Source organism: Rana temporaria, chromosome 3 (assembly GCF_905171775.1).
Source record: "Rana temporaria chromosome 3, aRanTem1.1, whole genome shotgun sequence".
Lineage (NCBI taxonomy): Eukaryota > Metazoa > Chordata > Amphibia > Anura > Ranidae > Rana > Rana temporaria.
This window is the reverse complement of record NC_053491.1, coordinates 440,096,167-440,384,524: the sequence shown is the minus strand read 5'-3', so window position 1 is coordinate 440,384,524 and position 288,358 is coordinate 440,096,167. Positions and strand designations below refer to the sequence as shown.

Sequence of the window (288,358 nt, the reverse complement as noted above, 5' to 3'; positions counted from 1 at the left end):
CCCAAACATTACACTGGTGCTCGAATGCGGGCAGGACAGAATAACAGGCATAAGAAGAGAAAAAAAAAACTTTTTTTCTTTTTGCATTGGACTTTATATTGAACTGACATTTAAAGAGACAGTACATTGAATTTATGTCCTGGGTTAAAGCTGCACAAACATTGAAAGTTGAAGCAATGGAGGAGCTAATTAAACAGCTGACCTTGGCTAACATGCAAGCGCAGACTCGCAATGAGGAAGCTAATCAGCGCTTAGCAGCCCAGCTGGAGGCACAACAAACTTACCACAAAGAGGCGCTGGCTCTGCAGCAAGAAAATACTCGCCTGTTGGCGGCCCAGCAAGCGACGCAGCAAGGGGTTATGCAGGCTCAGGTGACGGCTTTAAAGGAAGCAGTGCAGCAGCTGTCTCAGGTTCGGGAACAAGCGGCTGTTGCCCCTGGCAACCAGGTGACTGTGAGGGCAAGCCATTTTCTACAGAAATTATCCCTGAGCGATGATGTAGAGGCATTTCTTGCTACATTTGAGAGGACAGCGGAGAGAGAAGGATGGTCTCAGGACCATTGGGCCGGCCTCATTGCTCCTTTTCTCACTGGAGATCCTCAAAAAGCCTACTTTGACCTGCCACCAGATGATGCTAAAGACTATCAAAAGTTAAAGGCAGAAATTCTGGCTCGTCTGGGGGTGACTACGGCCGTTCGGGCCCAACGTGTACACCAATGGAAATATCATCCAGATCGGCCACCCCGGTCTCAAATGCACGACCTAGTGCAACTAGTAAAAAAATGGCTGCAGCCTGAGGTGTTGTCTGGCCCCCAAATCGTGGAGCTGGTCGTGCTGGACCGATACCTGAGGTCCCTGCCAGATGACCTTCAACGGTGGGTCAGCCATGGAGACCCCAAAACAGCAAACCTCCTTGTTGAGATGGTGGAACGATATACAGTGGTGGAGGACCTGCTCGGACCTACCAAGCGCATAGGGCCCAGTCTGCCACGGCCTGTTCGACCAACTGCTGCCCTTCGAAAGGATGTTCCAAGGAGCCCTGGGACAAACACCCCGGAAGGCCAAGAGTCACTCCCGGTACCTCCTCAGCGTTCTGTTCCTGTTCGGAGAGGAGGGGATGTACAATGTTGGCGATGTCATTCCTGGGGTCATACCCGGACACACTGCCCACTGCAAGAGGAGCCCATGGAATGCGGGGTTCTTCGGAGGGGGTCTTTTTGTGCCCATAAAGTGTGCACCACACACCTCGACCTGGATGAGGAAAAGTTTGAGTGTGAAGTCCAAGTGAACCACCTCCCTGCCCGGGCTTTGTTGGACTCTGGAAGCATGGTAACCCTGGTTCATCCTAGAGTGATTGGGAAGATCGGTCCGGTAAGAAAAACTTTACGGGTGGTGTGCATTCACGGGGACACTAGAGAGTACCCGCTCATTACGTTGTCTATCGCCTCAGCATGTGGCACTGTTACTCAAGAGGTGGGGGTGGTAAAGAACTTGGTGCATGATGTTATAATAGGACGAGACTGTCCATTGTTTACAAAACTGTGGGAACAAGGAGAACAGTTCAGAGGCTGGGGAGAAACTAGCCCCCCTGTTCCTGCTGCTGAGAGGGATAACCCTGAACTGCCAAACGTTAATGTGGACCCAGATGAGGAAAATGCTAATGATTGGGTTAATGGTGATGAAAGTAGTGTTGATACTATTGAGAATGTCAAGATATGTGGTCCACAGACCTATCAAAACCCTAAGGGGGAGGAGCCTTCCCCACTTCGGGCAATGCTGGGGGAAGAGGATGAGGAAGTGGCCTCTACCCCTGCGCTGCCGGATTTGGGTGTTCCCCAGGGGGCATTTGGGACTGCTCAGATGCAGGACCCCACTTTGGCCCATGCACGGGAACAAGTTGTAGTAGTAAATGGGGTTCCCCAAGAGCCAGGTGCGAATGAGAGGTGGCCACACTTTGCAATATATAATGAATTGCTGTATCGGGTTACCAAGGAGAGAGAAAATGTGGTAGAGCAATTGTTGGTACCCCAACAATATAGACGAAAGGTTCTGGACCTGGCCCATAACGATGTGTTAGGGGGACACCTGGGAGTTGAAAAAACGGAGGCACGGATCACCGACCGGTTTTACTGGCCAGGTCTGAAAGCAGAGGTAAAGAGATACTGTATCTCTTGTCCGACCTGTCAGTTGACCGCTCCGGTGACTCATTTTCGGAGCCCTTTGGTCCCTCTGCCCATAATTGAGGTCCCATTCGAGAGGATAGCCATGGATATAGTGGGTCCCTTGGTAAAGTCAGCTCGAGGTCACTCCTACATATTGGTGATTCTTGACTATGCCACCCGATATCCTGAGGCGCTACCCCTGCGGAATACCTCCTCAAAGGCCATTGCCCGGGAATTATTCCAGATGTTTACACGGACTGGTTTCCCCAAGGAAATACTCACAGACCAGGGTACCCCGTTTATGTCAAGGGTTATGGCCGATGTGTGTAAGCTGTTCCGGATTAAACAGCTACGCACATCGGTCTACCATCCCCAAACGGACGGGTTGGTGGAACGCTTTAATAAGACCCTTAAATCTATGCTCAAGAAAGTGGTACAAAGGGATGGGAAAGATTGGGACTGCCTGTTACCAGCTCTCCTGTTTGCTATCCGGGAAGTGCCCCAGGCCTCCACGGGTTTTTCGCCCTTTGAGTTGGTATATGGGCGGAGACCTCGCGGACTTCTTGACGTGGTTAAAGAGGAGTGGGAAAGTGAACCTGTTCAGCATAAGAGTGTCCTGGAATATGTCTCCCAAATGCAGGAAAGGATCCAAACCGTGATGCCGCTAGTCAAAGAGCATTTGCAAAAAGCCCAGGAGGCTCAACGACAGGTCTATAACAGGGCTGCTAAAATAAGGCACTTCCAAGTGGGGGATCGAGTAGCGGTGCTAATTCCCACTGTGGAAAGTAAGTTCTTAGCCAGGTGGCAAGGACCCTTTGAAGTTGTGGAAAAAGTGGGAGAGGTCAATTATAGAGTCCACCAGCCAGGCAAGAGGAAACCGTATCAGATATATCATGTCAACTTGTTAAAGCCCTGGACAGACAGGGAACCGGTGACCTCCCTGGCTAGTGCAAGGCTTGAGCCACAGGTTGGGGTGGAGAGTGTCCAAGTAGCAAATACCCTATCTAAATACCAAAGTCAGCAGGCAAAGGAGTTCTTGCAGAGAAATAAAGAGAAGTTTTCAGACTTGCCGGGGCTAACTAGTATCATAGAGCATGATATTATCACGGAACCTGGAGTCAAAGTTTTTGTCAGGCCCTACCGCATCCCAGAGGCTCAAAGGAAGGCCGTTTCAGAGGAAGTAAAGAAGATGCTGGACCTGGAGATCATTGAGGAATCGCAGAGTGAGTGGTCGAGCCCGATTGTGTTGGTACCAAAGCCCAACGGGACTCTGCGATTCTGCAATGATTTCCGGAAGCTTAATGAAGTTTTACGGTTTGATGCCTACCCCATGCCCCGGGTAGATGAACTTATTGAGAGACTAGGTCCAGCTAGGTATATCACAACGTTAGACCTTACCAAGGGGTATTGGCAAATCCCATTAACTAAGGCTGCTAAAAAGAAAACTGCTTTTTCTACTCCAGAGGGGAGTTTTCAGTACAAAAGAATGCCTTTTGGACTGCAAACTGCTCCAGCCACGTTCCAGCGAGCAATGGATAGGATTTTACGACCTCATCGGGAGTATGCCTCAGTGTACTTGGACGACATAGTCATTTTTAGCAGAGACTGGGAGTCACACTTGCCCAAAGTCCAGGCAGTACTGGACTCTCTCTGGAAAGAGGGGTTTACAATAAACCCTGAAAAATGTGCTTTGGGAATGGAGGAGGTGAAATACCTGGGCTATATTGTGGGTAGAGGGGTGGTGAAACCTCAGGTCAGCAAGGTAGAGGCTATAAAGAGTTGGCCCCGCCCCCTCACAAAAAAGCAGGTACGTGCATTCCTGGGCATGGTGGGATACTACAGGAGGTTCGTACCCAACTTTGCCACATTGGCGGCTCCATTGACCGATCTGACTAAGGGCCGGAAATCGGTCATGGTGGAGTGGAATGCAGACGCTGAGAAGGCTTTTTTGGAGCTCAAGTCAGCACTGTGCCAACACCCTGTCTTGATAGCGCCCAATTTTTCTGAAGAGTTCATTGTCCAAACTGATGCTTCCGATGTAGGATTGGGAGCTGTATTATCACAGGTTGTTCATGGTGAGGAGCACCCAGTAGTCTTCCTCAGTAGGAAGTTGACACCAGCGGAGAAAAACTACGCTATTATTGAAAGAGAGTGTCTGGCCATTAAGTGGGCTCTGGAGTCCCTCAGATATTACCTCTTGGGGAGGAAATTTAGGTTAATTTCTGATCATGCCCCTTTAACGTGGCTGAGGCAAGGTAAAGGGACTAATGCCAGGATTACCAGGTGGTTCCTGGCGCTCCAAGAGTTTAAGTTTATAGTGGAGCATAGGCCCGGGAGACTGCATCAAAATGCAGATGCCCTCTCCCGAGTCCATTGTTTGAGCTCCACTGTTGCCTCCACCTCCTTGGCGTTGGGGCACAGGGGGGGGATATGTACAGGACGCCATGGCTGGGTCCTGGAAGGACGTTATATTTCCCCTCTGTTTGGACTGTGGTGCCTTTAAGGGAACGGAAAGGGTTAACGCACCTGTGTAAGGAAGTAGTTTAAAGCAGACAGGAAGTGCAGGTGAGAGTGAAGGAGTGTAGGAGAGTCTATGCATGGTGAATGGTGGACAAGGAAAGCTGTGGAAGCTATGAAAAGCTGTGAAAGGACTTGGCAGTGTGTTGCCTGAAAGCCTGCTACTGAAGGACTTACCTGCAAGGACTATTTAACTGCGATAGCAGTTCTGAGCTGTACAAGTCGGTGAGACTGTTATTTCCTTTGTTTTTGCTGCTGCTAAGCCATTTAAGTTTAATAAACCTTAGTTTTGATTTAAAAAGCCTGTGTCCTGCGATCAAGCTGGTCCCCCAAACATTACAACATACACACTCACAAATGCACATAGCCACACGCCCACAAGTGGGCAGGTAGACCTTTGATGATAGGTCGCTGTCTGGGTGTACTCCTCCCAGATAGAGGGGGGGGGAGGGGGGGGGGGCCGTTTTATCAGGGGCCACACCTCTATATCCTCAGAACACCAGTCTCTTAAGTGAGGGTGGTCTCAAAACAGTAATGCAGTGTATGTTGTATTTTTTGAGGCTGTCAATGCAAATGTGCACTGGCTCCCATCTTTGGCTAAACTGTTTATTTAGTTAGTTATTTTTATGGTTAGTAGATTGATAATATGCCAAGTATGTGGAGGAGTGCTCTTATGAAATGTCCCCATATGAAGAGATAATGGGGGCTTACCTGACTGCCCCTTTGCGCTTATCCCCACTCGATAGATGTTACAGCTCCATGTGAGTCCGTTGGAACGCACGCCAGCCAATTAGGACAGCAGTGCGTTCCAGCGAATTGCGCGCGTGCGCGCGCCGTGCTGTTCGCGGCGCGCGCGCGCCGTACTACGCGCTCCGCGCGCGCCCCGCATTCGCGACGTAGCGCGCGCTGCGCAGACTGTCAGTGAATATTCTCCCTATGTGAAGACGGGAGGCAACCTGCTCCAAGCTCTGCAACATAGGGGCTGTGACGTCACTGCGACTCTATGGTGGCAGAGTGTTATATGGTGGACCTCAATGTCTGCCCTCTAGTGGTGGAGGGTGCAGAGAACACTAGTACTCCATACTAATGGGATCCTGAGGGGACATGATCTAGATGGCCACCCTCTAGTGGTTGGAGGGTGGAAAAACAATGTTAAACACACATTAGTTTTCCAGATAAGTGCTTTTGGCCAAACTCCAGGAGCTTAAATGGGGCTGCGTAAATAGGAAAATACACAGTTGAAGCACTGTATAAATAGTGATGTACATGTCCGTGCCCATGCACAGACACCCACATATCACAAGGTGATTGACATAGGGGGGACTGCAGACCATCAGGATATCTACATAGTGATAAGATGCAACATACAAATAAAGAATGACAAAAAGTCCCTCAATGATGTTACATTAGTGCCCAACATGATGTTTGCTGTTTTGTATCTAAAGCTGCTATAATTAAATTTATTTTACATAATATGTTGTTAGTTGACTTGCTAAATCTAACTACTCATACTATTGTTTAATGTGGTTTATGATGTATAATCATATGCATCAGAACCGAAAGGGGGAAGAAGCCCTAGTGGTGGGGAACAAGAAGTGCATGAAGGATGTACTGTGATATTGGGTGAACTTGAAACAGGTCAACCTCTTTCATTGTTGTCTCACTGATGTCCAGATCCTCATGTCACAGTATGCAGTTCGATCTCTTCATTTAACCCATTCGGGACCATACTGCCCAGGGTGAAGATCCAGTAGGCCTCTCTTTTACAGAGGATCTGGTATTTCTTCCCACTGTCCAGACCGTTTTGGATGGCTTCTATGCCAAACACCTTAAGGCCATCCACTTCACTATCATGGGCTTCTTTAAAGTGTTTTGGTATAGAGCCTTTGTCTTTTTTTGTTAGAATACTACTCCTGTGCTCGTTCATCCTAGTTCTCAATTGACGTGATGTACGTCCCACATATAGTAGGCCACATGGGCATATAATGCCGTATATCACAAAGGCAATTCCGCAATTGATGAACTGTTTAATCGTGTGGCGTCTTCCATTCACCCCAATGACATCTTTTTTCCTGTGTTGCATATGTGAGCAATTGCCACATGTGTTTACACCACATTTGTAGCTTCCTTTTTGATCAAAGATTGTGGTCCAAGGACTTTCCAATCTTTTGTTTTTGTTGATGTTTTTCTTCACCCTGCTTGGGGCAACCATGCTTCTTAGATCCTTCGGTCTTCTAAATACCAGATTGGGATGGGGAGGGATACAGGTCTTCAGAAATGGATCAGCTGCCAGAATTTTCCAGTTTCTTTTAAAGATTTTCTGAATGGTTGGGGCTCTGTTATTGTATCTAGTGCAAAAACGTACCGTCTGGGTTTCATTCTCCATGTGTTTTACGGTTTTTTCACCTGTTGTCCCATCTTTCTCATAGAGCTGAAAATATTTTTGAAATGCTTCTTCAATATGTGATTCACCGTACCCTTTTTCCCTGAATTTTTCTCTTAAAATGATGCTTTGTGCTTCATAATCTTCCTTCTGCGTACAAGTTCGTTTAAGACGACAGAACTGTCCAAATGGTACATTTTTGATCCATCTTGGATGATGTTGACTTGAGGCGTGTAAATATGAATTTCCTGCGCTTGGTTTGAAATGGGTCTTAGAAAGTATCTTACCGTTCTCTTCTGCCCTTAACTCTAGATCTAAAAATATCAGTGACTCTTGGTCTACTACATATGTGAATGAAATTCCAAATGGGTTGTTGTCACAATGTGTCAGGAAACCATCCAACTCTTCGTCGCTGCCATTCCATATAATTAGGATGTCATCTATGTAGCGGGAGTATAATATCAGATTCTTTGCAAAAGGGTTGTTGGCCCATATGTATTTGGACTCCCAGTACCCCATAAAAAGGTTCGCGTAACTAGGAGCGAACCTGGCCCCCATAGCGGTACCTCTTATCTGTCTGTAAAAGCAATCTAGGAAGGAGAAGTAGTTGTGGGTGAGGGTGAACTCAATACAGTCCCGGATGAATTGTGCTTGACGTGGATTGAATTGATGTGCTTCTGCCAGATAATATTCTATGGCTCTTAGCCCAAACTCATGTTGTATACATGTGTACAGAGATACCACATCCAGTGATAGCCACCTGTATCCTCTTTCCCACTTGTATGAAGTGAGGATTTCCAGGGCATGTCCTGAATCCTTGATGAAGGATGGTAGATTGATTACTAGACTTTGCAAGAAGAAGTCTAGATAACATCCCAGATTGCTCGATAGGCTATCAATTCCTGCAACAATCGGTCGACCCGGTGGCCTCTCTAGACTCTTGTGAATCTTTGGTATATGATAAAAGTGTGGGACTACTGGGTGTTTGGAGTACAGGAATTTGAATTCACTTTTTGTCAGGATCTTATCTAATATAGCTCTTTCTAGGAGTTTCTTAAGATCCTTATTGTATAATGTTGTCGGGTCCCATAGTAATCTCTCATAGGTGGTGTTATCTTCAATCAATCTATAAGCTTCTTCCAAATACTGTTCTCTATCTTGTATAACAAGGCCACCACCCTTATCTGCCTTTCTTATTATAATGTCTGAGTTGTTTTTCAGGCTATTTAGTGGTGCTTCGAGATCTATGGTAGAGTTCTTTTTGCCTTTCTGGCTACTTTTTCCACAGACTTTTTTGAATTCTTTTAGGACAACCTCATAAAAAGTGGATATGAAGTTGCCCTTATTCCAGTAGGGATAGAAGCTTGACTTGGCCCTAAAGTTTGTATCAATTATAGGCTCTTCTCCTGTTGTAACAAGAGGTTCGTTTTGAGACCCCCCCGTTCCTTCATTGTACAGTTCTTCCAATATTTCTAGTATATCATCCTCCAGTGGCTCTTCTTCATATGATGTGGTAGTATCATCCAGAGGCTCACTCGGTATGCCATTAATTTCTTTGAGTTTAAAGAACCGCTTCACCGTAAGGTTACGTATGAATTTATTGAGATCAATAAATAATTCAAAAAGGTTTGGGGCACACTCCGGTGCAAAATTAAGACCTCTTCTCAACAGTTTCAATTCATCCTCAGTGAAGACACATTTTGACAAGTTGAATATTTTAATAGTAGAGTGATTTTCTACTTCTTCAGTTCCCTTCCTGGATTTCTTCCCTCCCCTTTGTCCCCTTCTCGTAGGTTTCTCATTCTCCGAGTGTTTGGGGGGGAGGGGGTGGGCTTTGCTGTTAGATTTTTCTGAGCTGCGGGTCTTGTCCACCCCGCAGCTCCCTTGCCAAAAAAAGGAGAGGTGTTGGCATCTCTTTTGGCTATTGCTGCTATTTTGGATTTGCATCCTCCTATAATGCCCTCGCTGGTAGGCTCTATTTGGGTTTCTTGAGGTACAGGTTCTAGTTGGGACAGCTCTGCCACATCTGGATTTTCTTCATGTTGTGGGCGATTATCAATTTTTGTTGGGGTGTTTGTTCTAGCTATTCTTTCATTAGCAAGCGCCATATTCGCATTAGTCACCCCTTGGGCCAGATCCTCTGTAAAAGAGAGGCCTACTGGATCTTCACCCTGGGCAGTATGGTCCCGAATGGGTTAAATGAAGAGATCGAACTGCATACTGTGACATGAGGATCTGGACATCAGTGAGACAACAATGAAAGAGGTTGACCTGTTTCAAGTTCACCCAATATCACAGTACATCCTTCATGCACTTCTTGTTCCCCACCACTAGGGCTTCTTCCCCCTTTCGGTTCTGATGCATATGATTATACATCATAAACCACATTAAACAATAGTATGAGTAGTTAGATTTAGCAAGTCAACTAACAACATATTATGTAAAATAAATTTAATTAAAGCAGCTTTAGATACAAAACAGCAAACATCATGTTGGGCACTAATGTAACATCATTGAGGGACTTTTTGTCATTCTTTATTTGTATGTTGCATCTTATCACTATGTAGATATCCTGATGGTCTGCAGTCCCCCCTATGTCAATCACCTTGTGATATGTGGGTGTCTGTGCATGGGCACGGACATGTACATCACTATTTATACAGTGCTTCAACTGTGTATTTTCCTATTTACGCAGCCCCATTTAAGCTCCTGGAGTTTGGCCAAAAGCACTTATCTGGAAAACTAATGTGTGTTTAACATTGTTTTTCCACCCTCCAACCACTAGAGGGTGGCCATCTAGATCATGTCCCCTCAGGATCCCATTAGTATGGAGTACTAGTGTTCTCTGCACCCTCCACCACTAGAGGGCAGACATTGAGGTCCACCATATAACACTCTGCCACCATAGGGTCGCAGTGACGTCACAGCCCCTATGTTGCAGAGCTTGGAGCAGGTTGCCTCCCGTCTGCACATAGGGAGAATATTCACTGACAGTCTGCGCAGCGCGCGCTACGTCGCGAATGCGGGGCGCGCGCGGAGCGCGTAGTACGGCGCGCGCGCGCCGCGAACAGCACGGCGCGCGCACGCGCGCAATTCGCTGGAACGCACTGCTGTCCTAATTGGCTGGCGTGCGTTCCAACGGACTCACATGGAGCTGTAACATCTATCGAGTGGGGATAAGCGCAAAGGGGCAGTCAGGTAAGCCCCCATTATCTCTTCATATGGGGACATTTCATAAGAGCACTCCTCCACATACTTGGCATATTATCAATCTACTAACCATAAAAATAACTAACTAAATAAACAGTTTAGCCAAAGATGGGAGCCAGTGCACATTTGCATTGACAGCCTCAAAAAATACAACATACACTGCATTACTGTTTTGAGACCACCCTCACTTAAGAGACTGGTGTTCTGAGGATATAGAGGTGTGGCCCCTGATAAAACGGCCCCCCCCCTCCCCCCCCCTCTATCTGGGAGGAGTACACCCAGACAGCGACCTATCATCATAGGTCTACCTGCCCACTTGTGGGCGTGTGGCTATGTGCATTTGTGAGTGTGTATGTATATTTAGTCCCACAATCACCACGGCAAGGGAGCACTGCAGACCACGTCAGCTCTGAGGAAAGGGGTACGCCCCCGAAACGCGTCAGCTTTTACTTCTACTGATTGGTCCAAACGATTACTCATGTTCCACTGACGATGCTGGATACCTGCTGTATTCATTTTTAAAGCCTGTTTTTAACTCCTAATGTGTGAGTATAACCATTGATTTTATTATTTGAATAAATATTTTTTATCAGTATCACACGAGGTCGGTGCGCCCTCCGCTCTTTTTCTTCTCTTTTATAGTTTTATGAATACCCACGATTCTGAGGAGGGCTGCAAGACTCTAGATGATAACTTTTAATCGAACTGCACCACTGCATAGCATTTCCTTTTAAAATATCAGAGCGCAGGAGACTTGTTCTTGTATATTTGCTATTTTTTTCCGTTTGGGAACTCCAGCTGCTAGATATTTGGAACTATGTATGATTAGTGCAAGTGTGTACCAAGGGTCGAAAAGAGATATATGAATTGTGATCCAAACCAAATATGGTACTGTCCATAGAGGAAAGACAACTAAGAAGAGCTTCACTAGCCAAAGGCTTCCTTAGCAGCATTGACAATTATGAACAACAACCAGAGGAACAGGATACGAACACGGACATTGACAGTATATCGGCTAGAGAAGAAAAGATGATATCTGCATTCTATAGGTTGAAACATCTGCTAGAAGATGAAATGACACAATGGTGGGACATTATTTTGCTACAAAAATATCTAGAAGTTAACAGAATCCCCAGAGGGTTAAGGATTAACAAACTGGTTAATTTTTTAGACGATGATTTACATCAGGAATGGGTTATAAAAATGCGTCAGTATAATAAAACATGGTTAGAAATGATCATAAAACAAAGAGAAAGAAATATGGAAAATATAAAAACTGATATTAGCAACGTACAGGATGAGCTAGCCGCATTTATTGAAATAGAAGGGTTCTCAGAATGGGATACAAATATAAATGAGCAAATCATGGAATTTGAATCAGAAATGATCATTCGGAAGTCAGGGAAATTTGAAAGAGACAGACAAGATTATTTATCAGGATGTGAATTCAACTGGAGGAGAGAGCAGAACATGCCTCCTTCAGAAGAAAGAACACGTAGAGGCGCCAGCCCCTCCACAAATCACCCACAATTAGACCACTCAGTACGAAATATTGACAATCGTTCCACTAGCACCAATGAAAATAAGAACAAAAATAATAAAAATAAAAATAAAAATAATAGACATGAGAACAGGACAAAACAACAGTATAAAAATAAAAATAGACTAAAAACCAACTATAGAAACACCAACATTAGGAATAGAAACAATGGAGACATCCCCCATATTGAACCCGTCAGACCATCTATACAGGATCGTTTTCCTCCATCTTGGGTATATAAGGAGGCCCAAGGGGTGACTAATGCGAATATGGCGCTTGCTAATGAAAGAATAGCTAGAACAAACACCCCAACAAAAATTGATAATCGCCCACAACATGAAGAAAATCCAGATGTGGCAGAGCTGTCCCAACTAGAACCTGTACCTCAAGAAACCCAAATAGAGCCTACCAGCGAGGGCATTATAGGAGGATGCAAATCCAAAATAGCAGCAATAGCCAAAAGAGATGCCAACACCTCTCCTTTTTTTGGCAAGGGAGCTGCGGGGTGGACAAGACCCGCAGCTCAGAAAAATCTAACAGCAAAGCCCACCCCCTCCCCCCCAAACACTCGGAGAATGAGAAACCTACGAGAAGGGGACAAAGGGGAGGGAAGAAATCCAGGAAGGGAACTGAAGAAGTAGAAAATCACTCTACTATTAAAATATTCAACTTGTCAAAATGTGTCTTCACTGAGGATGAATTGAAACTGTTGAGAAGAGGTCTTAATTTTGCACCGGAGTGTGCCCCAAACCTTTTTGAATTATTTATTGATCTCAATAAATTCATACGTAACCTTACGGTGAAGCGGTTCTTTAAACTCAAAGAAATTAATGGCATACCGAGTGAGCCTCTGGATGATACTACCACATCATATGAAGAAGAGCCACTGGAGGATGATATACTAGAAATATTGGAAGAACTGTACAATGAAGGAACGGGGGGGTCTCAAAACGAACCTCTTGTTACAACAGGAGAAGAGCCTATAATTGATACAAACTTTAGGGCCAAGTCAAGCTTCTATCCCTACTGGAATAAGGGCAACTTCATATCCACTTTTTATGAGGTTGTCCTAAAAGAATTCAAAAAAGTCTGTGGAAAAAGTAGCCAGAAAGGCAAAAAGAACTCTACCATAGATCTCGAAGCACCACTAAATAGCCTGAAAAACAACTCAGACATTATAATAAGAAAGGCAGATAAGGGTGGTGGCCTTGTTATACAAGATAGAGAACAGTATTTGGAAGAAGCTTATAGATTGATTGAAGATAACACCACCTATGAGAGATTACTATGGGACCCGACAACATTATACAATAAGGATCTTAAGAAACTCCTAGAAAGAGCTATATTAGATAAGATCCTGACAAAAAGTGAATTCAAATTCCTGTACTCCAAACACCCAGTAGTCCCACACTTTTATCATATACCAAAGATTCACAAGAGTCTAGAGAGGCCACCGGGTCGACCGATTGTTGCAGGAATTGATAGCCTATCGAGCAATCTGGGATGTTATCTAGACTTCTTCTTGCAAAGTCTAGTAATCAATCTACCATCCTTCATCAAGGATTCAGGACATGCCCTGGAAATCCTCACTTCATACAAGTGGGAAAGAGGATACAGGTGGCTATCACTGGATGTGGTATCTCTGTACACATGTATACAACATGAGTTTGGGCTAAGAGCCATAGAATATTATCTGGCAGAAGCACATCAATTCAATCCACGTCAAGCACAATTCATCCGGGACTGTATTGAGTTCACCCTCACCCACAACTACTTCTCCTTCCTAGATTGCTTTTACAGACAGATAAGAGGTACCGCTATGGGGGCCAGGTTCGCTCCTAGTTACGCGAACCTTTTTATGGGGTACTGGGAGTCCAAATACATATGGGCCAACAACCCTTTTGCAAAGAATCTGATATTATACTCCCGCTACATAGATGACATCCTAATTATATGGAATGGCAGCGACGAAGAGTTGGATGGTTTCCTGACACATTGTGACAACAACCCATTTGGAATTTCATTCACATATGTAGTAGACCAAGAGTCACTGATATTTTTAGATCTAGAGTTAAGGGCAGAAGAGAACGGTAAGATACTTTCTAAGACCCATTTCAAACCAAGAGCAGGAAATTCATATTTACATGCCTCAAGTCAACATCATCCAAGATGGATCAAAAATGTACCATTTGGACAGTTCTGTCGTCTTAAACGAACTTGTACGCAGAAGGAAGATTATGAAGCACAAAGCATCATTTTAAGAGAAAAATTCAGGGAAAAAGGGTACGGTGAATCACATATTGAAGAAGCATTTCAAAAATATTTTCAGCTCTATGAGAAAGATGGGACAACAGGTGAAAAAAACGTAAAACACATGGAGAATGAAACCCAGACGGTACGTTTTTGCACTAGATACAATAACAGAGCCCCAACCATTCAGAAAATCTTTAAAAGAAACTGGAAAATTCTGGCAGCTGATCCATTTCTGAAGACCTGTATCCCTCCCCATCCCAATCTGGTATTTAGAAGACCGAAGGATCTAAGAAGCATGGTTGCCCCAAGCAGGGTGAAGAAAAACATCAACAAAAACAAAAGATTGGAAAGTCCTTGGACCACAATCTTTGATCAAAAAGGAAGCTACAAATGTGGTGTAAACACATGTGGCAATTGCTCACATATGCAACACAGGAAAAAAGATGTCATTGGGGTGGATGGAAGACGCCACACGATTAAACAGTTCATCAATTGCGGAATTGCCTTTGTGATATACGGCATTATATGCCCATGTGGCCTACTATATGTGGGACGTACATCACGTCAATTGAGAACTAGGATGAACGAGCACAGGAGTAGTATTCTAACAAAAAAAGACAAAGGCTCTATACCAAAACACTTTAAAGAAGCCCATGATAGTGAAGTGGATGGCCTTAAGGTGTTTGGCATAGAAGCCATCCAAAACGGTCTGGACAGTGGGAAGAAATACCAGATCCTCTGTAAAAGAGAGGCCTACTGGATCTTCACCCTGGGCAGTATGGTCCCGAATGGGTTAAATGAAGAGATCGAACTGCATACTGTGACATGAGGATCTGGACATCAGTGAGACAACAATGAAAGAGGTTGACCTGTTTCAAGTTCACCCAATATCACAGTACATCCTTCATGCACTTCTTGTTCCCCACCACTAGGGCTTCTTCCCCCTTTCGGTTCTGATGCATATGATTATACATCATAAACCACATTAAACAATAGTATGAGTAGTTAGATTTAGCAAGTCAACTAACAACATATTATGTAAAATAAATTTAATTATAGCAGCTTTAGATACAAAACAGCAAACATCATGTTGGGCACTAATGTAACATCATTGAGGGACTTTTTGTCATTCTTTATTTGTATGTTGCATCTTATCACTATGTAGATATCCTGATGGTCTGCAGTCCCCCCTATGTCAATCACCTTGTGATATGTGGGTGTCTGTGCATGGGCACGGACATGTACATCACTATTTATACAGTGCTTCAACTGTGTATTTTCCTATTTACGCAGCCCCATTTAAGCTCCTGGAGTTTGGCCAAAAGCACTTATCTGGAAAACTAATGTGTGTTTAACATTGTTTTTCCACCCTCCAACCACTAGAGGGTGGCCATCTAGATCATGTCCCCTCAGGATCCCATTAGTATGGAGTACTAGTGTTCTCTGCACCCTCCACCACTAGAGGGCAGACATTGAGGTCCACCATATAACACTCTGCCACCATAGAGTCGCAGTGACGTCACAGCCCCTATGTTGCAGAGCTTGGAGCAGGTTGCCTCCCGTCTGCACATAGGGAGAATATTCACTGACAGTCTGCGCAGCGCGCGCTACGTCGCGAATGCAGGGTGCGCGCGTAGTACGGCGCGCGCACGCCGCGAACAGCACGGCGCGCGCACGCCGCGAACAGCACGGCGCGCGCACGCGCGCAATTCGCTGGAACGCACTGCTGTCCTAATTGGCTGGCGTGCGTTCCAACGGACTCACATGGAGCTGTAACATCTATCGAGTGGGGATAAGCGCAAAGGGGCAGTCAGGTAAGCCCCCATTATCTCTTCATATGGGGACATTTCATAAGAGCACTCCTCCACATACTTGGCATATTATCAATCTACTAACCATAAAAATAACTAACTAAATAAACAGTTTAGCCAAAGATGGGAGCCAGTGCACATTTGCATTGACAGCCTCAAAAAATACAACATACACTGCATTACTGTTTTGAGACCACCCTCACTTAAGAGACTGGTGTTCTGAGGATATAGAGGTGTGGCCCCTGATAAAACGGCCCCCCCCCTCTATCTGGGAGGAGTACACCCAGACAGCGACCTATCATCATAGGTCTACCTGCCCACTTGTGGGCGTGTGGCTATGTGCATTTGTGAGTGTGTATGTATATTTAGTCCCACAATCACCACGGCAAGGGAGCACTGCAGACCACGTCAGCTCTGAGGAAAGGGGTACGCCCCCGAAACGCGTCAGCTTTTACTTCTACTGATTGGTCCAAACGATTACTCATGTTCCACTGACGATGCTGGATACCTGCTGTATTCATTTTTAAAGCCTGTTTTTAACTCCTAATGTGTGAGTATAACCATTGATTTTATTATTTGAATAAATATTTTTTATCAGTATCACACGAGGTCGGTGCGCCAGCCAGCAGAGGGCAAGCAATTCAAACAATTGGCTATAGCCCAGCCACGGCCTTTTATCTCCTTAAGGATCCGGGATAGGACAGGTTGCCTCTGGTGTACGATGATAGCCAGCTCCAATTGATTCAGTGAAAGTAAAAAGGGAGGCGCACATAGCGTAACTCCGTATAACAGGCAAATTTATTTTAAAAATAGAGAGATATACTCACAAGCGAACGGTTAAAAAACAGCATATAAAAGTACAAACAATTGCCAGCCAGCATGTAAGGAGCCCTCCTCCTCAGCGTGGTGACGTCACTGCGTAGCCTCCCAGACACGTTTCGTCATTCACAGGACGTTATCAATGGGGGGTAAGGCTTAGACAGTGAATCACCGTATAAATAGAGCTGCCGCTTGTTTTGAAACGCGGCACAATGAATCCAGGAACGCCATCTTTAATGTGGTAAACATGCCCATAGTAAGCGGCGTGGCGTTACGCCGCTGGGCAGACTAGATATCTTAAAATCTTTTTAGACTCTCAATGTCGTCAGCATAGGTAATAACGACAGGAGTAATATTAGGTGTAAACCTATATATGAAACAACACATAAAAAGAAAGAACCGAAGAAAGACTGCCTGGCACAAGGCATCTTCCTTGATTCGTCATTATTATACCTGCTCACTTTCGCCATCTAGCGCTTGTATTTTAGAAACGCAGACACACTGCAAATATAGAGCAATACTATATTATTAAAAATAAATTAAATTTATTTAAAAATGATATTTTTACTTTGAATGGCCAAAAGGCCTCCCAAGGAGATGTTCCTTGGAATCTTCAATAATATAAGTAAATTGCAGAGGATCACCAATAGGTTAACCCTAAAGTGCACAATCTAGAAACGTAATTTTAAATGTCTTACAAGCCAAACCAAGGAGTGACTAAGAATTACATAAACACTCCAAATGGCCCAATTGGGAGTGAATCCCACCATTCCCTCTGCCGTGAATGACCTCATTGCGAGGGGAATGGTCTCCAACAATAGAGGTTATACAGTGCCAATCTAGTAAAAGGATTAGTGAATATATACAAAGTGTATTTAGTTAATTGATTAATTAAACGATCCACAACCTCATAAAGAGGTACAGATCTAATAGGTGCAAAAAACATTTTTTTGAGCAAAAATCACTAGAGGAGATACCCCTCTAGTGGCTATTCTCCCTAAATATGAACAACAAATAAAAATTAGTAAAAAACAGGAAAAAGGAGTCATCCAATCATCCTGTGTGAAGCCATTTAGTGAAAGAGAGTCACGAAAACGTGACCCATATTAAAGAATGTGAAACAAATTAATAATATGTTAAGTGAATTAATAATAGAAAAAAGTGGAAAAAAGTAAACCTGCCTCCATGGGTACTTTTCACAATAAGTGCACATTAAGCATTATTAATAAACGCATTTACGTTCGTTTCTATATTCAAACCAAAGGGTGTATACGTTTTAAGGCGGTATATCCAGCCCATTTCCATTTGTGAAATTTCCCGCACTAAATTACCTCCTCTCCAATGGGACTTATATTTATCGATCCCTAAAAAAAGAGAGTTTGAGGGATCTTTTTTGTGCTTCAATCTATAGTGATTGGAAACGGAATGATTTTTGAACCCAGACAAAATGTTAGTGATGTGCTCGTTCACCCGTATATGAAAGGACCTCTTGGTCCGGCCCACGTACTGTAGCCCACACGGGCACTGTACCAGATACACTACACCTAAAGAGACGCAAGTGATGCACGGTCCGATCTTATAATCCCTACCAGTTGCTGTAGAGATAAAGGATGTGACACACCTCTGGGTGTTGGCATTCAGAGCACAAACTCTACATCGCCCGCACCTATAGTAGCCTTTGAGCTGGTCAAAAAAGAAACCTGTTCCACTAAGGGGAGGGTCAATGACATTAGCCAATATTTTATTCCTCAAAGACTGTACCCCTTTGAAGATTACCCGAGCACATCACTAACATTTTGTCTGGGTTCAAAAATCATTCCGTTTCCAATCACTATAGATTGAAGCACAAAAAAAGATCCCTCAAACACTCTTTTTTTAGGGATCGATAAATATAAGTCCCATTGGAGAGGAGGTAATTTAGTGCGGGAAATTTCACAAATGGAAATGGGCTGGATATACCGCCTTAAAACGTATACACCCTTTGGTTTGAATATAGAAACGGACGTAAATGCGTTTATTAATAATGCTTAATGTGCACTTATTGTGAAAAGTACCCATGGAGGCAGGTTTACTTTTTCCCACTTTTTTCTATTAATTCACTTAACATATTATTTATTTGTTTCACATTCTTTAATATGGGTCAGGTTTTAGTGACTCTCTTTCACTAAATGGCTTCACACAGGATGATTGGATGACTCCTTTTTCCTGTTTATATTTTGTATCTTTACCTTACAGCAGGTATAAGGCAATATGGCAGTGGGAGGACACCCTGTTTGTAAGCAGTACAATTCCTCCCAATATGGGCCATGATGAGGGATACAGGGGTGGAGTTTCTTTACATGGGCCCTGTAACATGAGGGCCCGTGGAATCCAGAAGCGCTTAAAAAGTATGAGATACTCCTGTTTCAGCTTCACCGATGCCTCTTATGTGTCAATCACCCTGTGTCTCTAATAGGGGCACAGGGTGTGCTAGTCACATTTAATGCAGTATAGATATTGCATATATATTATGTGTTGGCTGTTGTGTATATAAAGCTTTCTGTGATGAGGTGGGTGTGATTGCATTCTATTGTACTAATTAAGTCTGCTACTGTGGTTATGTGGATTGGAGCTTGGTAGACAGTCTGGCTGCCTATTATGGGATGTTTAAGTGTCTTGCTGTGAGGAAAGGGGGGAGGGGGGGATCACTCAAGCAACCCCCCCCCCTGCTAAGACTGTTTACTGAAGGAGAAGATTGAACACACCTGACCTGTATCACCATTGTCATTGGACAATTTAATCCACCCTGTTTCCCAAGGGTGGGAGGGATGTATTTTGAAGAGAAATGTGTTACCGTGTGCTTGCAATAAAGATTAATTCCCTGTTTTGAACCTCAAACAGAGCTGCGTCACGTTTCTGGGGGAAATCTGTATAGGTCGTGTTTGGCGGATTGTGGAGTGTCGATAAGCTGTCGTGGGTTGTTGGAATGGAATATAGTAAGCGCCGTTAAACCCTGACCGTTACAGGCCCCAAGTCTCATGTGCTTATGCTGTGATGATGTCCCAACCCAGGAGTCACTGGGCATGACTGTACACATTGGGGGATATAAATGAGGAGATGCACAATATCCCTGGTAAGTGGGGAATGTTTTGACATCTAACATATATCTTTGAAGGAAATAAATAGATTTTTGATTTGCCTCCTTTTTCCGTTCCTTTTTTTTACCTGAGCAGTCCCTGGTCAAACCACGATGGGCATTCAAATTTAAAGGAAGAAAAAATCCCTCACTGAGACCTAAAGGGTGGGTACATGACATTGAAATCATTATAGATAAATATTTAGAGTGTTTGTGAAGTCTAAATTGCAAGTAACTGCCAGACCCTCTATTAGAGCCTGGCATACCACACTATGGAAGTTATTTTAAAAAACAAACATATATACAGCTGTCTTTAGGCCGGTCACATGACTCACGGCCGCTTTACAGCTACAAGACAGGGCTTCTGCGAGAGGAGCTGTGATCTCTCTCTTACGTCAGTCGGGAAGATCACGTGGCTCCTCCCGCAGAAGCCCTGTCTCGTAGCTGTAAAGCGGCTGTAAATCATGTGACCGGCGCAAAGGCAGCTGGCTCAACAGCCACGCCGTTAAAGCCAACGACTGTAAAGCAGGATGAAAGATAGGGCCCTGCGACAGAAGATCCTCTCGCAGAGGCAGGCGCCAAAGAATGTCTACCACCAGGCGCACCATGGGCGGTCCAGGAGCGATCAGGTTTGTTGGTATCCCCTCTGCTCCCACTCTGCGCAGCAGACGAGGAAGAAGCTTCGGAGGAGGGGAGGCAATAGTGAGCCCACGGCGCCACCAACGCGTCCGCCCACAGGTCTCTTGACCTGGCCACGAACCGTGACACCTTCCGATTGAGACGGGACGCCAGAAGATCCACGTCTGGAGTGCCCCATGTCAGACACAGATTCTGAAACACATCCGTGTGTAGCGAAAATTCTCCTTGGTCTAGCGTTTGGCGGCTTAAGTAGTCCGCCTGCCAGATCTGTACCCCCGGAATGTACACAGCCGACAGAGCGGGAACGTACCTTTCGGCCCACCGGAGGATGTACCACGAATACGGGCGGGGGCAAACCTTCATGCGGACGCAGGCTTATCCGCAGGCTTGGCAAAAAACAAAAGAACAAAAGCTGGACAGCCGCACTCCAAAATTTTCTTTAAAAGAGATGTCTTTATTTTCAACTGTGCATACAGTCACTGCAAGCCCACAAAAATCAGTATGGCCAACGTTTCGCACTGGCGTCAGTGCTTAGTCATGGCTATGGTTATCCGCAGGCTTGTTGGGCTTGCGGAACCAGGGTCGCTTCTGCCCTTCAGCCAGCGCCTTAGCGCCCTGGAAACGTTTACCTGCCACACTGGGCAGACGAAAAAAACGCTTGGGGGAGGTAAAGGAGGGCCCCTGCTTACGGCGAGGCTCCTTACCTTTACCCGCTTGAGGGAGTGGAGTACTCTTACCTCCCGTGGCATCTTTAATGATGTCATCCAGAGACGCCCCGAAAAGCCGTTCATCTCTAAAGGGTAAGTCCACCAAGGCCTTTTTAGAAGACTGGTCCACAGACCAACACTTCAGCCACACAAGGCGGCGTAACACTACCGCGTAGGCGGAGACCCTGGAGAGCAAGGGAAGCGTATCCAGGTCTGACCCACATACAAATTTTAGGCCCTGCACCAACTGGATCGGCCAGCGCCACACAGTCCTCAGAGGCATTATGCGCCTCCAACTCCTGAAGCAACAACTTTGCCCGTTCAGTAAGTGTCTGTAACACTAGAGCCCCAGCCGGTCTCACCGCGGACCCCACCACTGTGAACATGGAGCAGGCCACAGCCTCAGTTCTCCTATCTGCGGGGTCCTTAAAAGCGGGAGCCCCTTCCACAGGCAACGTGGTCACCTTGTTCAGTCTGGACACAGGGGGGTCCACTGACAGAGGAGAGGTCCACTTTTTTAGGAAGTCCTCCTCAAAAGGATAACGGACCGCAAAGTATTTTGGAACAGAAAAAACTTTCTGCGGCCGATCCCATTCCTTGTACAATTTTTTTTCCAGATAAGGAAAACAATGAAACACTTTTGCAGTGCGGGCCAGCTTGCGGAACCCAAAAGGAACCGGCGTCTCTGATGCCTCCGCCGAATCCTCAAGTTTTTGAGTATCCCGCACCGCAGTGATAAGAGCTCCAACAAGCGCCCTATCATGCGCTGACCCTGAAGCAGAGTCATCCTCACTGTCCGAGTGGACTAGGCCTGCATCCTCTGACATAACGGAACCAGGGCCGGGCGCAGTAGCTGGGCCAGATTCCGTGTCAGAGACATTTTCAAAAGGAGGGGGCGCTTTTTACCCCCCCTCTGGCCACTCGCCGCTTCGATCCTGGCATCAAACGCCTCAAGGACTGCCGTCATAGCATCCACAGAGGCCGCAGGAACAGGGGCACTAAGGGTTAACTGCAGCATGTCTAGGGGGGAAGCCTCCGGTTCGGACGCCATGCTGACCCACCCAATTGCCGCCCTTGGACTGCAAGGCAAGACCCACAGGCCACCCTCCCGGCCGCAGCAGAGGACAGGGGACCCCCCCAGAGGACTCACCACCCGACCAGGCTGTACTGCTGCTGCTAACTGTCCAGAGTGGGGTCCGTGCTGTGCCGTCCCTCAGGAAGTGTGCTGGAGCCGTTTGCGCCGTTATTTTGGTCACTAGAGGCAAAAACCCCTTCCAAAATGGCCACCGACATGCAAAAAAACAGCATGCGGGCTACAAGAAAATGGCCGGCGATCGTCAATAAAGGCGCCCGTAAAATGGCGGCCGTGACAGTGCAGAACACAGTCAAAAAAACACAGTGAAACACCCAGGACCCCCGGGCAGGCCCCCCCCCCGCAACAATAAATAGCACATAGCACACAGCACCCCTGACAAAACCACAGCCCCCAGCCACAGGACGGAGCCCCCAGGCGGTCCCCCCACCTCACGGCCAACCACCCAGAATGCGGGGAAGGAGGGAGAGGAAGGGAGAGAAGGAAAACGGGGCGGACCCCCGATCGACCTCCCCAGGAACGCACCAGCCGCACCACCATGCCAGCGCTAGGGGACTGCTACTTTCCCATCCAGCGAACCACCGGCTGCCGACATCCCGGACAGAACCAACATCCGCAGTTACGGCATGGCTGTCGGCCCGGCACACTGTGACACGGACATAGAGCTCGGTCATATGTGTGCCCTGGAGCGTATAGCTCACCGGCCACCCCTGGAGCAACGGGGCATGTCGTGGACGGCCCAGCGCGTAGCTAAAGGCCGGCACACGCTCGATGGCCGAACATGGGGGGACTACAAGGATCAAGGATCCAGCCTGTCACCCAGTCGGCAGTTGATTGTAGATCCCAGGATCCAAAAATGCAGGGAAAAAAAGAAGAGAAAAGCGAGAAAATCGCAAAAAAATCTCCAGAGCACATGGGCCCAGAAGAGCCATGTCATTAACTTTTGCTAGGCAGAAAAAAAACTGAGGCTACATGATGCAGAGAGAGGGATGTACCCGGGGGATCCACCCCCTGGGAGGTACTGTACTGTGTGAAGTGTTTTAACACTTAACATGCTATTTTTCTGCCTAGTCAATCTCCTAAAAGGGAGGAAAATACCCTAAGGTCAATTGCTGCTGTGTCCGTCCATGAACGGAAGAGAAAAAAAAGTACTGTGCACCGCAAAAGTGTTCAGGTTTGGCTTGAAGAAAAAGTGGCAACCCTACTCTCGGCTGATATTTAAATATCCTGAAATGTCCAGGGTCTAAGTGATCCTTCTAAAAGGTAGGTTTATATTTACCTCACTTAAAAGGTTTTCTCCTTGGTTGATTTGTTTGCAGGAAACTCACCTCCACCCAGATACACTCTATTATTTGAAAAGAAACCAATACAATTTACAGTACCACTCTACATATACTTCCTACTGGATTATTCCTGCAAACAAGTCCAAAAGGATGGCAAGGGGTGGTTTCGATTTTTATATTGTACATGGTTTAGAACCCCCCCCCCCCATTCTCCAGAGTTCTGTAGAGTGGATGTAAACCTCATGTTCAACAATTACAGATACGCACATGTTAGCCCTTTACAAATCAAATTGAATGCTGAGCTGAAGACTGTGAATATATAGAGGCACAGGGGATGCAGACTTTTATAGCAGGAGGGAGTCGAGCAAATATGAATCAGTACAAGGACACAGCCAACATTTATTTGTGCTTACCTCTGCTAAAAGAGGGAGAGATGCTTGCACTGTCATCATTATCAACAGAGCCAAACAGCTTACACGGATTTAACCCCACAGCTGCCAGGGAGAGAGCCGAGCAGGAGGATAAAATTAACCCCTCGATGGTTGTATTGGTTTTCTCTACTGTAGGAAATCAGAGAGGATTGTAGATGACCGGCTGCCCTTTTCCTAACCAGACTGGGGGCACATGGCTTCCATTACTTTTCTGTGAGGTAGACTGGTTATTTCAGTTTCGACTTTTCAGGTTTACATCCACTTTACCCTCCTCCCATCCAGCCACTGCATATAAACGGCTGGGTGGGCTTTTTGTCCTGAGTAAACGTCCCTGAACCTCGTGTCCCCCCAGAAATGCTGCATCTTAGATCAGCAGGGGGGCTCTGTGATTGACCCTCCTGATCACATAATGGCTTTGTCAAATCACAGCTATTGTGTGATATTAACAGAGAGCTGTTGCCAGGAGATAACCTCTCCTCACACAAAGCCTGTCAGTGAGGAGATCTGTTTCGGGGATCAGTGTGTATGAGCAGATTTTTTTTAGACACTGATCACCCAGCTAGTGTACCCAAAACAGTGTTCTGTCACAATAAAATAAAAAAAACCCTCACATCTGTCCCACTAAAATCATCTGCACACATCCGTCTGTGATCATCTGCCACCTCTGTCTCAGTGCACATCTGCACACATCTGTCAGTGATCATCAATGTGATATACTTACAAGAGACATACACATGCATCAGGGTATAGATTAAATTATCACTTCCCGACATGTTTTTATGGGGACCCGACCTCCAACCGCTCTTGGGGAGTATCAATTGGATTTGACAGTTCTATGTTTGTATTAAAGCAACAGCTGGCAGACCTGGAGGGAATGTTCCTGTATATTAAAGGGAGATTATTTAATATGGGATGTACATTTGCAAACATCTACTCTCCCAATAGGGAACCAAACAAGTTTCTGAAGAAAACCCTGAAATGGCATTCAGAGAAACTTATAGTAGCAGGGGATTTTAATATGTGTTTAGACCCGCGAATGGACTCTTTAGGAGGATCCACCCAATTTTCAATAGAGTCAGAACGAAATAAGGAGATTATAATTATTTGACCATCAGCTAGTAGATTCCTGGATGATTCAACACCCTGAGATCAGAGACCATACTTACTACTCCTCCGTTTATGGATCATATTCAAGGACAGACGACATATTAATAGAACATCAATTGTTGGTCTCCCTTGGAGATGTGGTAATCAAAACCATCACAATATCAGACCATGCCCTAGTAGTGATTCAGTTAGAATCCCTGTTGAAGGCACCAAATGAAATGTGATGCCCCTGCCACACAGTTGCAGAAAAATTGGTCTTTGGGTGTTGGTGCCTTCACACTGTAGCCTTCTAGAGGTACTCTTGATGAAAAAAAAGAATTGGCCATGCTGTAAAATAAAAAAAAAATGGGATTTTTGTACTCACCGTAAAATCAATTTATCTGAGCTCATGGACAAACACAGCAGCCTTTGACTGTAGGGTTATATCCGCTTCCTTCCAAGAGAGTTAGGCAAAAATACAGCACTTAAAGTGTTAACTTTTCTTCAGTGCAGCTCCTCCCAGGGGGCGTGTTCCCTGGGTATATCCCACACCCTGCTCTAGCAGCCTCAGTCCGTAACAAGCAGTACAAACAAAGAAGGGGTGCATGCTGTGTCCGTCCATGAACTCAGAGAAATGGATTTTACGGTGAGTACAAAAATTTTATTTTCTCTTCCGTTCATGGACGGACACAGCAGCCTTTGACTGTAGGGACGTCCCCAAGCAGTGTCAAAAATTTTCAAGGGGTGGGGAAAAAAAACAACACAGCAAACCAAACTTCACCCCAAACAAAACCGGAGTTACTCAACGGAGGAAATCCAACCTTAAATTGCTGCCTGTAACACCCTGCGGCCGAAGGAGGCATCATAAGATGCACTCACATCCACCTTGTAAAACTTTGAAAAAGTGTGGACCGACGACCAGGTCACTCCCCTACACACCTGCAACACAGAGGCTTGATGTCGGAAAGCCCAAGAGGCACAGATCGCCCTGGTCGAATGCGCCGTGACCCGAAAAGGAGGCACCCGCCCCTTCAGAGCATAGGCCTGAAGCACAACCTGTCGGATCCACCTAGAAATGGTGGCCGAGACTGCCAGGCCCTTTCTAGGACCAGTCACCGACACGAACAGTGTGTCCGACTTCCGGAACGGAGCCGTCACCGATAAGTACACTCAAAGGGCCCGAACCACATCCAGGGAACGTAAAGTGGCCTCCTTCTGGTTCTTCGGCTGAGGACATAAAGATGGAAGAACAATGTCCTCATTAAGGTGAAAAGCCGAAACGACCTTTGGGAGAAAAGGCTGCGGACGCAGCACCACCTTATCCTTATGGATGACCAAGTAGGGGGCTTTGCAGGACAAGGCCGCCAGTTCAGACACCCATCTGATCGAGGCAATTGCTACCAGAAAAACCACCTTCTGTGACAGTCAACAAGAGGATCTTCCTAATGTCCTTAAAGGGAGCTTGTTGAAGCACGAAAGTACCAAATTCAAGTTCCATGGGGGCAGTGGAGGGAACACCGGAGGGGCCAGATGCCGGACCCCCTGCACAAACGTGCGTATCAAGGAGTGCGCTGCCAAGGGACGCTGAAAGTAAACAGCCAGAGCAGAAATCTGACTCTTGACTGTACTCAAGGCGAGAGCCTGTTCCACTCCCCGCTGTGGGAACAGCAGAATCCGGGACACCACGTATGTACGGGGGTGCCACTTAATCTCCTCACACATATTGATGTAGTCCTTCCACATACGATGGTAAATTCTTCTAGAAGTAGACTTCCGCGCACGCAGCATGGTAGAAACCACCGAGCCCGATAGGCCCCCCCGGTCCTTTAACACCTGGCTTTCAACAGCCACGCCGTTAAAGCCAGCGACTGTAAAGCAGGATGGAAGATCGAACCCTGTGACAGAAGATCTTCTCTCAGGGGTAGATGCCAGGGGACGTCTGCCACCAGACACACCAGGTCCGCGTACCAGGAGCGGCGCAGCGAATCTGGGGCAATCAGGATTGTTGAAATCCCTTCGGCTTCCACCCTGCGCAGCAGGCGCAAGGAAGAAGCTTCAGAGGAGGAAAGGCGTAGATTAGGCGATAGTGACCCCCAAGGTGCTACCAATGCGTCTGCCCACGGGTCCCTTGACCTGGCCACGAACCGTGGCACCTTCTGATTGAGACAGGACGCTAGGAAGTCTACGTTCAGAGTGCCCCACTTTTGGCACAGACTCAGAAACACCTCTGTCGGTGCAGCTGAGCTCCTTGTGCCTCCCTGATGATTGACGTACACCACGGCCGTGGCGTTGTCGGACTGGATCCTGACCGGTCGGCCCTGCAGATCCAGGGACCACCTGGCAAGGCACAGCTTGATTCCTCGGAGCTCCAGTACATTGATTGATAGGCGGGACTCCTCCTGAGTCCCACGCCCCTGGGCTGACTGGGTGCCCCAAACACCCCCCCAACCGGCTGGCATCCGTCGTGACCACTGTCCGGTGGCATGGTAGAAAAGACTTCCCGGTCCGAAGCACCGGAGACGTCAGCCACCACACCAGGGAAGACTTGACCAGATGGCTCAACTGAATCTGGTAATCCAGAGAAGACGGGAGCTCGTCCCAATGTGGAATTGGGCATACGGGACCGCCTCGAAAGAGGCCACCATCAGACCCAGAACTCTCATGCAGAAACGAAGAGACGACCACTTCTGGGTCGACGACTGCTTTACTGCAGGGTCTTCAGTTTAACTGTCGGGAGAAAAACCCTTGCCTCCGTGGAATCCAGGACTAGTCCCAGGTATTCCAGTCTCTGGGACGGAACACTGACTTCTGGATATTCAGAAGCCAGCCGAACTCTTGGAGAGTGACACGTGATAGACACGTCCTCTTCTAATTTTGAGCCTGAGGAAGCTCGCAGGAGAAGGTCGTCTAGATATCCCACTATAGCGATCCCTTGCTGCCTCAGCAGGGCTAGTATCGGGGCGAGCACCTTGGTGAAAACCCGCGGTGCCGAGGCCAAGCTGAACGGGAGGGCCACAAATTGAAGTGATCCTACCTGATCACAAAGCGCAGAAATCTCTGGTGCGTTGTGCATATGGGAACATGTAGGTACGCTTCCATGATATCCAAGGACGCCAGAAATTCCCCCTGATGAAGTGCCGCTATCACCGAGCGAATCGACTCCATCCTGAATTTTTGCACTTTGACAAAACAATTGAGGGCCTTGAGGTCCAGGATTGGACGGACCCCGACCTTTTTGGCGACCACGAACAGATTGGAGTAAAACCCCTGAAACCGTTCCTGCGTGGGAACTGGCACAATCACTCCCCTGCCCAATAGATCCTGGACAGCCCCTGCCGGCAATCCAGAGGAAGCTGGAGGTTGGAAGGAAAGAATCTTTTTGGCGGACAAGAGAGAAACTATCTTGTACCAAGAGGAAACTACTTTGCAAACCCAATGGTCGGAAAGAAGAGACCTCCACCAAGCCGCAAAGCCGGGCCCCCACCCGAGCGGGGGCAGACCTTCATGCGAAAGCAGGCTTGCGGTACAAGGGTGCACTTCTGCCCCGCAGCGGGGGCCTTGGCACCTTGCGGACCTTTTCCAGCCGCACTGGGCGCACAAAAAAAACGCTTGGGAGCAGTAAAGGAGGGCCCTTGCTTACGGCGAGGCTCCTTGTCCTTCCCAGACTGTGGGAGCAACATGCTTTATCCCCTGTGGCATCCGTAATGATCTCATCCAGGGACGCCCCAAAAAGCCGCTCACCCTTAAAGGGCAAATCCACCAAGGCCTTTTTTGAGGACTGGTCCGCAGACCAGCATTTTAGCCACACAAGGCGGCGCAATACCACTGCATAGGCTGAAGCCCTGGAAAGCAAGGAGAGCGTATCCAGGACCGACTCACAGACGAACTTCAGACCCTGAACCAATTGTTTAGCCAGGTCCTTACAGGTCTCGGAAGCATCCTGTTCCTCCAGCTCCTGCAGAGAAGCTTCGCCCTTTCGGTCAGAGTCTGACACCAGAATCCCGGCCAAAACCGGCCTCACAGCCGAACCCACTAGTGAAGAAGGAGCGGGCCACGGCCTCCACTCTCCTATCAGCAGGGTCCTTAAATGCAGGAGCCCCTTCCACAGGCAACGTGGTGGCCTTGCTCAATCTGGACACGGGAGGGTCCACAGACGGAGGAGAGACCCACTTTTTCAAAAAGTCCTCCTCAAAAAAGGGATAACCGGTTGCAAAGTTTTTTGGAATGGCAAAAACTTTGTGGCGTATCCCATTCCTTGTATAACAATTTGTCCAAATAAGGAACACAAGGAAACACTTTTGTGGTGCGTGGCGGTTTGCGGAACCCAAAAGGGACTGGCACATCAGGTACCTCCGCCACATCCTCAAGTTTCTGAGTATCACGCACCGCAGAAATAAGAGCTCCAAATTCCTTATCAGCGACTGACCCTGAAGCAGAGCCATCGTCACTGTCCGAGTGGGTTAAGCCCGCATCATCTGACATTACAGAACTAGAGGCAGAAGCAATAGCAGGGCCTGATTCCATGTCAGAGACATCCCCAGAAGCAGACTCAGGGAGGGAGCGCTTTTTACCCCCCTTCTGGCCACTAACCGCTTCAAACCTGGCGAGAAACGCCTCCAGCACAGCCGACATTGCTTCAAGATGTGGCAGGGGCACCAAGGGTTACTCAGGCATTGCTGGGGCAGAAGTACCCGCTTCAGGCTCCATAATGCCCCACCGCTGTGTCACCCTGAACTGCAAGGCAGAACCACCCACCGGTCACCTCCTGGCTGCTACAACAGTGGTAGAGGCCCCCAGGGAACTCACCACCCCACCCGGTGCAGCGCGAGCCGAGACAGATCTGAGGTGTGCACTGAAGCTGGCTGCGTTTGTCACCTCAAGGAGATTTGCGGTCTTTTTGCAGCGCTAAAACGACCGCACGAGGCCACCATAGGACTACAGGAAACTGGCCGCCGAGCCATATAAACCGCGACCACGGCAAAATGGCAGCGCAGTTTAAAATACCGCAGCACATAGTACACAGAGCGCAGCATGTAAAACACACAGCCCCCGCTATACACACTGGACGTGGTAATAAAGAGACCCCAGAAGGCCCCCCTCACAACCACTACCCAAACGGGGAAGGAGGGAGAGGAAAGCAGGGTGAACCCTCAGTCGACCTCCCAGGGGAAAATTCCAGCCATACCACCTTACCTGAGCAAGGGGCCACTACTTACCCGTCCTGCGACCACCGGCTGGAGGTATCCCAGACAGAACCAATGGGATGGCTGTCGGCCAGAAACACTGACAAGGCCATAGAGACCGGTCATATGTGTGCCCTGGAACATGAAGTTCCCTGGCCATCCCTGGGAGCAATGGGGCCTGTCGTGGATGACCCAAAGCTGAGCTGAGGGCCGGCACACGCTCGATGGCCGAACATGGGGGGGGGGGGACGACTACAAGACCCAGCCTGTCACCCAGTCGGCAGTTGATAAAAGAATCTCAGGATCCAAAAATGCAGGAACAAAATAAAAAGCGAATAAAAAAAAAAATCGCAAAAAAATCTCCAGAGTACAGGACTCTAGAGGGCCTGTCCTCTCCTGACGTTAGGCACAGAAAAACTGAGGCTGCTAGAGCAGGGTGTGGGTTATACCCAGGGAACCACGCCCCCTGGGTATAACCCACGCCCCCTCAAAGGCTGCTGTGTCCGTCCATGAACGGAAGAGAAAAAAAGTTGATGCACCCATCAAACAGAAGGAAAAATTGGTCCTTGGGTGTTAAGTGTGCCCATGAAACCTATACCAAAAAATGTACTTCAAGATAAAATCAAACACCCACAAAGCTAGGCAGCCTAGACAATCTTTCAGAGATTTGAGATCCCAATAAAATGTAATCAGTGAAATAGGGGCTTGATAGCTGCCGCTAATCAAGGACTGAGTAATTTTGACAAATGTCAGCCGGTCAACAGTCTTGGACAGACACTCTTTTATTTGTCACAAAACCTCTGGCAGCACTGCTCGTTTGGAAAGCACACTAGATGCAGGGCAGCCCAATTGCATACTGGGCAAGTTCTGACCAGTTGTCTGTTCTCATGACCCAGAAACCCAATGGATCGTCTACATCAGGGATATGCAATTAGCGGACATCCAGCTGTTGCAGAACTACAAGTCCCATGAGGCATAGCAAGACTGGAGGTCCGCTAATTGCATATCCCTGGTCTACATGAAAGCTCTCCATATCTACGTTCTCAACCCTAGATAATCTTCCACCATATGATGCAGATGCTGCCAATGGGATTTTGAAGCCGAGAGAACTGGGTACCGAGGACTACAAATATATTGAAATGCATCACTGAGTCAGCCCCCTTCACTGCTCCTCCAAAAACCAATAACCAAAAGAAGCCTCAAAACTAGATTTTCTGTCAAACTGCAACCTACCAGTCTGGAAAGGAGTTACATAAACTTCTCTGTAAGGTGCCCTCAAGATATTTTATCCTGTACTCCCTCTGCGAGGGCAGGATGAGTTTTGTGACTTTCCCCATTGTAACACGGTCAAGAAGGGTTGGGACTTTCCCCATTGTAACACGGTCAAGAAGGGTTGCCAACCTATAATGATCCTTATCGCCACAAATTCTCAAGTCCTTTTGCAGGCTTTGAAGAATAAGCGAGACCATGCACCACAAGTTTGCGGAGGCATGAGAAGCAGAGTCCTCAGGCCCAAAGATTACAAAATCTGTAACTGCCTACTCCCATGTTTTCTGGGGACTGAAAAACATTTTAGGTTTAACATAGGTCTTACTTTACAGGATTCTGGCAATTTTGGAGGCATATAAGCAGTGTCAGAAGAATGGAGTCTGCATTAAGTAGACCTTGAGGAGAGGAAAGCAAATTCTTCTCTTCCTCTTATTGCTTTGCCTCGAGTGCCCTGTTCACAATGCCAGAGTATGCTCCAGTAGGAACACAAGAGGGATTTGTGTCACGGCTCACCATCCTTGTCGCCTCAAATAGCAACAGTACATTGCATGCATCCTTTATCAGCAAAATAAATTGCATCAGTGTAGCGCAGCAAAGATCAACATTAAATCAAAACACACAAAATATATTACAAAGTCTCTGTAAATAAATGCCTCTGAAAACTTTAGTGTATCTCATAACCAATGTAAGAAAAGCAACATGTCAATTCTCAGATAAATTGCCTGCTCAGCTCCATGTAAAAGAAAGAAAAAAAAAGCCAATATCTCCTCACATCCAGACCAAGCAGCTTCACTTCTTATACCCTCATTAAATGGATCTCTTCCTCACTCCACATGGAAAAGGGAATCAACAGGCTGGTGTCTCATCGAAAACAAATGGCTCCAATCCTTCACATTGTATGCAGTGAATAATCTGATGCTCACAATTTTCATTGGATAATATGTAAAGCAAAAAAGGCAGAGTGGGTGATTTACTGAAGGCAAATCCACTTTACACTACAAGTGCACTTGGAAGTACAGTCGCTGTATATCCAAGGGGGACACGCAAGGAAAATTAAAAACAGCATTTTAGCTTACAAGTTATTGGACAAAATCAGCAGAGCTTCCCCTCATTTCAGATCTTCCCCCTCAGATTTACAGCGACTGCACTCCCAAATGCATTTGTAGTGCAAATTGGATTTGGCTTTAGTAAATCAACCCCACAGTGTGTTCCGTATAGATATATTTATTGACTCACCCCACTCTACAGAAATACTAGATCAAAGTATATAACACGATACAGCTCACCACGCATCAGACTCGGATGCATGTCACCATGCTCCAACCTCAGTGGTATCTTTTGCACGGAAGTGAGCAGATAATTTATCGGATAGAAGATTGACACATTGTTTTTCTTACATTGGTGACAGGATACACTGGCAAACTTTTCACAGAGGAATTTACAGAGACTTTTAGCAATCTATTTTATTTGTTTTGATTAAATGTTGATCTTTGCTGCGCTACACTGATATACTATTTTTTTTCTTGAGTTGTGAAATCACTTTTCCAATGGTTTATTAATAGCATATACACATATTGATTGTTCTTTGCGCTGATTGATACAATTCTTTTAATTCCTATCCTTTATCAGCAGCCATTGGCGTGGGGGGGAGCTGAGCTGCCCCAAGCCTGTCGTTTGGCCATACTCGTTGACTATCCTCTGGCAATGCTGCACAACAAACCAGGCAGTTTAGGGGCAGATGGAAGTCCACTGAATTTCAGCCAAACCGAACACTGGCGGTGTATTACCACCTGAATTAGCTAGACTCTTCCGGCCTGCCTTAGATCTTGAAAACATGGGGTAGCCGTTTAAAAACCACGCCATTAAGTTGAGGATATGTGCCATAAAAAGTTCAAATAAATAAATCTAAGATCTCACATAGGTAATGTCTGACAGTTCATAGACAGACAGTCCCAGTCCATATAGTTTAAAAACCATGGTTGACGTAGAAGGGGGCACCAACAAGCGAGGATAGAATCTTCAGTAATGCTCTGATGTTACAATTACCAGTGCTGCAGCTGTTTTAAGCTGAGGTCGACCTGTAACTATCCAGGTGGTGAGATTTTCCACCCTCCAGACCTTAAAATAAGCACACAATATCATGCGTGAACACCTTGGGGGGGCGCGTTTCGACCGATCAGCCGCCAATAGTCACTTGACAAAACACACAAATCGGTAAGTTACCAATACCGCTCAAGTGGGCAGCTGAAGGCATAACCCTGGTACCATTCTCTAAAGTGAACAGCTTTTTAAAACCGGTGCAACCAAGCACCAGTTATCACACGTAGCGGTAGGGAATGTCGCGCCCTCCACTGTGAGGCACGAGTGTCCTGCTGGCCAGACACCCAAAAAAAAAAAAAATTCACGCCAAGACTGGCATTGAATACTTTGCAATGCAGTGGAGGAGTTTGGTGTCTTAAGACTCCAGATCTCTCTATAAAATGGTACCTGTCACTACCTATTACAGTCACAAGGGATGTTTGTTTACACACTTTAACACCCACCACTTTAAATATTGGCACCGGATATAGGCCAGCAGCAAGAGGGTGAAAAAAAAAATAATAATAATTCGACCTAGACTGGTCCACCTCTGACACCAACAAGGCAGCATGTTCCAGCACAAGCACTGGGGAATCACCATTCTTCATAAAGGCACACGCCAATCCTAGCCGCAGGGTCAAAAGCTCAATTCACCTCTAATAGTAAACATGCGCACCCCCAGAAAATACAATTTTAGGCACCACTTCCAAGAGTGGCTGGCTATTCTACCCATGCTATTTGAGGTTTACAACCACTTTTACATTTCATGTCTGAATAGTTTAAAGCAGGGGTGCCCAACCTTTTGAAGAGCAAGGGCCACTTAAGAGACTTGGTAACCGGTGGGCCACAATGGGCGGAGCAGGTGGATGGCAGCCCACTCTACTCTATAGAACCCACTCTTTTTAGCAGATCGGATTGGTGGTAGGCATTTGTAAACAGACAAGTCCATTTACATCTGCCACTCCTTAGAGGTGAGTCCAATTGGGTGAAAGAGGCCTAATGCCCCATACACACGATCGGAAATTCTGTCGGGATAAACTGAGAGGGATTTTTCTGATGGGCTTCCGTTCAAGCTATCTTGCATACACATTGTCACACCAAATTCTGACCGTCCAAAACGTGGTGATGGACAACACTACGACGAGCCGAGAAAAATTAAGTTCAATGCTTCCGACCATGCGTCGACTTGATTCTGAGCTTGCATGTTTTTTTTTTCCTTCGTTGGGAGTTCCATACAGATAAACGGCATTTCCAAAAAAAAAAAAAAAAATAATGGTTTTCTTTCCAAGTCGTCGGAATTTCCGATGGGGCACATACAAGGTCGGAATATCCGATAAAAAAAAAAAAATGTCTGACTTTTTCCATCGGAAATTTCGATCGTGTGTACAAGGCATAAAGCTGCTTTCACTCTGATGCACTGTTTACCTGCACCACGAGTGCAGCACAGTTCACCTGTGGCTTTCCTGCAGGTTAGCTGCACTTTGCCATAGACTTCTATTAAATCCTGTAGGTGTGGTGCACTTTCAGAAAACACAAACTCGCAGGCAATAGAGGTCTATGGCTCAGTGCAGGTAGCCCGCAGTAAACTGCTCTTCACCTGCGGATCAGTTTGAAAGCAGCCCAGTAACTACTGAAGAACAGATATGCCCATATACTGTGATTTTAGTAATAAACGGACCTTTAATAACAGTATTCTATTCCAGAGCAGGAGGTTGCGGGCCACATCAGAGGGCTCCGCGGGCCACTGGTTGGGCACCCCTGGTTTAAAGCATAACCCCTAGTGTGTACATGTCTCAATCCAGAGCACCAAATGTTTGTCTGCTGCCATCTGCACGAGTCACTTCTGTTTCTTGGACAGAGAAAATGGTGATGGAAGAGCTCCAGTAGATGGCCTCAGCTCTGTTCCTTTGTGTTGGAGAGGGGCGTCTCTTTACATCACTCAGTTCTGCCTCCTGCTTTGCAGAACAGAGATCATGTGTACATTCTGCACTTTGGATGTAGAGAAAAGGGACTGCAGATAAACAGCTAAGAACTTATGTAGGAGTATTTGTATCATCTGTATCCCGAGGCCAGTCATTTCACTGGGTTTAAATGGCTGGCAACCCCTTCAAATTTTTTTATTTAATAAAATAAGTTAAACAAGATGTTTTGTTTAAATGTTTATTTATCCATGTTTCGGCTCACTCCAGATACTGCCTGAATGAAACGAGACATACTGAAAAAAACCCTTGACAATGTCTTAAAATAATATCTTCACTTAAAAAACAACAAAATAGCAAAAAGGAAAAAACAAATCAACACTAATGCATTAAAATTACATAAAGCTTGTTAAGTCACTTCACAGAATCATTTAACAAGGAAAAAACAGGTGTAGATGACTATGCACTGGTCTTGAACTTTACAAAACCTGACAATTGCCATGAAATTATACAGGAGGCTTTAAATGGGCTGTTGCATACATTGATGCAGTACCACCCAAAAGGAACCTTGAGGCTGCAAGCAAATCTTTACTTTTACGCAACACTGCATCTGTAGACTAAACACGGAATAGGTGTACACAAAGCTTGCCATCAAGCATAGCTTGTGATGACACCTTGTCATGTGGTTACCGACAGCTAAATTTGAAGCAGATTTGACTTTAGAAAAATAGTCTTAGCTTGGTCAAAATTAAAGGAAAAACTGTTGTAAATCTTCCCCTTGCATGCATCCAAGATGCACTGGGAAAACAAAAAGTGAGAATATGTTTTATGGGCCAAACCCAGGTCATCGCTCAGATACTTTGATAATTAAGGCCCACCGTTTGCAGATTAACACAGGACCAAAGTTTTATCAGAACATTTCACTGCACCACAACAAGCAGAGTGATTTGTACGTGACCGTTACATCTGTGACAAAACCTTTACACTACAATGCTGTAAGTCATGACAAGACCCAAATACAGAAGTGACACCACCAGTTTCTAGTGAACTTAATTGACAGAACTGAAGTTAAAAAAAAATTATAAGTCTTCATGGAAAAAATAAAAATATGCACAACAGGCCTTCTGCTATAGCAAAGAGTGATACAGATACAACACTGGGACCCAATATGAAACTTTTTTCACACGTGGGGGGAGGGGTAATGTTATGACCTAAAAGCACTGCAATGTCAGAGGGGGGTGAAAGGCAAACGACCTTTACCCATAGCTGCTGTAAAACCATCAAGTGGAAACAAAGTTTGGGGCCCCTCTTGGAACAGGGAGGGGGGGGGGGGGACGAGAGGGGAGACTGAAGGGGAATTTTGGGCACAAAGTCTATCTGTACTGGTAATTCATGCTGTGATCTGCAGTTCTGCCATAATTGCTGGCTCCTCCTTGAGCTGCCTGGTAAGAGGGAGGAGTTTGATTGTAGTTTTGTGCAGGACCTTGATTGTAGCCTGTTTGCGAGTATCCTAAGAGATTATAAAGAAAGCACTTAGAAATAATCCAATCAAATATGATTTTCAAGTAAATAGAATTTACTACAATATGAAATCAGGCAGTTAACCATTCTTACCTTGGTATGAGGTATTGTTGGCACCACCCCCACCATAGTTTGCGTTTGTGCCAGAGCTGTAGCCAGTGTTAGCAGGTGTGTATGAACTGCCACCTCGCCCACCTGATCCCTCGCCAGCGTTATATCCTGTGAAAAGAAGCAGCCGTTATTACCTTTCACATATGACTTTCCTAGACAGACAGAAGCGCAAACATCACCATGGTATCTTAATATTCATTACCAACCTCTCCACTTTTTCCTGGCAGAATGTAGCCGATTAGAATTGCTTCTGAATGCAGCTACACAGTGCACCATGGTTATTGCTACGGATTCTGTAGCCAACTAAATTCTTTAGAAAGTCAAATTGCCTAGTAGCATCTGTATCCAGACCTCATTTGGAAGTTTATTTCTAGCAACAAAGTTCAAAGAAATTATGTAGCTGCTACAAAAATTTTACAAGCCCAAGCTTAAAATGAATTTCACATGCTTATAAGGGCCATTAAAAAAAAAAAAAAAAAAAAAAAAAAACAAAGCGATGAGGGTGAAGTTGCTGCCCATAGAGCTTAGAAATCACCTTTGGACTAGCAGATCCGAATTCTCAAAGGCACCCAATCCAGCCACAGAAGAGCTCATAGACCCACTTTTCTATGGAGTGGATCCCGCATGAGCATCCAGAATCTAGGCTAATGAGCAACCCCATTGGTGTAGGTGGCTCATTTCACATAGTTATTCTGCTTCTGGTGGCATTGCTAGTGGCTGCAATGCAACTACAACTTTGCCATTTTGAATGATTTGGATTGACAAAGACAAGTTCTGTCGAGTTCACATGAACAGAACCAGATAACACTTGCTACAATTTAAAAGAAAAAGGGCTAACCTTTAGTAAGGCATTGAAACCATTTAGAAGCTGCAGAAGGCTGGTAATGTCAGACCCACACCTCAAAGTCTACTCAAGTCTCACCTGACGAAGCCCCACTGTTGTCTACTCCAGCCTCACCTGACGAAGCCCCACTGTTGTATGCGTTGGAGTAAGAAGAATAAGAGCCACTGCCGCCCCCTTGATTTCCCTGGTTATAGCCTCCCTTCTGCTTCTGTGGTGGTGTGTAGTTACTGTACTGGTTTTGGTTGTAGCTCTGCTGTTGCTGAGATTGGTGCGACTGGTAGCCCTGGTTGTAGGAAGGCTTGGACTGTTGCGAATGTTGTTGGGCTGGGGCCTGCTGTTGCTGTGGTGGTTGCTGCTGTTGGGGTGGCTTCTTAACAAATGGTTTAGGGGGAGTTGGTGCAGTATAGCTTTCTTGATAGTAATTGCTGTAGCCACCGCTGCCGCCGCCACCACCACCACCACCAGAACCATAGCCGCCAGAGCCATAGCCCCCTGAGCCTGATCCAGAGCCAGAGCCTCCGCCTGAATTGCCAGATCCACCGCCATTGCTGTAAAATTGACCTGTAAATAAAGAGCCAAAAAGGTTATATGCACATCAGGACCAAATCTGCTAAACAAAAATTTGTATTTAGGTCTGGAAGGTATGCAGCAGTGCAACCAACTCTGTATAAGGAAACTGGCCAAATGCTTTGACAAGTTGATCAGAATAAAAACTATAAAGCTACATTGTAAAGCCTAATGCAGGACCCAAGCCCAATTTAACAGTTTTAAACAGTTTACCGTTTGGAATGCAACTCACATTTGCTTGTGCCTTGAACCAAAACTGAAACCATTAAAAGGCGGCCATACACGGTTCGAATTTCGAAAGCCTTTTTTTTTATACGATTTTCAAAAGAAAGTATTTTCGTACGAATTTCGCACCGTTAGGGCTCTTTCACACGTCCGTTCCGTTCGTCTGTTTTTTGGACGTCTGTTAACGGACCGCAATGCTTCCCTATGGGCTAGCGTCCGTTAGCGGATGAGCATCCGCTAACGTCCGTTAGCATCCGTCTGCGTTCAGTTCCGTTTTTTGGACGGAAGAAAACCCTATTTTTCTTCCGTCTAAAAAACGGAACGGACGAAAAACGGACGTTAACGGATGATCCGTTTATCATCCGTTCCGCTAACATCCGTTTTTCTATGTAAAAAGCCCAAAAAAAAAAAAAAAAAGATGAAAAAACGGATGGAAAAACTGACGAAAAACTGATGGAAAAACGGATCAACTGATGAAAAAAAAACTGATCTGAAAAACTGAACGGACGTGTGAAAGAGCCCTTAGTGGGCTGCAGCAACAGCCGATTTTCGTGCGGCAATCAAATTTGAGGAATCAGACATGTAGGAAGTTTGTTGAAAAACTAACGATTTTCTGATAAATGATGGGAGAATTGTGTGAGAAATGTGTAAATATATATATATATATATATATATATATATATATATAATTTTGAAAAGAAAATGTTTCATAGGCGACCGTGTATGGCCTGCTTAAGCCACTAGTGTCATAACTAATGACATCTGCAGCATCCTGGCAGTTGAGAATCAAAGGCCAAGATGGCAGCTGATGAAGGGTTTAGCTCAGCTTTAAAGTCTTTTTTAGAGAAATATTGTACAGTGTACAGGAGTGGTCCCTTGCCTCTTGATAGTCCCCTTAGCAGCACTGTCTGCTCCTTCCTCCAGGTGCCACATTAGCAAGCTGCATGCTATGGGGAACACTCCTGAACCAGGCCATGTACATCAAGCCACAACCTCTGTCCCACAGGCATTTTAAAGCAGCAGTTTTTTTTTTGGGGGGGGGGGGCACATTTACCTTGTGACAAGTCTTTAGTTATAAATAAAAAAAACAAAGTCAAGATCCTCTCAGGTCCCCCCCCCCCCTCGAGTGCCCCCAAAGCAAGTCAATTCAGGCATGAAGCAACTGCCCAGCTCCCTGTCGCTCCTCATTGGCTGGAGCCATGCTGTAATCTCAGCTAATTGGGGGGTGCATCCAAGACACTCCTGCAACACCCCTGGATCTAGAGGGACCTCAGGTAAATATTAGGGGGCTGCTGCCCACAGAAGACTTTACTGCATCAAACCCCACCTTCTACAATAACACTAATGCAGGGAACTTAAAGCGGTCTAATTTTGGAACCACTTAGCCAGGTTGGATTGGCCTTTTTAAGATTCCACACCGACAAAAAAGCTGTGCAGAGGACATGCAAGGAATCCAACGTTAACACTGAGAACAGGTGTTTACATGCCTGGATTGGTTAACCACTTCAATACTGGGCACTTTCACCTCCTTCCTGCCCAGGCCAATTTTCAGCTTTCAGTAAATATCAGATGTTCTTCTCACCTTAATGCATCAGATGCATTAAGGTGAAAAATCAGGAAGGTTTAAAACCCCTTGAGCATGCAACAGCGCCCTGGTAGTTGATTGCTTGTGCTGGTCGTTATGCAACAGCCTGTAGAGAGCTTACACGAGTTTACAGAATCCCTGCATAGCTAGAGAACCAACCACATGTGCTCTCCTGCTTAGTGTAGTCAGTTTTTAATAGGAAAGCAAGGGGGCTAGCAGGATCAAGAATTTCACATAAAGAATCAAAAAAAAAAAGAACGGGATACTTTCATACAAGTACATGGTACAGCAGGCACATATGAAATGTTGGGATTAAACGCTTTAAAAGCTATCTAAAGGGAATGGCTCTTCAATGGGCGACATCAATCCCACTACCAGGCAAAGAAAAGCCAAATCACAAGGTTAAAGTCAAATTACTCTTGCTTTAAAGTCACTTGTGCAAATGACCCAGTTAGTCATCCCAGAGTGAAAAGGTCTTCTGTCAGATCAGTATCAACTTGGCATTCCTGGGCAATGAAGTGTGGCACTTTGCAGACACGACTAAACTAGTTGGAAACTTTGCTGAAAGATGCCACCCAAATTTGCTTCCAATTGTAACCAATTTGGTGGACAAACTTGGACCAAAGCCTCAGGTTACTATACAAGATACTTGGCTACATTATCTGGAACCTTCCTGGAATGACGTCAGCGTCACCCTCTCCTTTATCTGCAGTTTAAGCAAGTATTAACATTGTAATGCATGGGTGCTCAACCTGTGTCCCTCCAGCTGAACTACAAATCCCATGAGGCATTGCAAGGCTGACAGTTACAAGCATTATTCCCAAAAGCATGATGGACTTGTAGTTATGCAACAGCTGGAGGGCCACAGGTTGAGCACCCATGTTTTAATGCATGCAGCTAGGTCTCATGGGCACACATGAGGTTGATTAACCAAAACTGGAGTATGCTAAATTTTGTCCAACTCTGCACAGAAACCAATCAGCTTTCAAGTTCTCAAAGCTTAATGCAACAAGCTAAAGTTAGAAGCCGACTGACAATCATGAAGAGCTGCACCAGATTATGCAAGTTTTAGTAGAGCTTCTGGGGCTGAAGCTGTTAAAACCCACTGAGGGGCACAGAAGATCAAATGGTCTTTGTGCAGGTAATTAACCACCAACTTTATATTCCTGCATTAAAGGAATCCTTTAAAATAAGACCCACTCTGTCCAAAGCATGGTCATCTCCACACCCATTACCCAATTTAACTTGGTCTGGCACATGCCATCCGACAACTTAAAGCTTACAAGAAATAAGATTGTTGTCTTAAGAGGAAGCAAAACCCTTTTTTTTTTAACACACTGCGAGAAATCATGAGCTAGTATGCATAGCACGCTAGCCTGCCACATTGGTGCAGTCCTTACTGCAAATATCTCCTTACCTGTAGGTGCAAGAAATATCTCCTTAACCTACAGTTAAGGCTTACCTGTAGGTGCAAGTTGTGAGGGGTTAACCAATTTAAAGTTTTAGGTAAACAGTGGAACTCCAAGGAAAACAGTTGAATACAGTTATACCAAAGTGACTCAAGGCAAGTTGCGGCTGCATTTGTGTCCATTGTGGTCTGCATCTACTCGAGCGTCAAAATAAGGACTGACAAGACATGCTCACACCCTTCCCCTGTACTTGTCAAACCTGAGCTACAGGGTCCCATGCTGCCAGACAAGAACTTGAAATTTCTGCAGTTATCTAGTGGACCAGAAAAAAATCATGTCAGTGAAGTTAAAGCGGAGTTCCACCCAAACGCGGAACTTCCACTTTAACCACTCCTCACGTGCCACATTTGGAATGCAATTCTTTCAGGGTGCCTAGTTTTGAGTGGTACTTCCTGTCCCATCTAGGCTCTTGTTACTCTTCTAGGACAGGTCACAGAAGATTGCCTGTCCACTCAGAGCGCAAGTATGACTCGCATGTGCAAAGTGCTGGCCCAGACGTGCAGCCGCAAGCCATCGTGGCCGGGTGCCTAGTTTCAATGGCAGTGCCATGGAAAGGAGCAAGGCTCCGTACGGCCGCATTGCTGGACAGGCGAGTGTCTGCAGCTGCTGCTTTACACAAAAGGGAACTAAACAGTGGTCCACTGTTGGTCAAAATAATTTTTTTAGTTGTGCACCCATCTAGGTGTTCTCTGCCCAAGACTAGACTGCGTACTTACTGAACTGGTGCTGTAAAGCTTTAAGGTTTCCATTGTCCACTCCCTCACAAAACACTATGCACAGGCATCCCAAATGGGTTTAAATATTTATAGTTTTTTGCAGTCAAGTTTACTAGCATCCTTGGAGCTGTGTAGTACCATGGCCCATGTACAAAAAGTGAAATGTTTCAGTGGTTACACAGGCAATGGAGTATACACAGTGCCACATGATTAGGCGAGTCACTTTACCATGTTTGTTGGAAAAGCCAAGAACTGACGTGACATCAGTACAGACACCAAGTGCCTACATGCATGTTAAAGCGCTCAGCTTGCTTTGAGAAAGTGCTTGGACCATTCCTTTTGCCCCTCACAGCTCTAATTAACTGACCACAGAAGAGCAAGCATTGTCATTTGCTAGGCTTGAGCAGAAGAAAGCAAGTCTAGATTTGCCAATGTTACTTTAAGAGGAAGCACCAATTTTAAAAAGGTCCACTATAAAAACTGCAGATAGCGCATAACCTGTGGGTGGCATTACCTGGCAAGTTTCTAAACAAGTACTCACACCAATAAACTCCCAATTTACTTATATGGTGAAGGATTTTCTGCAATATTTCAATGATTTCCAGAACATTGATTTATACAAGATTTATTAAAACATGATCACGCAAAGTAAAATGCAAAAAAATTGCAACAATAAAAACACTAGGTAAAAAAAGAAAATCTTTGCCCACAAAGTCTTTACTGCCAGGGCAGCCTCCACTGTTCAGGACAGAACAATTGCCCAAATGAAAAGACCAACCGTAGAGTTTAACCATAAAAATAAAGTTCCACTTGTGATCAAGAATCCTGAGGAAGGTTGACACTTCCACAATACATTGCCACAGGCTACAGTCTGAAAGCTTGAAGTGAACAGTCCAAAAAAACGCATGTGGAAAATAAAAATGGTGAAGAATTGTTCGTCTTGCAGGGTTTAAGACAGACAGGAGTAAAGAGCTGATTTGTGGGTTTTGAGTGGGTGGGGTGCAATACGCTAGAGATGTTCTAAGCAGAGGCAAAATCATGATAACCGTAGCAGTCTGTGAAAAAGTCACCTACAAAAAGGGGGAGACAGCAGAGAGAAATAAAATTAGAATCCTCTGTAGAATGGCCATTGTGCCAGATCGTTTTAGACTTTCTTTTTAGATTTCTCTGCTCCTGTCTCCCCACAACAAAAAAGTTTGTTGAGATCTTCCTGGTGGCGACAGAGGAATTGGGGGAAGCCAAGTGAAAAACTGGAGGAGCGAGTCATATTGCCTCACAAAAAAGCAGAGAAATGTAAAATGACTGACAGAATTAACGCACATTATTACTCATCAATTCAAGGAATGCCACCCAAATCTAGCAAGTTGGCTTTAGATGAAGGTGAATAGTGAACCCTCCTAGCATCTCCCACTTGGGTTCTGGCCTGAAAACATCCAACTGAAGTTCAGCTCTTTGTTATCAGTGCCCTTTTGGGTTCTTACACTGACTTCAGACAGCAACAAGATGCTGGCTGGTGAGCTTCAGTGGAAGGTAGAGCCATGGAGAGACAACTTTATGAAGGAGTCACTTAGTCACCACCACTCAGAACCAAGTTAACAGATTTGGATGAAGCGATCCTTAATATGTACACAATACCTACAGAATAGGCGAGGCAGCCACCAAATAGCCCATCTATTCACAAGGAGACCTGAGAATATCAGTTTCTTGTGAATAGGCTAAATGTCTTACATCACAAGATGACTGCCTCCACTATGTATAGGGAAGAGGTACGCTTAATAGAAGACCGCTAAAATGACATACTGCTCAATTCTGAGAGAACTGACATCAGGAGGCAAAAGCCACATGTAAAGATGACTATGGTGCTCCTCCAATGGTCAATCTTTGCATTAATTTACTTTTAATGACCAAATTAGTGCAGAGAGGAATCAGCATTGGAAGATCGACCATACACACCGCCACATTTGGATACTGTTTGCAGGTTTCTCAGAAAAGCAGCCAATTTTAGCTCATCAACATTAAACTGGTTTCAGTTTGCATATAGTGGGCCATTACAGCAACATGCAAAGGGAAACAGTTTAAATAGTGATACAGGAACATTTGCTGTAATAAGGTGCAGTAACACGTCCACTTTCTGGGCAAAAAAGTTAGTCTTGGTGCTCTCAAGTGGCCTTTCCAGAAGGATTCCTGTCCTCTTGTGGGAGGAAAAGGGGGGCATTACAAGAAGCATCTGAACAGGATTCTGTATCATTTTAGCAAGAAAAGTGTGCAGCTGGAGTGCCTAGAGATCAAAAAGCAGAACACTGAATGTGTAATGTAACCAGGCCAACATATGCAAAGAATGGAATTCTAATCAGGTAACTGCACATGTACACAAATACCTGTCCGTTCAAACAAAAAACTTCAAAACTAGTTATGCATAGTAGTGGCAGCAGATATTGTATCACAGCAACTATTAGTGTTAACAGGTTATGTTACCAGTCATTTAATTGTAATTAGTAACCATTAAAAAAAAAAAAAAAAAAAATTACCCAATGACCTGACTTTAAAAGGACAAAATGCTTTACCTGTATTTGACATGTGAACTTTTAGTCATGTAGCAAGCAGAAGTGCCAAATACAAATGAAAGCTTAATCGGTCTGGTGTGTGATAGGGATTATGCTTTGCAACAAGATCTACAATTGGAAGTCCTTGTTTTGACCCTGTACACCCATGCAATATGTAAAATATGCATTTACTTACTGTATCCAGCTGTTGCTGAAGTCTGGTAATTGTAGTTTCCACCATAGCCGCCTCCTCCATAGCCACCTATAAACAATAACACTTTTAGAAATCCATCCATTGAAGAATAATCTTGTGAATTATGAGCTTTTAAGGAGTGAAATAAATTCACTGACGACAATAGGATTTTAAGCACAACTTCAAATGTTAAAGACTATACCTCCTGAGTTCATGTAACCTTGGTTGCCACCAAAGCCACGACCTCGTCCTCTACCACGGTTCATTCCTCCTCTGCCTCGTCCACGCATGGGTTGTGGTGGGGGAGCTTCATTGTACATCATTCCAAAGCCTTGGTTATGCTGTAGAGAAGGTCACATTTTAATTAAGGTGTAACCAAACAGAAACCAACTAAGACAAGATAATGAGAGTCAATTACGTTATAGCCGGATTTTCCACCTCTGGGACCACCCCTGGACATCATTGGTGGCCTCTTCTTGGGGACTTCAGTGTACAGGTTGTAGTCGGGAAAGAGTTTTTCTAAGGCAGCAAGAGCAGCATGGGCCTTGGCAACCTTCTTGTTAGAGCCAGTACCTTGAAATTTTTGATTGTCCACTTCAACCTACAAAAGTCAAGACAACATGAGATTCAAACTTGAAAGGCCAAGTCAGATGGATTAGGACAACAGGCCAATTTAGAGACCAAATGTCAAGTCTGACATACCTCCATTACAAATCTTTTATCATGACTGCCACCGGTTTCAGATATAAGCTCGTATTTCAGTCCTCGCCTCTTTTCATTCAGCTCCATAACTGGGTTCTTTCCATGCTTTGTGAGAATAGGTCCTTGCTGCTTGGCACTCTAGAAATAAGACACCCCCAGTGTTATGATATGACAGAACCCAGCATTGAACATCATATGCAGAATATTTTAGCTCCACTTTTCACTCACATCTGACTGGTCTCCACTGGCAGAATCAGCCTGTGCAGCTTCTGGCTGAGATGATGGAGTCTGTACCACAGGCTTTGGTTCCACTTCCTCAGCAACCTCTTCCTTCTCTTCCACTCCGGTAGAAATGCCCATATCTTGCAAGACCTACCATTAGAACTTAATTAAATTTTCTGCACAAAAAAATTTAAACAAACTCAATGGCATCATTCTTTGTCCCCTCACCTTGACAGCAACATGAAGCTTAGCAGTCTTCTTTGAGGGTCCAGAGGCTTCAAATGCCTTATCATCCACTTCCACAGCCATTGTAAATATGGGAGCATGGACAGGTCCAGTCTGGGATACCAGTTTGTATTGGAGGCCTGGCTTCAGCTGGTTCAATTTCATCAGGGCATTCATAGCTTGAGGGGGTTCCGACTTGTCATCTGCAAAGAATCACAATTAATCACCAAAAAACACTTAGGCTGAATACAAAAATATGATGCCCCAGATATCCTTTCCTTGCATATTTCAAGTTAGTGCAAATGTGACAGATACATTGAATCCACACAGTGGCGCTTACAGGGTACAACCCGATTAACACCCCCTTAGCATATAGCAAGGCAGGGGAGAAGAGTGCATATCTAAATTTTTAGAGTAGATATTCTGCAAGCCCCAAACACTCACCTAATTAAATCCAGCCTGTGCTTCTCCTCTGGGTCACAGGAGTGCAATTAGTTATGCCCTCTGCTGAACACAAGTCGCAGGTCTGAAGTTCGCCGACGTCATTGCCATCAGTTGAGGCAGCGTGGCATCCTGACTTGTCTGGATCCACCAGCTGCCTGATTGATGGCAGTCTCAGGGAGCTGCCGAGATCCCTGCCCCTCCACAGCTCATCACTCCAATGATTACAGATAAGCAGGGGGGGCACTGAGCCATAAAAAACAAAACACTTTAGCTGATGACGTAAAGGACCTGTAACTGTCCAGATATTTTGCAACGTCAGCACCCCATGGCGATCTGTACATCGACTATGGGTGCATGCATCTTCACCAAGGTAAACAGGAAGTGAAGCCTTGCAGCTTCACATCTTGTTTCCTACTGTGCATGCGAGTTGCATTGCACTTTCTGAATGGTCCGGTCCCACTGTCTCCCAAAATTCAGGGGTGGTAAAGGGGGGCTGGAATTTTTGTAGATCCCTGCACGGTTGGGGCGATCTTACACAGAAGTGGGAGCGGTTACCTGGTTTTGAAGAGGGTGGGGAAACAAGCTGGGTGGAACTGCGCTTTAAGCACTGCATGTTTAAGGGCCAGCAAGAGTTTAAAGAAGGAGAAGGAAAAAAAAAAAACACACCACACACCCCACAAACGAGCCTTACTTATCCAAACCTGGTAAAAAACTCCAGGCAGTTTTGAGTTCCAATATACCAGAGGAAACACTTTTTAGGTCTGACTGCAACACTGGCTTTGATGCTAGCCAAAAGCTACACAATGGACAGAGGTGGTATGAACTATACATCAGAACAAAGTTACCCTGCCTAATAGCCCTCAAATACCTTTCTTCTGAATCTTCTTTTTCTTCTTACTTGGCGATTTGTCTTCTCCATCCTCCTCAATGGGTCGTTTCAGGGCTGGCATAACATAGGTGGTGCTAGGTGGAATTTGGACTGAAGAAAAAATTCAAAAGAATAAGAAACTGGAATTGTTACAGAGGACAGCTCCTATAGAAACTACTGCAAAAATACATACCTGTGTAATCAATGGGTGGGTCAGGTTTGGTCTTCTTTGGCAGCTTCGTGGGCAGGGGATCCATGCCCAATACTTTATGAAGCTGGCCAAATGCTGCCAATCTGAGAGCATGCTAGGAGAGAAAAAAAATAATTTAGTACCCATAGAAGTTAACTTTATGGTTTTGGGCACAAATAATGTTAGTGACAAAAATTACACAGCAACAATACCTGTGCACTGTGGGTAATATCTTCACGCTGCTGTCTTTCAAGGTGACCAAGGGCATCAGTGGCTTCTTTTTCACATGGATCATACAAGCCAGGACCATCTAAAGCAGGATTCAAGATCAATATTCAGCGATACAATTTTTAATCGCCAACTGCAGGTGCTGCAAACACTTTTAAAAAAGGGAAATGATGCAGGGTCTTAACTGCCCTTGTAGACCTTTATTCAGAGTGCTTGATATGTTTACACTGGAGACAGATTATCCAATAATACTTTAAGAGCTGAAAACTTTGCAGCTTTCACGTGAAAGCAAGCAGTTCAAGCCAACCCTAATCTATGCAAAACATTTTGCATTGGCTACAAGCAAAACTATGGGCAAAATATTAGTATTCTTTTTGCCATCTGTCTCATTAGGGAGAATTTTACTTCATGTCCATAAGCAAAACGTGAGGAAATTCCTGCAAATGAAAGAACATTGTCTCTCCCCCAGTCCAACTAATGTTCTCGTTTTAATGTCCCCCCCCCCATTTGCCCCAGTAATTTAAATCCCCTCTGCACTTTGGGGGGGGGGGGGGGGGTGTAGGAACCTTTTCTAAGAAGGGTTAAAGCACAGACAGATGTGTACCTGGCATCAGTATTCCAGAGCTAAGGCATTCAAGGACTCTTCTGAAAGCTTCACCAGCTCCCATGGGCCTGTTCGCTGTTCCAATGGCTTTCTCGCAAAGCAACTCAAGAGGCTTTGGGGGGTGAAAAAGAAAAGTTTAGTGTTAGAAGCAAACTTGTGCATTGCTTTCCTAAATATTGACAAATCCCACATCAACAAGTTAAAATTTCATTACAACCCAAAAAGGAGCCAAAGTGGCACGTTGAATACATCCAAGAGTCCGGCCCATCCTAAAAAGGAAACCTTGAATCACAGCTCAGTACACAATCCACGTGACAAGTGCCAGAGAACTTGAGAATGTGTGAGGAGCACCGCCTCATGGGACATGTAGTCATGAGCAGGAAGAGATTAGTTCCAAAGGCAGAAATTTCACCTTGCCATAGGGGCGCTTTTATACTATACTTTGCAGCTTGTTATTGGAGGCACTCTGAAGGTAGTGTAAGGGGTTCAATATAACAATTTTAGGCTGTAGAGTGCTCTTTAAGTCATTGTGAAAGAAAAGAACTTATAAGTCAAGTATAGCACAGCAGCTAGATGGCTTAAGGAAACTACTGGGAAAGATTAGTGCAAAACATGCTCTCATGTATAATGCAACATATTCTAATAAGTGTGTGATGATTGGATGAGTATGGGATCTTGCCTTATTTTAGAGGAAATATTCAAACATGTACCCCTGATTGGTGGAAATCACCCATCTTAGTGTACCTATGAAACACGGGCTAGAACTAACAAGTTTTTGCTCTTCAGTGTCTGATTGGGGTAGCGGGTACCTGGTTTTGACAGTCACTTCCTGTACCACTTTGTCTTCTCTCGCCGTCTCCTCCCCCCAGTGACTCCTACCTCTGCAAACTTCTGGGACATGCAACGTGTCCCCAAAGATTACTTGGCCACTAGAAGAGTGCAGTGCATGCCCAGCTGTGAAGCTGAAAGCCGGGTGTCAACAGTAACAATGAGGGCACCTCAGAGGAGGAGCAAGGCTTCAGGCAGTTGCATCACTGGACAGGTGAGTGTCCTTTTAAAAGGCCACAGCTACACTTTTTTGTAGCTGCTGACTTACTAAAAATAAAATACCTTTACTTTAAGGACCAAGCCTATTCCCAACACTTGTTTACAAGTCATCAGTATTTCTGCCAGAAAATTACTTCAAACCCCCCCCCCCCCCCCCCCAAACTATATAATATAGCAGAAGGGTAATTGGACTGAGGGGAGGAGAGAGATTGCTTTTCCCGATAACCAGAAACAGATGATCTCACTGTACTGTCAGAACAGGGATCCGCTTAGTTTACATAGCCGGATATCTGTTCTGCCTCTGAGGAGTGATAGCGTGCAGCCAGCGAATATTGCAGCCACCGGACTCACCCTGCAGTGGGCAGAGAGCCCACTGCAGGGTGAGTCCAGTGGCTGAAATGTCCGATCAGGGAGACTGCAGTGGGCATGCAGCCAACACGCTTAGATTATATTTTGCACGAAACGACATACAGGTATGCCGTTTGCACAATAGGGCTTTGCTGCTGCAGGATAAATGTGTTGGGCAGTTCTTAAGTGGTTGAGTCTGATATTTACCAGATTTAATTAACCTCCAAGTATTTTTTCCTGTTTTTTTAGACTAGATTTGAGATTTAGCTCTTTAACCACATAGCTGGTTATTTAGCTTTACAGCATATAGATATTTAAGAATTGTTTAAACCTTACACATTAACTAAATTATACAACCACACTTTTAGGGTTATTATCCGATAGATACAACCGACCAACTAAAAGAAAATCGTTGCAGCCCTAAAGTCAGTAATACTGTAAGCAACAGATGCTGATAAAAGTGTATATTGTCACATTTCATTAACCACATAAACTCAGGAAAATTTTACCCACTTAATGGTAGAGATTCTCATTTTAGCCAAATTTCGTGCAGCTTTACTTTTTGCTAAGAAGATATTCACAGAACATCTGTACACAGTAAAACCTTGGTTTGAGAGAATTTTCCAAGACAAGCAAAATATTTTAATACATTTTGCCTTGATATACAAGCAATGTCTTGATATAAGAGTGGCGTCATTTCACAACCCGAAATATATATATAGGAACCTTCAAGTGTAGCAATATGTTACATTTAGCAACTTATTGCTACACTTAGAGGTTTAGTCTTCAAGTGGTTCAACATCCCTCATCTACAGAGATAAGTTCATTCCTTTGATCCAAGACTGTTATGTTCCTTTGTTTAAACTAATTCACAATGTTATCCAGCACTTACCCATCCTCTTAATGGTTCCCATGTAGGTACACGAGTGCAAAGATCACGCAAGACACGGATGACAATAACACATGACTTCAGACCATTAGCCCTAGCCTGAGACAATGGAAAAAGCTGTTAGTCTTCAATGTTACCCCAACACAAGCCAGAAAAAAAAGAAAGGAAATTAAAAACAGAAGCCATATTTTGTAGTGCTACTTTGTCAAGGGTAAAAGTGTAAACTATGTTTAAGGATAAGCCTTATGTTACATTAGCAATTACTGTAGAGCAGTCAAAATTACTCTTAAAACAAAGCAGCAACTATGAACTAAGCATAATATCACCTTTTGAAAAGGTGTATTTTCAATGTGCGCTTCCTCAGCTGCCTGAGTGAGTGACAGGAGCTAGATCAGCACAGCTACTGCTCGCGTTTGCTTAAATATCTTAAGTCATGTGGACTGTGTTAATTAAAAGTGGATGTACAAAAGAAAATTACAAAAATGGCATTTACTACTTAAGACAGAAATAATAAAATGCAAACCTGGAACCACTTGGCGTGTCGGAGCGACGCCAATGCAGCAAGGCATTTGTGCCTGTCCAGAACGTCCGGTGGATCGCTGACTGATAGCGTTTCTATTCATGGATAAGAAGACAAGGCACGGTTTGACCAAGGGGTTGTCTGTCAGGTGGACAGGGGATGAGGCAGCTTCCAGAGGGCAGTGGGGCTTCTTGTACTACCACTCACATATTACCCTGGAAATCTGCTAAACTGCTCTAGGACAACAACTACAATACATTTATAAAATAATCTCCAGCTCCCCCATCCCCAAATCGCTTAAAAACACAACCTTTAAACCTATTAAATACATAGCCTATGCTGACATGAACAAAATAAAGCAGCAGTCTGCATAGCAAGACATTGAAGGCAAAGCCATATCTAGAGATAGTCAGATCATGTTGGTCAGTCTAGACCTTAATTTTTCTTTACAATACAAGTTTATCATTTATGTAACATTAGACAGTTATATGACAGAATGCTGCTTTAATGTAACAAGTGCGACCCAAGAAAAAAAAAAAATAAAAAAAAATAATGTATATATATAAAAATAAAAAACAGACAGATGAGCTGCAGCTAAGACTACATTTCTACACTAAACCTTCTACCCAGCTCGACTGCCCTGGCCACAGCCCATGACAGAGAGAGTCCTGTTGGTCAAAGGTCCAGCGTCCCTAAAAATCGACAAACTAGAAGTCTTGATACGAGATCAGTTGTCAGAACCATATTGCAAAATATTCAGAGCAGCACAACAGATCAAGAGCGAGTCTATGCTGCAGCAAGACCATGTCTCATGCCCAGGGTTTTAGATAAGGCTAGCCTATCTATGGGAAGATAAAGAAGGACAATTTTAGAATTTGACAACAATTGTGTGGTCTAAGAGCCAGTCTAACTTTATCCAAAACATTAGTTTCCTGGTGCTTCACATGCTGACTAGTCCCTTTCCAAAGGAGGGGAGGGGCTGTCATTCTTGCTGCAACACACACTGCCCAATCAAATACATGCAAAAATAAAACACCATGTATCTAACATCTAATGTGATACAGCATCACAGGGGCCTGCTATTGTTGAAGTTAAACAAACCCCTGTACCACCATATGACAAAACTAAGCCACAGATGAGGGCCACTAACTTACAATACAGTTGGCAGCAAAGCCCAGAAAGGTGGGGAGTTTTATTTACTGATTAGCCAATGCTGATGGTACATTATAAAAAAATCAGACATTAGGGAGCAGACATATTAGGAAGCCTACAACAGTACAGGAAAGGGGGGGGAGGGGTGTAAGTGGGACGTGAGAAAAGGAAATAAATGAAGAGGGTTTGGGGGGGGGGGGGGGTCTGTGCTACTTATCGGTCGTTTTCTACCTTCCGTACCTCCTGCAGTCATCTTTTCAACCTCTTCCCGAACCAGAGTGGAGGTCAGACGGATGTTAAGTGTGAGCTGTGGCTCCTTTGTGTTCTTGATTAAAATAGTAGCCTCCCTGATATTAGGCAGGACTTCATATTTCTCCTCAGACACAGTCTGCAATAGAAATCAGACAGTCAGCAATCTATAAACAATCAGCCACATGGTCAACCAAAGGGATAAAAAATAAAAATCTTACCGCAAACTGTACAATAAGGTTATCAGACACCTTCTTCAGAAGGGAGATTGTGGGCTTATCTTTGCACAGAAGAACTAGTTCAAGATCCAAATCCCCTTTCAAGAGAAGTCCCTTAGCAACAAGGCCAACCCTCATCACACCGCGAAGTGTCCTGGTGGAGTTGGCTCCAGCCTTAGCTTCACTGAAAACACAGGGAAAAAAAAAAATTAAGCACTGCATGCCATCCTTTAGACCAGTGGTTCTCAACCTGGGAGGGGGGGGGGGGGGGTGTCGAATGATGATTTGCCAGGGGGTCACTGAATCCTGAGTTACTGCTACGAGACACCGCAAAGCTGACAGTGAGTAACACTACCTGTGATTATAGTTGCCATTAAAAGTCCCCACTTCAGTTTTCTGATCAGCAGATGACCTTGATCAAGAGCACCCAAGTTGGCCAATCAGAACTCCCCAGCATTGCCACTCATCCCAACTACTGTTAGGGGTCACCACAACTTGAGAAATTTTATCTGACACAAATGTAGTGACATACTACAAGGAATTTCAGCTCAAGCTCCACCCGTTGGGCCCCTTCTGCCAATTTTGTGTTAAGTGAGCATTGATTCGGAACATGGGTGTCGGATTTGTGTACTGATCATACGAAAAGATGTGGAGCCGTTGTCCGCCAAACATTTACTAGCCTGCCATAAAACATTTGTTGGCTGAAACTTGGACAAAAATTGTCAGCGTACCAACAGTAAGAATTTAGGATAACAGCCCCCTTCCAACAATTGTACAGTGTGTAAGAGGCTTTACAGTGCCAAGCACTTGGGAGATCTGGCTGTCTACATCTGCACTGGTGAGGCTGCCGGTGAGTACTGATCAGACTACAATGATGGAGCAACAAGGCTGCATTAATAGGCACTGACCCTTATTTTTCTTCAAAGGCCGTTATTTAAAAAAATAAAGTTTTCATGAAACATCCCTCAAAAAAATTGGGGTGCACATTGTATGCCAATAAATGGTATTTACCCATCCTTTGCCTCGTCTATGGTCTCTTCTGGCGTTTCAATTTCTGGCTGTACTGGGGTTTCTCCCGTCTGAACCTTCTCTTGCTGGTCAATCCAGTCAGACACAGCTTTTAAGGCCCTTTCTGTGTGTGAAACCATGTTCTGGACAGCCTCAAGTTCCTCTTGAGTCGGATACACCACGGAGTGCTTTGCCATGACATGGCGGTCATCGTTCAAGAAGATGCGCATTGGACGCTAAAATGTGAAGAGGAGCAGAAGTTAGGTCAAATATCTACAACAGGAAACCGTAAATCTATGGTAGCAAAAATATTCTCAACTCACCATTATTGTCTTAAATGTTGCAACACTCAAATGAATTGATCCCCAGGGGTAAAATCTGCAAAAATAAAAAAATTATTAGCACCCACAAAGTTAAAATTACATCACAACACACCAAGTGGTCCTTCCTGCACAAGAGTCACAACTTTCAAAAGACTTTGCCAGAAACCAAACTCTTGCATTGAATACCAAAACTCTAAACCCCTTTCCCCAGGAAGAGAAAGCAAGCAGCCACCCAGGCGGTACAAAGTTTAGTAGTGTTCAAGTAATCCGCAAGCAGATTTGGTGCGTGCCGTTTACACCGCTCCAAAAGGGCCATTGAAATCAATGGGCAGCACATATGTGCTTTTTAACACTAGCGGCCAAAAAGTGCCTCTAAAACATCAGTAAAACTAGTGGCACTTTACTGCCAACGTGCTGTCACTGAAAGGGCTCTTAAGGAGACAGACTAAAGTTTCTAGCAGGAAGGTTTAGTAGCATCTCCTGCAATAACGACTTTAACCACCCTATCAATTGCAACATGTGCCACAGTGATCCCACATATGCCATCTTGACTGGCCAATAACCCCAAACCTGGGAGAACTCAGGGAGAAAATAAAGCATACATGTGATGAAGCTCACATCACTGGCATAGAAGTATAGGCACACATTTGTTTTAAATCTGAATCTTTAAGAGCCATATTTAGACAGCTAGATATAAAAAAAAACAGCTTTAGGATATGCTTGGTATTTGGTGGGTGAAATGCACCAAGCCTCAATAGCGAGGACCAAGGTATACAAATTTATCCATCCACACCTGCTGGATCTTATGCAAGGGAAAAGATTTTATACATTTAGAAACTAATCTATGAGAGTTCTAAATATAGAACAAAAAGGCAATGCCCAAGCTTATCAGTGGTAGTGGAGAAAAAGACCCAGGGATAGAGCGACACAGCACCCATTGACATGGGAGCATGCCCCCCCAGCAGAGTGCAGTCAGGATTGGGGATCTCTGCTGCCCTCCACCAGGAGTCTTGCTGGAGCAGGCCAAGGATGGCATGGCCCAGGAATGTGGGGGCTCTCGTAGTGTGGCAGAGGTCATCCACAGAAGGTGAGCAGGTGTAGGAGCGGAGGTCAAACTTATTGCTGAAACCACCATGTCTCTTCTACAAAATGTGTGCTCCATATCTGCTGCAGAGAGGACAGAAGTACCTGAGCTCCAATGCCTGGGGAAGACTGCAACATTTCACAACATCACAATGCAGCTGCTGATAAGGAGCTCATCATCAAGGAAGTGGGAAGAGTGCCAAGATTCATTTTCTGTGCGGGGGGGGGGGGAAATAGCTCCACCTGCAGACATGAAGCCCAGGGCACCAGTTATACACAGTGTATAACCAATAACCGGCTGCGGTCAGTTAAGCAGTGGCTTAAAGCGGTTCTCCACCCTAAAGTGGAGTCCCGCTGATCGGAACCCTCCCCCCCCTCTGGTGTCACATTTGACACCTTTCAGGGGGGGTGCAGATACCTGTCTAAAGACAGGTATTTGCACCCACTTCCGGCCCGGCATTCACGGGCAAAAGATGGGCATTCCGTCACTTCCCGTCACCCCCCCGTTGTGTGCTGGGAACACTCGGCTCCCAGAACTTCCTGGTTCCCTCAGCGTGGATGGCGGGGGGAGCAGCAGAGAGACGAGCGATCATCCTCTGCTGTGATCGGCGCTGGACTCCAGGACAGGTAAGTGTCCTAATATTAAAAGTCAGCAGCTGCAGTATTTGTAGCTGCTGGCTTTTAATATGTTTTTCCCATGGCACATCCGCTTTAAAGAGATTGTAGAGTCAGGTTTATCTCAATATAAAGCATTCTGTGTGCAGCTCCCCACCACTTATTTGAGGTCCCCCTCAGTCCCCCATAACAAGCCTCTTTTTGTGGGGGGGGGGGCATTGAACAGGAGGGAGGGATCAGGGAAGAGGAGGAGCCAGGCTGCTTTGCACAAATCTACTGCAACAGAGCAAGTATAACTTATTTCCCCCCCCCCCCCTCTATAAAGAGACTTTACAATCACTTTAAGCCTAGTACACCGTCAGGTTTGTGGTTGTTCATTGTTTTACAGCCATAAACATGAGGAAATTCGTCATATGGCCACAAGAACTCCTGTCCCCATTGGAAGATTTACTTCCTACCGTTACAGTGAGCATTCAAAAATGTGTAACCCCCTCCCATTTCAGTAATCACCGGGGGAGGAACCTAAGGCTAGGTTCACACCTAGCATTTTATAATTTCACAGTTGACACTACATGCATAGGGCAGTTTATTAATTTCAACGGGCTGCCCTATATGCACCAAGTAGCTCATGTAGTTGTGGGTATTAAGCATTTTCTGAATAAACCATGCATCTGCTTGGCACATTTGGGATGTCATTAATGTTGCTGCAAGCATGACATGTCGTCATGTGTTCATGAAACAGACGCAAGATCTGACCCTCTCCACACAAATAGCCTTTAACTGCATTCCTACTTTAAGTGTGCTTGTCCTGTGGTTATGGTTATTTGGGGGTGATTGGATTTAAAATAGAAGGTGGAAAGCAGCACCCATCCTATTGTGGTGTGCAATCAACTTCGGTGTCAATGGAGACAAATCTGCCACACTAGGGTCAAGAGAAGACAATCACACCAAGGGCTCAAAAGACAAGCGAGCCACAAAAGGGTCAATCTTCCATTAAAAAACAGCCAGTCTTTTAAGCCAGCCAAATATTACATGATGACTGTAGCCCTTTAACTACATAGCACAAGGACAGCTGACCAGACTGTTCTCACATGGGCCCTCATGGGCTGCTGGTAAAGACACTGGTCAGTGAATACCAACATCCAGTGACAGACCCTACCAACCATTTCCCACCACAAGCGCCTTACAGCTTGGATGGAAAAATACTAGTTTATATGGGGGCTCAGATCAATGCAGACAAACTTGTCGTTTCTGCTGCACCAAGCACTCTTTTCACATGGTCAGATTTAAAAAAAAAAAAAAAAAAAAAAAAAAAAAAATTTAACTGAGGGATGACATCTAATCCACAATAAATTGGAGGGACAAAGGCTGCATGGTTGAGCAATGGTGACCATTCTGATTGGCTCAGTGGGTAATTGGAGAATTACACAGGGTTTACCAGCTGCATTTATGGATTGTGTTCTACAAAGTGTGAAAAGTAGCCACTCCACACAATTGATTTCTACCACACCAATTCCACCCTAACTGATCAGCTTGGGTCAAAGCTTTCCACACCATCTTTGTCTCACGCAACTGTCAGATACTGGATTGTTTAGCTTTAATCATGCCACATTGTTGCCATTACAAGTGTGTACATACACCAGATGCAGTAAAAACACAGAAAAATATCACATTTCAATGAGTCTAGTATACAGGATCAGAGTGCAGGCCCACTACAAGACAAAGCGCCTCATCTTTATGCCTGGTTCTCAGCATTGCAGTGGTGTGCGCTGTAAAAAGCACAGCCAAGACGTACTTTAAAGCAGATCATGGATGATTCTATTCTCTCCTTCCTCCATGGGAAGAAGGAAAATAAAAATCACTTTATTATCCCATCAATACAGTCAGCATTCATGAAGAAAGCCTCCCCCAGCACTATCGTGTTCTGCCAGCGTGGGAGCCTTTCCAGCCAGCAGAAAAACAACGAGCGTCATCAACCTAAAGCAGAACTTCAGTCATTTTCTCATCTTTCCATCTATTAAATCTTCTGCCCTTGTCTTAACTTTGGATAGTCAATACCCTATACAGCACACTTCCTGTTTGTCTGGGCAGTCACCTAAGCTTATGACATGCACATTTGCAAGGAATGGGGACGAGTCATAAGAGGACCAATAAGAGCTACAGGTGTACATGTGTAAATCCAGGACGTGAACAGGAAGCAGCGTCAGCTGCCCAGTTAATGGATGCAGTCAGTCTTAGTGGAGGGAGATTTCTGTGGCATATTTGGCAAGTACAGAACCAGCGTGTATATATAAAAATATGCAAAGTGCTTAGAGAGAATCTTCAGAATGGCAACGATTACAAATTATGTGAGCAGACTGCAGTTCCTCCAACATTGACACCCATTGCAGATCGTAACTGCAGTGTTTTTTTTTTAGATACAGTGAGGGAAACACAAGGAATGCATGTTTCCTGCACTGTGCCGAATCATACAGAAATGCACATTTCTGTGCGATTGAGTGCAGCACACGAGTCTTCATTTTCAATGGACTCAAATGACACCAGATATAGTACATGCACTTTGAGAAGGCACTGACCAGATTGCATGATACTTTTGTACCATGTGATCCAGTGCAACTGTATTTATACTTCCAACATGTACAGTCCACTTTTTTTAGGCTGTACATACCTTATAATCTATATTTTCAATCCGGATTCCAGGTACTTCTCCCCGCGGGAGTAGGCATTTCTATGCCGAGGAGTCTCATCTGGGAGGTCGCCCAGACGATTGACGTCCTTTCCGGAAAAAGGATTCCCCCTGGCGGATAAGGCCCCGCCCCCTGTATTGCATACGTGCGTCACGAGTCATGGCGTTTCCAAAAGAACATGCACAGCTGTGAGTCGGCTCTATACAGCGCAGGCGCCGTATAGAGCCGACTCACAGCAATGCATGTTTGGCTCTTTTCCGGAAACGCTGTGACTCGCCTACGCAATACGGGGGCGGGGCCTTATCCGCCGGGGGGGGAACTTTTTCACAAGCCGGATTGAAAATAGATTATAAGGTATGTACAGCCAAAAAAGAAAAAAAAAAAAGGCGGACTTTTCATGTTCGAAATATAAAGAAGTTGGTCTGATAGATATGTTATTTGGGTGAACCTCCGCTTTAAAGAACAACAAAAGGGCAAAAAAAAAAAAAAAAAAAAGCAGTTTTAGACATGGTAGATGGATTAGAACATCTGTCAGGATTTTATTGCCGTGTGCCCATTAGGGAGATACACCCTCTGTCCCCTGTTTACCATCAATAGTGAAAAAGTAAAACAAAATCCTAAATTTTGGGCTGTCCCCCTAGAAAGGTAATAGAGGACCCTTCCAATGGAGACATTAGTTCTGGTAACCTGGTGGTCCACAAAAGGTTCCCCCAATTTGCAGGAATTTCCTGTTTGGGTATGGGACAGGAAGTGAAATCTCCGCAATGGGAAAGATGGCGGAAAAAAAAAAAACTGACAGGGGTTATAGCCCTCCCCTTACTCTATTCAGGGTGAAAGTTGTGTCTAGTTCAACATTGATACCTACTGCAGATAACAGATGTACGTTTTCAACGCCATGCAAATAGTGTATGGCTCATAGGTTTCCTCTACTGTGAGCCAAGGCTGCAAGTGGTAAACTCTGTACTACTGCTTGTAACTACAGAGTACCTCATAGGCTTACCTGTAGCTACTGTGAACGTACCTACAGGAGATATTCAGAGTGCATGCAGCCGATGACATTGGCAAAAGCGCACCAAAGGTCTGGCTTACAGTGGAATGAAGACCGTGGAATGAAGACCGTGGAAAGATACAAGTCAGATTTCAAGCATGCCCTGCAACCAAGGTCTTTTTTGGGTGAGATACTCCAAAATAGGAACACAACAGGACACGGGCCCCAAAAAGCTATTCTCATTAGAGCCCTGCAGGTGCAACAGCTTGATTATGAAACCACTCCCATCAATCAGCTGCTGATTGGGAGTATCTTACACAAAGATGACCTTTGTTGCAGGGGGATGCCTGACATCTGACTTGCATCTTAAGCTCACCAATGTTCCCCAGAAACAGCAGGAAATACAATTTCTAGGGGCGTTCTGTACAGAAGACTTCCATGCAGCCATATTGCATTTTCATAATTTGAAATGTCACAAAATTAAAAAAAAAAAAACGTCTCTTCATTTGCGGTTTTAACATGGCAAGCAATGAGAAAACCTTACATACAATTGTGACACAAGTCATGTGATGAAAAATGACCTTTCATTTCCAATCTGCAGCTCTGTAAAATGCAATATGGCTACCTGGATGTGTCCTGTACACAGAACACCCCCCCAGAAACATTTTCTGCATTTGAATGAGGCACATAAGTGGAACAATGGATCAATTTGAAAAAGCAAAGGTGCCTCATTCAAAGTCCCGAACCTTCTTTATTAAACCGATTAGGGATGGAGACACGTATCTAGGGTGTCTCATTTAAAGTCCCGCCCTTTTTTTGCTCTTTAAAGTGGAGTTCCACCCATTTTTTTTTATGTTTGTCTGTGCTGCATGCTCTAATCTCATAGTGTTCAGAATGGACAATTTTTATTTAATTTGTTGCTTGTAAATACCTTTATTTTGTAGTCCTTCATTACTTCCTCCTCCTTATTTGCCTAGGCTATTTGCAAGGGTTTCTGGGATAGGCATCATGTTTCCCAGTAGTCCTTGCAAACCTGACTGAAACCTATTACATTGCTTGTGCACTGAGCATGTGCGAGATATGCAAAACTGAAATCCAGGAAGTCATACAGTCTGGCTTCATGATGCCCACACTTAAGATGGCCACGGTCTATTTCTAGATTATAAACTATTTAAATGCTGTAACAACCTAACAAAACGGACCTTAGTTTACAGACTAACTTTACTAGAATACATTAAGCTTGTGTATTACAGGGGTATTTATATTTAAAAAGTGAAATTGTGGGTGGAACTCCCCTTTAAATATTTCCTGCATGTGTGATTGGCTCACTGTTTTTCCCCCTAGACGTCTACACTAATATAAAAGTCATATGTCAGGCATCCCCTGCAACTAAAATGTCATTTTTATAAGATACTCCTAACAGGAACGCAACAGGATGTAGGCCCAACAAGCTTTCCTCATTAGAGCCCTACAGGGGCAGCAACTGATTGTAAATTATGGGAGTGGTTTCATAATTATCTTAGATAACCCAGGGGGGTGGGGGGGAAGGCAACCCCTCCAAAACAAAAGCTATGCTTTAAAGGGGTTGTAAAGGTTCGTTTAAGCTAGTGCATTGTTGTTTTCCTTAGATTTCCCTTCCTGTTCCTCAGTAAGCTTGCCCCATTATTCAAGCTGTTCTGGCCGGGGGTTAGTCAGCGTGCTCGCCCCCTCGCTTGGGACTACATCCCTGCAGGGAGACGCTGGTCACAACGTCTCCCCGCAGGGATGTAGTCCCAAGGGAAGTAGCGAGCATGCTGACTAACCCCCAGTCAGAACAGCTTGAATAATGGGGCAAGCTTACCGAGGAGCAACAGGAAGTGAAATTCAGAACGAACACACACCTAAAAAAGATTCTTTGTCTGAATTTCTCACTTACTGTATCTCCATAGTAAGCTTGCCCCCATCATCTGGCTGGGGGTTAGTCAGCCAGAACAGCTTACTGAGGAGGAACAGGAAGTGAGAAATTCAGACAAAGAAAAAAACATTAGAATGGAAATGGAAGGAAACTGCAAGTGAAACAATGCACTAGCTAAAAAGGGTCACTAAAGAAAAAATGTTTGCTGAAATGACTGTTCACAGGGTATAGAGACATAGTTGACCGATTCCATTTAAAAATCAATAGATAAAAACCAATCATATAATGTACCTGCAGTTTAGTTTTTGCTGTTTCCTGGTTCTCTGATGTACAGAGCCAGAGAGCCAATAGGGTCACGATCCTACGGGGTAAAATGACCGCACCAGCCAAGCAGACACTGGCTGGAAAAAGCGCCCAGAGGCGATTCAGTTTGCATGAGTAGCGCTATACAAGTCATTCATTCAATAGAGGGCAGTGAAGGTTTTGTAAAACGAAACTGGATTGGTGCTGAGGGGTTATAGACACACCTCCTTGATTAGTGACCACAGAGAGAAATCTCCCAGTACTGTGGTGAGCAGGAAACACAACCAGGAAGTGTACAGAACAGAGAGGAATTACAGCAACAAAGCAAAAACGAACAATGAGGACATGAAACCAGGACTGCAGTAAGGAAAAGGAAGCTATTTAGCTTTAAAAAAAAAAAACCTTTAAAGCAGTGTTTCCCCATTCTAGTCCTCAGGCCCCCCCCCCCCCCCCCCACTGGTCAGGTTTTCAGGATTTCCATTATTTTGCACAGGTGATTTGATCAGTTTCACTGCCTTAGTAATCACCACAGCCTTTTCATCTGAGGGAAAACCTGACCTGTTGGGGGGGCCTGAGGACTGGAATTGAGAAACACTGCTTTAAAGGAACCTATTTAGAAAATAAAAGGAACCTTTACAACCCCTTTAATATGGTACAGCATTTTTTTCATATTCCCGATATGTGTCTGCAGTACTATGTACGGCAAGTATCCCGTTCTTTGTATTGCTTCCTTTGTGTGAAATCTGCCAGTCCTCTGCTTTCCTATTAAAACCTGACCACACTAGACATGAGAGCCCTCTAGCTATGGTTAAACTACAAGTCCCATGACAAGCACAACTCCTAGAGGCATGATGGGATTTGTAGTGCCACTACAGATGGGGTGCCGAGGTTATCCACCCCTACATGAGAGCATGGTCAGTTCTGGAGCTATGCTGGGAACTCGGCCTGCTCTCCAATGATCAGACTGGTCCTGACACCTCCCCCATTCACTGGGAAGCTCAGTGCACTACTGCTTCTCCCCCCAGCTCTTAAGCAGCTGAGAACAGAGGGAATGTGATCACAACCCCCCATATCTGTAGACAATTTGTTTGCCTTTCGTTTCCATTTTAAACCGAACGGATTTTACAAGGCGATCGTGTACATACACTTTAAAGGCCCGCTCACACCAGTATGAAGCCATTGTCTCCAACACAGTGCACAAAACATGGGGGGGGGGGTGGGGGGCGTACATACCATAATCATCCATAACACCCCAAAATCAGATCTCAAACCCAGTGCATAGGCCTACCCGGATCACAAGATACCGCAGGACCGTGTGATCAGGTTGCAATGCATTTTTAAAAGTGGAGCCCCCCCCCCAATGCACTACTTGAGCCCATTTCACACCAAACAGACCAGGTATAAATCAGCCCTAAAATACACACTGGAGGGGGGGGGGACGCAGGCCTAAAAGGCAGTAACATGGGGAAGCCTGGTTGCTATGGCAATGCAGTTGCTATGCTTGGGTCGTTAGGAGCAACCAGCACAAGCTAAAAACGAAACCTTAAATTTGGAAAAAAATCTGAATAAAAATAAAGTTAAGAAAAGATAAAAAAATAAAAATTCTACAAGGCAAAGCTGTGAGGCCCGATCCCCCATTCATCAGGACAAAGGCCATGGTGGAGCCCGTGCGGCCTAGGCTGGGAGACCCCGCACACCTCCATTCACAAACGCCATCTTCAGCACGCCTCCGATTAAATTAAAGTTTTTTTTAAAAAAACAGATAGTGGCGAAAGAAAAAAAAAAATGTAATATAAGAGAAATCATGAACTAGAGAGCGATACGACACTGAGGCGAGGGCTAGTCAGACGCACATTGAACAAAATGGCGGCCTAATATAAAGAGAAAATGGCGGCCGCAGAAGCACGCTACAGCGAGAACCCCGCCGAGTGGCCCGTCGTGACATAATCTCCACACCGGGAAAAAGAGGAGCACGACAAAAAAAACACAAGCCCCGGCGACATTGTACACTTACCGGAGTCCGTCTGGCGACTTGCGGTCTCACTGCGCAGCTCGATGAAGATAAAGGAAGGAAGGCCCGAGCTGATTTGCTGTCCCCACTCACGTGGTATGAGTCTCTGGCGCGAAAGGATGGAAGCGCCCGGCAAGGTGGGATAGAACGCAAACGTCGCTTGCAAAGCTTTATATACAAACCGGTGGGATCCGCCCACCGACTGGGACGCATAGGGCTGCCATTGGTTGACAGCGGATTGTAAAACGAGGCGTGGAACGCTGAATGGTTGTGATAGGCTGGGAATGTTCGCGACGCAGGCTAAGGGGGAGGAGTAAAATGGCCGCTGGCTTTGTAGAGCTGCAGCGAGAACAATGAACGTGGGAGAATAGGATCCACGCGTGGCTTATCACAGGATATGACACGCTTATCAGTAGCGACGAGGTCTGGCAGCTCGATGGGGCGAAATAAGTGGCAGTATTGTGGAGTTGGCCGACATATTAGCCATACACGAGGGCTTTTGTTGAGCAAAAGTCAGTTAGTTACCATGGTTTCACGTGTTTCTGATTGGAGTACACAAATGTTCAAATTTAGAGTGAAAACACATCAAAACAACGTGCTAATGTGTGTCAGAGGAGGCCTGTGGTGCTTAAAGTCAAACTGTATATCACCGACACGCCATGGAGCGAAAAAATAACACGTTTACAACGACCCAACATGTACGCAGAAGCATGGCCTTTAATGCCCCCATGCAGGGCTGTCTTAATGCATGGGCACTGCCCAGAGCCCCTGGTGTACGGGGCCCCCATGATCGTGCATTACCTCATACTTGCCAACTGTCCCGGATTTGCTGGGATAGTCACACTTTTTACTAAGCTTTCCAAGGGATGGCAGTGTCCCAGAACCTGTATAGTGCCCTCCTGACCCCGGTGTCTTGCCCTCCTGATCCCTGTATCTTACCCTCATGACCACCACCCCCTCTGTACTTTGTCTCCCCCCCCCCCCCTGTACAGTGCTCTCCTAATCTCAGTATCTTGCCCTCCTGACCCCCCCCCCCCCCATACTTTTCCTTTCTTCCTTCCCCCAGCACCGTGCCCTCCTTATCCCAATATCTTGTATCTTGCCCTCCTGATCCTAGCATCCTGCCCTTCTGATCCCAGTATCTTGCCCTCCTGATCCCAGTATCTTGCCCTTCTGATCACAGAATCCTGCCCTTCTGATCCCAGTAGCTTGCCCTCCTGATCCCAGTATCTTGCCCTTCTGATCCCAGAATTCTGCCCTTCTGATCCCAGTAGCTTGCCCCCCTGATCCCAGTATCCTGCCCTTCTGATCCCAGTATCTTGCCCTTCTGATCCCAGTAGCTTGCCCTCCTGATCCCAGTATCTTGCCCTTCTGATCACAGAATTCTGCCCTTCTGATCCCAGTAGCTTGCCCCCCTTATCCCAGTATCCTGCCCTTCTGATCCCAGTATCTTGCCCTTCTGTTCTCAGTATCTTGCCATTCTGTTCTCAGTATCTTGCCCTTCTGATTACAGAATCATGCCCCTCTGATCCCAGTAGCTTGCCCTTCTGATCACAGAATCCTGCCCTTCTGATCCCAGTAGCTTGCCCTTCTGATCCCAATAGCTTGCCCTTCTGATCCCAGTAGCTTGCCCTCCTGATCCCAGTATCTTGCCCTTCTGATCACAGAATTCTGCCCTTCTGATCCCAGTAGCTTGCCCCCCTGATCCCAGTATCCTGCCCTTCTGATCCCAGTATCTTGCCCTTCTGTTCTCAGTATCTTGCCCTTCTGTTCTCAGTATCTTGCCCTTCTGTTCCCAGTATCTTGCCCTTCTGCTCCCGGTATCTTGCCCTCCTGATCTCAGTATCTTGCCTTTCTGCTCCCAGTATCTTGCCCTTCTGCTCTCAGTATATTGCCCTTCCGTACCCAGTATATTGCCCTTCTGATCCCAGTATCCTGCCCTTCTGATCCCAGTATCTTGCCCTCCTGATCCCACTATCCTGCCCTTCTGATCCCAGTATCCTGCCCTTCTGATCCCAGTAGATTTCCCCCCTGATCCCCGTATCCTGCCCTTCTGATCCCAGTATCTTGCCCTCCTGACCCCAGTATCTTGCCCTCCTGACCCCAGTATTTTGCCCTCTGTTTCCATTGTCTTTCCCTCCTGTTCCCAGTATCCTGCCGTTTTGATCCCAATATCTTGCCCTCCCGACCCCAGTATCCTGCCCCTCTGATCCCAGTATCTTGCCCTTCTGTTCCCAGTATCCTGCCCTCCTGATCCCAGTATCCTTGCCTTCTGATCCCAGTATCTTGCCCTCCTGACACCCCCCCTGTACTTTGCCTTTCTTCCTCCCCCTGTACCGTGCCTTCCTGATCCCAGTATCCTGCCCTTCTGATCCCAGTAGCTTGCCCCCCTGATCCCAGTATCCTGCCCTTATGATCCCAGTATCCTGCCCTTCTGATCCCAGTAGCTTGCCCCCCTGATCCCAGTATCCTGCCCTTCTGATCCCAGTATCTTTCCCTCCTAACCCCCTCCCCCTTCGTACTTTTCCTCCCCCCTGTACCATGCCCTCTTGAATCCACTATCTTCTATCTTGCCCCCCTGATCCCAATTGCCCTTCTGATCCCAGTATCTTGCCCTCCTGATCGCAGTGTCTTGCCCTTCAGATCCTAGTATCTTGCCTTCCGGATCCCCCATGCTGTACATGTGTGTTGCTGGGAAACCCATGTTTATATTCTGAGACAGGGATAACAGCACAAAGACTGAGCTGTCAAAGGCAGCTCTTAGTCTGGACTAAAAATCAATAGTGGGGGGAACCTGCTTCCAATCATGGGAAGTGCTCATATGATCTGATCACCGATCCTTTCTCCCCCCCTTGAGCTTACAACTATTTAAAGAAATACTAAGGTGAGCAGAAAGGGGTTAAATCAATCCGGGTGGAAAAAATGCAATGTTTCAGATCCATGCAGGCTTTTCATCAGGCTTTTGAGAATGTCGGACAAAGGGGTCTGGCATGGCTCCCAAACATTGCACTTATATCACAGTGATTGTAGTGAGCACTTTAATATACAGGTTCCTAGGAAATCCCCTCTTAAGCCTCGTACGCACGATCGAATTTCCATTGGATAAATCTGTGGATTTTTGTCCGAAATGCGTTGGCCCTGAACTTGTTCTGCATACAGACGGTAGAACTTTTTAAGCCAACATACACAAAACAACGTGGTTTTTCAGATCTTTAGCACCACCTTTTGGGCAACTTCTCCTAATGTAGTCTAATGGTTAGCATTGGTTCAGAGCATGCGTGTTTGTACTTTGTATTTTAGATCCGAAGGACTTGTGTACACACGATCGGATAATCAGATGGAACACATTTGTTGTCGGACAATTTGAAAGCATGCACAGCCAACATTTGTTGTCGGGAAATTTCCGAAAACAATTGTCCGATGGTCGGATTATCTGAGGAAACACGTCCATCGCACAATTGTTGTCGGAATATCTGATCGTGTGTACAGGCCTTGTCACTGGAACAAATGTCCCAAGTGGACCTTTTGAGCCTTCTTTTCAGTCCCAGTGTGAATGGTCACCAGAAGGACTACCAACTTTGGACTCTCTAACCATACAAATATTACCGTATATATTCGAGTATAAGGCGAGTTTTTCGGCACATTTTTTTGTGCTGAAAATGCCCCCCTCGGCTTATACGCAAGTCACCTTTTTGCACCTGATCTCCTGGATTTTTGGGGACCCGGTACTGGCCAACCATAGGTCCCATGGACCCCAAACTTGGCACACATGTAGCCCCACTCTTCCTCTACAAGTGTGCAAAGTTTGTTGTCCGGCCAGGGATCACCAATTTTTCAAAGCTGGGCACCTCTTCCATAGACTCCCATGTTAAACAGGTGATTTTGGGGATCCGGCACCGGACGGTCGTAGGTCCCCTGGACCCCAAACTTAGCACACATATAGCCCAATTTCTCCTCTACAAGTGTGCAAAGTTTGTTGTCTGGGGAGCACCGATTTTTTTCATAGACTCCCATGTTAAACGTCAGTCTGGTCATGGACACAGTGAGGCATGGGCACAGTGAGGCATGGGCACAGTGAGGCATGGACACAGTGAGGCATGGACACAGGCATGGACACAGTGAGGCATGGACATGGACACAGTGGGGTAGATTTAGATAGATTAGCGGATCTTTAGATCCGCGTAATCTATCTGATTTACGATCCGCCGGCGCAAGTTTGAGAGGCTAGTGCTGTATTCAGAAAGCACTTACCTCAAAACTTGCGGCGGCGTATCGTAAATCCCCCGGCGGAATTCAAATTCCGCGGCTAGGGGGAGTGTAGTATTTAAATCAGGCGCGTCCCCGCGCCGATTTAACAGCGCATGCGCCATCCGTAAATTTTCCCGGCGTGCATTGCTCTCAATGACGTCGCTAGGACGTCATTGGTTTCGACGTGTACGTAAATTACGTCCATCCGTATCCACGAACGACTTACGCAAACGACGTAAAAATTCAAAACTCGGCGCGGGAACGACGGCCATACTTAACATAGGATACGCCTCACATAGCAGGGGTAACTATACGCCGGAAAAAGCCGAACGCAAGCGACGTTAAAAAAAAGCGACGGGCGGGCATTCGTTTCTGAATCGGCGGATCTCCTCATTTGCATATTTGTCGCGTATACAAACGGAAGCGCCACCTAGCGGCCGGCGGGAGATTGCAGCCTAAGATCCGACGGTGTAAGTCACTTACACCTGTCGGATCTAAGGGAGATCTATGCGGAACCGGATTCTATGAATCAGCCGCATAGATCCGACCGTCGGATCTCAGAGATAGGACGGCGTATCAGGAGATACGCCGTCATATCTCTATCTGAATCTGCCCCAGTGAGGCAAAGTGAGGCATGCACATGGACACAGTGAGGCATGCAGGTGGACACCCTAGGCTTATACTCGAGTCAGAAAGTTTTCCCATTTTTTTGTGGTAAAATTAGGTGCCTCGGCTTATATTCGGGTCGGCTTATACTCGAGTATATACGGTACTTATTGGGGGATCTCTGTTCACAGGAGGTGATGCTTCTTTCTAGAGACTGCATAGAAAATACAACCATGATGTGGGGGAGGACCCTCTCTATTTTATAAGGGGTGTGTTTTCTAAACAACTAACCTGTCTGTGTTTCTAAAGGGAGTCATTCATGTTTTAATTAGGATGCTTAAAGCAGATGGTCCCAACTGCTGCTTTTTTCTGTGTATTCCACCCTTCCCCCAATTCATATGTAAGTTGCTGTATGATTGTCTGGAGTTTCAGGCAATGGTTTGGGATTTTTTTTTTTTTTTTCATGTAGCCAATGTGAACCTCGTCTGAAAATACCAGTTGCTTGGCTGTCAGTTTGATACATTGGCTTCATTACTTTTAGTCACTAGGCTACATTCACACGAGCAACCTACAGTGATCACCGGAGGTCATTTCCGGCTGTGTGCACAGCTGTAAAGAACTGCAGCCTGCAATTGAAGTGTATGGACTCTGTGGCCCGGATTCAGATAGCCTTTACGCCGGCGTATCTATTGATACGCCGCGTAAGTGCTACGAAGCGCCGGCGTATCTTCTTTCTGTATTCAGAAAGCTAGATACGCCAGAATTTCCCTGAGATCCGACCGGCGTAAGTGTCTTACACCGTCGTATCTTAGGCTGCATATTTACGGTGGCCGCTAGGTGGCGCTTCCGTATATTTACGCAATTAATATGCTAATTAGGTAGATAAGCCGATTCAGAAACGTACGTCCGGCCGGCGCACTTTTTTACGTCATTTACGTTAGGCTTTTTCCGGCGTAAAGTTACCCCTGCTATATGAGGCGTAGCCAATGATAAGTATGGACGTCGTTCGCAAATAGGGCTGTAACTAAGTTACGTTCACGTCTAAAGCAATGACGATTTGTGGCATAATTTCGAGCATGCGCACTGGGATTTTTTCACAAACGGCACATGCGCCGTTCGTTAAAAAACGTAAAACACGCAGGGTCACCATTCATTTAAATAAAACACGCCCACATCATCCCCATTTGAATTAGGCGAGCCGAAAGATACTCCAATGTTTCTGAATCCGGCCCTGTGATGGAGCTCGCTACTCACAAAAGTCAAAAACAGCTGCAGGAGTCAGCAGATTCCTGCTGCTGCCATTCGCAAATCGCCCGTACCAATGTAGCCTGGTAAAGGGATTACACACACTGCCGAATGATTTTACATAGGATTTTGCTCGAAGTAAAAAAGTAGTCTTGTCTGTTCATTGTAAGCATGTAATGTCGCAGTACCGAAAAAAAAATCGCTGATCGCCGCCATTACTAGTAAAAAAAAATATTAATAAAAATACCCCCTATTTTGTAAACGCTATAATATTTTTCGTAAAAAAAAATCGCAATAAGCGTTAATTGATTGGTTAATCAATTAACGCTTATTGCGATTTTTTTTTACGAAAAATATATAGAAGAATATGTATCGGCCTAAACTGAGGAAAAAAAATGTTTTTTTATATATTTTTGGGGATATTTATTATGGCAAAAAGTAAAAAATATTCATTTTTTTCAAAATTGTCGCTATATTTTTGTTTATAGCGCAAAAAATAAAAACCGCAGAGGTGATCAAATACCACCAAAAGAAAACTCTATTTGTGGGAAAAAAAGGATGCCAATTTTGTTTGGGAGCCACGTCGCACGACCGCGCAATTGTCTGTTAAAGCGACGCAGTCCCGAATCGCAAAAAGGTCTCTGGTCTTTGGGCAGCAATATGGTCCAGGGGGTAAGTGGTTAAGCGTATATCTCTGTTTGAGAATACACTTAAACATAGGTCGGCGCAGATTCAGAGGTAGATACGCCGGCCTAACTCTACCTGAATCTAGCTATAAGAAGGTCAAATTTTCATTATGTTTTAGTGCACAAAGGGCTCTTGTTAAAGCGGTAGTTCACCCCCCCCCCCGACACGATTTTACCATCGAGACAGGCATTGTAGCGCGAGCTACAGTATGCCTGTCCCGATTTTTTTAACCCCGGACTCACCTTGTAATCGTAGATTGTAGATTTCGGCTCCCGCGGGGAATGGGCGTGCCTATGGAGAGGGAGGATGATTGACGGCCGGCTCTGGCACGTCACTCTCCCCGAAGACAGCCGGAGTAGGTCTCGGCTCTTCACGGCGCCTGCGCACAGGCTATGCGCACGCGTCGTAAAGAGCCAAGCCTATTTCGGCTATTTCCGGAGAAGCGTGACGCGCCAGAGCCAGCCGTCAATCATCCTCCGTCTCCATAGGCAACGCCCATTCCCCGGTATCTTCGATGAACGATTACAAGGTGAGTACGGGGGTAAAAAATTCGGGACAGGCATACTGTAGCTCGCGCTACAATGCCTGTCTCGATGGTAAAAGAAAATTTTTTTTTTTTTTTCGTTGATAGGGTGAACCCCCGCTTTAAATAAATTATATTTGATCTATTTCTAGATCAAAATCAGCCACAAAGGGCCAGATTCACGTAGAATTGCGGCGGCGTTACATATCGTAGATACGTTACACCGCCGCAAGTTTTCATCGCAAGTGCCTGATTCACCAAGCACTTGCGAGAAAAATTATGCTGGCGGCCTCCGGCGTAAGCCCGCGTAATTCAAAGGGGCGTGTGCTATTTAAATTAGGCGCGCTCCCGCGCCGGACCTACTGCGCATGCTCTGCTTTGAAATTCCCGCCGTGCTTTGCGCGAAGTGACGTAATTTTTTTGAACGGCGACGTGCGTAGCGTGCTTTCGTATTCCCGGACGTCTTACGCAAGAAGAATTTTTTTTTGAATTTTGACGCGGGAACGACGGCCATACTTTATACAGCACATACTGTACGTGTGCTGTGTAAAGTTAGGGCAGGTCAAACGACGACTAAAATTGCAACGGGAAACTAGACTAGCGACGACGTACCGAACGCGAAAAACCGTTGTGGATCGCCGTAACTGCTAATTTGCATACCCGACGCTGGAATACGACGCAAACTCCACCCAGCGGCGGCCGCGGTATCAGTCGCATAGATACTCTGAGAGATAGGACGGAGTATCTGAGATACTCCGTCGTATCTCCGCTGTGAATCTGGCCCAAAATCTCTATGTATTTTACATGATCTATGTGCTTATAGTAATATGTTGTTTATGGTAAACTTGTGCCCTATGGTCCTGGGGTGTCTATTGTGTTCTTTGTCTTCCAGGCATTTTCCATTCAGATGGGTTTCTGTCACCTCTCCACCCTGTTGTTGTATATGCAACGCCTGCACTGCTCACATTGTATTGTTCTCTAGGCCTTATTCATCTGAGTTTCTCACCTGGCAGTCTGAGTTTATCTGCTCTGCATGACTATAAGGCCTATGTTTACACTTCCAGCTGGGGAGAGGGTGGGGTTTAAAAACACCCACTTGAGCTATGGTTTTATCACCCCCGACTGCCCCCCTTCTTAAAGCGGGGGTTCACCCTTAGAGGGCACTTTTCCCCCTTCGCTTCCTGCTCGTTATTACTAGGGGAATCGGCAATTTATTTTAAAATATGTGCAGTACTTACCCGTTTACGAGACGCATCCTCTCCGTCGCTTCCGGGTATGGGCTGCGGGACTGGGCGTTCCTTCTTGATTGACAGGTTTCCGAGAGGCTTCCGACGGTCGCATCCATCGCGTCACGATTTTCCGAAAGAAGCCGAACGTCGGTGCGCAGGCGCAGTATAGAGCCGCACCGACGTTCGGCTTCTTTCGGCTACGAGTGACGCGATGGATGCGACCGTCGGAAGCCTCTCGGAAGAATGTCAATCAAGAAGGAACGCCCGCTCCCGAAGACCCATACCCGGAAGCGACGGAAGAAGATGCAGCTCGAAAACGGGTAAGTACTGCACCTATTTTAATATAAATAGCCGATTCCCCTAGACCGAACGAGCAGGAAGCTAAGGGGAGATTTTTTTTTTTTTTTTAAATGGGTGAACTCCCGCTTTAAAGTGTTTGTCAGCCCCCCCAAAAAATGTTGTTCCTTTGTCTGAATTTTTCACTTCCTGTTCCTCCTCAGTAAGCTGTTCTGGCTGACTAACCCCCATGGATGATGAGGCAAGCTTACTGAGGAGAAACAGGTAGTGAGAAATTCAGACAAAAAAAAAACTTGTAGTTTAACCACAGCTAGAGGGCCAAGGTTGCCTGCTCTCATGTCTAGTGTGGTCAGGTTTTTAATAGGAAAGCAGAGGACTGGCAGATTTCACACAAAGTAAGCAATACAAAGAACGGGATACTTGCCGTACATAGTACTGCAGACACATATGGGGAATATGAAATGTTATTGAAATAAATTAAAGGGGTTGTAAAGGTTCTTTCTTTATATACTAAATAGGTTCCTTTAACCACTTCCATACCAGGCACTTACGCACCTTCCCGCCCAAGCCAATTTTCAGCTTTCAGCGCTGTCGCAATTTGAATGACAATTGCGCGGTCGTGTTACACTGTACCCAAATGAAGTATTTATCATTTTGTTCCCACAAATAGAGCTTTCTTTTGGTGGTATTTGATCACCTCTGCGATTTTTATTTTTTTGCGCAACAACTAAAAAAAGACAGAAATTTTTGAAAAAAATTAAGTTTTTATTTTTTTTCTGCTATTTTTTTTTGTAAATAAGTAAGTTTCCTTCTTCAATTATGGGCACTGATATGGCGGCACTGGTGGGCACCAATGAGGTGGCACTGATGGGCACTGATAGGCGGCGCTGGTATGCTGCACTGATGGGCACTCATAGGCAGCATTGATGGGCACTCATAGGCGGCACTGATGGGCACTCATAGGCGGCACTGATGGGAAGTCATAGGCGGCACTGATGGGCACTCTTTGGCGGCACTGATGGGCACTCATGGGCGGCACTGATGGGCACTGATAGGTGGGCACTGGGCATAGATGGACACTAAGAGGTGGCACTGATGGACACTGGGTGGCACTGAGGGGTGGTACTGATGGCATTGCTGGGCACAGTCAGTGCCCATGTTGCCAGTCAGTGCCCATTTGTGGGCACTGATTAGCATCGATTGCATTAAAAACATTTTTTTTTTTAGACATATAATTGTGCTCTATTGAGCACTGGGGGGCACTCCCTGGTGGTCCGAGGGGGGCTGTGCTGATAAACAATCCGCGCGAACCCCCCCCCCTGTCAGGAGAGCCGCCGATCGGCTCTCCTCTACTTGCGTCTGTCAGACGCGAGTGAGGAAGAGCCGGTCAACGGCTCTTCCTGTTTACATCGTGATCAGCCGTGATTGGACACGGCTGATCACGTGGTAAAGAGCCTCTGCCGGACTGACACCCCGCATCACCGATCTCCGCGATGTGCGCCCCCACGGGCGCGCGCTGGCATGAAATCCTGTAGGACGTCAATAGACGTCCAGTTAGGATTTCACAACCACTTCCCGGACGTCAATCTCCTATTGACCGGGTGGGAAGTGGTTAAGCTAGTGCATTGTTGGTTCACTTACCTTTTCCTTCGATTTCCCTTCTAAATGTTTTTTTCATTGTCTGAATTTCTCACTTCCTGTTCCTCCTCAGTAAGCTTGCCCCCATCATCCGAGCTGTTCTGGCTGGGGGTTAGTCAGCATGCTCGCCCCCTCCCTTGGGACTACATCCCTGCGGGGAGACATTGTGAACATGTAGTCCCAACAAACCTTTATAACCCCTTTAAGATCCCATGGATGAATATCCATGTGGGTTCAATCCCCACTCCTGGTAGATCTATTGCACATTACTGATAATGTTATCACCTTAAAACCACTTCAGCCCCGGAAGATTTTACCCCCTTCCTGACCAGAGCACTTTTTACAATTTGGCACTACGTTGCTTTAACTGAAAATTGCAATGCAATGCTGTACCCAAACAAAATTTGCATCCTTTTTTTCTCACAAATGGAGCTTTCTTTTGGTGGCACTTGATCACCTATGCGGTTTTAATGTTTTGCACTTTAAACAAAGAAAGAGCGACAATTTTGAAAAAAATAATATATTTTTTACTTTTTATAAAAAAAAATTACCCCTCAAATTAAAAATAAAATAAAAAATTCTTCATCAGTTTAGGCCAATATATATTATTCTACGTATTTTTGCTATAATAAATATCCCCCAAAAATATATAAAAAAAAAAAAATTCCCCAGTTTAGGCCGATACGTATTCTTCTACATATTTTTGGTAAAAAAAATCGCAATAAGCGTATATTGATTGGTTTGCGCAAAGGTTATAGTGTCTACAAACTATGGGAAAGATTTATGGCATTTTTATTATTATTTTTTTTTTTACTAGTAATGACGGTGATCTGCGATTTTTAGCGGTATTGCGACGGACAGATCGGAGACTTTTGACACTTTTTTGGGACCATTGACATTTATACAGCGATCAGTGCTATAGAAATGCACTGATTACTGTGTAAATGTCATTGGCAGGGAAGGGGTTAACACTAGGGGCAATCAAGGGGTTAATTGCGTGTTCTAACTGTATGGGGATAGGATTGACTAGAAGAGGAGACACATCGTTTTTCCTACTTAGTAGGAACAAACGATATGTCTCCTCTTCCCTGACAGCACAAGAATTTGTGTGCGTGGCCGGCGGCGATTGTGCCCGCTGACCAAGTGCATTGGGTCCCCCGCCGTTCAGCAGGCGCGGGCACGCCCTCTGGTGGCCACTAAAGGGAAGGATGTACCCATTTCGCCCAGGGGAGCCATTCTGCCTCAGTAAATCTGCGTGAGCCGGTGGGGAACCAGTTAAAGTGGAACAATGGGCAAAATCATAAAGATTTGGTGATAAGGTCTGTGAGTTCTGGTCCTGGTTTCACTACCCAATAACTCACAGATACAGAAGAAGCTAATGAATAAAGTCCAAAATCCCACCATGCACACTTGTTCCAGGTCACTCACTAGATAAGTCAGGGACGGTTTACTGCTTTGATGCTGCTGGTAGTTATTCATGAGATCATTCTTTCAATGCCATATGACATCACAGGCAGATCTATTTTTGAGCAGGTATTAACAAATAGAGTCATAATGCTCCTCCTCATTTGATAATGTTATGACCAGGATGCCTGAATGGTTAAGGCCCCTTTCACACGGACGGATAGAATGGTGCATTTAGCTGTGGATTCTCAAGTTATGTACCGCAGTTAAAAGCACACAATGCTTTCCTATGGCCCCATTCACACACTGCGTTTAGCTGCGGTGTCGTTACATGCGGTTTGGTGCAGATAGAAAAAATAAAATTGACTGCGTCCAGGAACGATTTGGCGCAGCTATCTGCACATAACCACAGGTAATCGCAGTGCACTGTGTCAGCTGCGTTTGGTATGAATCATGAGGGGGAACTCCACGCCAAATTTTAAATGAAAAAACTGACATGGGTTCCCCCTCCAAGAGCATACCAGGCCCTTGGGTCTGGTATGGATTTAAAGGGGAGCCCCTACCCCAAAAAAAAGAGCGTGGGAGTCCCCCCAAAATCCATACCAGACCCTTATCCGAACACGCAGCCCAGCCGGTCAGGAAAGAGGGTGGGGGCGAGCGAGCGCCCCCCTCCTGAACCGTACCAGGCCGCATGCCCTCAACATGGGGGGTGGGTGCTTTGGGGCAGGGAGGCGCCCTGCGGCCCCCCCACCCCAAAGCACCCTGTCCCCATGTTGATGAGGACAAGGGCCTCTTCACCACAACCCTGGCCGTTGGTTGTCGGGGTCTGCAGGCAGGGGTTATCGGAATCCGGGAGCCCCCTTTAATAAGGGGGCCCCCAGATCCCGGCCCCCCACCCTATGTGAATGAGTATGGGGTACATCGTACCCATACCAATTCACCTGGAGGAAAAAAGTTTAAAACACAATACACAGGTTTTTAAAGTCATTTATTAGGCAGCTCGAGGGACCTCTTCCGACTTTGGGGGTCTCTTCTTCTGCTCTCCGGTGTCGTCTCCATGCTCTCCAGTTCTTCTCCCGCCCTCCGGTGCCTTCTTCCTTCTGCCGGACTCCTCCGCTATCTTCTTCCAGCTCTTTTACTAGCTGCGGCCCGGTCATCTCCGTCGTCTCCTCCCACTCTCCGTTGTCCTTCCGCCGGGCTCCTCCGCTATTTTCTTCCAGCTCTTTTACTAGCAGCGGCACGGTCTTCTCCGTAATCTTCTTCTCTTCTTCGATGTTGACACGCCGCTTCCTCCCACTGTAATGCCCGGTGCGCAACGATTTATATAGGTATGGGGCCTGGTCATCGGGTGATATCACCGGTGACCAGGCCCCTGCCCCTTATGTCGTCACCACCCGGTGCATGATGGGACTGTGACGTCATAAGAGGCCTATATAAATCATTGCGCACAGGGCCGGCCTTAGGTGTTCAGGCGCCCTGTGCAAGCTAATCCTGTGGCACCTCCATCTTCACCCCTCGCCCCCTGGTCACCTAAACATACACAAAGAGGACCCCTTTACATTACACAGCACACTGCATCACTGGACCCCTTTACATTACACAGCACCCTGCACCTATGGAACCCTTTACATTACACAGCACCCTACATCACTGGACCCCTTTACATTACACAGCACCCTGTATCACTGGACCCCTTTACATTACACAGCACTCTGGACCCCTTTACATTACACAGCACCCTGCATCACTGGATCCCTTTACATTACACAGAACCCTGCAGCTATGGACCCCCTGCATGTTACACAGACCCCCCTTCAGTGCAGACCCCCCTTCAGTGTATCCACCCCTTCAATGCAGATCCCCCCGTTCAGAGTAGCCCCCCCTTGTTGCCAGTCTGACACCCCCCCCAGTGTGTGGTAAGCCCCCAAACCCCCCTAGTACGCCTCTGGATGGCTGCACGGCGCCCCTGTTGCCCATGGCGCCCTGTGCGGCCGCACAGCTCACACACCCCAAAGGCCGGCCCTGATTGCGCAATTATGGAGAAGACCGGGCCGCTAGTAAAATAGCTGGAAGAAGATAGCAGAGGAGCCCGGCAGAAGGACAACGGAGAGCGGGAGGAGAAGACCGGGCTGCCGCTAGTAAAAAAGCTGGAAGAAGATAGCGGAGGAGCCCATCAGAAGGAAGAAGGCACCGGAGAGCGGGAGAAGAACCAGAGAGTGCAGAGACGACACCGGTTAGCAGAAGAAAGACCCCCGGAGCTGCCTCATAAATTACTTTAAAAACCTGTGTAGTGTGTTTTTTTTTACACTTTTTTCCTCCAGGTGAATGGGTAGGGGTACGATGTACCCCATACTCATTCACATAGGGTGGGGGGCCAGGATCTGGGGGCCCCCTTATTAAAGGGGGCTCCCGGATTCCGATAAGCTCCCCCCCCCCCGCAGACCCCGACAACCAACGGCCAGGGTTGTCAGGAAGAGGCACTTATCCCCATCAACATGGGGACAAGGTGCTTTGGGGTGGGGGGCAGCAGGAGTTACAATCTGAATCTGGCTGCTGTTGGTTAAAAAAAACTCATATTCAAGTCAGAGCCAAAAAGGATAGTCGGTACTATTCACTTAAAGTGGCTTTAAAGGTTGAAGGATTTTTACCACAAAGCATTTTACACAATGAGGTAAAAAACCTTCCTTGTCCAGCCCCCCCCCCCCCATACTTACCCAAGTTTGATCTTTTTCCAGCGATGTGCACAAGATCTCTCTTCTCTCTCCCTCCTTATAGGCTCAGAGACGCAAGCAGGAGACATTGGCTCCTGCTGCTGTCAATCACAGCCAGTGAGGAGAGAGCAGGGCCAAGTCACACAGAGTTGGTTTGGAACTGAGCCCACAGGAGTGCCCCCATAGCAAGCCGTTCGCTATGTTGCTATGAAAGCGGGGGGGGGGGGGGCTAGGTTGCCGGTGGGGATTCGAGAAGAGGAGGATCGGGACTGCTCTGTGCAAAACCATTGCGCACGGCAGGTACACATAACAAGTTTGTTGTTTACAATATAGCTTTACAATTACTTTAAGAGTAAAAGTATGGCCAAAGCTCTTTTGGTCATAATTCTTTTGTGAGTTTACAGGAGTGCGCTTATTTGTGCTCTTCATGGTCTGGATGCATCCCAACAATAATGTCGGAATTACACCCAAATGCCTGACTGGCATCTGGATCACCCGCTCATTGAGTCACGGAGCTCCTGCCCCCTCTGCTGCCGTGGAGGGGCAGAGCACAGAGCGGTGACTGACAGTCACTGCTCTGTGCTCAGAAAGAACCCACAGCTACCCTCTCTTATATGCTCCCTTTTGGTTTTCTAAATATACAACTGAAAGTACCGGTAGTGTGAGCAATATTGGAAGAGGCTTGAAGAGGGTGCAGAGTTAAGCAGTGTTGGAAGAAGGTGGCAATGGATGAAGGGGTAGCAGTTGGGAAAGAGGATTGCAGGGGTGCAGGGCCATCTTAATAGCATCATGGGTCCCTGGGCAAAGTAATGCTCTGGGGCCCCTACTAGCTTGCCCCAATTTACATACCTGTTTCAAGAAATAAAGTATGAATAGTTGATAGAATTAAACATATATTCATTAGTACTTTCAATAAAATCGATTTTACAAAAGGAAAACATTCCATAGATCAAAGACTAGTCAACACAAAGGGCACAGTACAGGGGGGTCAGGAGGGCACAATACTGGGATCAGGAGGGGACAGTATATTTTCTAGGACACGACACAATATCGGGACAGTTTAGTAAAAAGCACGACTGACCCAGCAAATAAGGGTCAGTTCACAAGTATGATGTAATGCACGATTATTGTAGGGGCCCCATGTACCTGGGGCCCCTAGGCAGTGTCCTTGCATTAAGATGGAGATGGCCCTGCAGGGGTGAATATCAAGTGCTGGGGTGTGTACTTGCACTGTCCCAGAAGCTGGATTTTGGACTCTCAGGAGTTATCAGTGCCACCAACATTCCAAGTAGGTGACCAGGATGGCCGAGTGGTTAAGGCGTTGGACTTAAGATCCAATGGATGTATATCCGCGTGGGTTCGATCCCCACTCCTGGTAAGAATTTTTTGAACTAATTGTTTTTTTATATTATTTCTGCTGGAGGTTATTAGTGCTGCAAGTTTTTATTGCTCTTTGTATATTATTTCTGCTGGAGGTTATTAGTGCTGGAAGTTTTTATTGCTCTTTTTATATTATTTCTGCTGGAGGTTATTAGTGCTGCAAGTTTTTATTGCTCTTTTTATATTATTTCTGCTGAAGGTTATTATTGCTCCTTTTATATTATTTCTGATGGGGGTAGTGTGGGTTACCATTGCTCCTGGGAAAGGGGTAAATATTGCTGGGGACAATGGGAGCTATTATTTTCAGGGGTTAGTATCTGTGGCAAAAAAACAATTGTCCGAATGGTCGCACTCCAAGTGTAAATACCTTTATTAAACGACAGTTCATACAAACATTGGATTAAAAACAAATGCGTTTCACACCATTACGGTAATACAGGTGCTTAGTCATAGCTACATAACAGACATTCTACAATGATATATGTACACAAAAGGAAATGAATAAAATCCTAATTGTCTTACAAGTTGATGCCCATAAAATCACATGACGCCCTGGTTCACACTGGAGCGCTTTGAATCGGCGGCAATTGCCGTCAATGGCATCGTCCTAATCGGTGCAACGCCACATCTGCGGCGCTGCACTGATTTTGAAAAGTAGTTTCTGTACTACTTTTTGTGATTTCGGCCTTTGATTTACATTGACATTTACAGGTTTCTGCACAGATGTCTCTGAAATCGCAGCCGAAATCAGGACTGTCAAGCGGGAGTGAAATTGTGCGAGTTCAGCTGAACCCGCACGGCTTCCCGCACTTCAGCTGAACCTGGGAGAAAGGACGAGTCCAGACCATGGGAGTGATAACAACTGAGACAGAAGTCTTGACATATGTGGTTTTTAACTCTTTGTTTTCCACCAGGTTGGACAAGAAATCCCAATTGATCTTGTGTGAAAATCGTACATAGGCAGCATCACATATACATGCAAATTAAAAAAAAATTGAAAAAGAATCCTAAACAAAACAAAAAAGTAACACATAAAAACAATAATAGGTAAACCTAATATAGATCAAAATGTGTTGCACAACATTGTAGAAAATGTGTAAATAAAGAGACATGCTTGTAAAAACACACACATATATATAACTCAACATATATATATATATGTTGAGTTATGTATATATATATATATATATATATATATATATATATACATAACTCAACATATAAATTACGGTAGCATGAATCTACAATTGAATAGAAACAAACCCAGAAACCATAAGACCTCATAAAAAGCTGTATGACGAAGGAGACACCTGTGTAAGTAATAAAAATAAACACCCTCAAAAAGACAAGTAATCCAAACAAAAGGATCCTTATGTTCTATTAAATTACCAAACAATTAACTGGTTTGATACCCATACAGATAACTAGTTTGGACACCCATATGGAGGTTTAAGCCTCGTACACACTCACGGTTTTCTCTGCAAGAAAGCCGCTGGCAGAGCTTTCTTGCCGGGTAAACCGAGCGTGTGTACGAGGCTTAAACCTCCATATGGGTGTTCCCTGGACTCCAAACTTGGCACACGTATAGCCCCACTATTCCTCTACAAGTGTGCACAGCTTGCTGTCTAGGGATCCTACGGCGGGGGAGCGCGGATTTTTCAAAGTCGGGTACCCCTTCTATAGACTCCCATGTTAAACAGTAATTTCTTCAGTAAATTTGGGGACCTGGTACCGGCCGGTGGTAGGTCCCCTGGACCAGAAACTAGGCACACATATAGCGCCAGTTCCACTGTAAAAGTGTGCAAAGTTTGCTCTCTGGGGGACCTACAGTCGGGGAGCACCAATTTTTCAAACCTGGACACCCCTTCTATATACTCCCATATTAAACGTAAGTCTAGTCATGGACACAGTGAGGCATGGGCACAGTGAGGCATGGACACAGTGAGGCACAGTGAGGTATGGACACAGTGAGGCATGGACACAGTGAGGCATGGGCACAGTGAGGCATAGACACAGTGAGGCATGGACACAGTGAGGTATGGGCACAGTGGGGCATGGGCACAGTGAGGAATGGGCACAGTGAGGCATGGGCACAGTGAGGCATGAACACAGTGGGGCATCGGCACAGTGAGGTATGAGCACAGTGAGGTTGTCAGGAAGGGCATGCCAACGTCCAAGATGGCGGCCGTAGAAGACGGCCAGTGACTCCAGTTCCTGTGAGAGCGCTGTTGGCGCGCATGCGTGCGCCGCGGCATGCACCCCATGACCGTTTGGCGCCAGACAGGCCATTTAAACTGGGTCAGTTCCTGGACTCAGGTGCTGTCCGTTCTACAGCGTTTGTGTTCCTGATTCCGGTATCTGATTCCTGTTCCTGTTACCCGACCCGGCTTGTCCCTGACGCTTCTGCCTGTACCTGACCTGGCTTGTTTGACCTTGCTTCTGCCTGCCTCTTCTGCTACCTCGCTGCCAGCCCAATACCGACCCGGCCTGCACTTTGACTCCGTTCCTGCCTTCTCTTCTGTTCCTGACGTGCCCGCTAGTGTATGACCCGACCTGCTTGCATCCGCTATGAGTCCTGTTGAGCACCCATCCATCTGCAGCCACATCTGCTCTCCTATCTGTGGTGTTCCTGCACAAATTCGCCCCTGCTATCTGCTGATAGCTGCTCCTGGTCTTCTCCTGCACCGGTGTCCTCCGCAGTCTCTTTAGAGGTTCCAGCCCAGCGACTTCATCAGCGATCCTGCCAGGCACTCGTGCGACTCTGCACTCTTGCGCTTCCTGTCTGCTCTACCAGGGGCTCGGAGTCAGAGCTGTAAGAGAGGCCGTCCTCCGCACATCAGGCTCTACCGCCAGTTACGTGACAGAGGTATGGGCACAGTGAGGTGTGGACACAGTGAGACATGGGCACAGTGAGGCATGCACATGGACACAGTGAGGCACAGTGAGGCATGCAGATGAACACCCGAGGCTTATACTCGAGTCAATACGTTTCCCTTGGCTTATAATCGGGTCAGCTTATACTCGGGTATATACGGTAGTACTTTCAGTCAAACATAAAGTAATTATGAGTGAGAAAATACTCTACATAACAAAATGAACTCCTGATGGACAAGGTAGTAACCATTATATCTAGCTAAGAAGAAAGATACTGCTTGTAGACCCAGGGAGTGTGGAATCGAAGAGTAGAGTCTTGACACCTCACAGGTCACCCATCTTAACTGATCATTCCATTCAAAGTCCTTCAACTTCGTAAATAGCTGTTTAGTGTCTCTAAGGTAGTCAGGTAGGCTGACCACAAGAGGCTGTAATTGGTGGTCTACCCACTGGCCAAGCCTTTAGTTGAAATGAATCAATACTGGCCACAATCGGTCTTCCAGTCAAGGGATTATATCCCTTATGTACCTTCGGGAGAAAAAGGAAAATAGGTAAGGTGGGATGCTCAGGGATAAACATATCTGTTTCTTTTCCTGTGAAAACACCTGCCGTTACCCCCCTATCTATCAAAAAAGACAGTGCTTTCTTGAAAGATTGTGCAGGATTGGCCTTAAGGTGAAGATTTGTATCAGTGTCAGATAATTGATGTATCGCGTCCATCCGATATGCCCCAGAATCCAAAATCACCACCAAACCTTCCTTGTCTGCATTCCTAATGACTATCTTATCATCCTCTCTCAAAATCGTCAATGATGTCCTCTCACAAAGGTAAGATTGTCCTGCAAACAATTACCAGAACATTTACGTGCTAGATGAGTCAAGTCCCCCTCAACCAATTTTTGAAAGAGGTCCATGTCCTTGCCTAGTGAACCTACAGGGTATAAATCAGATTTTAGTTTAAATGGCATGCCAGCTGGCATCTTATTTGGTTCAATGGGGCAAGGATTGGATTCATGGTCTAACTCAACCAAATCATTCAATGCACACGCCTCAACAAATAATTGGAGAGAAGTAGACTTACCCACCACCGAATTGTCGTCAGACAATTGAACATCGTCCACAGTATCCCCAAAACAATGTTTTTTTAGAGTCAAGGTACGGACAAACTTGACGTCTAGTATTGTGCCAAAGGGCTCAAACTTGCTGATGGGGCAAAAATGAAGCCCCTTGCATAATAGGGCTACCTCCACATCATTCAAAACTTCATGGGACAGGTTAATAACATTGGTAGTTATTGGTGGGGACAATTCCGAAGCTGGTACCGACCCCCACTCCTTGTTTTTTTGTACTTTTCTTTTTCTTCTTTTTGTTGAAACCTTTGGCATTCCAGTTTAAAGATTGTGAGTTGGTAATACGATGATTAGGATCTTGTTGGTCAGCGATGTCAGGTGAAGAATCCAAAGCAGGGTATCATTGGCATTTTAGTTCTCTAGGTCAGAAAAACTGACCCGTTTTTTTAATAGAATTCCTGCAAGAGTGGCCAGAGTAAGCAGATTTCTTCCAAGTGTAAACTGCATTACTCTCATAATCAATGCGGTCTCTATTGAGTTTTCTTTTCCTGCCGGCAATCACATCCCTCTCCAATTTGTCAAGCCTAAAGTTCAGCCTGGTGTCGAATTCTGCAAATCTGATATCACTTTGTGACTCTTTTTGAATTGCGGACATCTCACTTTGTAGGCGCTCCAAATCTTTGGTTTTAGAACTTACGATCACCCTCATTAGTTTAAAGGAGCAAGTGGTGAGCGTGTCCATCCATTCTTTTTTCAAAAGTTCATTGTGTAGATCAAAAGTAGGAAATTTTGGGATTTGGAAAAGATCGTTGCAAGACCAAAGAGGATTGTCCAAAGGGGCTTCTACTGAAACCAGTATCCAATGTAGCAGGGACTGAAGTAGTATCTTCAATGTTGGAAGAAGGTGGCAATGGATGAAAGGTCAGCAGTTGGGAAAGAGGATTGCAGGGGTGAATCTCAAGTGCTGGGGGTGTGTACTTGCACTGTCTCAGAAGCTGGATTTTGGAATGTCAAGAATTACTAAGTGCCACCATCTTTGTAAGTAGGTGACCAGGATGGCCGAGTGGTTAAGGCGTTGGACTTAAGATCCAATAGGATGAATATCCGCGTGGGTTCGATCCCCACTCCTGGTAGGAGCAGTCGGTAACTGAGCTTTTTGACCTAATTGCTGCGTAAATCAGCGAGATATGCCTATTCACGAACATACGCTTGCCCGTTGCAGTTAAGATACGCCGTTTACGTAAAGGCGTTTTCAGGCCTAAAGTTATTCCACCAAAAAGATGGCGCAGCCAATGTTAAAGGAACACTAAAGGTTCATTTTTTATTAGATCAATTGATTGCTGTAAGCTAGAGCATGTAAATATCACTTACCTCATTTTTCCTTTTGACCTCTAAAATACAGTAATCCAGGTTTGAAAATGCCATTTCCTGTCACTCCTCTTCTTGCTTTCCACCAGCATCTGAGCCGTTTTGCATGGTGGAAAGCAGAATGTCCTCACCCCCTCCCTATGACTACAGCCCTGCGTGAAGATGCTCTCTTATCCCTCACAGGCATGGAGGCTAAGCCTAATGGGAACTGTAGTTCCCATTAGGCCGTGATGTAGCAAGAATGAATGCGCACCGCAAACCAGGAAGTCAGTGAGAATAATGATTCAGGAGTGCTGGAGGTGAATAAAACTTGATTTCAACAGTTATCAAACTAGTTATAATGCAAAACATTACTTTTTACTTTATCAGCTACCGTCAGACTTTATTTAAGAGGAAAATATTTTTGTCTTTACAACCCCTTTAAGTATGGACGTCGGACCCGCGTCAAATTTTAAATTTTTTACGTCGTTTGCGTAAGTCGTCCGTGAATGGGGCTGGGCGTAATTTACGTTCACGTCAAAACCAATAAGTCTTTGCGGCGTAATTTGGAGCATGCGCACTGGGATATGTCCACGGACGGCGCATGCGCCGTTCGTAAAAAATATCAATCACGTCGGGTCACGATTCATTAGCATAAAACACGCCCACCTCTTCACAATTTGAATTAGGCGCGCTTAGGCTGGCACATTTACGATACGCTGCAACTTAGGACACAAGTGCTTTGTGAATACAGCACTTGCCTCTCTAACTTACGGCGGCGTAGCTTATTTGCGATACGCCTGTACCTCTACCAAAAATCTACTGAAGGAAAATAAGTAGATGTGAATAGACCCCATTGAAAACAATGTAAAACAGATTGTCATGCGTTACTGGTGTGAAGAACAACCCATCCCTGCAGGATCAGAGTAAGGAAAACATTATGAGAGGTGAATAATCGTATGTACCAGGAAGTTATGTAAATTGTTTTATGTACCAGAAAGTTATATGCATGTCCTCGGGGCACTAAGCAGAAAACCATCTTGGACCAGTGTTCTCACTATTTAGCATTTATAAGCGAAGCTGCGGCTGTAGTATTTCAACACATTTCAAGACTTGACATGACAAACTGTGCTAATAAGAAAAAAAATGTTTTAATGTGTTTTTAATTTTGGATACAGTGATGAGCCATCAACATTTTATTGCTTTCTATGTGAACCTGAGGACAAATCAGAGCAGGAATAGCTCATAATCTTTATGATAGGGACACTGTTTAAAACCATGATTGTGTGACCAGGATGGCTGAGTGGTTAAGGTATTAGACTTTAGTACCCATGGATGAATATCTGCGTCGGTTCGATCCCCACTCCTGGTCGAGGTATTTAAAAGTTACCATATGTTAAAACATTGATTCCCCATTGCTGGTAAAGCTCCTTAAATCTGAACTTTAGGAAAAATCACAAAAAATATTAAGAATATTTCAAGAAGTTTGACGACACCTACTCCTCAGTGCTGGACAGCATGCAATTATAAGGTGAACCAAGGGGAATGCTAGTTATTTGAGTACCCATCCCTTGGGCCACTTTTATTCTGGTCCACGTATCCCAGGTTCACACTGGGCTGCGGGAGTGAAGCCGTGCGAGTTCAGCTGAACTTGCATGATTTCACTCCCGCTGGCAGTCCCGATTTCGGCTGCGATTTCAGAGACAACTGTGTGGGTTTCTGCACAGATGTAAATCGCGGCCCGAAATTGCAAAAAGTAGTACAGGAACTACTTTTTGAAAGCTGGTGACCGGGGAATGGGTGGGTGAGTGGGTATGGTTCGTGGCGCAGGCTGATACTAACCCCTGGAAATAATAACTCCCATTGTCCCCATCAATAATTACCCCCTCCCCAGGATCAATGATAACCCACACTACCCCCAACAGAAATAATATAAAAACAACAATAATAACCTTCAGCAGGAATCATATAAAAACAACAATAATAACCTCCAGCAGAAATAATATAAAAAGAGCAATAATAACCTCAAACAGCAATTGGGTCAAAAAGCTCAGTTACCGACTGCTCCTACCAGGAGTGGGGATCGAACCCACGCGGATATTCATCCATTGGATCTTAAGTCCAACGCCTTAACCACTCGGCCATCCTGGTCACCCACTTACAAAGATGGTGGCACTCAGTAATTATTGACATTCCAAAATCCAGCCTCTGAGACAGTGCAAGTACATACCCCCAGCACTTGAGATTCACCCCTGCAATCCTCTTTCCCAACTGCTGACCCTTTCATCCATTGCCACCTTCTTCCAACATTGAAGATACTACTTCAGTCCCTGCTACATTGGATACTGGTTTTAGTAGAAGCCCCTTTGGACAATCCTCTTTGGTCTTGCAACGATCTTTTCCAAATCCCCAAATTTCCTACTTTTGATCTACACAATGAACTTTTGAAAAAAGAATGGATGGACACGCTCACCACTTGCTCCTTTAAACTAATGAGGGTGATCGTAAGTTCTAAAACCAAAGATTTGGAGCGCCTACAAAGGGAGATGTCCGCAATTCAAAAGGAGTTGCGGCGTCGCACTGATTAGGACGGTGCCATTGCCGACAATTGCCGCCAAATGCCGCCGATTTGAGATGCGATTTGACATCTCAAATCACATCTCAAATCGTGCAAGTGTGAACCAGGCCTTAAAGTGAGAGTAAATCCTTATGCGTGAATTTTACCTATAGGTTAGCCAAGGGCCTTTTTTTCCTCAGAGAATAGGTGCAGAAACTCCTCACTTCCTGTTCTTCTGTCTGTAACTCCACACACTCCCTGGTGTGGAGTGTTGTGTTCGACCCCTCCCCTGGAATACAGGAGAGTCAGGACGCTCTCTACTTTGCAGATAGAGAAAGAAGCTGTGTGGTAGTGAGCGTTCTGACTCTCCTGTATTCCAGGGGAGGGGTCGAGCACAACACTCCACACCAGGGAGAAAGCCTCCTTTCATTACTGTGTGGAGTTACAGACAGAAGAACAGGAAGTGAGGATTTCTCAGAAGAAATAAGAACATTTAAAAGCAAAATCGAAGGATGAGGTAAGTGGAGGAGGACAGCACTAAGGTAAAGGAAGCTATTTAGGATTTTTATTTTTTTTTCCCTTTACAACCCCTTTAATAAATGGATATAACCAAATGCTTTCAACTGTATATTTAGCTTACAAGAAGATGGCAAATTAGAAAAGTTCATTGTTAGGGTTTACTTATGCTGATTACACATTGATGAAAATTCTGCCGATTCAGCAGGGACCAGATGAATTTAGATCCATGTATGGGTAGTGTAACAGTAGGAGCTACTGTCAAGGTAAAATGGACAGTTTGCTGGACGCAGGGTATGCACATTTGCGAGGTGCAAGACTACAGAGCGTAGATGTGGACTGGAGAAGACTGCTTTTGCAGCTTTCTCCAGGTTTTGGTAATTTGACATGGGGCTCTGTAGTTTTGGAGATTCCACAGTGTCTGGGGTGGGACGAGATCTTCAACCCTGTATCCAGACTTTGTTGATTACCAGCAGGGTGTGTGCTCAGGTGAGCACAGCCCTTATAATGAGAGTGTGCCAAGACCTTATGGCTCCCAGTTGGAGACAGCTCCAAATTAAGAGACAGGAGGTCTCCAGAAGTCAGAGAGGCTGTAGGAGACAGCCAGAAGCTTGGTGACTGCAAGAGGCAGAGCTGTAGACTAAGGATGAGCTCCGGCGTGTTCGCATAGAACACGTGCAGAGCCCGCCTGGAAGTCGGCACCCGCGCTGCGCTAATCACAGCCAGGCAGACATTTCCCGATCTCTGCAGCCGAGCATCGGACAATGTCTGCCTGGCTGTGATTAGCGCAGCGCGGGTGCCGACTTCCTGGCGGGCTCTGCACGTGTTCTATGCGAACACGCCGGAGCTCATCCTTACTGTAGACGCTGTCTACTTTGAGGAGTCGGCTGGTCTGGGTGACCAGGATAAAGTGCAGAAGTACTGCTACAGAGCCAGGTGGGCTAGTATTTTCTGTTTTGTGTTTGATGGAGAAGAAACCCTGCGTGGGAAACCTTTGTTTGGACTTTTATTCTTGCCTTTTTAATAAAAATGGGCTACCATGCCCTTAAATATAGTTCCTGACTGGCGTGGATCACTGGGAAAATGCATATACCACAAGAGCTAACAACCCCCAACCTTACAGTAGGTTAGTTGTACACAAGTTGATCTATCAATTGCCTTGTGTACAACCAGACTGTCAGTTTTTTCCCCAACGATCAGTGCTGCCGGCTTTAGCCAGCAACACTGATCACTATATTCTGATAGCGAGGAAGGCTCCCCGCTGTCAGAATACAATACCACGGCGGGAAGGATTCCCACATCCACCTCAAATTTATGGATAGGGCTCTGGATCTATGTTTTATTAAGTTTACACAAAGTTTGTATGGATTGCAAATATCTGTTATTTGGTTACTGGACATTTTTCTACGTGTACTCCTATATGTATTAGAGCTGCACGATTAATCGCAGAGAGAATCGCGATTGCGATCTCCCTGTGATTCTTCTGTGTCTGTGAACGTAAAATTAGAATGCTTTATATAGAAATAAGGAGCTGGGGAGCGCAGTGCACCTTGGGAGTTGTAGTTTCAGGCTGAGGCGCTCCCCTTCCACTCGGAACTACTGTACAGCCCTCTTCCCGCTGACACGGGCTACGTCCCGCCCACTGCTTTTGGATTCCCCCTGAAATCAAGAGGTCGCTTCTTATCAGTGGGGGTGGGGAGGGTGCACTATGTGTGTGGTGTCCATAGAGGAGGGACAGGGTCGAGCCTCCCCACAGCGGCTCCTATCTGCCACCCTGTGCAGTGTACACGGCTCGTCTGACACTTTTTATATGTTTAGAAGTACTGCCGTCATGGGTAACCCGGCCCGCACGAGGGGAGCCCTGTGTGTACAAAGTTGACAAAGCCTGAAAAGCGAAGCAAGCCTGAGGGGCCCTCGGGGTGGCAGGGGCCCCCGGACACTGGGCTGGAGGGTGGCTCGTATCATCTGTGACGGTGACCTACACACCTGTGTTTTACGATGGGGGACTACACATCCCAGCATGCACCTATCACAGGCTCCAAGAGAGGACTAGAAGCTCCAGCATGCCTTGCTCCTCTATTGCAGCCTGTGATAGAACTACAAGTCCCAGCATGAATGCTTTGCACTTTCATTGTAGCCTAGGTTACTGGGTGACTGGGCTAGAACTACAAGTCCCAGCAGGCTCTGCACCTCTCTTGCAGTCTCTAATAGAACTACAAGTCCCATTGTACTCTGCAGAATCATTGCAGCCTGTGATAGAACTAAAAGTCCCAGCATGCTCTGCACTTTCACTGCAGCCTGTGATAGAACTAAAAGTCCCAGCATGCTTTGCATTTCTATTGCAGCCTGGAGTCCTGAGTGGTTTGGCTGGAACTACAAGTCCCAGCATGCTCTGCACCTCTCTTGCAGTCTCTAATAGAACTACAAGTCCCATTGTACTGATAGAACTAGAAGCTCTGGCATGCCTTGCTCCTCTCTTGCAGCCTGTGATAGAACTAAAAGTCCCAGCATGCTCTGCATTTCTATTGCAGCCTGGAGTCCTGAGTGGTGTGGCTGGAACTGCAAGTCCCAGCATGCCGTGCAGCTTCACTATAGCCTGTGATAGAACTACAAGTGCCATCATGCTTTGAATGTCCATTACAGCCCGGAGTCCTGAGTAGCTGGTCTGGCACTATATGTCCCAGCATATGCTGCACCTACATTACAGCCTGTGATAGAACTGCAATTCCCAGCATGTGCTGCATGTTCATTACAGCCTGTGATAGAAGTCCCAACATGCTCTGCACCTCCATTAACACCATGGGATCCTGGGCATCTGGGCTGGGACTACAAGCCCCAGCATGCACTGCAGAGCTGCTCCTGTCATCCAGGGGAAGAAACCAGGAACACAGGTGGTGGTAAAATTCATAATATATTATAATGGATAGTGGTTGCCAGTATTTTAAGTCCACTCCTCACATGCCCCCCTTTAATAGCCTGACAGACGTTTTTGAGAATCGTGATCTTCATTCTAAGCCAAAAGAATCGCGATTCTCATTTTTCCCAGAGTTGTGCAGCTCTAATATGTATGTCAATTTGCTTTTGTATCACCATTTTGTACCCAATAAAAAAGTTTGTAAACAAAAAAAATTTATGGATAGGGGCATCGAATAATTTTTTACCCCTTCAACACGCTGTATGGGTTGCCTTACACTTACACTTACAAGGCAGGGAATGCGTTATAGAAAATGACTTTCAAACACTTGCATTATCATTAAAGGCCACAAGATGTCCTCAGACCCCAAACAGAAAACTATATAAGACCAGTTTGTTTGCTATTCAGCTTTTATAAGCAAGGGGCTAGATTCAAGTAGCCCGCCGTAAGTTTGTGCGGGCGTAGCGTATGTTATTTACGCTACACCGCCGCAACTTACACGGGCAAGTGCAGTATTCACAAAGCACTTGCTCCGTAAGTTGCGGCGGCGTAGCGTAAATCAGTCGGCGTAAGCGCTCCAAATTCTAATTTGCTAGAGGTGGGCGTTTTTTATGTAAATAAAACATGACCCCACGTAAATGACGTCTTTAACGAACGGCGCATGCGCCGTTCGTGAAAGAATCCCAGTGCGTATGCTCGAAATTCCGTCGCAAATCGTCAATGCTTTCGACGTGGACGTAATTTACGCAAAGCCCTATTCGCAAACGACTTACGCAAACGACATAAACGACGCAAAATTCGACGCTGGCCCGACGTCCATACTTAACATTGGTTGCTCCTCATATAGCAGGAGCAACGTTACGCCGGAAAAAGCCTTACGCAAACGACGTAAAAAATTCCGCCGGGCGCACGTACGTTTCTGAATCGGCGTATCCAGTGCATTTGCATATTCTACGCTGAAAGCGACGGAAGCGCCACCTAGCGGCCAGCGTAAATATGCAACTAAGATACGACGGCGTAAGAGATTTACGCCGGTCGGATCTTAGGCAAATTTCGGCGTATCTTGGTTTCTGAATACAGAAAGAAGATACGCCGGCGCAGATTTGAATTTACGCGGCGTATCAATAGATACGCCGGCGTAAATTCTCTCTGAATCTAGCCCAAAGTGTCTAGTATTGCAACAGCTAAGAGATGTGCAAAGCAGCCTTCACATGGACTTAAAGAGGAACTGCAGTCTGTTCACATAATTTGTAATAAAAACATCTTTGCCATTCTGAAGCTTCCCTCCGACCACTTTGCATATTATTTTATATATACTGTGATTCTGTACTTGCCAAATATGCTGCAGAAATCTCCCTCCACTGAGTATGGCTGCAGCCATTTTAACTGTGGGCAGCTGAAGCTGCTGCCTGTTCACTTCCTGGATTTACACAGACACACCTCCAGCTCTGCAGCTCTCATTGCCCCTCTTATGATTCATCCCCTCCTGCCTTCCTGGCAAACTCTCACAAGAGTAAGCAAGAGTGCTATGCATGATGTCATGGCTAATGACCAGACAAGAAACAGGGAGTGCGCTGTATAAGGTATTTACTGGCAGAAAAAAAATGTTTTACTATCCAAAGTTAAAAGAACAAGGGCAGAAGATTTAATAAATGGAAAGTTGAAAAAATGACTGAAGTTTTCACTTTAAAGAGTAATTCTACTTTTGGTGAAAAAAGAAAAAACATTCCCTGCTGAGTGATCTATGTACATAAGATTTTAACCACTTGTGGACCACCCACCATATATTTACTGCGGCAGAGCAGACGCTCTGTGCCAGATCACGTACCTAGTACGTGATCTGACACTTCCAGGTCTGGGGCAACGTGCCGCCAGTATAATCACAGCGGGAGCCCAGCGGCAGGTACCGCAGACTCAAACTCTGCCGCTACCCACGGATTAGACAGGACACAGGCAGAACGGCGATCTGCCTATGTAAACAAGGCAGATTGTCGTTCTGTCAGATGGGAAGGTATTGATCCTGTGTTTCTGCAAAGCAGAAATATGGAACTTTGCCTTCCCCTAGTCAAAGCACCTCCCTCACAGTGAACAAGCACAACCCAGGCACACATTTAACCCCTCCCCTGCCATTAGTATAGTGACAGTGCATATTTTTTATCACTGATCCCTGTATTAGTGTCACTGGTCCCCAAAAAGTGTCAGCTAGGTGTCCAATTTGTCCACCACAATATCGCAGTCCCGCTATAAGTCGCTGATTGCCGCCATTACTAGTAAAAATATAAAATTAAATTACCCCATAGTTTGTAGACGCTATAACTTTTGCACAAACAAATCAATATACGCTTATTAGGATTAGAGGGCCCCATCAGGGTTGCCAGGCTCAGTAAAACCAGGGACAGTATGTAAAAATCTGTGGTTTTTTTACACCTGTCCCTGATATGTCTAAAACCGACATGCTTTTGATGTGAAAATCCCGAGATTTTATCTACCCCGCCTCTGTACTGCCTCCTGGCTTGGTGGCCATCTGTAAGCCCGGGGGCCCCATAATCTTCTATTGCCCGGGGGCCCCATGAGTTGTCAGTCCGCCCCGGCTCAGGAGTGTGTGATCCACAGAGTGCAGGGCTCAGGAGTGTGTGATCCACAGAGTGCAGGGCTCAGGAGTGTGTGATGTGCAGGGCTCAGGAGTGTGTGATCCACAGAGTGCAGGGCTCAGGAGTGTGTGATGTGCAGGGCTCAGGAGTGTGTGATCCACAGAGTGCAGGTCTCAGGAGTGTGTGATCCACAGAGTGCAGGGCTCAGGAGTGTGTGATCCACAGAGTGCAGGGCTCAGGAGTGTGTGATCCACAGAGTGCAGGGCTCAGGAGTGTGTGATCCACAGAGTGCAGGGCTCAGGAGTGTGTGATCCACAGAGTGTAGGGCTCAGGAGTGGATAATGCAGAGAGTGCTGGAGCCAGAGGTAGTGAGTCAGTCAACAGAAAGTAAATTTACCAACCTTAAGTCCGCACACTTTTACCCCTTCCCAGTCTGGGTAATTTTTAAGCTTTCAGCACTGTCATACTCCAAATGTATTTTTTATCATTCATTTTATACAGATAGAGCTTTCATTTGGTGTTTTTTCAATTTTTATTGAAGTTTGAAAATTACAACAATGAGCAGTAGTGAGAGTCACTGCCAGGCAAATATAAAACCACCAAGAGGAAAAAAAATTGTTGCTCCATAAATAGTCTCACGTTGGGCGCTCCGACTACTAATAGTGGGCACCAAGAGACCTTGTAGGAAAATATAAGCAGAAGGGAACTATGCAATAAACACAAGTAACTGGAACAAATATGAGAGAACTTCAGGCTTCTTTTGGTGATATTTAATCACCAGTGTTTTATATAGGAAAAAAAATGAAAAAAAATAAAAATTAAAAAAAAAACACAATTTCCTTTTTTCTATTTTAAATTTTTAAAATTTTGCAAATAAATACTCTTTCTTCTTAAATTTAGACCGAAACATGTTCTGCTGAATTGCGTTGTTTAAAAAAAATAACCAAAATTAGTGTGAAAGTTATAGTCTATAAACTATGGTATACGCAGTATATTTGAAAATTGATCAATCCTAATGTACTAATGCAGTAAGAGACACGACAAGTTTTTTTAAGTTGTAATTTTTTGTCACGAGTTTTTGGAAAAAGTAAGCAATTAATAAACAGTTAATAAAATTAATAAGCAGTTGATCAATCCTAATGTACTGATGCAGTAAGAGACATGACAAGTTTTTTTAAGTTGTAATTTTTTGCCACAAGTTTTTGGAAAATTAAGCAATTAATAAACTGTTTTTGTTATTTTTTTCACAAAATTGCCATTTTAACCACTTAAGACCCGGACCAAAATGCAGGTAAAGGACCCGGCCAGTTTTTGCGATTCGGCACTGCGTCGCTTTAACTGACAATTGCGCGGTCGTGCGACGTGGCTCCCAAACAAAATTGGCGTCCTTTTTTTCCCACAAATAGAGCTTTCTTTTGGTGGTATTTGATCACCTCTGCGGTTTTTATTTTTTGCGCTATAAACAAAAATAGAGCGACAACTTTGAAAAAAATGCAATATTTTTTCCTTTTTGCTATAATAAATATCCCCCAAAAATATATAAAATCACTTTTTATTTCCTCAGTTTAGGCCGATACGTATTCTTCTACCTATTTTTGGTAATAAAAAATCGCAATAAGCGTTTATCGATTGGTTTGCGCAAAATGTATAGTGTTTACAAAATAGGGGATAGTTTTATTGCATTTTTATTAATAATTTTTTTTTACTACTAATGGCAGCAGACATTTTTTTGGTGACTGCGACATTATGGCGGACACATCGGACAATTTTGACAAATTTTTGGGACAATTGTCACTTTCACAGCAAAAAATGCTATAAAAATGCATTGTTTACTGTAAAAATGACAATTGCAGTTTGGGAGTTAACCACTAGGGGGCGCTGAAGGGGTTAAGTGTGACCTCATATGTGTTTCTAACACCTACAACACCTGGAATGTATATATATCCTCTACACACTGTAACATTAACTGACTAGCCTGCCTGCTCTATCTACCTGCAAAAAAATGACACTCTCTCTGTCTCTCTCTGTTCTCTGTTAACTGCCGCAACACACTACACAAGGCCACCCTGCAGGCGGCCTTTTATAGTGTGGGGCGTGTACTAAACCCCCTGAGCCATAATTGGCCAAAGCCACCCTGGCTTTGGCCAATTATGGCTCTCCGTTTTTTGTGCGCTGTGATTGGCCAAGCATGCGGGTCATAGTGCATGCTTGGCCAATCATCAGCCAGCGATGCCGCAGTGAATTATGGTCTGTGAAACGTAACTCGAATTTGGCGGGAACGACCCGTTTTGTTCGTATTTCGACGAACGATCGAGCATATGATGTTCGAGTCGAACATGAGTTTGACTCGAATTCAAAGCTCATCCCTAATCAAAAGCTGCAAAAAGGTTGTAAAATCTAAATACAACCATATAAATTTAGTTTCAGATCTCCGTTTCAAAACTTAAAAGTCCTTCTCCTTCACAGGGCACAATGCTTTTTAAAATACCCATCGCTCTCTCTCACGACAGTCTCCCTCAGCACCTCATCTCCATCTTCCACCCGACTCCCCTTGCTGGCATGACTCAATTATATTTAAGGGCCCACTTAATATCCTGCCATTCCCACTGCCTGGGGGATTGGCCAACGCTCCTAGCTTCCGCCTCCTAATTTCTAGAACATTCTCCAACATTTCAGAACAAGGAGGAGGCACCAGAGAGCTGCCTGGATGAGTCATCCAGCCCTGATCTTTAACCACTTAAGGACCGGACCATTATGCTGCTACCTGACCCAAGGGGTTTTTACAATTCGGCACTGCGTCGCTTTAACAGACAATTGTGCGGTCGTGCGACGTGGCTCCCAAAAAAAATTGGCGTACTTTTTTCCCCACAAATAGAGCTTTCTTTTGGTGGTATTTGATCACCTTTGCGGTTTTTATTTTTTGCGCTATAAACAAAAATAGAGCGACAATTTTGAAAAAAATGCAATATTTTTTACTTTTTGCTATAATAAATATCCCCCAAAAACATATATAAAAAAAAATTTTCCTCAGTTTAGGCCGTTACGTATTCCTCTACCTATTTTTGGTAAAAAAAATCGCAATAAGCGTTTATCGGTTGGTTTGCGCAAAATTTATAGCGTTTACAAAATAGGGGATAGTTTTATTGCATTTTTATTAATTATTTTTTTTTTACTACTAATGGCGGCGATCAGCGATTTTTTTCGTGACTGCGACATTATGGCGGACACTTCGGACAATTTTGACACATTTTTGGGACCATTGTCATTTTCACAGCAAAAAATGCATTTAAATTGCATTCTTTATTGTGAAAATGACAGTTGCAGTTTGGGAGTTAACCACAGGGGGCGCTGTAGGATTTAGTGTTCACTTTGTGTGTGTTTACAACTGTAGGGGGGTGTGGCTGTAGGAATGACGTCATCGATCGAGTCTCCCTATATAAGGGATCACTCGATCGATGCAGCGCCATAGTGAAGCACGGGGAAGCCGTGTTTACACACGGCTCTCCCCGTCCTTCAGCTCCGGGGAGTGATCGCTCCCCGAGGGAACCCGACCGCCGCTAGTACCGAGGGGGGGTCCCGATCGGACCCACGTCTAGGCAGGGACGTACAGGTACGCCAATGTGCCATTCTGCCGACGTATATGTACATGCGGCGGTCGGGAAGTGGTTAATGAACCCGTAAATGAAGGACGGACACAAAGGGGGTAGGGAAAGTGCTGCTCACCCCTGTAAAGGTAATGAAAAAAGGAAGGGTTCCCCAGTGGGGTTTTTAGGCAGCAAAAATTATATAAACAATTATAAAGACGTACCAATTTGTTGTAAAAAAGTAAAAAAAATGTATTTAATAAGTACAAAGTCGTAAAATAATGAACTCTGGTACAGTTTATGCTGAGGACACATACATATGAGAATATAGCACCAAAATTACATGACACTGATCAACATGAATGGCTGATCTTCAGGTCAAGTTGCTCCTGACGCGTTTCGACCCCCACATATGGGTCTTCTTCGGAGGAAAGGGTATATGATGCAAACTATAACAGAGAGTAAATATATGGTAATAAAATACATAGATACATAGTACAATTTAAGTAGAAAATTAATTTAAAGTATATAGTTATCAACTCACAGATTGTGTTTCTCAGTTCTATTTGGACCAGAGTAAGGTTATAATCCTGAGGATCCCTAGTTACTTTTCTCCATACGGGTGGTTAGCACCCCCAAAAAGGCCTCAACGATGCCCCACAAGAGTGGCCTGCAGGGACCCACAGTATAACTGGGAAAAAATCCAAAAGTCCAGTCAGAGAGTGCGGGCCGGACAGGTGGAGGGGGAGCCCAGCAAAGCAATTGCCAGAGTGATGCCTATTAAGAAATTCAAAATATAAAGTAGTTTTAATACCAAAAACTATATGTTTAAAGTATAAAGATTGATTGACTTGTTGTACAAGTAGATGGCGCTAGACATGCACATTATGCTCATTATAATGATGCATATATAAAATGGGACTGTGATATGTCATAGGAATTTTAAATTAATATAAATATGCACAGGATATTTTAAATGTTATATGAAATCATGAATTAAGATTAATAACAATATCAAAATTATATAGAATGGTGAATTCAAAGAGAATTATATGTGTAACAGGGCGATAAAGATTACAATATAGGACTAATAGTGGGTTGAGGTGCCAAAAAATATATGATAATTATAATTGAATAGTGAAAGATATATATAATTAGTATAATATAGTGAATATAAATAGTTAATTCGTTGAATAAAAAAAAAAAAAAAAAAAAATAATAATAATAATAGTGTGTAATGGATGGGTGTGAGTAAGCATGTGCTAAAATAATTAAATTCATGTGAGAATAATTGTATATAATGTGATAAAATAGTAAGGATATTGGGATTAGTGCCAATGGGGTGAATAATGTTAGAAAAAGACAATGTAAAGGATAGTAAAAAATACCTTATTAAATGTTTAGAATATGAGTATGGAAGCGATCTCCAGAGAGAGCAAGAAAAAGCGTATCTGGAGGGGAAATATTATTATTGATTAGATTTAGTAGGCATAGGAAGGATAACTTTGTGCAGGATTTGAAAGTGCAGCCTTACCCTATGTGTGGTGTGTCCAGCATAGTATTAAGATAGGATCACAGGCAGGTGTCAGGTATACACCCAGTCTATTTAAATATGTGCATGTCAGGTGTCAAGGATTTGGTAATCACTAATTGGCAAATGAATGCTTTGCTTGGGACATCCCCTCCCACATCTAGAAGTCCGCCCCCCCTATCCCAGCTGGAGCAAAGAATTAAGGTCAGATGACCCTCCCAGCTGTGGGTTCCTCAGCGTCAGTGAGGGAAAAAAAATAAAAAAATAAAAAAATAAAAAAAAACCCCAGCCCTCTGCTGCGGTCGCGAGTGCCGCAGCAGCGTCACAAGCGCGCGCAATGCGCATGCACGCGCGGGACGCCCACGGCACCAGGGAACGTCACTGACGCCGTCAGTGGGGAGGAAACATCTCCACAGTGGCGAGAGTGTCGCCATCTTGTGGAGGGTAAAGAGAACACAGAGCCCTGAGTCTCCCCCTCCCCACTGAGAGGCCATAGAGGGAGCATGATAAAGAGGTACCTAGCGGGGAAGCGCCACCCAGCGGAGCTGTAACAAGGTCCTACAGGATAAAAGGATTAAACAAAAGATAAATAATAAAAATTGGTATATATAAAGGTGGAATATAAGTAATGCTAGAAATGGACATATATATGCCCATTAGAGCAAAAAGTGTATATATAATTGTTTATAACCAAGCAAACAATTGATAACAATAAATACCAAAAGGTATATATGGAACCCATGTTGGATATATGGTTATAGAGATTTCATGAGTATTTGGCAGTGCAGCAGTGGGTAGATACGCAATATGCTTAAATATTTTGTTACGGGCATTTGTCAAACCCGCATGAACAAAAACAAGCAAATGCTAAGTACAGCCACACAGTGCCAATGCTCATATATTATACTTTCCTATGTCCATAGGGGGGATAGAATAGGTGTTTAACCACCGGAAAATTATGTAAATGAAGGACGGACACAAAGGGGGTAGGGAAAGTGCTGCTCACCCCTGTAAAGGTAATGAAAAAAGGAAGGGTTCCCCAGTGGGGTTTTTAGGCAGCAAAAATTATATAAACAATTATAAAGACGTACCAATTTGTTGTAAAAAAGTAAAAAAATGTATTTAATAAGTACAAAGTCGTAAAATAATGAACTCTGGTACAGTTTATGCTGAGGACACATACATATGAGAATATAGCACCAAAATTACATGACACTGATCAACATGAATGGCTGATCTTCAGGTCAAGTTGCTCCTGACGCGTTTCGACCCCCACATATGGGTCTTCTTCGGAGGAAAGGGTATATGATGCAAACTATAACAGAGAGTAAATATATGGTAATAAAATACATAGATACATAGTACAATTTAAGTAGAAAATTAATTTAAAGTATATAGTTATCAACTCACAGATTGTGTTTCTCAGTTCTATTTGGACCAGAGTAAGGTTATAATCCTGAGGATCCCTAGTTACTTTTCTCCATACGGGTGGTTAGCACCCCCAAAAAGGCCTCAACGATGCCCCACAAGAGTGGCCTGCAGGGACCCACAGTATAACTGGGAAAAAATCCAAAAGTCCAGTCAGAGAGTGCGGGCCGGACAGGTGGAGGGGGAGCCCAGCAAAGCAATTGCCAGAGTGATGCCTATTAAGAAATTCAAAATATAAAGTAGTTTTAATACCAAAAACTATATGTTTAAAGTATAAAGATTGATTGACTTGTTGTACAAGTAGATGGCGCTAGACATGCACATTATGCTCATTATAATGATGCATATATAAAATGGGACTATGGACATAGGAAAGTATAATATATGAGCATTGGCACTGTGTGGCTGTACTTAGCATTTGCTTGTTTTTGTTCATGCGGGTTTGACAAATGCCCGTAACAAAATATTTAAGCATATTGCGTATCTACCCACTGCTGCACTGCCAAATACTCATGAAATCTCTATAACCATATATCCAACATGGGTTCCATATATACCTTTTGGTATTTATTGTTATCAATTGTTTGCTTGGTTATAAACAATTATATATACACTTTTTGCTCTAATGGGCATATATATGTCCATTTCTAGCATTACTTATATTCCACCTTTATATATACCAATTTTTATTATTTATCTTTTGTTTAATCCTTTTATCCTGTAGGACCTTGTTACAGCTCCGCTGGGTGGCGCTTCCCCGCTAGGTACCTCTTTATCATGCTCCCTCTATGGCCTCTCAGTGGGGAGGGGGAGACTCAGGGCTCTGTGTTCTCTTTACCCTCCACAAGATGGCGACACTCTCGCCACTGTGGAGATGTTTCCTCCCCACTGACGGCGTCAGTGACGTTCCCTGGTGCCGTGGGCGTCCCGCGCGTGCATGCGCATTGCGCGCGCTTGTGACGCTGCTGCGGCACTCGCGACCGCAGCAGAGGGCTGGGGTTTTTTTTTATTTTTTTTTTATTTTTCTTTTTTTTCCCTCACTGACGCTGAGGAACCCACAGCTGGGAGGGTCATCTGACCTTAATTCTTTGCTCCAGCTGGGATAGGGGGGGCGGACTTCTAGATGTGGGAGGGGATGTCCCAAGCAAAGCATTCATTTGCCAATTAGTGATTACCAAATCCTTGACACCTGACATGCACATATTTAAATAGACTGGGTGTATACCTGACACCTGCCTGTGATCCTATCTTAATACTATGCTGGACACACCACACATAGGGTAAGGCTGCACTTTCAAATCCTGCACAAAGTTATCCTTCCTATGCCTACTAAATCTAATCAATAATAATATTTCCCCTCCAGATACGCTTTTTCTTGCTCTCTCTGGAGATCGCTTCCATACTCATATTCTAAACATTTAATAAGGTATTTTTTACTATCCTTTACATTGTCTTTTTCTAACATTATTCACCCCATTGGCACTAATCCCAATATCCTTACTATTTTATCACATTATATACAATTATTCTCACATGAATTTAATTATTTTAGCACATGCTTACTCACACCCATCCATTACACACTATTATTATTATTATTTTTTTTTTTTTTTTTTTTTTTATTCAACGAATTAACTATTTATATTCACTATATTATACTAATTATATATATCTTTCACTATTCAATTATAATTATCATATATTTTTTGGCACCTCAACCCACTATTAGTCCTATATTGTAATCTTTATCGCCCTGTTACACATATAATTCTCTTTGAATTCACCATTCTATATAATTTTGATATTGTTATTAATCTTAATTCATGATTTCATATAACATTTAAAATATCCTGTGCATATTTATATTAATTTAAAATTCCTATGACATATCACAGTCCCATTTTATATATGCATCATTATAATGAGCATAATGTGCATGTCTAGCGCCATCTACTTGTACAACAAGTCAATCAATCTTTATACTTTAAACATATAGTTTTTGGTATTAAAACTACTTTATATTTTGAATTTCTTAATAGGCATCACTCTGGCAATTGCTTTGCTGGGCTCCCCCTCCACCTGTCCGGCCCGCACTCTCTGACTGGACTTTTGGATTTTTTCCCAGTTATACTGTGGGTCCCTGCAGGCCACTCTTGTGGGGCATCGTTGAGGCCTTTTTGGGGGTGCTAACCACCCGTATGGAGAAAAGTAACTAGGGATCCTCAGGATTATAACCTTACTCTGGTCCAAATAGAACTGAGAAACACAATCTGTGAGTTGATAACTATATACTTTAAATTAATTTTCTACTTAAATTGTACTATGTATCTATGTATTTTATTACCATATATTTACTCTCTGTTATAGTTTGCATCATATACCCTTTCCTCCGAAGAAGACCCATATGTGGGGGTCGAAACGCGTCAGGAGCAACTTGACCTGAAGATCAGCCATTCATGTTGATCAGTGTCATGTAATTTTGGTGCTATATTCTCATATGTATGTGTCCTCAGCATAAACTGTACCAGAGTTCATTATTTTACGACTTTGTACTTATTAAATACATTTTTTTACTTTTTTACAACAAATTGGTACGTCTTTATAATTGTTTATATAATTTTTGCTGCCTAAAAACCCCACTGGGGAACCCTTCCTTTTTTCATTGTGGTTAATGAACCCTGACCCAGGTTCCATGGCTCAGGCTTAGCCCTGAGCCAAACGATATTTTACTCACACTACCACTAGTAGCACACTAGAGTGTGCTACACACACTTCTCTGCCATTGGCTGGAAAAAAAAAATCACCCAAAAAAAAAAAAGGGCATCCCATAAGAAAAATGGGGAGGGGAAAAAGTCTTTGTACAAATACATGGTATCAAAAATAGAATATATACAGTTTAAAAAAAAAAAAAAAAACATACGCATATTATATGTACATCAGGTCCCTATAGCTAGCAAGGTTGGCAACACAAACACATATATATATATATATATATATATATATATATATATATATATATATATATATATATATATATATATATATATATATACATATACACACTCACACTTTATTTTACAAAAGTGAGTACACCCCTCACATTTTTGTAAATATTTTATTATATCTTTTCATGTGACAACACCCAGGGCTGCACAGCCTCCTTCAGAGGAGAGGGCAGCTGCCTCTATTCCTCCTGGACTCTGTTCCCCAGCTCAACTAACTCTGAGCACATGTACTCTGGCTTTAATACTGTATCCCAGCATGCAAAGCAGCACTTTTCCTATGCCAATTGCGAGGGCTGTAACAAAAGCCTTTGCACTCACCTGTCAGGTCCCCTTCCACTGTCCAATATGCCTCCCTATTGGACCAGTGGGGGACAGTCAGAGCAAGCTGAGCTGCACCTGTGTACAATGAGCAGACCTAACCAATAGATCCTGCTCCCTGGTAGGCAGAAGGCATTCTAAGTTTTACCTGACTATCTTGCTGGTAAGCAGAAAGACCAGAAATGATACTCTCTTCTAACACCTACCTAGTGCTACATAAACAACAAAAAAACAAGCTAAAAGACTGTTCCTTGTGTCTGGATGAAAGTGGAAAATGCTTATTGCCTGGCTGTGCAGGAGTGGGGAACCCAGTCATCTGCAGCCCCTGCAGGGGTAGTGCTACACCTAGCCCTGCCTTCTGTGGCAACTTGTATGATGCCCTTCACCCAACACACAGGACATTCCATGTGACATGGGTGGGGGATGGGGGGGACTTGCTATGTATTGTAGAGGGACTGTACTGCAGAAAGAGATATTCCGTGTTATGAGGTCCTAAACAAAACCTGACCTTGAATATGATGTCAGCCTGTTTGAGGAGAGGACAGCTCATCTTCCCTTTGGTTATAACTTGTACAGTAGTTTCAGCTAGGAAGACGTTTCATTCACGTGTCAGCTTATGGTGCATGACTTGTTTTCCGGTGATGGAAGACTAGTTTCAGTTCATGCCTCAGTCAGGATGTGGTTTTTCATCTCTGGTACTTATTATTCACAGCTAGCAAAGTACCAAGTTAAATACATTTAACTTGGTCTCTGGTAATAATGTGGATGGTCCCTTAGTGGCGACAGCTTCCCCTCTACCTTCGACCACGACAGGTTCTCTGGCCAGCAGAACTGTTACTTCTGGTTTGACTGCAAGCTGCAATCCCAACCCTACGTCGCTCTCTTGCTTCTGGATGGACCCTCAGACAGCCTAGCAGCCAGATGTCCCCGGGATAGGCCTCAGGCTCTGGCCTAGCAGTACAACCAGGCCCGGATTTCCCACAAGGCCACTGAGGCCAGGCCTTGGGGCGGCAGGGCGCCAAGGGGCGGCAGTGGCATGAAGTCCCCCGACGCCCGAAACATACAGTTAAGGGCGGTAAGTTATGGGGGAATTCGCTCGCTCGTTAACAAGTGATTGCGGCGATGTCCCCGAAATCACTTGTAAAATGTGTGCTCCCGTCTGTCCTCCCCTCTCCCCCACCCCACATACCTCTCTTTGCTGGCTCTGTCTTTGGGACTCCGTCCTCCCCCCGGCCATCGAGTCTGTCTCCTGTCCCTGCTGCCGATGTACACAGAGAGAGGGGAGAGCTGTGCTCTTCCCATCTCAGCTGTGACAGGAGTTCTAGCACAGTGCTAGGACTCCTGTTTTGGAGGTGACAGGGTCAATAAAGAGAACATGTCACCTCCAATTGCTATCACACAGGGAATTGTTTTCTCCTGTGTGATATCAATTTTGTTCACTTAACTTTTTTGCTAAATAAATAATAAGAAATAATAATTAAATTAAATTAATAAAATAAAAATGTAAAGAATAGGAAAAATAATAAGGAAAATAATAAGAAAATTATACAAAAATTTAAAAAAGTAAGCGACAAGCTACGAAAAAAAAAAAAAAAATGTGAACTAACCGTGCCGCCCATTCTCTGTTGATTTGGGGGGGGTTTGGTTGGCAGGGAGGGGGTGCATTGAAGAACTTGGCCTTGGGGCGGCAGGGAGAGCAAATCTGGCCCCGAGTACAACACACGTCCACAAAGACAGCTGTCCAGGTGGCATAGAACCCTGATCTCCTGACCTCACCCAAATAAATAAGCTCTGCCAGCAGGCCAAGGCACCCAAGAAAATCCTGGCCCACTGGCTGAGATCTATTTCTAATCTGTCCTTGCAATGCCCTTGTCTTATCTAATGCCACCAGATACCCGGCCATCTAGTGACAGAAAGGAGAAGTGCAGCAATTCCAGAATTAGGGTGGAATCAATTGACCTCTTATCAATCGGCCAAGGCAGCTATCACTTGGCAGGTAAATTTACTAGCAACCCTGCCTAAACACCAGGGTGCTACAATCATATTGCCTCCAAGTCATTTTCATTTCTAGAGAGATGGATTCCAACCCTTGCTTTCTATTTCCTGTTAAATAATATGCAGATAGGAGTGTAAGCCTTCTGACTAAAGGCAGCTCTGTGTGCCAATAAAACACCCTTTTCAGGATATTTGATCAACAGTGGAATCCTGTTGAAATGGTGATTAACCAGTTGCCAAACAGCCGCCGGCAGGTTGGCTCAGCTGCGCAAAATCACGTAATATTACGTGATTTTGCATTTCAGCCACTAGTCAGTCCCACACCCCCTTCAGTTAGAACACACCCAGGGAACATAATTAACCCCTTCCTCGCCCCCTAGTGTTAACCCCTTCCCTGCCAGTGACATTTTTACAGTAATCAATGCATTTTTATAGCACTGATCGCTATAAAAATACCAATGGTCCCAAAAATGTGTCAAAAGTGTCCGTCATAAGGTCGCAGTACCGATAAAAATCTCAGATCGCCGCCATTACTAGTAAAAAAAAATATTAATAAAAATGCCATAAAACTATCCCCTATTTTGTAGACACTATGGCCCAGATTCACAAAGGAGTTACGACGGCGTATCTCCAGATACGCCGTCGTAACTCTGAGTGCGGCCCGTCGCAACTCGGCGCCTGATTCATAGAATCAGATACGCCTCACAGTTGCCTAGATACGAGCGGCGTAAGTCTCCTACGCCGTCGTATCTTAGGTGCATATTTACGCTGGCCGCTAAGTGGCGCTTCCGTATATTTCCGCATCGAATATGCTAATTAGCTAGATACGCCGATTCACGAACGTACGTGCGCCTGGCGTATCAAGATACGTCGTTTACGTAAGACATACGCCGGCGTAAAGTTACCCCTCATAAAGCAGGGGTAAGTCATGTTAGGTATGGACGTCGGAAACGTACGAACAGCGTCGTATTTTACGTTGTTTGCGTAAGTCGTCCGTGAATAGGGCTGTGCGTAGGTTACGTTCACGTCGACTAAGTATTGAGCGGGCGTAATTTACTTTGAAAATTCGACGTGATACTGAGCATGCGCCGTTTGTAAAAAGCATAATTTACGTGGGGTCACAACACATTTACATACAACACGCCCCCTAACAGACTACTTTGAATTAGGTGGGCTTACGCCGTGTCAGATACACTACGCCGCCGTAAACTTAGAGCGCAAGTTGTTTCTGAATACAGGACATGGCGCTCTAAGTTACGGCGGCGTAGTGTATCTGAGATAAGCTACGCCCGCCTAAAGATAGGCATTTGTATGTGAATCTGGGCCTATAACTTTTGCAAAAACCAATCAATAAACACTTATTGTGATTTTTTTCACGAAAAATACATAGAAGAATACGTATCGGCCTAAACTGAGGAAAAAAATAGTTTTTTATATATATTTTTGGGGGATATTTATTACAGCAAAAAGTTAAAAATACAATTTTTTTTTCAAAATTTCGCTTTTTTGTATACCACAGGACGACTCCACCTGGAGTCCTTGGTAAATAACCATGGTCCTAAACAACCAAAATGGTCTCCAGACCCCACTTAAACAAAGCCCCCTGCACGTCCCTTAACTGACCCACGGTATATGGTCATCGGCTGTTTTATTGTGCTATACTGTTATTTACCCTATTTTCTATTTATTTTTTGCAAAAGGGCTGTGTCCCTAACTCATCACTATGTTACTACAATACTGTTACCTCCCCAAATCCAGGGGGAAGCTGTCTTTTTGATGTATTTTGCTGTGATTTCTTGTTTTTTACCATTAAAAAATTTGAACAAGAAATGGTGATTAACTATGAGTTCTATTTAAAGCGGAGGTACACCCTAAAAAAAAAAAAAAAAAAAGCCAAAAGGGTGACAAACATTTTTTTTTATACTTAGCAGAAGTGGCTGTTACTAGGCAGATCTCCTAATCTGCCACTTCCTTGTCCGCGGTGGTCTTCTTTCTTCTCCTCCTTGCGCTGCCTCCTGGGAAATGGGGAGCGGTGTCTTCTGGGACCTTGTGTGTGTCCCAGGAGACATCCGCCCATTCACATAGCACTGCGCGGCTCGCGCATGCGCAGTAGGGAATCGGGCAGTGAAGCAGCCTTCACTCACTGAGGATGGCGGCGGCGCAGCCGATACCCGAGCTCGGCTTCGGCTTCGGCTGCCGACAATGCAGGCACCCTGGACAGGTAAGTGTCCTTATTAAAAGTCAGCAGCTAGAGTGTTTGTAGCTGCTGAGGGGCGAAGAGGATCTCGGGACCGAGCGCAGGACTTTTGAGGGGTCAGGTAAGTAAAACGGGGGCTGGGGGGGGGGTCCGGCATCATCAGATGTTTTTTCACCTTAATGCATAGATTGCATTTTTTTCTTTACAACTCCTTTAAGCTTTCCAGGGGCTATGAAAGCTGGGCCAACACACTCAAAATCTCACACTGGAAACTCAATCTTGTCTACAGGCCCAGCCTTTAGGCCCCATTAACATCTCGGCGTTTTGTAGCTTGAAGCTTAAAGTTCCAAAAAGCTGGAGGAGAAAAAAATCAATTATTCTCTATTGAGATGGTTCACATTTCCACTCCAAGTCGCCTTAAAGTGTTTGTTAAACCTATTTCTTAAAAATAGCCAGCTGCTTTATTAGAGGTTGGCATACCACACTGTGTAAATCGTTTCTAAAAACGAGCGTTCTAGGGGCCAGATTCTCAAAGGCGTTACGACGGCGCAACACCATTAGCGCCGTCGTAACACCTCATCTGGCCCCGGGTATCTATGCGACTGATTCTCAGAATCAGTTGCGCATAGGTACCCATTAGATCTGACAAGCGTAAGGCTGTTACGCTGTCAGATCTTAAAAGTAATTTTTTTTCGCGCCGCTAGGTGTCGCATCGTCGCTTTTCCCCGTCGTCTATGCAAATGAGGTAAGTACGGCGATTCCCGAACATACGCGAGGTCGACGCAGCAAATTAACGTCGTTTGCGTAGCGTACCCGACGCGTAAGGTTGCCCCTGCTAATTAGCAGGCGCAACCAATGTTAACTATGGCCGTCGTTCCCGCGTCGAATTGAATAAAAATTACGTCGTTTGCGTAAGACGTCCGTGAATGGCGCTGGACGCCATTTACGTATACATCTAGGCAAATGACGTCGGGGCGACGTCATTTAGCGCAATGCACGTCTGGTAATTTACCCGACGGAGCATGCGCAGTACGCTCGGCGCGGGAGCGCGCCTAATTTAAATGGTGCCCGCCCCATTTGAATTGGGCGGGCTTGCGCCGAGCAATCTAACGCTACACCGCCGCAAGTTTACAGGTAAGTGTTCTGAGAATCAGGATGTAAACCTGTAGACCTGCGGCGGTGTAACGTAGAGCTCATATATTACGCTGCCCAGGAGCAGCGCGAATGTATGAGAATCTGGGCCTAAATAGCTATTTAGAGCTGTCTTTAGGCCGGTCACGTGACTCGTGGCTGTTTTATAGCTCCGATACACGAAAACTGCAGGAGGGACCGTGATCTCGCTCTGACATCAGCTGGGGAGATCACGTGGCTGTTTAGAATGCTCGTTTTTAGAAAGAATTTACAAGTGTGGTATGCCATCATCTAATAGGTGGGCTGGAAGTGACCATTGTAGTTTTTTTTATTTATTTTTAATAATAGCGGCGAGCGAAGCAGTGAGAGACATAGAAAGGGCGCTGACAGGCAGGAAGGAGGGGGGAGAGAGGAGAGCAGGGCAGTGTATGACGGAGGGATGCACTCTGACCATGGTGGTCAGGGCTGAGTAGCCCTGGTTATCATGGTCAGTATAGAGGGCATACAGGAAGTGGCAAATTCAGGGAGTTTTTTTTTTTTTTTTACAGTTTAGAGGGTGTCAGATTACACAGCACAAGCACTGTGCTGTTTAATATGCTTTAAAGGACCAGAATGTGTATTTTTTATTTTTTTGGGCTAACAAACACTTTAAACTCAAAGGGACAGATTCTCAAAAGAGATACGACGGCGTATCTCCAGATACGCCGTCGTATCTCTGAGTCCGGCCGGTCGTATCTATGCGCCTGATTCTTAGAATCAGTTACACATAGATTTCCCTAAGATCCGACAGGCATAAGTCTCTTACGCTGTCGGATCGTAACTGCATATTTACGCTGGCCGCTAGGGGCGTGCTATATGGTGGCGTAAGTGCGGCGTACCAATGTTAAGTATGGACGTCGTTCCCGCGACGGAATTTGAAAATTTTACGTCGTTTGCGTAACTCGTCCGTGAATGGGGCTGGACGTAATTTACGTTCACGTCAAAACCAAAACGTCCTTGCGGCGTATTAGGAGCAATGCACACTGGAAGATTTCCACGGACGGCGCATGCGCCGTTCGTGAAAAATGTCAATCACGTCGGGTCACATAACATTAGCATAAAAAACGCCCCCCTGTCCCACATTTGAATTAGGCGGGCTTACGCCAGCCGATTTACGCTACGCCGCCCCAACTTACGGAGCAAGTGCTTTGAGAATACAGCACTTGCCCGTCTAAGTTGGGGAGGCGTAACGTAAATCGGATACGTTGCGCCTGCTCAAGATACGCGGATGTACGAGAATCTGGCCCAAAGTTCTTTATTTTTTAGCTTCGATTGGGTAGATTTTGGCGCATTTTAGTCCCAAAGAAATTAATGGAAACGCACCATTTGCCATTTATTGTTATTATTATTACTATTATTAGTAGCAGTAGTATTAATATCCTAACAATAAATAAATAACCCCAACTCCTAATCCCAACCCAACCTTAACTCTAATCCCTTACCCTAATGAAAATAAAAAAAGCTAATAAAAAAAGGTAAAAAAAAAAATTAAATACCCAGCAACAAATGATGCAACAGATGATAGTTTTCATTATTGCCTAAAAAAAGAACGGCAAAGTAAAAAAAACGCTGTATAAAAACGTGCAAGTCGCGTATAAAATCGTGCCAAAATTGTGCATAAAAAACGCTCAAAGGCGCTAAGCTCAGGTGTAAATGCAGCCTTAGCATCCACTGTGCACATTAACTTTACTGACCTTCACAAATGACCTACCACTCTTACTTAGAACTATACCTCCACCTCTCAGTGTTAATGCCACCTATCCCAATAGAGTCTGCATGAGCAACTGTTATGCCGCGTACACAGGATCATTTTTCGGCATGAAAAAAAACTATGTTTTTCGGCATGTAGAAAAAAACAACGTTTTTCCAACTTCATCATTAAAACGACGTTGCCCACACACCATTGTTTTAAAAAAATGCTCTAGCAAAGCGCGGTGACGTACAACACGTACGACGGCACTATAAAGGGGAAGTTCCATGCGGATGACGCCACCCTTGGGGCTGCTTTAGCTGTTTCCGTGTTAGTAAAAGACGATTTGCGATTTTCTGTCTGTTACACCGTGATGAATGTGCTTACTCCATTACGAATGGTAGTTTTACCAGAACGAGCGCTCCCATCTCATAACTTGCTTCTGAGCATGCGCAGGTTTTTCACGTCGTTTTAGCCCACACACGATCATTTTTTACAACCCGAAAAACGACATCGTTTAAAATAGGGATCCTCAAACTACGGCCCTCCAGCTGTTGTAGAACTACACATCCAATGATGCATTGTAACACACTGACATTCACAAACATGACTAGGCATAATGGGAATTGTAGTTCCTAAACAACTGGAGGGCCGTAGTTTGAAGACCCATGGTTTGTCCCGTTGTCAGAAGCCGAAAAATTATGTGAAGCCCACACACGATCATTTTAAATGACATTTTTTTAAAACAACGTTTTTTTTATGCCGAAAAATGATCGTGTGTATCAGAGATGCAGAAATGGGAACTCTGGAGGAGCTGCAGAGATCCACTGCTCAGGTGAGAGAATTCGTCCACAGGACACCTATTAGTTATGCACTCCACAGTTTGCGAGAAGCCATGTGGGGAAGCAAACATGTGGAAGAAGGTACTGTGGTCAGAAGAGACCAAAATTGAACTTTTTGGCCTAAAAGCAAAACGCTATGTGTGGCAGAAAACCAACACTGCACATCAACCTGAACACATACCATCCCCACTGTGAAACATGGTGGTGGCAGCATCATGTTGTGGGGATGCTTTTCTTCAGCAGGGACAGGGAAGCTGGTCAGAGTTGATGGGGAAGATGAAAAGAGCCAAATACAGAGCAAAAGACTTGAGACTGGGGTGGAGGTTCATCTCCCAGCAGGACAACGACCTTAAACATACAGCCAGAGCTACAATGGAATGGTTTAGATCAAAGCATATTCATGTATTTGAATGGCCCAGTCAAAGTCCAGACCTAAATCCAGTTAAGAATCTGTGGCAAGACTTTAAAATTGCCGTTCACAGACGCTCTCCATCCAATCTGACAGAGCTTGAGCTATTTTGCAAAGAAGAATGGGCAAAAATATCACTCTCTAGATGTGCAAAGCTGGTAGAGACATCCCCAAAAAGACTTGCAGCTGTAATTGCAGTGATAGGTGGTTCTACAAAGTATTGACTCCGGGGGGCTGAATACAAATGTACCCCACACTTTTCAGATATTTATTTGTAAAAAAAAAAAATTTAAATCCTTTATCATTTTCTTTCCACTTTACAATAATGTGCCACTTTGTGTTGGTCTATCACATAAAATCCCAACAAACTACATTTACGTTTTTGGCTGTAAGATGACAAAATGTGGAAAATTCCAAGGGGTGTGAATACTTTTTCAAGGCACTGTATATTTGAAAATTGATCAGTCCTGATGTACTAATGGCCTATCTCATTTCTTGAGGCCTTAAAATGACAGGACAGTACAAATATCAACCCTAATGACGCCTTTTTGCAAAAGTAGACAGTCCAAGGTATTTAGTAAGAGGCATGGAGAGTTTTCAGGGTTTAGGACACCAGGGTACTTATGTGGAAACATATTGCAAGCTGTGGGGAGACAAACTTTGTGGACCCTGCCATGTCTCCCCATGTCTTTTCCATCAAACACAAGTTCAAAATTACACAGTACTAGTGCATTTAGCCATTACATTACAAATATGTATAGTGAGTGACTTGAACCTTAACCACTTAACGACTGCAGCATGTACATATACGTCCACAGAATGGCACGTACAGGCAGATGGGCTTACCCGTACGTCCCTGCATAGACGTGGGTCGGGGGTCCGATCGGGACCCCCCCCCCCCGGTACATGCGGTGGTCGGTAATCGTCTGGGAGCGATCCGGGATGAGGGGGCTGCTATTCGTTTCTAGCCACCACCCCCCCCCAACGATCGCTCCCCGGAGCTGAAGAACGGGGAGAGCCGTGTGTAAACACGGCTTCCCCGTGCTTCACTGTGGCGGCTGCATCGAATGTGTCATCCCTTTTATAAGGAGACACAATCGATGACGTCAGACCTACAGCCACACCCCCCTACAGTTGTAAACACACACTAGGTGAAACATAACTTCTTCAGCGCCCCCTGTGGTTAACTCCCAAACTGCAACTGTCATTTTCACAATAAACAATGCAATTTAAATGCATTTTTTGCTGTGAAAATGACAATGGTCCCAAAAATGTGTCAACATTGTCTGAAGTGTCCGCCATAATGTCGCAGTCACGAAAAAAATCGCTGCCATTAGTAGAGAATTTTTTTTTTTTTTTAAAAATGCAATAAAACTATCCCCTATTTTGTAAACGCTATAAATTTTGCGCAAACCAACCGATAAACGCTTATTGGGATTTTTTTTTTTTTACCAAAAATATGTAGAAGAATACGTATCGGCCTAAACTGAGGAAAAAAATGTGTTTTATATATTTTTGGGGGATATTTATTATAGAAAAAAGTAAAAAATATTGAATTTTTTTCAAAACTGTCGCTCTATTTTTGTTTATAGCGCAAAAAATAAAAACCGCAGAGGTGATCAAATACCACCAAAAGAAAGCTCTATTTGTGGGAAAAAAAGGACGTCAATTTTGTTTGGGAGCCACGTCGCACGACCGCGCAATTGTGTGTTAAAGCGACGCAGTGCCAAATCACAAAACCTGGCCTGGTCTTTTAGCTGCATTTTGGTCCGGGGCTTACGTGGGTAAAGTCTTTTTTTTTTTTTTACATTTCATAGGACATGCTAGAATGTTATTATTTGTCATCCTGTAGAACTGGCATTGCACTGGCAATGGATGGACACATGTTAACAAGAACTTAAGGGAGGTTTGACACACCCAGAGGTACATGGTAACCATGGGGCATTTATGAAGGGTACACAGTACAATGACGTGGTCTCTGTAGATTGTATGATTCACACTAGCTGAAAGGATCTCATTATTACCCTTTTGCCTCGTCAATTATTAATGAGGACATGAAACAAGTAACGTCTAGAAATGTAACAGAAATGTAATCCTTCTAAAGTGTACATATCCTTACATCAACCTGATCTCTGGTCACCATTTACAAACAAACTACAATGACCTAGCTGGGTTCTAGAAATGAATTGTCCAGGTGAATTGCAGAAATGTTGTACTGTAGGTAACTTCCTGATAGAAGTCCTAGTATGCCTTACCACCCAGATGGTTTACTCAGATGAGACTTGTAGTAATCATCCACTGAGCAGCAGCATAGACTTTAGGTGATGGTTGGTTACTTGATCTGGCCGTTCCCTAGGATATTAAAAGACAGAACAATGATTGTATTGGTGGACATTTGGCAGCCCAATCCTTTAATATGAGTTCATTCAGAAAAGTACCTTCTTTTGCTGTTGGCCTCCTTTTCATTGCGGCTGTAATTAGACTTCCTGTTAGAGGATGGCTACATTCATTCTTCAATGTATGTAGGAACTTGGCCCCCCTCCCTTGCTTATTCCTGAGATGGACTGGGAATTATAGACTATGGGGCAGATCCACGTAGATCGGCGCATATATCCGCCGGGCGTAGCGTATCTAAGATACACTACGCCGCCGTAACTTTTTTTTTTTTCGAATCCTCAAAGAATTCGCGCCGTAAGTTACGGCGGCGTAGTGTATCTTTGGCGGCGTAAGGGCGCGGAATTCAAATGGATGTGATGGGGGCGTGTTTTATGTAAATACGTTGTGACCCGACGTAAACAACATTTTTTTTGAACGGCGCATGCGCCGTCCGTGGTGGTATCCCAGTGTGCATGCTCGAAAATGAACCCGGAACAAGCCAATGCTTCTGACGGTGACGTCATTCTACGCAAATCCCTATTCGCGAACGACTTACGCAAACAACGTAAAAAATTCAACGCGGGAATGACGCCCATACTGAACATTGAGTCCGCCTCATAATAGCAGGGGTAACTATACACCGGAAAAAGACGAACGCAAATGACGTAAAAAAATGCGCCGGACGTACGTTTGTGGATCGCCGTAACTAGCTAATTTGCATACTCGACGCGGAATTCGACGGAAACGCCACCTAGCGGCCGGCGGAAAAATGCATCTACGATCCGACGGCGTACTAAGACGTACGCCTGTCGGATCGATCCGAGATGCAGTCGTATCTTGTTTTGTAGATACAAAACAAAGATATGACGCAGGAAATTTAAAATTACGCGGCGTATCAATAGATACGCCGGCGTAATTCTTTTGTGGATCTGCCCCTATGGGATTTGTAGTATGGCCAGGCCGGGATGACGTCATTGCCGAATTCTTACTGTGAGTTGCACATACAAGGGCCGACAGTAAGTAGCTTTAATGCAGAAGAGACAAAGCATATCTATTCTATATTAAAAATCCTCCCTGTCCGCCAATTTTATTTCCATGGCCTAGAGCAGGGATATGCAATTAGCGGACCTCCAGCTGTTGCAAAACTACAAGTTCCATCATGCCTCTGCCTCTGGGTGTCATGCTTGTGGCTGTCAGAGTCTTGCTATGCCTCATGGGACTTGTAGTTCAGCAACAGCTGGAGGTCCGCTAATTGCATATCCCTGGCCTAGAGTTACACTTTAAGGCTCGGTTCACACTGCTGCATCATGGGATCTGACTTGTGAGACCTCAAGTCGCATGACATGTCAAATTCATATGAGAGCCGTCTTAACTGATGCTACACAAGTCGAATCAAGTTGGAAGGAAGTCCAACTTCTATCGTATCGAGCGTCAGCAGTGGATGTATATGGACTATTTGCGGACAATAAAGATTTTCTTTAGTACCACTTTAATGTACGTGTCAGAATTGTCACAGGTATCCCTCCTGCGACTTTTGCAGGCAGGGAAGCTATTTAGAGAAGTTGGGAGAATAATAATTATATCAAACATATCAAATATGAGTTTCAGAGGAACCTAAAGAGGAGCTCCGGTCATTTTTGTGTTTACTAAAAATCAGCAGCTACAAAAACTGTAGCTGCTGACTTTTAATACACAGGCACTCACCTGTCCCAGAATCCAACAACGTGTTCACCAAAGCCACCCCTTCCTTCTATCTTCTGTCCCACGCATCTCAACTGTGGGCACCTGGTTGTAACAGCTTGTGGCTTCACAGCTGGGTGCCCAGTATGCATGCTCGAGCCGCCCTGCAGATTGTGAATGGTCCTGCAGTCTTCTGGGACCTGTGACGTGTCCCAGATGACGGCAGGGAGGAAGGGGAGAGGAAACCCTCCCTGTCGCTTCACCTCAGCCAGTGGTTCTCTACCTCAATGTTCAAGTACCCCCAACGGGCCATGTTTTTGGAACTTCCCTTAGATAAAATAGCTCTTATCAATACCATGTCATTGATATTGATTTAAAGCAGCATGAAAACATGGCCCGTTGGGGGTACTTGAAAGCTGAGGTTGAGAACCGATGGTCTAGGCAATCTGAGCCGGAGTGGATACCCATGTGTGTAGTGTGAAAACGCAGTGCAAAAAAAAAAAAAACATGTTCACGTAATGCTAGGTGTGAACCATGCCTCAAAAAAGGTGCATGAGCTACTTTGCCGCGTTTGTCACGCATGGGACAAAAAAATGTGCATAAACGCAGTGCAATTTCACATGTGTTCACAAAACGCTAAACGTCAATGCAGCCTGAAAGTGATAGGGTGGCTTTACAGCTACCCAGATCACATTTAGGCCCCATTCACACATTGCGTTTCCTCATTCAAGATTTTTATTGAGGTGTACATCAGAAAGACAGTAGGGGCCAGATTCACAAAGAGATACGACGGTGTATCTACAGATACACCATCGTATCTCTGACTTACACTGGTCCTATCTATGAGTCTGATTCATAGAATCAGTTACGCATAGATATGGCGAAGATCCGACAGTGTTACACTGTCGGATGTTATTTTCAATTTGAAAATGGCGCCGGGGGCGTTCCCGCTGATTTACGTTAAATAATATGTAAATCAGCGAGATACGTGAATTCACGAACGTACGCGGACCCGACGCAGTGTTCTTACGACGTTTCCGTAGCGGCTTTCCCGTTGTATACTTACCCCTGCTTTTATCAGGCGCAGCCAATGTTAGGTATAGCCGGCGTTCCCGCGTCGAATTTGAATTTTCTAACGTCGTTTGCGTACGCCGATTCACAAACACGCGCGTCGCAAGTCACGATCACGTCGAAACCACTGACGTCCTAGTGACGTCAGTGGGAGCAATGCACGCCGGGAAATTCCCCGGACGGCGCATGCGCATTTAAATCGGCGCGGGAACGCGCCTGATTTAAATAGTACACTCCCCCTAGCCGCGGAATTTAGGATCCGCCGGGGGATTTAGGATCCGCCGCCGCAAGTTTGGAGGTAAGTGGTTTGTGAATTAGCCACTTGCCTCTCAAACTTGCGGGAGCGGATCTTAAATCACGTAGATCGAGCGGATCTATAGATCCACTGATCTACGTGAATCTGGCCCAAACAGTTTATAAGTTTACTCCTGAAAATGTGCAAGGGCTTCTTTGGCACGTCTGTCAAGCATAGGGCAGCCTATTCCAATGCATGACGTGCGGAAACACGCAAAAAAATGCGAGCAGGAACGTGCCTTCTCGCTATGCAAAGTGTGAACGGAGCCTTACATGAAAGCCGATCACCGGTTAAAAAAAACAGCTTGTGAGGTTTTTTAACCATTTGAATACCAGGACAGTTGTAAATAGACCTTGGTAGACAAGGGGTTAAAAACGGGATGTTCCTTTAAAATGCACTTAAATCAGACAAAACATACCGCGCACTTTTTCCCCCTTAAAATAAGGGGAAATCATGGGTGCACGATATACGCCGATACCCGCTTCCCGTGCTGTGTTTGAACCTTGCCGCCGACATATACCGAGCGCAGTACACTCGGCCAGGCTCGGCTCCCCTCGCGGTCACGCCCTGTGCCGCCTCCTATGCGAGAGGAGTCGAGCGTGCCCGAGTGTACTGCGCTCGGTATATGTCGGCGGCGGCTTTCAAACACAGCGCAGGAAGCGGGGATCGGCTCAGAAACAGCGCGGGAGAAGCAGGGAGGACGTCACCGAGGCCGCAGACGGACGACAAGGCCGCCAATGGACGCCGGGCAAGACACCGACGAGGGGCATTCAAACTGTAAGTATTTTCTTTTTTCCTCAAATTTCCCTTCTAGGTTGGGGGTGCGCGCTTTACCCTGATAAATACGGTACATATTTAGAAAAAAAAAATAAACTTATTTCAAACATAATACAAGCCTTCATTTGGAAATTCACTGACTTTAAACTGTTCAAAATAATAAAAAATTGGACCCCAGGAGGGATACCCCTTTAATTTCATGTGCTAAGAGCGCTTGCCCCTTTAAGAAAGACCCCACTTTGACTGCATAAAGATAGCGGGCAGCACCCACTTTCCCCACGCCCCCTCGTTCTTCGCTATTGGCCTGAAATCTGCAGGGTGTATGCTCATTATGAAGGATGTGGGCACGGCCAGGGCTCTGCAGAAGTAAGTGTGACATGTAGAAATGCTGAGAGTGGTGGAGAGGGGCTGAGGAATTCATCATCTGTATAGGAGGAGGAGGAGGGGGGGGCTGAGTGCCTGGAGGACAGTGATCTCATATATGGAGAAAAGAAGGGAGGAAGCCACAACAACAGCATAGGGACCCTGCATGAGTGCACCAGGAAAGCAGCACTACCCAAGCAACAGGAGCAGATACTAAGGGGCCAACCACCGCTGGTACCTCGCCAACCGTCATGGAGGATGACACAGAGAAGAGCCCCCCAGATGGAGCATATGGTAAGATGTCTTTGTCATAGTATATACCGTATACTGCCTGGATGTAAATATAAAACTCCTGGTCGTACTCCGACAATCAACGTATTGTATTGTGCAGTCCATTGTGTTGGGACTTCATGCATCTCCCTGTCCCCTCCCTGTATCTATTCCCATTACCAGGTGCCTAGAACTACCCACAACTCCTGCCATAAACTCGTCAATCGTGGCTGCCTCTACCTAGAACTCCTTCCAATAACACGGTAGGACTCAATGTTAACGGGCGTTGTTTTCCTGCCTTAGAAACGCACGTCAGCAAAATCCCATTGAGCAGTGCACATGGGAGTTCTGACCTGCTTTGCGTTTGTTTGGACGCAACACGTTCTTTTTCATTCACATTGGAACTGCAGGCAAAGCTAGATGATCGCAGCCCCTTCTTTTCGAACTTTGCGTTTGAAGTTCAACCGCACGCAATTTGATTTGAAGAGCAAATGCAGCGTTTTAAGAACGTTCGTCATCATGAGTCTTAATCATGCTTATTTCTACCTTAAAATCCTCCTAATATCTCGATAATGATTCCTATCAATATATATAAGGCCCCATGCACACGAGACGCTGTTAAACGCGCGTTCAGAGACAGTTGGACACTTTTTTCAACTGCCCCTGAACGCATTTAATGTTATCCTATGTGTCCATGCAGTTGCAGACAGTTGCGTTTAACCTTGTTTTTCCAGATGCAAAAAAATGGGTTCAGATGCAAAAACGCGGTACCAGCGTTTTGCCATTATTTCATTTATAAGCGTTTTTAACCACTTCATTACTGGGCACTTAAACCCCCTTCGTGCTCAGACCAATTTTCAGCTTTCAGCGCTGACGCATTTTGAATGACCATTGCGCGGTCATACAACACTGTACCCAAATTATATTGTTATCATTTTTTTCCCACACATAGAGCTTTCTTTTGGTGGTATTTGATCACCGCTGCGATTTTTATTTTTTGCGCTATAAACATAAAAAAACTGAAAATTTGGAAAAAAAACACTGGCCCAGATTCAAGAAGCAATTGCGCCCGTGTAACCATGAGTTACACGGCGCAATTGCTTACTTGCTCCGGTGTAACGAGTGCTCCTTATTCAGGAACCTCGTTACACCGGCTCTTATGCCTCGCAGATTTTAGGCTGCATTCTTGCGGGGGCCGCTAGGGGGCGCTCCCATTGTGTATCAGCGTGTAGTATGCAAATTGCATACTACCACTGATTCACAAGCTTGCGCGGGCCCCGTGCAAGCCAGGTACGGAGTTTCCGTACGGCAACTTTAGCGCAAGGCTGCCCTTTCTAATAGCAGGGGCAGCCAATGCTAAAGTATAGCCGGCCTTCCCGCGCCGTGAAATTTGAATTTCACGGCGTTTGCGTAAGTGCTTCGTGAATGGCGCTGGACGCCATTCACGTTCACTTTGAAGCAAATGACGTCCTTGCGACGGGACAGGGATGGTAAACACTAAACTGACAGAGGCTATAACCCCCCCTTACTCTATCCAAAATGAAAAAAAAAAAAAAAAGTGTTGCATATAGTTCTACTTTAAGCCCAAATTTCTGATAATTTTATGGAGAGGACTGAGAAGATATAACCATGCCAATGGTGCAGAAGGAAACATATAGCACAGTGAGGAAGGTTTGTGGTCCAGGATGATAGGACAGTCAAAATTAGAAGCAGCTTGTGTTACACTTCCGTGCTGCCCCCCTGCAAAGTGTTGCCCTAAGCCTGGGCCTTGTTGGCCTAGGCCAGGATACAGCGTTGTTCCTATCCCTACCTATACCTCCTCTCCTTACCCCAATAGTGTATTCTATCTATATAACTCAATATATCAATATACCTCCCCTTACCTCAATAGTGATTATTCTCACTACCTTTAACTCCTCCCCCTCCTCAATAATGGCGCCTATCACTACCTATACCTCTCCTCCTAGTACTTTAATAATAAAGCCTATAACTCCTCCCCCTCCTCAATAATGGTGCCTATCACTACATTTACCTCTCCTCCTATTACTTTAAAGGGGTGTTCCAGCCTTTTTTTTAAAGTTTATTAAAAGTCAGCAGCTACAAAAAGTATAGCTGCTGGCTTTTAATAAACAGACACTTACCTGCTCCACGGTTCCAGCGACGCGCCGGCCGGGGGTCCGCTCCTCGCCCCCCCTCATTCCTAGTGTGGGCACCCGGCAGTGACAGCTTTCGGCTTTACGGCCGGGCACCCACTGCGCATGCGCGAGCGGCACTGCGCGTGCGCGAGTGCCGCAGCGCTGTCCGATTGGACAGGAGCTCGCCTACAGGGAGGGGCTGCGATAAGGCGATTAAGCTAATCGCCTTACCAGCCCCTCAGCGGAAGGAGGAAGTGTGACAGGAAATCCCACTCCTTCTGCCCCCCCACTACCCCCCCAAAAAAATTACATGCCAAATGTGGCATGTAAGGGGGGTAGGAGTGGATTAAGCGGAAGTTCCATTTTTAGGTGGAACTCCGCTTTAATAATAAAGCCTATAACTCCTCCCCCTCCTCAATAATGGTGCCCATCACTTCCTATACCTCTCCTTCTATTACTCTAAAAAATGAAGCCTATCACTATCTATAACTTGTTCCCAGGCATCAGTGGTAGTAATAAATGTCAAGGTAACAGTATTCAGTGAAAGTTATAAAAGCCTGAGCAACAGCAGTAGTATACATGCCTAGGTGTCAGTGGGAGTAATAAATGCCTGGGCATCAGTGGTAGTAAAAATGCCCCGTAGTTAGTAGCACTAATAGATGCCCGGGAATCGGTGGTAGTACTAAATGCCCTTATGAAAAGGATGAAAAAAGTGGGTTTAACCACTATTTTTTTATATATTAAAGTATATCTGTCCGTGTCCAGGGCCAATCATCTGCAGATCGATGCGTGTCTGATTACATAAGAATGGCCTCAAATAGCTGCAGGCACTGTCAGCCCCCCCATTGCTTTCCGCCCACAGCTATTCACTGTGTAATGGCAGTTAGCCCCGTTCGCAAGTGTGGATGGGGCCTTATTTATAGGATGATAAGATTTTCAGCAAACTGTCTATTGCACGAGGAAAAATATTTCCAGACTGATGTGACAGTTATCTTTGCAGATATGACATTTTTTTTTTGAAAAATGAATGACGTAAACTGAGATTGTGTGGTTAAAATAATGAATCTGATTTCCTCATTAGTATGACAGATGTTATAGATAGCTCTTCCAGAGGAGCGGGAGGCTGTAGTAGTTGCAAAGGACAGTGGTGGTGGTGGCAGGGCCGATCCGCCCTATAGGCTCACTATGCAATCCGCTTAGGGCCCCGCAAAGCTGCGGAGGGCCCCCCAAATTACTAGAGGCCCCGCCTGGTGAGAAGTCATTTTTGGCCCCTCACCCTGCTTCTCAACTCGCTGGCTGCATGGGAGAAGAGGTAAGAAGTCAGCACTCCCCGCTTCTCACTTTAATGTAAGATGTCATTTCTGACAGCAGAGCACCCCCTCCCCCATCACTGTCGGCAGCGTCCCCCCCCCGGGGGTGAGCGGTGAGATGATTTAAGCTTTGTGACATGGGGCATTATCCTGCTGGAAGGAGCTATTAGAAGATGGGGACACTGTAGTCATACACTGTACACATGTAGGTAGATTCAGTAAGAGTTAGGCAGGCTTATGAGTAGATAAGCTGACCTAACTCAGAATCTACGCCGACTTATGTTTAAGCGTATGCTCAAACAGAGATATACTTAAACATATCTTAAACATATCTTATACGCTTAAACATATCTAAGATACGACGGCTTGCGCCGTCCTATCTTAGATTGCAATATTTCGGATGGCCGCTAGGTGGCGCTTCCATTGCGGTCGGCGTAGATTATGCAAATTAGTAGATACGCCGATTCACGAACGTACGCCCGGCCGACGCAGTACTTTTACTCCGTTTACGTAAGAGATAGGCCGCGTAAAGTTAGAGCTAGACTCTAGTGGAATAACAATGTTAAAGTATGGCCGCCGTTCCCGCCGCGAGATTCGATTTTTTTACGCCGTTTGCGTAAGTCGTCCACGAATCGGGATTTACAATGTTTACGTCCACGCCAAAATCAATAGGCCCGTGCGGCGTACTTAGCCGCAATGCACACTGGGAAATGTAGGCGCCCGGCGCATGCGCAGTTTAGCAAATACGTAAAAAAACGTGAGATCAAGCCTCATTAACATAAAACACGCCCCCCTCCAACAAATTTGAATTAGGCGCCCTTACGCCCGCCGATTTAGGCTACGCCGTCGTAACTTAGCAGGCAAGTACATTGTGAATCATGTACTTGCCTCGCTAACTTACGGCGGCGTAGCCTAAACACGCTAAGCTACGCCGCTGTAAGTTTAAGCCGTTCTCTGTGAATCTACCTAAAGTTCAGCAACAATACTCAGGTAGGTCGTGGCGTTTAAACGATGCTCAATTGTTACCCAATGGTACCCAATTGTTACCCAAGGGGCCCAAAGTGTGCCAAGAAAATATCCCCCACACCGTTACACCACCAGCCTGGACTGTTGATACAAGGAAAGATGGATCCATGCTTTCATGTTGTTTATGCCAAATTCTGACCCCACCATCTGAATGTTGCAGCTGAAATCCATACTCATCAGACCAGGCAACGTTTTTCCGATCTTCTATTGTCCAATTTTGGTGATCCTGTGCGAATTGCAGTCTCAGTTTCCTGTTCTTAGCTGACAAGAGTGGCACCCGGTGTGGTCTTCTGCTTCAAGGTTCGATATGTTGTGCGTTCAGAGATGGTATTCCGCATTCCTTGGTTGTAACGAGTGCTTATTTGAGTTACTGTTGCCTTTCTATCATCTCGAGCCAGTCCACCCATTCTCCTCTGACCTCTGACATCAACAAGGCATTTTCCTCCACACAACTGCCACTCACTGGATATTTTCTCTTTTCAGACCATTCTCTGTAAGCCCGAGAGATGGTTGTGTGTGAAAATCCCAGAAGATCAGCCGTTTTTGAGATACCCAGAGCAGCCAATCTGCCACCAACAACCATACCACGTTCAAAGTCACTTACATCCCCTTTCTGATGCTCTGTTTGAACTTGCCTTGGTTTCCTGCCATGTGATTGACTTATTAGCATTTTGTGTTACCAAGCAATTGAAGTGTACCTAATAAAGTGGCCAGAGAGTGTATGAGCTATTTTGTTTAAGTAACACCACCTATTATATCAGGGCTCGACAAATCCTGGTCGCCAGATCGCCATGGCGACTAGAAATAGCGTCCTGGCGACTTGGCTTGGAAGGTGGGCAAAAAAATAAAAATAAATTTTGTTCCATAGGACCGGCGCTCCGCGGACTAGGCCGAAGCCGCGGCCTCGCCTAAAACATCCTGCCCGCAGCGATCCTGGGAAAAGGCCGCGAGCGGCATCTGCCGCTCGCGGCCTTTTCCCAGGATCGCTGCGGGCAGGATGTTTTAGGCGAGGCCGCGGCTTCGGCCTAGTCCGCGGAGCGCCTTTTCCCCAGGATCGCTGCGGACTGTCACCTCCCCCGCCGCTCGATCGCGGGGGGCCCGTGATGTCCGGTAATTAAGGCCGCGGCTTTGCGGCCTTGTAAAGTCCCCAGCTCTTCCTTGTGTGAGCTGGCGCCATCTGGTGGTGGCCGTTGGTATTACAAGTTAAGCATTACAAGTTAAACAGCAATTCTAATGTCATTTTTCACTATTTTCACTGCCATCTTCTTCCCTCTAATTAGAACCCCCAAACATTATATATATTTTTTATCCTAACACCCTAGAGAATAAAATGGCGATCGTTGCAATACTTTTTGTCACGCCGTATTTGCGCAGCGGTCTTACAAGTGCACTTTTTTGGGAAAAAATTACACTTTTTTTTAATTAACAAATAAGACAACAGTAAAGTTATCCCCATTTTTTTTAATATTATGAAAGATAATGTTACGCCGAGTAAATTCATACCCAAAATGTCACGCTTCAAAATTGCGTCCGCTCGTGGAATGCCGACAAACTTTTACCCTTTAAAATCTTCATAGGCGACGTTTAAAAAAAATCTACAGGTTGCATGTTTTGAGTTAGAGGAGGTCTAGTGCTAGAATTATTGCTCTCGCTCTACCAATCACGGCGATACCTCACATGTGTGGTTTGAACACCGTTTACATATGGGGGCGCTGCTCACGTATGTGTTCGCTTCTGCGCGCAAGCTTGTCGGGACGGGGTGTGTTTTTTGGCTCCTAACTTTTTTAGCTGGCTCCTAGATTCCAAGCAAATTTGTCAAACCCTGTATTATGTATACCTCATCCTATTAACAATATGTAAATTGAAAGCTGTTGTACAGTGTAAATAGTGGGAAATCGCTGGGTGCACGCAAGCCACATTTATGTCCATGCGCACTTTTTTGCAATTGGCATACACCCATGCAGGGCCATCTTAATAGCATCATGGGCCCCTGGGCAAAGTAATGCTATGGGGCCCCTACAAAGGAGGTAAACAGATATCAAGTAGGTAGGAGGCAGACAAGCAGAGCTTCCCCTTTTGCATAGTTCTTCACAATAACTACATGAACATTCTGTACAGCAAGGAAACACTACATACAGTATATAAAGTAACAAAGCTGTCCTGTGCATATAATATATCTGCTAGATTGATGCACTGTGGCCCCTCTGCACCGCTACCAGCTTGCCTCCCCTGTGTATCCATCACGCTCAGTGTCACCATGGGGCCCCCAATTTTGGGGCAGCGTGGGCTCAAGGACCAGCTGCTTTAGGGAAAGTGCCCAGGGGCCCCCCTCATGCAGCTGGGGCCCCTGGGCAGTGCCCAGGTGTGCCCTCTCATTAAGACAGCCCTGCACCCATGTATATCTAGCATCCAACCATTACTAGGGGTGGCTGTATGCTGCAGCTGTGTCTCCCAATAGTGGAAAAACACCCACAAATTCACATTCTATGGCCTCATGAGCACATATGCATGAGGCCTAATAGTTTGAGGCCCCATACACACGAGAGAATTTATCCGCGGATACGGTCCAGCGGACCGTTTCCACGGATAAATCCTCTCAAAGATTTCCGCAGATTTCTCTGCGATGGAGTGTACACACCATCGCATTGAAATCCGCGCGGAAATCCTCTGGCGATGACGCGTCGCGCCGTCGCCGCGATTATGACGCGGCGACGGCGCGACGCTGTCATATAAGGAATTCCACGCATGCGTCAAATCATTACGACGCGTGCGGGGAATCCCTTTGGACGGATGGATCCGGTGAGTCTGTACAGACGAGCGGATCCATCCGTTGGAATGGATTCCAGCAGATGGATATGTTGTGCATGTCAGCAAATATCCGATCTGCTGGAATCCATCCCAGAGGAGATTTCTCCGCGGAAACAGATCCGCTGGCGTGTACACACCATAGAATCTATCCGCAGAAACCCATTTGCTGGGATTTATCTGCGGATGGATTCTATCGTGTGTATGGGGCCTGAGAGGGTGTCAGGTCCTGGAGATTGGCTGCATTTATCTGTCAGCTGCTTTCCATTTCAAGGGTAGTGGATAAATGATTCATGGCTTATTTTAGCAATGTCAGCAAGTTGTTCTTGCAACACAATTTTCTTTTTAATTAGACCAGAGTTCATTTAGTTCTCAACACCTTGCTTTAAAAAAAACATTTTGTGGTTACACCATGAGTTTCAGAATACAGAATACATTTTGTCATGACACCGTTATGTCTGAACACAGTTCAAGTAAACCATTTAGCTCTCACACCCGGTCTGTTATTAACCACTTAAAGTGGAGGTTCGCCCAAAAAATAAAATTCTAACATTAGATTGAGGCTATTTAAGGGGAGCAGAAACGGGTATTTTTTTTAAAATCAATTCCGTACTTACCGTTTTCGAGATAGATGTTCTCCCGCCGCTTCCGGGTATAGTCTGCGGGACTGGGCGTTCCTATTTGATTGACAGCCTTCCGACCGTCGCATACTGCGCGTCACGAGTTTCCGAAAGTAGCTGAACGTCGGTGCGCAGGCGCCGTATAGAGCCGCACCGACGTTCGGCTTCTTTCGGCAACTGGTGACGCGCTGTATGCGACCGTCCGAAGGCTGTCAATCAAATAGGAACGCCCAGTCCCGAAGACCATACCCGGAAGCGGCGGGAGAACATCTATCTCGAAAACGGTAAGTACGTCATTGATTTAACCACTAGCCGACCGCGCACCGCCGTTCTACGTCGGCAGGTCGGCTCGGCTGGGCAAGAGCACGTAGTATAATGTCCTCTCTCTCAGCCGCCACTAGGGGCGCGCGCCCCCCGCTCGCCCCCGACTCCCGTGCGTGTGCCCGGCGGGCGCGATCGCCACCGGGCACACGCGATCGCTCGGTACAGAGTGGGGACCGGGAGCTGTGTGTGTAAACACACAGCTCTCGGTCCTGTCAGGGGGGGAAATGCTGATCTTCTGTTCATACAATGTATGAACAGAAGATCAGTGTTTCCCCTAGTGAGGCCACCCCCCCCCCCCACAGTTAGAACACACGCAGGGAACATACTTAAAGCGGTCCTCCACCCTAAAGTGGAGTCCCGCTGATCGGAACCCTCCCCCCCTCCGGTGTCACTTTTGACACCTTTCAGGGGGGAGGGGGGTGCAGACACCTGTCTAAAGACAGGTATTTGCACCCACTTCCGGCCACACGATACGGGCGAAAGACGGGCATTCCGTCACATCCCGTCTGTCGCCCGTTGTGTGCTGGGAACACTCGGCTCCCAGCACACAGCGTGTGAGCCAATCGGCGGGCGCAGCGCGACTCGCGCATGCGCCGTAGGGAACCGGGCAGTGAAGCCGCAGCGCTTCACTTCCTGGTTCCCTCAGCGTGGATGGCGGGGGGAGCAGCAGAGTGACGAGCGATCGCTCGTGCTCTGCTGCGATCGGCGCTGGACTCCAGGACAGGTAAGTGTCCTAATATTAAAAGTCAGCAGCTGCAGTATTTGTAGCTGCTGACTTTTAATATTTTGTTCCCGTGGCACATCCGCTTTAACCCCTTCCCCGCCCCCTAGTGTTAACCCCTTCACTGCCAGTGGCATTTTTATAGTAATCCAATGCATTTTTATAGCACTGATCGCTATAAAAATGCCAATGGTCCCAAAAATGTGTCAAAAGTGTCCGAAGTGTCCGCCATAATGTCGCAATACCGAAAAAAAATCGCTGATCGCCGCCATTACTAGTAAAAAATATATATTAATAAAAATGACATAAAAATACCCCCTATTTTGTAAACGCTATAACTTTTGCGCAAACCAATCAATAAACGCTTATTGCGATTTTTGTTACGAAAAATATGTAGAAGAATACGTATCGGCCTAAACTGAGGAAAAAAAATGTTTTTTTATATATTTTTGGGGGATATTTATTATGGCAAAAAGTAAAAAATATTCATTTTTTTCAAAATTGTCGCTCTATTTTTGTTTATAGCGCAAAAAATAAAAAATGCAGAAGTGATCAAATACCACCAAAAGAAAGCTCTATTTGTGAGAAAAAAAGGACGCCAATTTTGTTTGGGAGCCACGTCGCACGACCGCGCAATTGTCTGTTAAAGCGACGCAGTCCCGAATAGCAAAAAGTACTCTTGTCTTTGGGCAGCAATATGGTCCGGGGGGTAAGTGGTTAAAAAAAAATACCCGATTCTGCTTCCCTTAATTAGCCTCAATCTAATGTTAAAAAAAAAAATTCGGTACTGCGTCGCTTTAACTGACAATTGCGCGGTCGTGCGACGTGGCTCCCAAACAAAATTGGCGTCCTTTTTTTTCAAAAAAAAAAATGCTAAAACTGCTAGCAGGAGAAAACCAGAGTTAAAAACGCATTGTTCCCTGCGTTTCTATTATGTGCTTATGCACATTTTTAAGTGTTAGCGTTTACAAGCTGTTTTTCCAAGCACACCCCCCCCCCCCCCCCTCCCAAACTAATTTTTCACTCCCAAATGGTCACAATACATTGCAAAACATTATTTATTTATTTATACACTGGAACCTTGGATTACGAGCATAATTTGTTCCAGGAGAAGGCTTGTAATCCAAAGCACTTGCATATCGAAGCGAGTTTCCCTATAGAAGTCAATGGAAACTAAGATAATTTGTTCCGCATTTACTTCTATGGCATGCAATACCGCATGTGGCCAGAGATGGGTGGCGCCTGAGAGTCGCGGAAATGCTCGGGGACATCTTGGAAACCCTTGGAAAGGTTCGGAAACACTCGGGAACGGAGTATTTCCGAGTGATTACCAGTATTTTCGGAACAGCTCCGAACGGCTCCTAACCGTTCCGAGTGTCACCGGCGCCCCCACACCTCTGGCCAAATGCGGTACTGCACACCCTATTAGCTTGAATTCTGCTTGTTTTGCAAACCAAGTCAGGATTAAAAAAAAAAAAAAAAAGTTGCTTGTCTTTCAAAACGCTTGTTAATCGCGTTACTCGTAAACCAAGGTTCCACTGTATATATACAGTATACAGCGGGGGGCTGGCAATCCATCGATCGTTGTCTACATTTCTACCGCAGGCAGGTGAAAGGTAGACAGGTGGTAGGTGATAATGTGAAATGGCAGAGGACACTGCTATGGGCAGGGGGCTGGTGCCGGCATTAGGGTGCTTAGGCAGCCGCCTAGGTGTTGCATCATATGTGTGCACAGCTTATTGCATTAGGGTGTGCACCCCAAACCTCCAACACATATGCATTTGACATATTTACCGGCCTCTTCCCTACTCTCCATTCTGAAACAATGGGGGGAAGGGGGAGCAAGGGAGCACATGGGGGACTCGGGCAACAGAAGGAAATGGAACAGGGAAAGGAGGAGTGCCATATACGAGTACCGATCCCCTATATTTTCCTCCTGTGGCAGCAGAATGTTGACAAAAGGGAGAGGAGGAGAAGCCTACTTTCAGCTGCTGCAGGAGGAAAATACATATCGATTCCACTAAATTTCACCCCCGCCACCTCTCCTGTCCAAGTTCTGAGGGTCAGCAAGGAAAGATTGTGGTTTACCTATCACCTGCCCACTATTGACAGGTTGCCAACCCAGGATTAGGGTGTGCCCAGGTACACCCCTTGCTCACGCCTAGGATAGTGGAAGCAGTAAAATCTGAATCTCCAGGCACTGAGAATTCAGATATTTTAAATACCTGTCTTCTGACGATCCCTTTTATTTTCCTCTTGCAGCAGCTGAAAGCCAGCTTCTCCTCCTCTCCCTCTCACCAGCATATAGCTGCTGCAGGAGGAAAATCCAGGGGATCGGTCCCAGTAAATGCCTCCCCTGCTGTCCCTCCTGTCCTTGTCCCTTCTTTTTCTGCTGCCTGAATGCTCATTTACCAGCGTTTACACAATTTTAGGCGTGTTTTTGAGCAAGCAGGTTTTTTTTTATCTGTCTCCACAGCCACTAAACTCCTGAAAATGCCTGCAGTGTGTATGGCTAACATATATAGGTTAACATAGCATAACATAATAATATAATTTAAAGCAGGGGTTCACCCTAAAAAAAACTATAGACTGTTATATCCAGCATACTGCTGACATCAACGGTATGCTGGATTTCTTTTTTTTTCGGTCCGTACTTACGTTTTTCCGTCGTTTTCACCGGCTTCCGGGTTCTCGCTCCCCCGGGGAGTAGGCGTTCCTAAGCTCTGCATAGATGATTGACGTGCGCGTCATCGCCTTCCGAAAATATCCGCCGGGTACTCGGCACTTTACGGCGCCTGCGCAGTCAGCTCTACATGGCAGGCGCAGGCGCCGTAAAGAGCCGAGTCCCCGTCGGATATTTTCCGAAGGCGATGACGCGCACGTCAATCATCTATGCAGAGCTCCCCGTCGGGGAAAAGGAGCGACACGCCCACTCCCCGCAAGGAAGAAGACCCGGAAGTGCGGCTGAAGACAGGTAAGTGTACACATAAAAAAAAAAATGATAACGCTAAAAGCCTTTATTAAGGCTAGAGATAGGTTAGAAAAAAAGTTAATTTTAGGGTGAACCCCTGCTTTAACATAACATAATAGGGTTGGGTAACATAGAGGAAGAAGGGAATTTAGGGGTAAAGAAAAAAAAAAACGTCAAACGCCTATAGAGGCCGATTTTTTCATCTGAAGTGTGCATGAGCTCTTCTGGGTGGGAGGACCCCGCAGTCAATTAGCGCAAGAGTTGGAGGAGTTATGTCCTGACAGCTGGAGGGTGACAACATAAAGATCGTGGGAATAAGGAAGTAGAGGAGGCAATATCAGACAGGATGTTTCTAAAAGTACAAAGAAAATGTAGGACTAATTATACAGTAAAACCTTGGTTTGAGAGCGTTTTGAAAAACAAGCAAAATGTTTTAATAAATTTTGCCTTTATATACAAGCGATGTCTTGATATAAGAGTAGTGTCATGTCACAACCGAGTATAAAAAAGAAGAGAGGAGCCTCTAAGTGTAGCAATATGGTTACATTTAATGAAGGTACAACATTTAGCAACTTATTGCTACACTTAGGCTGCATTCACACCTGAGCGTTTTGTCGCCTGAAGCTAGAAAACGCTAGAAGGGAAAAAATCCATTATTCTCAATAATGAATCGGGCTGATTTGGGCGTTTTTGAACGTTTGTATTCCCATAGAAACTAATGGAAACGCTCCATTCAAGCGTCTAGCGCAACAACGAGCGTTTCTACGGGCGTTTTGTCGCTTTAATCTGTTCTGTGAAATAGAATATTCACCCAGGAAGAAGATTAAAAAATCTACAAACATAGCAACAAATGAAAGAGATGAGCATTTTTCCTATTGGAAACTTTTTTTTTTTTTTAAATTGGGATATTTATTACAGCAAAAAGTAAAAAATATTGTGGGTTTTTTTTTCAAAATTTTCGCTATTTTTTTTGTTTATAGCACAAAAAATAAAAACTGCAGAGGTGATCAAATACCACCAAAAGAAACCTCTATTTATGGGAAAAAAAGGACGTCAATTTTGTTTGGGAGCCACGTCGCACGACCGCGCAATTTTCATTTAAAGCGCGACAGTGCCGAAAGCTGAAATTTCACCTGGCCAGGAAGGGGGTATACGTGCCCAGTAAGCAAGTGGTTAAGGCTGCCAACATCATGGATGTAGAAATTTTCACTGCTGACTATTGGTTTCAGGTTTTTTTCTGCTGCAGCATCCGCAGCTACAATACCTGCATCCCCGAACAATGACTGTATCTAATGCCATCACTCTTTGGCTACTAATTCACCACTCAGCTTAGTCGATTTTTAAATATCGTATTTATCTGGGTATATCGCGCACCGGCGTATAGCGTGCACCCAGTTCTAGGAGGGAAATTTCCTGAAAAAAAAAACGTACTTACAGTTTAAATGTCCCTATTCGGTGTCTTGCCCGGCATCCATCTGCGGCCTTGTCCGGTCCGGCGTCTGTCTTCGGCCTTCATGGTGTCCTCCCCGCCTCTCCCGCACTGTCTCCGAGCGCCGCCGCCTACATATACCGAGCGCAGTACACTCGGCTAGGCTTGGCCACGCTCGGTCACGCTCGGCCCCTCTCACAGGGCGGGACCGCGAGCGTTGCCGAGCGCAGCCGAGCATAGCTGAGTGTACCCGAGTGTACTGTGCTCGGTATATGTCGGCGGCGGCGCTCAGAGACAGGGGATCGGCGTATAACGCGCACCCACGATTTTCCCCTGTTTTTAAGGGGAAAAAAGTGCGCGTTATATGCCGATAAATACGGTCGTTTTTTTGTCAAGACGAGTCAAGTCGATTGACCACTCGGTCTTTTTCTGCTGTCACTCTTCTATGTTTCTACGTCTCACACAGGAGACTTTCCTTGCTCCCGATGGCTAAACAGATCTGCCAGGGAGCAACAGAAAGGTAAGTACAGTATATTCTGTTGAGGAAGGCCAATTTATGATCGAGTAGAATAATGCCGCGTACACACGACCATTTTTCATGACGAGAAAAATGCCATTTTTAAATTGGTCATTAAAAACGACCGTGCGTAGGCTCCAGAGCATTTTTCTCGACGAGAAAAATGGCCATTAAATATTTAGAACCTGCTTTATTTTTTCTCGTAGTTTTTCACGCCGTAGTTTTCTCGTCGTCAAAAACGGTCGTGTGTAGGCTTTAACGACGGAGAAAAAAACTGCGCATGCTCAGAAGCAAGTTATGAGAAGGGAAATTTGCATAATCGGCCCAAAGGGTGTCGCCAATCAAATGGAACTTCCCCTTTATGGTGCCGTCGTACGTGTTGTACGTCACCGCGTTTTGCTCGAGCATTTTCTTTCAGGATCGTGTGTAGGCAAGGCAGGCTTGACAGAGAAAAACGTTGTTTTTTTCCATGACATGAAAAAAGGTCGTGCGTACGCGGCATTAGAGTAAAAGGCAGCAACCAATATTTTACAAGGAAGTAAGAAGCATTTTGAGAGGCAGCTAGACACACCAGCAGGGACAGTTTGAGGAACATATGCTGATGACTGCATAGTTGCGGGTCACAGTGACCGGCGCTGCGAGTTTTATTTATTGCTGATTGTTACAGTGACCTTAATATAGCTGCGGCTTCTGTATGTTGTTAAAAAAAAAAAAAAACACCATTCTGTAAAACTCACGTTCTGCTTGTATGTCTGTGAAGACTCAATTATTCAGGTCATGGCATAACCATGGAAGGCAGATGTCGATTGTTCAAAAACAGGACGGGACACTTACAAATTGTGGAATCATCCTATTCTAGTTACATAATCTCATCCTTGGCGGGAGAGAGGACACCTGGTTTGCAAGTACAGTGGAACCTCGGATTACGAGCCTAATCCGTTCCAGGAGAATGCTCGTAATCCAAAGCACTTGCATATCAAAGCGAGTTTCCCCATAGAAGTCAATGGAAACTAAAGTAATTTGTTACGGATTGACTTCTATGGCATGCAATACCGTATGTGGCCAGAGGTGGGGGGGGGGTGCAGGAGAGCCGCGGAAATACTCGTAAAGGCTCTGGGACAGCTTGGCTGAACTTGGAAAACCTTGGAAAGGCTCGGGAACTGATTATTCCCGAGTATTTCTGAATGGCTCCGATCGGCTCCGGCGCCCCCACACCTCTGGCCAAATGCGGTACTGTACACCGCTGTGGATTGAATGCTGCTCGTTTTGTGAGACAACACTCGCAAACCGAGTCAAGATTTTCAAAAACCGCTCGTTAACTGCGTTACTCGCAGGACGCTTTCCCCGACTTGTTCATTCCCCCGACTTAGTTGGGGTAGGCGGTACACTTTGGTGGGGGTGGGTCAGCCACGCCCTGTGACATTTGACCTCTGGGAACCCGCCTTCTGACCTTTGACCTTTGGGGGAGGTCCCTGTTCCAATTTCTGAGTCCTAGCCATATTCTACAGTGTGAAACTTTGTCAAACTAGAACAACTATCCCTGCACATGGGGTGGGGGATCTTCAACACCATCTGTGTTGTACATTTAAAGCGGAGTTCGACACTAAAAAACGGAACTTCCTCTTTTTGGATTCCTCCCCCCTCGGGTGTCACACTTGGAACTTTTTTTTGGGGGGGGGGGGGGCAGATACCTGTCTAATACAGGTATTTTGCTCCCACTTCCGGGCATAGATACCCGAGCCACCTGCGGGTATCTATGCCACTTCTGGCACCTCTGCCGTCTCGCGCTGTCTTCAGGAAAACACACAGGTCCCAGAAGACAGCAGTGGGAACGTGCAGCGCGAGTCACGCTTGTGCAGAGTTCCGCATGCACAGTAGGGAACCAGGAAGTGAAGCCGTGCGGATTCACTTCCTGATTTCCTTACCAAAGATGGCGGTGGCAGCACCAGAGAGTGATCACTGTCTCTGTTCATTCGCAAAAGGTAGGAGCCGGGTTTAGCGGCTCCTACCTCCGCTCTCCATTCTAACAAATTGAGGGGGGAAAACGGCACGGAGGGGGGAGAAGACAGCTCGGGGGGAGAGCACAGCACGGAGGGGGACAGAAGATGGCACGGGGGGAGAGAAGATGGCACGGGGGTTAGCACAGAACGGAGTTGGACAGAAGATGGCACGGGAGAGCACAGCACGGAGTTGGACAGAAGATGGCACAGGGGGGAGCACAGAACAAAGTTGGACGGAAGTTGCCACGGGGGGGGGGGGGGACCGCATGGAGTTGGAGAGAAGATGGCACGGCACAGAGGGAGAGAAGTTGGTACGGGGGAGCACAGCACGGAGGGGGACAGAAGACGGCACGGGGGGAGAGAAGATGGCACGGGGGAGAGCACAGCACGGAGGGGGAGAAGACGGCCTGGGGGGAGAGAAGATGGCACGGAGGGGGACAGAAGACAGCAGGGGGGGGCGCAGCATGGAGGGGGACAAGGCGGCACGGGGGACGAGAAGACAGCACGGGGGACGAGAAGACAGCACGGGGGGAAGACAGCAGGGGGGGGGGGAGACAGCAGGGGGGGGGGGAGAAGACAGCACGGGGGGGAAGAAGACAGCACGGGGGGAGAAGACAACACTGAGAAGACTTGTAACTCCCCCCACCACCCGGGACCTGACTGCCCAGGTATCAGGTGAAGCATCGGAGCATTTCCCCCGAGTACAAGTACTCGGGAAATGCTCGGTATCGGTACTGATACTAGTATCGGTATCGGGACATCCCTAGTATGTACATAGTTATATTGGTCCAATCTTTTACCTTTTCAGACTGTCATGTCAGCTATCTGTTGGGGTCTGTTTAAACGGTGGTGCGCTTTCTACAATTTCCAATTTCCAACACAACAACAGGCCTGATCATTGCTACCAGTATCTCCTGTAACACCATTGCCTGTGCATGTGAAAATTCATGCCTTTACATAATGCTCTCATACAAGGGTGCAGAACTGCCTGTTATGCCGCGTACACACGATCGGAAATTCCAACAAGAAAACCGTGGATTTTTTTCGACTGAATTTTGGCTCAAACTTGTGTTGCATACACACGGTCACACAAAATTCCGACCATCAAGAACGCAGTGACGTACAACACTACGACATGACGAGAAAAATTAAGTTCAATGCTTCCGAGCATGCGTCGACTTGATTTCGAGCGTGCATGTTTTTTTTACGAAGCGGAATTGCACACAGACAATCTAAACTTCCGTCTGAAAATTTTAGAACCAGCTCTCAAATTTTTGCTGACAGAAAAGGTCCGATGGAGCCTACACACGGTCGGAATTTCCGACCAAAAGCTCCCATCGAACTTTTCTTGTCGGAAATTCCAACCGTGTGTACGCGGCATAAGAAGCTGTGTAGAATCTGCAAGGTTATACTGTACGCTTCCAAGAAACTGATCCATCATATCACTAGCATGTGACCGCTTCCATAGACCTGCTTCACTGAAAGCACATCCACGATATATCTGCCTGTCGGGGGTGATTTCTAGAGTTTGGTTTATTCAGTCTAGATTATTAATTTACATAGCAATGACAAATTCCACACTGACTTACAAAGTACAAGGACAGTTCACATCAGTCCATTGCCTCCCTATAGAGTTTACAGTCTGGCATCTCTTCCATAATCATGTGCACTCACCAGAATTCATCTGGGTGAAAGCAAATGCATTTCGGTTCACTATTGAATGTGCATCTGCATTTCCATGTGTTTTCCTTTTTTTAAGTTTTTTTCAAGCACCTACATTGAAGTATGAGAAATCCCATGCAAATGTATCATGAGCATGCAAACTCCATGCACTTCTAGGATGGAAAAGGACCTGGGGGTCCTAGTAGATGATAGGCTCAGCAATTGTATGCAATGCCACAAAGCAAAGTGAATATTGGCATGCATTAAAAAGGGGATTAAAGGGTTAGTAAAGGAAAAAACAAATTTCCTTTAAAATAACAAACATGTTATACTTACCTCCACTGTGCAGTTCGTTTTGATCGAGTGTCCCCGATCCACATTTTCTGGGGTCCTTCGGCGGCTGTCTCTGGTCCTCCCCGCAAGTACTGACCACAGTCATGCGAGAGAGCTCGCATGGTGGTGAGTAATTGCGGGCGCGCTCCCGTGATAGCTGCTCGCTGTATCACTCAGCCCCGCCCCTCGACGCGCCGCGTCACTGGATGTGATTGACAGCAGCGCCAGCCAATGGCTGCGCTGCTCTCAATCCATCTGCTCTAGCCAATCAGCGACCAGGCTGAGCGGCGAAGAGTATCTCGGGAACGAGCGCGGGACTTTCGAGGGGTCAGGTAAGTATAACGGGGGCTCGGGGGCGGAATCATCAGATGTTTTTTCACCTTAATGCATAGATTGCATTAAAGGGGTTGTAAAGGAAAACATTTTTTTTCATAATAAGCATCCTTTACCTGCAGACATTCCTCTTTTCACTTTCTCATTGTTCGTTTTTTCTCAGAAGTTGCTCTATTTCTTCTCTGTTCTGTTCACTTCCTGCTTGTCTGATTGTTACTGACCCCCGTGATGGGAGGCATTACTGCGGTGGTCAGTAACGTGCTCACCCCCTCCTGGGAACTACATCTGTGTGGCAGGACGCTCTCTACATGTTAGAGACTTCAAGGAGGTGTGAATTACTGGGCGTGCCGCAATGCATACTGGGAAATGTAGTTCTTACATGAACGAGCGCTGCAAACCAGAAGTGAATGAGAGAACAGAAACTAGAACGCCGGAGGTGATTTAGATGAAGGAATTTAATAGGTATTTACTCGTTTTTTAACAGAATAATTACACTATTCTGTCTGTCTACCTTGCAGACATTAATTTTAGGCAATACATTTTTTTCCTTTACAACTCCTTTAAGGTGAATTTTTTTTTTACTTTACAACTCCTTTAACTCCAGAGATAAAACGATAATTCTCCATCTCTACAAGACTCTGGTCCGGCCGCACCTGAAGTATGCTGTCCAGTTCTGGGCACCAGTCCTCTGGAAGGATGTACTGGAAATGGAGAGAGTACAAAGAAGGGCAACAAAGCTAATAAAGGGTCTGCGACTCTGCGGGCAGCTGAGCCATGGTTTTTCATCCCACCTGGATACCCCCCAAACTGTAAAATAACACTCCACAGCAGGTGTGAAAGAGCCCTTTGAACATAGGGGTTGATTTAGTAAAGGCAAATAGATGGTGCAATTTGCAAGTGCAGTTGCTCCCAGGGGCAGCCCATCCATTAGCCCCCCCCCCATCTTCACCACCACCCTATGAAGCTGCTCCAGGAGAGGACACCAGAGAAGCTTTCTCTGAGCCCGTCATGCTCTTATCGCCCGCATCCAGGGTAAGGACAGCAGGTGGTGGTGGTGGGCGGGGGTTCTGTGTTAGTGCCACGGGATGGGGGTAGTGCCGCAACACCAGCGGCACGGGGGTGGTTGTTTGCCACCCCCCAAAATAAAACACCAGCCGCCACTGGTTGCTCCAGAGCTTAGTAAATGAAGAAAAGCTCTGCTGACTTCCATCATCCAATCATGTGCAAACAAAATTGCTGTTTTTTTTTTTTCCTTGCATGCGATTGGTTATTCTTTGCAAAGTGAAGCCTTGTCTAATTTACTAAGTTCTGAAGCAACTGCACTTACAGGGCGCAGTCTAGTTACCTTTTGTAAATTAACCCTATACTGTCTTTGTTGGACAAGATCCGCAGCATACAAATGGCAACTTGGGAAGATGCCTGGGGCCTGACTGATGTCCAGGGGGGCCAGCTACAACCTTCATGCTCTTATGGGAAGCCAGGAGGATCGCACCATTGGTAGAATCTGTGCAGCTACCTGTCACTTTATAAGAGAGGAAGTGCTTTAGAAGGGAGGAAGTGCTTTATAAGGGAGGAAGTACTTTATAAGAGAGGAAGTGCTTTTATAAGGGAGGAAGTGCTTTATAAGGGAGGAAGTACTTTATAAGAGAGGAAGTACTTTATAAGGGAGGAAGTACTTTATAAGAGAGCAAGTGCTTTCTAAGGGAGGAAGTGCTTTATAAGAGAGGAAGTGCTTTTATAAGGGAGGAAGTACTTTATAAGGGAGGAAGTACTTTATAAGGGAGGAAGTGCTTTATAAGGGAGGAAGTACTTTATAAGAGAGGAAGTGCTTTTATAAGGGAGGAAGTGCTTTATAAGGGAGGAAGTACTTTATAAGAGAGGAAGTACTTTATAAGGGAGGAAGTACTTTATAAGAGAGCAAGTGCTTTCTAAGGGAGGAAGTGCTTTATAAGGGAGGAAGTGCTTTATAAGAGAGGAAGTGCTTTTATAAGGGAGGAAGTACTTTATAAGGGAGGAAGTACTTTATAAGGGAGGAAGTACTTTATAAGGGAGGAAGTGCTTTATAAGGGAGGAAGTACTTTATAAGAGAGGAAGTGCTTTTATAAGGGAGGAAGTGCTTTATAAGGGAGGAAGTACTTTATAAGAGAGGAAGTACTTTATAAGAGAGGAAGTACTTTATAAGGGAGGAAGTACTTTATAAGGGAGGAAGTACTTTATAAGGGAGGAAGTGCTTTATAAGAGAGGAAGTGCTTTTATAAGGGAGGAAGTACTTTATAAGGGAGGAAGTACTTTATAAGGGAGGAAGTGCTTTATAAGGGAGGAAGTGCTTTATAAGGGAGGAAGTGCTTTATAAGGGAGGAAGTACTTTATAAGGGAGGAAGTACTTTATAAGGTACTTTATAAGGGAGGAAGTACTTTATAAGGGAGGAAGTACTTTATAAGGGAGGAAGTACTTTATAAGGGAGGAAGTACTTTATAAGGTACTTTATAAGGGAGGAAGTACTTTATAAGGGAGGAAGTACTTTATAAGGGAGGAAGTGCTTTATAAGGGAGGAAGTACTTTATAAGAGAGGAAGTACTTCATAAGAGAGGAAGTACTCTATAAGGGAGGAAGTACTTTATAAGGGAGGAAGTGCTTTATAAGGGAGGAAGTACTTTATAAGGGAGGAAGTACTTGATAAGAGAGGAAGTGCTTTATAAGGGAGGAAGTGCTTTATAAGGGAGGAAGTACTTTATAAGAAAGGAAGTGCTTTATAAGAGAGGAAGTGCTTTATAAGAGAGGAAGTGCTTTATAAGGGAGGAAGTACTTTATAAGGGAGGAAGTGCTTTATAAGGGAGGAAGTACTTTATAAGGGAGGAAGTGCTTTATAATGGAGGACGTGCTTTTTTAAGGGAGGACGTGCTTTTTTAAGGGAGGAAGTACTTTATAAGGGAGGAAGTGCTTTATAAGAGAGGAAGTACTTTATAAGAGAGGAAGTGCTTTATAAGGGAGGAAGTACTTTATAAGAGAGGAAGTAATTTATAAGGGAGTACGTACTCAATAAGAGAGGAAGTACTTTATAAGGGAGGAAGTACTTTATAAGGGAGGAAGTACTTTATAAGGGAGGACGTGCTTTAGAAGAGAGGAAGTGCTTTAGAAGGGAGGAAGTACTTTAGAAGGGAGGAAGTACTTTATAAGGTACTTTATAAGGAAGGAAGTGCTTTATAAGGGAGGAAGTGCTTTATAAGAGAAGAAGTACTTTATAAGGGAGGAAGTACTTTATAAGGGAGGAAGTACTTTATAAGAGAGGAAGTACTTTATAAGAGAGGAAGTAATTTATAAGGGAGGAAGTACTTAATAAGAGAGGAAGTACTTTATAAGGGAGGAAGTACTTTATAAGGGAGGAAGTGATTTATAAGGGAGGAAGTGATTTATAAGGGAGGAAGTACTTTATAAGGGAGGAAGTACTTTATAAGAGAGGAAGTGCTTTATAAGAGAGGAAGTGCTTTATAAGGGAGGAAGTACTTTATAAGGGAGCAAGTGCTTTATAAGGGAGGAAGTGCTTTATAAGGGAGGAAGTGCTTTATAAGAAAGGAAGTAAACAGATGATGTGTGTTGAAGTCATGCCAGAACAGGCAGTGCAGATGGGGAGATTCTTTGTATCTACTGCATTGCTTATCAATATCAGTGGAAGCGATGAGGGGGGTAAAGCCGTTGCCTAGGCCCCCATTCTGCCTACATCTTTCTCTGCATTGCACCTTTCAGTGTGTACATTTTACTGCTTCCAGAGCTCCTGAGTCTTGGCTTGCAATGCAGTCCAGGCAGTGAAGCAGACACTCAGGTAGTCTAGTGTATGAAGTCATCTTTGTTATGACACATGCCTGCTGGCCAGGGTGCTCTGCTGCCACACAGTGGACAGTCTGCAGATGACCACTTCTTGAATAAATAAACAGCATGCTGAATAAGATTAGATTAGGGGACAGTTTATTGGAATTTCCGTGACAGGGCTACAGCCATGTGTTCTCTGTAAAGAAGTCCAGTCACAGTAACATTCTATTTTAAAATGTGCTGTAGAGTTAGGAATATTCGTTTCTAGCCGCCCCGTCGCGATCGCTCGCCGTATGCTTCACTGTGGCGGCTGCATCGATCGAGTGATCCCTTATATAAGGGAGACTCGATCGATGACGTCAGTCCTACAGCCACACCCCCCTACACTAGTAAACACACACTAAGTGAACACTAAATGTTACAGCGCCCCCTGTGTTTAACTCCCAAACTGCAACTGTCATTTTCACAATAAAGAATGCAATTTAAATGCATTTTTTGCTGTGAAAATGAGAACGGTCCCAAAAATGTGTCAAAATTGTCCGAAGTGTCCGCCATAATGTCGCAGTCACGAAAAAAATCGCTGATCGCCGCCATTAGTAGTAAAAAAAATTAAAAAAATAAAAATGCAATAAAACGATCCCCTATTTTGTAAACGCTATAAATTTTGCGCAAACCAACCGATAAACGATTATTGCGATTTTTTTTTTACCAAAAATATGTAGAAGAATACGTATCGGCCTAAACTGAGGACATTTTTTTTTTTTATATATATATATGTTTTTGGGGGATGTTTATTATAGCAAAAAGTAAAAAATATTGCATTTTTTTCAAAATTGTCGCTCTATTTTTGTTTATAGCGCAAAAAATAAAAACCGCAGAGGTGATCAAATACCACCAAAAGAAAGCTCTATTTGTGGGAAAAAAGGACGCCAATTTTGTTTGGGAGCCAGGTCGCACGACCGCGCAATTGGCTGTTAAAGCAACGCAGTCCCGAACTGTAAAAACCCCTTGGGTCTTTAGGCAGCATATTGGTCCGGGGCTTAAGTGGTTATACAAATCCTGACTCGGCTTGTGAGTGTTGTCTCGCAGTATTTAAGCCACAGTGATGTGCAGTACCGCGTGTGGCCTGAGGTGGCGGGGGCGCTGGAGCCGAGTGGAGCCATTCGGAAAAAATACTCCGTACCCAAGCCTTTCCAAGGTTTTCCGAGTTCAACTGAGCTACACTCGGGCCTTTCCGAGGCTCTCCGGTGCCCCCCCCACCTCTGGCCACATGCGGTATTGCATGCCATTGAAGTCAATGCGGAACAAGTTGTTTTCGTTTCCAATGACTTCTATGGGGAAACTTGCTTTGATATGCGAGTGCTTTGGATTACGAGCCTTCTCCTGGAATGGATTATGCCCGTAATCCGAGGTTCCACTGTACCTGCAAACAAAGCATTGTTACTGAGTCACTGCTGGTTGGGGAAGCAGAGTGAGCGTAGTTACTGACTCACTGCTGGTTGGGGAAGCAGAGTGAGCGTAGTTACTGAGTCGCTGCTGGTTGGGGAAGCAGAGTGAGCGTAGTTACTGACTCACTGCTGGTTGGGGAAGCAGAGTGAGCGTAGTTACTGAGTCGCTGCTGGTTGGGGAAGCAGAGTGAGCATAGTTACTGAGCAGGCCCGTCGCTACAGGACAGGCAAAACAAACAATTGCTTGGGGCCCCCAACTTCCCCTTCCCAGGCTGTAGCATGGCCAAGCTCCTCTTCCTTCCTTCCTGGAGTCCTGTCAGTCCAGCTGGGTACCGCGCGTGGTACAGGAGATTCAGTTTCCTGTTCCCGGCCGGACTGACAGGAAGTGCACACTGAGTGCTCACTTCCTTTCAGTCCGGCTGGGAACAGGAAACTGAATCTCCTGTAGCGCGCGGTACCCGGCCCAGCCCGGGGAATATCTGAAAGGGGACTGCGGACCCATAATGATAGAACACCGGACTGACAGGAGGAAGAGGAAGAACATGGGTGTAAAAAATTAATGTAGCGCTAACGTAGGCTTTGCGTGCGGGGGGGTGCTTGAGGGCCCCCATTTTGCTTGGGGCCCCCAAATTCCTTCAAACGGCCCTGTTACTGAGTCACTGCTCGTTGGGGAAGCAGAGTGAGCGTAGGTACTGACTGAGTCACTGCTGGTTAGGGAAGCAAAGTGAGCATAGTCACTGAGTCACTGTTGATTGGGGGAGGATTGGGGAGCAGAGTGAGCGTAGTTACTGAATCACTGCTGATTGGGGGAGCAGAGTGAGCGTAGTTACTGAGTCACTGCTGATTGGGGGAGCAGAGTGAGCGTAGTTACTGAGTCACTGCTGATTGGGGGAGGGTTGGGGGGAGCAGAGTGAGCGTAGTTACTGATTCACTGCTGATTAGGGAAGGGTTGGGGGGAGCAGAGTGAGCGTAGTTACTGAGTCACTGCTGATTGGGGGAGCAGAGTGAGTTGAGCTGCCATGTCTGAGCTGGGAGGGTAGAGCAAATTGAGCTGAGCTACTGGAAAGGGGATGGGAAGGTGGGCAGGGGAAGGAAACTGTGCTGCTCAGAAAACCACTTGAATAATTGTGTTGCTTCTGGTGTGATTATTGAGGATGAATTGCTCCTCGGTGCCTGCATCTACAGTGGTCAGTAAGGACTTGTTTTAAAGCTTATTTACTGCTTCTTAAAAATATGTACTACTTAAATGTCCAGCATATGTTAGCATATGTATTGGCATTGGTCTTGTGACTGCCATCACTGTCTGGATAAAGGTTGTAGGAGGAGTTTTCATTCTCCTCTGACTGTCCTATGAGGATGCCTGACCCCTGACCCTCTGTCTGAACAGTGCTGATTGGCCCTGTGCCGATCACATGCACCCTACAAAAAAAAAAAAATCAATAGCGTGTGTAAAGTGCCCTCAAGGCTCTGTACTATCAGATGGATTGGGTACTGTGGAGAAATCAGAAGACAGGATCAAACAGCCTTTTAACACAATGCGCAGGATTAACCCCTTAGGCACCACAGCGAGTATAACAAGCATGCTTTACTGCATATACAGACTGATTTTACAGTTGTGGGTTTAGTAACACTTGTTGGTCGCTTTTATATGCCTTACTACATGACAGGTTTATTTTAGGAGCCTTGAATCATCTCTTGGGATATACAGTGGCACAGGCGTTAGTGGGTGGGTCACCGTTCCGGCTTCCCCTCTAGATTAATAACCCTCCTGCAGAGATAGCCTGTCATTGTTCTCAGCGCCATGACAGATCTGGGGCATTATGTAGGAAACAGATGTTGAAAGATTACGTTCAAAAATGGAAAGAAAGCCGCTTCCTTTTGCACGTAACTGAATAATTCTACTATTCTGTACCTGTGCTGATTAACCACTTAACCCCCGGACCATATTGCTGCCCAAAGACCAGAGCACTTTTTTTGCGATTCGGCACTGCGTCGCTTTAACAGACAATTGCGCGGTCGTGCGACGTGGCTCCCAAACAAAATTGGCGTCCTTTTTTCCCCACAAATGGAGCTTTCTTTTGGTGGTATTTGATCACCTCTGCGGTTTTTATTTTTTGCGCTATAAACAAAAATAGAGCGACAATTTTGAAAAAAATTAATATTTTTTACTTTTTGCTATAATAAATATCCCCCAAAAATATATAAAAAAAATTTTTTTTCCTCAGTTTAGGCCGATACGTATTCTTCTACGTATTTTTCGTTAAAAAAAATCGCAATAAGCGTTTATTGATTGGTTTGCGCAAAAGTTATAGCGTTTACAAAATAGGGGGTATTTTTATGCCATTTTTATTAATATATTTTTTTTACTAGTAATGGCGGCGATCAGCGCTTTTTTTTGGTACTGCGACATTATGGCGGACCCTTCGGACAATTTTGACACATTTTTGGGACCATTGTCATTTTCACAGCAAAAAATGCATTTAAATTGCATTGTTTATTGTGAAAATGACAGTTGCAGTTTGGGAGTTATCCACAAGGGGGCGCTGAACGAGTTAGGGTTCACCTAGTGTGTGTTTACAACTGTAGGGGGGTGTGGCTGTAGGACTGACGTCATCGATCGAGTCTCCCTTATAAAAGGGATCACTCGATCGATGCGCCGCCACAGTGAAGCACGGAGAAGCCGTGTTTACATGCGGCTCTCCCCGTTCTTCAGCTCCGGGGAGCGATCGCGACGGAGCGGCTATAAACGAATAGCCGCACCGTTGTCCCCATGGGAATCCGACCGCCGCATGTCGCGGGGGGGTCCCGATCGTACCCCCGACCCGCGGAAAGGCGGGGACGTACCTGTACGCCCATATGCCTGTACGTGCCATTCTGTGGACGTACATATACATGCGGCGGTCGTTAAGCGGTTAAATACACACCATCAGCAAAGGATGACAAAGACTGCCCAAGATAGAAAAGCGGATAGTCTCATTCAGGATAATATTCACTTAAAGTGGTATTAAGCCAAAAAACTAAAATGGAATATATTGCATCTTACCAATCATTAGATGTGGTGGCTGCATTCGTTTTCTTTTCTTTGGCTTTTCCCCCTTTGTATTTACCTAGTGATCTGGCCAGTAACACACCTTTATTAGTGAGACACAACTCTTGCACAGAGCAGCCCTGATCCTTCTTTTTTTGGGTCCCTCGTTGGCACTCCTGGCCCCTCCCTCCTGCCCCCACAGCAAGCAGTTTGCTATGGGGGCACCCAAGCTGAGCCACTGCTCTGTGTGTCCAATCAGACACGGAGCTGTGGCTCAGCTCCGCCCCCTCTCTTCTCATTTTGAACCCTACGGACTAAGGCCCCGTACACACGATAGAATCCATCCGCTGAAAAATCCCAGCGAATGGGTTTCAGCGGATAGATCCTATGGTGTGTACACTCCAGCGGATCTGTTTCCGCGGATATATCTCCCCTGGGATGGATTCCAGCAGATAAATATTCGCTGACATGCCAAACAAATCCATCTGCTGGAGTCCATCCCAACGGATGGATCCGCTGGTCTGTATAGACTCACCGGATCCATCCGTCCGAAGGGATCCCCCGCATGCGTCGTAATGATTCGACGCATGCGTGGAATTCCTTATATGACAGCGTCGCGCACGTCGCCGCGTCATAATCGCGGTGACGGCGCGACACGTCATCGCCAGAGGATTTCGGCGCGGACTTCAATGCGATGGTGTGTACACTCCATCGCATAGAAATCCGCGGAAATCCTCAAGAGGATTTATCCGTGGAAACGGTCCGCTGGACCGTATTCGCGGATAAATCCTCCCGTGTGTATGGGGCCTAATACTGGGATGCCATTAAAGTGGTTGTAAACCCTTGAAAAAAAAAACACCTGCAAGACAAAGCCATAATGAGCTAGTATGACTAGCATACTAGCTCATTATGCATTACTTACCTTAGATCGAAGCCCCGAAGCCGTCCTCGTCTCCCCCTCTGGCCGCAGACATCTCTTCACAGATACCCGGAAGATTACTTCCGGGTATCGTTGCTCCGGAGCAGCGATGACGCATGCGCGCGGGAACCGTCAAATACGGCACTGCTGCTTTTATGAATGGGGTTTTTACTGCGCCGTTGTCTACCTATTGACAAATATCTCCTAAACCATGGAGGTTTAGGAGATATTGCAAACACCTACAGGTAAGCCTTAATCTAGGCTTACCTGTAGGTGTAACTTCCGGGTGGGGGTTTACAACCACTTTAAAGTTCATGCGCCTGTAAAGTAAGGATGAGCTCAGGTGTGTTCGCAAAGCCCACGTGCAGAACCCGCCAGGAAGTCTGCACGGCGCTGCGCTAATCACAGGCAGTGGGATATTTCCAATCTCTGCAGCCGCGTATCGGGACAATGTCTCCCTGGCTGTGATTAGCGCATCGCAGTGCCGACTTCCTGGCGGGCTCTGCACGTGGACTTTGCGAACATGCCACAGCTCATCCTTAGTGTAAAGGCAGGTGTCCCAATACTTTTGACAATATAGTGTATAAGACCTCTAAAGACTACATAGGACCACCCTCCTACATTATGGAGAAGAGGAGAGGGAGTTGTTCTGCAGTCCAGTCTTAGGGTGACAACACTGCTCCTCTTACAGTTAAAGCGGTTGTAAACCCGCATATACATTTTTTTTTTTACTCCTGCAAGGCAAAAGTCATAATGAGCTAGTATGCACCGCATGCGCGGGAGATTTCCTTTCCGGCATGGGTCGGCGGGGCCGGCCCTTCAGCCGAGGATCCCCCCTGCGCATGCGCCACTGCAATCAGCGGTGCATTGCGAGGGGAATATCTCCTAAACCGTACAGGTTTAGGAGATATTTTTTATACCTACAGGTAAGCCTTATTATAGGCATACCTGTAGGCAAAAGTCAAAAAAGTGGGTTTACAACCACTTTAAGTGAGTGAATGTTGTCACCCCAGGACAAGAATATCAAGCCTGCTGGATGACGCTAACAACAATAGACAATCACGGTCTGCTTAAACTAATAACACACAAAGAATTAAATGTTACCATGTTTTAATTGAACACACCATGTAAACATTCACAGTGCAGGTGGAAAAGGAATGTGAACCCCTAGACTAATGACATCTCCAAGAGCTAATTGGAGTGCGGTGTCAGCCAACTGGAGTCCAATCAATGAGATGAGATTGGAGGTGTTGGTTACAGCTGCCCTGCCCTATAAAAAAACACACACCAGTTCTGGGTTTGCTTTTCACAAGAAGCATTGCCTGATGTGAATGATGCCTCGCACAAAAGAGCTCTCAGAAGACCTATTATTAAAGCGGTAGTTCACCCCCCCCCCCCGACACATTTTACCATCGAGACAGGCATAGTAGCGCGAGCTACAGTATGCCTGTCCCGATTTTTTTAACCCCGTACTCACCTTGTACTCGTCCATCGTAGATTTCGGCTCCCGCGGGGAATGGGCGTGCCTATGGAGAGGGAGGATGATTGACGGCCGGCCCTGGCACGTCACTCTCCCCGAAGACAGCCGGAGTAGGTCTCGGCTCTTCACGGCGCCTGCGCACAGGCTATGCGCACGCGTCGTGAAGACCAAGCCTATTTCGGCTATTTCCGGAGAAGCGTGACGCGCCAGAGCCGGCCGTCAATCATCCTCCGTCTCCATAGGCACGCCCATTCCCCGGTATCTTCGATGGACGACTACAAGGTGAGTACGGGGGTAAAAAATGCGGGACAGGCATACTGTAGCTCGCGCTACAATGCCTGATTTTAAGGTAAAAGAAAAAAATATTTTTTTTTTTGGTCGATAGGGTGAACCCCCGCTTTAAGAATTGTTGACTTGCATAAAGCTGGAAAGGATTATAAAAGTATCTTCAAAAGCCTTGCTGCTCATCAGTCCACGGTAAGACAAATTGTCTATAAATGGAGAAAGTTCAGCACTGCTGCCACTCTCCCTATGAGTGGCCGTCCTGTAAAGATGACTGCAAGAGCACAGCGCAGACTGCTTAATGAGGTGAAGAAGAATCATAAAATGTCATCTAAAGACTTACAAAAGTCTCTGGCATTTTCCCAATAAAATGCATTGGAAAGACCTCTGGGCAAATACAGTGCGACATAAAATATTGCAGCAATTGCCATTTTATTCCCTAGGGTCTCTGCTAGATATATAATGTTTGGGGGTTCCAAGTAATTTTCTAGCAAAAAATATTGATTTTAAGTTAAAGGGGTTGTAAAGGTTCGTTTTTTATTTTTTAAATAGGTTCCTTTAAGCTAGTGCATTGTTGGTTCACTTACCTTCCATTTCCCTTCTAAATGTTTTTTTCTTTATCTGAATTTCTCACTTCCTGTTTCTCCTCAGTAAGCTTGCCCCCATCATCTGGCTGGGGGTTAGTCAGCCAGAACAGCTTACTGAGGGGGAACAGGAAGTGAGAAATTCAGACAAAGAAAACAAAGCAAAAAAAAACATTTAGAAGGGAAAACGAAGGAAAAGGTAGGTGAACCAACAATGCACTAGCTTAAAGGAAAAAAAAAACAAACCTTTACAATCCCTTTAAGAAACAAGTGTCAGAAAAAGATTTGGACTTTAAATGGTTAAACTTCCTGCATTTACACACAGAAATTTGCTCTAAGAAGGAAATTAGTTACAATGTTTCATGTTGTTACAAACTTGGCAGACTACCCAGATTTTTTCTTTACACACAGAGAAGTGTATCCCTTTGACCTAAGAAGGAAGCATTAGTTACAATTGGCTAGATTCAGGATGGCGAGCGCATACTTGCGGCGGCGTAGCTTAAGGCATTTAGGCTACGCCGCCGTAAGTTATCGAGGCAAGTACACAATGTACTTGCCTGCTAAGTTACGGCGGCGTAGCCTAAAGCGGGTGGGCGTAAGGGCGCCTAATTCAAATTTGGCTGAGGGGGCGTGTTTTATGATAATGAGGCTTGACCCGACGTGCGCCTACATTTCCCAGTGTGCATTGCGGCTAAGTCCGCCGCACGGGCCTATTGATTTCGACGTGGACGTAAACTACGTAAATCCCTATTCACGGACGACTTACGCAAACGACGTAATATTTTCGAATTTCGAAGCGGGAACGGCGGCCATACTTAAACATTACTATTCCATCTATAAGATGGAATAACTTTAGGCCTGATAAAGCGTTACGTAAACGGCGTATCTGTACTGCGTCGGCCGGGCGTACGTTCGTGAATAGGCATATCTAGTGATTTACATATTCAACGCCGACCGCAATGGAAGCGCCACCTAGAAGCCAGCCTAAATATTGCAACCTAAGATAGGACGGCGCAAGCCGTCGTATCTTAGATAGGTTTAAGTGTATCTCTGTTTGAGAATACACTTAAACTTAGGTCGGCGCAGATTCAGAGTTGCCGACCTAACTCTACCTGAATCTAGCTAATAAGTTTCCAGTTAAAAACTTGGCAGACTGTTTTCTTTTGACAGCCGAGTGAGCAGATAAAGTCTCTCCACTTGTTATATGAAAGAATCTGCAAATTCTGCATTGGAGATCATCAGGGGGGTTGAATCGAGATCACGATTTTTTAACGATTAAGGCCCAGATTCACAAAGGAGATACGACGGAGTATCTCAGATACTCCGTCGTATCTCTCAGAGTATCTATGCGACTGATTCATAGAATCAGTTCCGCATAGATATCCCTAAGATCCGACAGGTGTAATTGTTTTACACTGTCGGATCTTAGGATGCAATACCGCGGCCGCCGCTGGGGGGAGTTGGCGTCGTAAACCAGCGTCGGGTATGCAAATTTGGAGTTACGGCGATCCACGACGGACTTTCGCGTTCGCTACGTTGCCGCTTGTCTAGTTTCCCGTCGCAAAGTTAGTGGTCGTTTTGGGTGCCTTAACTTTAGACAGCAAACATATTGCTCTCTAAAGTATGGCCATCGTTCCCGCGCCTAAATTTAAATTTTCACGTCGTTTGCGTAACATGTCCGGGAATACGGAAGTACACTACGCACGTCGCCGTTCGAAAAAATGACGTCACTTCGCGCAAAGCACGGTGGGAGTTACGAAACGGAGCATGCACAGTAGGTCTGGCGCGGGAGCGCGCCTAATTTAAATGTTACCCGCCCATTCGATTTGGACTGCCTTGCGCCGGACGTATTTACGATACACCGCCGCAAGTTTCCAGGCAAGTGCTTTGTGGATCGGGCACTAAAACTGAAAACTTGCGGCGGTGTAACGTAAACAGGTTACGTTACACCGGCGCTATTGTACCTGAATCTGGCCCTTATTGTGCAGCTCTACAGTGAATGCTCTCAAACTTTCCAACAACAAACGTCCGATGGAGGATAATCCAATCGTGTGTACACAAGTCCATCGGACTAAAATCCAAAGTTCAAACAAGCATGCTCAGAAACAATGCAAAACATCAGACAACAATAGCAGAAGTTGCCAAAGGGTGGCGGTAAAGAGCTGAAAAAACAGTTGATTTTGTTTGTTCCAGCAGATTCTGTTCCTCGCCCTGCTCCTGGCCACCCTGCTGGGGTGCTGGCTGCTCCCTGATATTCCTCACCTGGAGAGTGGTTTGGGACAGAGTTTTTATGTTTTCAGGGCTTGCATGGGCTCCTATGCACCTCCCATTGTAGTCTCTTACCTACAACCCCCACTAGGTCCTTCCTGCTGTATCTGTAGTTGTTCCTCCGAGTGGAGAATCTAGGAAATACTTTTTCTCCCTCTAATCCTTTTATTACTCCTCCCTCTAGGACTTTTCATCCTCGCTTCTGTAACCCCATCCTACCTTTTTGCACCACACTTCACCCTCCCGCCCCCCCTTTTTTTTTCTCTGGTAACAGTAACTACACAATTAGGCAGATTCATAAAGACTGCTCAAATTGAGATACGCTTCTCTGTTGCTAAGATACGACCGGCGTAAGTCTCCTACGCCATCAAATCTTAGCTGCATATTTACGCTGGCCGCTAGGGGCATGTACGGCGATTTACCACGAGAATATGCAAATGAGCAAGATACGCCTATTCACGAACGTACGCACGCCCGTCGCATGTAAGATACGCCGTTTACGTAAGGCGTTTTCAGGCGTAAAGATAAACCACCAAAAAGATGGCGCAGCCAATGTTAAGTATGGACGTCGGGACAGCTGTCGAATTTCACGTTGTTTTCGTTGTTTGAGTAAGTCGATTCAGAATGGGGCTGGGCGTAGGTTATGTTCACGTCGAAGGCATTGACTATTTGCGACGTGATTTTGAGCATGCGCACTGGGATACGCTCACGGACTGTGCATGCGCCGTTCGTTAGGCGCGTCATTTACGTGAGGTCACAATACATTAGCATACAACACGCCCACTACAGCCTACTTTGAATTACGCGCGCTTACGCTGGCCCATTTACACTACGCTGCCGTAACTTAGGACGCAAGTTGTTTGTGAATACGGTACCTGCCTCTCTAACTTACGGCGGCGTAGCGTATATGAGATGCGCTATGCCCGCCTAAAGATAGGCACGTGTACCTGAATCTAGCTAAATGTCCTTAAAAATTCTATCTTGGAATGTCAATGGCCTTAGCTCTCCTGAAAAGAGATCCAGTTGCCTCTGATCTTTAGAGACAACGCCCTCACATCGCGTTTTTACAAGAGACTCATTTCAGAGCGGACAAAATTCCTAAACTTTACAATAAACATTTCCCAGTGGCCTACCACAGCGTGTCACCCTCCTCCAAATCAAAAGGGACGAATATTCTTCTTGCCAAAAGCCTCCCCTGGCAATTCATGGATATTTACACTGCCAGTGTTATGTACGACGTACCTGATGGTCAGAGCCTAGTTGCAGGAGAAGGCCTCTCTTACAGCCCTGGCTCGCGAGCCGCTGGCATGGGAACAGCGGGCTCAGGAGCACAGTGAGGTAGGAGTCCCGGAGTAGTGGCAGTAGTCGGCACTGGATGTGGATCCCTTCTGGAGCGGTGGGACTGGAGACCACTGGAGCGGAGGAAGTGGGTCAGCGACCCCAACAGGTGATGCGGGTACTGCGGCAGCGAGCTGGTGAAGTAAACTGGATTAGCAGACAACAGGCAGTAGCGGAATCAGACAAGCCGGGTCACAACGGGTAATCAGGAAGCAGATACAGAGGGCAGGAGCGTAGTCACAGGTACAGGCAAAGGGGTCTGGCAACGGAAGAGCAATCAGAAGAGCAGGGTCAGTAATATGCCAAAGATCAGAGGTCGGAGAGATTCAGATGGTCAGGCAAGCCGGGTCGGTAACAGGTAATCAGGTTCAGATGCAGGGTACTAACACAGAATCTGCAGATCAGACAGCAATGTGTTGGTGGAGCTAGTGGGCTTTTAAAGGGGTTTTGGCACCAAACCCGAATTAACGTGCACGCGTGCGCTCCGTCGTGCGAGTGCCGTTGGCGCATGCGCGCGCATTAACCGCGCGACGGCGCGCGGTTACAGTCAGGCTCTGTTGTCTTGAGTGGCGGCATGCGTGCGCATGCGCACACGCCGGGACCGGGAGGTAAGTCCCTGACAGACAGTATGGGCAGATTTGTTCTCCTCAAGGGCAAGATCCAATCAGACCTTTACCCTGGCGAACTTATACCTACCTAATGTAGCGCAACTTTCAGCCTTATGCCGCGTACAGACGATCGACATTCCGACAACAAAACTGTGGATAAATTTCCGACGGAATGTTGGCTCAAACTTGTCTTGCATACACACGGTCACACAAATGTTGTCGGAAATTCCGAGCGTCAAGAACGCGGTGCCGTACAACCCGTACGACGGCACTATTAAAGGGAAGTTCGATACCGGTTCAGTAGACGTTTGGTGAGAGACGATTCGCACTTTTCAGCCTCATGCTTTTCAGTCCGAATGTGCTATCTCCATTACGAACGCTAGTTTTACCAGACCAAGCGCTTCCGTCTCATACTTGATTCAGAGCATGTATGGAATTTTGTGCATCGAAATTGTCCACACACAATCGGAATTTACGAGAACGGATTTTGTTGTCGGAAAATTTGAGAACCAGCTCTCAAATTTTTGTTGTCGGAAATTCTGACAGAAAATGTCCGATGGAGACTACACACGGTCGGAATTTCGGACAACAATCTCCCATCAAGCATTTGTTTTTCATGATCCGATTGAGTTCACTTTTAACGTGAGCTAGAGGAATAATCGACTGTTTCCAATGCCTAGCAATTGTAATTTTCGCTGCCAGCAGTATATACGCGATTCATTTTATTGATTTTTTTTGGGTACCTCATCTGGTAGTTTGTGAAAAAGTGTTTACTCTTTTTAAATCATAATCACAACAGAAACTGTGGGGTAGATTCAGATAGAAGATACGACGGCGTATCTCTGAGTCCGGCCAGTCGTATCTATGCGCCTGATTCATAGAATCAGTTACGCATAGATTTCCCTAAGATCCGACCGTTGCAAGTGTTTTACACCGTCGTATCTTAGGCTGCATATTTACGCTGGCCGCTAGGTGGCGCTTCCATAGATTTACGCAAGGAATATGCAAATGAGCTAGATACAGCGATTCAGAAACGTACGTCCCGGCCGGCGCATTTTTGTACGTCGTTTACGTTAGGCTTTTTTCGGCGTATAGTTACCCCTGCTATATGAGGCGTAGCTAATGTTAAGTATGGCCGTCGTTCCCGCGCCGAGTCTTGAAATTTTTACGTTGTTTGCGTAAGTCGTTCGCGAATACGGCTGTATGTCATTTACGTTCACATCGAATCCAATATACGTCCTTGTGGCGTAATTTGGAGCAATGCACACTGGGATATTTTACGGACGGCGCATGCGCCGTTAAAAAAAAAACGAGAAAACCACGGGGTCAAGTAAAATTTTAATAAAACACGCCCCCAACATCCCCATTTGAATTAGGCGGGCTTACGCCGCCACACATACTTTACGCCGCCGTAACTAAGGGCGCAAGTTCTTTCTGAATACAGAACTTGCGCCCAAAGTTACAGCGGCGTAACGTATTGGAGATACGTTACGCCCGCAGAAAGATGCGCACATCTTTCTGAATCTACCCCTGTGTTGGTCCTTGTCAAGGAACTTCCTGTTATGGGGTGACAGCTGTCTCCCAGTTGTGCCCCTACATTGCCACCCTTATACACTACATGCAGCTGCTCTGACACATTCTTGCACAGGCATGGTGCATTGTTGTCACTAGCCAGTCCAGTGCAATGATGTGTAGGTGACACTGGAGTGAATGGATGTAGTCAGGAAGTGGCTGAAAGAGAACAGAGTAGATCAGCAGCTCTGAGAGGCAAAAAAGGATAAAAATAGGGTAAAAACTGTGATTAACCCTTTCACGCCGAGCGTACGCATATATGCGTCCTCGGCTTTCGGGGGTTATACCGGGATGATGCCTACGATTGGCTATCCAGACATAACAACCGATGCGGCTAAAAGCCGCTCGGTTGTTATGCCGGAGGAGCGGGAGGGGACATCCCCCCCTCCCGCCACCTCTTGCCGCTCTGACCGGGCCTCCCGTCCCACCGGGAGACCCGATCCTCGATCCGGTGCCTCCAGTGTCCAGGCGCAGACTGAAACTAAGCCGTAAACAGCTTTGATTCAGTCTCCGCAATGTAAACACGGAAGCGACGCCATGACGTCACTTCCGGGTTTCTCGGCTGCCAATGGTGCCGGATTTAAAAAAGTACACAGTATTCAAGGGAAGTGCAAAGGAGGGATCGGGGGTCTTTTAGACCCCCGATCCCTCCATAAAGAGTACCTGTCACCACCTATTAGGCTGCATTCACACCTGAGCGTTTTGTCGCCTGAAGCGCGACGCTCAAATACGCTAGAGGGGAAAAAATACATTATTCCCTATGGAGATGGTTCACATCTCCACGCCAATATGCCCGACGCCGAACGCCTGAAGCTCAAACAAGTTCCGGACCCTTTTTTGTCGCGCGTATAGGGCGGTTTGGGCGTATTTGAGTGTTTCCATTTCCCATAGAAAGTAATGGAAACGCTCGATTCAAGCGACTAGCGCGACAACGAGCGTTTGCTACGGGCGTTTCGTCGCTTTAATCAATAGAACTTTTCACCCAAGCAGAAGATTAAAAAAATCTACCAACATAGCAACAAGTGATGAAAAGATGATAATTTTTCCTATTGGCTAAAATAAAAAACGTTGAAGTACAAAAACGTCAGACGACGCTGTATGCAAACGCGCAAATAAGCATGAATACGCGCGACCGAACGACCGACGTTCAGGTGTGAATGCAGCCCAACTGTCACAAGGGATGTTTACATTCCTTGTGACAGCAATAAAAGTGATCAAAATGTAAAAAAAAAAAAAAAATTGAATATTATAAAAATAAATACGATTTTTTTTTAAAGCGCCCCCCTCCCCGCGAGCTTGCGCAACAAAGAAAACGCACACGGAAGCCGCACCCGCATATGAAAACGGTGTTCAAATCACACATGTGAGGTATCGCCACGAATGTCAGAGCGAGAGAAATAATTCTGGCACTAGTTCTCCTCTGTAACTCTAACCTGGTAACCGTAAAAAAAAGTACCGTAGTTTGTCGCCATTCCACAAGTGCGTGCAATTATTAAGTGTGACATGCTTGGTATATATTTACTCGGTGTAACATCATCTTTCACATTATGCAAAAAAATTGTGTTAACTTTACGTTTTTATTTTTTTTAAATTCATGGAAGTTGCGTTTGAAACACTGCCGCGCAAATACCGTGAGACATAAAATATTGCAACAATCGCCATTTTATTCTCTAGATTCTCTGCTAAAATATATATATATATATATATATATATATATATATATATATATATATATATATATATATATATATATATAATGTTTGGGGGTTCCAAGTAATTTTCTAGCAAAAAATACAGATTTTAACTTGTAAACACCAAGATTCACAGAGAGTTACGCCGGCGTATCAGTAGATACACCGTCGTAACTCTGAATCTACGCCGTCGCAAATTTAAGCGTATTCTGGAAACCATATACGCTTAAATTAGGCTAAGATACGAGCGGCGCAAGTCTCCTACGCCGTCGTATCTTAGGGTGCATATTTACGCTGGCCGCTAGGTGGCGCTTCCGTTGAGTTTGGTGTAGAATATGCAAATGACTAGATACACCGATTCAGAAACGTACGTGCGCCCGTTGCAATTAGTTACGCCGTTTACGTTAGAGATACGCCGGCGTAAAGATAAAGCTGGTCCCTAGGTGGCGCAGCCCATGCAAGGTATGGACGTCGGAACAGGCCTATCTTTTTACGTCATTTGCGTAAGTCGTACGCAAATCGGGCTGGATGTAATTTACGTTCACGTCGGAACAGCGTACTTTGGAGCAATACACACTGGGATATGTCCACGGACGGCGCATGCGCCGTTCGTAAAAAACGTCAATCACGTCGGGTCACGAGTAATTTACATAAAACACGCCCCCCTCATTCTCATTTGAATTAGGCGCGCTTACGCCGGACCATTTACGCTACGCCGCCGTAACTTAGGAGGCAAGTGCTTTGTGAATACAGCACTTGCCTCTCTGACTTACGGCAGCGTATCGTATATGCGATACACTACGCCGCCTCAAAAGTGAGCCGCCCTACTTGAATCCAGCTACAAATGTCATAAATAGGCATAAAAAGGGTTAATGGTAATTGTTTATGATCAACAATGCTTTATCAAACTGTATGCCATTCAGCCAGGTTTTTTTATCTACTTTTATAAATCTATAGATAAGTAAGATCAAGGATAACCTTATACTGTATCCTGCAATCGATCATGGACCTGGTAATCAGTAATCCTTCTAAGGGAAATCTGGTTATTACCGGCATCAAGAAGGTATTTTTCTTCTGCCTTATGATTTATCTGCGCCATCCATATTATCACATACAGTTACCAGCCGATGACAAGTCGCCATGCAGGCCGTACTACGAGAATTCACAGAGAGTGAGGACTGGGGAAGTAAAAGAAATAGAACAAGTTTAATATAGAATTGGGAGTGATGAGTTGTAACAGCGGACCGCCAATTATAGAGATCAGATGTGAACAGAGGATGAGGACTTGACCACTTCTGCTCTGAGGCGTTGATGATGTGACACCGCTGATGTTAAAGAGAACCTCCTCCTTGTGTTTTTTTTTTCAATCCCCTCTTACCTTGTTTGCAGCATTTTTCTAGAAATTCTAAGGCCTCGTACACACGACCGAACATGTCTGCTGAAACTGGTCCGCGGACCAGTTTCCACGGACATGTTCGGTCGTGTGTACGGCCGACCGGACAATTTTCCGGCGGATCGGACAGGTTTCCAGCAGACAAATGTTTCTTAGCATGCTCAGAATCAAGTCGACGCATGCTCGGAAGCATTGAACTTCATTTTTCAGCACGTCAATGTTTTACGTCACCGCGTTTTGGCACGGTTGGATTTTTGACTGATGGTGTGTAGGCAAGACTGATGAAAGTCGGCTTCATCGGATATCCGACGAAAAAATCCATAACAGATCGTGTGTACGAGGCTTAAGTCACTGTGTGTTCTGACAGCTGTCTATCAGAACCATCATTTACACAGTAATCAGTGCATTTTTATAGCACTGATCGCTGTATAAATGACAATGGTCGCAAAATAGCGTCAAAAGTGTCTGATGTGTCTGCCATAAAGTCAGTCACGATCAAAAATCGCTGATCGCCGCCATTACTAATAAAAACAAATTAATAATAAAAATGCCATAAATCTATCCCCTATTTTGTAGACGCTATAACTTTTGCGCAAACCAATCAATATACGCTTATTGGGATTTTTTTACCAAAAATATGTAGAATACATATCGTCCTAAACTGAGGAAAAAATTAAATTTTTTATATATTTTTTGGGGACATTTATTATAGCAAAATAAAAAATATAGCTTTTTTTTTTTTAATTGTCGCTCTTTTTTTGTTTATAGCGCAAAAAATTAAAAAACAGCAGAGGTGATCAAATACCACCAAAATAAAGCTCTATTTGTGGGGGGGAAAAATACATCAATTTTGTTTGGGTACAATGTCGCACGACCGCGCAATTATCAGTTAGGCTGCATTCACACCTGAACGCGGCGTATTTTACTGCGAATTTGCCGCGACAAATCGCGTAGTTTTTAAAGCGGATGTGCCACTAAACAAATATATTAAAAGCCAGCAGCTACAGATACTGCAGCTGCTGACTTTTAATATAAGGACACTTACCTGTCCTGGAGTCCAGCGGTGATCGCAGCAGATGACGAGCCGATCGCTCGTCACCCTGCTGCTCCCCCCTCCATCCACGGTGAGGGAACCAGGAAGTGAAGCGCTCCGGCTTCACTGCCCGGTTCCCTACGGCGCATGCGCGAGTCGCGCTGCGCCCGCCGATTGGCTCCCGCTGTGTGCTGGGAGCCGAGTGTTCCCAGCATACAACGGGGGACGGACGGGAAGGGGAAAAAAAACCCGTCCTTTGCCCGTATCGTAGGGCCGGAAGTGGGTGCAGATACCTGTCTGTAGACAGGTATCTGCACCCCCCTCCCCCCTGAAAGGTGTCAAATGTGACACCGGAGGGGGGGAGGGTGCCGATCAGCGGGACTCCACTTTAGAGTGGAGATCCGCTTTAAGCCTGTAAAATACGCCGGAGGGGTGATTACATTGTCAGCTATGCTGAACGCCGAAAGCCGCCCAAAAAAAGGGTCCGGGACTTGTTTTGAGCTTCAGGCGTTTCAGTGTTCGGCGTGGAGATGTGAACCATCTCCATAGAGGGCAATGTAAAATCACCCCTCCAGCGTATTAGGGGCTGCTGCGGCGTCATGCTTCAGGCGTAAATACGCCTAGGTGTGAATGGGCTCTTAAAACGACACAGTGCCGATTCGCAAAAAATGGCCCAGTCATTGGGCAGCCAAATCCTCCGGGGCTGAAATGGTTGAAAAATGCAAAATGCACCTGGAATCTGCAAACTGCAACCTGCATAGGTGTGAACGAGGCCTTAGACTTTTATTTTTATTTTTTTTTCTGGTAATGGCGGCAGTCTGTGCGACAATGCAGCGAACAAATCTGACCCCAACTACATTGGTTCTGGACGAATTGGCAAAAAAAAAATTAATGTTATGTTTTTCGTTGATTTAAAATCGAAAATACTGCATTTGGCCACTAGATGACTGTGGTACTTTGCACCATCTAGTGGCCAAATACAGTCATTTCCATTTTAAATCAATAAAAAACATTCGACCAGCACAGAAAATAGTCTAATGGCATTTGTTTTTGTTTTTCTTTTATGTCCAATTTGCACAGAACAAAATGCACACAAGGCAAACTACTATGCAAGTTATTTTTTCCATAAATGCATCCTTTATACACACCCAAGCTTCTTTCAGACAGTATTCAATTTGAGATCTGTATTCCACCAAAATAATAGCTTAGGATGGACGGACCCTTTAATACAGTCTGTGCGGGATAGTGGGCAGCATCAGGCTGTGGGCTTCGGCTGCTGCTGTCAGGATTTTATCTTTTTCCAATAAGTGTTGTGTTATTAATCTGCTGGCCTTTCCTGGCAGTATTATACTCCTCCGCGCCGATTCCTGGAATGTGTACCCAGGCTGAACGGGATTCCAGAGACGCCATCCTTTCTCCCTCTTTGTTGCCCACAGCATCTGAAATGAGCACTTTCCTACTTACCTATCACCCTATCCCTATTCAGGAGCTTTACCCCTCGTTCACATTGAATGCGGCTTTGAAATTGTGCGACTTTTTCTGAAATTGCACAATTTCAAAGCCTCATGTCAGTGCGACTTCAGGTGCGACTTGGAAGACATCTGTGCGGCTTCATGCACAAATATCTATGCAAGCGATACCAGAAATCACCGAAAGTAGCGCATGTACTACTTTTTCAAATCGATGCGGCACCGCAAAGGTGACGTCGCACCAATTTGAATAGTGCGATTGCCAACAATACATGACCTGCCAAATCGCATGACAAGTTGCTCCAATGTGAACGAAGGCTTATAGCCCAGTGTAGGTTTCATGACAAACCAGTACGCCAAATTGAGGACGCTGAAAAATACATAAAATGTCTAGGGCATGGGTGCTAAACCTGTGGCCCTCCAGCTGTTGCAGAACTACAACTACCATCATGCCTCTGCTTTTGGGAGTCATGGTTGTAACTGTCAGCAGCTTTCAATGCCTCATGGGACTTGTAGTTCCGCAACAGCTGGAGGGCCACAGGTTGAGCACCCATGGTCTAGGGCTTGTTTACACATGGGGCAACCCTCTGATTTGCAATCCATGGTGGGTTGCTTTTCGGAGGGTGTTATGGTGCCCCTCACTGCCCGTTCTAATAAAAGCCTGTACCGCTGAGCCATGTGTATGGCCCAGTTGTGGCGCAGCCCCAATAGCTCCTGTTTGGCAGGCCCATCTTCTACCTTTGTAGCTTAAAGCGGTTTTATAACCTCGGAAATTATTATTACCGTATTTATCGGGGTATTGCGCGCTCCGGTGTATAGCGCGCACCCCTAATGTGGACCCGCATTCCTGTAAAAAAAACATTTTAGTACTTACAGTTTTGGTGTCTTGCGCGGCATCCATCGGCGGCCTCGTCGGGTCCAGCGTCCGTCTGTGACTTCGGTGGTGTCCTCCTCTTCAGGTCCGGCGTCCTTCTGCGGTGTCCTCCCCGCTCGATCCCCGTGCCGAGTTTCAACCACTGCGCCGGCATATACCGAGCGCAGTACACTCGGGTATAGTCGGGCAGGCTCGGCTCCTCTCGCGGTCACGTCCTGTGCGTCCTGTACGTCCAGGATGTGACCGCGAGAGGAGCCGAGCCTGCTTCAAACTCGGCGCGGGTATCGGCGTATATCGCGCACCCACGATTTTGCCCTGATTTTCAGGGCAAAAAAGTGCGCGTATACGCCGATAAATACGGTATTTTTTTTACTCCTGTTAAGCAAAAGGCATAATGAGCTAGTACGGGCCCATACTAGCTCATTATGAAATACTTACCTTACAACGAGGCGTCGGTAACTCACCTGGTCCACGCCGAGGTAGCTGACATGTTGCCTCGGCGTGTCTTCTGGGTATCGCGGCTCCAGCCCTCTGAATGGCTGTAGCCGTGACATCTGCCGGGCATCAGGGGTGAACTGACAACTCATGGGGCCCCCGGGCTTACAGATGGCCACCACGCCAGGAGGCATTGCATAGGCAGGGCAGCTAAAATCTCAGGATTTTCACATCAAAAGCATGTCGGTTTTGGACATTTCAGGGACAGGTGTAAAAAAAACACAGATTTTTACATACTGTCCCTGGTTTTATTGAGCCTGGCAACCCTGATGGGGGCCCCCTAGTGGCATGGGGCCCTCAGGCAGTGCCCGAGAGTGCCAATGGTCAGTCCGCGCATGCGCATGCGCCACTGCAGTCAGCGGCTCATTGCGTGGGGAATATCTCCTAAACCATACAGGTTTAGGAGATATATTTTTTTAACTATAGATAAGCCTTAAGGGGGGTGCTGTGATGGAGGTGAAGGAGGGGGGGGGTGCTGTGATGGAGGTGAAGGAGGGGTGCTGTGATGGAGGTGAAAGAGGGGTGCTGTGATGGAGGTGAAGGGGGGGTGCTGTGATGGAGGTGAAGGAGGGGTGCTGTGATGGAGGTGAAGGGGGGTGCTGTGATGGAGGTGAAGGAGGGGTGTTGTGATGGAGGTGAAGGGGGGGGGTGCTGTGATGGAGGTGAAGGAGGGGTGCTGTGATGGAGGTGAAGGGGGGTGTTGTGATGGAGGTGAAGGAGGGGTGCTGTGATGGAGGTGAAGGGTGGTGCTGTGATGGAGGTGAAGGGGGGGTTCTGTGATGGAGGTGAAAGAGGGGTGCTGTGATGGAGGTGAAGGAGGGGTTCTGTGATGGAGGTGAAGGGTGGTGCTGTGATGGAGGTGAAGGAGGGGTGCTGTGATGGAGGTGAAGGGGGGTGCTGTGATGGAGGTGAAGGGGGGGGGGGTTCTGTGATGGAGGTGAAGGAGGAGTGCTGTGATGGAGGTGAAGGGGGGTGCTGTGATGGAGGTGAAGGGGGTGCTGTGATGGAGGTGAAGGAGGGGTGCTGTGATGGAGGTGAAGGGGGGGTGCTGTGATGGAGGTGAAGGGGGGTGCTGTGATGAAGGTGAAGAGGGGGTGCTGTGATGGAGGTGAAGGAGGGTGCTGTGATGAAGGTGAAGAGGGGGTGCTGTGATGGAGGTGAAGGAGGGGTGCTGTGGTGGAGGTGAAGGAGGGGTGCTGTGATGGAGGTGAAGGGGGGGTGCTGTGATGGAGGTGAAGGGGGTGCTGTGATGGAGGTGAAGGGGGGGTGCTGTGATGGAGGTGAAGGAGGGGTGCTGTGATGGAGGTGAAGGAGGGGTGCTGTGATGGAGGTGAAGGGGGGTGCTGTGATGGAGGTGAAGGGGGGGTGCTGTGATGGAGGTGAAGGAGGGGTGCTGTGATGGAGGTGAAGGGGGTGCTGTGATGGAGGTGAAGGAGGGGTGCTGTGATGGAGGTGAAGGGGGGGTGCTGTGATGGAGGTGAAGGGGGGTGCTGTGATGGAGGTGAAGGAGGGGTGCTGTGATGGAGGTGAAGGGGGGTGCTGTGATGGAGGTGAAGGGGGGGTTCTGTGATGGAGGTGAAGGGGGGTGCTGTGATGGAGGTGAAGGGGGGGTTGTGTGATGGAGGTGAAGGAGGGGTGCTGTGATGGAGGTGAAGGGGGGGTGCTGTGATGGAGGTGAAGGGGGGTGCTGTGATGGAGGTGAAGGGGGGTGCTGTGATGGAGGGGAAGGAGGGGTGCTGTGATGGAGGTGAAGGGGGGGTGCTGTGATGGAGGTGAAGGAGGGGTGCTGTGATGGAGGTGAAGGGGGGTGCTGTGATGGAGGTGAAGGGGGGGGGTTCTGTGATGGAGGTGAAGGAGGGGTGCTGTGATGGAGGTGAAGGGGGGGGGTGCTGTGATGGAGGTGAAGGGGGGGTGCTGTGATGGAGGTAAAGGGGGGGGGGGTTCTGTGAAGGAGGGGTGCTGTGATGGAGGTGAAGGAGGGGTGCTGTGATGGAGGTGAAGGAGGGGTGCTGTGATGGAGGTGAAGGGGGGTGCTGTGATGGAGGTGAAGGGGGGTGCTGTGATGGAGGTGAAGGGGGGTGCTGTGATGGAGGGGAAGGAGGGGTGCTGTGATGGAGGTGAAGGGGGGGTGCTGTGATGGAGGTGAAGGAGGGGTGCTGTGATGGAGGTGAAGGGGGGGGGGGTTCTGTGATGGAGGTGAAGGAGGGGTGCTGTGATGGAGGTGAAGGGGGGGGGTGCTGTGATGGAGGTGAAGGGGGGGTGCTGTGATGGAGGTAAAGGGGGGGGGGGTTCTGTGATGGAGGTGAAGGAGGGGTGCTGTGATGGAGGTAAAGGGGGGGGGGTGCTGTGATGGAGGTGAAGGGGGGTGCTGTGTTGGAGGTGAAGGGGGGCTGCTGTGATGGAGGCGAAGGAGGGGTGCTGTGATGGAGGTGAAGGGGGGGGTGCTGTGATGGAGGTGAAGGGGGGGTTCTGTGATGGAGGTGAAGGGGGGGTGCTGTGATGGAAGTGAAGGGGGGTTGCTGTGATGGAGGTGAAGGGGGGGTTCTGTGATGGAGGTGAAGGGGGGGTTCTGTGATGGAGGTAAACGGAGGGGTGCTGTGATGGAAGTGAAGGGGGGGTGCTGTGATGGAGGTAAAAGGGGTGCTGTAATGGAGGTAAAGGGGGGGGTTCTGTGATGGAGGTAAAGGGGGGGGGGGTTCTGCGCTGTATTCGTCCTTTCGGCTATAACGTGGTCGGCAAGTGGTTGAAGGCAGAAAAAATGCCAGGCATCCCTTAAAGCAGCAGTCTTAACACCCAGTGTGCATGAGGCCTAAAGGGGTGGTGAGCAGGCGGCACAACATCTCCTCATTGCCCGTCTAATGCTGTCTAAAGAGCTATCTAAAGCAGATCCCTGGATAGAGTGATGAGGGTCTATAAGCCCTGTCAGGTTTTTTTTTTTCTGTGTCCCATTGGGGAGATATCTCTTTACTTCCTGTCCTTTAGCCAAAACAGGAAGTGAGAGGAAATCCCTCCAAAGCCAGGGAATCCCAGGTTGTTACCAGAACTAGTGTCCCCATTTTCTACTGTATTCCTGTTCTGGTGACAACCCAAAATTTTCTTTCACTCTCGGTGATAATGGTAAACAGAAGACATAGAGAGGATGAATCTCCCTATTGGGGACACAGACAGCAGAAATAACCTGACAGGGGTTCTAATCCCTCTCCACTCTATCCAGAACTTTGAAAAAAAAAGTTTTACTTGTGTTATACTTTTCTATGTGCATAAAAAAGGGCTCTGGCAGTGAAGAGGTTAATGGCTGCCCTGGGATCCCTATGCAGATCAGTGTCCTGTCTGGTTCATCTCTTCTTTATTTTGGTGCAGGAGTGTTCCAGGGACAGGGTGGCGGAGTCCCTGGCACTGTTTGTCCACACTGGGCAGCTGCACCCCCCCTCTGGTCTCTCCCCCCATCCTCCATGTGAGCAGGATCTCCTCCCCCGCCTGTGAACAACCTGACACCAGTTAGACCAGTTTGGGAGAGGAGTCATTGGGTGCCTGGGAGCAGCTGACCTGGGTGGGGGAGGAGGAGGAGGGGGTGTAATAAGGGAGAGAGGAGTGGGCACTGGGGAGGAGGAGAGACTCTCAGCAGCATGGGGGATCAGGAGAACTACTATGGCAAGCACGGTAAGCCAATGCCTGGGGTCTGCTCCCCTCTGTGTGGTCACTATGCAGGGTGGGCATGGACTGGGTCATACATAATACTGGGCATGCACACTGCACCGTCTTATGGGGCTCTATAGAAGGCTGCCAGTCCTGGATTGTACGCCTCTCCTGTGCTCTGCACTTACTACACTCAGCAAATCAGTGTGTGCCAAGCTGGGGGATGCCACAGTCTGAGGAGCTGTGTGTGTATAATATATATAGTACATGGGCACACAGTGACTGCCTGTTCTGTATTATCTGCAGTCACTGATCTGCAGTCTGCACTGCGCACATTGCTTGCCTGTAAACTCTGAGGATCACTGCCCATGGACCGTACCAGGGACTGTTTCTAAACTCCATGGGATCAATGCCCATGGATGGTACCAGGGACTATCTCTATACTCTCAGGTTATCACTCTCATAGATGGGTACCTGGGACTGTTTATCAATGCCCATAGACACTTCTAGGTACTGTGCCGATACGCTGAGGGGATCAGTGCCCATAGACAGTACCAGGTACTGTGTCTATAAGCTGAGGGGATCACTGCCCATAGACAGTACCAGGTACTGCGCCTTTACGCTGAGGGGATCAGTGCCCATAGACCGTACCAGGTACTGCGTCTATAAGCAGAGGGGATCAGTGCCCATAGACAGTACCAGGTACTGCACCTTTACGCTGAGGGGATCACTGCCCATAGACTGTACCAGGTACTGCGTCTATAAGCTGAGGAGATCAGTGCCCATAGACAGTACCAGGTACTGCGTCTATAAGCTGAGGGGATCAGTGCCCATAGACTAGGATAACCAGACATCCCCCAGTTTCAGGGGACAGTCCCCTGATCGAGGACACTGTCCCCGGACCAAGTCTGTCCCTGGTTTTGTCCCCAGATTGGATTTAATAGGGGGCTGGGGCAATTTCAAAGACAATGGGGTAGATCCACGTACCTCCGCTGCGCCTGGCGCAGATGTGAGATACGCTACGCCGCTGTAACTTACCTGGCTTTGGTTTGAATCCTCAATGAATTCGCGCCGTAAGTTACGGCGGCGTAGTGTATCTCTCGTGGCGGATTTCAAATTGGGCGGGTAGGGGGCGTGTTTCATTTAAATGAAGCGCGTCCCCGCGCCGAACGAACTGCGCATGCGCCGTCCCTAAAATTTCCCGCCGTGCATTGCGCTAAATGACGTTGCAAGGACGTCATTGTTTTCAACGTGAACGTAAATTATGTCCAGCCCCATTCACGGACGACTTACGCAAACAACGTAAAATTTTCAAAATTAGATGCGGGAACGACGGCTATACTTAACATTGAGTACGCCGCCAGATAGCAGCTTTAACTATACGCCGGAAAAAGCCAATAGGAAACGACGTAAAAAAATGCAACGGCCGCTCGTACGTTCGTGGATCGTCGGAAATGGCTAATTTGCATATTCGACGCGGATTACGACGTGAACGCCACCTAGCGGACGCCAAAAAATTGCATCTAAGATCCGATGGCGTACGAAGACATACGCCTGTCGGATCTAACACAGATGCCGTCATATCTTGTTTTGGGGATACCAAAACAAAGATACGACGCGCAAAATTTGAAATTACGCGCCGTATCAAGAGATACGCCGCGTAATTTCTCTGAGGATCTGCCCCAATCAGTGCAGAATTAAAAAGAACAATTTGAATTACACCCCCCCCCCCCCCGCGCTCCGCCGTGCCTACTAGCATAGGGGGGTTGTATTGTTCCCATTATCTGTGCCCCTTTCTGATGATCATGTGCTGGTCGGAGCGGAGGGAATATTTCTTCAGTTTCGGGCGCATGCCCATTCAGCTCCGCTCACGTGTTCTTCTGCCTTGGCTCAAGTCCCAGCCTGCTGCCTGCCTGCTTATCTCCTTGCCTTCCCTGGTGGAGTGATCTTCCTCCGCTCCCCATCCAGTAGGAGCCGGGGCCGGAGAGTAAGACCCGGTTCACACTGGCGCGACTCGTCAGGCGACACAGCCGCCTGACAAGTCGCGTCCCATTGTAGTGAATAGAACCGTTCTAATAGGAGCGACGCGAGTCGCTCCGACTTAGAAAAAGGTTCTTGTACTACTTCGGGGGCGACTCGGGGCGATTTGCATTGACTTCTATACAGAAGTCATTTTGCAAATCGCCTTGGAAATCGTTTTCAGGTCGCCTGGCCGAGTCGCCCCCGAAGTCGTGCCGCCCCTGTGTGAACCGGCTCTAAGACTTGACAGGCTGTGAGGCGGGCGGCGACGGGCAGAGACCCGCTGATTGTTGCCTTTACTAGTAAAGAAAAAATATGTCCCCGGATTTCATTTTAAAAATGTGGTCACCTTACCATAGACAGTACCAGGTACTGCGTTTATAAGCTGAGGGGATCAGTGCCCATAGACAGTACCAGGTACTGCGTTTATAAGCTGAGGGGATCAGTGCCCATAGACAGTACCAGGTACTGCGTTTATAAGCTGAGGGGATCAGTGCCCATAGACAGTACCAGGTACTGCGACTTTACGCTGAGAGGATCACTGCCCATAGACAGTACCAGGTACTGCGTCTTTACACTGAGAGGATCACTGCCCATAGACAGTACCAGGTACTGCGTCTTTACGCTGAGAGGATCACTGCCCATAGACAGTACCAGGTACTGCGTCTTTACACTGAGAGGATCACTGCCCATAGACAGTACCAGGTACTGCGTCTTTACGCTGAGGGGATCAGTGCCCATAGACAGTACCAGGTACTGCGTCTTTACGCTGAGGGGATCACTGCCCATAGACAGTACCAGGTAATGCATCTTTACGCTGAGAGGATCACTGCCCATAGACAGTACCAGGTACTGCGCCTTTACGCTGAGAGGATCACTGCCCATAGACAGTACCAGGTACTGCGCCTTTACGCTGAGAGGATCACTGCCCATAGACAGTACCAGGTACTGCGCCTTTACGCTGAGGGGATCACTGCCCATAGACAGTACCATGTACTGCGTCTTTACGCTGAGAGGATCAGTGCCCATAGATGGTACCAGAGACTCTCTCTATAGACCATCTCAGGTGATCACCTCCCATAGACCGTACCAGGCACTGTCTCTATACTCCGGGATCATTTTAGGAAGTGATGCCCTAACAGCACAAGGACAGTCCCTGGTACCATTATAGATGCCCCCCGAATGCCTACAAACATGCCGTTTTCCAGTGTTGATGTGAAGGATGTCTACAAATGGAATCTTCCCTTGAGGTGGAAGTTTATGTGCAGATCCGGCATTGATTGTTCCTAAATACGGCCAAACATGTTCCTGTCTTGCTGTGCGACCACTTTACCTCTCCGAAGAAATAATGCAAGGGCCTGCTGGATTGGATATCAATGGATTGTTTCGTTAGGCCCTGATGTTCAATAATTTATTGTACAATCAGATTGTAATGTGTATGGCCAGCAAAATGCCTTCCTGAGCCTCCCTGGCCAATTGTCTCCAGGAACTGGTTGGCTCCTGAGTGAGTCCTGTTTCCCAAGCATTGATTGGTGGTCAGATTCCTTGCTGTCATCTCTGTATGTATAGCAGAAGCTTTTCTTTCTTAGTTTTAGGGAACGTGTGTGTGTGTGTGTGTGTGTGTGTGTGTGTGTGTGTGTGTGTGTGTGTGTGTGTGTGTGTGTGTGTGTGTGTGTGTGTGTGTGTGTGTGTGTGTGTGTGTGTGTGTGTGTGTGTGTGTGTGTGTGTGTGTGTGTGTGTGTGTGTGTGTGTGTTTTTCCCTCTGGTTAGATTTCCCTCCACTTCCTGTCCTGGAGACACGACAAGATGTGCAAGGAAGTCTCTACAAAACCAGGGATTTCTTCCTACTGTCACCAGTATAGGTGTCTCCAAAGGAAGATTTCCCATCCCCACTTGTTCTGGTGACAGCTGGGACACTCTGGATTTTCCATCACAATGATCGCCAGGAGAAACGCAGAGGCCACTCTAGTCTTTCCCTCATTTATCTAAACATTTTAGAATTTTTTTTTCCGTTATTTCTGTACTTAAAGCGGGGGTTCACCCTAAAAACTATTTTCTAACATTACATTGAGCTCACTCTCGACATTGACAGCATGCCACGGTCCCGAGATCCTCTTCGCCGCTCAGCCTGTCAGCTGATTGGCTAGAGCGGATGGATTGAGAGCAGCGCAGCCATCGGCTGGCACTGCTGTCAATCACATCCAGTGACGGGGCACGCCAAGGGGCGGGGCCAAGTGATACAGTGAGCGGCTATGGCCACTCGCTGTATCGCGGGAGCGCGCCCGCAATTACTGACCACCATGCGAGCGAGCACAGTGGAGGTAAGTATAGCATGTTTGTTATTTTAAAGGAAAAGAAATTCCTTTAGTAACCCTTTAAGGCTGTATTCACACATGATTGCGGTCAGAATTCCACCCCGTGATTTCAATTCAACAAATGCACCTCAAACGTCCATTTCTAAAGCCAGTTTTATCTAGGCCTTAAACGGACCTTCAGTAATTTTTTTCAACTTTCCATCTTTTAAATCTTCTGCCCTTGTTGTTGTTTTAACTTTAGATATTAACCACTTAAGGACCAGACCAATATGCTGCTAAATGACTCAAGGGGTTTTTCCAATTCGGCACTGCGTCGCTTTAACAGACAATTGCGCGGTCGTGCGACGTGGCTCCCAAACAAAATTGGCGTCTTTTTCCACACAAATAGAGCTTTCTTTTGGTGGTATTTGATCACCTCTGCGGTTTTTATTTTTTGCGCTATAAACAAAAATAGAGCCCCAATTTTGAAAAAAATGCTATATTTTTTACTTTTTGCTATAATAAATATCCCCCAAAAACATATATAACATTATTTTTTTCCTCAGTTTAGGCCGATACGTATTCTTCTACCTATTTTTGGTAAAAAAATCGCAATAAGCGTTTATCGATTGATTTGCGCCAAATTTCTAGCGTTTACAAAATAGGGGATAGTTTTTTTTATTTTTTTATTTATTTATTTATTTTTTTCGTGACTGCGACATTATGGCGGGCACTTTGGACAATTTTGACACATTTTTGGGACCATTGTCATTTTCACAGCAAAAAATGCATTTAAATTGCATTGTTTATTGTGAAAATGACAGTTGCAGTTTGGGAGTTAACCACAGGGGGCGCTGTAGGAGTTAGGGTTCACCTAGTGTGTGTTTACAACTGTAGGGGGGTGTGGCTGTAGGTCTGATGTCATCGATCGAGTCTCCCTATAAAAGGGATGACACATTCGATGCGCCGCCACAGTGAAGCACGGGGAAGCCGTGTTTACATACGGCTCTCCCCGTTCTTCAGCTCCTGGGACCGATCGCGAGGGGGCGGCTAGAAACGAATAGCCGCACCGTCGTCCCGGATCGCTCCTGAAGCCACGGGAACCGCCGCATTTACCGGGGGGGGGGGTCCCGATTGGACCCACGTCTAGGCAGGGATGTACAGGTACGCCAATGTGCCTGTCCGTGCCATTCTGCCGACGTATATGTACATGCGGCGGTCCGGAAGTGGTTAAAAAACAAACAAAAAAAAACAACATTCTGCCAGTAAACACCTTTTATACAGCCCACTTCCTGTTTCTTGTCTGGTCATTATCCTAGGCTTATGACGGCATGCACAGCTTTCAATCTCTCACTCTCTCTTGTGAGAGTTTGTCAGGAAGGGAAGAGGGATGAGTCATAAGAGGGACAATGAGAGCTGCAGAGCTGGAGGTGTGTCTGTGTAAATCCAGGAAGTGAACAGGCAGGAGTTTCAGCTGCCCACAGTTAAAATGGATGCAGCCAGACTCGGTGAAGGGAGATTTCTGCAGCATATTTGGCAATACAGAATCACAGTATATAAAATAATATACAAAGTGGTTGGAGGGAAGCTTTAGAATGGCAAAGATGTTTTTATTACAAATGATGTGAGCAGACTGCAGTTCCTCTTTACGCCGGCCATATGTGAATTGAAGTTCAGCAGGTACTGGATGAATTTTGATCCATTGGTTGTACAGAATCTACCGATTGACTTCTGTCCAACTGGTCTGCTCGATCAGCACCGCCGGCTAAAGCCTGCAACACTGATTTGTGCGTTCTGACAGCATGGAAGTTTTCACACCATCAGAACATAATAGGACTGATTACCCCCATCCACCTCCAATATGTGGTTGGGGAAATCGGTCAGGTGTTTTTTTTTTTTTTTATCCATTCGGGTTGAATGGATGAACGAAAAAAATTCAATAGTTTATGGGCTGCTTTAGGCTTATGTCACAATCAGGGTTGTCCCAATACCACTTTTTTGAGACCGAGTACAAGTACCGATACTTTTTTCTTTAAGTACTCGCCGATACCAATCCTTTTTTTAATGTCATGTGACAGAACTTTTTTTTTTTTTTTTTTAGGGGGGGGGTGGATTGTCAGTGTGTGTTTTTTTTTTTTTTTTTTTTTATTATTTACATTTTTTTTTATATTTATTGCAATTTTTTTTTTTTTAATCAGCCCTGTTGGGGGTCTTTGGAGAGATATCAGGGGTCTTAACAGACCTCTGACATCTCCCCTTTAAGACAGAGAAAGGGACTAAGGACACAGTCCCTTTCTCTGCAGCCTCAGCTAAAATGAATGGAGGGAAGCTTCCTCTCCATTCATAAACTGAAGCATCGTAAACACAGGTTACGATGCTCAGTTATATGAATGGACAGAGTCAGTGAAAGAGGGGGGGGGAAAGAGAGGACAGCACGGAACATGGGGGGGGGGGGGAAGAGAGGACAGCACGGAACACGGTGGGGGGGGGGGGGGGGAGAGAGAGAGGACAGCACGGAACACGGGGGGGGGGGGGGGAAGAGGACAGCACGGAACACGGGGGGGGGGGGGACAGCACAGATCACGGGGGGGGGGGGAAGAGAGGACAGCACGGAACACGGGGGGGAAAGAGAGGACAGCACGGGGGAATGAGAGGACAGCGTGGAACACGGGGGGGGAATGAGAGGACAGCAAGGGGGAATGAGAGGACAGCGCGGAACACGGGGGGGAATGAGAGGACAGCGCGGAACACGGGGGGAATGAGAGGACGGCACAGAACACGGGGGGGAATGAGAGGACAGCACGGAACACGGGGGGGAATGAGAGGACAGCACGGAACACGGGGGGGAATGAGAGGACAGCACGGAGCACGGGGGGGAAAGAGAGGACGGAACACGGGGGGGAAAAAGAGGACAGCACGGAACACGGGGGGGGGGGGGGAGAGGACAGCACGGAACACGGGGGGGGGGGGGAGAGAGGACAGCACGGAACACGGAGGGGGGGTGGGAGAGGACAGCACGGAACACGGGGGAAAAGAGAGGACGGCACGGAACACGGGGGGGAAAGAGAGGACGGCACGGAACACGGGGGGGAAAGAGAGGACGGCACGGAACACGGGGGGGGGAAAGAGAGGACAGCACGGAACACGGGGGGGAAAGAGGGGACAGCACGGAACACGGGGGGGAAGAGAGGACAGCACGGAACACGGGGGGGGAAAGAGAGGACAGCACGGAACAGGGGGGGGGGGGGGAAAGAGAGGACAGCACGGAACACGGGGGGGGAAAGAGAGGACAGCACGGAACACGGGGGGGGGGGGAAAGAGAGGACAGCACGGAACACGGGGGGGGAAAGAGAGGACAGCACGGAACACGGGGGGGGGGAAAGAGAGGACAGCATGGAACACGGGGGGGGGGGGAAGAGAGGACAGCATGGAACACGGGGGGGGGGGGGAGAGAGAGGACAGTACGGAGTAAAGACAGCATGGGGGGAGAAGACTTGCAACTCCCCTGCCTGCCCAGGTATCGGCTGAGGCATCGGAGCATTTCCCCCGAGTACTCTGGGAAATGCTTGGTGTCGATACTAGTATCGGTATCGGGACATCCCTAGTCAGAATAGTCATCCTGTGGAAACGTGTGTATCACAGGCCTTTTTGCCTGTCCTGAAATCTGGATCTCATCACAGAGTAAATAAAAGCTGTTATATGAGAATGTGATTATCCCACACTTGGCTGTATTGTGTACATTCAGATAACCTCCAGCCAGATAATCCTGTAATCTAGAATCCGTGTGTAAACCTGCAGTGATATGGTAAGCTGTGCCTGGGGAGGGCTCCTCATCCAGTGCTGCTGTCCTTGCATGTAGGATGCAGAAGCGGCAAAATCTGATACAGTGTGTGACAGATATGCTTAAAGTAGTTGTTAAGCCACTCTAACCTGTATACACCATCAGCACTGCTTCCTATTGTAGGACCCCCCTCTGTGTGTGATTTCTAAAAATGAAATGCTGCAAATACCTAATTTCACTGCCGAGATTGCAATCACATGACTGGCCAGCTTTCTCCTTTCCTCCTCTGAGAGATGCAGTGGGTGGGGCTGAGATTCCTCTGCTGATGTCAGGAGGAGAGAGCTGTCTGGTCATGTGATCGCAATCTCGGCTCTTAAATGAGGTATTTACAGCATTTATATTTATAAATTATTCACAGGAGGCAGTGCTGATGGTGTTATACAGGTTAGTGTTTATAAGAGCAGCAGGAGGGGGGAGGGTCGGCTTACACACAACGAACGATAATTTTCATAATCGATTAGTTGGCCGATTATTGTTTCAATTAATCGGATAATGGCCTTAAAAAAAAATGCATTTTTTTGGGGCAATATGTTGTTGGGCAGATTACAAAACACAAATTTGCCGCAAAAACACATTACAGGCATACCCCGCTTTAAGTACACTCACTTTACATACACTCGCGAGTAAGGACATACCTATGAGTGTATGTAAAGTGTCTCTCAAGCTAAAGCTGCAGCTGAGTAATCCGTGCATGGATAGTTCAGATTCCCTGCTACTTGGAAAAACACTCCCTGACACCCCTACTATAGTCCCTGACACCCCTCTACAGCCCCTGACACCCCAGAAGTGAAGAAAGGTATTGCTTCATTTTAAGTACATTTTCGTTTTACATACATGCTCTGGTCCCATTGTGTACTTAAAGCGGATCTCCACTCTAAAGTGGAGTCCCGCTGATCGGAACCCTCCCCCCCTCCGGTGTCACATTTGACACCTTTCAGGGGGGAGGGGGGTGGGGGGTGCAGATACCTGTCTACAGACAGGTATCTGCACCCACTTCCGGCCCTACGATACGGGCAAAGGACGGGTTTTTTCCTTCCTTCCCGTCCGTCCCCCCGTTGTATGCTGGGAACACTCGGCTCCCAGCACACAGCGGGAACCAATCGGCGGGCGCAGCGCGACTCGCGCATGCGCCGTAGGGAACCGGGCAGTGAAGCCGGAGCGCTTCACTTCCTGGTTCCCTCACCGAGGATGGCGGGGGGAGCAGCAGAGAGACGAGCGATCGCTCGTCCTCTGCTGCGATCACCGCTGGACTCCAGGACAGGTAAGTGTCCTTATATTAAAAGTCAGCAGCTGCAGTATTTGTAGCTGCTGGCTTTTAATATATTTTTCCCCATGGCACATCCGCTTTAAAAGTGGGGTATGCCTGTACATGCTTTCTGCAGCTTCTCCATTGAAGTATATTGAACCAAAAAAAAAATAAAAAGAGCACCGTTCTGCATTAACCACTTAAGGACCCCTTCACGCCGATATACGTCGGCAGAATGGCATGGCTGGGCACATCAACGTATAGGTACGTTGCTCTATAAGCCCAGCCGTGGGGTCACGGGCGCGCGCTCCCGCGACCCGGTCGGAAGCTCCGTGACCCGATCGCCGCTGGAGTCCCGCAATCGGTCCCCGGAGCTGAAGAATGGGGAGAGCCAAAATGAAATCCATTGCATTTTACCAGTCCTTCGATAAGGTGGTTGCACTAGTTTTTGTTTTCCGTTATTTTTTTATTTTTTTTGCCATGGATTGAAGGAAAGAAAACTGCTCAATTTTCTCCCATTAACACAGTGGGACTCTATTGCTGCGCTATTGTATTCTGACAGTGAAGAAAAAGGGGAAAAAAAGCAAATTGTAGTCTGACAGTGGGAGGCTTCCAGCAGCAGTAATCGTGTGGGGGGGGGGGGGGGGGGAACATGACAGGCTGGTTGTACTGAAGTTACTCGATGGACTTTAGTACAACCTGCCTACCCACAGACAGATTGAAATTTTGATCAGTCTATGGCTATACACTTTACATCCAATCTAGGAATGGGGCGTAATACTTAAGGTCCAGATTAGTAGCGAATGAGCGTTTTTTTGGAATTCAGGGATTAATGGGAATCTAGTGCAATTCTATCACAAGAACACCCCTGGAGGCAGCACATGCCATCGGGGGATTTCGGGCCCTCCCTTCCTCTGAAGTGCTTGTGCCAGGGAAGACCGATCAGGTTGGTCACAGAAGCACCAAGCGGCACTGTGGGAAGGTATGTGACCCAGTTGAATTGCAGAGACACATACCGTATTTTCCGGCGTATAAGACGACTTTTTGGATGCAAAAAAATGCATCCAAAGTCGGGGTCGTCTTGTATGCCGGGTACGGTCTCCGTGCAGCTGCGAACGTTCATAATTTCAAAGCCGCGCCGTCTTCTCAGCTTGTCCTGTGATTGGCGGAACACAAATCTTCCCAGCAGCGCCTCTGTTCTGTGTTCCGCCAATCACGGATGCCTTCTCATCCTCGGACGAGATTTTTTTAGGTACCGTAGTTTGTCACCAACGATTATGGTTTGCAAAGCTGCTGTGCAAATACTGTATGACAAAAAAATAATGATCGCCATTTTATTCCCTAGGGCAGCGGTTCTCAACCGGGGGGGTCGATTGCCAATTTGCCGGGGGTCGCAAATGCTAGTCCAAACTGTAAAGCTGGCCGAGACGGACCCGAAATGACTGTGTACGCCAGAGTCTGTCTGTCTCGGCCAGCAAGACGTCACTTCCGGGAGAGGAGAACCGTGCGGAAGTGACGTTCCGTCGCCGCCATCTTGGTACTCTCGTCCGCATTAAGGCTGCAGTTAGAAGTCAGCAAGCGGAGTTAACCAGAAGTGATGCCACCGCCATCTTGGTACCCTCGTCTGCAGCAAGGCTACAGTTAGAAGTCAGCAAGCGGACATCTTTTTACACCCACCGAAGTCTTGCAGTTTACACGTATTTTTACCAGTAAACTGAGTTTATATACTATATAAGCCATATATAGTATATAAGCTCAGTTTACTGGTAAAAATACATGTAAAATACAAGACTTTGGTGGGTGTAAAAAGATGTCCACTTGCCGACTTCTAACTGTAGCCTTGCTGCGGACGAGGGTACCAAGATGGCGGCGGTGTCACTTCCGGTTAACATAATAGAGGAGTTGCTGATGCTGACGGAACACCTGAGGTACTTTGGCAAGTCAGGCACTAAATACCGGTAATTAAGGCATTTTTGTACTGTTTGTCACAGCAGTGTAATTAATACATCGATTTTGATTAAATAAGTCTGACATGACTGTGAAAAATATAATTGTGGTACAATACATATAATTTATATATAAATGTCCCAGTTGGTTCCTCAAAAGTGGTTATTCCGTGTCAGTGCTAGATACATGTTTGGGTGCTATACACTTTGTATATCTAGCACTGGCACAGAATAACCACTTTTGAGGAACCAACTGGGACGTTCATATATAAATGATATGTCTTGTTCCATAATAATTTTTTCTTGCATAGTCACGTCTTTGTTTGACTTAAAGCGGAGTTCCGCCATTTTTTTTTTTTTTTTTTAAGTCAGCAGCTATAAATACGGGAGATGCTGACTTTTAAAATAAGGACACTTACCTGTCCAGGGCGCCCGCGATGTCGGCACCCGAAGCCAAACTGTCCCTCGGTTTTCAGTTAGGGAATCGGGAAGTGAAGCCTTGCGTTTTCACAGCCTGGTTTCCTGCTGCGCATGCGCGACTCGCGCTGTGCGATCCCACTGGTTTGCACTATATATTACAGATATTTTTTGTTTATCAATCACTACGCTTTAAGATGTTAAATTTGTAAGAATGAAAATATGTTGTGCATATGAGATATTTATATTTCGATTCATAACAGTCGCAAAATTACAGCAATGAGGGACCAACGAAAATAATTTTGCTGTTGGGGGTTCCCACAACTTGGGAAATTTCATCAAGGAGTCACGGCACTAGAAAGGTTGAGAGCCACTGCCCTAGGGTCTTTGCTAAAAAAAAGTATTTTTTGGGGGTTATGCGGACTCCGATGTAAGGGGGGGGGGGGGCTTTGGGAACCCTAATTTAAGGGGAGGATGCTGGGAACTCTGAGTTCCCCCTTTACACCAGAGTCCACAGCTTTACCACTTAAAAATAAAATGTTGCCGCACGTGGCTAAAGTGTTCGGGTTTGGCTTGACAAAAGGGTGGCAACACTTTACCCAACACGCCAAGCCAGCGCAATGCACGCACTTTGTGGCGCACTGGAACGCACTGCACACAGCAGCTTGGCAGACAGTTAAATTCTATTGAATGTAGTTTATAATGTATGAATACTTGTGGCTATGAAGGGTTTTCTCTGGCCTTCCATGGCTGTGCTTTTCCGTATAGTAGAATGTGAATGTGGTGTTTACACGCCTGTACAGGTGTGTGTATTTATCCTATAAATAGGCCTTTTATAGCCGGCTGCTTGGTCCTCTCTCATGAATTGACTCACTCCGGGGAGACATGTTGTCTCAGCAATACAGTTTTCTCTTCTGCACCTAAAAGGCAACACCGGCCGACCGGCTAAATACAACCCAAACCTGCATAGTGAGGCCTATTCAGACTGAGGGCGCCTATTCAGACTGAGGGCGGTTTAATGTGCAGTGTTTGGTGTATAACGCTAGGCGGGCCAATCATTTTTAAGTGGTCTTGTAATACTCCATAGTGAAGATTTTAATGGATTTGCAGCTTTTCTACAGATGGGTCACATCTTGGTTTTATGATGTGATACAATGCATGGGCTTAATTGTGTGCTGGCTAGGCAAGGAATACCGGGGCGCAATGCTAAATGAATGGGTACACACTGCACCTGAATGCATTTAGCAACACATTAGTCCGAATGGGTCCGTACTATTTTCCATACTGAGTAGTCTGCAAAATCGCATGTGTCTGTTATGATCTATCCACCCTATTGACACCACAATGTGAGTAATGCCATGTGTTTTTAAGCTTATAGCTCGACAAGCCATGCCACTGCCCTACTTACTACTCACCCTTACTCGGGGTGCCAATCCTGAGCTCTCAGTAGGCCTGCCTACCTGCAGAGTCTTTCTCTTTCTCTTTCTTCCATTCAGTGACTGTTATCTATCTGATTAGAGACTGAAATGACTGAAGCCCTCTAGCTCCCCTTGGAGTGAATGCATGAGCACTCCTGTGTGCAGAGCGTAAAGGCGACCACATGCAGGTGCCCAAGCCAACCAGCTAGCAGGCATTCATATTGTAGGATTTGGGTGTAAATGGGAGGCCTGAATGAGTTCCTCCTCCTATGAGAAGTGTTTTCCTTGCAACCAATGGCCTAATCAGCTTGCACGGAATATACCGGTGACATCACCTGCTTTCCATATGTTGTGGGGCTGCCAACTAGAGGTCGACCGATATATCGGCCGATATTTGGCCGTTTTGGAGAAATCGTCATCGGCCGATTTTTATCCAAATTAGACCGATTTTAAACATGGCTGATTGCGGTGCCACGGATCCGGAGCTAGGCTGAAGCCACGACCTTTCCTGATGCTGTGACCACGGCGGCGATCCGCGGATTGCCGCCGCGGTCACAGCATCAGGAAAGGCCGCGGCTTCGGCCTAGCTCCGGAGCCGTGGCCATCTTGGTACACCCAGCGTGGCGGCCCTCCTCTCTGTTTGCACCCACAGAGGAGGGGGGGGACCGCGCTCGTGGGACACACACCGCTCTCTGGTGTCTGTACTATGGGGGGCAGGGGGGGGTCTGTACTGAGGAGGGGGGGTGTCTATACTGGAGGGAGAGGGGGTCTGTACTGAGGGGGGTGAGACTATTTTATTTTATTTTTTGCACCAGTGCCACCTGCCAGTGCCAATTGGTGCCACTTGCCGTCCAGTGCCATCTGCCAATAACAGTGCCAATTAGTGCCACCTTCCATCCAGTGCCACCACCCAGTGCCAACTAAAGCCATCAGTGACACCTGCCAATGCCAACCAGTGTCATCTGCCAGTGCTAACTATTGCCAGTCAGTGCCAACCAGTGCCACCTGCCAGTCAGTGCCACCTGCCAATCAGTGCCACCTGCCAGTGTCAATTAGTGCCACCTGCCAATCAATGCCATCTGCTAGTACCATTTTTCAGTGCCATCCAGTGCAACCTGCCAGTGCCAATAAGTGCCACCTGCCAATCAGTGCCTTCTACTAGTGCCATCTTCCAGTGCCACCAAAAAAAATAAAAAAATCGGCCACAAAAATCGGCATTATATATCGGCCATCGGCCACCCCGATTTATAAATATCGGCATCGGCCAGAGAAATACAAGCACGTTTTGCTATGAGTCAGAAGAGTTCTACTAATAGATGTCACTTTGTTAAAGGGCAGCTTTGTCCCCCTTTTCTATGACGCCCGGTCACAGAGTAGCTGGGTGTGTCGCTGGGCTCTGGCAAGGAAATGTCAGGAATGCTGCATGGAAAGTGAAGAGCGAGTGACTAATCTGTCAGTTATTGTTCAGCCTCCTGCAGTTGGGTGCCGACTATCATTGATATATGTGGCTGCAAAAGTCTGGTATATATCAGAGTTGGTATATTGAGTGGTGTTGCCTTCAGTCCCGGTTCACACGGATGTGGTGCGGAGTTCATTCTGTGTGGATTCCGCACCGCATGCAAATTCCACCCAGTTGATGCAGGTGTGTGCTAACTTAAATGCACCCCCGAAATCAATTCACAAAATGCAGTGCAGATTCGGATCACATGGGTGTGACGACATGGTGCGGAAATAAAAGGGTCCTGCACATTTTTGGTGCGATTTGGGCCATAAAGAATAATGGCTCAAATTTCACTGCTGAAGATTCCCATGCAATTGAAACAGGAATGCGGTGCTATTAAAAATAAATCGCATGCGGTTCCACGCACCGCATAGTGTAAACTTGGGCTCAAATATAAAGTACAGCCATTGTTAGAAAAAAACATTTGGGCACAAATGCGGTAGCTGCTGACTTTAAGGCTGCATTCACACCTGAGCGTATCGTTTTGCCGTGATATTTGCAGCATTTTTTAATGCCCAAATACACAATTTGAGCGACAAAAAAGGGTCCAGAACTTGTTTGAGGTTCAGGCGTCAGGCGTTGCAGTGGAGATGTGAACCATCTCCATTGAGAATAATGTATTTTTTCCCCTCTAGCATTTTGGAGCTTCAGGCGACAAAACGCTCAGGTGTGAATGCGGCCTTATAGACCACGGGCCAGTCAACACCTGGGCCAGTTCTTCGTCAGGCACTTCCCGTCCTTGTCTCCAGTTCTTTGCCAGTCTTTGTATCTCCAGCATCACTATCTTTACTGTGGGAAGTAGGGGTGCAACGGATCAAAAAACTCACGGTTCGGATCGTTCCTCGGATCAGATCATTTTTCAGATTGGCAAAAAAAAATAAAAAAATTCATAAATGTTCATGAAGTGAAAATTTGAAAAAACGTTTATAACGTCAATGTGTGATAACAGTCCACCCGTGCAATGGCCAATAAAATTCACCCTCATGTGAGTATTCTTCAGATTTTGAAAAGAAACCAAAGTGAGAGTCCACCATAGTATTCAGAGGGGGGATCTACCATCACGTACATGCAATTACATATTGGGTTACTGTGGTGAAGAAGGGAGCGCAGCATTGTATATTTTATTGTGCATTCGATGGGGTTCCACAATACAAACTTATACTCACTTGTTTGGTGTCTGCATATATCCCCTGTCCGTTTCCGTGGACAAGAACTTTTAAAATCTGTTCCTAGCAGTTTCCATTTTGCTTGTGGGCATTGTGAAGCCCACAAGCAATCATTTCCTGGAAGCGGTGAATGCTCATCTCCCAGCTTTCACCGCTGTATCTCGCGCCTGCGCAGTGTTTACGGTGAGTAGCACTGTAGACTGAGGCCCCATACACACGAGAGGATTTATCCGCAGATACGGTCCAGCGGACCGTATCCGCGGATAAATCCTCTCGAGGATTTCAGAAGATTTCTATGCGATGGCGTGTACACACCATCGCATTGAAATCCCCTCTGCCGATGACGTGTCGCGCCGTCGCCGCTATTATGACGCGGCGACGGGCGCGACGCTGTCATATAAGGAATTCCACGCATGCGTCAAATCATTACGACGCGTGCGGGGAATCCCTTTGGACGGATGGATCCGGTAAGTCTGTACAGACCAGCGGATCCATCCGTTGGAATGGATTCCAGCAGATGGATTTGTTGAGCATGTCAGCAAATATCCATCTGCTGGAATCCATCCCAGAGGAGATTTATCTGCGGATAAATATCCGACGGAGTGTACACACCATAGGATCTATCCGCTGAAACCCATTTGATGGGATTTATCTGCGGATAGATTCTATCGTGTGTATGGGGCCTTACTGGTTGTCATCTTGAGATATTTGGCAGGACAGCATTCCGCATTGTCTCCTGGGAAACATGACACTGTGCTCACAGGAGACATTGCGGCGCCAGGGAAAGGAGTAGGAACGCCTACTCCCGCGGGAGGGAATGCCAGGAAGCTGCGAAAAAAGAAAATCTACGGTATTTACACTATAAATTATTATTTTTTGATGTGGCTATTTAACTTGTTGATAGTGTTCTGCATGTGCCGGTGACTTGTCGGTATGGTAACCCTATCGAGATGGTTCCCGTAAGGACTGTGCAGGCGCAATCCTTGCCGACGGAAATCTCCGAACCTCGGCCGGCATTCAGGCTCATTCCTTAAAGGAACACTAAAGGTACAATTTTTTTTTTTTTTTTTAAATAACAAACATGTTATACTTACCTCCACTGTGCAGATCGTTTTGCACAGAGTGACCCGGATCCGTGTCTTCTGGGTTCCCTCGGCGGCTGTCTCGGCTCCTCCTCGCAAAAGCTTTCCACGTTCATGCGAGCTCCCTCGCATGGTGGAAAGCTTTTGCGAGCGCGCTCCCGTGATACAGCAGCGGCCATAGCCGCCGACTGTATCACTCGGCCCCGCCCCGCCGCGTCATCCGCTGTGATTGACAGCAGCGTCAGCCAATGGCTGCGCTGCTATCAATCCGCCCAGCCTAGCCAATCAACGGGAATCAGGCTGGGAACCGAGCAGGATGACAAGCACGCGCCCGGGACTTTCGAACGGTAAGGTAAGTAAAACGGGGGCTCGGGGGGGGGGGGGCGGTGCTGTCATGTTTTTTTACCTTAATGCATAGGATGCATTAAGGTAAAAAAACTTTTACCTTTACAAACCCTTTAACATCCCTGTGGATTGGAGGATGTTAAAAAAAGAGCCAGGAGGCCGAGCGAGCGTAGCGAGGACGTGAGGCCGACTGGCCACTTACCTCAAATTCCACGTCGCCCTGGAGGTTCGGTGATTTCCGTCGGCAAGGATTGCGCCTGCGCAGTCCTTACAGGAACCATCTCGTCAGATCACCGGCATATAGTTATTTGTTTTTTGGGGGTGGAACTCCACTTTAAACATGGTTTTTATCTCTTTTCGAGATTTAATTGAAATACTTGCCATTCCTGACGTAAAGGCACTGCCTGTCCCTGTCTCCCAAATGTAGTACATTCTCACGCTCTTCCAATAAAGACTAGAAAATGGCTACAGCCGCTAGCAGTAATCGTTGTGTTCTGCTGGACAGGAAGACTCCCCGCGTCCCCGTCCCCCCGTCCCTGCTGGCAGAACACAATAGCGCAGTGGGAGGCATTCCCTTAACACTGAATGTGTTGATGTGGGGGGAATCGAGCAGTTTTCCTTCCTTCCACCCATGATGAAAGGAAAGAAGATTGAATCCCCTATGGGGCTGCCTTATCTACAGCCAGCTTGTGAGGTTAATATAGATATTCGCAAGCACACCAAGGATCTTCAATTTCATCCAAACTGTTTTTAATCAAAGAAAGATCACACCATAAAATAGTGTGCAGTGCAACGTTTCGGAGTCATGCAGGACCCCTTCGTCAGGTATGTGAGGCATGCCTGACGAAGGGGTCCTGTGTGACTCAGAAATGTTGCACTGCACACTATTTTGTGGTGTGATCTTTCTTTGAATAAAAATGGCTTGGACGAAATTGAAGATCCTTGGTGTGTTGGTGAATATCTAATATTATTGTGCCTGTTCCAGTACCCAGCCGGCGGTCGCTACAGCACCCGGTACGTAAGAGCTCATTCCAGGAACGTGTGCGAAGGGAATATGGACTGCGTACTGAACTTGTCAGGTTATTCCCGAACAATGAGTGTCACCAGCTGTAGCCGGCAACACTGATCATTGTATGCTGACAGCGGGGAGCCTTCCCCTCCTGCAAAATACAACAGCACAATGGGGAGGATTCCCCCATCCACCTCAAATGTGTGGCTGGGGGAATCTACTCCATGTTTTCTTTCAAACCCGCCGGTGGAACGAAAAAAAAGAATCCTGTTTGGTCAGCTTCATACACATTACGCTAAGGTGCTCCATTGTTGTCACCAAGAAGAAACACGCCCTGAGAAATCCTATTCAGCAAGTTCTAGAGTGTATGTAGACCAGAAGGCTGCAGGAGATCTGCAACAAAAGATGGGGGGGGGGGGGCAATCTGTATTGAAGAGAACCTGAGGCTTTTTTTAAGGTGGGGGAATTTTGCTAGCTTTATCTCCCATATAATGTTATATACGATATGCAGATTGGCCTCTAGAAAAAGCAGACATACAGTTTAACCACTTCAGCCCCGGAAGATTTTACCCCCTTCCTGACCAAAGCACTTTTTGCGATTCAACACTGCTTTAACTGACAATTGCGCGGTCGTTCGACGTGGCTCCCGAACAAAATTTGCGTCCTTTTTTTCCCACAAATAGAGCTTTCTTTTGTTGGTATTTGATCACCTCTGCGGTTTTTAGTTTTTGCGCTATGAACAAAAATAGAGCGAACATTTTGAAAAAAATGAATATTTTTTGCTATAATAAATATCCCCCAAAAATATATAAAAAAAAACATTTTTTTCCTCAGTTTAGGCCGATACGTATTCTTCTACATATTTTCCGTAAAAAAAGAAAATCGCAATAAGTGTTTATTGATTGGTTTGCGCAAAAGTTATAGCGTTTACAAAATAGGGGGTATTTTTATGGCATTTTTATTAATATTTTTTTTTTACTAGTAATGGCGGCGATCAGCGTTTTTTTTTTTCGGTACTGCGACATTATGGCGGACACTTTTGACGCATTTTTGGGACCATTGGCATTTTTATAGCGATCAGTGCTATAAAAATGCATTGGATTACTATAAAAATGCCACTGGCAGTGAAGGGGTTAACACTAGGGGGCTGGGAAGGGGTTAAGTATGTCCCTGGGTGTGTCCTAACTGTAGGGAGGGGGGTGGCCTCACTAGGGGAAATGACCGATCTTCTGTTCATACATTGTATGAACAGAAGACGAGCGATTGCGTGTGCCCGGCGGCGATCGTGCCCGCCGGGCACGGGAGTCGGGGGCGCACGCCCCTAGTGGCCTGCGCGAGAGCCGATGTTATATTACGTGCTCTCGCGCAGGGGAGCCGACTTGCCGCCGTAAAGTGACGATGGACGGTCGGCAAGCAGTTAACTGACAATTGCGGTCGTGCGATGTGGCACCCAAACAAAAGTGACCTTTTTTTTTTTTTTTTTTTTTTTTTTTTACAAATAGAGCTTTCTTTTGGCGGTATCTGATCACCTCTGGTTTTTATTTTTTGCGCTATAAACAAAAAAAGAGCGACAATTAAAAAAAAATAAAAGAGCAATATTTTTAACTTTTAGCTATAATAAATATCCCCCAAAAAAATATTTTTTTTCTCCGCTTAGGCCGATGCATAAAAAAAAATAATCGCAATAACATATATTGATTGGTTTGTGCAAAAGTTATAGCGTCAACAAATAGGGGATAGTTTTATGGCATTTTTTATTGGCAATGGCGGCGATCAGCAATTTTTTTCATGACTGCGACACTATGGCGGACACTTTTGACACCATTTTGGGACTATTGTCATTTATACAGCGATCAGTGCTAATAAAATGCACCGATTACTGTGAAAGTGACACTGGCAGGGAAGGGATTAAAAACTAGGGGGCGATGAAGGGGTTAAGTGTGTCCTAGGGAGTGATTCTAACTGGGGGGGCTGGGCTACGAGTGACATGATTTAGCGGAAAAATTGCGGCAGTGTAAAAGGGGGTCTTAGTCGCCTGACAAGTAGCGTTCCTTTCATTGCAATGGAACTGTTCTAATCGGAGCGTCACAAGTCGCTCCGACGTAGAAAAATGTTCCTGCACTACTTGGGGGCGACTTCAGAGTAGCTTGCATTGACTTCTATTAAAGAAGCCATTTGCAAGCCACGCTGTACGGGGCGGTTTCGGGCGACTTTGAAGCTGCCCCAGTGTGAACCGAGACTTCGTAGTCATCGGCCTGCTGAACAAAATACAAACGGGCTCGCGGCTGTGTTCTTGTTTTTACCCGTTATGGGACACACCCAAGGTCTTATCTGGTTAAAGCTCATGTAATGCTTAAACATATATAGATAGCTAAAGCCTGCCCACAGCTCTACTTCAACAGCTTTTGAGATACTAGTAGCTGGATTCACGTAGATGAGCCTAACGTTAGGCAGGCGTAGCGTATCTCATATAGCTACGCCGCCGTAAGTTAGAGAGGCAAGTGCTGTATTCACAAAGCACTTGCGTCCTAAGTTGCGGCGTAGCGTAAATGTGCCGGCCTAAGCGTGCCTAATTCAAATTGTGAAGAGGTGGGCGTGTTTTATGCTAATGAACCGTGACCCGACGTGATTGACGTTTTTAACGTCCGTCCGTGGACATATCCCAGTGCGCATGCTCCAAATTACGCCGCAAAGACTTATTGGTTTCGACGTGAACGTAAATTACGCCCAGCCCCATTCACGGACGACTTACGCAAACGACGTAAAAATTCCGACGTCCATACTTGACATTGGCTGCGCCATCTTTTTGGTGGAATATCTTTAGGCCTGAAAACGTCTTACGTAAACGGCGTGTCTTTACTGCGACGGGCAAGCGTACGTTCGTGAATAGGCGTATCTCGCTGATTTACGCATTCTAGGCGTAAATCAGCGTACACGCCCCTAGCAGCCGGCCTAAATAGACCGCTAAGATACGACGGCGCCCGCGGTCGTATCTTAGCTAGATTTAAGTGTATCTCAATTCGAGAATACACTTAAATTTACTGCGGCACAGATTCGGAGTTACGACGGCGTATCTACTGATACGCCGGCGTAACTCTCTCTGAATCTGGCTATATGAGTGTATTTATTTTTAGCTGGTTGACTGGTTCATAGACTTGAGCTGGCCAAACACGTATACAGTAGATCTAACCGATTCCTCCATCCACGCTACATGATGCGGATGGATGGCTGCGGCTATTGTGTTCTGATGGTGCCAGCTGACCTAATGCCAGCTTTAACCACTTAAGCCCCGGACCTTTAGGCAGCTAAATGGCCAGGCCAGGTTTTGCGATTCGGCACTGCGTCGCTTTAACAGACAATTGCGCGGTCGTGCGACGTGGCTCCCAAACAAAATTGGCATCCTTTTTTCCCCACAAATAGAGATTTCTTTTGGTGGTATTTGATCACCTCTGCGATTTTTATTTTTTGCGCTATAAACAAAAATAGAGGGACAATTTTGAAAAAAATTCAATATTTTTTACTTTTTGTTATAATAAATATCGCCCAAAAACATATCTAAAAAAAATTTTTCCCCTCAGTTTAGGCCGATACGTATTCTTCGTCCTATTTTTAGTAAAAAAAAAAAATTGCAATAAGCGTTTATCGATTGGTTTGCGCAAAATTTATAGCGTTTACAAAATAGGGGATAGTTTTATTGCATTTTTATTAATTTTTTTTTTTTTACTACTAATGGCGGCGATCAGCGATTTTTTTTTTTTTTTTTTTTTTTTTTTTTTTTTTTCGTGACTGCGACATTATGGCGGACACTTCGGACAATTTTGACAAATTTTTGGGACCATTGTCATTTTCACAGCAAAAAATGCATTTAAATTGCATTGTTTATTGTGAAAATGACAGTTGGAGTTAACCACAGGGGGCGCTGTAGGAGTTAGGGTTCACCTAGTGTGTGTTTACAACTGTAGGGGGGTGTGGCTGTAGGACTGACACCATCGATCGAGTCTCCCTATTAAAGGGATCACTCGATCGATACGCCGCCACAGTGAAGCACGGGGAAGCCATGTTTACATACGGCTCTCCCCGTTCTTCAGCTCCGGGGAGCGATTGCGACGGAGCGGCTATAAACAAATAGCCGCGCCGTCGTCTCCCCGAGGGAACCCGACCACCGCATGTAGTGGGGGGGGGGGTCCCGATCGGACCCCCCACCCGCTAGAAGGCAAGGACGTACATGTACGCCCATTTGCCTGTACGTGCCATTCTGTGGACGTACATATACATGCGGTGGTCGGGAAGTGGTTAAATAAAAAAAAAATTATATATTTGTCGAGAGATAGTGGGTGTGAACTGGCCAATTGGATTCCCCCAGAGCAAATTTTGGCAGATTCATCAGGAACAAAATTCAAGAGTGTATGGTCAGTTTTGCACTGAGGAGGAGCAGTAAAACCTCGCAATCATGTGACACTGCATAGCAGGAAGCTGAGCCGGAGTATACAGTATACTATGAGTGAGTGAGTAACTTTTATATAGTGCTAACAAATGCGAACTGAATCGCCTCAAGGCGCTTTTTCTCCAATTTCGCCCAAGGTCCTTCAGAAGAGGTGAGTCTTAAGTTTTTTTTTTTTTTGTTTTTTTTTCTGAAGGCCCGATGGTTTTCTTCCATGCGGATGTTCGTGGGTAGAGCGTTCCATAGCCGTGGTCCTTGGACTGCGAATCTTCGATCTCCTTTAGATTTGTAGCAGGACTTGGGGATGTGGAGGAGATTTTGATTAGTTGATCGTAGGGCCCGATTAGGGGGTGTAGTGTTTTTATTTTTTCACCTAAATATTGAGGTGCGTTTCTTTGTGGGTGAGGCAGAGGGTCTTGAAGGTAACACGAACATTTACGGATAGCCAATGGAGAGTCTTCAAAGCCGTGGTGATTGATTCCCATGGTTTTTTTCTTCCTGTTATCAGTCTTGCTGTTGTGTTCTGGACGACTTGTAGATGAGAAATCTGGTATTTGGGTAGACCTAGGTAGAGGGAGTTTGCGTAGTCGAGTCGGGAATTGATGAGTGTTCCAACTACTGCTGCTGGGATGAAGGGGATGAGTCTGCGCAGCAAGCGGAGAAGATGGTGCTACTGATCCTATTTGTGCGTCCATCGTCATGTCTGGGTCAAATATGACTCCGAGGCTTTTGACTTTGGTGCTTGGGGTGACGGCTTGTCCAATAATGGTGGGTGGTGTCAAAGTCGTCCTAGAGTTTTTCTTTCGAGATTTGAATTTGAGTCATTATGAGACCGCCATATATTCCTCCCTTCCAGCCTTCTCCGCCGCTGTCATAAGTGAACAGCAAGGAGCAAGAGGCAGCACAGCTCAGGATGGCGGGCGGGAGGAAGAGCTGGCCAAATTAACTTTTCATGTTAACCTGCAGGTGGTTGGTTACTAGGTCCTAAGCAACCAACCACCAGCTTGTTAATATAAAAAGTCACTTGGCCAGCTCCTGCTCCCGCCCCCTGTACAGAACTGTGCTGCCCATCGGTCTCGTGTGCACAGGTAGGATGCTATGGAATGCTGCAATGGGAGAGAGGATACTACTGTGTGTGTATATGTGTGTGTGTGTGTGTGTGTGTGTGTGGGGGGGGGGGGGGGGGGGGGGGGGGTAAGGGCGGGGGTTGATGTGAAGGGGGCAGTGGACACTGTTCTAGGCAGGGCCACCCCCTTGGCAGTGTTCTCTACCACCCTTCACAACACCATCCCTGCATTCTGCGTGCAGCGCACTCCTGATCCCTGCATTCTGCACGCAGCGCACTCCTGATCTCTGCATTCTGCACGCAGCGCACTCCTGATCTCTGCATTCTGCACGCAGCGCACTCCTGATCTCTGCATTCTGCACGCAGCGCACTCCTGAGCTCTGCATTCTGCACGCAGCGCACTCCTGAGCTCTGCATTCTGCACGCAGCGCACTCCTGATCTCTGCATTCTATGCGCAGCGCACTCCTGATCTCTGCATTCTGCACGCAGCGCACTCCTGATCTCTGCATTCTGCACGCAGCGCACTCCTGAGCTCTGCATTCTGCACGCAGCGCACTCCTGAGCTCTGCATTCTGCACGCAGCGCACTCCTGATCTCTGCATTCTGCACGCAGCGCACTCCTGATCCCTGCATTCTGCACGCAGCGCACTCCTGATCTCTGCATTCTGCACGCAGCGCACTCCTGATCTCTGCATTCTGCACGCAGCGCACTCCTGATCTCTGCATTCTGCACGCAGCGCACTCCTGATCTCTGCATTCTGCACGCAGCGCACTCCTGATCTCTGCATTCTGCACGCAGCGCACTCCTGATCTCTGCATTCTGCACGCAGCGCACTCCTGATCCCTGCATTCTATGCGCAGAGCACTCCTGATTTCTGTGCGCAGCGCACTCCTGATTTCTGCATTCTGCACGCAGCGCACTCCTGATTTATGCATTCTGCGCGCAACGCTTTCCTGATTTCTGCATTCTGCGCGCAACACTCTCCTGATCCCTGCATTCCCTCATAATACTTTTATGTCCTCGGAGTTTGCGATCTACGTTTGGGGTTAAAAATATATAATCACCTGCAGTAGATCGCAAAGGCAGTGCGTTTTGAACACGGTGAACAGAAAACACATGGAACATGCCTTCCTGGCATCACGTTCTGGTGTGAACCAACCCTAACAACCGGACACTGTGCCCGGTGATCTTTGCCTTCATCAGTGTTGTTCAAGTAGATATCCATCTCTTAGGTTGCTTACCCCTGCTTTTAGTAGGTGTTCTGTCCCCATGAGACCTCTGTGATAAAAATAAATAAAAAGTTGAGAAAGCTGGCTAACGATATTGTATAAATCTTTCCAGCAGTCTTGGGTTGGCCATTTTCCAAAAGGACCCAGACTCTTATTTTATAACGCACATACATATAAAGCTGGCGCAGAGAAGCCCATAAGGCTGCATTCACACCTGAGTGTAGCGTTTTGCGGCGTGATTTGCCGCGACAAAACGCATCGTTTTTACCACGATTTTGTACAGGTCTAGAGTCACCAATGTAAAACGCCCAAATATGCTCAATTCGAGCGACAAAAAAGGGTCCAGAACTTGGTTGGTCTTCGGGCTTCAGGCGTTGGGCTTCAGGTGTTTTGTAGTGGAGATGTGAACCATCTCCATAGAGAATGTATTTTTTTCCCCTTTAGCGTTTTGGAGCGTCGCGCTTCAGGCAACAAAACGCTCAGGTGTGAATGGGCACTTAGGCTCCATTCACACCTAGGCGTTTTTACGCCTGAAGCACTACGCTCACAAACGCCAGAGGGATGAAAATACATTATTTGCTATGGTGACTGTTCACACCCGAACGCCTGTCGCGCGAAGCTCAAACAAGTCCCGGACCTTTTTTTGTCGCGCGACAGCGGCGTATTTGAGCGTTTCCATTTCCCATAGAAAGTAATGGAAACGCTCGATTCAAGCGACTTGCGCGACAACGGGCGTTTGCTACGGGCGTTTCGTCGCTTTAATCAATAGAACTTGTCGCCCATGCAGAAGATTAAAAAAATCTACCAACATAGCAACAAGTGATGAAAAGATGATCATTTTTCCTATTGGCTAAAATAAAAAACGTCGGACAACGCTGTATGCAAACGCGCAAATAAGCATGAATATGCACGACAAAACGCCAGAAAAAAAAACGCCCAAAAAAAACGACCGACGCTCAGGTGTGAATGCAGCCTAAATGCATGACGTGATGGTCTTATTTCGGCACTTTCGGTGGTTATCTGGTGACCTGATGGGCCATTACCTTGTCTGCAGTACAGTTCAGGTGAAAGTGCTGTGCTAGGTAGAGATCAGGCCGGCTTGCACGGTTAGGTGTGGCCGGTGCATGAGAATGTTGATATGGGAGTCCCTGAGTCTCTTAGGATCTCTTCGCTCCCAACAAACAAACTCATCAGTGAGTCAGACTGCGGTTACAGCGTGAATCATTCAAAAGTAATGTAACTCCCTACATTGGTTAACATGAAGAGCATGGATGATGTATGGACTTGTCTTGTGACACCAATGACTGTCATGTGATCATTCCGCTCTTGTAAAGAATATCTATATACTGTAGATCTAATAATATGTAGGTAACGGGGGGGGGGGGGGGGGGTTTCTGGGAGGGGTTGGCTAGACATGATGGCTGGCAACACAAGAGCTCAAGTCGCTGCATTGCTTTGTGCAGAATAGAGACCACCCATCTTTGAAGAAATGCTGAAAGACCATAGGGGGTAGGTGTGTTTTTTATTTTTTTCCTTTCACCACTTAAAGGGGTTGTAAAGGTTCATGTTTTTTCACCTTCATGCATCCTAAGCATAAAGGTGAAAAAAAAATCTGATGATTTTTGTGTGTATGTATATAAAATAATTGCATACGTTTTTATAAATAAACATTTTAGGCCTGAACATTACATAAAACCCCCAAACATGACATATTTTCTGAAAGCAGACAGGTGTCAAACACAAGGCCCGCTGGCCAAATCCGGCCCTCCAAGCCATTTTTATGTGGCCCTCGCACCTCTCCTGCAGGTGCAGGAGAGCTCCAGCCCTCCTCTGATCCTCCTCCTCCATTCCCTTAGACCCCTTTCACACTGAAACGTTTTTCAGGCGGTTCAGCGCTAAAAATAGCGCTGCTATATCGCCTGACAAAATCGTGCCCTGCAGGCTTCAATGTGAAAGCCCGAAGGCTATTACACTGAAGCGGTGCGCTAGCAGGACCGCTCGATAAGTCCTGCTAGCCGCATCTTTGGAGCGGTATAGGAGCGGGGTGTTTACTGCTCCTATACCGCTGCTTCCCATTGAAATCAATGGGAAACCGTGGTAATACCGCCCGCAATGCGCCTCTACAGAGGGCGGTATTGACCCTTTTTCGGCCGCTAGCGGGGGTTAAAACCGCACCGCTAGCGACCGAATATCGCGGTAAATACGACCGTATATAGGCGCTAAAAATCCCGCCGCTATACCGTCACCGCACCTCCACTGCCCCATGTGAAAGGGGCCTTACTTTCTGCTTTCTAACCGCTCTCATCCAGTACCCTAGATGGCGGAGAATTAGAGGTAACGTGCCACCCAAATCAAACCAGCAGCTCCTTCGGGGGTAGTGCTACATATATTTGGGCTTTTTTATTCTCTTTTTTTATGGACGTGACTTAATTTAAATGACTGACAGGTATTTGCACCCACTTCCGGCCATACAGTCTGCAGGTAGACTGCGGACAGAACGTCAGTTCCCGTCCGTCCCCCGTTGTGTGTTTGGGAAACACACGGCTCCCAGAACACAGCGGGGACCAGTGAGCAGTGCGCAGCGCGACTCGCACATGCGCCATAGGGAACCGGGCAGTGAAGATGCAATGGTTTACTTCCTGGTTCCCTCACCGAGGATGGCGGGAGGGGGGAGCAGCAGAGTGACGAGGGATCGCTCGTCCTCTGCTGCCGACGTCGCTGGACTCCAGGACGGGTAAGTGTCCTAATATTAAAAGTCAGCAGCTGCAGTATTTGTAGTTGCTGGCTTTTAATATATATATATATATATATATATATATATATATATATATATATATATATATATATATATATATATATATATATATATATATATATATATATATATATATATATATATATATATATATATATATATATATATATTACAGTGATGAAAATAAGTATTTGAACACCCTGCTATTTTGCAAGTTCTCCCACTTGGAAATCATGGAGAGGTCTGAAATTGTTATCGTAGGTGCATGTCCACTGTGAGAGACATAATAAAAAAAAAAAAATCCAGAAATCACAATGTATGATTTTTTTAACTATTTATTTGTATGATACAGCTGCAAATAAGTATTTGAACACCTGAGAAAATCAATGTTAATATTTGGTACAGTAGCCTTTGTTTGCAATTACAGAGGTTAAACGTTTCTTGTCGTTTTTCACCAGGTTTGCACACACTGGAGGAGGGATTTTGGCCCACTCCTCCACACAGATCTTCTCTAGATCAGTCAGGTTTCTGGGCTCTCGCTGAGAAACACGGAGTTTGAGCTCCCTCCAAAGATTCTCTATTGGGTTTAGGTCTGGAGACTGGCTAGGCCACGCCAGAACCTTGATATGCTCCTTACAGAGCCACTCCTTAGTTATCCTGGCTGTGTGCTTCGGGTCATTGTCATGTTGGAAGACCCAGCCTCGACCCATCTTCAAAGCTCTAACTGAGGGAAGGAGGTTGTTGCCCAAAATCTCGCAATACATGGCCCCGGTCATCCTCTCCTTAATACAGTGCAGTCGCCCTGTCCCATGTGCAGAAAAACACCCCCAAAGCATGATGCTACGACCCCCATGCTTCACAGTAGGGATGGTGTTCTTGGGATGGTACTCATCATTCTTCTTCCTCCAAACACGGTTAGTGGAATTATGACCAAAAAGTTCTATTTTGGTCTCATCTGACCACATGACTTTCTCCCATGACTCCTCTGGATCATCCAAATGGTCATTGGCAAACTTAAGACGGTCCTTGACATGTGCTGGTTTAAGCAGGGGAACCTTCCGTGCCATGCATGATTTCAAACCATGACGTCTTAGTGTATTACCAACAGTAACCTTGGAAACGGTGGTCCCAGCTCTTTTCTGGTCATTGACCAGCTCCTCCCGTGTAGTCCTGGGCTGATTTCTCACCTTTCTTAGGATCATTGAGACCCCACAAGGTGAGATTTTGCATGGAGCCCCAATCCAAGGGAGATTGACAGTCATGTTTAGCTTCTTCCATTTTCTAATGATTGCTCCAACAGTGGACCTTTTTTCACCAAGCTGCTTGGCAATTTCCCCGTAGCCCTTTCCAGCCTTGTGGAGGTGTACAATTTTGTCTCTAGTGTCTTTGGACAGCTCTTTGGTCTTGGCCATGTTAGTAGTTGGATTCTTACTGATTGTATGGGGTGGACAGGTGTCTTTATGCAGCTAATGACCTCAAACAGGTGCATCTAATTTAGGATAATAAATGGAGTGGAGGTGGACATTTTAAAGGCAGACTAACAGGTCTTTGAGGGTCAGAATTCTAGCTGATAGACAGGTGTTCAAATACTTATTTTCAGCTGTATCATACAAATAAATAGTTAAAAAATCATAAATTGTGATTTCTGGATTTTTTTTTTTTGATTATGTCTCTCACAGTGGACATGCACCTACGATGACAATTTCAGACCCCTCCATGATTTACAAGTGAGAGAACTTGCAAAATAGCAGGGTGTTCAAATACTTATTTTCCTCACTGTATATATATATATATATATATATATATATATATAATTATTATTATTTATTTTTTTATGGCGGAGCTCCGCTTTAAGCAATGCATCCAGCTTTCTTCCCAGCAGCAGCGTAAGGAAAGGGGGGTGCGCTGTGATGTAAGGGAGAGTGGGGGACTCAACTTCTGATGGTGGGGAGACTCTAGACATCTTTGTGTTGCGATATTGCTTCACAGGTCTAGGAAACAATCATTTTTGGTAAAAACAGATTCCAAGTTAATTTTAGGGGCAAAAAAAACACAATAAATTGCCCAATGTTTTCCATAAAATATAAAAGCCGATGATTGCACTGAGTAAATAGATATCCACCGTGTCAAAACCTAAATTTATGTGCACCTGTGAGATGGCGACATCATTTTCTTTAGAGCCCCCTATAGGTCATCAGTTTAGCATTATGAAGGAGGTCTGATGCTAGAATTATTGCTCTCATTCCGGTGTGCGCGGCCATAGGTAACATGTATATCACAATCTGTACATGTGTGTATGTGGGGGCCTCCGATATTATTATTTTATTATGGCGAGGGGGGGGGGGGGTTTATGTGCTTGGGTGTAGCTTTAGTTTCGTTTTAATACAATAAAAAAAAGTTTGGTTTATTTTATTTATTTTTATTAAAAAATGTTGTGCTCCACTGAATGTAATGGCCATCGCACTGCATTCTTTGGCTGGGCAAACTGTCCACAGGGACCTGGAAGTGACGTCACGTGTCACTTCCGGGTCAACAAGAAGGGGAGGAGAGCGGGTGTGTGTGTGTGTGTGTGCGCGCAGCAGCACAATATTTTCTTGTCGCCGTTGCAACCTGGCGCCTTGGGTTTGTCGAGGTCTGGGTTATATATTTTAAGTTCCCAAGTAGAACCTCAGCCTAAATATTTTCTTGTTTGATGTTTAGGATTGTGAGAGGGTTGGAACTAGGGTTGTCCCGATACCGATACCAGTATCGGTATCGGGACCGATACCGAGTATTAGCGGGAGTACTCGTACTCCCGCTAATACCCCCGATACTAAAATAGAATACTTCCCCCCCGCCAAAACCGCCACCAACGCCGACGCCACGTTAATCACCGCGGCGCGGGGAACATTACAGACAGCTTTCGTTTGAATAGCTGTTTTCCCTGCCGCGCATAGACACTCCCCCTTGGACGGATCTGTCCAATCGCGAGCAAGGGGGAGTGTCTATGCGCGGCGGGGAAAACAGCTGTTCAAACGAACGATGTCTGTAATGTTCCCCGCGCCGCGGTGATTAACAGTAGGTACGGGGGACATGGCTGTTATACGGGGGACATGGCTGTTATACGGGGGACATGGCTGTTATACGGGGGACATGGCTGCATTTGGGGACACATTTAAAAAAAGTATCGGTATTCGGTATCGGCAAGTACATAAAAAAAAAGTATCGGTACTTGTACTCAGTCCTAAAAAAGTGGTATCGGGACAACCCTAGTTGGAACCCCTGTCTGTGGTCTTTAAATGTATTTATTTTTTGTCTGTGACCCTTTTCCTCTTTTCTGTCGCACTTTGGCTGGAGCTCTTCTTAGATAACAGTAAATGATTGTGTGGGTGGGTAAGTAAATAACTTTTTAGTATGGTCATAATCCCAGCAATGTCTCGGCTTGTCACTGCTCTGTGAATATGCCCCAGGCTCTGTCTAGGAGTGGGATCTATAGTTGCTTGTTCCTTCTGTATAGCCGAGAATACATAATAACACTGTACATGGAAATCTTCCAAAGGAAAAGTGTTTTTTTTTTTTTTTTTTTTTTTTTTTAGCTCTCCAGAACTGGACAGCAACTTTCATCTCTGTAATTATAGTGTCCATGAACCACAAAGACATCTGCTGAGACTTACACACGTGTCTTCTCGCAATGTTATCCTCTTAACCACATCCCGTCCGACCTATAGCAAAATGGCGGCCAGGCTGTGGCTTTCCCGTTCTGACTGGACATCATATGATGTCCTTCAGAACATGCCGCTCCCCGGCGGCGCACAGGATAGCGACCCAACGCACCGCATTTCCTATCACGGCAAAGCGAATTACCTATGATGTAAGTGCAATGATTATCAGCGCGCCCCATCAGTGATGCCCACCAGTGCTGCCTTGATACATGCGAGTGCCTCATCAGTGCGGCCGGATGTTGATGTTGATATCTCTCTCTCTCTCTCTCTCTCGCGCATCTGCCGATTTTTATCCAAATTTGGCAGATATTTAACATGGCCACTAGCGGTGCCGCCGCTACGGAGCTAGGCCGAATCCGCTGGCTTTCCTGATGCTGTGACCGCGGCGGCAATCCGCGGATTGGCGCCGCAGTCACAGCTTTAGGAAAGGCCGCGGCTTCGGCCCAGCTCCGGAGCCGCGGCCATCTTGGTACACCCACAGAGGAGGAGGGGCCCGCGCTCGTGGGACACACACCGCTCTCTGGTGTCTGTACTACGGGGGGGGGGGGGGGCTGTACTAAGCACCAGTGCCATCTGCCAGTGCCAATTAGTGCAACTTGCCGTCCCGTGCCATCTGCCAATGCTACCTGCCAGTGCCAAAACCAGTGCCACCATCCAGTGCCAATTAGTGCCACCTTCCATCCAGTGCCACCTTCCATCCAGTGCCAACTAAAGCCATCAGTGCCACCTGCCAATGCCAACCAGTGCCATCTGCCAGTGCTAACTATTGCCATCCAGTGCCAATTAGTGCCACCTGCCAGTCAGTGCCAACCAGTGCCACTTGCCAGTGTCACCTGTAAGTGCCAGTGCCATCTGCCAATCAGTGCCACCTGCCAGTGTCAATTAGTGCCATCTGCTAGTGCCATCCAGTGCAACCTGCCAGTGCCAATAAGTGCCACCTGCCAATCGGTGCCTTCTGCTAGTGCCATCTTCCAGTGCCACCAGAAAAAATAAAAAAATCGGCCTGCAAAAATCGGCATCATGCATCGGCCGCCCCGATTTCTAAATATCGGCATCGGCCAGAGAAAAACCCATATCGGTCGTCCTCTACACTTAACTGTCCAGGGTGCCCGCGATGTCGGCAGCCGAAGCCGATCAATCGCTCGGCTGCTCCCGCCGCCATCCTGGGTGAGGGAATCAGGAAGTTGTGGCTTCACCTCCTGGTTCCCTACTGCACATGCGCGAGTCGCGCTGCGCTTCCTAACTGGTCCCTGCTGTCTTCTGGGTCCTGTGCACTTCCCAGAAGGCAGCGGGGGGGAAGGGGCGTGACCCCCCGCAGGAGTCTTTGCCCGGAAATGGGTATTATACAGGTATCTGCACACCCCCCCCCAGAAAGGTGGCAAATGTGACACCTGAGGGGGGGGGGGGGGTTCCGAAAAGCGGAGGTTTAATTTTTGTGTGGAACTCCGCTTTAAGCAGAAGCAGTAGCTTTTATAATGGGCCTTGTATGTGGGCTATTTTTCTCTGTTTCTCTGTTTGTTTGTTTGTGTGTTTTTTTTTTTTTTTTTTTCTAATAAACTCCCCCCGCCCCAATTTTGGAAGCGGTGCCACTAACAAGAGGGTATCATCACACAGTCCAGGACTGATGGATCTCCCTGTATATTGTTCTCCCAATATTTCTGGGATGCCTGTGTTCTTGTGTTCTGGTCCCTGTGTGTCTCTCCCTCGTCGGTCTCTTGCTGTGTTGGATAGAACTCTATCCGGCTCCATTGCTGCCAAACATCTGGATCCTCCTCCCTCTTCCACCCTCTAATTATGGCCGACCGTCTGCAGCACAAAGAAGAAGTGACTTGGCCCCTGAACACGCAGGCTGCGGGTCGTACACATAATATAGGCCCATGAATGGGGAACCAAGCCGTTTATTTATTTCCCACCCACAGGCTGTCATTACGTTGCCAAATTAAGCTTCTCTTCACCAGTGAGCTTAAATAGAATGTATTACTTGGCATGGCTGCGCAGATTCGCCGTCCACAACATGTAGAAAGGTGTCCTGCTGGAGGGAGGCCCATTGACTTTTCTGCAGCAATTTAAACGCCCCCCCCCTCCCCAAGTCCGAGGATTCTTACAGTGAGAAATCTGCTCATGTGAGCGTGGAAGTCCAGCCAAAACTTTTCCTTTCAGTTTTGGATAGAGTGGGGAAGAATTGGAACCTCTGCCAGGTTTTTACAGTTACTTGGGGATCCATAAGATATTTACTTTCACTTCCTGATCTGGAAATCTACAACCGCAATACAGACTAAAAAAAACTAAAATGTGTTCAAGTAGAGTAAGGGGCATGTAGAATCCTTATCTGGGATCCATTATCGGTGAAAAGCATCTGGAACACATCCGGAGTACGTTTCTGTAATTTGAACACTGGGGCAGAGGCCGCATTGGCGGTAAAGCGCCGCTATTTTTAGCAGCGCTTTATTGCCAAGTTTGCAGGGCTATTTGGCTGCTAGCGGGCGGTTTTACCCCCCCCCCCCCCCCCCCCGCTAGCGGCCGAGAAGGGGTTAAAAACCACCACAAAGCACCTCTGCAGAAGTGCATTGCCGGCGGTATAGCCGCGGTGTCTCATTGATTTAAATGGGCAGAAGAGGTATACACACCGCTCCAAAAATGCGGCTAGCAGGACCGCGCACCGCTCCAGTGTGAAAGCCCTCAGGGGTTTCACACTGAAGACACAGCAGCGGCTGTTTCAGGTCAGTTTGCAGGTGCTATTTTTAGCGCATCAGCGCTTGCAAAACGACCCAGTGTGAAAGGGGTCTTAGAGTACACCTATCGACCAAACCATTTTGGATAGAAGAGAAAGGTAGGGTTATAACCCCTGCCAGATTTTTTTTTTTTTTTTTTTTTTCGCCTTCTATCCCATTGCAGGGATTTCGCTTCACTTCCTGTCCCATAGCTAGAGATGCACTGAATGGAAAATTTGGTGTATATATATATATATATATATATATATATACACACACACACACACACACACACACACACACACACACACACACACACACACACACTGGAACCTTGGATTACAAGCATAATCTGTTCCAGGAGAATGCTCGTAATCCAAAGCACTCGCATATCAAATCGAGTTTCCCCATAGAAGTCAATGGAAACTAAAATAATTTGTTCTGCATTGACTTCTATGGCATGCAATACCGCATTTTTGCCAGAGGTGGGGGGGCGCTGGAGAGCCTTGGTAATACTAGGAAAGGCTCGGGGACAGCTCGGCTGAACTTTGGAATGGAGTATTTCCGAATAGCTCTGCTCAGCTATGGTGCCCCCGCACCTCAGTATTGCACACCGCTTTGGTTTGAATCCTGCTTGTTTTGCTAGAGTCAGGATTTTCCAAAATACAGTGCTCGTTACTTGCAATCCGAGGTTTCACTGTATGTGTGTGTGTATGTGTGTGTGTGTGTGTGTGTGTGTGTATGTGTGTATATATATATATATATATATATATATATATATATATATAATAATATATATATTTTTTTTTTTACCACTTCCATCAGCTCATTACTCATTCCATAAGTTGCAACCTTATGTACCACCTGCCCCAACCTATTAGATTGTAAGCTCTTCTGAGCAGGGCCCTCTTAATCCTCTTGTGTTTTTTTATATTGTAAAGCACTACATAAACTGTTGGCGCTATATAAATCAATAATAATATAATATATAGAATTGTATTCTATCCAACTTTTTTCAATATTATGAATTTATTGTCGGCAACTATTGGTACAAGAAAATCTAAACAAAAATCTCTGTAAATTCTCTGTATGTCTTCACACTAGTCCAGGGGTCTCCAAACATTCTAAACAAAGGGCCGGTTTATTGTCCTTCAGACTCTTGGAGGGCCGGACTTTGGCCAGCAGGGGTGGAAATTTTCCTGGCATCAGTGGGACTAAACATCTGGTATTAGGAGGAGGAATAGTGCCCCATTGTTGGCATCATAGGGAGGAATAGTGGTGTTAGTGGGAGAAATGGTGCTTCACCGTCGGTGTGAGATGGCAGAATAGTGTCTCGTATCAGTGGGAGAGATAGTGCCCCAAGGGCCGGATAAAGGCAAGCAAAGGGCCGCATCCGGCCCTCGGGCCGCAGTTTGGAGACCACTGCACTAGTCCATTGCCTTCCGTTGTGGTGTTAAAAAACCTGCTTGCCGTATTTTTGGTCAGTTAAAAAAACGCACCTCCCCCGTTTTTTAAAAAGCATTGAAAACAGCAAGAGCGCAATAAGAACACACCCGTGTTATGATTTTGATGCCGTTTTTGAGCTGCATGACCTATTGAAAACAAACCATAAGCACAGTAAAATTGTGTGCGTTTTTTTTTTTTTTTTCGGCACCTTTTTTCTCTCACCGGCAAAATGCACACAACACCAATTTCGGCCGATGTGTTTTGACTATATCAAAATTTCAGTGCATCTTTACCCCATAGCCAAATAGGGAGTGAGAGGAAATTCCTGTTAATTAACCACTTCCAGACCGCTGTACGACTATATACGGCCTAACTTTAAAGATACATATCTCGGTAACGGCAGCAGCTGCTGCCACAACCGAGGTATCTATCTTTACTGTCAGCGGTTCTGGTAACGATAACGGCGGTCTCCGCGGCGGATTCGCCGCGAGATCGCCGTTATCGGCGGCGGGAGAGGGCTCTCCCGCGCCCTCCGCTGCTTACCGGAGGCGATCGGGACCGTTCGGCAGCTGAGCGGGGACGAGACTGAAGGAAAAATCTCCTTCGCCCGTCCCCATAGCTCGGCTGGGCGGAAGTGACGTCAAAACGTCAGTCCCGCCCAGCCTCTTAAAGAAACTTTTTTTTTTTTTTTTTTGTCATTTGAAAAAATTACATTTTCCTATTTTTTTTTTTTTTTTTTGCATTTTTGTCTAAATATAAGATCTGAGGTCTTTTTGACCCCAGATCTCATATTTAAGAGGACCTGTCATGCTTTTTTCTATTACAAGGGATGTTTACATTCCTTGTAATAGGAATAAAAGTGATCTTTTTTTTTTTTTTTTTTTTTCCAGTGTAAAAAATAATAAAATAAAAATAAATAAGAAAAAAAAATAAAAATGTTTAAAGCGCCCCGTCCCGACGAGCTCGTGCGCAGAAGCGAACGCATACGTGAGTAGCGCCCGCATATGAAAACGGTGTTCAAACGACACAAGTGAGGTATCGCCGCGATCGTTAGAGCAATAATTATAGCCCTAGGCCTACTCTGTAACTCAAAAAATGCAACCTATAGAATTTTTTAGACGTCGCCTATCGAGATTTTTAAGGGTAAAAGTTTGACGCCATGCCACGAGCGGGCGCAATTTGTAAGCGTGACATGTTGGGTACCATTTTACTCGGCGTAACATTATCTTTCACAATATATAAAAAAATTGGGCCAAATTTATTGCTGTCTTATTTTTTAATTAAAAAAAGTGATTTTTTCCAAAAAAAGTGCGTTTGTAGGACCGCTGCGCAAATATGGTGTGACAAAAAGTATTGCAATGATCGCCATTTTATTCTCTAGGGTATTAGAAAAAAATAAATATATAATGTTTGTGGGTTTTAAGTAATTTTCTAGCAAAAAAAACTGTTTTAGTCTTGTAAACACCAAATCTGAAAAACACCCAAAGTAGAGAAGTGGTTAAGAGAATTCCTTGGAGGGGGGGGGGGGGCAGGTCATCAGAACTAGTGCCCCCATTGGAGATTTTCCCGTCTATTACTGTTCTAAAATTTGGGATTTTCTTTTACTTTCACTTTCGTTCAATGATGATGGTAAATGTGACAAATCAAAAGGTTAAATCTCCTTAACAAATCAATATGCCACAAAGAGAGCAAACCATAATCTCTCAGTAAAATATAATCCAACATCTTTATTACATCATTTCAAAAACTACAGATGGCGGCTATAAGTGTATTGTATGCTGTTGGTGTGTGTGTAACTCCCAATTGGCGCAACGGATCAACACGTTTTGTGACAATCTCGCTTCTTCAGGATACACACGTTTGTTTTATACAGTGTATGTGTAAGGTTTGCTATTTTCCTGCTTTGGGTACGATCGATCGGGTAATCAGCAAGACACTGACACATGTATCGTGTAGCAAAATTACAATTTATTTCCGGGATTCGGCTGGTTTTATTAAAAACTGAGGTACATCCTCTCTTCGTGGACCAACCAATCAGGTTACAATATTTCTTACAGTATATATCTTATACCAAAATTGTTCACATAAGCTCCTAATACCATATTAGTAAATTTCTTAAAGTGGAGTTCCACCCATTTTTTTATGTTTGTCTGTGCTGCATGCTCTAATCTCATAGTGTTCAGAATGGACAATTTTTATTTAATTTGTTGCTTGTAAATACCTTTATTTTGTAGTCCTTCATTACTTCCTCCTCCTTATTTGCCTAGGCTATTTGCAAGGGTTTCTGGGATAGGCATCATGTTTCCCAGTAGTCCTTGCAAACCTGACTGAAACCTATTACATTGCTTGTGCACTGAGCATGTGCGAGATATGCAAAGCTGAAATCCAGGAAGTCATACAGTCTGGCTTCATGATGCCCACACTTAAGATGGCCACGGTCTATTTCTAGATTATAAACTATCTAAATGCTGTAACAACCTAACAAAACTGACCTTAGTTTACAGACTAACTTTACTAGAATACATTAAGCTTGTGTATTACAGGGGTATTTATATTTAAAAAGTGAAATTGTGGGTGGAACTCCCCTTTAAAATACACAATTAGCTCAGAGATATTACTCATCTCACCATTGTCTCACACTAATTAATAAGCTTTGTTAATAAAATCTATATGTCTATAAAATTTTAGCCAGTACTTCACACTTTGAAAAGAATGTTTCACACATTCTGCAAAACAGCTTAGCCGCAAGCCATAAGTTTCCTGTGCTCTCACAAACGAGAATTTGTAATATAAAAGAATTTAAAATGATTCAGTCTAATAGGAAAATCAAGGCCAATACTCCCTTGTTCCTATATCAGACCAGACCACCCAAAACAAAGGGGTAACCCCACTTTCCTTTCAATCACAACCTGACCTGCCCTAAATCGTGCAATGAGCTGATCTCACGGGTCCTCTCATGTCCTCCATCTACATACAGTGGTTAGTGGTAAAAGTTCATCCGGCTTATAATACTAGACAGATTTGTCTTTGGTTTGTCTCAGAATTGACTTGTAGCCAACCAACTACAGACGAGAGACCTTTACAGAAGAGAGACCTCTGTATACCAGAGACACCCCTTAATACAGATATACAGTCCAAGCTGATACACCGACACACTGACACCATGGCTGAGCAGCCCATCTACGCCAATGTAACTCCAACCAAGACAGAAGTGCCCGGAGAGAGACAACCCAAGTCCCACCGCTGTCCAGGTATGTGTGTATGATAAGAATCAGGGCTCAAGTCCTGCGGGAACACGTGGGAACGGCGTCCCTGCACTTTTTTCACAGCAGGAACTCGGTTCCCTTTGCAGGACTAGAGCAGCTGAGCCAATCCCTCACTAAGCGGTGATGCCCAGCTCGAGTCACTGTTAGGGGCAGGCGAACCTTAGTAATCCTTTATTTTACTGGCCGCTTCCTGTATATGGATTCATCGGGTAGTGTGCAGGTATTCCGTCACTTCATCGATGCCGCAATGTCTCCTGGGAGCTTTTGTCATTGTTCCCAGGAGACATTGCGGAGGTCTGCCGCGAGTTATCGCGGGATTTAGAAAGAACTTGCGGTTTAGTAATTATACATATGAGCGTATCATTTTTATTTTTTTGGTGGGGGAATGGATCTTGGGCAGGGGTTAAGTCCTGGGGAAAAAAGTGTGGGAACTCCCACCCAAGATCCACTCCCCCCACCCAAAAGAAAAAAATGATACGCTCATATGCATAATTACTAAACCGCATTTGTTTGTTTTTTTTTCCGATCCACTGTACCTTAGTAATCCTTTATGCTACTGGCCGCTTCCTGTATATGTATTCATCGATCAAGGAAGTGATGGAATTCCCGCACACTACCCAATGAATCTATATACAGAAAGCGGCCGGTAACATAAAGGATTACTAAGGTTCACCTGCCCCTGACAGTGACTCGAGCTGGGCATCGTCGCTTAGTGAAGGATTGGCTCGGGTGGCTCGGCTGCTCTAGTCCTGCAAACCGAGTTCCTGCTGAGAAAAAAGTGCAGGAACTCCGTTCCCGCAGGACTTGAGCCCTGATCTTGGGTGGGAGTTCCCACACTTTTTTCCCCAGGACTTGACCCCTGATAAGAATATTTTATTATTTCTACATTCCAGGCAACAAACCTCATTCTGTGTTATTGTCTCATCAGAAAGACAATATTGATAATCATGGATCTTCAATCTGATTGGATGATTATAGACACTGGCCTAGATTCAGGTACATTTGCGCCCTCTTACGGAGGCGCAGCGTACCGTTTTTACGCTACGCCTCCGAAAATTACCTGCGCTACACTTCATTCACGAAGCAGTAGCTCCGTAAAAATAGCCGGCGTAAGCGCACGTAATTTAAATGATCCCGTAGGGGGCGTGGATCATTTCAATTAGGCGCGTTCCCGCGCCGAACGTAGTGCGCATGCTCTGTCGGGAAACTTTCCCGACATGCATTGCGGCAAATGACGTCGCAAGGACGTCATTTGCTTTAACGTGAACGTAAATGGCGTCCATGATTACCCGATCGATCGTAGGACTCCTCGTACCCAAAGCAGAAAAATAGCAAACCTTACACATACACTGTATAAAACAAATGTGTGTAAAACCTTACAGTATGTGTGTGCGTGTGTAATGAATTTTTTTATATATATATATATATATATATATATATATATATATATATATATATATATATATATATATATATATATATATACACACACACACACACCCCTCAAAATTTCCACTCGCCTACTAGCATTTGGCGAGTGGATTTAAGCTGGGGGTGAGTGATGACAGGGCTGCATGACCAATCTTCCTCCAATCTGTGCCTACACTTAGAGTCCCGACGAGATTGGCGGCCGAAGAGGAAAGGTGCATGCTCGGGAAAAGTAGTCTGGTGAGCTGCGCACAGGCAGAGCAGTACACAGGTGCTCTACTTACAATTCTCATTAAGCCATGGGACCTAACAGTATGAGTAATGAGTGAGGTGGAGGATTGCAAAAATTACCACTCCGGTGCAGCGCTCACTGAAAGTTGCCTTGACATGAAAGCGGCAGCCTTCCAGTTTGTGCAGGTTTCTTCTCCTTGTGCTCTATGTAAGTGTCCAACAGTTTAGCCTGAGCACTGTGAACAGACTGGTCTCAATGTGTGCTGTGCGCTGTGCTATGGTGTCAATGGCTGTGCAGTTGTGTGGATCTCAGCGCTCCTCTCCTCTCTGCCAGCCTGAATAAAAGTGTGAAGTGGGGACATGCAAGCGTGGAGCCGCACACACAGGCTCCTGATGATGAGATGAATGGGAGAGAGAGAGATAGAGAGGATGGATGGGAGTTGCAGAGGAGACAGCAAGAGAATGGGGAAGAGACTCAGTTCTAGTGCCCTGTCCCTCTGGTCTGCCCCCAGTGCCCTGTCCCTCTGGTCTGCCCCCAGTGCCCTGTCCCTCTGGTCTGCCCCCAGTGCCCTGTCCCTCTGGTCTGCCCCCAGTGCCCTGTCCCTCTGGTCTGCCCCCAGTGCCCTGTCCCATTTTGTTAAAGTTGTTGTTGGTAATATTTAATTTTGTAACTTGATTCTGCATAAAACATTGTCATTCCATGAGATAATCTACGAGGGCGTGTTTACGGGTGCAAGGCCTGGCTAGTAGCTCAGGACTTGAAATTTTGAGGTGTGTGTGTGTGTGTGTGTGTGTGTGTGTGTATATGTGTATATATATATATATATATATATATATATATATATATATATATATATATATATATATAATATAATATTACACAAACCTTATCTTTAGAAATTCTGGGGTTTTAATCCGCATGCTCAGGAGACGGTGATGTCACCATTTAGTATTGAAGGTGGACCAACCCTGAGGAATATGATGTCGGTGGGGATCTATACAATGGCATCATCCAGCTATCTGAAGTGTTTGATAAGCCCCGCTCAGCCTCAGCACTTGGCATTGGGTCCACAGGCACTAATGAAAATCCTTTGAGAGACCTTGTGGATCCGATAGTCAGTACTGAGGCTGAGCGGGGCTTCTCAAACACTTCAGATAGCTGGATGATTCTATTGTAGTTCATATTCTGATTTTTCTTGGGCATTGGTGGATTCATTCCCCCCCCTCCCCCCCCTCCCCTTTTGAATTTAATATTCCTTGGATTTGGTACCACTATCTTGGATATTAGAGGGTGATATCACTGTCTCCTGAGTGCCCCGGAGTGCAATGTATCAACGCGTTTCGTGACAATCCTGGAGCTACACGCGCGCACACGCACAAATTATATACAAATACATATGGCAGCGATCATCTGTAGCTTTTAATGATGTATGTTGTAATTTTTTTTATTGGTGTATGCTCTTTGTGGCATATTGACAGTTCCCATTCTGATCTCCTCCGGCTCTTTTTTGGAGGAAGGATATTATAATATTTCTAACCCTTCCTCTTCCCAAATCTACATGTTTTAGAAACGTATTTCAAGAACTGAGTGTCTGATAAAGTGAGGAAGACAAGGTTTAAATTGGCATCCCAGTAAATGAATTGAGTCTTTGGCTGCATACTGAAAACACAACTTGCCTTTAAAAGTTTCAATGTAATTATTGATAGGGGAAGCTCAGGGGTGGGTTTACGGCACATCGGGATTTAGCAAGCTCTCCAATTGGCTCTGTAAATTGTTCCTGGATTCTTTCTGCAGTGCATTACATAATATTTAGACAAAAGTAAAACAAGTGAACTGTCTGACTTTTTAGCAGAGTTGCAAAATAAACTCACATATTGTATTGCTTGCTAGTTTTACTTTTATTTATTGATTTTATTTTCTATTACAGGTGAACCAAAGAAGTATGACCCATCTTTCAAAGGCCCAATACACAACAGGTAATTCAGCAATGGAGATGTAGCCTCTCAGTGCGAAACGCGTCAGAAGTCAGGTTTTATTTTGCTTTGACTTGTAGTGCTGTCCTTCTTTCAATAAAAGGCTACAATTTGTTCAGAGTGCGGCTGTCCAGAGACAATCTTTGTTCCTGCTTGGCTTCGATGTGGAGGCGGGTGCAGAGGACCCATCCAACAACGGAAGCCCCATAGTAAGTCTATGGGTGACGTCACTCATTCATTTCTCAGCCGTTGTCGGAGGTGTCCTCTGCGGAGCTTCCGTCACTGGGTTTATAGGGTTAGTGTTTGGTGGTGTCTATAGATGGAGGGATTTTAGTTTTTGCATGGACTTACACTTTAAATCAAGCCTTTTTACTAGTGATTTAAATAGACTTGCTTTAAATCAAATCCACCCTGCAGATTCCAACTCCACAAAAATAGGGTTTTTCCCATTATTTTCAACCTTGGTAACAATGTTCATTGTAAGAGCGGGTTCAATGGCCATACATGGCTCAAATTTTGTCAGATGCCTCTGAATCCACAGATATTTGAGCCACGGGAGGCTCTGTTGGCACAACCCGGCCTGACAAGTTGATATAAAAAAATTGACTGAGCCAGGTAAAAAAATGATTGGAGAAACAGTGACTGCATCCAATCACATGCAGACGCTGTTTGGGTACTCGGACCGCTACGGCGGCCTGACTATAATGGCTTGCAGCGGAGATTCCTCCATCCACGCTGTTTAGCATGTATAGGGTAATTGCCCGCAGGCTGAATGAGAGAAAATGTACAGTGTATGGCTAGTTTTAGAAGAGTTCTATGGTCGCAACACCATCAATTTTATACCATCAACACTGTAATAACAATCCAAACAAGTTCTATTTGACAGTCCGAAGCATACGTTCTAAATCTCCTCTTATATTGTGAGTTCTGACTGTTTACTGGCCATGTCTTTCTACAACTTCCTGGATTCCCAGCTTCTCAATGTATAAGGACTACATATCCCATGGTACCTTCTGCCTGCAAGCAGTGATTGCTGTACTGAATCCGCCTCCTGAAACTCCTTCTTCTCTCAGCCCCTCTGTAGGTCAGAAGGCAGGTGTTTTGTCAGATTAGACGACCCGTCAGAATGTGTAACGAAAGTGACGTTTTGTCGCTCCCCTTCTTGCTACACGCCACACTCATCCACAGTAAGGATACACTGAGAAGGGGGCAAGCGGACATCTTGTTACACCCACTGGAGTTTTGCATTTTACACTTCTTCTTCTTTTTTTTTTTAACAGTAAAGTGAGTTTATATAATGAAATGCAGTACTTTAGAACTCTGTGTGAATGTTCAGATGTTGAATTTTAAAAGCCGTGAACGTCTGTCAGATTAGCGAACCTGTGAGATCCGCAGGCTTGCCGCTGCTTTTAAAATTCAACATCTAAACCATCAGATGGAGTGTTAAGTACTGTATTTCCCTATATGAACTCTGTTTACTGATGTAAAAATAAGTGTAAAATGCAAAACTCTGGTGGGTGTAACAATATGTCCACTTGCCACCTTCTCAATCTATCCTTACTGTGGAGAAGCGTGGGGTGTAGCAAGATGGCGGCGACAAAACGTCACTTCCGTTGCACATTCTGACAGGTCGGCCAATCTGATGAGACACCGGCTCTGTGAAATGTGTGACACAGCAGTGCCTCCTCACAGGGTGTAATGACTACATGTCTCAGAATTCTAGGAAGGGAATGTGTGGGGATCTTTACATAGTTTTGCCAACTCCAAGGTCATTCAGAGTAATAGGAGTAGGTTAGAAATAATTGAATACGATGTGGAAATGAACGCCTTTAACCCCTTTGCTCGCAGCCCCCATGTCCGGTTTAAGTGGTCTTTTAGGCCCAGAGGTTTGGAAGGTCTGTCTGATCACTGTGACTGGCTGTCAGTGGTCACATGATCATTACTGCAGAAGAGAACCTGTCTCACAGCTCAGTCTCAGTGCTGGGAGTGCACAGTGGTCACATTCTCCGCACAGAAACCTCTGCTGCCAATAGGCACATGCGTACGCCTCGTGGGCATTTTAAAGGCCGCCCTCTTTGTTGCTGCATTACGTGGGCAGCTAGAGGTTAATCTCCCAAGTGGGGACACCTACATCAATCAAAACCTCCAGAGAGGTTCTAATTTTATTCTTCTCTTTTTTTTTTTTTTTTTCTTTACCCCCCTCCTTGTTTTGGATATTTCCCATGTAATTTTCCCACAGCGATTTTCTAACCTGGAGATCTTATTTTCAAAATGTCTGCACAATTTCTGCTCTGCACTGTGTCTGTCTATTTTCCAGTACAAGGCTTATCCGTGAATATTACCATTGCTGAGCATCCCCCAGGTGATTGTAATGTACTGCGGTACAGACCGTCCATTAGATGTGGTAGGATGCAATTCATACTCATAAATAAAAGAGCTGGAAGACTTGTATTGGGAGCAGAAACCATACAGAGGAAAAAAGCCTTTTAGGAAACAATGTCCCCGAGGTTGTCGTTTTGGTATTCATTCATTAATTTCAGGTGCTTATATAGCGCCATCAATTTATTCAGCTATATATATAATGTGTGTGTAATAAATAATAATAAAATAAATAAATTATTTAATATATATATATATATATATATATATATATATATATATATATATATATATATATATATTCTATTTTTATATTATACATTCATATCAGTCCCTGCCCTCAAAGGAGCTCACAATCCAAGGTCCCTATGTCACAGTCCTACATACAAACCGCTTTTTTGCAGGGGGGGTCTATTGTTGCTGGTGATGTGTGGTTGTTTTTTTGCCATGGGGTCAATTGTTGCTAGGGAGGTATACTGTTGAGGGAGAGGTGTTATTTCGTTTTGAGGGATCTATTGTCGCTGGGGTGGGGTCTATTGTTGTGTGGGGGTCTTTTATAAAAACCTTGGCTTGTAAATACCATGTGGTGTGTGTGTGTGTGTTTTTTTTTTGTTTGTTTTTTTTTAGGCCGGCCATGTGTCTCGCGGCTGCTGTACATCTCCGATAGACGGCTACTGCAGGAGGGACTGGGATCGCACTCTGACGCCCGCTGGGGAGGTCACATGGCTGCTCAGCTCCTCCTACAGTAGCCCTGGAAACCTTCCGAGAGTCACGTGACCGGCCTGAAGATCACACTAAATCATTATTTACAAGCCTCGTTTTTTTTTTTTTTTTTTTTTTTAGAAAAGACTACTGCAGTGTGCTATGCCTATGATAGATGGGCTGGCAGTGACCATATATAAACTTTTTTTTATTTGTACTAATGGCGGCGGGGGTGGGGGCAGAGACACAGATCTGACAGGCAGGGAGGAGGGGAAGAGATGAGAGGAGAGGAGAGCAGGGCTGCGGATGAATGAGGGACGTACGCTGACCACGGGCTCGGCAGCCCTGATATATATATATATATATATTTTTTTTTTTTTTTGTTTGTTTTTTTGTGGTCAGTGCATAGGGGGCGACACAGGAGGTGTCAGGATCAGACTTTTTTTTTGTTTTGTTTTGTTTAGAGGGGCAGATTACAGAGCACAAGCACTGTGCTGTTTAATCTGCTTTAAGGGACCAGGATCTTTTTTTTTTATTTTTTTTTTTTTTGGGGGGGGGGGGGGGGGGGTTTAAAACCTTTAAAAAAAATACTATACATTCAGTTTGGGGGGGGGGGGAATTTGAACCTGGAGTGTCTCCACCACTTCTATGTTGCATAGAACGCAGCAATAATAGTGAGACCACATTACTTGGCAGCGCTCCATGCAGAGGCTGTAGTGTGGAGGGAAATAAATCGAGGTGATCTAGTTTTGTATTGATGGACATTCTGTACGTTTTTGATGTCCAGTAACTTTTAGCGCTTTTCTATTTTGTGTTGCAGAGGCTGTACGGACGTCATCTGCTGTATTCTCCTAGTACTCGCCATTATTGCCTATGTGGCTGTGGGAATTGTCGGTGAGTATTCTATACATTGTGCTGTTGTTTCATTTTCTCAATGCCGTCTACTGCCAGCTTTTATGTGATGTGGTAGGAAAGCTTTGTTGGTAGGCAGGATGTGTGATTTGCATCATCTGAGCTGCAAAGTGCTAGTAAAGCGTGTCACTGATTAACCGACTTTTAATTGAACAAGTTCTTCTCTAAACATTTATGTTATGTAAAACGGCTAATAAAGTCTGATCACCAGCACAGATCTGAATGTGCCCACAGTCTCTGCTCAAATTCACCCCAAAGGTGTTCTCATGGGCTGAGGTCAGGACTCTGTGCAGGTCATGGATGAGCGAGTGTGGGGTGGAGGAACTTGACTGGCCTGCACAGAGTCCTGACCTCAACCCGATGGAACACCTTTACGATGAATTCGAGCACAGGCTTCTCGTCCAACATCAGTGCTTCTGGAACAATGGTGAAACATTCCCATAGACACTCCTAAACCTTGTGGAGCCTTCCCAGAAGGGTTGAAGCTGTTATAGCTGGAAAGGGTGGGCCAGCGCAATATTGAACCCTACAGACTAAGACTGGGATGCCATTAAAGTTCATGTGCGTGTAAAGGCAGGCGTCCTAATACTTTTGGTGTGTATGTATATAGAGTGGAACCTTGACATACGAGCCTAATCAATTCCAGGAGAATGCTTGGAATCCAAAGCACTCGCATATCAAAGCGAGTTTCCCCATAGATGTCAATGGAAACTAAAATAATTTGTTCCGCATTGACTTCTATGGCATGCAATACCGCATGTGACCAGAGGTGGGGGGGCATCGGGCGCCGGAGAGCCTCGGAAATACTCTGGACAGCTGAGCTGAACTCGGAAAGGCTCGGGGACGGAGTTTTTCCAAATGGCTTCGTTCGGCTCCAGCGCCTCCGCACCTCTGGCCAAATGCGGTACTGCACACGCTTGAATCCTGCTTGTTTTGCGAGACAACACCGAGTCAGGAATTAAAAAAATAATAATAATAATAAATACTCCTATTGCGAAACGCTTGTTAACCGCGTTACTTGCAATCCGAGGGTTCACTGTGTGATTTTATTTATATATATATATATATATATATATATATATATATATATATATATATATATATATATATATATATATCTATCCTTCTCACATTATGGCTGACAGCAGTTGAAGCCCATGGTTCTTGCCGCTTGTAGTGGAGTGGGAATAGAAGACCCCCAGGCCTAGCTGTGCACAGTGCTGAATCGATAAAGGACTCGGGTATGTATTGGAGAAGGGGGGTTGGTCACAGCAATTGGCCCAAATTTTTATTTTTATTTTTGTTTACCATAAAGCAGAAGTAAATTCATAGATTTTTTTATTTTTTTTACGTTACATTCCTGATGTGTGTTGGGAATGAAACTGTCAAACCATCCAACTGATCACATGTGCAGCATAATAGCAGTTGATGATTAAACCAAGCCCAAGATGGCGGCTTCCTTGGCTGAAGATGATAGGAGGGTTTACTTATACCACTTTAACCACTTAAGACCCGGACCTTTAGGCAGCTAAAGGACCTGGCCAGTTTTTGCGATTCGGCACTGCGTTGCTTTAACTGACAATTGCGTGGTCGTACGATGTGGCTCCCAAACAAAATTGGAGTCCTTTTTTTCCCACAAATAGAGCTTTCTTTTGGTAGTATTTGATCACCTCCTGCAGTTTTTATTTTTTGCGCTATAAACAAAAATAGAGTGACAATTTTTGCTATACCTATTTTTGGTTAAAAAAAAAAACGCAATAAGCGTTTATCGATTGGTTTGCGCAAAATTTATAGCGTTTACAAAATAGGGGATAGTTTTTATTGCATTTTTATTAATTTTTTATTTTTTTACTACTAATGGCGGCGATCAGCGTGTTTTTTTTTTTTTTTTTTTTTGACTGCTACATTATGGCGGACACTTCGGACAATTTTGACACATTTTTGGGACCATTGTCATTTTCACAGCAAAAAATGCATTGTTTACTGTGAAAATAACAATTGCAATTTGGGAGTTAACCACAAGGGGGCGCTGAAGGGGTTAAGTGTGACCTCATTTGTGTTTCTAACTGTAGGGGGGTGTGGCTGTAGGTGTGATATTATTGATTGTACTATAAAAGGGATGACACGATCGATGACGGCGCCACAGTGAAGAACGGGGAAGGTGTGTTTACACACAGCTCTCCCCGTTCTTCAGCTCCGGGGACCGATCGCTGGACTCCAGCGGCGATCGGGTCCCGCGGTCACGGTGCTGCGCGCCTGCGACCCACGGCTGGGCACTTAAAGAGGATGTACCTGTACGTGCTTGTGCCCAGCTGTGCCATTCTGCCGACGTATATGTGCAGGAGGCGGTCCTTAAGTGGTTAAAATGGAACTAAACCCTTGTTTTTTTTTACAGCCAAGATAACGGATCACATGTGCAGCATCATGGCAACTGCAGATCAGAGGCCAAGATGGCGGCTTCCGCCATCTTGGCCTCTGATCTGCAGTTGCCATGATGCTGCACATGTGATCCGTTATAACACCAGCCATTTGATGCTTCAGTTGAGAGTATAAGCAACTGTGAAAGTTACCATTCACAGCATGCCTTTTGAAAGTTGCAATAGCATTGTTACCACTCCATCTTGGGAAGCTGCATTATTATTCGAAACTTTACCGGCAGGATGAACTTTTTTTATTTTATAAAATTTTTTTTTTCAGTTTTGCAGGGGACTAAATGTAAGTGCAGATGTATGTATAATGAATGATGCAACACAGGCTTATTTTAATTCATGGTACCATAGTTCTACATTAAGATACATTTTGATGACCTGAATTCTGAGTTTCCTCAATGGTCTGTTTCACCATGATTTCTAATTTTGCAGCCTGGACCTATGGAGACCCGAGGAAGGTTATATACCCCACTGACAGCAAGGGGCAGTTTTGCGGTCAAGTTGGAACCCCTAATGAGTAAGTGGTCAATCCATTACAAACAGCTGGTTAACTAGCATTCCTCCAAAATTCCGAATCTTTATAGGGAAAATCTAGTGTGTGTTCATTGAGCACAGTGCCGACCCTGACCTCCCTGGGGCCCTAAGCAGAATGACATGTCACATTAAAGTTGAGAAGCGGGGGGAGGGGGTGTTCTGCTGTCGGAAATTACATCTTACATTAAAATGAGAAGCGGGGGTCGCTGACTTCTTGCCTCTTCTCCCATGCAGCCAGCGAGTTGTTGAGAAGCGGGGTGAGGGGGCCAAAAATGACTTCTCACCAGGCGGGGCCTCTAGTAATTTGGGGGGCCCTCCGCAGCTTTGGGGGGCCCTAAGCGGCTTGCATAGTGAGCCTATAGGGCAGATCGGCCCTGATTGAGCATATACAGTATTGGAACTTTTACTGCTATGCTTGCCTTCAGATGGACCCTATTGCCAAGTGGGAAAGGGCTAAACCAGCAGCCCCCCTCTTATAGACGGAGAGGAATATTCTCTATTTGGCTGTCTGGAATAGCTCTGTATGCCGCTGCTATTCTGCACTTCTAGGTGTGTCCGGTTACAGTTGCAGGTCAGTATTGACCTCCTATTCCTGTGCAGTTGCGCGCTAGTGCTCCAAAACTTTTTTTTTTGGGGGGCGCAAACAAACTGAAAAAAAAACTCAAACGCAGCCTCTGTGCCCATCAATTTCTGACACTGTGCTCATCAATTGCCACTACTGTGCCCATCCACTGCTGCCAGTGTGCACCCCCCCCCCCCCCCCGCCCGGCACCTATCTTGTCTCGGTGGGGCATCGGATCACGGCGGCTGTGTCCTCCATGCACCTCGATCTCTTCCCATCCTCTGCTATGATTGGACGCCTGATAGGTGGCCTCCAATCACAGCGCCTGTCGTTTCGGCCAATCGGGTGACAGGTAACACAGACCCGAGCACCTGATTGGCTGAGAAGCGGTTCAGTGTTAGGAAAGCGAATTAATTGTTTTCCTAACACACAGCTGAGTGAACAGCGAACGCCTGCTGTTTAAGGATGAGCTCCAGCGTGTTCGCATAGTACATGTGCAGAGCCCGCCTGGAAGTCTGCACGACGTTGTGCTAATCACAGCCAGGGAGACATGCCCTGATCTCTGCAGCCGAGCATCGGGAAATGTCTCCCTGGTTGTGATTAGCACAGCGCCGTGCTCCCTTCCTGGCGGACTCTGCACATGTACTATGCAAACACGCTGGAGCTCATCCTTACTGCGGTTCTCTGTTTTGGATGCCTATTGGAGCCTATGGCTCTAATCGGGTGCTTCGGAGAAAAAAAAACAGCTGCTTTAATTCAGGTGCCCTGCGCCCGACAAGGGGCCGGGCACCTGAATAGAGGGTGCCAGCGGCGACCGTAGATAGATTCATGCATTGCTGATGATTGTGATAGAGGGACAGCAGGAGAGAGGGGTCGGCGCCCTTTATGGATGCACCACCACTCTCCTGTGTCCTGTAGGGTCTGCAGGTAAAAGCACTTCGCCCAGCAAGAGACAAACTATCCAACACATGTGGAAGTGTTGGCACCTGGAGCTCTTGGGTCACAGAGTTGTCTCTTTAGCTGCCAGGGAGGTGAGTATTGCTGTTCTTTTATGGTGGGCTGATGGTTTCACTCTTTCCACCTAGCAACACAGTCCCTTTAATACTAATCTATACTGTATTTAAATGTATATAGTCTCTTAAATGTATGTATTTCCCTAATTTTCTTCCTGTATTATATTTGTACTGATAAAAATATGAGGGGCAGCCATATTTGCTTTACATGATGGTTGTGCTTTATTTATATATGCCATAATATAAGTCCATAGGCTGGTACTGAAAAGATGATATCATCAGAGGGCATGCATGGTTAGGTCAGTAGTTAAAAGCAGAACTTCAGCTCCTGGATGCCCCCCTCTGCATACAAAATCGGGGCCACCTAGGCTGTCGCTGTAGGCAAGAATGCCTTGCAAAGCCTCCTGGGATAGGTACGTCACCTATCCCAGGATGTTTCCTTTTCATTCACACAAGCTGGAGGGGGGTAGACCTGGCACACATCAGGGGCCAGGCTACCTGAACCATGAAGAGTCACCCATTGATGCCGAGACCAAAGATGGTGGTGCAGGTCATGGGCTGTGACGGTGGCGTGGCCAGTTTCATCTTGATATTGTTGGATCCGCTAGGTAGGCGAGTATCTGGATTGAGGACATTGCTATAGTACAGGTGGGGGGGCTGGTACCTTACTGCAATTTCTCTTTAAAGCATTTGTTACCCTAACAAAAAACAAGAAATACTGGGTCATGTTCCCTTAAAGCAGGGGTCTCCAAACTTTGTAAGCAAAGGGCCAGTTTACTGTGCTTCAGAGTTTACGAGGGCCGGACAGTGGTCAGTGGGAGTCGAAAAGGTCCCGACATCAGTGGGAAAAATTAACGCCCCATTGTTTGTTTCAGTGGGAGTAATTGTGCCCCGTCATTGGGTCCCATTGTTGGTGTCCTTGAGGAAAAACTGTGCCCCGTTGTTGGTGTCATTGTGAGGAATTGTCCCCTATCATTGGTGTCATTGTGAGGAATTGTGACCCATGGTTGGTGTCATTGGACCCCATTGTTGGTGTCCGTAGGATAAACGATGCCCCCTTGTTGGTATCGGTGGATGAAATAGTGCCCCAAGGGCCGGATAAAAGCAAGCAAAGGGCCGCATCTGGCCCCCGGGCCGCAGTTTGGAGACCACTGCCTAAAAGCATATTATACAGCACAGTGCTTGTGCTGTGTGATTTGGCCCCCCTTCAGAAGGAGAGAGACGGGCAGTCACGGGGGAGAGCTCTGAGCGGGGAGAATAAATAAGGTTTTTAGCGGATGAAAATGTTTTATTTGTTTTTTTATCAAAAGAGGATGAATTTTGAATGGCATTCAGGTTATACTAGCAGTGGGGTTGGCACTGCCTTAACAAACCCTTCTAAGCCACAGACAAAGTTATTGCCCTTAGCAATGGCAACTCCATCAAGTAGCCAACCTACAAAGTTTTTTATTTAGCACAATAACTTAAAGCTTGTAAAATGTCTTATCAAAATATATTTAAAGCCAAGGCGGCTCTCGCTCATCCAACCCTCTCCCCATCTCCTGGGCTGCATGCTTTGATGGGGGTATTATTTATGGGGGGCAGGGCCGTCATCAGGGGGGTACAGGCAGTACACCTGTAAGGGGCCCGGAGGTCCACAGGGCCCCAGATGGCAACCCCCTTTGTTTGTTTATTTTTTTATAAAAAAAAAAAAATATTTATTTTATTTTTTATTAAAGGGACAATTTTTTTTTTTTTTTTTTTAAGAGGTCCGGAGTTCCACAGGGCCCCAGAAGGAAACCCCCCCCCCCCCCCCCTTATATATATTTTTATATAAAAAAAAATACATAAATTGACCCTTTAATAAAAAAGAAAAATATATTAAAAAAATATATATTTTTTTATATTAAAAACAATTATTATTATATTCTTTTTTATTAAAGGGTCAATTTATGTTTTTTTTTTCTTTTTTAGGGGTCCGGAGGTCCCCATTTTATTTTATTTATTTATTTATATATATATATGTCCCCAGGGCCCCGGATGTAAACTCCCCCTTTTTTTTTTATTAAAGGGCCCAGAGGTCCCGGATGGCAAACCCCCTTTTTTTTTTATTTCTTTTTATAAAAAATAATAATTTGTGTGTGTATGTGTGTGTATATATATATATATATATATATATATATATATATATATATATATATATATATATATATATATATATATATATAGGGCCCAGGATCCCAGATGGCAACCCCCCTTTTTAAAAATATATATATTATATATATATATATATATATATATATATATATATATATATATATATATATATATTTTTTTTTTTTTATTAAAGGGCCCAGAGGTCCCCAAGGCCCCGGATGGCCATCCCCGCTTTTTAAATATTTATATATTTATATATATATATATAATATATATACACACATTTATATTTTTCTTCTCTTTTTTTTTTTTTTTAAGGGCCCCCCCCCCGCTTCTCGTTTCGCGGCAATTACACAGGGGGTATCAATGCTGCATGTCAGGGTGCCAATTGCAGGAACAGTTCACTGTGCTGCTCTCCCTGCAGCAGCTGAAAGCCAGTTCCTTCCCTCCCACCGGATCCAGTTGCTGGAGTGAGACGCGCACACAGGGCATCGTTCCTGTAATCCGCACTGATCGTCCTCCCTGACCTGCCGACATCTGATGATCATACCTCCCCCGCACCGCTGCCGGGCTTTCCTCTTCCGCCAGGCCCTTTGGGTACACGGTGGGCAGTGTCAACTGTCAGGACTGGGAGGGGTCATAAGTCAGAATTTTTTTTTTATAAAATGTTGTCCATTTAAATTTTCTAAACGGATCTATTATTTTATTCCACCTACAGAAAAAAGCCATTCTTGTTCTACTTCAACATCATGAAGTGTGCCAGCCCCCTGATCCTCCTGGAGTTCCAGTGTCCAACGCCGCAGGTAAGTTGTGTGTGTGTGTGTGGTGGCTGGGTGTATGGCAGAGCCTGGGGCGTCACGTGTGGTTACGGTTCACGTGCTCACATGACTGACTTGGCATGTTGTCTGCTTGTCTAAAGTTTTTCTAAATCTATTCAGCTAGAACGTAAACATGCTGGTTATATCTGATCGGAACCTGCCTCTTTTCCTGCTTATATAATAACAAGACACTCCAAGGGTAGCTGCAGTCAGAGCAAGAAGAGCAAAGCTAAAGCTTTCCATGCAGGCTGACCGAGATAAATCTAAATGTCTCCATCCACCCTAAACCGTGTGGACTGAGAAATCTCCACTGACGGCTATTGTAAATAGCCGCAGTAACCGCAGCTGCCTCAATATCCAAACACTAATAGCTAGATTCACATACATGGCCGCAACTTTAAGGCGGCGTAGCTTAAGGCATTTAAGCTACGCCGCCGTAAGTTAGCGAGGCAAGTACATGATTCACAATGTACTTGCCTGCTAAGTTACGGCGGCGTGGCCTAAAGCGAGCGGGCGTAAGGGCCCCAATTCAAATTTGTCTAAGGGGGCGTGTTTTATGATAATGAGGCTTTACCCGACGTGATTGACGTTTTTTTTTCAACTGCACGTGCGCCTACATCTCCCAGTGTGCATTGCGGCTACGTCCGCCGCACGGGCCTATTGATTTCGACGTGGCCTATTGATTTCGACGTGGACGTAAATCCCTATTCACGGACGACTTACGCAAACGACGTAAAAATTTCGAATTTCGACGCGGGAACGGCGGCCATACTTTAACCACTTGACAACTGGGCACTTAAACACCCTTAATAACCAGACCAATTTTCAGCTTTCGGTGCTCTCACATTTTGAATGACAATAACTCAGTCATACAACACTGTAACCAAATGAAATTTTTGTCCTTTTTTTCCCACAAATAGAGCTTTCTTTTGGTGGTATTTGATCACCTCTGCGGTTTTTATTTTTTCCGCTAATAATGAAAAAAGAACGAAAATTTTGTAAAAAAATGAATTTTTTTTCATTTCTATTATAACATTTTGCAAAAAATGAATTTTTCTTCATAAATTTGTCTAAAATGTATACTGCTACATATCTTTGGTTAAAAAAAAAAAAAAATTGGGTTATTATTTAGTCTGGGTGAAAGTTATAGGGTCTACAAGCTATGGTACCAATTACTGAAAATTTATCAATTTGATCACATCTGAAGTACTGACGGCCTTTCTCATTTCTTGAGACCCTAACATGCCAGAAAAGTACAAATACCCCCTAAATGACCCCTTTTTGGAAAGAAGACATTCCAAGGTATTTAGAAAGAGGCATGGTGAGTTTTTTGAAGTTGTAATTTTTTCCCACAATTCTTTGCAAAATCAAGGTTTTTTTTATTTTTATTTTTTTTCCACAAAAGTTTCATATTAGCAGGTTATTTCTCGCACACAGCATATTCATACCACAAATTACACCCCAAAACACATTCTGCTATTCCTCCCGAGTATGGCGATACCACATGTGTGCGACTTTTACACAGCGTGGCCACATACAGAGGCCCGACATGCAGGGAGCACCATCAGGCGTTCTGGAGCACCGAGACCAATTCTGACATTCCTCTCCTACATGTAAAAATCATCATTTATTTGCTAGAAAATTACATAGAACCCCAAAACATTATATATGCTTTTTTAGCAAAGACCCTAGAGAATACAATGGCGGTCGTTGCAACTTTTTATCGCGCATGGTATTTGCACAGCAATTTTTCCAACGCATTTTTTTGGGAAATAAAACAGTTTTGTGCTTTTTAAAAAAAAAAACATTAAAGTTAGCCCAATGTTTTTGCATAATATGAAAGATGAAGTTACGCCGAGTAAATAGATACCCAACATGTCGCCCTTCAATATTGCACACGCTTGTGGAATGGCGCCAAACTTCGCTATTTAAAAATCCCCATAGGCGACGTTTTAAATGTTTTTACTGGTTACATGTTTTTAGTTACAGAGGAGGTCTGGGGCCAAAATGATTTCTCTCGCTCTAACGTTCGCAGCGATACCCCACATGTGTGGTTTGAACACCGTTTTCATATGTGGGCGGGACTTACGTACACATTCGCTTCTGTATACGAGCACGCGGGAACAGGGGCGCTTTAAATATTTATTTTTTATTTTTATTGTTCATTTTACTTTATTTATTTTAGTTTGACACGTTTTTCCCCAAAAATAAATGTTTTGATCACTTTTATTCCAATTACAAGGAATGGAAACATCCCTTGTAATAGGAATATAGCATGACAGGTCCTCTTTACAGTGAGATATGGGGTCAATAAGACCCCACATCTCACCTCTAGGCTGGGAAGCCTGAAAAAAAAAAAAAAAAAAAAAACGATCCGGGCTTCGATCGCAGCGGTGAGTCAGAAGAAGCACCGGAGGGCGAAGGGAGTGGGGACGTCCACTTTTGCCTCCCGTAAGAACGATCAAGAGGCGGAACAGCCGCCATGATCGTTCTTATGGTGTAGGGAATCGCTGGCTGAAAAAAATGATATCTGAATGATGCCTGTAGCTGCAGGCATCATTTAGATATCCCTGCACAAAGTCAAGGACCTCATATGACGTGGGCGGGAAGTGGTTAAAACACATTTTTTTCCCCAGAGTATTTTCTGGGTATTGCAGAGTATTGGCCGGGGTATTGCAAAGTATTGGTGTTGGGGTATTGCAGAGTATTGGTGTTGGGGTATTGCAGAGTATTGGTGTTGGGGTATTGCAGAGTATTGGTGTTGGGGTATTGCAGAGTATTGGTGTTGGGGTATTGCAGAGTATTGCGCGGGGGGTATTGCAGAGTATTGCGCGGGGGGTATTGCAGAGTATTGCGCGGGGGGTATTGCAGAGTATTGCGCGGGGGGTATTGCAGATTATTGCGCAGGGGGTATTGCAGAGTAATTGCGCAGGGAAGGCAGAGCATTGCAGAGTATTGCGCAGGGAAGGCAGAGTATTGCAGGGGTTAATGCAGAGTATTGCACAGGGAAGGAAGAGTATCTCAGGGGGTTAATGCAGAGTATTGCACAGGGAAGGCAGAGTATTGCACAGTATTGCAGGGGTTAATGCAGGGATGGCTGCAATAGTCACAGATCCATCCCACACTGCTGCTGCCATCCGCGCTCTCCTCTCACACTGTACCGATCGGTACAGCGAGAGGAGGGAGGAACCGGCGTCATCAAATGACGCCGGTTTGTTTACCTGTGATCGTGCCGTCATTGGACTGCGCGATCACATGGTAAAAGACCGCTGTTGTCGGTCAGTTACCGAGATCTGTGTAGCGCCGGGTCTCATAGACCCGGCGCGCACAGAATTTCTTTTTTTTCAGTGTGCGCGCCCGAGGCGGCGCGCATTACTGCTTCTGGTGGGCGCCGTTAAATAACGGCGACCCCCAGTTAAGCAACCACCTTGCCGCCGTTATGACGGCGGCTGGTGGTTAAGTGGTTAACATTACTATTCCATCTATTTGATGGAATAACTTTAGGCCTGTAATGCGTTACGTAAACGGCGTAAATGTACTGCGGCGGCCGGGCATACGTTCGTGAATAGGCGTATCTACTGATTTACATATTCTACGCCGACCGCAATGGAAGCGCCACCTAGCGGGCCAGCCTCAATATTGCAACCTAAGATAGGACGTCGTATCTTAGATATGTTTAAGCGTATCTCTATTTGAGAATACACTTAAACTTAGGTCGGCGCAGATTCTGAGTTGGGTCGGTGTATCTACTGATACGCCGACCTAACTCTACCTGAATCTAGCTATAACTGTTCAGCTGATCATTTTCCAGCCAGGTCAGTCTTCCCATCGCTTAAATTTCTTCGGATTCAGTAGAAATCGGCTGAAATTTGAATTGTGTATTTTCATAACTCTGACTCAGTGGGGGGGGAGGGTGGGCTGTTTCAGATTCCTGCAGAGAGGCCACTGCTTACTCATAGATTACTCCGCCTCACTGCAAACTGGTTGCTATGGACAGGTTGCAACCCGTCCATAGCAACTCCTTTTTTTTTTCCTTTTACACAACCATTGGAAATTATTTTTAATTTCCAAGAAAATGAAGATGTTGCAAGATGAGCATTTCAGCACTCTGAATTTAACAATATATATATATATATATATATATATATATATATATATATATATATATATATATATATATATATATATATATATATATATATATATATATATATATATATATATATATATATATATATATATTAGAGTGTCTTTTTTTTTGTTTAGATATTACCTTGTGAAAGTGGTGGGGACATGATCATTGTTGTGCTGTACATAACCTGAGCAGAGCTGTGGGAGGGGCCCAGCAGGCTCCACCCACTAAAGGCTGCCCACAGAAAACTACAGGAAGGGGAGGAGACAAGACCAGTCACCCTGCACAACGAGAGAGATCAGCAGTGACCAGTCTTTATTACAGGAGCTCCTGCACAGAGCCAACACTTCACATTGGAATCTTGCACAGATCTGTAAGATTTAAGTAAGAATAGACGTGCATCTTGTAATTTTTAGAAAATATTTTTTAATCCTGGAGTATAACTTTAAACTCTGCCCAATCACGCTCCCTCTATACATGTAGGTATATACGGTATGTTGGCCTATACCCCTGAGTGACTTCATGGCAAATAACTTGGATTTTGGTTCTTTTGACAGATCTGTGTGGAGAAATGTCCGGACCGTTTTCTCACGTACCTCACTGTTGCAACAACCCAGCAAAACTTTGACTACTACAAGAATTTCTGCAGATATGGCTTCAACGACTTCTCCAAGGTGATTCCATTTATAAAGCGGAAGCCCATGAAAATATAATACACAAATGAAAGTCACTTTGTAAACTTGACTTGGTTTCCGCCTCTTGCAATCTCCTATACAGCAGTACTACTAGGAGAGGGAGGTGTAGCACTGGGAGCCAATCAGGTGTGCTTCATAAAATTGTACTGGCAAGGAACTTGCTGGTGGGAGAAGAGAGCAGAGAGATGACTTGATAAGTCTGCTGCTTTCACGGCAGGCTGGGATGAAGAGACGACACCACTGTATTCCCTAAAGTAGTGTCATCTACCACAGCTATCTGGCATTTTCAGGTTTTGTAGCAGCTTGTCCTCTTGCTGGGGGTCTTGGCTTCTCCCACCAGCCACTACATCACTACAGGACAAGGTAAGGATGAAACCTATTCTTTTACAGCAGGGATATGCAATTAGCGGACCCCCAGCTGTTGCACAACTACAAGTCCCATCATGCCTCTGCCTCTGGGTGTCACGCTTGTGACTGTCGGAGTCTTGCTATGCCTCATGGGACTTGTAGTTCTGCAACAGCTGGAGGTCCGCTAATTGCATATCCCTGTTTTACAGGATAGGTTTGGTTTATTTTTGTGAGACCAGGTCACTTTAAAACTGAACTGTGGTCTAAACAAAAAACCCTTTGCAGTGGTGTCCCCCTTACTGCAAGAGTTCAATGCACGTTTATATCTAGAGGCAGAGAAGCAGGACTCTCTGTCCCAGCATGCTGCTGTGCTCACCTCTCCTCCCTGAAGCTTTGGTCCAGTGGAGGTCCCCCGGCGTCCTCAAATGCAGGGCTATCCTCCCTCTAGTGCAGTGGTCCTAAACCTTTTTAAAAACCAGGTACCGATTTTGTGGAAGACCATTTTTCCGCAAACTGGCAGCGGGGGGTGTTGAAGCTGTGCTTGAGCTGAACCGTGTACCACCGTACCCCTTACTGCAGCTGGGAATGGACAGCTGTTGAAGCGGTAAAGTGCTCTGGCAGTTCTCCATTCCCATATAAATTACTGGTGTTTGACCCGGTTGGTTCCTTACCGGCCACACGGATCAGTTGCCAGTCCGAGCCCACCCAGTTGTGTGACAATAGCAAATGAATATTCACTATTGTCACACTGATTCCCCTCCCGGCGAATCAGGAAGCAGATCTTGAGATCCGTTTCCTGATTGGCCGAAAGTAGAAGAGATCCTATTGGCCTAGGAGAAGGACGGAGGAGACGCGCGGCTGCTGTGATGCCGAGGAGGAGACGCAAGGGAAGCCCGGCCACTGCTGGGGTTGCTGTGTTCAGAGATTGACTTCACTTATTCTGGAGGATGTGGATGGTGTGCGTGGAGTGAGCAGACTGTCGCTGCACTGGAGTCCTGGGGAAGAGGAGTGATGGAGCAGGTGATAAAGTGAGTGGACTGTCATAAATGATGCGCAAGGTCACTGCACCGGAGTCCTGGGGGAGAGGAGTGATGGAACAGGTGATAAAGTGAGTGGACTGTCATAAATGATGCGCAAGGTCACTGCACCGGAGTCCTGGGGGAGAGGAGTGATGGAGAGCTCCTCTGACTACTCATCTGTATACATACCTCTAGTTTCCCCCCCCATCTTTTTACATGACTCTGATCCTGCCATGGGATAGGATGGTTTGTTTGTAAGAAAAGATGATGTTCTAGTGATCTGATTCCAATGTATCGGTGATCAGTGTGATGACTTGGACGGATGGCTCCTGGTCAGACTGGTCTGTGTGTATTGCGGATCTGCTGGTGGGAGAGCTGTCAGTGATTGGGTCACTCAGCTTCTCCGATCAGTTATGCTTCCTTATTCACCCCCCATCCTGTGCCCTCTCCCAGCCTTCCCTATAGGGGGAGGGAGGCCTGGGCGATCATCAATGGGAAGGTGGCAAGAGACTCCCCGTCTGTCCGTCCCCAAAATACTGAGCACCAGCCACCACTGGTTTTAATGGAGGGAACCTACTGGAGTATGAAATAAGTATTTCTCCATATTCTGACGCCCATAGACATAATGCGCATGTAATCCTTTCAGTGTGGGGTGCGGCATTGCAAAGGGGTGTTTTTTTTTTTTTTTTTATTGCAGCCAGCCCAGCATTCAGCTTAAAAGTTGAACTCCAGTAAACCTAAATATCCTGCCTTGCAGTGGGGCGGCACCTGCACTACAAGGAATAACAGCCTGTTTATGCTAGGGACTAGGAAATCATTTTATATACCTGATCCTCCACTCCCCTGGCAGAGGGCACTCCTCCCATGCTCTGTTGGTGGACTGTTCCTCAGCGTTCTTGTGTTCAGTGCAGGGCTGTGGTACCTCCATTGGCCTAGATGACGTCAAGCAGTGCCGGGACAAGGTCACCCGGTGCCCAGGGCGAAGATGCCCATCGCAGCCTCTCTGTGTCCATCAATACAGCCTCCCTGTGATCAAAAATAGCAGCCTTACTGTGCCCATCGCAGCCTCCCTGTGTCCATAAATACAGCCTCCATGTGACCAATAATAGCAGCCTTACTGTGCCCATTGCAGCCTCTCTGTGTCCATAATTTCACCTCACTTTGCCTATGACTACAGTCAGACTCACCATAGCCTGCCCTGGCTGGATCACACATCTCCTGCAGCAGCAGCACTGTTACATTGCTGGGTCTGTGTCTGTGTTCGGCGGCACGGGTCCCACCCCCCTAGACCGGCTCGTGTGATAGGCGGAGCATTACTTCAATCTGCTACCACATGAGCTGGTCTAGGGGGGCGGGATCGGCACCGCCGAACACACACGCAGACTCGGCTCCTTGACACACAGCGCCGGTCAGGAGACCGGCACTGTGTGACAAACAAGATGAGTAGGTGGGAGCGCGCCTGCAGCCCCGCCGCCCCAGGACAGGCGACCTGTAGCGTGGCCTCTACTGCGCCCCCCCTTCCTCCAGTAAATGGTCCCGCCCAGGGCACCCGGCCCTTCTGCCCACCCCTTGTACCGGACCTGACGTCAAGGGATCTTGGCCTGCCGGACCATAGGGGAGAAGAGACTGCAGGGACTGGTCTAGCAATGCAGAGGAGAATCAGGCAAGTAAAGCTGCTTTGCCAAGTCTCCTATACCTAAATGGGTCATTCACCCCTGTAGTGCGGGCACAGCCCCACTACATGGGAGGATTTGGTTTTCTTGGAGTTGAGCTTTACATTGGTTCTGGATTTTGGATGGCCGGTCTTTTGAGCTGAGTGTTACTGTGATGATTGCGTTTACATTATGTTGCTTTTTGACATGAAACCAAAAAGGAGAAAAACAAGAACAATGATCATGAAAAATCTTTGCATGTTTCTATCCTCCTGCTGAGCAAATTTCATTAGGTGGCCCTAAAAGAAACCTCTGCCCCTGCACTTCCCAACAAAACAAGATTTCCAGTTTTCCTGGGCACAGATGCATTAATAAAAGCATTATTTTTTCTTTTTATTCAAAATTTGGAACACTTATATTTTGGAGCATGCCATCACAAACTAGTGATGAGAAACCCAACATTGCCTACTAGCAGTCTCTAAGATTTTCAATCTGCTATCCATTCCATACGCCAATCTTCCTTTACGGTGGTGAGTTGCAACAAGCTGGTTTCACTGGCAGTCATTTTGAATGGGAAGGCGCCAATATTCGGCTCATTAACCGCTTGCCGACCAGCGCACTGCGATATACATCCGCACAATGGCACGGCTATGCAAATGGGCGTACAGGTACGTCCCCTTTAACTCGGTGCTTGGTAGACACGCGCGTGCCCGCGACTGTGGGACTCACAGATTCGATGTCCACCGGTGTCCCGCGATCGTGTCATGGAACTGCAGAACGGGGAGATGCCTATGTAAACAAGGCATTTTTATAGCACTGATCGCTGTATAAATGACAATGGTCCCAAAATAGTGTCAAAAGTGTCTGATGTGTCCACCTTAATGTCGAAGTAATGAAAAAAAATTATTAAAAAAATGCTATAAATCTATTCCCTATTTTTATAAACGCTATTGGCCAGATTCAGAGAGAGTTACGCCGGCGTATCAGTAGATACGAGGGCGTAACTCTGAATCTGCACCGTCGTAAATTTAAGTGTATTCGCAAATTGAGATACACTTAAATCTAGCCAAGATACGACCGCGGGCGCCGTCGTATCTTAGCTGTCTATTTAGGCCGGCCACTAGGGGCGTGTATGCTGATTTACGCCTAGAATGCGTAAATCAGCGAGATACGCCTATTCACGAATGTACGCTTGCCCGTCGCAGTAAAGATATGCCGTTTACGTAAGGTGTTTTCAGGCCTAAAGTTGTTCCACCAAAAGATGGCGCAGCCAATGTTAAGTATGGACGTCGGAACTGCGTAGAATTTTTAAATTTTTACGTTGTTTGCGTAAGTCGTCCGTGAATGGGGCTGGGCGTAATTTACCTTCACGTCAAAACCAATAAGTCTTTGTCGTGTAATTTGGAGCATGCGCACTGGGATATGTCCACGGACGGCGCATGCGCCGTTCGTTCAAAACGTTAATCACGTCGGGTCACGATTCATTAGCATAAAACACGCCCACCTCTTCACAATTTGAATTAGGCGCGCTTAGGCCGGCACATTTGCGCTACGCTGCCGTAACTTAGGACGCAAGTGCTTTGTGAATACAGCACTTGCCTCTCTAACTTATGGCGGCGTAGCGTATATGAGATACGCTACACCTGCCTAACGTTAGGCACGTCTACGTGAATCCAGCTATATAACTTTTGCGCAAACTAATCAATATACGCTATATATATATATATATATATTATTATTTAATTTTTTTCTTAACAAAAATATGAAGAAGAATACATATCGGCCTTAAACGGGTTTTCCGCCCATTTTTTAAGTTTATTAAAAGTCAGCAGCTACAAAAAGTGTAGCTGCTGGCTTTTAATAAACTGACACTTACCTGCTCCAGCGTTCCAGCGACGCGCCGGCCGGGGCTCCGCTCCTCTCTCTGGCCGGCGTCTTCATTGTCACTGTGGGCACCCGGCCGTGACAGCTTTTGGCTTCACGGCCGGGCACCCACTGCGCATGCGCGAGCGGCGTGGCGCCGTCCGATTGGACAGGCGCTCGCCTACAGGGAGGGGCTGTGAAAAGGCAATTAAGCTAATCGCCTTTCCAGCCCCTCGGCGGAAGGAGGAAGTGAGACAGGAAGTCCCCTTTTCCTGAAGCCCCCACTCCCCCCCCAAAAAAATGACATGCCAAATGTGGCATGTAAGGGGGCGAGGAGTGGGTTAAGAGGAAGTTAAATTTTTAGGTGGAACTCCTCTTTAACTGAGAAATATATTTTTTGTATATAATATTTTTTTGGGGGGGGGGGGTATTATTTAGTATAGCAAAAAGTAAAAAAAAATATTTATTTTTCAAAATTGTCTCTTTTGCGCTATAAAAAAAAAAGCAGAGGTAATCAAATACTACCAAAGGAAAGCTCTATTTGTGGCGGAAAAAAGGACGTCCATGTTGTTTGTGTGCAACATCGCATGACCGTAATTGTCAGTTAAAAGGACGCAGTGCCATATCGCAAAAAGTGCTCTGGTCAGGAAGGGGGTAAATTCTTCTGGGGCTGAAGTGGTTAATGTGTGCTGTAAACTGATCCAAAATGAATGGGCTGCATTAACGCTGTTCCTCTTTAACACGCGGTTTACAAAATGCAATAATGAATGTGCATTAACGCAATGCAATACAATTATTTTGTTTGATTACAACGCACTGTACAACCTTATCAAACTAAAAATAAATCTGTTTCCGCTTTTTCTCCCTGTTGGAAGTTGCTGTGTGTGATTTTGTGTTGCTGAAAATGTAATGCATTTGTATAATGTTTCAGAGCCCAGTGGAGGTGCTGAGAGATCAAGATTGTCCGGCCATGATCACTCCAAGCAAACCATGTGAGTACTGATCATAAGCTTTGGAGATTGACAACAAACAGGAAAAAATAAAAAACACATATGCAGTACATCTCTGATATACATGCTAGTTTCACTGGGGTAGATTCACAGACAAGATACGGCGTCGTATCTCTGAGTCCAGCCGGTCGTATCTATGCGCCTGATTCATAGAATCAGTTGCGCATAGATTTCTATTAGATCCGACCGGCGTAAGTCTCTTACGCCGTCGGATTGTAACTGCATTTTTCCTCTGACCGCTAGGGGCGTGTATGCTGATTTACGCGTCGAAATATGTAAATCAGCAAGATATGCGAATTCCCGAACGTACGCCCGGCCGACGCAGTACATTTACGCCGTTTACGTTGGGCTTTTCCCGGCGTATAGTTACCCCTGCTATATGGTGGCGTAAGTGCGGCGTACCAATGTTAAGTATGGCCGTCGTTCCCGCGTCGAATTTTGAATTTTTTACGTCTTTTGTGTAATTCGTCCGTGAATGTGGCTGGACGTCATTTACGTTCACGTCGAAACCAATGACGTCCTTGCGGCGTACTTTGGAGCAATGCACACTGGGAAATTCCACGGACGGCGCATGCGCCGTTCGGGAAAAATGTCAATCATGTCGGGTCAAGCCTAATTTACATAACACACGCCCACCTCTTTACTATTTGAATTAGGCGGGCTTACGCCGGCCTATTTACGCTACGCCGCCGCAACTTTCTTTTAAGAATACGGCACAAAAGAAACGCTGATCTACGTGAATCTACCCCACAGTGTTGTGCCTGCAGAAAACTGCCTGTGTATCCTGCCAGAAATCCAGGGAGCTTTTATTTTCCTGTTTTGAGCTGACAAAACGGTGTCTTTGCTGTACTGAAATCTCAGGCAAAGCTGTTAGCCCTTCTTGTCTATCCTAGGCTGGACTGCAGAGCACAACTTCTTATTTTTTTTTTTTTTTTTTTTTACCTCTGCAAAATAAGGGAGAGTTGTTCTGTAGAAGATAAAACGGACATCTGTTAGTCTTACAGCATAAGTGCTCAACCTGTGGCCCTCCAGTTGTTGTGCAAGTCCCATAATGCATTGCAAGCCACTGACCGTTACAGGCATGACTCCCAATGGCAGAAGCATGATGCGACTTGTAGTTTTGCAACAGCTGGAGGGCCACAGATTGAGCACCTATGTCTTACAACATAGCCTGGGATTTCAGTGCACACTGGACTTCTGGCAGATCAATGGGCATCTTTCTTTATGTACAGCATAAGACAACATGGGGAAATTTACATGTATTGCAGAGATGTGTTGATCTTTTTTCCCTGATATCCACTTAAAAAGAGAAACATAGAAAGTACATTCAATTATAATACTACAATTTTATAAAAAAAGGTTATTTTTGATTTCAATTATTTTTTTGGATAGTGGATGGGAAGGACAACTCTTAATTCCAATACTGTGCTACCTTCTGGTTGGAGGCACAGACTCCATGTCACATAGCTTCTCCTGGGTAGTGTCACCCTGTGGTGGAAAGGACATACTCCATGTCGCATAGCTCCTCTTGGGTGGTGTCTCCCTTTGGTGGGAAGAACATACTCCTAGCCATATAGCTTCTCCTGGGTGGTGTCATCCTGTTGTTGGAAGGATGATGCCATGTCACATAGCTCCTCCTGGGAGGTGTCTCCCTGTGGTGGGAAGAACATACTCCTAGCCATATAGCTTCTCCTGGGTAGTGTCACCCTGCGGTTGGGAGGACGATGCCATGTCACATAGCTCCTCCTGGGTGGTGTCACCCTGTGATGGGAAGAACATACTCCTAGCCATATAGCTTCTCCTGGGTAGTGTCACCCTGCGGTTGGGAGGACGATGCCATGTCACATAGCTCCTCCTGGGTGGTGTCACCCTGTGATGGGAAGAACATACTCCTAGCCATATAGCTTCTCCTGGGTGGTGTCACCCTGTTGTTGGAAGGATGATGCCATGTCACATACTATCACCCTGTGGTGGGAGGGACAGACTCCATGTCACACAGTTCCTCCTGGGTGGTGTCACCCTGTTGTTGGGAGGACGATGCCATGTTACATACTGTCACCCTGTGGTGGGAGGGACAGACTCCATGTCACACAGTTCCTCCTGGGTGGTGTCACCCTGTTGTTGGGAGGATGATGCCATGTTACATACTGTCACCCTGTTGTTGGGAGGACGATGCCATGTTACATACTATCACCCTGTGGTGGGAGGGACAGACTCCATGTCACACAGTTCCTCCTGGGTGGTGTCACCCTGTTGTTGGGAGGATGATGCCATGTTACATACTGTCACCCTGTGGTGGGAGGGACAGACTCCATGTCACACAGTTCCTCCTGGGTGGTGTCACCCTGTGATGGGAGGGACAGACTCCATGTCACATAGCTCCCTCCTGGTAAGGACACTTTTGTACCCTTTTTCATTTATGTTTGAATGTTCTCAGAAATGAGACTGAAGTTTAAAGTCGATGTAGGATGCACTAAGTCTAATGTATTATGTTTGGTTCTGCAGTCACCAGGAGGTGCTTCCCAGCTATTAATATTAAGAAAGGAGTGATTACTGTTGGCAATGAAACAACATTTGATGATGGAAAAGGTGACAAACGACGCAATGTGTCTGACCTGGTGGAAGGAGCCAAGTAAGTACAGACCCAACCAGCCCTAATGGTCTAACCACCCGGGCAGCCGTTCTGTCCTGGCACTTCTTTTGTGTCCTCACAATGCTTTCTGCATGTGTAAATCTTTCATAACATAATTATTCCTTTAGTCCCCAAGAACACTACAGTTTCTCCCTTTTCTGCTTAAGTATGACTTCTCTATAAATGACTTATCGGTTAAAAAAATAGAACATCTCCTGTATTCTTTAAGAATTTCAGGGTCAGTGCTACAGATTTATGTATCTGTTAGGCTTTGCTCTGCACTGTCATTGATCAAAAAAAGTTGATTTATGTATGGCAGACCAATGTTACTTATTAGAGCGGAACAATGGCAAGTGACATGTAAGTAGTGTCAGTATGCCTCCGAACATATCTCAGATGTTGTGTTTCTTTTTTCAGCCAAACCCAAACAAAAATGGATTTTATTTTAGATTTTTATTGTCTCTGCCCTTAAAGCGGAGCTCCACCCTAAAGTAGAACTCCCGCTGATCGGAACCCCCCCCCCCCCTCCGGTGTCTCATTTGACACCTTTCAGGGGGTGTAGATACCTGTCTAAAGACAGGTATTTGCACCCACTTCCGGCCACACAGTCTGGGGCAGACTGCGGGCATGATGTCACCTCCCGTACCCCCCCCCCACCTTGTTGTGTTCTGGGAACACTCGGCTCCCAGTAAACAGCGGGAGCCAATCGGCAGGCGTAGCGCGAGTCGCGCATGCGCCGTAGGGAACCGGGCAGTGAAGCCGGAGCGCTTCACTTCCTGGTTCCCTCACCGAGGATGGCGGGGGGGGGCAGCAGAGTGACGAGCGATCGCTCGTCCTCTGCTGCGGACGGCGCTGGACTCCAGGACAGGTAAGTGTCCTAATATTAAAAGTCAGCAGCTGCAGTATTTGTAGCTGCTGGCTTTTAATATTTTTTTTTTCAGCGGAGCTCCGCTTTAATTTCTTAGGAACTCCTAAAAAAATTTTAAAAATGGCTGGAGTTGTGATTTTTTAAAAATATACTGAACTTTGGTGGCTCTGGACATTGGCAGTAGATGGGGCGGCACCAAGCCTACAAATCTGCAAATTGTGGTAATTTTGTTTCCCGATTTTGAACCCCACATCTGAACATTGAGGCTAAGTTGGCACAAGATCTATAAAGGGCAGGGCTGACGGGAATTTCGAGAGGCTTTGGAATCATTATAGTTTTTAGTAAATGTAAAAATATTTCTCTGTTTTATGCAGTTAAAAGGTATATTATACTAAATATAACTGCATGACAAAATGGACGGCGATTGTATAAAAGAGATTATTATTCGTGTGTGTGTGTGTGTGTGTGTGTGTATTTTGATGTCTCAATACAACCCCGATCTTTACCTATACTGTATTGCATTGTGTATTCATAAGTGATGATCTGTTCTGTACAGGAAGGCCAACGTGGTGCTGGAGGCCCGGCAGGTGGCTATGAAGATCTTTGAGGATTACACTGTGTCCTGGTACTGGATAATCATGTAAGAACACCTTTACCCTCTCAAAGAATATACCTTATTATTATTTCAGGTACTTCAATTTACGCAGGGCTTTACATGCATTACATTTTACATTCACATGTGTCCCTACCCTCAAGAAGCTTACAACCTTAGGGACCTTACAACAAGGTCCCTAACGCACATTCCTACATATACTAGGGTACTAAAAAGAGGGTATTATAATGTGTGTATTTTATTTATTTTTTTGTCTTTCTCGTATAAATGGATGCCCAAAACCACTACACATTTCTTTGTTTTCCTCCGCAGAGGTCTTATCATTGCCATGTTGATCAGTTTATTATTTGTGGTCTTGCTGAGGTTTCTGGCTGGGATTATGGTGTGGGTGATGATTGTCTTGGTGATTGCAGTCATGGGATATGGTGAGTATGCCCCCCCCCCTTTTTTTTTTCTTTGGTAAAGTGCAGTGATGTGCCCATTTTTCTGTGTCTTTTTTAATTTATTTAAATGGCCTAACTGAACTCTAAGTTAAAATTGGCTACAGTAAATACATTTGCTCCCTGCGACAAATTAAAACAAGTCAGGGATGAGGGATGAGGGATGTGTCGCCAGCACATCAGTAAACTCAAAAATGGGGTCCAATGCTACATTGAGTGCATTACACCAAAGGATAGCGACGTTTTGGAGCCACACAGGAGTACTTCATCAAGCATGTGAGGGTCCCGTGTGGCTCCAAAATGTCATTATTCTTTGGTGTGATGTGATCAAGCTGGACTGTTAACCGCTTAACGACCGCCGCATGTACATATACGTCGGCAAAAGGGCACGGACAGGCAGAACGACATGCCCGCACGTCGCTGCCTAGACGTGGGTCGGGGGTCCGATCGGGACCCCCCCCCCCCCCCCGGTACATGCGACGGTCGGAAATCGTTGGGGAGCGATCCGGGACGAGGGGGCGGCTATTCGTTTCTAGCCGCCCCCTTGTGATCGCTCCCCGGAGCTGAAGAACGGGGAGAGCCGTATGTAAACACGGCTTCCCCGTGCTTCACTGTGGTGGCTGCATTGATCGTGTCATCCCTTTTATAGGGAGACTCGATCGATGACGTCAGACCTACAGCCACACCCCCCTACAGTTGTAAACACACACTAGGTGAAACATAACTCCTTCAGCGCCCCCTGTGGTTAACTCCCAAACTGCAACTGTCATTTTCACAATAAACAATGCAATTAAAATGCATTTTTTGCTGTGAAAATGACAATGGTCCCAAAAATGTGTCAAAATGGTCCAAAGTGTCCGCCATAATGTCGCAGTCACGAAAAAAAATCGCTGATCGCCGCCATTAGTAGTAAAAAAAAAAAAATTTAATAAAAATGCAATAAAACTATCCCCTATTTTGTAAACTCTATAAATTTTGCGCAAACCAACCGATAAACGCTTATTGCGATTTTTTTTTTTTTTTTACCAAAAATATGTAGAAGAATACGTATCGGCCTAAACTGAGGGGGAAAAAAATGTTTATATATATTTTTGGGGGATATTTATTATAGAAAAAAGTAAAGAATATTGAATTTTTTTCAAAATTGTCGCTCTATTTTTGTTTATAGCACAAAAAATAAAAACCGCAGAGGTGATCAAATACCACCAAAAGAGAGCTCTATATGTGGGAAGAAAAGGACGCAAATTTTGTTTCGGTACAACATTGCATGACCGCGCAATTACCAGTTAAAGCAGCGCAGTGCCAAATTGTAAAAACACCTCTGGGCATTTAGCTGCATATTGGTCCGGGGCTTAAGTGGTTAATGGAGTTTCATGGTGTGGTGGTGACACATCCCTTGTTCTGGTCACCAGCCGTCGGCCACTGCAGCACCCACCTTCTTTTCAGCCACTTTTAGGAAAGTGTTTGTTGCGCTGAAATGAATAAAAGTGGCGCACGCCATTTCATTAGTTCACATGATGGTGAGGCAGATTTGAGCACACTTACCAAAAATGTCCTTAGATTACAGCCCAGTCTCAATGCAATCTTCCCAAAGCACACATTCCTGTAGAGATGGCTGTAATTATAAATGGGGGCTGAAGCGACCACCGGCTGGAACCGTGTATAGCTAAACTAATGTCACCAGCATGCCAGGATCTCCAAAAATGGGTCCAAAACTTTAGACGATCACATAATTACAGCAGAAGGCTTTCTTTAAGTAGAAAAGTCTGTCTCCCACCAGCACATGGCAGAGAGACCCTTGCTTTATGTGTAGAAGTAGCGGCCTCTCTGCAGAGGTCCAATAAGCTCCTTCCTGAGTCAGAGCTAGTGCTCTCCATTCAGTAGGGAGCGTGAGCATGGTATTTCTATACCGCACTGAAGCACTGTCTGTAGAGTTGAATCAGAACGGATTGTGCTGTGGATTCCTTGTGCCTGAGTTGTGTTTTGTACCCTGTAAATGTAGTTGAACCAGTTATGGAGAATCTGCTGATGTTTGTCTTTTGCAGGAATATTCCACTGCTACATGGAGTATGCTCGGTTGAAGGATGCATCTGGATCGGATGTGAGCCTAAAGGACATTGGGTTTCAGACTGATTTCCGGGTCTACCTACACCTGAGGCAGACATGGCTGGCATTCAGTGAGTCTACAGGCTATGTAATGGAAATAAGTGGGAGGCGCTGGATGATAAAAGGAGCTGGCTATTTGTGTATAAGCAATAGTAGTGTTGAAAGGTTTTGATGCAGTGTGTATATCCATATTACATTGGTGGGAGATTAGTCTGGAATTGTGTGGGTACAGGTTGTGTTTGTGGATGAGGTGCTGGCACTGTGTACAGGTATGGTGGAGATGGGAGGCGCTGGCACTGTGTGGGTACTAGTTAGGTTGGTGGTGGGGGAAGCTGGCACACTGTGGGTACTGGTTGGATTGGTTGTAGGGGGGGCTGGCACACTGGTCGGATTGGTGGGGGGCTGCCACTCGGTGGGTACTGGTTAGTTTGGCGGTAGGAGTGTCTGGGTACTGGTTGGGTTGGTGGTAGGAGGTGTGGGTACTGGTTAGGTTGGTGGGGGCTGGCACTATGTTGGTACTGGTTAGGTTGGTGGTAGGTGGGGCTGGCATTATGTTGGGGCTGGCATGGTGTTTAGTACAGGCTATGTTGGTAAGAGAGGCTGACACACTGTGGGTGCTGGTTAGGTTGGTGGTAGGAGGGGCTGGCGCTGTGTGGGTACTGGTTAGGTTGGTGGTAGGAGGTGTGGGTACTGGTTTGGCTGGAGGGGGGCTGGCACTGTGTGGGTACTGGTTAGTTTGGTGGTAGGAGGGTCTGGAACTGTGTGGGTACTGGTTGGGTTGGTGGTAGGAGGTGTGGGTACTGGTTAGGTTGGAGGGGGGCTGGCACTGTGTGGGTACTGGTTAGTTTGGTGGTAGGAGGGGCTGGCACTGTGTGGGTACTAGTTAGGTTGATGTGGGGGTTGGCACTGTGTGGGTACTGGTAGGTTGGTGGAAGAAGGGGTGGGTACTGGTTGGGTTGGTGGGGGGCTGGCACTGTGTAGGTACTGGTTAGTTTGGTAGGAGGGGCTGGAACTGTGTGGGTACGGGTTGGTGATGGGTGGTGTGGGTACTGGTTAGGTTGGTGGGGGGCCGGCACTGTGTGGGTACTGGTTAGTTTGGTGGTAGGAGGGGCTGGCACTGTGTGGGTACTGGTTGGGTTGGTGGTCGTAGGTGTGGGTACTGGTTAGGTTGGAGGGGGGCTGGCACTGTGTGGGTACTGGTTAGTTTGGTGATAGGAGGGGCTGGCACTGTGTGGGTACTAGTTAGGTTGATGTGGGGGTTGGCACTGTGTGGGTACTGGTAGGTTGGTGGAAGGGGTGGTTACTGGTTGGGTTGGTATAAGGGGCTGGAACTGTGTGGGTACGGGTTGGTGATGGGTGGTGTGGGTACTGGTTAGGTTGGTGGGGGGCCGGCACTGTGTGGGTACAATTTAGGTTGGTGGGGTGCTGGCACTCTGTTTAGTACAGGGAGAGGCTGACATACTGTGGGTACAGATTATTTTGGTGTTAGGTGGATGGCACTCTAGGGTGGAGGGGGAGATGGGCTACAGAGATGGGAGGGATGGGTCCCATGTGCCATTTCTGTGTGTATTCTGGGACATCTCTAATCCTGCACTTCTTCTCCTCTTTGTACAGTGATTATTCTATGCATCATGGAGGTGGTTATTATTCTGATCCTCATCTTTCTCAGGAAAAGGATTATGATTGCCATTGCACTCATTAAAGAAGCCAGCAGGTGAGCAGGGGTGGTTGGTAAAACAATGTAACCGGTTCCGTGTTCACTGTGGAGGGATGCAGAAAAGTGTCGGTGCTTATAAATGAGTAGTGGTAATAATAAAGTAGACATCAATGTGGGCATTAGAATGTGTATTGTATCCTGATTCTGCTCCTTCTCTCTCCTCAGGGCGGTCGGTCATGTGATGTGTTCCCTGCTTTTCCCTCTTGTCACCTTCCTGCTGGTGTGTCTCTGCATCGCCTATTGGGCCATCACTGCAGTGTATCCTTCCTCATCCCGCACCATCGTCACACCCCACTCTTCACCATAACAGCTCACATTCATTGGAAAGTATTTCACATGCCGCACCAGGAAAGATCCACAACCATCTCAGGTGCTGGCATGCCTTCTGCGCCAAAGCAGTCGCTGTGCCTGGCTAAAAAACATGTCAAAGTAGGATTTGTTCTTACTAGGTATATTAAAGTTGGATTATTTTGCATCTCGGTATGCAGAATTCCTGTTTATACAAGTGACATCCAGTGTAAGCTCCCTTGAGATCCTGGCAGACAACCCAACGCCTGGTCCACAGACGCCCTTCTATTTGGTATACACGTTAGAGAAGATCCTATTTTTGACCCATATGAAAATCCAGTTGCCAGTTGCACTGCGTACACAGGTATGAGTCAAAAGTACAGCAACTCAAGGAAGGTTCATAAAACAGAGAACCCAGCAATAAATAATATTTAGAGAACATGGAGGATCCCTCAACAGCAGTGGGTAAGACTCCAAAGCTAGCTGTCTGCCAGACACCTGAACCCCCACTAAGATTTTCATATAATGATCGTATTGCGTCTAAAGGCCAACTTTTTCCAGCTTTGGATGGGCAGCATTGGATTGAGATACTAGCTCCCTCCTTACATTTTGGCAACTCCAATAGCAAGATTCTCCAGTTTATGTATATTTGCCCCTTCCACAAGTTTGATATTGCTGTTGCTTGTAGAGTAACTTTTGCTGTGACTTGCGTGTTGGGTTTCATAGGAGGAGATTTGAAAGAACTTTGTTTTCTTAAAGAATCCTACTTGTTTAGATGGATGCAGCATCGGTCCCCCGCCGGCTCTAAGGGCAAGAACTGAGAGATCAAACACTACTGATCTCTCGGTTCTCAGTGCTCCGTGAGCAGAGAGCTGGTGACTGTAAGCCACCGCTGTCTGCTCTGCCCCCCCTTACTGGAGCTCTTGGCTGTGGAGGGGGTAGGATGGGCTGACTCAGGCTCTCAGCGGCCCGCTGAGTGGCTGAGCCAGGTGCCAGTCCACGGTTCTAGATCTTTTACCCAACCTGGACAGGCTCTATGATGTCACCCGACAGCGGGCTTCAGAGCGAACTGCACTCCTGTGATCCACAGCAGAAGTACAGCCAACAGTGCTTTGTACTTCTCCTTTAGCACAACTGGCACACTCAAAATATGGTGCATCTGTGCATGGTAACCAACCAGCTTCTTGCTTCACCTTGTTCAATTGAGCTTTGACAATAAAACCTGGAAGCTGATTGGTTTCTATGCAGAGCTGCACCAGATTTTGCACTCTCCAGTTTTAGTAAATCCCTGTAAATCGTTCGTGGAGTCAGAACACCTGCAGCAAAATATGATTAGTCAGAGATATAGAGTTTGATTTACTAAGAACAAGTAGACTGTGTACTTTGCAAAGTGCAGTTGCGTTCTGCACGTAAATTTAGGTAAAGCTTGACTTTGCAAAGAATACCCCATCATGTGTAAGGGGAAAAAAAAAGCATTTTTACTTGCATATGACTGGATGATGGAAGTCAGATTCGGCTCATTTACTTACTGACAGGGGTTTACAAACTGCGTAGACAGATATGAGTCAAAAGTACAGCAACTCAAGGAAGGTTCATAAAACTGACAACCCACAGCAATAAAATAATATTTAGAGAACATGGAGGATCCCTCAACGGCAATGGGTAAGACTCCCAAGCTAGCTGTCTGCCAGACACCTGAACCCCCACTAAGATTTTCATAGAATCGTGAGAAGGAAAACAAAGGTGATGAGAAAAAAAAGAGGTAGCCCAAACCAGCAAGGAATAGTTGGCTTGATAGTTGTCGGCCATGCCAAAGAGCTCTAGGCAGGACCCTTGTTGGTCCTGCAGATCCTGATAAGCAGTAGAATAGAAAAAGATTGACCATTAATACCACATGTGACGCACCCTTTCCTCCCTATGGTAGAAAAAAGCTGTAAGGCAATCCATGTGTTCAATGTCATTAATTTTAGACAGCCATGGAGAAACGGGAGGAGTGACGAGTAGTTTCCACAAGGCATGCAAGCCCTAGCTGCACTCAGCAAATGTACCGTGAGTGAGGATTTCCCTAGTCCGTCTTTCAGGACAGCCACCATAGAGAGATCCCGGCTCCCCTCTCAGGAAACACCACCTTCCATTACAAGATTTAAGCCTCATCCTCCCACCAGCCCCTCAGTTATAGTGTTTCTTCCGGTGGGGAGACACCGCTATGGAGCTGGGGAGGCTGAGGCAGTGCTTTTCTGAGAGGGAGGCCAGGAGGAGCTCTGGGGGATCTCTCTCCCTCCTTTGTTTAGATTGTGGCTGGGTCGGCTAGGGAGCCAGTTTACCTGTGCGGTCGCATGCTGCGCATCCCAGCGTCTCTTGGGGAAAGAAGAAAGCTAGGAGGTATGTGTTTCTTCCACCCAGGGGGGCGCTGTGGGAAGTGTTCCAGGTCCCCCCTGCATTAGCAGCCAGCGTGGATGACGGGCGATGTCAAGTCCGGTTGGGGGCGGGCTCTTCACTCGGGGCCGTGTCTTCCGGTTCCGGACGTGGCCTAGAAAACGGACCAGGCGTTCGGCTGGTGCGGACTTTCCTATAGCTGGTACGGTCAGCACGTGGAGGCCAGTGACCACTCGTCCTCAACGGGAAATGTCGGAGGCAGAGGCTTCAAAGGCAGCTCCTGGGGATAACGGCACCAGCCACTCTAGGGTAAGTGGAACCCTGAGGTGGTGTTCCCTTACCTGTTCCCCGTTAGCTCCACATGTGTTGTTCCCTTCCTGGTGGTCAGTGTAGAGAGGAGTGAGTCTGGGACCCTGGTGGTAGTTGGTCCTGGGGGGTGGCACTCCTGCTGATCCTTGGTAATAGCGCTGGTGGGCCCTAGATTATGCCGCTGCCTCTCTCTCTTTGTTTCAGAAAGCTAAGAGTAAATCGCCCCATGGGTCTAAGAAGTGTCCCGTATGCAGAACCACAATGGGGGATTCCTGGGCCAAGGCACTCTGTAGGGAGTGTATTGAGGGGCTAGTAAGAGAGCAGACAGCAGAGCAGGGTGTGGATCTGGCGGGGCGGCTGTTAAAGAGCTTTCGTGCACTTTTCAATCCTTTCAGGCACTGTTTTCTAGTTTCCAGTTGCCCCAGCCCCAGAGCAACCCTCCACCAGCACAGCAAGGTGTTACTCCCAACCTAACGGCGGTTCTCCCTAGTAGTGGTGAGAAGCCGGAAGGTTCCAGAGAGGAAATTGAGGAAGAAGCAGACATCGTCGTTTCAGATTCTAAGGGAGAATCGGATACAGAGGGGGTGGACGGGGAGTCCACAAAAACCTTGCAGCACAAACTTTCCCTTGAGGAGGTGGATGATCTCTTGGGAGCTATCCACACCACTTTAGGAGTTCAGGAAGAAAAGAAGGCGTTGTCACTGCACGATCAGATGTACAGGGGCTTGGGGGAACAAAAGAGGGTGTTCCCGGTCCATGATGTTTTGGTCGATGCCATCAAGAAAGAATGGCAAGATCCTGAAAGGAAACCTTGGGGGTGCTTTCTGACCCCCATGGATAAAAGGATGGATTCACTCCTGAAGAAATCCTGGGACTCGTCATAGGGGAACCTTAAACCTGCTATGGCAGCCACTGTGGTGGCCCGCAATATGGAGTACTGGCTTAGACCGCATTCACATCTAGGCGTTTTTACGCCTGTACCGCTACGCCGCTGCCGCCAGAGGGCTGGAAATACATGTCCCTCTATGGAGATGGTTCACATCTCCACGCCGAACGCCTGACGCCTATCGCCTGAAAAAAGGTCCCGAACCTTTTTTTCAGGCGTCTTTCGGCGTTTCGGCTAGGAGATGGGAAGAATCTCTCATAGAGGGGGTCATTCTGGGGCACATCTGGGCGGACAATACCGGCGTTTTGTCGCCGCAAATCGCGGTACAAAACGCCGCTATTTGTACCGCGATTTGCGGCGACAAAACGCTGCGATTTCGTCCGCCTAGATGTGAATGGAGCCTTACTCAAAGACACATATTGAAGCAGGAACAGCGAAGGAGACTATTCTCTCCTTTTTCCATGCTGCTCAAAGGGGTGGCTTACCTTGCGGACGCTTCAGCAGAATCTGTGCGCTTGTCCGCAAGATCCGCAGCCCTGACCAATTCAGCAAGGAGAGCCTTGTGGCTTAAAACATGGCAGGGGGACAGTGCGTCCAAGGTAAAGCTCTGTGGAATTCCTCACTGGGGATTTGCTGTTTGGACCTGGTTTTGGAGTCTGTCTTGGATCGGACAAAAAGAAGGCGTTTCCCATTAAAAAGAAATGTGGGGAACAGTCTAAGAGGAAGTTTCGACCTCAAAGGAAGTCGGAAGCCCCTAAAACCGATCACCAAAAGCAGGTGTAGGAACAGAAGGGAAAAGGCCGGGGGGATTTTTCGCCCTTTTGAACAGCCCAAAAAAAAATAACAGTGACTGGGTCACGGTGGGAGGAAGGTTGGGGATCTTCATTAAGTATGCATTAAGATGAAAAGACAAAAATCTTTAAGGTCTTCCAGGATAGTCATGAAGCTGCTACAAGGTATGTAACCTCTAGGTGCTCACATTTTAATTATATAATCTGTCTTGAAAGTTGTTGTTTTTTTTATCTAGAAAGTAATAGTCGTACTTTTAAGCTGATGACACCACTTCACATTGCACCGTATGGAACTAAATTGTGACTTTTAGCAGAAAAACACAATCTCAAATTATTTTCATCCTTGACTCGCTCACACAGCTTCCTCTCCACATCTAATGAGGCCGTATACAAGATTTTTAATGAAACTGTGTGTGATTATTCTAGCAAAAGATGTGACCCAGAGGTAAGTCCACCCCCCAGCAATCCGTAAAAGCCAATGCCTGCTACATCTATGCCGGAGAGAGAGCTGGTGCTGGACAATGCCATCTGAATGACTTGGGCTGGGGGGCGAGTTCCTGGCAATACTCTTGAGAGAACTTGGCTCCTTCTCTCTGATGGAACAGTTGGATTGGTGGTGAAATTTCAAAATGGGCAATTATAAATTGAACGTTGATTCCTGCACTTAAACAGTTGCCAGAGTGTGATATCTTACGAAGATTCTTACTAAATTACCATTCATTGAAAAAAATAAAAGCTTACCTAATTCTACCAGTACAGATGCAGGTTGATACAACTAAAGTTGCTTGTAATCTGCAAATATGTCCCCTGATCTTGTGGTCTATTGCTGGATCAAAGAACATCCAAATGTCTGTAGATATCCCCAACCATGATCAACCATCTCTTCTGGCCAAGCTCTGTGAGGTGGGAAGTCGGCTACAATGATCCCTTCCCAATTGATCTCTGTTGCATTTCCTAAGAGGTCACCGCTAAGGATGTCACTAGAAGCGCCACCTCTGCTCTCTAGGTAAGAACATGAACATAGATTTTTGCAGTGCTTGTTTGCCAGAGGTGATCCAGGATCATTAAGGCGGAGGTTCACACAAAAAGTGAACCTCCGCTTTTTGGATCCCCCCCCCCCTTCGGTGTCACATTTGGCACATTTCAGGGGGGAGGGGGGTGCAGATACCTGTCTAAGACAGGTATTTGCACCACTTCCGGGTTCTGAGTACCGTGGGAGTCTAGCCCCTTTACGTCACCCCCTCCCCGCTGTCTTCTGGGAAACGATGTTCCCAGGAGAGAGCGGGGACCAGTAACGGCGCGCCGCGATCCTCATGCGCAGTAGGGAATCGGGCAGTGAAGCCGCAAGGCTTCACTTCCTGATTCCCTCACCGAGGATGGCGGCGAAAGCTGCCGAGGACCGAGCGTTTGCTCAGCCTCGTCTGCTGACATCGCGGGCGCTCTGGACAGGTAAGTGTCCATTTTTTTAAAAGTCAGCAGCTGCAGTATTTGTAGCTGCTGGCTTTTAAAATAAAAAAAAATCGGGTGGACCTCCGCTTCCACTTCAGCACACGCCACTTTCACCCCCTTCCTTCCCAGGCCAATTTTCAGCTTTCAGCGCTGTCAGAATTTGAATGACAATTGCGCAGTCATGCAACACTGTACAAAAAATGTTTTATCCTTTCTTTTGAGATCAAGTTTTATTTTGGCATTTAACCACTTAAGACCCGGACCTTTAGGCAGCTAAAGGACCCGGCCAGTTTTTGCGATTCGGCACTGCGTCGCTTTAACTGACAATTGCGTGGTTGTGCGACGTGGCTCCCAAACAAAATTAGCGTCCTTTTTTTCCCACAAATAGAGCTTTATTTTGGTGGTATTTGATCACCTCTGCGTTTTTTTTGTTGCACTATAAACAAAAATAGAGGGACAATTTTGAAAAAAAATCAATATTTTTTACTTTTTTCTATCATCAATATCCCCCAAAAATATATAAAACATTTTTTTTTCCTCATTTTAGGCCGATACGTTTTCTTCTACCTATTTTTGGTAAAAAAAAAAATATCGCAATAAGCGTTTATCTATTGGTTTGCGCAAAATGTATAGCTTTTACAAAAAAGGGGATAGTTTTATTGCATTTTTATAAAACAAAAATGTTTTACTACTAATGGCGGCGATCAGTGATTTTTTTTCATCACTGCGACATTGTGGTGGAGACTTAGGGAAAATTTTGACACATTTTTGGGACCATTGTCATTTTCACAGCAAAAAAATGCATTTAAAATGCATTGTTTACTGTGAAAATGACAGTTGCAGTTTGGGAGTTAACCACAGGGGGCACTGATGGGGTTATGTATGACCTCGTTTGTGTTTCTAACTGTAGGGGGTGTGGCTGTAGGTGTGACGTCATCGATTGTGGTTTACACACAGCTCTCCCTTTTCTTCAGCTCCGGGGACTGATCGCGGGACTCCAGCGGCGATCGGGTCCGCGAGTCCCGCGGCCACGGAGCTTCGGACCGGGTTGCGTGCACGCGCCCGCACAGCTGGGCTTTAAGAGCCATGTACGTGGATGTGCCCAGCCGTGCCATTCTGCCGACGTATATCGGAGTGAATGGGTCCTTAAGTGGTTAATCGACACTGGGTTATTATTTTTTGCTAAACAAATGAAAAAAAAGACTATAAATGCTTGAAATTTTTTTTTTTTCTCTGTTATAAAATTTTGCAAATAACTAATTTTTCTCACTGATGGGGCTGCATTGATAATCAGAACACTGATGATCAGTGCCCTGATTATCTATCTGTGTACAGGCCCCCTGTCATACTTGCCGGTTACCGGCCCTCCTCTCCTTCTGCTGTGACAGCACACGAGGAAAGAAATGCTGATAACCGGTAAGTTTTTGCTTACTTTTGATCAGCTGGGATTGGACACAGCTGTTCACATGGTAAAGGGCCACTGTGATTGGCCCTTTACCACAATCTGTGATCAGCTGTATCCGATGGACCCCTTCCAAGAACATTAAAGCCGCGCTGTAGCGGTCTTTGGGCTATAGCGTAAGCATGAAGTGGTAATCTAAAACGAGACTGGGGAATAATTATCAATTCCATCTTTCAGCAAAGCAAAGCTAAACCACAGCAAAGGGACAGATTTACTTTTAACAGTTCAACTTCATTTGTACAATAGATGTGTATCTTGTAATGCTTGATAAGGGTTCTTCTGTTTTTCTCTTGTATAGAAGCAGGTTTATTGAAAGCCATTGGATTAAATGTAAATGTTGATCCAGTGGATGGGGAAGATCTGATGTTCAGATGTCAGTTGAGGTCTGAGCATCATCTATTTTAGCCACAAGATTATCTGTCTGGAAGCCTCGGATGGAGACGTGGGAGCGACATTCTGCTGCTTTGTACTTCCTCTTCCTTTTTTTGACTCTAGTAATAAATATCCTTTAAGTCATAAGATAAAGAATTTCCTATAAAAATAAATAAATCATTATTAACGTTCTGACATTTGAACCTTTGCCCTTTTAAGAACATGACACAAATAAGTGGAACTCTCAAGAAAAGGGAAGGGATTTATAACATTCCAATTATAAAATAGGATCTATTCTAAGCCTATAAACCTTGGGCTAGATTCAGGTAGCTGTTACGGCGGCGTATCTCCAGATACGCCGCCGTAATTTGAAATCTGCGCCGGCGTATCGTTACGCCGATTCTCAAAGGCAGTTACGCTCAAAAAATAGGCTTCCTCCACCGACGTAACTTGAATACGGCGGCGTAAAATTTTGTGCAATTCTACGCTGGCCGCTAGGGGCGCTTCCGTTGTTTTCGGCGTAGAATCTGAAAATGACCTAGATACGCCGATTTACAAACGTACGTACCCCCGGCGCAATTTATTTACGTCGTTTACGTTAGGCTTTTTCGACGTAAGGTTGCTCCTGCTATTAGGTGGCGCAGCCAATGTTGAGTATGGACGTCGTTCCCGCTTCGAAATTTTAATTTTTTACGTCGTTTGCGTAAGTCGTTCGCGAATAGGGCTGGACGTAATTTACGTTCACGTCGAAAGCAATGACGATTTGCGGCGGAATTTCGAGCATGCGCACTGGGATTCTTTCACGAACGGTGCATGCGCCGTTCGTAAAAAACTTAAAATACACGGGGTCAACCTTAATTTAAATAAAACACACCCCCTCATCATCTTTTGAATTACGCGCGCTTACGCCAGCCCCATTTACGCTACGCCGCCGTAAGTTAGGAGGCAAGTGCAAGTCCTGGCGGGGGGCGCATAGCTGCTAATCCTCCATTTTTATTTTTTTTGCTTGTGGGTATAATGACAAACTAATGCTCACCAGGGTGACTTTTAATTGCTGTCTTAAAGTGAATGTAAACCCTCACATATAGCCAGTGAAGTAAACGGCCTCAGATGATACAGAGATGAAACAAATCTCCCTAAATAAGTTTTACATTTATATCTGCTGTCTTTAGCTTTATAAACTGTTTAGAAAGTACACGTCCTGTTAGAATTTTCTCTTCCTGTTCCAGCAGGGGGAGGGGAGTCTTTCCATACACTGTGAGACAGAGGATTGGAGGAAAGGCGCACACACACACCCCCTCTCCACATAGACTTGCAGAGCTGTGCTGTGAATTGACCAGCTGCCTGCTAATCTATTTATAGCACCCGCCCTGACACAAATTTCAGGCTGTTTTTATCATATGTGTTGGGGAACTTGTCAGAAGTTATCAGGCTGATAACAGAAGAACGGAGACGGAGAAAGCCACGGGATTCTTGGCTTTGGCGAGAGATAAGAAAACACTGCAGATATGTGCCCAGCTCAAATTTCATGAATCGGGTTTACATCCACTTTAAGCTGGTCTTTGATGGTTTGCATTTCGGCCAGTTCAGCAGGGACTGGCCGAAATTCAATCCATCTATGGGCAGGCTGATCATACCCAAGTGGATCCATCAATCGACTTTTGTACAACCAGCATGTTGTGTTTTTGGCATGCGATTAGCCACTGGCAATAATCACTGTGTGCTCCCAGCATGGACAACCCTACCCACCCCCCGTTCTCCCCTGGGACACAATGGCTCCCCAGGATTCGCCGCGAGATCGCCGTTATCGGTGGCGGGAGAGGGGGCCCGCCGCTCTCCCGCGCCCTCCGTCGCTTACCGTTGCCGTCGGTAGCGGCGGAGGCGATCGGGCCTGTTCGGCAGCTGACTGGGGATGCGAGTGAGGGAAAAAAGTCCTTCACCTGTCCCCATAGCTCTGCTGGGCGGAAGTGACGTCAAAACGTCAGTCCCGCCCAGCGTCTTAAAGAAAAACATTTTTTTTTGTCATTTGAAAAAATTACAGTTTCAATTTTTTTTTTTTCTTGCATTTTAGTCTAAATAGGAGATGTGAGGTCTTTTTGACCCCAGATCTCATATTTAAGAGGACCTGTCATGCTTTTTTCTATTACAAGGGATGTTTACATTCCTTATAATAGGAATAAAAGTGATCAAATTGTTTTATTTTATTTTTTTCAGTGTAAAAAGTAATAAAATAAATAAAAATAAATAAGAAAACAAAAAAAACATTTTTTTAAAGCGCCCTGTCCCGACAAGCTCGCGCGCAGAAGCGAACGCATACGTGAGTAGCGCCTGCATATGAAAACGGTGTTCAAACCACACAAGTGAGGTATCGCCACGATCGTTAGAGCGAGAGCAATAATTCTAGACCTCTGTAACTCAAAAAATGCAACCTTTAGAATTTTTTAAACGTCGCCGATCGAGATTTTTAAGGGTAAAAGTTTGACGCCATGCCACGAGCGGGCGCAATTTTTAAGCGTGACATGTTGGGTATCATTTTACTCTGCGTAACATTATCTTTCACAATATATAAAAAAATTGGGCCAAATTTATTATTGTCTTATTTTTTAATTCAAAAAAGTGAATTTTTTCCAAAAAAAGTGCGCTTGTAAGACCGCTGCGCAAATACGGTGTGACAAAAAGTATTGCAATGACCGCTATTTTATTCTCTAGGGTGTTAGAAAAAAATATATAATGTTTGGGGGTTTTAAGTAATTTTCTAGCAGAAAAAACTGTTTTAGTCTTGCAAACACCAAATCTGAAAAACACCCAAGGTCCTTAAGTGGTTAATACAAAATAGTGCTGCTTTGTACCCACAATGGTATTTTGGTGGATGTTTTAACTCAATAAGTGGAACTGATACTATTTTCTCTTTTTTTCCTAGACCTTCAACTCCACCAATGTTACCCGCTTGTGCCCAAATGCTAGATGCCAGTTTGCCTTCTATGGAGGAGAAACCTATTACCACAAGTACCTGATCGTTTTCCAGATTTACAACGCCTTTATGTTTCTCTGGTTGGCCAACTTTGTCATCGCTCTAGGTCAAGTGACTCTAGCTGGGGCATTCGCTTCCTACTACTGGGCCTTCAAAAAGCCAGATGACATGCCAGCATTTCCTATTTTCTCTTCCTTGGGCAGAGCTCTCAGGTGAGGTGATGATCAGAGAACTGCTAAATCGAATATCTAGATATCCCCCTAACAGGGGCACAGACAACAATCAAACAAAAGAAGTTCTAAATTCCCCACTTTGTCCAAATAATTGCCGAGTTCAGCTTTGATATAAAACTAGATTTTGGTTATTTTGTGCCAACTGTACTTTAGGCCCCTTTCACACTGGGGCGTTTTTACAGCGTTTTAGCGTTAAAAATAACGCTATTCAAACGCTCTCCATGCATCTCAATGGACCCTTTCACACTGAGTCCTGCAAGCAGCATCTTTGGAGCAGCTTTTGGGCTCTAAAAAAAACGCTCCAAAAACGCCCCTCTCCATTGATATGAATTGAAAGCGCTGTAAAAACGCCTTACCCTTTCACACTGAGGCGTTGCACTGGCGGGGCGTTGAGAAAAGTCCTGCAAAAAGCATCTTTGGAGCAGCTTTTGGGCGCTGAAAAAAACGCTCCAAAAACGCCCCTCTACATTGAAATAAATTGAAAGCGCTGTAAAAACGCCTTACCCTTTCACACTGAGGCACTACAAAAACGCCCTAAAATTTTAGGGTCTTAGCCCCCATTCACATCTAGGCGTTTTTACGCCTGTAGTGCTACGCCGCTGCCGCCAGAGGGATGAGAACACATGTCCCTCTATGGAGATGGTTCACATCTCCACGCCGTTCGGCTAGGAGATGGGAAGCATCTCCATAGAGGGGGTCAATCTGGGGCACATCTAGGCGGACAATACCGGCGTTTTGTCGCCGCAAATCGCGGTACAAAACGCCGCTATTTGTACCGTGATTTGCGGCGACAAAACGCTGCGAATTTGTCTGCCTTGGTGTGAATGGGGCATTAGCGGTGCTTTACCAGCACATTGGGATTGCAGATGAGGCTTCGCTCAAATAACGCTTGAAAAAACACCCCAGTGTGAAAGGGGCCTTAAAGTGATTGTAAAGGCTTGTTTTTTGTTTTTTTTTCTCCTATAAAAATAACATGTTATACATACCTGCTCTGTGCAGTGGATTTGCACAGAGCAGCCTGGATCCTCCTCTTCTCGGATCCCTCTTCTGTGATCCTGGCCCCTCCCTCCTGTTCCTCATAGCTGCTTGCTATGAGGGAAACCAAGCTGTGTCCATTCAGACACGGAGCCCCAACCCAGCCCAGCCCCCTCTTCCCTAAATGGCTATCTGACAGCAGCGGGAGCCAATGGCACCGCTGCTGTGTCTCGGCCAATCAGGAAGAAGAATCTCGGATGGCTGAAACATTGCTGGACAGAGAGGGACCTCAGGTAAGTGTAAGGGGGGGCTTCTGTACACCAAAGGCTTTTTATCCTAAAGCATAGAATGCATTAGGATAAAAAAAAAAAAAATGCCCTTACAACTCCTTTCAATTCTGTCTTTCAGTAAATTGAGGGACACAGGGAAGGCTTTAATGTTTGTGTTATACTGACACCTACAGGAGGATTAGATACTGTCATGCAAGAAGGAAAAGCCACTCACACTACCAGCAGGTCTAAGTTTTTTCCTAGTGTCCTATGAGAATAGAAGGTTTTTTATTTTATTTTTTTATTTTTCTTCAGCTCTGCTGTGTTAGACTATCCTAACTTTAGCTAGCACATTTTTATTTTTTTTCAAAATAAAGACTGGCGCTGCTGCAGTTTTTTTGGTTTACAGCTATCCCACACAGTTGTCCTCAGATGGACTTTTGGAGTACCATGTCTAGACCTGGCTGGACTGGATATTGCGGGGATAGCCTGGAAGAAACCTTTTGTCCACTGGGTTCTGTGGAGGGAGCTTTTCCAGACACTGTTCTGGTAAAAACTAAGCTTGAAGACCATTCCAGGTCCAGAGCCTGTTGGTGCAATGGACTTGGTAAGCAGAGAGGTCTTGTCCTCTGATCAAGATTATGGCGCTTTGGTCAATTTGGCTGTCTGTGCAGCATGGCGCCATCCTGCTGGAAGGTCATCAAATCCAGATTGTCGGTCAATGCAGAGGCAGTGGTGTACCTCAATCATTTGGGAGAAACCAGATGTTTTATCATGGAAACAAACCTTCTGTTCTTGGTGGCACTTCCAAGTCCCAGCCTTGTCAGCTGTGTCAGGCATGGACAGTTGGCGGGAAGACTACCTTAGCCAGCAGCACATAGACCCAGGAGAGTCGTTCCTTCACCTGAAGGTGTTAACGTACCTATTTCAGAGGTAGGGGGGACACCGAATGTGAACCTTCTGGCTCAGGCGAAGGTGCTACACTTACCTGATAAGACTTGTGGCAGTCACTCCCTGAGCACTGCCTGTTCATCATGATCTACGGACTCAAAAGTCCAAGCCTCAAGATCTACTGCATGGTCACTGGCTGTAACGGCATGGCTGGTAAAGACCGGGTACTACGAGATGGGGGAATCTCTAAATTTGTGATTCCTACAATGCTGTGAAAAAGTTTAGGATTTACTGCAAGGTCTATCGTGAGAAATGATGAGCCTATTTCATTAGGTAGGAGCCTCGGGTTTTCCACCTAGTTTCTCCTTCGGACAAGTCCTCTTTCTATCACATATGTCTAGACATGATCAAGGATCTGGTTTCCCACTGTTCCTTCTGTTTTCTGGGCCAGCCTACTCCTCCCCCCCTTTTTTTTGCCTGTGTTTAATCCTCCTGTGGGTGGCAACATAACCCAAAGGGTAAAGATCCCCCAAAAAATAATGGTTTAACAGGCAGTACAATAATCCTGTTGTAGTTGCTGCTTCCTATTGGCTTGGTGTTTGGTGGAGTTTTTACTACTGCAAGTTTTGAAACCGCAAAGTGTCAGTAAATCTAGTAATGCACATATTAAAAGTCATGTTGAATTAAAAAATGCAGAACTGCATTATATGAAAGAACTGTTTTATCTAATCCAGGGTTTCAGCCATGATCTACCCATCAATCGCAGGCAGCTGATGGGTAGATCACATCCCCATTGCCTACACATGCAGAGCTACGCAGGGAAGCGTCTGTAAGGGGCCTTTCACACGGACGGATAGAATGGTGCTTTTAGCTGCGGATTTTCTCGTTTTCTACCACAGCTAAAAGCACACAATGCTTTCCTATGGCCCCATTCACACACAACGTTTAGCTGCGATTTCGTTGCATGCGGTTTGGTACGAATAGAAATGATAGAATTGAATGTGTCCAGGTGCGATTTAGCGCAGCTAAATGCACTTAACCCCAGGTAATCGCAGTCTTTTGTGTCAACTGTGGATAGAGGCGTGAGCACATCATAATCAAAAAAATAAAAAGGGTTGCTATGGAAATTACTACCGCAGCTAAACGCGACCGCATGTAACCGCACGTAATCGAAGAGCCTTGAATTTCACTGAAAATGTACATGCTTTTAATTGCGGCAAAACTGCCGTCCGTCTGAAAGGGGCCTAATGGTGCTGGTTATGGCAAGCTGTTCCCTGCCAGCCTCTCCTCCCCTCCAGTTCTTCCCAGTTCTTTGAATTTGACCTAATGTTGGATGGACAGGAGAGGAAGAACCAGCAGGGAACAAGAGAACTGACACTTGCTTCCTTGCATTGCTCCTGCATATGAAGGGAACTGATATCGTAATGCGCCCTGCTTAAATGTACTGTGCCCTCCAAACCCCCGGGTGCTCTACTGCCCACCTTGTACACTGCTTATCTAAAGTTCGGCCCAGAATTGAGAATCTGTGCAGAGGAAAGCAAGAACAAGTTCCACATTAAATGGATACATTTTAACATTTTATTATGATTTTATATATAATGCTGTTTCTAAAAAATAATTGTTACATCAACAGCTTTCTGATCACTAAATTGTTTTGTGGGCTGTAGATGTGAACACTATTTCACATGTTACCGAGATCTTTGCCAAGGGTTCCTCCCAAGATAAAAAGATTGAGAAACCCTGATCCAATCAAGCTGTAAAACACGTGTTAGCCAGAATTATTTTCAGCCATACAACTGGTATTTTTAACTGCTGTTGGCTTTCATTCCTGAAAACGAGTCATGGAAAATAATCATTCTTTATAGCTTTGTGCATTGAGATTTTTAACCCTATCGTCAACATTTCCAGGAATATTAAAGGGGTTGTAAAGGTACAGAAGACGTGGATCGGGCCACTCTGTGCAAAACGAACTGCACAGTGGATGGAGGTAAGTATAACATGTTTGTTATTTTAAAGGAAAAAAAAAAATTCCTTTACAACCGCTTTACCTTAGTGCAGTCCTCCTCCACTTACCTCATCCTTCAATTTTGCTTTTAAATGTCCTTATTTCTTCTGAGAAATCCTCACTTCCTGTTCTTCTGTCTGTAACTCCACACCGTAATGTGAGGCTTTCTCCCTGGTGTGGAGTGTCGTGCTCGCCCCCTCCCTTGAGGAGAGTCAGGACACCCACTAACACACCGCTCCTTTCTCTATCTGCAACGTAGAGAGCATCCTGACTCTCCTGTAGCCCAAGGGAGGGGGCGAGCACGACACTCCACACCAGGGAGAAAGCCTTGCATTACTGTGTGGAGTTACAGACAGAAGAACAGGAAGTGAGGATTTCTCAGAAGAAATAAGGACATTTAAAAGCAAAATGGAAGGATGAGGTAAGTGAAGGAGGACTGCACTAAGGTAACGCGGTTGTAAAGGAAAATTTGTTTTTCCTTTAAAATGACAAACATGTTATACTTGCCTCCACTGTGCAGTTAGTTTTGCACAAAGTGGCCCGATCCACGTCTTCTGGGGTCCCTCGGCGGCTGTCTCCGGTCCTCCCCGCAAGTACTGACCACAGTCATGCGAGAGCTCGCATGGTGGTGAGTAATTGCGGGCGTGCTCCTGTGATACAGCAAGCGGCCATAGCCGCTCACTGTATCACTCGGTGCGCCGTGTCACTGGATATGATTGACAGCAGCGCCAGCCAATGGCTGCGCCGCTCTCAATCCATCCGCTCTAGCCAATCAGCGGCCAGGCTGAGCGGCAAAGAGGATCTCGGGACCGCGCGGGACTTTCGATGGGTCAGGTAAGTAAAACTGGGGCTCGGAGGGGGGGGGGGGGGCGGCATCATCAGATGTTTTTTCACCTTAATGCATAGATTGCATTAAGGTGAATTTTTTATTTTTATTTACAACTCCTTTAAAGGAAGCTATTTAGGGGAAAAAAGTGTACCTTTACAACCCAGTTAAGGAGAAGTAAACTGTTTTCCCAAAATTAGTTACTCAAGGACGTCGGCGTTGCTTGGGTTCTCAGCCGAACTGTCAAGTCATCAAACGCCTGGTGTCATAACTGACCGCATGTGTAGCACCATGGCAAATGCAGATAAGAGAAGATAAGATTGCAGCTTCCTTGGCTGTAAAATTTTGGAAGGGTTTAGTTCTGCTTGGGGCTCTTTCACTCGGGTGGACCGTATGTCCGCTTTTTCATCCATCCGTGTATGGATGAAAACGGGACATACATTGGTCCCTATGAGATTGTGGGTGTCAGCGGATGATTATACGCTGACACCCGATCTCACCCGGTTCCGCAATCTTCCGATTCTGCAGATGGAGGAAAACCCTATTTTTCCATCCGTCTGCGGATCGGATGAACACTGACAGACGGTCCGTGTTCATCCCCCCATAGGGGAGAGCAGAGATCTGACTGGGCGGTCCCTGCACAGTGTGCGAGACCGCCCTGTCATCCGCCGGCTCAGCGGGGATTAACGGAGCGATCCCCGTTGAGCAAGTGGAGATTCACAGGGCGGATCATCACTGATCCATCCCGTGTGAAAGAGGCCAAAAATGTTAAATGCAACCTGTTACTTATTTATACACATTCTGGGGGAAAAGTGTCACGATTGTTCATTTGTGTAAAATTTCCCTTTTACATGAAGCTATAAAAGGTTTTTGTTTTTCTTCAGGTATCACACTGGGTCACTGGCGTTTGGTTCTCTTATATTGGCCATTGTGCAGCTCATCAGGATCATGCTGGAGTATCTTGACCACAAGCTAAAAGGTGAGGATAGACGCATCAGCAAATGACACAGCAAAGATTGTGCTCTTCTGATTGGCTGGGCTTTAGCTGTCACTCAGCAGGGAGGGGGTGTGTCAGTTGCTGTAGAGAGACTGCTGATTCCACACTGGGAACAGCAGTTCTCTTTGTGGCTGAACAGCGGGTGGAGAGGAATTTGCCCTCAGCCTGGGGAGCAATATAATGAATAATTGCTATTCTTTTTCAGTTTTTGGCACAAAATTCATGCAGTCTACCTAATATTTTGTTTAAACTTCTGTTGAGTTTCTAAAGGCCTGTACACACGATCGGATTTTCCGACAGCAAATGTGTGATGGAAGGGTTTTGTTGGAAAATCTGACCGTTTTGTATGCTCCATCGGACAATTGTCAGATTTCCTCCGACAAATTTTGGATAGCATGCTTTAAAATTTCCAAGTACAAACACGCATTCTCCGAACCAATGCTAACCATAAGATAACATTGGCAGAAGTTGCACAAAGGGTGGCACTAAAGATCTGAAAAACCACGTAGTATGTCTAGTACATCACTACGTTTGTTTGTTGGCTGACAAAGTTTTGCCGTCTGTATGCAGAACAAGTTCACAGCCAAAGCCCTTCGCACAAAATTCCACGGATTTTTCCGATGGAAATCTGATCGTGTGTACGAGGCTTGTGAGTATCTAAACCTAAAACCAAAAATGGAAACTAAATCTCTTTTTTTTTTTTTTATATATATATATCTATCAGTGGCGGCTGGTGCTCAAAATTTTTGGGGGGGCGCAAAGGAAAAAAATTGCAGTCTCACTGTGCCCAAACGCAGCCACTGTTACATGCCATCAAATGCAGCCACTGTGCCATCAATTCGCACCACTGTGCCATGCCATTAAACGCAGTCACTGTGCCATGCCATCAAATGCAGTCACTGTGCCATCAATTCGCACCACTGTGCCATGCCATTAAACGCAGCCACTGTGCCATACATTGTCACCACTGTGCCATGCCATTAAACGCAGCCACTGTGCCATCCATTGTTACCACTGTGCCATACATTGTCACCACTGTGCCATACATTGTCACCACTGTGCCATGCCATTAAACGCAGCCACTGTGCCATACATTGTCACCACTGTGCCATGCCATTAAACGCAGTCACTGTGCCATCCATTGTCACCACTGTGCCATGCCATTAAACGCAACCACTGTGCCATACATTGTCACCACTGTGCCATGCCATTAAACGCAGCCCCTGTGCCATACATTGTCACCACTGTGCCATGCCATTAAACGCAGCCACTGTGCCATCCATTGTCACCACTGTGCCATGCCATTAAACGCAGCCACTGTGCCATCCATTGTCACCACTGTGCCATGCCATTAAACGCAGCCACTGTGCCCTTTAATGGTCGCCGCTGTGCCAATTGTCCCCACTGTGCCCTGTAAATTGCGTTCTCCCCCCCCCCCCCCCCCCCCCCCCCCGCCCGGCACTTACCTTTACTGGAGTCAGGCATCCACGTCCCACGATGTCTTCTCCCGCCCTCGATGACTGACAGGCGTCTCAGCCAATCAGGTTACAGGTAGCCAGAACCGGCCAACGTGATTGGCTGAGACGCCTGTCATCTTATTCAAGGGGCGTACAGTCTGTGCGCTCCGAGAATAAGCTTCCGTGACCCGAGGGCTGTATTGGGAAAGCCTATCAGAGCCGTTGGCTTTGATAGACATTTCCCTACAGCCAACCAGCTGGCGTTATTCAGATGGCCGGACATTGAGCGCCGACCATCTGAATAACAGCGGCAGCGGCGAAAATAACATAGATTTGTGCAATGCATGAATCTATGTTATTTCACTCAGTGGCGGTGAGAGCCAGAGGGGGCGGCGCTCCAGCGCCCTCTATGGATGAACCGCCACTGATATATATATATACCTGTACTTTTGTGACCATCACCCCCATGGCAGCTGTGAACGATTCCTCCCTGGCCACCAAATGTACAATTTTAGCAGAACTTTACCATAATTTGAAAATCATTTATCAAAAGACCATAGATTTCACATTAATAATTATGCTACCAGCACTGCTCCTGTTGCTTTTTGCCAGAGCCTGCCGTTTTGCTGAAGCCCAGAGCAGTCACTTCCTTATTAAACTCTCCCCCTCTCCATAATCAGAAAAACTTGTTATTTTCTGCAATTAAGCTGTGTGCATTTCCAGCATTGATTGTATGTCTTGGTTCAGCTAGAGAGGAAGGCTGACAGAAGCTTCAGTGTTCAATCTCATAGCACCAAGGGATAAAGAAGAAGAGAATATTAGGAAGATGAGATAGGATACCATTAGGGTTATACTGATATAATTATCGGTGCAAATACCGAGCACAAGTACTAATGCAAGTGCTGCAATGCCTAGTCCGATACCTGGGCAGCCACAGACATGATCAGTGCGGCGGTAGGGGCAGTTACAAACACTGATCTCCCTGTATAGATTTTCTGACTTCTCCTCTCCTCCCGCTGCTCTCAGGGAGATAGGTGCTTGTAACTGCCCCCATCGCCGCACCAACTGTGCTCAGTGTTTTGTTGTAGGTCCCCCTCTGTGTTTCCCGGGTCTCGGTGCCCTGCTCCGGGTCCCCCTCTGTGCTCCCTGTGTCCTCCATGTCGTCCTACCAGTCCCCCTGTGTCCTCTCCGGCTCCTCCTCCGGTCCCCCCCCCCCCATGTCCCGGACCTGTCAGAATGGAGAGTAGACGGAGGAGTCGGTAAATCTGTCATTTACCGGCTCCTTCCTTTTCTGAATGCACAGTGATCAGTGACTCTGTCCATTCATAACTGACTATTGTAAACTGTTTACGATGTCTCAGTTTATGAATGGAGAGGAGCCGCTGTCTCCTGTCCATTCATCTCCAGTGCAGCTGAGGCTGCAGAGAAAGGGACTGAGGAATCTGTGTCAGTCCTTTTCTCTGTCTCAAAGGCGAGATATCAGGGGTTTAGACCCCTAATATCTCACCAAAGCCCCCACCCCCCAACAGGGCTGATAAAACAAAAAACATTTTTTTTAAATTAAATATTTAAAAGTAAATTTGTAAAAGAAATTGAAAATAAAATAAAAAAACACTGACATCGTCCACTCCTCAAACCCCCCCCCCCCCCCCAAAAAGCAAGCATTGAAAAAAAAAAAAAATATATATATATATATATATATAATATCTCTCACTCACACACACATAGTTGTAAAAAATAAATAAAATAAAAAACGCCTCATCAGTGCTGCATATTAGTGCCACTGTCACGTGACAATAAAAAAAGAATCGATATCTGCGAGTACTAAAAAGAAAAAAGTATCTGTCTTTAAAGTGCAACCCTAAATACCATCCTGGTAAATTTAAAGCTGGCCACATATGGATTGGAATGTGGCTGATTCTGTAAGGACCAGATACTTTTTTATTGATGTATGGGCAGGTTTAGACATAATAGACTCATAATATACTTTCACTTTACGTCCCAGTTCACACTGGTGCGATGCGGGGAAACCCTGCGATTCAGTGGCAGCTCCCACATTGCATCTAAATCGCACACTAGTTTACACTGAGATCTGCGAATCACTGTGGGTGATGATATAAATTTAAAGTGGATGTAACTCCACTCTCATCCTTTCTAAACTACTGCCATAGTGCTGATCTATAAGGATATAGATGCCTCTTGCATGTATCCTTACCTGTCAAATGTCTCCCCTCTGTCTGTTATAAGAACTGAAAAACTGCAGATTCTGTGGGTGGGTCTGTTGTCTGGAGCTCGGTGGGTGGAGTCGTGATGTCAGTAGACTCCTCACCCACCTCTACACTCCCCTTGTCAACATGCATTTTTTCCTATGTATTCCTTACACTAAATTCTGCTATGATCACTAACATTCAGTCAAAATCCAGAAAAGTAACCAGATGACTTCAGAAAAGGAGTGGGGGTGGGAATTAAAAAATAATGCCTGTCTCCAGGCTAGTGCATGAGATATGTAAATAACCTGTCACTCACAGCAAAGGGGCGGAACGGACTAAGGTTTTTCTCTGCAAGTCCGTTTTTATTTCACTGAACAATAAAAGAGGATTGCTCAGAGCTAGATTAACTCTGTGTGGCAAGACTGGGCACAGACGATAGGAAATCTTATACTCTACATTGTGACATCAAAAATAAAAAACAAATTTGGGTTTACATCCCCTTTAATGACGCCCCCAGATCGGTTCACAGATCGCAGTGCGAACTTTCAAATGGTGCAGGAATTGGATTGCATAGCTGTGAACGCCCAATGCGATCCGATTCCAGGGCGGACCAAAAACAGTCCTGCACCATTTTGGTGTGAATGCGATGCGATTTCAGGCATACACTTTGGCTGAATTCCCATCGCATGTGATGTCTGTCATCACACAAGTGTGAACCCAACCTACACGATGATATTGTTTCCAATGATATTTAATCATGTCGCATTTTTCTTTTTTCCAGGGGCAGAAAATAAATGTGCTCGCTTCCTCCTGTGTTGCCTGAAGTGCTGTTTCTGGTGTCTGGAGAAGTTCATAAAGTTCTTGAACAGGAATGCCTACATCATGGTGAGGATGGGATGAGCGTGGGACTAAAGTGGGTCTAAGAGTTTTTAGTTTTAGTGTGTGTGTTTTTTTTTTTTTTACCTTCATGCATTCTCTGTGATAAGGCAAAAAAAAACTTCTGTATCCAGGTTTTGCGGATGCCCCACAGATGCTCAATAGGGTTTAGGTCTGCAGACATGCTTGGCCAGTCCATCACCTTTACCCTCAGCTTCTTTAGCAAGGCAGTGGTCGTCTTGGAGGTGTGTTTGGGGTCGTTATCATGTTGGAATACTGCCCTGCGGCCCAGTCTCTGAAGGGATCATGCTCTGCTTCATTATGTCACAGTACATGTTGGCATTCATGGTTCCCTCAATGAACTGTAGCTCCCCAGTGCCGGCAGCACTCATGCAGCCCCAGACCATGACACTCCCACCACCATGCTTCACTGTAGGCAAGACACGCTTGTCTTTGTACTCCTCACCTGGTAGCCGTCACACACGCTTGACACCATCTGAACCAAATAAGTTTATCTTGGTCTCATCAGACCACAGGACAGGTTCCAGTAATCCATGTCCTTAGTCTGCTTGTCCTCAGCAAGCTGTTTGAAGGTTTTCTTGTGCATCATCTTTAGAAGAGGCTTCCTTCGGGATGACAGCCATGCAAACCAATTTGATGCAGTGTGCGGCGTATAGTCTGAGCACTGACAGGCTGACCCTCCACCCCTTCAACCTCTGCAGCAATGCTGGCAGCACTCATACGTCTATTTCCCAAAGACAACCTCTGGATATGACGCTGAGCACGTGCACTCCGCTTCTTTGGTTGACCATGGCGAGGCCTGTTCTGAGTGGAACCTGTCCCATCAAACCACTTTATGCTCTTGGCCACTGCGCTGCCGCTCAGTTTCAGGGTCCTGGCAGTCTTCCTATAGCCTTGGTCAGGGGTCTCCAAACTTTCTAAACAAAGGGCCAATTTACAGTCCTTCAGACTTTAGGGGGGCCGAACGGTGTATAGCGGGAATGGAAATGTTATTGGCATCAGTGGGAGTAACCATCACCACATTTGGTACTAGTGGGACAAATGGTGCCCCATTGTTGGTGTCAGTAGGAGAAATGGTGCCCTATTGTTGCCAGTTGGCAGAATACTGTCTCACATTAGTGGGAGGAATAGTGTCTTGTATCAATGGAAGGAATAGTGCCCCAAGGGCAAGATAAAGGCAAGCAAAGGGCCATATCTGCCCCCCATGCGCAGTTTAGAGACCACTTATGTAGAGCAACAATTCTTTCTTCAGATCCTCAGAGAGATCTTTGCAATGAGGTGCCATGTTGAACTTCCAGTGACCAGTATGAGAGAGTGAGAGTGATAACACCAAATTTAACACACCTGCTCCCCATGCACTCCTGAGACCTTGTAACACTAACGAGTCGCATGACATCGGGACTGAAAATGGCTAATTGGGCCCAAACTTAGGGGTGTACTCACTTTTGTTGCCAGCGGTTTAGACATTAATGGCTGTGCGTTGAGTTATTTTGAGGGGGCAACAAATTTACACTGTTATACAATCTGTACACTCACTACTTCACATTGTAGCAAAGTGTCATGTGTTGGGTGTCAACAGCTCTCACCAAGATTACATATTTTATAGTTGCCCACGAGGCTTTGTACATATATATTGACTCCAGATCAGCTACTCCAAAAGCATGGGAGACAGCCAAGCAGTTAGTATTTTCAGGAGATCAGTAATGGCAGCCCACCTTTTATCTGTGAGGACGGGTTTCCTTTATTAAAGAGAACAGGTCATGGAGCCCTTGTGTTTTTTTCACAGAAGTAACAGAAGTGTTTAGCCACAACCCTGTGTTTGCTCTATGACAATGAAATATCTTACCCCTTACAGATAGCCATATACGGAACCAACTTCTGCACCTCTGCGAAGAATGCCTTCTTCCTACTAATGAGAAACATCATCCGGTAAGTTTGTGGTTGCTTTATTAGATCTCGAGAATCATCCATCAGGAAACCATAAAACACAGATGTGTTCAATATCCAGGTAGCCAGTGTTTCAGTTGTTCCGTTTGAATGTGACCATATAAAAATGACTTGCACTTAAAGGGGTTGTAAAGGTACATTTAAAAAAAAAAAAAAATTCCCTAAATAGCTTCCTTTACCTTAGTGCAGTCCTCCTCCACTTACCTCATCCTTCCATTTTGCTTTTAAATGTCCTTATTTCTTCTGAGAAATCCTCACTTCCTGTTCTTCTGTCTGTAACTCCACACAGTAATGCAAGGCTTTCTTCCTGGTGTGGAGTGTCGTGCTCGCCCCCTCACTTGGACTACAGGAGAGTCAGGATGCCCACTAACACACAGCTCCTTTCTCTATCTGCAACGTAGAGAGCGTCCTGACTCTCCTGTAGTTCAAGGGAGGGGGCGAGCACGACACTCCACACCAGGGGGAAAGCCTTGCATTACTGTGTGGAGTTACAGACAGAAGAACAGGAAGTGAGGATTTCTCAGAAGAAATAAGGACATTTAAAAGCAAAATGGAAGGATGAGGTTAGTGAAGGAGGACTGCACTAAGGTAAAGGAAGCTATTTAGTATTTTTTTACCTTTTACAACCCCTTTTAAGGTGATAATATAGGTTCAGGTTTTTTTTGTTTTTTTTAAATAACAAACATGTCATACTTGCCTCCACTGTACAGTTCGTTTTGCACCATTTGGCCCCGATCGTTTTCTTCTGGGGTCCCTCTCCAGCTCTTGTGGCTCTTCTCCGCAATGGCTCACCCCCTCTGGGAAGCTCTCTCCTGAGCTCTCCCCCCCGCCGAGTGTATGACTCGGCCCCGGCGGCCACGTCATTGGATTTGATTGACAGCAGCGGGAGCCAATAGCTGCGCTGCTATCAATCTATCCAATATAGAGCCGAGAAGCAGTGGGGAGATCGACGCGGGATCGCGCCCATGGAAATTCGGGGCTCAGGTAAGTACAAAGGGGGGGGGGGCTGGGGGGCCGGACACTGCAAGGTGTTTTTTCACCTTAACGAATGGGATGCATTAAGGTGAAAAACATGAAGGTTTACAACCCCTTTAAGGATGACTTCTGTCGTATTGTCTGTGGCCTCATGTAATGGAAACCTGAATACGATGAATATGTGTTACCCAGAGCAGCTTATCAGTTACACGTAACAAACCAAGAAGCTGTTTTATATAGAAAACGCAATTCTTTCCTTTCACCTTTTTTTTTTATCTTTTTTCCTTTCCATCTCTCTCCCCTCTGGTGGGTGGACTACTGTATCGTATGTTATCTTGCCCTCTCTATGTAGCACTTATCATTCACTCTCTTTCCAGTGTTGCCGTCCTTGATAAAGTTACAGACTTCCTTCTGTTCCTGGGAAAGTTGCTGGTAGTTGGCTGTGTCGGTAAGTAGAATGAATACATTTTATATTTTGAAGGCCAACCCGTTCAGAGTTTGTATCGGCTGCTATCTTATGTTTTTTAAGCACTCTGTAAGAACCTTCTGTCCTTTTCTCTGTCCTTTCTACAAGGCCATGGTAAAGGCTTCACACTCCTATGGAGAAACCATTGGAATGCCATGCCGATATGACTTGGCTTTGTTATACACAGAGCAGTTGGATGTAGCTGAGATTTTAGGTGAGGAGATCTCACCACTGGAGTCTCCAGGAAATATCATAATCCAGCAAGTGACATAAATTGCTAACATCCATACAGAACTGTAATGTCAGTTTAACCACTTAAGACCCGGACCTTTAGGCAGCTAAAGGACCCGGACAGGTTTTGCGATTTGGCACTGCGTCGCTTTAACAGACAATTGCGCGGTCGTGCGATGTGGCTCCCAAACAAAATTGGCGTCCTTTTTTTCCCACAAATAGAGCTTTCTTTTGGTGGTATTTGATCACCTCTTCGGTTTTTATTTTTTGCGCTATAAACAAAAATAGAGCGACAATTTTGAAAAAAATGCAATATTTTTTGCTATAATAAATATCCCCCAAAAATATATAAAAAAACATTTTTTTTCCTCAGTTTAGGCCGATACATATTCTTCTACCTATTTTTGGTTAAAAAAAATCGCAATAAGCGTTTATCGGTTGGTTTGCGCAAAATTTATAGCGTTTACAAAATAGGGGATAGTTTTATTGCATTTTTATTAATTTTTTTTTTTTTTTACTAATGGCGGCGATCAGCGATTTTTTTCGTGACTGCGACATTATGGCGGACAATTTTGACACATTTTTGGGACCATTGTCATTTTCACAGCAAAAAATGCATTTAAAATGCATTGTTTACTGTGAAAATTACAATTGCCGTTTGGGAGTTAACCACAAGGGGGCGCTGATGGGGTTAAGTGTGACCTCATGTGTGTTTACAACTGTAGGGGGGTGTGGCTGTAGGTGTGACATCATCGATTGTGTTTCCCTATAAAAGGGATAACACGATCGATGCCGCCGCAACAGTGAAGAACGGGAAAGCCATGTTTACACACAGCTCTCCCCGTTCTTCAGCTCCGGGGACCGATCGCTGGGCTCCAGCGGCGATCGGGTCCGCGGGTCCCAGTGCTTCGGACCGGGGCGTGCGCCCGCGACCCACGGCTGGGTACTAGCACAGGACGTACCTGTACCTGCATGTGCCCAGCCGTGCCATTCTGCTGACGTAAATGTGCAGGAGGCGGTCCTTAAGTGGTTAAAGTGTAACTAAACCCAGTAATATAAAATTAGTTCATCTGCCGGCCCACAGCTTGTAAATCTTTTTACATTTAAGATATTGCCATTATATACCTTTTTTATTTGGCTGATCTGTATACCACGGTCACGTGATAACCTGCAGAGTTTGCCGTCCCATACATGGATCAAAATTCAGCTGGTTCAGTAGGGACCAGCCAAATTTTAATAACCTATGAGCACCCTCGATCGACTTGTGTACATCCAGCCTGTTGGGTTTTTCCTGAAGAATTAATGCCGCCGGCAACTCTAATTATATTCTGCTGGTGGAGAAGGCTCCCCATGCTCTCTGCCAGCAGAACACCATAGCACTACAGGGGTGATTACACATTCACTGATGGGGGAATCAAGCAATTTTCTTTCACCCGAGGTGGAAGAAAAGAAAATTGCATTATCTGTGGTCTACCTTAGAAGATAAGGTTGTGTTGGCACTTATGTGTTGTTGCCTGGCTCAGTGCATCTGAACGATTTCGATTTTATAATGTTTTGAGGCTTATTCAGTAAGGCAGCATACAATGTATTGTGTTAATCAGAAGTCCTCTTTTTTATATAGGGTCCTGCACCATCTCATCATTGTTCACACAATAGACCAACATTCAGAAGGTGAAGCTATCCAACATCATTTTAGAAAAAAAAATGACATTGGGTTCGGCAGTGTGTGACTGAAGAGTTTAGACTGCATTCACACCTTGGCATTTTGAATCGTGGGCAGATTTGGTGCGATTCTGCCCGCGGCTTAAAATTGGAGAGGTGTGACTGACAAATCGCACAACGTACATTTGAGATGCCATTCATTTTAATGGCACTTAAAATCGCAGTGCGGTTCTGCTGTGCGATAAATTGCGACAACCTTCATCACGTGAAGCTTGTCACCCTAAAGTAGCTTTTTATTTTTTTGGGGGGCCACAAGCTTCACTAGATGCGGGTTGCTGCAATTGTAGCACGATTTATCTGTGAATTTGTCATTCACACCTTGGCGCTTTGATATTGCAGACAGAGGGGCAGATCCACAAAGAAATTACGCCGGCGTATCTATTGATACGCCGGCGTAATTTCAAAATTTCTGCGTCGTATCTTTGTTTTGAATCCTCAAAACAAGATACGACGGCATCTCGGCTAGATCCGACAGGCGTACGTCTTAGTACGCCGTCGGATCTAAGATGCAATTTTTCGAAATCCGCGTCAAATATGCAAATTAACTACTTACGGCGATCCACGAACCAACGTCCGCATTTTTTTTATGTCGTTTGCGTTCGGCTTTTTCCGGCGTATAGTTAAAGCTGCTATTATGAGGCGTACTCAATGTTAAGTATGGCCGTCGTTCCCGCGTACAATTTTGAATTTTTTACGTCGTTTGCGTAAGTCGTTCGCGAATAGGAATTTGCGTAGAATGACGTCACCGTCGCAAGCATTGGCTGGTTCCGGTTTAATTTCGAGCATGCGCACTGGGATACCCCCAGGGACGGCGCATGTGCAGTTAAAAAAAAAAAAGTTGTTTACGTCGGGTCACGACGTATTTACATAAAACACACCCCCATTACATCCATTTGAATTCAGCGCCCTTACGCCGCAAGAGATCACTACGCCGCCGTAACTTATGGCGCGGATTCTTTGTGGATTAAAAAAAAAAAAAAAGATAAGTTGCGGCGACATAGTGTAACTTGGTTGCGCTGCGCCCGGTGGAAAGGTATGTGGATCTGCCCCAGAATCGCGGCATATCTGCCCACGATTCAAAACACTGAGGTGTGCATGCAGCGTTACAGTTTGCTTTTAGGACCATGCCAGTTGCATCTGACATCAGTTGGGTTAGAATACATTGATGGGTACATCTGACATCAGTTGGGTTAGAATACATTGATGGGTACATCTGACATCAGTTGGATATAAGTACCGTATATAATCGAGTATAAGCCGAGTTTTTCAGCACATTTTTTTTTTTTGTGCTGAAAATGCCCCCTTTGGCTTATACTCGAGTCACCTTTTTGCTCCTGATCTCCCGGATTTGGGGACCCGGTACTGGCTGGTCGTGGGTCCCCTGGATCCCTAGCTTGGCACAAATATAGCCCCACTCTTCCTCTACAAGTGTGCAAAGTTTTTTTGTCCGGGGGACCTACGGCTGGAGAGCACAGATTTTTCAAAATCGGGCACCTCTTCTATAGACTCCCATGTTAAACGGTAATTTCTCCAGTAAATTTGGGGACCCGGTACCGGCCGGCCGTAGGTCCCCTGGACCCCGAAACTTGGCACACAGGTAGTCTCAGCAAAGGTTGCTGTCTGGGGGACCTATGGCCCGGGCACCCCTTCTATATACTCCCATGTTAAATGTTAGTCTAGTCTTGGGCACAGTGAGGCATGCACTTGGGCACAGTGAGGCATGCACTTGGGCACAGTGAGGCATGCACTTGGACACAGTGAGGCATGCACTTGGACACAGTGAGGCATGCACTTGGACACAGTGAGGCATGCACTTGGACACAGTGAGGCATGCACTTGGACACAGTGAGGCATGCACTTGGACACAGTGAGGCATGCACTTGGACACAGTGAGGCATGCACTTGGACACAGTGAGGCATGATACGTTTCCCCAGTTTTTGGTGGTAAAATTAGGTGCCTCGGCTTATATTCGTGTCGGCTTATACTCGAGTATATATGGTACATTGATGGGTGCATCTGACATCAGTTGGATTAGAGTACATTGATGGGTGCATCTGGCCAGCACTTCTGACCAAGTTTTTACCACCTAAGCTGCATCAACCCGTCTCTGCATTCCAATTAGTGTGTATAGGGAAATCTGTTCTAACGAGAACGAGTTTTAGGTAGGTCCATATTGTACGGCCGTCGGGAAGTGGTTAAACAACTATTGACGGCCGCAGGGTGGTTCTACTTCTTTGAGGCGCTGTCAATTGACGTCCGCCCCTTTCCGCGTTCCCTGCACGCGCTCCCAAGCGCGCAGCGGGGAACTGCTGTGCTGGCCGTGTCCCTTGGACACAGCCAATCACAGATCGCCGCGAACGGCCAATCGGAGTGGCCGTTTGCTAGGCGATCTGCGCGGCCAATGAGAGATGATCTCATATGTTTACATATGAGATCATTTCTCATTGCCGGCTCTCACAGACAGCGGTGCTGTCAGGAAGAGAGGAGACCGATCTGTGTCTCTTGTACATAGGGACACAGATCGGTCACCCCCCTCCCCCCACACAGTTAGAACACTATATAGGGGACACATTTAACCCCTTCCTCGCCCCCTAGTGTTAACCCCTTCCCTGCCAGTCACATTTATACAGTAATTGGTGCATTTTTATAGCACTGATTGCAGTATAAATGTGAATGGCGCCAAAAATGTGTCCGATGTGTCCGCCATAATGTCGCAGTCGCAATAAAAATCGCAGATCGCTGCCATTACTAGTAAAAAATAATAATAATAATAATAATTCTGTCCCTTATTTTGTAGGCGATATAACTTTTGCACAAATCAGTCGCTTATTGCGATTTATTTATTTATTTATTTATTTATTTTTTACTAAAAATATGTAGAATACGTATCGGCCTAGAGTGAGGATAAAAAATAAATAAATAAAAAATAAATAAAAATAAATTGAGCTATTTATTATAGCAACAAGTGAATTTTTTTTCAAAATTGTCACTCTATTTTTTGTTTATAGCGCAAAAAATAAAAACCGCAGAGGTGATCAAATACCACCAAAAGAAAGCTCTATTTGTGGGGAAAAAAGGACGTTAATTTTGTTTGGGAGCCACGTCGCACGACCGCGCAATTGTCAGTTAAAGCGACGCAGTGCCGAATCGCAAAAAGTCCTCTGGGCAGGAAGGGGGTTTGAGTGCCCAGTAAGGAAGTGGTTAAAGTGTAATTTTCATGCACAGTTTATAATTCTGAGTACGTGAAGACAGATGTATTTTCTCATTACATCAGCAGGCTTTGCTTCCTGTTAAATCTTCCTTTTCACTGATAAGCTCTGTTATATCGGAAAAAAAATAAAGAATTGCCCATCTACACAACCTCAAACCCCATCAAGGCAGGCCCTTATACTCATACTAAGATATGATTTACCTTCCGCCGATACAGTAAAATCTAATGCTTTATAGATCCATTAATCTCCTTTTTTTTTCCTTTCAGGGATCCTTGCCTTCTTTTTCTTCACTCACAGAATCCGGATTGTGCAAGACACGGCTCCCGCTCTTAATTACTACTGGGTGCCTATCTTGGTGAGTGCCGTATGGACTGTAAACTAGTCAACAGAATCAATTTTTGCACCTCTGAGAAAAACGATGGTTGTGTTTTTAAATAATGGAACACTGCGATCACTACAAGCTATGTAATGCGGGGCTTGACAAATTTGCTTTGAATCTAGGAGCCAGCTACAAAAGTTCGGAGCCAGTTTTTCAACTAACACCCACCACCTCTACCAGTCCCAGGCCCACGGATGGGCAAGTGGAGCCCCGGATACATAGCGAGGGGGGCGCACGCAGGGTATGTGCAGCATTCAGGCTGCAGCCCAGGCACCAGGTCGAAACTTCTGGTCTCAATGGCCACCTGGCGCCTGGGGTTTGTCGAGCCCTGATGCACAACCAGTGTCCATATCTAGACAGGATTTGGAATATTCCTTTATTGGTTTATTGGAGCTCCATTGATTATGACCATTCCTAGATGAGTAGGAACTCTTGGCACTATGGCAAGTACTTAGATATCTTAGATATGTTTAAGCGTATCTCTGTTTGAGCATACGCTTAAACATACGGCGGTGTAGATTCTGAGTTAGGCCGGCTTATCTACTGATAAGCCGGCCTAACTCTACCTGAATCTACCTATAAAACTTTATAAACACACCTCCATATTTTTAATTTTTTTTTTTTTTTTTTTGAGACACAGCATTTCCACTGAATAAAGAAACTGCTGTGTATTAGTCAGCATTTGTCTCTGCTGGGTCACTTACAATATATTCCTGTGATCTCCCTCAATGTAAAGGCATGCGATAAGAGGAATACGTAGACAGACATGCATTGCCAAGCTCTACTTTGAAAATGCTATTTGGTCGGCTGCCATGCTGATTTCAATGCCCTCATTACTTCTGAGTCACTGGTATGGAACATGTATTCAGTTCAAGTTGATATTATTGGTTGTATGTCTTCCTATCGTGTGAACTTCACAATTATGTGCCACTTTGTGTTGGTCTATCACATAGAACCCCAATAAAATACATTTAAGTTTTTAGTTGTAACATGACAACATGTGGGAAATATCAAGGGGTATGAATACTTTTTCAAGGCACTGTATGTTCTGCACTGTATTCCATGCAAAGGTTTGGAGGTGGGCACTTTACCAACTTTGTTTGAGCGGAGGAAAGACCACACTGAGCTGCTGTGCCTTTACTGTCCAGATATAGGATTGGACAGAGAGGTTACCAAGCTGTTTAACCACTTCAGCCCCAGAAGGTTTTACCCCCCCCCCCCCCTTCCTGACCACAGCACTTTTTACAATTTGGCACTGCGTCGCTTTAACTGACAATTGCGCCTTCGTGCGAAATTTGCATCCTTTTTACCCACAAATAGAGCTTTCTTTTTGTTTTTAATCACCTCTGCGTTTTTTTTTTTGTTTTTTTTGCGATATAAACAAAAAAAGAGCAACAATTTTGGGAGAAAAAACAATATTTTTAACTTTTTGCTATAATAGCCCCAAATTTTATTTTATTTTTTAAAACCCATTTTCTTTTTTTTCTCAGTTAAGGTCAATATATAGTCTTCTACCTAAAAAAAAAATCGCAATAAGCGTATTCGGATTGGTTTGCACAAAAGTTATATCATCTGCAAACTATGGGAAAGATTTTGGGCATTTTTATGACATATTCTATATATTTTTTATTTTATTTACTACCAATGGCGGTGATCTGCGTTTTTTTTTTTTAGCGGTACTGCGACGGACAGATCAGAGACTTTTGACACTTTTTGGGACCATTGGCATTTATGCAGTGATCAGTGCTATAAAAATGCACTGAATATTGTGTAAATGTCACTGGCAGGGAAGGGGTTGATAGGGGCCATCAAGGGGTTAAAGCGGAGGTTCACCCAAATAACATTTATATAAATTCTTTATACTACCAGCATGTACAGTTGGCACTTTTTTTTTAAGACTGTACATACCTTATAATCTATATTTGCAATCCGGCTTCCGGGTACTTCTCTCGCGGGAGTAGGCGTTTCCAAGCTGAGCCGTAATGTAATCTGGGCATTCGCCCAGATGATTGATTTCTGTCAGAAAATGTCGCCCCGTCCCCCGTATTGCGTAGGCGTGTCACAGAGTTTCCAAAAGGAGCCGAACATGTAAACAGACGAGTCGGCTCTACACGGTGCCTGCGCACCGACTAGGAGCCGTGTAGAGCGGACAGCGCAGGCGCCGTATAGAGCCGACTCGCAGCTTTACCTGTTCGGCTCCTTTCGGAAACTCTGACGCACCTACACAATACGGGGGGCGGGGCCTTATCCGCCGGGGGGGAACATTTTCTGATAGACATCATCTGGGCGAACGCCCAGATTACATTGGGGCTCAGCATAGAAATGCGGGAGAAGTACCCAGAAGCCGGATTGCAAATATAGATTATAAGGTATCTACAGCCTAAAAAAAAAAAAAAAGTGCCGACTGTACATGCTGGTAGTATAAAGAATTTGGTCTTATATAAATGTTATTTGGGTGAACCTCCGTTTTTAAATATGTGTTCCCGCTGCATGTTCTAACTGTATGAGAATGTGAGTGACTAGGAGAGAAGCCCTATTGTTTTTAGGAAGAAACGATAGGGCTCCTCTCCTCTAACAGCACAGGGATTTGTGTGTTTACACACACAAATCCCCGTGCTGGCGCTCGTGTACGCGATCGCGCATTGGCCGGCAGCGAATGTGCAGGTCGGCCATGCGCATCGGGTCCCCCGCCGTGCAGCGGGCGCACGTACCCTCTGGTGGCCAAAAGCGGGTAGGACGTACCCGTACGGGATTTCGCCCACCAGTGCCATTGTGCCGCAGTATATCTGCGCGACACGGTCGGCAACTGGTTAACTGCAGTAGATCACCAATTGGGATCTGCTGTCCAGGAAAAGCCTATGTACATTTTAAGAATGATGGGACAGAAATACAAATCCTTTTGCAGGCAAAACCATGCATTGATATAGATATCAACAACTTAGCAGTTTGTCTGAATTTCATTTTTTAATGGTGGTACAGGCACATCATTGAACTGTAAAACCTTACCCAAAAATAAAAAAAAGTGTTTTTTTTTGTAAACATTTTATTTTTATATTGAAATATGCAAAACAACGGGTAATCGGATACCTTGGGTAGAAATCTGTAGATGGAAATGATCACTTTATTTTTAAATATTAAATGCTTACATGTCATGTCTGGCTGGTAATTTTTTATTTGTATTTCTCCCACTACAGACAGTGATTGTTGGCTCTTATCTGATCGCGCATGGTTTCTTCAGTGTGTATGGCATGTGCGTGGACACGCTGTTCTTGTGTTTCTGTAAGTATTTTGGTCTGTGTGGTTCTCTTCTTAAACATAGGAGGGAGGGATGTGGGAAATGGGGCCCTATAAGCTTGCAGTCTAACACTTTCTGTCTACCGCTTAATTGGGTAAACTCCATGGACAGCCCTGCCCCAATTTACTAGACTCCTCCATGTTGCACTTGGAAATGGCCATCCCAAAGAGATATTGGAAGTTGGTGTCTGGCTGGCTTCAGTCCTTTTGGTTGTGGGCCCCTTGGCTATTGATAACCTTCAGTCACAAGGGGTGTGCAGCTTACGAGTGGATACGTGTCTTCTGCGGAGTGCGCCTCAATGGATGTATGTGCGGTTACCTGTGCACATGCAGGGCTGTACATACTTGCCAAGAGAAGGTCTACCACATGGATTTCATTAAAGTGGAGGTTCACCCAAAAAATAAATTTTTAACATTACATTCAGCCGAGTTGTCCTAATGACAATCGGCTGTTTGTTTTTTTTCCTGTACATACCGTACTTCACCGCCGCTTCCGGGTAGGTCCTCTGCGGGACTGGGCGTTCCTATCTGATTGACAGGCTTCCGACCGTCGCATACTACGAGTCACGAGTTGTCGAAAGAAGCCGTATGTCGGTGCGCAGGCGCCGTATAGAGCCGCACCGACGTTCGGCTTCTTTCGGCAACTCGTGACACGTAGTTTGCAACGGTTGGAAGCCTGTCAATCAGATAGGAACGCCCAGTCCCGGAGAAGACATACCCGGAAGCGGCGGTGAAATACGGTATGTACGGGAAAAAAAAACAGCCGATTTTGTCATTAGGACAACTCGGCTGAATGTAATGTTAAAAATTTATTTTTGGGTGAACCCCTGCTTTAAAGTGGATGTAAACACGAAGTTTAGAGCAGTTTAGAACACTGTAGAGCAGGGGTCTCTAAACGTTTCAAGCAAAGGGTCAGTTTGCTGTCCTTCAGACTTGAGGGGGCCGAATTCCGACCAGTGGGGGTAGAAAATGCCTCAGTGAGAATAAACATGGCCTCAGTGTTGGTGGTCAGTAGGGATAGTGCTCCATCATTGGTGTAAGGCCTCGTACACATGACCGAACATGTCCGCTGAAACTGGTCCACCGGACCAGTTTCCGCGGACATGTTCGGTCGTGTGTAGGGCCGACCGGACAATTTTCCGGCCCAGTGGACAGGTCCGTCGGACTTGTCCGCTGGTTAGTACGTCGAATTGGTTTCGAGGCATTCGTGGAAGCATTGAACTCGCGCGATAGAGAACGTCGGTGTCGTCTACGTCACCGTGTTCTCTGTCCGCGGGGATTTTGGTTTGATGGTGTGTACAACCATCAGACCAAAATCTCCGAGCGGACATGTCCGATGAAAATGGTCCTGCGGACCGTTTTCATCGGACTGTCCCGTCGTGTGTACGAGGCCTAAGTGGAAGAAATATTGCCTCATATCATTGTGAGCAATAGAGGCCTAAGTGGAAGAAATATTGCCTCATATCATTGTGAGCAATAGTGCCCCAAGGGCCGGATGAAGGCTAGCAAAGGGCCACATCCGGCCCCCGGGCCGCAGTTTGGATATCCCTGCTGTAGAGTATAAGATTTCCTATCATCTGTGCCCAGTCTTGCCGCAAAGAGTTAATCCAGCTCTGAGCAATCCTCTTATCTTTTCTCGCTGAGATAAAACGGACAAACTGAGAAAACTTTGTCTGTCTTCCCCCTGCTATGAGTGACAGGTTATTTACATATCTCATGCACACGTCTGAGACGGGCATTATTTTTTAATTCCCACCCCAACCCCTTTTCTGAAGTCATGTGGCTACTTTTCTGAGTTTTGACTGGATGTTGGCGATCATAGCAGAATTTAGTGTAAGAAATACACAGGAGAAAATGCATGCTGACGTGGGGATTGTAGAGGAGGGCGGGGAGTCTACTGACATCTCGACTCCACCCACCAAGCTTTGGACAACCGATCCACCCACAGAACCTCCAGTTTTTCAGTTCTCGTAACAGGGGAGACATTTGACAGGTAAGGATACATGCAGGAGGCATCTATATCCTTATAGATCAGGAGTATGGCAGTAGTTTAGAAAGGATGAGAGTGGCTTTACATCCACTTTAAGTGCTACATGGAGAGGCATAATTGAAGGAATGGGTTGTCTCGGAGTGGGAGGACTTATCCTGCCCTGTACTAATCATGTTTTCTTTCTTCCATTTTTTTCCACTTCTATCTAATCCCAAACTCCTGCTCGGTATTCTCCATCTCCCCTGCTGTGCCCACACTCCCATTGACTCTTCCATCGTTGTCCTTCACCCTGCTTGCTGTCCACCATCTCATTGGTTCACCTTGCCTTTTCCTGCCATGCCCTTTACTTCCCTGGCTTGCCTTACACCCACCCACCCCCTTTAACTGGTCTGCATCCTTCATATTGCTGGTCTTATTTGACCTTGCCCCACTCTCCTTTACCTTCTTCCTTGCTTTTTTTTCTTCATTTCCTGCTCATCATTACCCTGTCGGCATGGAACATCTCTACGCATGGTTCATCACTCGCACTCCAACATGTCTGCTACCCCTTCCCTGTGTCTCTTCTTTTTCTCTCTTTCTCTATTTTGCCAATACTTGATGATGGTGCTACACACAACAAGGTGAAGACTTGGAGAGGAACGATGGCTCCCTGGAGCGGCCATACTACATGTCCCCGGAACTCAGCCGAATTCTGCTCAAAAAAGATGCAGAACTGCTAAAACCCAGCGAAAGCCAAAGCTGATGGGTCCGAGGGAACAGGGCACTTTGAGATGGCCGCACACCCGTCGGTGTGCAACGGACTGTGGCCTTATATATGTCGGAGGTCTTCTGAAACCTCTTGAAAATTTAAGGGTTAACCTGTCTACCTTGCTCCATATGCATATAAAACACATTATATATGTATTCTACAGACACCCAGTGCCTTGTTTTAACTCTTGCATGACCTACGTTCCCATTGAACCTAGCGCTATCTCTTTACCCTTTCTTTCTTACCTGATTATGCCATGCTGCTCACTTGTTCCAATTCCCTCCTGCGCAGTGGAAGATCTGGAGCGTAACGACGGCTCGACCGACCGACCCTTTTTCATGTCGCCCAACCTGCAGAAACTATTGAATAAGAAGAACAAAGGCCAGACCGACAAATGACCTTCAACATTCAATCCCTTTTTTTGTAATGCCCATCTGACAATCCCGGAATTCAAAGCCAGATATGTACTGTACTCTTTAGGCCTCCGTCAAGTTCAATCTGTTTGTTGTCCAGAGTTCAGCAGTCATTTTCCTACTGGGGCTTGGAGAATGAATGCTAGAGATTTAATTGGTTAGTTCCCACTGCTTTTGAACAGTTCTCCTGAACATGTGCTTACATTGCTTTCGTGAGTTGATCACCAAAGATTTGCTTTAAAGGAAAACCTATGCTGAGGGCAATAAAAGCTATCACTGCAGACCTCTTCTGAAAATGCTGATTGCCTAGCTGTCTTAGGCCCCTTTCAGACTGGGGCGGGAGTCGCGGTGGCGGTATAATGCCGCTAAAAATAGCGGCGCTATACCACCGGGATTGCCGCGGGAATCAGCCTCTAGCGGTGCGGTACTAACCTCCGCTAGGGGCCGATAAAGGGTTAATACCGCCCGCAATGCGCCTCTATAGAGGTGCATTGCGGGCGGTATTGCCGCGGTTTCCCATTGTTTTCAATGGGAAGGAGCGGTATACATGCCGCTTCTCTCACCGCTCTAAAGATGCTGCTGACAGGAGATTTTTTTGTCTCCCGCCAGCGCATCGCCTCAGTGTGAAAGCCCTCGGGCTTTCACATTGAGTCTGCAGTGAAGGAGTTTTTCAGGCGGGATAGCAGCGCTATTTTTAGCGCTGTACCGCCTGAAAAACTCCTCAATGTGAAAGGGGTCTAACTGAACCAGCGGCTCCAATGCTTGCTCAGTCAGTGACTCGGAACAGATATGCAGATCAGGAGTTCCGATTCGATTTTGACATTCTAATCTGCATGCCTGCCCCAGGCCCGTGACCCTACTGAACCAGAGATTGCCAGGCAACTAGTATTCTTAGGCAGGCCATAGATGGTGCAAATTTATTTCCTGCAACTGAAAGAAATTTGCAGGATTCCCCGATGAACACACAGTGCTGACAGGGGAATCCCACCTGCCGAGGCATTGTATTATCCCAGCGGGGGAAGCCGTCCCCTTTTGGAATAAGACGGCGACTATTGCTAGCGGTTATAGCAGCTGCTACGTGGAAAAAAGAAATGTTCCTGGACTTCCGCACTCTGATAGGCGATTTAATGAAACAAAATAAACAAAGGATAAAATCCAAAGCTGTATAACATCCAAAAAATCATGCAACACTGCAATCAATGGTAGAAAGTGGACATAGGGGACAAAAAAGCCAACCTGTTTCACATCATGGATAGATGCTTAGTCATAGCCTAGTCCGAGCTATAACTAAGCATTTATCCATGATGTGAAACATGTTGGCTTTTTTGTCCCCTATGTCCACTTTCTTTCAGAGTGTGGCAGTCCTAGGAACATTTCTTTTTTCCACGGACCAGCACAGAGTCTGTACCTGTCAGTACTACAGGGCGGGAGCACAGCATAGGTCGCAGGGCTTGGAGCGGTACTGTTTTCCTCTATAGCAGCTGCTAGCGATAATTGCAAGTAAAATCTGACAGGCTGGTTGTAGCCATGTTGACCGATCAATCAACTTGGTAGATTCGGCCTTGCCCATGCACAGTTCGAATCTTGGCTGGTTCCTGCTGAACCAGGCGAGATTTAAACAGTCTATGGCCGGCCTTAGCAGGAAGTCGGCAATAGTTGCCCTCGTAGTTCTCCTTGTACAGGTGTCTTTTTAGGGAGAATTCACTGACATCGCTGATGGGTTTATAAGATGGAAAAAGACCTGGCCACTTAAAGAGTATTGTAGATGATAAAAGCTGTGTTTTTATAGATTGATCCAATCTTAATATGTGCAAGGTAATCGCCAATTTCTGCAGAATTGGCATGCCAAATGATCGCACCCTGGTAGAAAAGTAGATGGGAGTCGCACATTGGTGAAGATGTCCCGTTGGTTAACTTTTGGTTCCCTCCTCTAGGTGTCAGGCCTGTACCTTTTGGTACCCTCCTCTAGGTGTCAGGCCTGTACCTTTTGGTACCCTCCTCTAGGTGTCAGGCATGTACCTTTTGGTTCCCTCCTCTAGGTGTCAGGCCTGTACCTTTTGGTTCCCTCCTCTAGGTGTCAGGCCCATAAGAGCTCTAAACATACAGGTATATGTGAGTCTTGGCTTGCATGTACCTAGTATAAAGAGCAATCTATCTTTACTTGCCAAAAGTTTGGTAATTCTTTTCAGCCGGTCTTGTGTATTGCAAAAGTCTGTCTGACCTTCCTTTCTGTGTCTTGTGTAAAACCCAAGACTGGCTGAACAAAATGACAAATCCTTAGGCAGGTAAAGCCATTCATAGAAGTGTAGGGCAGCAGTGTATTTAGCAGTTGGCCTGGCATTCCATTTAGAAGCACCCTTTTTACTCAAGCATGGTAGTCGAATCCTAATGCGTGTTGGCTGTTGGCTGGCAGCCTTGGCACTGACTTGTTCAAAGCTCTCCAGATAATACCTGTATTTAGCAGTCTCAGACTGGAATACATGGAAACTGTTCTTAGAAAATGATACAGGTTGCCATGACTGATCCACTTTGATAATGCTAGTTGCCTGGCTGTCAATGGCTTTGATACAGTCACTAAAAAAAGGCTTGCAGCAAAGCGTTACCTAATCTGCAAACTTGTTCTCAAAGGCTTTGTGTACTTCCAGCAAAAGTTGCCACTTTTACACCGATCCTAGGACAATTTGGATGTGCGGCTACAAGGACCTCCACTTTTGTATTGATCCTTTACAAGCAAACTAGTCTGGCCTTTACAGGCAAAGCCTGACCAATGCCTTTGCATTTAAGGGCGTAAAAGACAATCTTTGACACCTGCAAGGTTGCAGGGGTAGAAAGTTTTGGTTTTCAGTGAGAGTATGTATACAAATTTAGTGCCCTAATTTAATCAAGCTTAAAGCAGCACTTGGGGTATCTTAAATAGGGTTGCCACCTCATCCCTTTTAAACCCGAACACATAATAATTTAATACAGATAAGGCACTAAGTGAGTTTAACTACCACCTTAAAGCGGATGTCCGCAGGAAAAAAAATATTAAAAGCCAGCAGCTACAAATACTGCAGCTGCTGACTTTTAATCTTTGGACACTTACCTGTCCTGGAGTCCAACGCCGTCCGCAGCAGAGGATGAGCGATCGCTCGTCACTCTGCTGGTCTAAACCCCCCCCCCCCCCGCGCCATCCTCGGTGAGGGAACCAGGAAGTGAAGCGCTCCGGCTTCACTGCCCGGTTCCCTACGATTCGCGCTACGCCTGCTGATTGACTCCCGCTGTGTACTGGGAACTGAGTGTTCCCAGAACACAACGAGGGGGGGCGGTTAGGTGACATCATGTCCGCAGTCTGCCGGAGACTGTGTGGCCAGAAGTGGGTGCAAATACCTGTCTTTAGACAGGTATCTGCACCCCCCTACCCCCTGAAAGGTGTCAAATGTGACACCGGAGGGTTCCGATCAGCGGGAGTTCCACTTTAAGGTGGAGCTCCGCTTTAATTGGCCACAGAACCTGTGTAATTTATATGTGTCCGGTTTTAAAGAGATGAGGTGGCAACCCTAATCTTAGGCTGGGTTCACACTATTACAAATTGGATGCAGGATATCCGCATCCAATACGCAATAGCAGGAGAATGTGAATGGCTCTCTATGGAGCCGGTTCACATATCTCCGATGCAGCTCCGGTAGGAACTTGCACAGGGGTCCTGTGCGTCTTTTGGTCCATTTTAGGACCAAATTCAGACTGAAATCGGACCTGAAACGGTGAACCAGGATGTACAGAACCCCTGCTGGGAGCCGCATCGGTATTTGGGTGTGAACGGAGCCTTAAAATGTGCTAAGGCACGCTAAAGTGACCTCTCAGGCAATACTGTATGTAATTTTAGCATGCTTCAGTATTGTATAACACACCACAAGTGCCATTGCAGTGTGATAAATTGGGGCCTATATTTGCATTACTCATGTGTGCCCATTATAGTGGCTATGTTCTATAAAGTTTTATCGTTGAGCTATACCAAATATATGTGCTTTCTGGTGTGAGGAGTGTTCGGCCCTATGTCAACAGGTGTTTGTTCGCATTCTATTGGGTTTTGCATGTTCATGCAAGTCTATGGGAATATAGAAACGCAAGCCCAAAGCCTGTGGACCTATAGGAGATTTACTAAAACTGGTGCACAGAAAATCTGGGGCGGCACTGCATAGTAACCAATCGGCTTCTAACTTCAGCTTGTTTAATTTAAGCTTTGGCAATTAAACCTAGAAGCTGATTGGTTGATATGCAGCGCTGCACCAGCGATAGTAAATCTCCCCATCACTCCTAGATGTGTAAACCAACTTGGTCATGTACCTTGTATAAGTGCTAAACTCTCCTCCCATGATGCAGTGCAATGGCAGTCCTCTTTTATACTAACTCCCTGGCACTGAGCCCCCCCCCCCATAACTTGGCACCAACCAAGTGTTCAAATCAAAGATATATTTATATGTAACTTTAACTGGATTGTCCATTTTAAATGTTGTTGTTTTTTTATATATATTATTAATTGCATGAGCAGCGTGTGGTTTTTGTATGTATATACAAATATGTTACAGTCCGCAAAGTTTACTGATACCAAATGTAATGGCATCTTTACAGTTTGTACAAATTCGCCCTCTAAAATGTATGGTTATATGTTCAAACAATAAAAAACGTTTTTTTTTGTATTGGCTGCTTGTCCTGTGTATATTCCTCTGGTTAACATATTATCTTAAAGGCACCAGTCTGAAAAATGAAGACCTATCTCCTTGCTTTCATTTAGGTCTAAACTTTTAGAACACTTGTAGCCAGATTCACGTAGCCGTGCCTAACGTTAGGCAGGCGTAGCGTATCTCTTATACGCTACGCCGCCATAAGTTAGAGAGGCAAGTGCTGTATTCACAAAGCACTTGCGTCCTAAGTTACGGTAGCGTAAATGTGCCGGCGTAAGCGCGCCTAATTCAAATTGGGAAGATGTGGGCGTGTTTTATGTTAATAAGGCATGACCCCACGTAATTGACGTTTTGAACGTACGGCGCATGCGCCGTCCGTGGACATAACCCAGTGCGCATGCTCCAAATTACGCCGCAAAGACTCATTGGTTTCGATGTGAACGGAAATTACGGCCAGCCCCATTCACGGACGACTTAAAAATTAAAAAATTTGACGCGGGTCCGACGTCCATACTTAACATTGGCTGCGCCATCTTTTTGGTGTTTATCTTTACGCCTGAAAACACCTTACGTAAACGGCGTATCTTTACTGCGACGGGCAAGCGTACGTTCGTGAATAGACGTATCTCGCTGATTTACGCATTCTAGGCGTAAATCAGCGTACACGCCCCTAGCGGCCAGCGTAAATAGTCAGCTAAGATACGACGGCGCAGGCGGTCGTATCTTAGCAACATTTAAGCGTATCTCAATTTGAGAATACGCTTAAATATATGACGGCGCATCTACTGATACGCCGGCGTAACTCTACCTGAATCTGGTTATAGGTCTACAAGGGTTTGAGTTCCTACCTCACTGACCACAACCTTCTTGAACCTTCTTGACCCCTTACATTACAGTCTGACTTCCGCTCACGGCGCTCAACAGGAACTGCCTTACTAAAACTCACTATTTAACGAACTGCCAAAACGAATGGCCACTACTCCATATGCTTATACTAGACCAGGCATGTCCAAAGTCCAGCCCGCAGGCCAAATGCGGCCCCCCTGTTGATTTAATATGGCCCCCCCTGGGGATTTGTATGTATGTGTGTGTGTGTGTGTGTATATGTGTGTATATATATATATATATATATATAGTTTGTGGCCCCCAGCCTTGGAGGGGGCAGGATGAGCGCTGCCAGATTACATGAAGAGAATCTCCTGTTTGCTCAGCAGCGTTTGTATTTGAAGTCCCGTCTCCTGGGATGCCATTTGACGACTGTTCTGTCTATCGTAAGAGGCGGGACTTTGTAGTAAAGAGGCCACAGAGTAAACAAGAGATTCTCCTGTTTGTAAACTGTCAGCACTCGTCCCGACCCCCTCCCTCTGCCCTCCGAGGCTGCAGATGGGCATCGTTCAGGCTGCACTGATGGCAATGGTAAGGCTGCATTCATGGCACATGTGAGGCTGCATTCATGGCACATGTGAGGCTGCATTCATGGCACATGTGAGGCTGCATTCATGGCACATGTGAGGCTGCATTCATGGCACATGTGAGGCTGCATTCGTGGCAATGGTAAGCTTGTGCGTGTTATACGCCGATAAATACGGTATATCCAAATAACACGCCCAAGCTCATCCTTAGTCCGGAGCAACGCTCTGGGATTCGTTGGGGACACAAAAGAAATATATACAGTATATTCAAATAACACACAGAGCTCATCTCTTCACCACACACAGCCACAAAGGCAACAGAATTCTTGTTGGGTAGTGTGTTAGTGCTCGGAGGAACACCCTTAGACCAAATTTTATGGGTTCAAAGAATGTCAGGCAAAATAGTTGGCCCTCTCGAAAGTTCACTTCATCAAATCTGACCCGCTTTGAAAAAAGTTTGGACACCCCTGTACTAGACCTTTCCTTGCCATTTAAAACTGTTGACCATCTGTTTCTCCTCAATAATCTCCACTCCACAGACTGTCTTTTTCCACCGGAAATTCAGATGATTGCCATCACCTTTACAACCCCTTTAAGGTGTCCAGACTAAATCCTTTACAACCACTTTTACATACAGGTAAGCCTAGATTAACCACTTCAGCCCCGGACCATATTGCTGGTCAATGACTGGGCCACTTTTTGCGATTCGGCACTGCGTCGCTTTAACTGACAATTGCGCGGTCGTGCGACGTGGCTCCCAAACAACATTGGCGTCCTTTTTTTCCCGCAAATAGAGCTTTCTTTTGGTGGCATTTGATCACCTCTGCGGTTTTTATTTTTTGCGCTATAATCAAAATAGAGCGACAATTTAAAAAAAATATATATATTTTTTACTTTTTGCTATAACAAATATCACCCAAAAATATATAAAAGAAAAAAATGTTTCCTCAGTTTAGGCCGATACGTATTCTTCTACATATTTTTCGTTAAAAAAAATCACAACAAGCGTTTATTGATTGGTTTGCGCAAAAGTTATAGCGTTTACAAAATGGGGGGTATTTTAATGGATTTTTTTTTTACTAGTAATGGCGGCGATCAGCAATTTTTATCGGTACTGCGACATTATGGCGGACACTTTTGACACATTTTTGGGACCATTGACATTTTTATAGCGATCAGTGCTATAAAAATGTATTGATTACTATAAAAATGCCACTGGCAGTGAAGGGGTTAACACTAGGGGCGAGGAAGGGGTTAATCATGTTCCCTGGGTGTGTTCTAACTGAAGAGGGGGGTGGGACTGACATGGGGGAAATTCCAAATCGCTGTTCATACGAAATACGAAAAGTTTTTTTTTAATTTCCGAAATTTCAAATTTTTTTATTTTTCAATTTTGGACATTTCTAATTTTTTATTTTTTGAATTTTCCATTTTCGAAATTTCGAATATACGAATTTTCAAATTTTTTATTTTTCAAATTTACGATTTTTTCATTTTCGAATTTCCGAAAAAAAAAAATTTCATTTTCGTTTCATTCGTTTTTTTCGGAAATTTCGTTTTTTCAGTTTATTAGTTTTTTGCTTTTTCACAAATCCGAAAATTCAGAATTCCGAATTTTCGAATTTCTGAATTCCGTATTTTCGAATTTCCCGCATTTACAAATTTTTCATTTTCGAAATTTCGAATTTTTGAAAATGATAAATTCGAAAATTAAAAAAATCTGAATTTTCGAAATTGTGGTATCTTCGAAATTGTGGAATTTTCGATTTTTTTTTTTTTTTAATTTTCGAATTTTAGAAATTCCGTAATCCCGCGTATTCATGCTTATTTGCACACAGCGTTGTCCGACGTTTTTTGTACTTTGACATTTTTTATTTTAGCCAATAGGAAAAACTATAATCTTTTCATCACTTGTTGCTATGTTGGTAGATTTTTTTAATCTTCTGCATGGGCGACAAGTTCTATTGATTAAAGCGACGAAACGCCTGTAGCAAACGCCCGTTGTCGCGCAAGTCGCTTGAATCGAGCGTTTCCATTACTTTCTATGGGAAATGGAAACGCTCAAATACGCCCAAACCACCCGATACGCGCGACAAAAAAGGGTCCGGAACTTTTTTGGGCTACAGGCGATGGGCGTCAGGCGCATCAGCGTTCAGATGTGAACCATCCCCATAGACTTTAATGTATTTTGGTCCCTCTGGCGTTTGTGAGCGTCGCGCTACAGGCGACAAAACGCCTAGAGGTGAATGGGCTCTAAATATAGCACTTGTAAAAAAAGTGTCCCTTTTTAAAAATATTTTTTAAATGTTGGCAACTATGCACTTAGGCACTGCCCAAGGGCCACCGGGTCAGTAGGGGGCCCCATTAGAGGCTCCTGGGATCCTGTGATAATAAAGTGGTAGTAAACTTCGCTAACATTACTACTTTTTAGAGGCCCTGAGGTAGGTTATGCCATAGTGTACAAATATGCACAGCATATTCGCACATTAGGGTACACTTAAATTGTCAGACTGAGCCCTCCAGTGCTGCGCTGTAATCTGTCCGGCGGGTCCCGGGCGCTTCCATCTTCACCCGGTCTTCCTTCTGTGCCTTCGTTCACTTGCCTTGGCTGCGCTGCGTTGTCATTCCCATGCATTCTCATGCGCATCCTCTCTCTCTCATCCCCCCTTTCTCTCTTATCCTCTCTCTCTCTTTCTCATCCTCCCCTCTCTCTCTTTAATTTAATTTATTATAACAAAAAAAAAAATTGTATATTTATTAATTATTTATAAAAGGCCCACCACAATCCTCAGCACCAGGCCCATGATGTTCTTAATCTGGCTCTGCTTGGGGTGAAGCTAGAAGTCCCCTGATGTCTCCATTGAGAGGACCTTGTCCCTACTGTCACATAAGGAGCTTGTCAGTACATACATATATACATGGTTAGGACATATGTTAATACATAAACACTTCTTACACATCCCTACTCGGGATGAGCCGAACACCCGCCCCCCCCCCCCCCCCCCCGTTCGGTTCACACCAGAACCTTTGAACGAACGGACCGACCGGTCGCGCGAACATTTAGAACCCCATTGACGTCCATGGGACTCGAACGTTCAAATTCAAAAGTGCTCATTTTAAAGCCTAATATGCAAGTTATTGTCGTAAAACGTGTTTGAGAACCTGGGTCTTGCCCCAGGGAACATGTATCAATGGCATTTTTTTTTTTTTTAAACGGTCGTTTTTTTTTTCTGGAGCAGTGATTTTAATGATGCTTAAAGTGAAAAAAGAAAAAATTCCTTAAAATATCGTACCTGCTGGGTGTCTATAGTATGCCTGTGAAGTGGCACGTGTTTAGAACTGTCCCTGCACAAAATGAGATTACTATAAGAAAAAAGTAATTTAAAACTGCTTGCGGCTTTAATGTAATGTTTGGTCCCTGCAATATGGATGAAAATCATTGAGAAAAATAGCACAGACACGGGCAGTACACACACCACGTAGCTTTAGGTGCACACTGCAGAGGACACGGGCAGTACACACCACGTAGCTTTAGGTGCACACTGCATAGGACACGGGCAGTACACACACCACGTAGCTTTAGGTGCACACTGCATAGGACACGGGCAGTACACACACCACGTAGCTTTAGGTGCACACTGCAGAGGACACGGGCAGTACACATACCACGTAGCTTTAGGTGCGCACTGCAGAGGACACAGGCAGTACACACCACGTAGCTTTAGGTGCACACTGCAGAGGACACAGGCAGTACACACACCACGTAGCTTTAGGTGCACACTGCAGAGGACACAGACAGTACACCACGTGAGAATACTGCAGCTAGCACAATCGCCTGACTGTCAGTAAATTAGGAAGAGCAGATCTAGCTAAACTATACAGTATATAAATATATATATACAACACCTGGGATGCATATATATCCTCTACACACTGTAACGTTAACTGACTAGCCTGCCTGCCTGCTCTATCTACCTACAAAAAATGACACTCTCTTTCTCTCTCTGTCTTCTCTCTCTTCGACCTGCAAGCGGCCTTTTATAGTGTGGGGCATGTACTAAACCCCCTGAGCCATAATTGGCCAAGGCCACCCTGGCTTTGGCCAATTATGGCTCTCCGTCTTTTGCAAGCTGTGATTGGCCAAGCATGCAGGTCATAGTGCATGCTTGGCCAATCATCAGCCAGCACTGCGATGCCGCAGTGAATTATGGGCTGTGACGCGCCACTCGAATTTGGTGCGAACGGCCCAAAACGTTCGTAATTCGACGAACGATCGAACATACGATGTTCGATTCGAATATGAGTTCGAGTCGAATACGAAGCTCGTCCCTAATCCCTACACACACCAGAAGTGGAAGAAGTGGCCATAGAGCCCCTTCCAGCCTTGCAAATGTGGCTTGTGCATCCAAGTGGTAATGACCCCCGGTCATAAAAGGATTAAATAAGCAATTCAAATGTAAATACTGTATACCAATTTTTTTATTGTGTGTTTATGAAAGTAAAATTATGGACCTATACACATTTTTTCCTTTTCCAACTATATATAGTCAGATTAAACCAAGAGTCCTTTGGTAAAATCAATTGGCCAGAAGTGAAGATCTAGTGATCTTCTCGCCAATTCGCTGACACACTTTTGACCAAGAGATTCCAAGCCTGCCCACCACGGCAAGGTAGACTCTTCTAGGGCAGGACCTACACTAAACTACCCTACTGGATGCTAGTCATCCCTTTTTCTAATGTTGGATGTATGTTTGTAGTAGGCCTCTTCCTATAATCTGTGTATGCGATCTACTCTCTCCTAATGTGGTTGTCTGTCTGTGTGCATCTATCTAAAGCATGGAGCGGTCAGTTTATGTACATCTGGACGTCCTCTGTTAGTGTAGGTCAGTGCATGCCAGTCATTTTATGTTGCCCAGTGTGTGTCAGTAAATAAATGTTAGTCCTGTTTTTACCTGGGCACGTAGCCAAACTCATCTACAATTCAGAGTTCATCTTGCCTTCGGTCAAGAAAATTAAAATCTTTTACAGCCCCCCTCAAAAAAAAAAGAAAAACAATTAGGAATAAGGAGAAAAGGCCAAAAAAAATCACCCCTAGTGTGTGTAGCACTACCCCTGGAGGAGCTGCTGGTTGTTTTGGGTGGCACTTTTACCTCGTGGCTCTTCCGAATTCCTAGGGGTGCATGATGCATATAGCAATAGTAAAAGAATGTCCGCAACAAGTGTCTTTTCTGTGCTCTTTATTACCCAGCCGGGTAAAAACAATGAACCGGTGATGAAAGGGATAGAATTTGGAAGGAGAACAGCAGATTCAGGCGTAGTATTTGGAACAGTCCTTCTCCCATATGTAATACTTTCCGTACCACTCCTGACTGAGTGGGTTTAGTGTACCCGGACAGGCCTCTCTCACTGACCTGGCAGCCGGAGTATCACTCGAACCTTTTGAGGAAAAGTTTCTGCCACAGACCCTCCTTGGAATGAACTTCAGGGAGACACCTCTGCCACAGGCCCTCTCTGATTGCAAATGCGGAGGCAATCCTCCTCGGAAGAATTACGCCTGGATCTCCTTAAAGCGGTGGTTCACCCTAAAAACTACTTTTTCTTATTCCACTGCCCCCCCACATTCTATCACGATTAAGGCTCTTATTATTTTTTTCATGCTGTACATACCTTAGTACAGCATATTCACCCGTGCATCCGGGTTGCGAGTCCCGCGGGAGTGGGCGTTCCTCACATGCCGGTGATTGACGTTTTGCCCAAAAACGAGCTCCCCCCGTCGCGTAAGCCGCGTCAAGGTTGGCAAAAGGAGCCGAACGGCGAGTCGGCGCTATACTGCGCATGCGCATCGCCGTTCGGCTCCTTTCGCCAATCGTGACGCGGCTTACGCGACGGGGGGGGAGCTGGTTTTTGGGCAAAACGTCAATCACCAGCATGTGAGGAACGCCCACTCCCGCGGGACTCGCAACCCGGATGCACGGGTGAATATGCTGTACTAAGGTATGTACAGCAGGAAAAAAATAATAAGAGACTTAATCGTGATGGAATGTGGGGGGGCAGTGGAATAAGAAAAAGTAGTTTTTAGGGTGAACCACCCCTTTAATGTCGCCCAGGTACCGACTGACAGGTGATCAATCCTTCAGTGTCCGGCTACCTTGATCCCCGGTGGTTTGTCGAAATCCTTTTGGACCGCCAACCTCTCATTGGCGCTCCTCAGACGGACTCCCCACCCAACAGCTCTACCGATTGGGATCTTCAAAAGTGGGAACCCAGTCGATCACTGGGTCCCCGCCACTGTTCAGATGCTCCGGGTCAGCATGGCCACGGAACCAGGAACACCACGTGGCACGCACGCCCCGGCCAGGTAGGCCATACCGATGGGGCACCGTGATGTGGCCACCCTAAAGGTGGGTGCCACACTGGACAAAGAAGACCCAGAACCAATGGCGTATGCCCCATAAATACCACTCCTCAGCATGCACAGCGAGGACAAACCCCCGTGATTGGCTGCTGGGAAAGAGCACCCAAACCTGGACTCCACTGCTGCCACCTGCAGCACTGGGGCTGGAAGAACACACCAGTACAGCAGAATGAGCCCACAGCACAGCCAAGCTGAGACAGAGACCGCATTTGTAGCTAGATTCTCACAGATCGCTGCAACTTTAAGGCGGCGTAGCGTATCGTATTTACGCTACGCCGCCTTAAGTCAGAGAGGCAAGTACTGTATTCTCAAAGTACTTGCCTCCTAACTTACGGCGGCGTAGCGTAAATGCGGCGGGCGCAAGCGCGCCTAATTCAAATTCGGCTAAGGGGGCGTGTTTTATGTTAATGGGGCTTGACCTGACGTGATTGACGTTTTCTTGACGTTTTTTTTTAACGGGTCTGTCCAGTCTTGTGGGTGTCCGTCTGCGGCTTCCTTGCGCGGGGTCCGTCCAGCCTTGTGGGTGTCCATCCGCACCTTGCCCGGGGTTGCAGCGGTGTTTGTTTTTGGATTTGGCGCCTCGGCCGAGCCGAGAGGGACCGGTGCATTGCCACGAAATGAGATTTGCCATCGGATGAGATGGTCCGCCTCCATCACATCCTATTGGCTCA

At 45.8% G+C, this 288,358-nt stretch overlaps 2 protein-coding genes, 2 long non-coding RNA genes and 3 other non-coding genes across 14 annotated transcripts; 4 read left to right on the top strand and 3 right to left on the bottom strand.

Moving 5' to 3' along the window:
• Nucleotides 1–35,725: 35,725 nt before the first annotated feature.
• ILF3 (interleukin enhancer binding factor 3) lies at nt 35,726–64,251 on the bottom strand. Of its 6 annotated transcripts, none has more exons than XM_040346432.1 (20): nt 64,094–64,251; nt 54,510–54,564; nt 54,190–54,422; nt 53,182–53,362; nt 52,943–53,099; nt 51,563–51,654; nt 51,043–51,138; nt 48,756–48,867; nt 48,136–48,233; nt 47,927–48,038; nt 47,734–47,844; nt 46,425–46,624; nt 46,203–46,346; nt 45,975–46,112; nt 45,691–45,873; nt 45,475–45,613; nt 45,276–45,341; nt 38,053–38,535; nt 37,113–37,238; nt 35,726–37,008 (listed from the first exon to the last, which is right to left on the bottom strand). In XM_040346432.1, the coding sequence occupies exons 2-20, from the start codon at nt 54,510–54,512 to the stop codon at nt 36,872–36,874; spliced, it is 2,811 nt and encodes a 936-aa protein (XP_040202366.1). In that variant the 5' UTR covers nt 54,513–54,564; nt 64,094–64,251; the 3' UTR covers nt 35,726–36,871. The 6 variants fall into 6 exon arrangements, with proteins under 6 accessions (XP_040202366.1, XP_040202368.1, XP_040202367.1 ...); XM_040346434.1 differs by having other exon boundaries at nt 38,089–38,535; XM_040346433.1 differs by having other exon boundaries at nt 52,952–53,099.
• A 15,722-nt stretch (nt 64,252–79,973) lies between these two features.
• On the top strand, nt 79,974–80,056 carry TRNAL-UAA. Its single transcript has one exon. It is a non-coding gene; the product is annotated as a tRNA-Leu (tRNA).
• Nucleotides 80,057–85,051: 4,995 nt separating this feature from the next.
• On the top strand, nt 85,052–85,135 carry TRNAL-UAA. The gene has a single exon. It is a non-coding gene; the product is annotated as a tRNA-Leu (tRNA).
• Nucleotides 85,136–87,417: 2,282 nt separating this feature from the next.
• Nucleotides 87,418–87,500, bottom strand: TRNAL-UAA. Its single transcript has one exon. It is a non-coding gene; the product is annotated as a tRNA-Leu (tRNA).
• A 10,421-nt stretch (nt 87,501–97,921) lies between these two features.
• On the bottom strand, nt 97,922–99,271 carry LOC120930916. Its single transcript, XR_005747780.1, has 3 exons — nt 98,900–99,271; nt 98,056–98,288; nt 97,922–97,960 (listed from the first exon to the last, which is right to left on the bottom strand). It is a non-coding gene; the product is annotated as an uncharacterized LOC120930916 (long non-coding RNA).
• A 2,253-nt stretch (nt 99,272–101,524) lies between these two features.
• On the top strand, nt 101,525–102,876 carry LOC120930915. Its single transcript, XR_005747779.1, has 3 exons — nt 101,525–101,896; nt 102,510–102,742; nt 102,838–102,876. It is a non-coding gene; the product is annotated as an uncharacterized LOC120930915 (long non-coding RNA).
• Nucleotides 102,877–118,667: 15,791 nt separating this feature from the next.
• On the top strand, nt 118,668–275,266 carry SLC44A2 (solute carrier family 44 member 2). Of its 3 annotated transcripts, none has more exons than XM_040346428.1 (22): nt 118,668–118,952; nt 207,529–207,577; nt 211,476–211,549; nt 214,429–214,513; nt 218,960–219,044; nt 223,749–223,865; nt 229,700–229,760; nt 232,284–232,410; nt 233,835–233,918; nt 234,204–234,316; nt 236,377–236,508; nt 238,052–238,151; nt 238,320–238,412; nt 243,165–243,249; nt 249,008–249,270; nt 255,142–255,236; nt 259,703–259,806; nt 261,674–261,747; nt 263,118–263,188; nt 268,639–268,727; nt 271,946–272,030; nt 274,656–274,789. In XM_040346428.1, the coding sequence occupies exons 1-22, from the start codon at nt 118,910–118,912 to the stop codon at nt 274,775–274,777; spliced, it is 2,151 nt and encodes a 716-aa protein (XP_040202362.1). In that variant the 5' UTR covers nt 118,668–118,909; the 3' UTR covers nt 274,778–274,789. The 3 variants fall into 3 exon arrangements, with proteins under 3 accessions (XP_040202362.1, XP_040202364.1, XP_040202363.1); XM_040346430.1 differs by lacking the exon at nt 274,656–274,789 and adding an exon at nt 275,075–275,266 and having other exon boundaries at nt 118,672–118,952; XM_040346429.1 differs by lacking the exon at nt 118,668–118,952 and adding an exon at nt 164,972–165,064.
• Nucleotides 275,267–288,358: the final 13,092 nt, after the last annotated feature.

Bases quoted from the DNA above. Each gene is read 5' to 3' on its own strand.
- ILF3 (XM_040346432.1), bottom strand. The intron at 48,039-48,135 runs GTATTGTTGCTG...TTTCTCTCCTAG, and splicing joins ATATTACCCACAGTGCACAG to CATGCTCTCAGATTGGCAGC. The intron at 47,845-47,926 runs GTATGTATTTTT...TTTTTTCTTCAG, and splicing joins CCCACCCATTGATTACACAG to TCCAAATTCCACCTAGCACC.
- SLC44A2 (XM_040346428.1), top strand. From the start codon at position 118,910: ATGGAGGATGACACAGAGAAGAGCCCCCCAGATGGAGCATATG. The intron at 238,413-243,164 runs GTATCCTTCCTC...TCGCTCACACAG, and splicing joins TATTGGGCCATCACTGCAGT to CTTCCTCTCCACATCTAATG. The intron at 272,031-274,655 runs GTAAGTATTTTG...ACACACAACAAG, and splicing joins CACGCTGTTCTTGTGTTTCT to GTGAAGACTTGGAGAGGAAC.